The 209,225-nt window shown below is 39.0% G+C and overlaps 5 protein-coding genes across 11 annotated transcripts in view; 3 read left to right on the top strand and 2 right to left on the bottom strand.

Moving 5' to 3' along the window:
- Nucleotides 1-5,541: 5,541 nt before the first annotated feature.
- On the top strand, nucleotides 5,542-39,246 carry riox2 (ribosomal oxygenase 2). Of its 5 annotated transcripts, XM_067494327.1 has the most exons (11): nucleotides 5,556-6,543; nucleotides 8,639-8,665; nucleotides 9,098-9,544; nucleotides 19,732-19,851; nucleotides 21,927-22,055; nucleotides 25,436-25,539; nucleotides 27,149-27,251; nucleotides 28,451-28,613; nucleotides 28,747-28,835; nucleotides 30,884-30,991; nucleotides 38,560-39,246. In XM_067494327.1, the coding sequence occupies exons 3-11, from the start codon at nucleotides 9,104-9,106 to the stop codon at nucleotides 38,710-38,712; spliced, it is 1,410 nt and encodes a 469-aa protein (XP_067350428.1). In that variant the 5' UTR covers nucleotides 5,556-6,543; nucleotides 8,639-8,665; nucleotides 9,098-9,103; the 3' UTR covers nucleotides 38,713-39,246. The 5 variants fall into 5 exon arrangements, with proteins under 5 accessions (XP_067350431.1, XP_067350430.1, XP_067350429.1 ...); XM_067494328.1 differs by lacking the exon at nucleotides 8,639-8,665 and having other exon boundaries at nucleotides 5,555-6,543; nucleotides 21,942-22,055; XM_067494326.1 differs by lacking the exon at nucleotides 8,639-8,665 and having other exon boundaries at nucleotides 5,557-6,543.
- A 3,308-nt stretch (nucleotides 39,247-42,554) lies between these two features.
- hlcs (holocarboxylase synthetase (biotin-(proprionyl-CoA-carboxylase (ATP-hydrolysing)) ligase)) lies at nucleotides 42,555-86,396 on the top strand. Of its 2 annotated transcripts, XM_067494861.1 has the most exons (11): nucleotides 42,555-43,008; nucleotides 44,375-44,515; nucleotides 46,849-47,011; nucleotides 54,698-55,701; nucleotides 56,503-56,676; nucleotides 71,827-72,107; nucleotides 80,247-80,314; nucleotides 80,643-80,803; nucleotides 83,880-83,994; nucleotides 84,557-84,770; nucleotides 85,926-86,396. In XM_067494861.1, the coding sequence occupies exons 1-11, from the start codon at nucleotides 42,757-42,759 to the stop codon at nucleotides 86,089-86,091; spliced, it is 2,739 nt and encodes a 912-aa protein (XP_067350962.1). In that variant the 5' UTR covers nucleotides 42,555-42,756; the 3' UTR covers nucleotides 86,092-86,396. The 2 variants fall into 2 exon arrangements, with proteins under 2 accessions (XP_067350962.1, XP_067350963.1); XM_067494862.1 differs by lacking the exon at nucleotides 85,926-86,396 and having other exon boundaries at nucleotides 84,616-84,764.
- Nucleotides 86,397-98,848: 12,452 nt separating this feature from the next.
- Nucleotides 98,849-137,321, bottom strand: sim2 (SIM bHLH transcription factor 2). Its single transcript, XM_067494863.1, has 11 exons — nucleotides 136,980-137,321; nucleotides 129,290-129,372; nucleotides 124,144-124,233; nucleotides 123,748-123,856; nucleotides 114,734-114,819; nucleotides 107,862-108,061; nucleotides 107,496-107,602; nucleotides 106,410-106,557; nucleotides 106,161-106,314; nucleotides 101,991-102,126; nucleotides 98,849-100,630 (listed from the first exon to the last, which is right to left on the bottom strand). The coding sequence occupies exons 1-11, from the start codon at nucleotides 137,152-137,154 to the stop codon at nucleotides 100,581-100,583; spliced, it is 1,338 nt and encodes a 445-aa protein (XP_067350964.1). The 5' UTR covers nucleotides 137,155-137,321; the 3' UTR covers nucleotides 98,849-100,580.
- Nucleotides 137,322-160,684: 23,363 nt separating this feature from the next.
- smfn (small fragment nuclease) lies at nucleotides 160,685-173,799 on the bottom strand. 2 transcript variants are annotated; one of them, XM_067494866.1, is made up of 8 exons: nucleotides 173,695-173,799; nucleotides 170,945-171,028; nucleotides 170,765-170,842; nucleotides 169,554-169,665; nucleotides 169,349-169,457; nucleotides 165,581-165,634; nucleotides 162,637-162,752; nucleotides 160,685-162,442 (listed from the first exon to the last, which is right to left on the bottom strand). In XM_067494866.1, the coding sequence occupies exons 1-8, from the start codon at nucleotides 173,719-173,721 to the stop codon at nucleotides 162,414-162,416; spliced, it is 609 nt and encodes a 202-aa protein (XP_067350967.1). In that variant the 5' UTR covers nucleotides 173,722-173,799; the 3' UTR covers nucleotides 160,685-162,413. The 2 variants fall into 2 exon arrangements, with proteins under 2 accessions (XP_067350967.1, XP_067350966.1); XM_067494865.1 differs by having other exon boundaries at nucleotides 173,467-173,757.
- Nucleotides 173,800-177,774: 3,975 nt separating this feature from the next.
- LOC137109268 (CXADR-like membrane protein) overlaps nucleotides 177,775-209,225 on the top strand; it is a 45,287-nt gene continuing 13,836 nt past the window's right edge. Inside the window, exon 1 of the mRNA XM_067494864.1 lies at nucleotides 177,775-178,064. Coding sequence (XP_067350965.1) covers nucleotides 178,031-178,064 — 34 coding nt within the window. The 5' untranslated portion in view covers nucleotides 177,775-178,030. The remainder of the gene's footprint in view (nucleotides 178,065-209,225) is intronic.

The raw sequence follows: 209,225 nt of genomic DNA, 5'->3' as shown, positions 1-209,225 counted from the left end.
GTTTCTAAATTTTTCCAGGTTCTTTTTTTTCTTCTTTTTTTACAAGGGCTTTTCTTACAAACTGTAAGTTTGGAAAAAAAAATATTTAAAAAGTATATTTACAGTTTTTGTGGGAGTAACTGTAATATTATTATTGAAATTTTATAGGTAACCTTTTACACTGCTTGTTATAGGAAAAGTAATATAATTACTGTAAAACAAGTTAGCCCAATACTGATCATACCGCTTGGTGACATCTATTGGCAGTTTTCAATGTGACACCATGGCATACATTTTAAAGCATTCAATGTTTGTAAGGTTGGTAGGATTAGTGGATGTTTCCAAAAGTATAGGACTATTAGTACTATGTTTAAGTATTATTAGTATAGTACTATTTCAAAAAACTTTTATTTGGTCCATATGAGATTGTAAATACAACGTAATTCTCTAAACAAGTGTAAATGGCTGGAGTGGTTGTTCTCTCCTTCTAGGCTGACTGTTGATTGGGAGGCCTGCCAGATTTGGAGCACTTACAATCAGGGCTCTGAAAATTACAAAGGAGCTGATCTTCAGTATGTTGGTCTCTCTCTGCTGGTTACCACGGTTTGATTTTTGCTTATACATTTTAATACAAGACACCCGCTGAGAAACCAACTCTATAATTAATTGACAGCTCTAGTCAGAAACGTTAAGTTAGAGGCTCCAGTGGCAATAGGTAAATGTATTCCTGGGGCCAGAGCGGGCGACATTGAATCATATTTGAATCTCCAGCCTAAAGATAAACGTAAATCATCATCATCATCATTCAAAGACTGGCTGTCGAGGTGGTGTCTAGCAAACGATGTGGGCTACATAGGTTATTGGAATCCTTTTCAGGGAAAAACTGGGCTTATTAGGAGAGATGGCATCCATCCTACTTTAGAATGTGAAGGTCTCTTATCAAGAAATATGGCTAGTTTTATTAGACAACCAAAAGTCTGACAATCCAGAGTTGAGTCTAGAATGATCTATGGCAAGGCTTTTTAACATTAACCAGGTAAACAGGATTTACATTTTAGGTATCTCCAATATATTCATGACTAGTCTAAACTAGTAATTTCAGATATCTGCAAATACATTTTAACTAGTCAGACTTTGAATTAAAGATATCTGTAATTACATTTTGACTAGTGTGATAGAATTTTTTCCTCTTACTTAGTCAAGTGGAACTAGATCTTGGAAGAATTGTAGACAGAACTATCTCAGTTTAATACATGCCGTCATGCAGAAGAACACATGGATGTTGGTGTCTTCTCCCTTGTATCTCTCAAACCCCTTCTATTTATATACAAACCCAAAACAGGAACCACCCTCACAAAACATGACTGAAGAAACCAGGTGCATGGAGTTGAGTCATCATTCTTGTCCCCTTCTAGGTTATCTGAAGATTTCAGTTGCATAAACTACAAGCAATAAAACCCTTTTATTGCAACCTCTATTAAATCTTGTGACCTCAGGACCCACTATCTACTACATTGCTTTGGGCCTTGTAACAACAAAGTGCCTCCTGTGATCTTAAGCATTCCTCTAAACATGACACAACCTGTGACTTCTTGTCCTCTTTGTGACCTCGTTGTTACCGTCGTCGTCATTGTTATCATCACCTAACCTACAGTTGACTCTCTGAACTCTTGGGAAATCATGACTCTTGTATCTTGGACTTTTGTATCCTGGACTCTGTGTTTTCTGTGTTGTTTTGGTCTGAGGTTTGCCTTTTGTTTAATTCGGTGTTAGATCTAGCTTCTAGGTATTTTCCATTTGTTTGATCCTGGTTTTTATGTTTTGGATATGCTTCTGTGTTCTCCAGCTTACCAGTGCTTTATATTGAGTTTGTACGTGTCGGCCTCCCCTTAGCTCCTGTGTTAATTTTCTGTGCTTCCCCAACTGTTACTTTAGTTATCTTCCCCCCACAGTGTGTTTTAAGTCGTGCTGTTTACTTTAGTCATTACTACGTGTGTTCATTTGTTTTGTTGTTTGTTTCTTGTTGTCCAAGTCCTTCTGTATTCCTGTTAGTCTCCTTTGCCTTTCCCCGTGGTCTTGTTTGTTTGTTTAAGGTTTCTTTGATTAAGAAATTCTCCAGTGTTTTTCACCCTCCGGTTTAGTAGTTGTGTTCCTTCTTCCTTGTCTCTTAACTGTTTTATGTTAAGATAGTTTCCTTTGCCCTCCCTGTGTGTTAACCTGTTAGTAGTTTGTGATCATCCGTGCTTCATTTATTTAGTAGCCTATGTTTTTTCCTGTTAGAGCGTTTTTTAGTCTTTCTTTTCCCAGCCTTATTTGTCCTGGAGCCTTAGCTGTGTTTGTTTTGGTAACATATGTTCCCCTCTTGTTTTTTAAGTCCATTCTGTTGTGCCCTTATTTTCTATTAAGTTAAGGCCCCTCGTGTGCTGGTCCTGAGGTTAGTTTGTTTTTTGTCTGTATCAGTTCTGTCTAGAGCCTGACTTCTTGTTACCTCCTGTTGGGAACAATTTCTGTTTTCTGATCGTTGAGTTTCTGTCAAATAAAGCCATTTTTTTCGTTCATCCCTCACACTGTCCCCTCTCTTGGGTCCATCCCTTAACCCAAAACCCTGATACTACTCTTTCACATTAAAACACCTGAGAGTAATTTGAAGAACACTGTTGAATAAGCTCGGTGTTTACTGAGGTTTGATGATGTGCCCTGGCAGATATGGGCAGATACCTAAGCATAACTTTAATAAATATGAGCGAGGTAGTTTTAAATGAAGCTCATTAATGCTCGGTGCTGATGACACAAATCTTCAGAGGGACTGGGGAGACTTTCGGTCAGCTAGCACAACTCTCCTGATACAGTTGGGCAGAAACCAAAGGGAAGAAACTGTTATTACGTGCCTACGATTATAGTACACACGAGACTACATAAAATAAAAAAAAGCCAAACATCACATTTGCAGTATGCATGCCCTGTAATATTAAGAATCTGTTCAACACATATCACTAGAGTGTAGTTTATTTGAGGAGACAAAGTAGAAACTTGGATTCAATTCAATTCAACATTATTTATATAGCGCCAATTCACAACAAAGTCATCTCAAGGCATTTTACATAACATTTTACATAATAAAGTCCAGACTATACAAGTATGTAGAGGCATTGTCTGATGGTGTCTGACTGTTCAGACCTTTGTATGTAAGAACCACGGTTTTAAATTCTATTCTAAATTTAATGGGAAGCCAATGGAGAGAAGATAGTGAAGGTAAAATATGATCTCTCTTGCTAGTTCCAGTCAGCACTCTTGCTGCAGCATTTTGGATTAATTGTTATTGGGGCATCCTGAAAGTAGGGAATTACAGTAATCCAACCTAGAAGTAACAAAGTAACGTAGGTGGAAGAAGGCTGTTCTAGAGATTTGTTTTATATGTGAGGTAAAGAACAAATCCTGGTCAAAAATAACTCCAAGGTTCCTTGCAGTAGTACCTGAGGCCAGACTTATGCCATCTAGAGTAACGATATGGGTGGACATCATATTTCTGAAATGTTTGGGCCCAAATACTATGACTTCAGTTTTGTTTGAGCTTAAAAGTAAAAAATTGTGGGACATCCAGGCCTTTATTTCTTGTAGGCATGCTTGTTTGTTTTTCATCTTGTTCCATAGATAGATATAGCTGTGTATCATCAGCATAGCAATGGAAATTTATGGTGTGTTTTCTAATAATGTTGCCTAAAGGAGACATATATAAATTAAAAAGTATTGGTCCTAGCTAACCTCCGTGTACATTGAGGATTCATCATTAACATGAACTTATTGAAGTCTATCAGATAGATAAGTTTTAAACCAACCTAGTCCAGTTCCTTTAATCCCAATTTCATGTTCCAGTCTCTGTAATAAAATGTTGTGATCAATGGTATCGAATGCAGAACTAAGATCTAACAAACCAAGTATAGAGACTAGCCCTTAAGTAGTGGTTTAATTACAGCTACCTTATAGGCCTGTGGTTAATAGCCTGTTTCTAAAGATAGATTGACGATATTTAATACGACCATATCTATTAAGGGTAAAGCTTCCTTCAGCAGTTTAGGTAGAATAGGGTTTAGCAGACAGGTTGTTGGTTTAGATGAGATAATAATTGAAGTTAGCTCAGCGAGATCTATAGGTAAAAAGCAGTCTAAAAGGGATTGGGGCCTTATTAATGATTCTAGCAATGTTGTATGTGAAAATTAATCTGTATTATTTAGGGGGAAGATCTGGTGAATTTTTTGTCTAATACAACACAATTTTATTCATAAAGAAAGTCATGAAGTCATTGCTGCTCAGAGTTAAGGGAATACTAGGCTCAACAGAACTATGGCTCTTAGTCAGCCTGGCTACAGTGCTGAACAGAAACCGGGGGTTGTTCTTGTTTTCTTCTATTACTTATAAATATGTTTTTCTGGCATCACAGAGAGCTGTTTTGTACATTTTTAAACTAATTTTCCAGGCTAAATGAGATTCTTCTAAATTTCTGGAACGCTACTTCCTAACTTTCTTGTTACCTGTTTTAAGTGGCGTGTACACCATAATCAACTTGTGCAGGAGTAACATTAACATCTACACTTAATCATTTAGCAGATGCATTTATCCAAAGCAATGAGTAAGGTACAAGGCAAGCAGAACATTAAGGTGGCTACCTTCCATTGTATTGACATATGGTGAAGCAAATGATGAAAGAATAAATTCTTTAAATTTGTTTACAGCTTTTTCACTTAAGCATCTGCTATAGTGGAATTCTTTGCCTAACTGCTGTATAGTACTTTATTTTAAATTCAAATGTTATTAGAAAATGGTCAGACAGAAGAGAGTTGTGAGGAAATATTGTTAAATTATCCGCTTCAATTCCATATGTAAGGACAATGTCTCACTGACTAAACAGTGAGTGGGTTTATTTATATTTTGGGAAAAACAAATTGAATTTAATAATGAATTGACTCATTTAGACTGACATATTCTTCCTGTTGCAACCAAGTTTCAGTAAGACAGAATAAATCGAATTGATGATCACTTATTAAGTTGTTTACTAACAGAGACTTAGAAGAGAGAGATCTGATATTTAATAATCCATATTTAATAGTTTTGGGTTTTGTTCTGTAAGAGGAGTAGTCTTAACTTTTATTAGGTTATCATGATTAACTCCTCTTATGGTTGTTTTTGGTCTATGTAATTGAGTTGGTCAGCGAACAAACAGTCTCTATAGGTATTTGGAAGTTGTGGGGACATGACTTATAAGGACACTGCAGAGAGGCGTGTAGGACTGGATCTCTGCATCCTAGCCTCAACTCTGGATTGTCATACTTTTGGCTGTCTAATAAAACTAGTCATATTTCATGATAAGAAGCTCCTAATCAGCCTAGGTTTTACCTAAAATCGTTTCCAGTTATATATGTATCCCACGACATGCGGCTGTACATGTCGTCACTGGTCAGATGTGGCAGGGGTCCAGACACCAGGGGTCCGACATTGTTTTGGCAAAGTTACACACCGATTCAACATTCATTTTAGTGACCACCGATTTGCGTAATCGGGCGTCATTAACTCCCGTGTGAATAATAATCTTACTGTATTTACGTTTATCTTTAGCCAGGAGTTTCAAATATGATTCAACGTCGCCCGCTCTGGCCGCAGGAAGACATTTGACTATGGCCGCTGGAATCTCCAACTTCATGTTTCTGACTATAGAGCTGACAATTACCAGAGTTGGTTTCTCAGCGGGTGTGTCGCTGAGTGGGGAAAATCGATTAGAAAAATGAACAGACTGGTGGTGAACCTCGGGCGTCTGTTTAGCATTAGATCTCTTACGAACAGTCACCCAACCGGAGTGGCTTCCCGGCTGCTCGGGAACTGCCGGGTGACAGCTAACAGGGGCTACGCTAGGCTGGCCCGCACCAGCTACCAGGCCTGAATAGCTGCATTATTTTCAGTGTTAGCGAGCTTCGCCTCCAAAACTACAAAAACCTTACACTTGTTACATAAACCATTATCACTAAAGGACGCAGAGGAAAACCTGAACATGAGACACACCGAGGAAGTGAGAGGAGAGACAGAGAAGCAAGTGTAGTGTAAAAGTGTAATAACAAGCGTATGTCACGACACAAGTATTAATTGTTGAGTGAAGAAATCACTTATTTAAGTCAAATGATAGCTGCAATTAATCAGTAAAACGTCCTTCGATAGAAACCCGAGCGTGCCGAAACAGAAAGTGACGCAATACGCTTGCCGCTCTATATAGAATCTTATTTGACAGTCATTGTAGCAAGTATACAGTCACCTAACCAACTATCGCTAAAAGCGAGAGGTTTATTAAAAATAATGTATTTTTTTTCTTTTCTCTTCCCAAGCTTATAACTACACTCCAATCCATAAAGTGGCTGTAATTGACCTTTAAGCTAGTCTGCCAACTCCCAATAAACCGAAAAAAAAGAAGTAGAAGGAGGAGGAGAAGAAAAAGAAGAAAAGGAACAAAATGAATTAGTAGTGCCTGTTTCCTGTCGGACACGTTTGAGAAAACACTATTCCCTCACCGCACGCTATAAGGTGAGTGTAATCATTGACACTATTAAGAACCAAGAAACATTACCTAGTGTGTGTGAACGACACGTTAATTGTGGGCGCTTAGCTGTTGCTTTGTGTGTTGTTGGTGTAGTGCCTGCTGAGAACTATAGAACTATTGGAATAGTCGAATTTCTTTCCAAGGCGAGCTTAGTTTCCGATTAAGCTGTTTCCCCCCCTTCGTTTACAAACCGTTGTGGCACAATGCTCAATTGCCATTACAATCTATACAAAAATGATAATAGAATATTGGATACCTAGTAAAAAACGATGAAGTATGAAAGTGATGAATGTTGTGATGATGAATATAAAATGTCGAATAATATATGTGGCATTATTACATGTACAAATTACAAGAAGGAATAGTAAATTAGTGCAAGTAACAACAGAAGTAATGTTAATATTATCCTTGTTATAGTAATAACCTGCTTGAGTACCTTTTTGTGCGTTCTTTGTTTTAATTTTATTCAGGGGCATTTCACATTTAAAATTTATAATACCCTGAAGCTTTGAGACCCCTTTTAGAAATAAAATTTTGTGTACATAAAATTTGGCTAAACAAACATTTGACATAACAGTACATTTTACATAAATAGTATTTATTACAATTTCTAGTAGGGGTGTGAATCTCATTTGCTTACATTTCTAAGCTACATTTAATACTATACATTATCATTCGGGTCCGATAAAATTCATTTCATATCAATATTAATTTAGCTATTAGTATATAAGCTATTAGCTATAAGTACACATATATTCAAATATATTCAATATTCTATTCAAAGTACACATACAAAGACACTGAACCCCAACTTAGTTGCTCCCGTTGAGCGTTGGCCAGATATACTACTTGACTTTCTTCACTGTGACCTTAGGGGGTTTTACTCCATTGCCTTCTTATGTGAGTGGTGACATTTGATATTCCTGGTAATAGTCATGTTGATGCTGCCACTGCATGTCTTTCACAAAGCTGTTTTATCAGGAGTATCTTCATTTTTTTTTTTGGACTCAAAAATACTTCAAGTATGGAATTGGCTAACATTACGCAGCAGAGTTAACAAAGTTAACACTGGGAAATAGGCTCTGACTTGTTTTTTCTATAGTAGTGCAATTGCTAGAAGTTGGTTTGTGATTAGATGCGCACAAAACAGACACGCACAGCAGGGACACACAGAGTGGAGCTCAAAGAACTAGAAGGAACTTGAAAAACATTAGTTTTTAACTGCTATAACCATTTCAGACCCATTTCAGGCCGTTTTTTTGGCCCCCACCTTAAAGTGAAGCACAAAGTTATCTACCCATGGATTCTGAAAAATGACTCCTGATCTATCTCCTATGCAGTGAGGAGACTGCAAAATGTAAAACTGTTTTAAATGTTTAAATTTCATGTGCATCTAAATTTGTAAATATTTAGTTTTACATGTGCGGTGCACTGTTTCTTCGTGTTCTTTTTTAAAGTAAAGCCACACTTTTAATTGTTCACTGTGGTCATACAGTGTTGAAGGTTGTAATATTAGCCATAAATTCTAACTCGTATTTTAACAAACATGCTGTGGCATTTATGGCTGATGTCTTGTAGACAATTCCTCCTCCTGGCAGCTACATAACCTTGAACAACAATTCTGCCAAAAAGAGTTTTACCAAAAGCTTGTGTGTGCAAGTGTCTGAAAACTGTGAAACATCTCAAGGGGTACTTTAACGAAATGTTTAACATGCTGTATGCGTATTTTGACCATAATTTTGACCCTGTGGTGCCCCCCGATGAGTTAAACCCTGTGCTCCAAATTCTTAACTAATTAAAATTACATGTTGTCATTCTACCTCACCAAAATAAAAATGTTTAAAAGCATAATTTAAAGACAGTTGTGTCCATGAGTGTGATAATTAAAGAGAGGGATATTTTATAGGTAACCTTCCTATTTTATAGCTTTCCAAATTGTAAGACAGACTCCAATACTCTAATTCTAATACTAAAAATACTTTTACCAGCACTAAAAATCAAAAATGATGATTATTGTCTCGTTTGTTTTGTTCCTTGTTCTCCTAACTTGTTATATTTACACTCTTTTCATCGTTGCAGCTCCAAAAATGGGAGGACTGCGTAAAAGTAGGGAGACTCTCGTATTAACATAGGCTCTCTGTGAGCTTTGATTAAAACAATTCCACATAATAGAATTGCTTCTCACAAGTGTTTATGCAGCATTTTATTCAGAATGACCTCATTATGTATTAACTACTTTTCTTCTGGCCTCGCTTCTGCAGCAGAAACAATTTGAAATAACTAAGTAGATGCATCACATGTCAAGAAATGTTTTTTCATCATAAGACAAAAGTTAAAATTACACTACTTCAGTTAGACCTATTTAATAATGCCTGCACTTATTTACAATTCATGCTTAGCCTTTATTATTTGGAAATTGTTTCTGCAGGCCCTTATTCTATTAAGTTTTGCAATCATATTTACAAAAAAATAAAGCCTCCTACATACTTCAGAGATAATTCCGCATCTCACTGAACATATTGTTGGATTTTTACTCAGATTGAAATGCCAAAGAGAAGTAAATCAAAGACTGCACAGAGGTTGGCCAGTGATGATCAGCGGCTCCCTCCTAAACAAAGCAGAGTAAAGCACAGCAGCCCTCCATCCTCTCTGTGCTTCCACAGCCCAGTAAGTCTGTTTGAAAGTCTCATCCAGCCCATGGGGACAGAGCAGTTCTTCCAGGAGTACTGGGAGAAGAAACCTCTTCATCTGCAGAGGTCTGATTCCAGTAGAGTCTCCTATTTCAAGTCTTTGTTCCAGCTCTCTGATCTGCAGAACCTGTGTTCTCGGGGTCTGGATTACTACAGGGATATCAACGTTGTTCGCTGCATCAGTGGCAAGAAAAAATTACTCAACAAGGAGGGTCGAGTTAAGAGCAGTGTTCTGTTGAAGAACTTGGTTCAGAACAAAGCTACCATTCAGATTCACCAGCCACAGAGATTCAAGGTAAGAATTCTGACAGCAAAAAGATCATAGATTTACTCCCCTTTAGGCAAAATGAGTTCTACAACAGTAAAGTCACGATTTTCATTGAATTAAGAATACTCCTAATACATTTATATACTGAACAATGCATAGCAGCAGATGGCTGCCTATCAAATGTTTAGCAAATGCTTTTCACATTAGCAGTGTACTTACTTTGGCACATTGAATTTTCTGATCCCTTTTTGCCTAAAGAGTTCTGTTTCAGAACTAGGGTATGAACTTTTAAACATTGATCATACAATGTGCTATTGAAATAATCCAGGCTACATCTGTATTATCTGTCTGTTCCACAACCTCTGACTTAACTGACAGAGCAGGCTCAGTGTCTCTAAGTATCCATCGCCATGGCAAAGGGGAAACAGTTTTGAAAATGTTATAGACTATGGCTGGTTGTGGCTGTAATGGCATCTTGGGGAGAGTTCTTTTTTATTTTTCCTACGATGTAGGTGATATGTTAGAATATGACAAATTTGCCAAAACTCTCCTCTCAAACATGTCTCTCATGTATTCACTTATTCTTTGATAGTAGTTTATCAGTCACATCATACTGTAGTTCTGAAGTTAAATCTGTTCTTGTCCTTAAAGTAACTGCTGCACTCTGCATCAGTGTCATTCTTGCTACTCTGGTTGTCAGGTATTTTTTCAGTTGGTTGTCAGTTAGTTGCCAGGTGTCGTTGCATCCTCCGCCAAGTCTTCTCTGGGGGTTAGCCCCACTCATACAGTAGCAGATACTAAACTACACAACATAAAATCTTACTGTAATTGCTCTAAAAACTATCAAACCATTTAAATTCTCCATACCCTGGTCCAGCTTAGGTGATTATTCAAGAGTCAAACAACTTTATAGATCCCATGAGGAAATTGTGTAAGGTAGAGGATATCTATGGGGCATTGTGAAGAGGAAGATGCGATATGCTAGACCCAACAATGCAGAAGAGCTGAAAGCCACTATCAGAGCAACCTGGGCTCTCATAACACCTGAGCAGTGCCACAGACTGATCAACTCCGTGCCACGCCGCATTGGTGCAGTACTTCAGCACTCTTTCGTCCAAATCACTGTTAGTGTCTTGATAAATGATCATCAAATTTACTTATTTTGTCTTACTGAAACTTCGTTGCAGCAGCAAGAATACATCACTCTTAATGAGTCAACATTATTGACTCTTACTTATTACTTACCTATTGCGTAATTATCACATTCATAGAAGCACAGGCCAAAGTGGAGGAGTACCTGCAATCTTACCAATCTTATTAAGTTTACCAAGAAGCCTTTTACCTAGACCTAAACATAGTTATAATTCATGTGAGAGCCTTACTTTTAGCCTTTCACACCCAAACTGGAAAACTCAAAAACCACTTCAGTTTGCTGTTGCGGACCGTCCTCCAGTTTTTAACAGAATTTTCAGATTTTCTATCCAATTTAGTGCTTAGTACACAAAAAGACAATTCCAATACAACAGATGTTTTTCTGAAAATGCTGTGAACAAATTTAAGGAAATTATTTCTTCATCATTTTCACCACCATGTGTCAATACAATGGTGAGTGATGGTGAATTGGTGAATTTGTACAATTTACAAACGCGCCGCTTAAAGCAGGCATTACAAAAGTTAGAAAGGAGGTGGCGTTCCACTAATTTAGAAGAACCCCATTTGGCCTTTAAAAAACTGTTTAATTATGGATAATAAAAAAAAGCTCTCCGTAACGCCAGAACAGCATATTCTTCATCACTAATACATGACAATAGGAACAACCCTGTTTCTTTTCAGCACTGTAGCCAGGCTGACTAAGAGCCATAGTTCGGATGAGCCTAGTATTCCCTTAACACTGAGCAGCAATGACTTCATGAATTTCTTTACAAACAAAATTTTAGCTATTAGGGAAGAAATTTACCAGGTCTTCCCCAGAAATATTACAGATAGATCTTCGTGTACAGCAGCTCTAGAATCATCAAGAAGACCCCACTCCCTCTGAGACTGCTTTTTAACCATAGACCTTGATGAGCTAACTTCAACTATTGCATCTTCAAAATGTCTTTTAGATCCTGTCCCAACCGAATTGCTTAAAGATAAAGCTAAAGTCTATTGTTTTCACTTAATAGACACGTTCTTATTAGATTTGGTCAATCTATCTTTAGAAAGTAGATATATACTAAAGCCCTATAAAGTTGCCGTAATCAAACTCCTACTTAAAAAAACCTTGTCTTGATCCAGGTGATTTAGCCAATTATAGAGCGATAAACAATCTCCCGTTTATTTCTAAAATCCTTGGAAAAGGTACTTGCAAAGCAATTATGTGATAACCTGTCTGTAGAGGCGATCTTACTCAAATCTGACATTCCACCAAATACTTCACTCCAGAGATTGTTGTATGACGAACATGGAAGATTTATTGTACTTGCTTCTCAACTTAGCCGATGATGGATCAATTGTACACACAAGTTTAAGTACAGTAATCTCCCAAGCACGTTCACAAACAGTTTAATCAAACAAGTTTCTCAAAGTATAGCTGAACTCACAGAACTTGTTAAGACACTGTGTGCTTCCACAGCTTCACACTGAACGTTTTTCTTCTACCTTGTTGTGGTCCACACCACCTTGTAGTCAGTTCCTGTGCTCCAGCTACCGAGTCATGTCTGCACCCTTCAGTAGCTGAGCTGAACAGCATCTCTTGTAGTCAGTTCCTCTGCTCCAGCTTTCATTGACAACTGGACAACCATCTTAAAAACTAATGACATCATCAGAAACATAACACAACACACAATTGATTAAAGTTAACAATACATACTACATAAAACAAAAACTAAACTGAGGAAAGCCTTGGTTGGCTCATACACTGTCTGAAGATTTCCAGTCAGGATTTAGAGTACATTACAGTACAGGAACTGCACTAGTGAAAGTAACCAACAACCTTTTCTTGTCTATACTTGTGCTACTAGACCAGGGGGGCAAATTCAAGTACATATGCTAGTTTTGTTGCCGTCCAGGAAATAGGCACGGGAAGTCGTTTAGAGATAGAGAAGATATTCATGGACTTTAAAAACAAGAGTAAAATTGTGCAGAAAATCAGGGATATGCCCCTCTCTGCAAAGGGTGTCAAAGACAGAACCATAAAAATGGCAGAAGACATCACCAGACAGTAAATTAAGACATTAATTCAGCTGTGACCTACTCAATTCCCTGTGATGACTCTAAAGACAAAGGTGATATTGAACAAATGGCGGCCAATAAAGGCCAAACACGGGGGGGAGGACATCTGTGAGACTGTCTGGAATTGTTTAAAATCCAAAGGAATAAAAACCAACCAACCTGGTGTCATTGGCTACTGATGGGCCACCAAGCATGACAGGAGCACAGAAGGACTTTGTGGCTTTACTGCAGTACTCGCTGGACAGAAAGCTGCTGACTTTTCACTGCATCCTGCACCAAGAAGCGATGTGTGCCCAAACATTTTCTCCGGAATGCACAGAAGTAATGAATGTTGTCATTCAGATTGTCAACAAAATAATGGCAAAAGGTCAGTTCCGTTTGTTACTGGATTGTTTATTGTTCAGTGAAATAGTCCTTTTATTATTCAATTCGACAGCTGACTGCACGCTTCAGTAAAAGGATGATGGCATTTTTGGTTTACTGCCTGTGGATAATTTAAGTTTGTCTTTTTTTTCATAAATACAAGAAGGACTCAAATAGACATTGAGTATTTTACTTGAAAGTAACCTTCAACCAGACTGTGACATAGGAAGGTAGAGTGATTGTCTACCAATCCCCCAGTTGTTGGTTCAATCCCCGGCTCCTCCAGTCACATGTCGAAGTGTCCTTGAGCAAGACACTGAATATGGAAGCAGAAAAGTAGCAAAATTATTTGTATGTGTACAGGGATTTGTGCGTGCGTACTTAGACTTGTATATCTCAAACTGTGTGTGCGTACTCGGATTTGTGTGTCTGTACACAAATCTTTAACTGTAAATTATATTTGTGTGGATATAAAATAATGTGCAAATGTATTTACTCAAAAAACTAAATGTAAATGTCCAATAATCTGAGAAAACACTTGGGTTTTAAGTAAAAGTGCTGGAAAGCCTCACAATTGGCTGTCTTTTTAGGGGTGGAATTTTGCTACTGTTCTGCCGTCTGCAAAATTTGTGTGTGCGTAAAGCAATTTGTCTGTATTGGAAGGTTTTTGTTGCCCTCAACTCAGGCTCCCAGGCTCAGCCTTACAGGCCGAGTATGGTTAATCTCACAGTGTGCCAACAGTCCGCACTCAGGCTAGTGAAGAACACTGAAGCAAAGAGGCCGGTCAGTAAAGCTAATGCTAAATGGAGGAACGCAGACCTGCCGCTACAGTCCTTTAGGTTAGTCTCACTTTTACCTGTCTGAGTTGGCTGTATTGTTTGCTCTTTGTCATGGCAAAAACTGTAAGGCAAGTTAAGGAGGCAAAAGGCAGCTCACGGTGCCTTTTAACCACTCAGCTCAGCAGCTGAATTTACATAAAAGCACAAAGGAATGACTCAATGCAAACCAACCTTATAGAACATACACGCAGTGGTCAGGAATCTAATTAGCAAGTATCTGAGACCACTCTTCTCCTATGTGTTCCCCGCTGGGACAGCTTCCTGATGAAGCTCTGGTCTGAAGACAGTGCAGACAGAAGGTCTGCTGAGGTGTGAATTTAACATTTGGTCACCATAAACAGGCAATTTGGAGTTGAGGCAAAATTTCTCTCACACTCTTGACTTTCTCCTGCTCAGCCAAACAGTGTTTTTAGTGTTTCTGTACTGTTAGCTACAGCAGATAACGTTAACTGACAGCTACAGCTAGTGTAAGTAACAGCGAACAAACAGTGTGAGCTAACTTTACTCCTAAAAGTGCTGTTCAGTGGTAACTACACTAGTGCTTGAATAAGCCTTTCATAGGAGAGCGGAAACATCTTGGAGACCTACAAGCAGAAGTCCAGTTTCCACTGAACAGCACTTTGGAATAACAATGACCTGGATGTCTGAGAATCCCCACAGACCGGTAACTTTACTGGTTTTTAGAACATGATCATCAGCTGTTGTTCAGCTCACGGGGTTTTAACTCATACAGTGTCACGTCCAGTGACTGGATCTGTGTTTAGTAAACCTAGTTATTGCAGATTTTATGGCCGTTAACCCATCACTGAGTCTTTGCAAACATGGGGCTCAGCACAATTCTTTCCCGGATGCCTCTCCAGCACTGCTCAGGTCTTCTGAAACTCTGCAGTGAGATAAAATATTTCAAATAGATGGTGATTGAGAGTTCAGTGTGGACCTTTTTCACAAAGTGGGTAGTAAATTTACCTCAGATGCTCGTACATGTTGCCAGCATGAACAGGTGAACAAGGTCTGGGACTCAAAAGTGCAAGCAAATAGACCTGTGAAACACAAAGGCAACATTCCCTGGAGAACTCATCTGCTCCAGCAGTCACATTGTAATGAAGGCTCTACTAAACAAGAAATTACTTAATGAATAAAGCTTTTTTATAAGGCCAGAGTAATAGGTAAAAGCCCACAGCTCTAAAGGTTAATCTTACCTGTCTAGATTGAAGGTTTGGATTCACATATGAACAGTGGACTGTAGCTATAGATTTGACTAGCGATGATGATTTTCGCTTTAGTAGTGCAATGATCATTTCACCAGTTATGATACAATTTAAGCTTGATATTAAAACTTTTGGGCCAAAGCCCTTCATTCATGGACTGTCTGAGCCATATAGCTAAGAAGTTACTTAGCAATTTTAGCCATCGGCCTGCATACACCTGTACAGCTGGACTGAGGTCAGGTGACCCTGGAAGTGAAGGTCATCCCACTGGTGGGCCATGACAAACTCCCTGGCAGCATTAGTTGTGTATATGAACCAGTGTGGATGTAAAATTAAAGAAAAGAGCCTAAAGCCAGTGCTTTAATCTCTTTTCATGTTCAATACGATAAACTACACAGGCAAAACAATAAGATTGTGTGACTGGACAAGTTATTCTGTACTGTCTTCTAACCTGTTGCCAGTTTTGTCATGGTTGGTTATCACCAGTTTATAAGGTGCAGTTGTGCGCAGCCTCAGTAATCCATCCTCCATGATGATGATGTCAGGGTGAGCAATTTTCTGCATCAGCTTTCCCATGAAGGACCTGCCTACAAACAGGACACAAATCACTTGTTATGTTAAACATTTATTTTGGTGAACAATCTGCATCTAAAAAATACAAGTCCAGTCATCCTAAAACTACATAGTAGTCTTTTCATCATGAAGTCTCGTGATCAGATGTTCTTCTTGGACACAATGAATGATAAATGTCTGTGAATATATGTAAAAAGGCTGTTTGCCATTTGAAATAGAGGAACTACAGTCAGTAAACCAGTTTTGAAATGTTAGCATTGGTGTATTTCTATCTATGAAAATATAACTAATATGTATAGTTGTGTATTGCATTTCTGTTTCTCCATGCAGCAATTGCTAGAAAGCCATATTTCTGATTATTTCTGTGGAGAAACTAATGTGGTACAATCCACACAGTAACCAAGTGTCCCTCCTGTCATTATAATGTTAACTTGGTGTATGCCAAATAAAAGGAAATATCAATCATAAACTCACATGTTGTTAGTATTTTTTCAGTTCGTGAGATCTGAGTTACAGTTTTCTTGGAAGACAAATGTCAGTGTTGTAATAAACAACTTGATGTTTAAATATGACTTTTTTTGATTACAGCATTTTGGATGTAAGATTAATTGTGCTCAGCGACATGTTTGCAAAGACTCAGTGATGGGTAAACGGCCATAAAATCTGCAATAACTAGGTTGACGAAACAGAGATCCAGTCACTGGACGTGACACTATATGAGTTAAAACCCCATGAGCTGAACAACAGCTGATGATCATGTTCTTAAAACCAGTAAAGTTGCCGGTCTGTGGGGATTCTCAGTCATCCAGGTCATGGTTATCCGAAAGTGCTGTTCAGTGGAAACTGGACTTCTGCTTGTAGGTCTCCAAGACGTTCTCTCTCTCCTCTGAAAGGCTTGTTCAAGCACGAGTGCAGTTGCCACTAAACAGCACTTTTAGGAGTAAAGTTAGCTCACACTGTTTGTTCGCTATTAGCTACACTAGCTGTAGCTGTTTACCTGCCTGCATCAGTTAACGTTATCTGCTGTAGCTAACAGTACAGAAACACTGTTTGGCTGAGCAGGAGAAAGTCAAGAGCAAAACACTATGGCCAACTCAAAGACAAGTAAAGGTAAGACTCACCCGAACGACTGTAGCAACAGCTCTGCCCTCCGTTCAGCACTGGCTTTACAGACCGCCCTCGGAGCTTCAGGACTGTAAGGCACACTGTGAGATGAACCATACTCGGCCTAAAAGGCTTAGCCTGTGAGTCCGAGCTGAGGGACACACAAATCTTGCAGACGGCAGAACAGTAGCAAAATTCCACCCCTAAAAATACAACCAATTGTGAGGCTTTCCAGCACTTTTACTTAAAACCCGAGTGTTTTCTCAGATTATTGGACATTTACATTTAGTTTTTTGAGTGAATACATTTGCACATTATTTATATACACACAAATATTATTTACAGTTACAGATTTGTGTACAGACACACAAATTAAAGTACAGAAACAAAAAAATACATGTCAGAGTACAGACAAACAAGTCTAAGTACGCACGCACAAATCCCTGTATACATACAAATAATTTTGCTACTATTCTACTTCCATAACTGAACCCCAAATTAGTTGCTCCCGGTGAGCGTTGGAAAGCTGCATACCAACTCTCTCCTTGGTGTATGAGTGTGTGTGTAATTGTCAGTGTGAATGGGTGAATAAGAAGCAGTGTAAAGCGCTTTGAGTGCCAATAGATAGAAAAGTGCTATATAAGTGCAGACCATTTACCATTTATTACCTTCAATTAATTCAAAATTCTGCAGCAAGAGTGCTAACTGGAATTAGCAAGAGAGATCATATCTCTCCTTCATTAGCTTCTCTACATTGGCTTCCCATAAAATCTAGAAAAGAATTAAAAATCCTCCTCCTTACATACAAAGCTCTTAATGGTAAAGCTCCATCGTATTTTAAAGATCTCATGGTACCATACTGTCTGATTAGACCACTTCGATCCTGGAATGCAGACCTACTTGTGGTTCCCACAGTTTCCAAAGTAGAATGGAAGGCAGAGCCTTTAGCTATCAAGCCCCTCTATTGTGGAACCGGCTCCCAATCCAGATTTGGGGTGCAGACTCCCTCTCTAATTTTAAAGTTAGTCTTAAAAACGTCATTTTTGATAAAGCTTATTGTTAAAGCTGCTCAGTCAACCGGTATTAGCTCTTAGTTATGATGCTATAGGTTTAGACTGTTGGGGGACCCCGTAAGTGCAATGAGAAATCTCCTCTTTCTATACATTTATTTTTCACCACTGCATGATATTAAACTTGTGTTTTTTCTCTCCTGTAGTTGTGCTTCTCCTTCTCTCTCTCACTCTCTGTTCCTTTCTGTAGGGTTCATCTGCTTTGGAGTTGTGTGTTTTCCTAAAAACCTGCCCAATGTTTTGTGGTTGTTTTTTGTTGCTCTTTTCTTTTTTTCTCTCCCCTTCTTTTTTCTTCCATTAAAGGGAGTTCTTCCTCTCCACTGTTGCCTAGGGCTTGCTCAAGGGGAATTTGTTGGGTTGCCTCTACATACTTGTATAGTTTGGACTTTATTATGTAAAATGCATTGAGATGACTTTGTTGGGAAATGGTGCTATATAAATAAAGTTGAATTGAATTGAATTGAATAGGACAGTTAAAAGAACAAAAGAACAACCAGACTGTGAAATAGATTTTACTCAATCAATCATTTTACTGAACACCAGTCTCAGATAGGTGCAATAATTTGGGGTGACTCCCTCATCTGGTCAAATGTTGAAGTGTCTTTGAGCAAGACATTTAACCATAACTTAGTTGCTCCCGCTGAGTGTTGGCGAGCTGCCTAGCAGCTCCCCCATCAGTGTGTGTGATCGTGAGTGTAAATGGGTGAATAAGAAGCAGTGCTTTGAGCACCAATAGGTAGAAAAGCGCTATATAAGTGTAGACCATTTACCATTTAATTATTGTGTGTTTTAAATAGGCGCAATATTTGATTAATATGTTATGTTTACAAGAATATGTGACACTGTTTTATGTATTTTTTTTTTTTACATTTTTATTTTATTGTTTTTATTAAGTTGATTTTCTCTTTGATTTAGAAACCAGAGTCTAATTCTGTGTATACACAAAGATAATTTGACAATAAAATCTGATTCTGATTTGTGGGGTGGTATGTGCTCACATGCACTGCATTTTTACTTTTATTAGAGAGACTTATAGTTTAACACTAAACTTTAGTCTTTTTCGATGACAAAGTAACATCAATTTAGTCACAATTGTCAGCTGCATCATCTAGTGTTTGTTTCAAAAAACGACTATAAATTACACATCAAAGTGCATCAGATGAGAAAAAAAAAGCATGACTTATTGTCTGGAAAATGCCAGAAAAATGTGGATAAATGGATACTTTGACTTTAGATTTTCATTGCACATTTTTTACTTTTTACTTAACAGCACAATTACAGTGTCATAGTACCACTTTTACTCAAGTAAAGTATTGAAATATATCCACAACAGAAGATAATAACAGTCCTTGTTATATTTTTAAGGATTATTGTACATGGTGATTATAACAGTAATAATAATTATTATAATAACACATTCTGTTTAAATTGCACATCCACTAATGTCACTCAATACACTCCTCAAGTGTAACTAAAATACTGCAAATCATTCAGCGTCACTTGCCTTGTGCTGGTACATAGGGGTAATCTAAACCTACGTTTAAGGCCTAAAAATAAGTGTGGCATTAAAATTGTATCACATTAATAAATCTGCATTGATGTGATATCCTCTTAATGATAATGTAAAATAAATGTTCACATGAATGTTTACCTGATTTTTTTTTTCCTATTCCACTGTGCAGACAATCCTCTTCTGCTCTCTATAACAATAACTCTCTTTAATAAAAGGGTAAATGCAAATAAAGAGAACAAATTGAATGAAAATGTTTATCATTTCACATTGGATAATTGACTGGAGGACTGTTAAAAGCAGTGCTAATTTGTTTTTTCCTGTATGTTGTTAGGATGAATTGTGGAAGATCCAGGAGAAGCTGGAGTGTTTCTTTGGAGCCTTGGTGGGCTCTAACATCTACATCACACCACAAGACTCCCAGGGCCTTCCAGTTCACTATGATGATGTTGAGGTACGTAAGTGAAAGTATAACTGATGTTCTCATATACATTATATGTTGCCCATCAGTGATTTTATATAATATTTGATAAATATTATTTATTTCTTGTGTTGCTGGCTTGGTTGATGAACTATGAATCAGTGAGTATACTATATCTTCATTATGGATATATTTTTGTAAAGTGGGTATTATACACATCCTCTAAAATGCAAGCTTGTGTTTTAAGCTTGGCATGCTTATAAGGGCTTTTACAGATATATTCACTTTTGCTCTAAATTGTGGTCAGGTATATCACCTTAGCTTTGATTTTCTATGAAATTGGTTTAGTACTGAAACCATCCTTAGTGTTTTCATGTGGTCAGGCCATATACTTTAATGCCATCTTCATCCAGGTACACCTCATAGTTATTAACACCAGCATCATTACTGTGAATGTTCCAGCATTATTATTGTGTTATTATTTTGACTACTGTCTTCCGTACATTATTTGGCGCCTAACTACTTTTGCATACTTTAAGCTAGAAACACAGTTTAAACTTCAAAACATTCAGAACATTCTTATAAAGGACATTATTGTTTGTATATCGCTATTTAAATATATTTTTAAAATTTTTATACTTTTAGAAATTATTGAAATTATTTGATGAAGTCATCGAAGATGTAAACAATGACAACAGATAGTTGCCTTTTAAGTTTTTAAGGCTTAACTGGTTTTGACATTTGCCTAACCAGTATATAAAGAAGCCAAATTTCATTCAGCTATTTCAGCAAAAGCAAAACTTTGTTATTTCACCAAAAAAGGTTCAGCTTGTTTTCAGCTTTGTTTGGAATATCCTTTTAAAGCCGAAGCAACCACAGTGCATTTTCTTATTGGAAATACTTTTTCTAATTAAAAATGTTAGACACCAAGACTGGCCAGGATTTTTAAAGACATGCCCATCTAACTTGGATAAGACTGATAGGTGGGGACTCAGAGCCAGCCCCACCTCTTCTGTGTCTGGTTAGTTACTCACACATAATAACAAAACAATACAGCATAACATTTAAATTCATAAAACAGTTCAACACAGTCAACAGATGGCACTGGTAGTTTACTAATTCAGTTCAATTCAACTTTACAGAGTCATCTCAAGGCACTTTACAGAATAAAGTCATGACTATAAAGATGTATAGAGAAAACCCAACAATTCCCCCCTTGAGTGAGTCCTAGGCAACAGTGGAGAGGAAAAACTCCCTTTAACAGAAGAGACCTCCAGCTGAACTAAGCTCAGGGTGGGTGGCCATCTACCTTGACCGGTTGGGGTGAGTGGAAAGTGGAGTGAGAAAGGAAAAGAGCAACAAAAACAAAAACAGCCAGGGATGCCTGCAGAAAGGGACAGAAAAAGGGAAAAAGACAAGGACCAAGCCAACTACCAGAGAAATAACACACAAAGTTAATGTCATACAGTGTTTACAAATGTGGGGTGAGAAGAAAGGAAGAGGGACAAGAGGAGCGATCATTCTGTATAAACAGCCTCAAATTATTTTTCATGATTTAATTAGTTTAAAACATCTGTGCTAAATACAAACCCAAAGTCAAAATGGGTTCTCCCCCAAAGGTGGTTGAGAATGACCCAGCTAAGATCCTGTAGGACCTCCAGGTACAGACAGACAAACTAGTATGCTAGCGGCCAACCAACCAGACATAAAAACCATAAAAACACAGCTGTAGTGATAGATCTAGAGATCCCAAGTGACTGTTGTCATTCGGCCTTGTAACCCAATCTCTGATTCTGGGGATGATGATGATAGGGACTGGGATACCCTCTGTCATCAAGCAAAACCTGCAAGACCAAGTGTTCCTAAAACCAAAAGGTATAAATGCATTTACTTCAGAGGTAACCAGTGCCCATAACAACAAACAAAAAGCTCCAACAAAAACTACTTCAGCTAACCAAACTAAACAAGTAGACAAAATGAAACACAGGATGTATAACAATATGCTTGAAATAAAGAGCATCTGTACTACAGATACACAGGATGCCGCATCTGCCATGGTTACAGTGTTACATGGTTTTTTCTTCTCTCTGATGATGCTATTTGCCTAGGTATTTATTCTCCAGCTGGAAGGTGAAAAACGTTGGCTTCTCTACAGTCCTACTGTTCCACTGGCAGCAGAATACAGCGTGGAGTCAGAGGAGAGGATTGGCAGGCCAACCCATGATATTATACTGAAGGTAAAGTTGTATTTTTGTTTAACCACCACAATGGTGTGAGGTTTAATGTCAGGTTTTAAAAAATGTATATAAAATAATATAGGAATTAATATTAATCAATATCAGTTTTATTTGTATTTAAAAATATGCACATTTACACATACATATAAATTTTAGGTACACTACATACGTCATTTGGTTTTTTTTATGAGAATTGTTTATTTCAGTCCTTGAGTACAGTGACCATTGGTTTTCTGTACCTTGCCCTCTGATATCTCTTTCACACTCCGTAATATAACAGTAAACACAGAACTATAGGTGCTTACATTATTCTGGTAATTTTAATTAAGGAAAGGAAACTGGTATTGTCATATGAAGTCTGGTGGTAATGGGGGCTATGAAATTAATGAAAATCTGCTAAAAAATTGTGCAAAATTTGGCCTTTCTTAAATTTCTTATTTCTAATTGTATTCCAAGTTGAATAGTACTTACATTTCAAATATTCTTCTATGGTAAATCGCCGCTTATCAAAGCGTTTTGCAATGTTCTCATCCACTCACACACCGATGGTAGTGGCTGCCATGCAAGGTGCTCACTTGACATATATATAGGACATATGTATATGACACCATTATATGAATGCACCACAACATGGCTAAAGTAAAATGTAAAACTAAAATTGGCTGGACGAGGCAAATGGAGCATGTAAACACAGTGGATAACCCGACGTAATCACACTGTGCATAGTTGTTCAATGTGTGCGCCTCCAACATCTGATCCTATACAAATAGTGACTTTTACACAAACAGCAGGCTAAAGTTGATGAAGCGATCTCTAGGCGAAGGAGAATCCTGCCGTTCAGACAATGTCCTGTGTGTTGAAGCACCAAAAAACTTGCTTCTTTGTACAGAGCTACTTCCTGGGCTCCATACAAATAATAATTGTAACTAACCTGAAAATCACTGTTTCTCCATGCCTATTTACTCCATTCAACTTTACTAAGTAAAATTAGCAAGATTTTCATACAGGGTTCATCAATTTGGACAGTGTACTATAAATCACTACGGTGTAATGAGACAGACTCTGGGTGATTTGGAGGTGCTTTCAGATGACTGGACCACTACAGCTAATTTGATCAGGGAGACAGGTCGAAGGGTACTCGATGTGTCATCTGGAAAGAGGAAGGAGGAAGTTCAGGACTGTATACAGGGAAAGAGGTTAGCTAAGAAGAAGTGGGACACTGAGAGGACTGAAGAGATTAGACAGAAGTACAGGGAGATGCAGCGTAAGGTGAAGATAAAGATGGAAATTCCAAATAAAGAGCATATGAAAACTTGTATGCTAGGCTGGACACTAAGGAGGGAGAGGTGGATTTGTAAAGGTTGGCCAGACATGTGTGCAGCAGGTTAGGGTGATTAAATATAAGGATGGAAATGTATTGACAGGTGCCAGGAGTGTGATTGGAAGATGGAAGGAGTACTTCGAAGAGTTGATGAATGAGGAAAATGAAAGAGAACGAAGAGTGGAAGAGGTGACTGGTGTGGAGCAGGAAGTAGCAAAGATTAGTAAGTGTGAAGTGAGGAGGACGTTGAAGAGGATGAAGAGTGGAAATGCAGTTGGTTCTGATGACATACCTGTGGAGGTATGGAAGTGTCTAGGAGAGGTGGCAGTAGAGTTTCTGACTAGTTTGTTTAACAAGATCTTGGAGAGTGATAGGATGCCCAAGAACTGGAGGAGAAGTGTACTGGTGCCAAATTTTAAGAACAAGAAAGATGTGCAGAGCTGTGGCAACTACAGAGGAATAAAGCTGATGAGCCACACAATGAAGTTGTGGGAAAGAGTAGTGGAAGGTAGGCTAAGGGCAGAGCTGAGCATTTGTGAGCAGCAATATGGTTTCATGCCTAGAAAGGGTACAACAGATGCAGTATTTGCTTTGAGGATGCTGATGGAGAAGTACAGAGAAGGTCATAGGCAGTTGCATTGTGTCTTCGTAGATTTAGAGAAAGCATATGACAGGGTGCCGAGAGAGGAGCTGTGTTATTGTATGAGGAAGTCTGGAGCGGCAGAGAAGTTGTGCAGGACATGTATAAGAGCTGTAAGACCGTGGTGAGGTGTGCTGTAGGTGTGACAGAGGACTTCAAGGTTTAGGTGGGTCTGCATCAAGGATCGGCTCTGAGCCCCTTCTTGTTTGCTCTGGTGATGGACAGGCTGACAGATGAGGTTAGACAGGAATCTCCATGGACTATGATGTTTGCAGATGGCATTGTGATTTGTAGTGAGAGCAGGGAGCAGGTGGAGGAAAATCTAGGTGGAGGTCTGCTCTGGAAAACAGAGGAATGAAGCTTAGCCGCAGCAAGACAGAATACATGTGTGTCAATGAGAGGGACCCAAGTGGAACGGTGAGGTTACAGGGAGCAGAGGTGAAGAAGGTGCAGGACTTTAAGTACTTGGGGTCACCGGTTCAGAGCAACGGAGAGTGTGGAAAAGAGGTGAAGAGGCGAGTGCAGGCAGGTTGGAACGGGTGGAGAAAAGTGTCAGGTGTGTTGTGTGACAAAAGAGTATCAGCAAGAATGAAAGCAAAAGGTGTTCAAGACGGTGGTGAGACCAGCGATGTTGTTTGGCTTGGAGACAGTGGCATTGAAGAAAAGACAGGAGGCAGAGCTGGAGGTAGCAGAGCTTAAGATGTTGAGGTTCTCTTTGGGAGTGACGAGGATGGACAGGATCAGGAATGAGTACATCAGAGGGACAGCTCATGTTAGATGTTTTGGAAATAAAGTCAGAGAGGCCAGATTGAGGTGGTTTGGACATGTTCAGAGAAGAAATTGTGAATATATCTGTAGAAGGATGCTGAGGTTGGAGCTGCCAGGCAGGAGGTCTAGAGGAAGACCAAAGAGGAGATTTATGGATGTAGTGAGGGAGGACATGAAGTTAGTTCGTTTGAGTGAAGAGGATGCAGAGGACAGGGTTAGATGGAGGCACATGATTCACTGTGGCGACCCCTGAAAGGGAACAGCCGAAAGGAAAAGAAAGAAAGAAAGAAGTTTTATCATGCATAATTTTTTGACTACGGCAACAAGAGACTCTAGGCCCTGCCTCTCGCCCGATGACAGCTGGGATAGCTGTATAGATGGAAATTAGGTCTCCCTAATGTCCTACCCTGATTTCAGTAACAAGGTTTCCTGTTTACATTATCAACGGCTTTCAGCTTGACCCTTTAGGGGTTGCTACAGCAGAACGTGTTCCGCATGTTAATTTGGCATGATTTTGTATGCCAGGTGCCGTCCCTGCGGCAACCCTCCCATTTGCACCCAAGGGGCTGGGCGGGGGCACACCTGGTTTTGTATGCTATAGGTAAGAGTTAAGTCTTTTTTGTGTTAGTAAGTGTTATTGTCTTTCCACAGGCCGGAGATCTTCTTTACTTTCCAAGAGGAATAATTCATCAAGCCAGTACTCCAGCGGGAGTAGACCATTCCACCCACCTGACTTTGAGCACCTACCAGAGAATGTAAGATGACTCATCTTCCCAGTCAATCCTGTGTCTACGCAGGAGACTTCAGGTTTATGTGCCAGTCTGGGCATGCTGCACAAATGTTTAGTGTAGGCAGTCTGAACAAACTTATGGCCAGCTGAAAAAAGTTCTTCCTGCATACAATAGCGCACACTAGCTTGGAGTCAGTATAAATAAACACACTTAAAACTCAAGTAAAAGAGCCAGTATTTGCCTATAATTAGTACACTTTAAGTAGAGGTACCAATTCTGATTATTTTGTGGTTAGGTGATTAATCCAAAATATTACCTTTTAAATTATGAGTTAATTGGATTTTGTATCAAGAAGACTAAACTACTAACTAAAGCTGTAAAATAAATAGACAAGTAAAGTATACAATATTTATATAGTTAGTTAATATTTAGTCAATATTTATATAGATAGTTATATATTTATATAAACAATATTTTCATCTGAATTGCAGTGAAGTATACTTAGTCGAAATTGGAAATACTCCAGTAAAGTACAAGTCTGCAATGCCTATGCAGAAAAAACACAAAGCAGAGGTGTTCTAGGAGAAAGCATTAAATTTGTATTGACTGAAATCTCATCTTCCTTGGTTCAGACAACTAAGACTATCAAGCCAGGTTTGTTCTAATATGTCCCTGAACAAAGTAAAGACTGTGTCACAGAACAAGCAGACATCAGTTTTGGGGAACAAGCAAATCACAGTCCTTTCTCCAATCAGACAAAGAAGTCTGACTGCTTTCTAGTGTAAATTGCCGTGCTGTTGCAACCACGTGTTTAGGCACAGATGTTTTAGCATTTCTAACTAAGCTTTGTTTTCTCCGTACTGAACACACTGCAATGTTAAATCAGCAATTTTAGATTTAAACACTCTGGAAGCCAGTATGGAAAAGCTCTGTTTAAGGGGAAGAAAAACATTGTTCAGTCTGGAGAGCCAAAATCAGGACAAGGAGCTACTGTCACAGAGTTACCCAGGCTAATATAGCCATGTTCTAAGATCAGTGGAAAAGAGGATACTTAGCATAGTCAATACACAAACAGCAGATACAAAGTCTGTAACTTATTATCATGGCAGTCTACAAGACAGGAACGTATAATATGCGGTGTAATGCACTGCTTTAAAAATAAAAAACACTTTATTAAGGGCTTGTTTGCTTTTATATACAGTCTGGTTTTCTGGTAGTCTACCAGGATGCGGGCGACTATGGTGAAGGAAGGTAGAGCAGTTGTCCACCAATCTTGCAGTTGTTAGTTCAATCACCAGCTCCTCTGGTCACATGTCAAAATTTCTTTGAGCAAGACACTGAACCCCAACTTAGTTGCTCCTGGTGAGCATTGGCCAGCTGCATAGCAGCTCCTCCATTGGTGTATCTGTGATTGTAAGTGCGAATGGGTGAAGAAAAGCAGTGTAAAGCGCTTTGAGTGCCAATAGGTAGAAAAGCGCTATATAAGTGCAGAATATGTGTGCAAACAATGGTCCCAATGACATTGCTGTTGCCAACAGGTACGTGTGGGTTGTTAATACAGACATCTGAGGCCTGAGAGTGATTAATCTTTTAATCATCTATTTCCTGTGCACTATATCTGTCCTTACCACAGGTCATGGGGAGATTTGCTGATGGACATACTTCCCAGCCTGCTGTCTGATGGCAGCAGTAATGACATCAGCCTGAGAGAAGGCATACCTAGACGACTTTTGTTGGTAAAATTGTTTTTGTTTTAACACCATAAGATTGAAATAGGAACCAACCTGTGTGTGTAGCAGTGGTAGTAAAGACTAATCACATTTTGGAAAACATTCAGCCTTTAAATGTCAGCCGAACGCATACAGTAACTGGCAATGTTTTTAGTCTTAAATTGATTGAATGGGTTTTGTCACTTGACCTCATACTGGAGAACAAGCCTCCCTTAAAAACTTAGGCGTGATTGTCTATGTCTTTCTGCTGTTTGTCTGTTTTACAGTTTTGATTCCTTCACACTAAAAGTTAAGGAGCATTTAACTACTAAATATTTTTGAAAAATATAGCATCCTTTAGCTTTAATGTCTTTTATAAGTATTTACTATTTTATATTTATTTTGAATTTAGTACACCCCTCCAGAGGAGACTAATACTGTTGTTCATATCATAACAATCTTTGCTTGGTACCAAAATAATTTGGAATCATATCAAAGAAAAGAAGCACACTACAATAATAATCTACTTCCTGTGGTGTCTGAAATTGTAAGATGAGAGCAATTGTAAAATAAGCCAGTTCTTTATAGGGACAAATGTAGTATCCTCTAAACTATCATCAGATACCTCACCTTATCATGATTGACAGCTAACACGCCATTTCCAGATAGGGTTATTAATTTGATCTCTGATAAGACTGCCTGACAAACATTTACAACAACCAACGATGATTATAGGTATATGTAATATTATAGGTAATAATCCCCCTTTCTAACCGTGAAGGTTTACCTTAAAACAGTCAACGGCTTTTGGCTTGTCACTTCATGTGTTTCGCACATTGATTTGACATGTGTTTTTACTTGGGATGACCTTCCTGCCGCAACCCTCCTATTTTTATTTTCTTTGTTGTTGTTGTTTTTTTGCACTAAAGAAGAAAAAACAACCTTAAACCTGCTTCATTGGTATAGGTGATGAGGTATGTGATAAATGAGGTAGTTTGAGTAAAATTTTTTTTGATTATTGAAGAGATGATCTAGAGTATATATGGATGTATTTTTGTGTGTACTGTAATAAAGCATCATAGCAATTATTTTGGGGGGGCCTCCAAGTTGGAGGTCCCAGGCAGTTGCCTATTTCTCTCAAGGGTAAGACTGCCTCTGTGTGGAGAGTCTTCATTGTCATTATTTGTTGGCTAGGAAACTGGCTCAAATTCTGTGTTTTTGTTTAGGGAATCAGTGAAGGCTTGGACACCAGAAGGCGGCTGGCATCTGCCCTCAGATGTCTGGCTGGTCAAATGGAATCAGAGATGCTGGAAGCCCGCTCAACTAACTTGAAGAGAGACTTTATTATGAACAGACTACCACCATACAACCAGCAGCTGCTTACACCATGTAAGCTCATTTGTTATTTCTACAGTACATATTCAAAGAAGTACAGAAGTACTGTATATTATATGCAAGCAAGAACTTCCAAGAACTTCCATTTGTATTTCTGATATTTTTGTGTGCATGTATGTATTTACAGCTGAAAAGATTCCCGTCTTGAAAGATACAGTGTGTTTAAGGTATAAAGATCATATGGTAATAACAGTGGAGCCCAGCCGAGAAAGAAGTGTAAGTGTACTAAGCCATTTTAAGTAATCTCTAATTAAGATGATTAAATGCCTTTAATCGTTTTTATAATTATGGCTATGATTTACCTTGGTTTTTATTAATTATTAAACATGTGCCTCTTTTGCACCTCTCTATGAACGTTATAATCATCATATATTCTGGCTCAGTATCCAACTCATATCATTATCATTATCAGCATCACAAGTAAATAGCCAATCAATCTTGTATTTTGTATTTGCAGAAGAGATGTGGGAAAAAGAGATGCAAAAAGAAAGATGCATCAGAGAGAGAACTTTTTTCAAATGTGAAAATGCAGATATTGCTTAAGTCATAATAGACATAACATTGCCACATCTTTTCAATGAAGACAATGTCCAGTTTTAGTTTTTGTAAATACGTCAATTTACATAACGTGTGCCAATGCGTCACAAGTAGGAAGTAATTGGCTGTGTCTAGGGAGAGCATGAAGTCCACTGATGAGTGGACGAAAAAAACTCGACCGCGATCATCTAAGTAAAGGGAGTAGTTTAAGCAGTATTTAGCCACCTTTTGATGGACTGAAGATATTCTAGTTAGAATAGTGGTAAAAAGCTACTTATGGTGGTTAAGTCCAGGTGTAAAGTCCAAAAATTATTATTTCAAAAGTAAATGGTTTAGTGTCATCATAATCCTTTGACTGATTTTAATAATTTGAATGAATATACCCAACTTTGCAAATATAGCAACTACACTTCGCATTGGAATTAGTGAGGCCAATTCCTTTATTTTTGCTGTATATTGAAAACATTTGGGCTGGACATCAAGAGATGAATATGAGCTTAGAGATCAACCTTTCAGCTTTTATTTTCATTTCATTTATATGTGGATCTGATACACAACCTTTTGTTTTAACTAATTTTTCATTTGAGCAAGAGTATTAGAACATGTGACTAGACATATATATGTATGTATATGTATATGTATACATGTATAGACATTGATTATTCAAACAATAAGTAGCACTGAATGTCAACGCTAAGTTTTAGATTTGGGTTTTGCCTGTTTAGATTGCATTTATAGTTAAGAGGTGTAACCAACATCAAAACCAGAGAGCTGTCTATGGGTGAAAAACTAGGAATTGTGAAGCTAAAAGAAGATGAAAATGAATGAGAGCCATTGCACAAACATTGGCCATAGCAATGCAACCATTTGAAATATCCTGAAGAAGAAACAAATCACTGGTGTACTAAGTCAGCTTTAAAACAGATAGACAAAGGAAACCAACAGCAGTTGACAACAGAGACATTGTGACAGTTGTAAAGACCCCAAAACAAATGTTAGTGTCATCCGCAACAACCTCCAGAGGGCAGGAATGAAGGTATCAAAATGTACTGTTCACAAGAAGACTTAATGAACAAAAGTAAAGAGGCTACACCAGAATATGCAAACCATCCTTTGGCAAAAAGAATAGGAAGGCCAGGCTGGAATTTGGCAAAAAGTACAGAGATGAGCCTCAAACATTCTGGGACAGGAGTAACCTCTTCCATAGCAAACAACAACTGAAAGAGGCTGCAGCGAAGCCTAGAAAAGCATCACAAAATAAAAATGCAAATGTTGGGTAATGTGAATGGGTCACGGGCTTGATGCAGTATTGCAAGCAAAGGATTTGCAACTAAATATTAAGTCTGATTTACTTTAAGCTATTTTAAGATTATCGGTTCCAAAACTTTTGCTTACATAAAAATGGGGGGTTCAAACAAAAGGTGCTATTTAAATACTTGGAAATAAAAGCATAAATGTTAATCATTTGTCTCATATTCATCTTTTGATGTCAAATCCAAATATTTTCAGTTTCAGTTTTCAGCTAAAACAAAGGAATTGACCTCACTGTTACAATACTTTTGCAGGGGAGTGTATAAAAGTAAAATGAGACCATGTGTTCTAATGAAAGTATAGTCTTTTAGTGGTGAGATTTGATCAAAACTGTGAAATAAAGTATACATTAGTTACATGCTCTGTATGCTCATGCTTACAGTCACTCTGTGTGCATGTGTGTATTTGTGTTTCAGGATGAGGCCACAGAACTGGTAGTCTTTGTCTTACATTCACTGAAAAACCAAAGGGAGACCCACATGATGGGTGACATTGGTGAAGGGCATGACCATATTGTATCCAGGGTATGTTGAGAATGATTTCTGTTCTACTTTCAGTGGTTATTATGGTCCTGACAGGATTACTTTTTTCCGGTGTAAAGCCTAAAAGTAGCCCAGTTTTAGCCTAATAGCTAGGTGTTCACTGACCACAAACGGAGAAATAATAATAATAAATAATTTTTAAAACTATGTTTTTAGTTACTAATGGGTGCTTAGAAAAGATTTTTCAGACAACTGTTCGTGACTTACAACATGCCTATGGTTCTAAATGTGAGTCGTTGTAAATAGACAAGCAAGTGCCCACATTACCAAACAGCAAACTGCCACACCCCCATTACTCTATATAATGAAATATGTTTGTACAGACTTTAAGCTTAGATTTCTTAATCTACAATGTTTGTGAACGAGGCCCAGTGTCATACCAATGTGCCAGTAAGTTCTTGAGATTGGCTCTACCTGGGTAGAAAATTTTGATTCTCAAATTGTTAAATTTGATAATAGAAAAGATTACATAAGTCGTATATGGAATTCAATCCTCCAGTAGAAGTCCTCAAATGCAGCTTTTGATTGTACTAGTATGAACATTAGATAATGGACTCCCATACAGGGACCCCCAACGAGAGAATGTGGAAATTAACTGCACAGTTTGATTATGAATAGAGATGTATTTGGCATCTCACTGACCCCAAAAATAATAAAATATGTCAAGCAGCATGAAATAAAGCAGGGTGGGAGCTTGGAGATAGTATCTTTGTGTGGATCACCTTTAACCAGCTCATGCGAGGTGGATGTAGCCTTCAGTGTTATTACTATCCTAATCAGTCAGCTGTTCAGCTGCTTGCATTTACAGAAACTTGAATCACACCACAGAACACAGCCACCCCAGCTGCACTCTCCACCAATTTTTCCTTCTCTCACACTCCTCCTCCTGGGATATCATGCCATTAGGATTACAGCACCAATTACAGTCCAGGTGATTGTGATATATCGAGTATTGGGCCAGCGGGGGAACTTATGTGATTAGCTGGACATGCTGCTGTCCCACTTCCCTGAAAATAACACTCCTCTCATCGTCTTAGGCGGTTGACGTGTTTGCTCTCCTAAACACATTTGACCTGAGACTGTTCTCCACTACCCCATCTCACAAAGCTGGCAACAACTTGGACCTCATTCTCACCCAGAACTGCACCACAGCCAACATCTTGGTCACTCCAATGAATTTATCGGATTAGTTCTTCATTCAGCTCACAGTCTTCATCCTTAGACTTTCACATTCTTCCACCACACTTGTAGCATTCCCCTGTAACCTCAGTTCTATCAACCCAGAGCAGTTCTCTTCACTGGTCTCTGCAACTCAGCCCCCAACAAAGGACATCTCCACCCTTGATACAGATCCAGCCACAGACGACTTCTGCAATACACTCTCACTGTGTCTGGATAGCCTCTGCCCCATATTTTCTAGACCTGCTTGTCCCTGCTTGTTTCTAATCCTTGGCTTACCAAGTAGATCCATGAGCAATGCACCACGCTCAGGAGTGCTAAGAGGAAGTGGTGCAAATCCAAGCCTCCATCTGCTCTTGCTGAGTATGCAGTCTCAATGATCCCACGATAGTGGAACGAGCTACCAAACTGCACGCTCAGCAAACTTACCCCCAGTATTCAAAAAACTGCTGAAAACAGAACTGTTTCACACCTTCCTATGCACTTAAATCAATACACTTGCATCTCATGAAATGTAAACACTTTTCAGATAGGACTTTTCTTGACTTAGATTTTTGCTTGCTTTGTACCTGACTTCTAAGTCGCTTTGGATAAAAGCATCTGCTAAATGACTAAATGTAAACGTATTGTAAATGTAAAAGATATTCTATATTATCTTACAATGGCATGAACCTTGTGTCACCTTGAAATTGGTGACAAACTCACCAGCTTTGACAACCAAGTAGACTAAAAGGGGAAGAGAAGACATGCCAGAGACAGACCTTTTGAAAACATATTTATAATCAGTAACTCATTTCAGTCTATGTCATTGTGATGTCAATGTCACTTAGCCTTTTGAGTGACTGCATAGGGACGACTGTGGCGCAGGAGGGTAGAGCGGTTGTCCACCAATCTCGCAGTAGTTGGTTTGATCCCCAGCTCCTCCGGTCACATGTCAAAATGTCAAAGTGTCCTTGAGCAAGACAGTGAACCCCAACTTAGTTGCTCCCGGTGAGTGTTGGGGGAGCTGCTATGCAGCTGGCCATCAGTGTATGAGTATTTGTGTGATTGTAGGTGCGAATGGGTGAATAAGAAGCAATGTAAAGTGCTTTGAGTGCCAATAGGTAGAAAAGGGCTATATAAGTGCAGACAATTTAGCATTTACACTTTACGCTGCTGCATACAGATTCGAAAAGATCCTGCAGTCAATTTTTTTTTCAAACTTTTCTCCCTGCTGCCTGGTGGAAAGCTTGCAAGTTCTGCTGTAGTGGTGCTCTGTTTTCCTGTAGGACACCAGTTCAGCTAGAGAGATGATCACTTTTTTAACAGCTATTCATTTATTAACCAAAATAAAAATAATCAATCTGAAAGGCAATGAAATTGATCTGTCTTCCTCCAGCAGAACAATAAGCAACACAATACTAGGTCTATATGTCGATATAATAACTAGATAAATACAGATTTAAATATATCAAAATAAATACAAGGTACTGCTCAATTTGATGAATATAAAAGAATGAAAGAATGATAAAAAGAGTAGAGCTGGAGCCTCAAAAAGTTTCTTGAATTGGCCTTCAAGAGTCCTTGAGTATCTCATTTGTTGCCACCAAGGTCAATGATAAATGGTCTTATTTAGCATCTATCTTATCAACCTACTGGTACTCAAAGCGCTTTACACTGAAAAAAACTGATGTAATTCCATCAGTGGCTTTTTGTTTTAGAGCTTTATGTTTTTCATTTACAGGTTATCACAGGTTACATTAAGGCTTGCTGTGAAATCAGGATGTATCAATATGTGACATACTCTATACCAAGGACATCTTAATACCCTTTCACTGGGAAACATTAAAATCTTAGTTGATTCACACAGGAAAGAATCATTATCTCATCTGATCCTAACCCTCTCTTCTCTGCTTGCACCTTTTTCACCACGTGTTTTTGCTACTATTTCTGATAAGGGAAAAATGTGTGTTTTCTGCCCAGGCACCAGCATGCAAAACAGAACTAAAAGCCTTCCTGTAGGCACAGGCAGACACTGAAAATGTCACAGTTGATTCAACCTCAAGTTGTTACCAATCATGCACAGAAGAACACTTTTGACAAAATAGCCTAAATTCCCACCTATCTTATTCTGATTTAGCTAATGAAAATATGGGGAACAGCATTTGGAATGTCATAGAAACAGTTTTGTTCCTCATTCACATAGACAGCACATAAGTGATCAGATCAATAAAACACTGAAGTCAATTTCTCAAATTTCACTGAATCCCTTCTCTGTTCATAAGGAACATCAGGGCCATGTGAAACATGCGCTGTACAATGTAAATCACTTCCTGACATAAACAAGACAAGACAGACTGCTGCAGCTTCCATTCATACCCATATACCGGAGAATCATGGCTATAATTCAACATGGTGGGTTTTTAAATTCTTGAATTATCGAACATTTGCATTACTTCTAATGTAGTCACCAGATAGATCCACAACTTAATAATTGTCATGTCAAATTTATGTGGCATAATTTAGACAACAAGAATGCATTTTTAAAAGTTCAATCTTGAGAATTGGCACAAGGCAATGACTGAGCCAAATACTTTTTTTGTGGTTTTCCAGAAACACCAACATGTACACTGCTCATTTTGCAACTTTTAATACTGAACTAATTGTTCCACTGCCTACCAAAAAAAAAATCACTTTTTGATCATGTAGTGTAGTCATTAAATTTACTCTGTCCCTCGGCATTTAAACATCAGGTGGCTTAAATTTAGCTTGGATCTTAAACACATTGCTCAATCAAATCCACATTTATTCCAGCACGTGTGAGCTTTATCAAGCAGTTTTCATTGCATTTGTCTGGCAAACTATCAGTGTATGTCTGAGCAAGAATTTCTTCATTGCAGTTTGCAAATCAGTGTATGTGTTTGTAAGCATGTCTTCATTGCAGTGTGTGTCAGTGTGCATTACCTCCCTCCTTTTGGTCAGTCATCACCACTCAGGGACATCAGCTTTTCCTCCTTCCGTCAGTTTGCCACTAGCGATGACTTTTCAGCACAATCTCTGGGTCCATCCTCCTCAATCCCAGAGGGAGAGTCCTTTGCACAGTTTCCCCTTTGCCCACATGTGTGGCATCCATCACCAGCTACTGAACGTCAGCCACATCCAACTCTTCGTCCTTTGCCTCTCCATCGTCCTCCATAAACTCTGTCATATGAAGACATCTTCATCCTGTATTACAGAGTGTCTGGGCCTGCCACTTCGACCATGATTTTTTCTCTTCCATCTTTCCCCTCCTGAGGTGAAATGAGGCAGGTGATGAGATTGCAGAAAGCGAGGAAGATGAGGATGGAGATGTGTACGGAGATGTGGTGGACTCAGGTGGTTGTTGCACTCGTTGTTCATGGTGTCCTTGCGGTGGTGGATGAGGTGGCACTGACGGGTAGGAGTCCAAGCCAGCGTCCAGTTTCGTGATATGTGGACAGAGAGAAGACACAATGGGAGTATATGATGGTGTGCTGAACAGGGTCTGTCAGGGTCTCTCCCTGATCCTAATGGTCCTTTCCTGTCCGGCAATGTTGTGCTATACAGAGATAGTCAGTCTGCTAGCAGTAGAGCATTTAATACAGGGGAGCCTGCATGGTCTCTTCTCTGTGCGTGCATTATGGGTCTACATGGATCGCATTGGGAGTGTGCATTTATGTGACCAGTTGGTTGTCTGCTTTGGCAGGCCACTGAAGGGTAAGGCGACTTTCCTAATGGGTTGTGGAGGGCATCTCCCTGGCTTTTAGCAGCAGCGATGTCCCCTCATACTGTGCGGAGAGGGCACTTTCAACCAAAGCTTATGGCATTGTTTAAAGGGGTAGCTCTGTGTGATTTGTGCAGCAGCCACCTGGTCTACTCTGCATGCTTTTATTCAGTTTTACTGACCTTTCTGCCATGTCCATGATGCACTAGAGTAGCTATCTGGGATCATCTTCCTAAGTTTGATGGGTAGTTGGTGGGGCTTGAATATATGTCCCATAATTATGTGTTGTATTGAGTGTTAGAAGGAAACAAATAGCTATAAATAGGGAGTTTTTCCCAAACTGAATACAAATAATTTGTGAGAAAAAGTGAGAAGTTTGCAACTAAATCCTGCGAGAATGCAAATTTTTGTGTGTTCTTCTGTCAAAACAAATATAACGCCGAGTGTTTAATTAATGGAGCAGCTCCCCCATTGGTGTGTGAGTGTTTGTGAGATTGTGAGGGAAATGGGTGAATGAGAAGCAATGTAAAGTGCTTTGGGTGCCAAAAGGTAGAAAAGTGCTACATAAGTGCAGACCATTTACCATTTGTTGTTAGCGTTGTCATTTGCAAATATTACAATTACATTTTTTTAAAGGTTCCTGAGAAACATGACTATCGTAAAAAATCTTAAGACCTCAGAGCTTGCGTTCAGCTTTACTTTTGTCATCATCTGTTATCTTAAAAGAGCTCTAAAATAAATATTTTTTTTCACCTCCACTCAACTGTGGAGATTAACATGGTATTGGGTGCAGTATTTGTTTAAGTTTTAAAAGTACAAGTACACTAAGGCAGGATCGGGCAGGATGACTGATGTGTAGGCACCCCTGCACACATAAACCTCCATCATCACAGTTTTTCCCTTAGTTCATTAGCTGCTCTTCACCATACTTAGCTTTGAGGCAGGGTTACCTGGTGTTGTACCTCATTCACTAGAATAATAGTTATTGACAACATAATGTATACAGTTACTGACTTTTTTAAGGCTTGAGAAATACACACATATTTGACACATATTTCCATATGAAGCTTTTAGTATAAGGGAAATAGGCAAAATATTTAGATGGTATCAGTTGAGCTATATGTAGGCTAAGACTGGACTGTTGCTTTAGTGTGTTTTCACTGCTCCTTGAAGATGGATGGGTTCCGCTGCTGTACAGCAGTCTTTAGTCAGAGCATAGATTCTCTATTGGATTAAGGTCTGGGCTTTGAATAGAACATCCCAGCACATTTAAATGTTTCTCCCTAAACCATCGTTACTTTAGCAGTGTGTTTAGGGTCATTGTCTTGCTGGAACGTGAACACTGACTAAAACAGGCTTTCTTCAAGAACTGGCCTATATTTAGTACCATGTTTCACTCCTTTCATTCTGATCAGTTTCCCAGTACCTGCTAATGAAAACCATCCCCATAGCATGATACTGCCACTGCCATACGTCACTCTGGGGATGGTATTAATAAATATTGATGTAATAAATATGTTAAAGCATTGACACCACTAAAACTATGTTCATTTAGAATGTCTGCATTAATATTTGTAAACAATCAAACTGTGAAATTGTTTTAAAATAAATTGTCTTTGGTATAAATCAGACATACTGAAAATATTGAAATGTGCACTTAAATAGTAAAGTGAATGAAGAGGAATGCAACTTGATTTAGACATTGAGGGATTAGCAAACTGAAGATATAAGACTGATGGATTTCTGAAGAGTCACTGGTTGTGGTAAAAAAATAAGTGTTGCAGAGTGAAATATTTCTTGCACAAATACCTTGTTTATTGGCTACGTTCTATGGTGATCAACTCTTTTTGTGACATTACTGTGGCTTGGAACCTACTTATCTCATTCCCACATCAGGCGTAATGCTTTCCAGCTTACCTTGAAAATTGCTGAGGGGCAGACACATTGCAAAATCAGGGACAAACAAAAAACACATAAAGAAGCATTGAGAACCATTGAGTGAAATGTTGCGATGGAAACTCAATAGAAACTACAGAATACTTGGCTTTGGCATTTGAGCTCTGAGTACTTTGGAAGCCTGGAAAACCTACAGTTAGTAATAACCTTTAACACAACAGGGAGCTGCTAATACAAAAGACACTCCTGGAACAATGAGGTGAAATGTCTGAATTTGAGATGAAACCGATGTTAGATAGACATAGGTTGACAGGTATATGATGATTGGTATGTTGTGGCTGTGACAGAATCTGATTGGTTAATAGAGTGACACCTGCAGTCAGTTGACTTAATTGGAGGTTGAGTTGGATAAAATGAGTCAATAACATAGTGTCTTCCTTAATAAACTTCTGCCTTAGCACTTTGCATTTTCAATAGTAGCACTCAAGTTAAACTTTTTTGTGTCTTTACTTTTCTTTATCCACTCACTTAATTTCTCCACAACCAGCGTGGAGTAGAACTCTGCATGTAAAACATTTTGATGTGCTTCTCCTATGTAGCATAAAAACATTTTACAAGAAGAAAAAAAAGATTTATCATTTAGTCCTAGTCCCCCCATGCATGGTTTTTAATACTTCACATCATATTTGTGTAAATATGTTAGGTATAGTGTGTCTCTGTGATGTCAAAACCCACTACTGTGTTGTCTTTGCAGGGCCTGCAGTTCCCTCTTTCCCACCTCCAGGCCATCCGACAGCTCCAACAGGCAGATCACCTAGCTGTGGCCCAGCTTCAGCTACCGACAGAGGAGGCCAAACTCAATCTGGTGATTGCTCTCTGGAGTGAGAGCCTGTTAGATGTGCTATAGCCCAAAGGAAACTGCTGAAATATTATCAATTAACAAAAGTACTAAATTCACACTAGGTTTTTTTTGTTTGTTTGTTTTTGGCTTTTGAATAAAGCTGTCATAGTTTATCCAGTGCAAAGATAGCTTTTTGTCCCTATATAAATCCTATGATGATTTAATTATAAGTCTGCTGGTCCATTTACAAACACTCAAAAATCTGGGATGCTGTGTAAAATCTAAATAAAAAATAATAAATAATGCAATTATTTGAAAATGTTTTCAATTCTAAATAATACAAAGACAATATTGTTGATATTAGCACACACCCCAATGTGTGGGATTATCAGATTTGACTTTTCTTCTGCTTTTTTGTGTTGTTCCAGTGCAAACAAAAACAATAAACGTGAAAAACAAGTTGCAATTGGAACAATTTTCTGAAAGAAGGGTTGTATTTTCTGACAGAATTGCAAGGGTGCCTATATTTTGGCCATAAATGTATATGATTTGCTTCAATTACATTGCACGATTAATAAACCAAAAAGGTAATGAAATACATACTGCATTTTCTTTTTGTCTTCTGCATGTCCGAACTTAAACTTTGGGATTCTATGAGACATTATGAGAGGGACATTTTCATGACCTAGTCACATAGCCAGGCTTGCTGGAGACAAGATGCTAAGTAGAACGTTTACACTGTCATTTACGATTAAATCCCGATCTATCCTATTGCCATGCTGGAAAATTAATTGCCTAATCATAAAAAATAGTGAAGCTGCTGTGTGGTGTGTTCTCATGTGGAGACACTCCCAATTGTATGGTAAACTCTACATACATAAGATAAATGAGGTTTGTAATTTTGGTTGGATCTGTGTGTGTGGGTTCTTCCACTTACTGACACCACACAAATGCTGCCTTAAACTGTATGCACAAAATAGGATGTTTATGGGCCAATCTAGAGATAGGGATACATCCAACCATGATCTAGATGGATTTCCTGTTAAATACACAATACTTAAAAATATAAATATTTCTTAATATTTCTTATAATTGCAACAATTATAAATAGCAGAATTATTGATATGGGAAACTAACTCACCATACCACACCAATTTAAGAGTATGAGTTCACTGTGTCCCACAGCAGCGAAGACATTATTGTATGTTATGTTGCTGTCCAACATACAGTTGAAGATGCCAAGAGAGGAGATTGAAGTGAGAAACCCTGATACTGTGCTGCGTGGGGTCTATCTTTTTCGTCCTTCGTAATAACTTAGAATTACTACCCTTCTTATCTGTTTTTATTTCTTTTCTTATAACCATTAACTCTTGCAGTAGTGTAGCCTTCTTTTTGCTCTGTTTGTGTTAGTTCTGGTAATAAGATGTGCAACTGTCTTTCCTATACGTAGACATATGTCTCCACATGTCTCTGTATCTAGTAGATACAGCACATCTTTACAATTGTAGTGTTTTGTATAAGAGTTCCACTATGCAGGCTACAAAAATGGTATAGTTACGTCTAGAATAAAAACCGATTCATAACAACAGCATGGTATTCTCTCATGTACTGTATATGCCATGGATAGCTGTATCTGTATATGACATTTCTCCTTTATGGGCGACTGTGGCGCAGGAAGGTAGAGCGGTTGTCCACCAATCTCACAGTTGTTGGTTCAATCCCCGGCTCCTCCGGTCATATGTCGAAGTGTCCTTGAGCAAGACACTGAACCCCAACTTAGCTGCTCCCGGTGAGTGTTGGCCAGCTGCATAGCAGCTCCCCCATCGGTGTATGAATGTGTGTGTGATTGTGAGTGTGAATGGGTGAATAAGAAGCAGTGTAAAGCGCTTTGAGTGCCAATAGGTAGAAAAGTGCTATATAAGTGCAGACCATTTACTTTATATTTTCATTCATCCTTGTTTCAAAGTTAGATATAACTGAATTTGCAAAAGCATATCTTTCTAATAGAAATTTATTCGATGGTACGTAATGGGTGGGTCGTAGACGAGCCGGTTGACCCAGTTATTTATGTGAGGATGACAGCAGTGTGTTTTTCTAGTACAGTCGTGATTTATGCTATTATCGAATTCATGGCCACTGTATGCCTGAGGTCCATAAACACCTCGTTATCTCCTGTCTCTATTTCTCATCTTCAGATAATCTAGGCAAAAATTGGGCCATCCAACTATGCTTTGGTGTAGCCTATACTCTGAATAAAAGACAGTCAGTTAGGGCCTTGATATTCTCACTGCCCTCTAAACCTCTCCATAATCCTCCTTACTGGTGTGATTTCTTTTAAAAAAATGTAAGCTTGTGCTGATCCTGGTATATGAGTAATATGAACAACAACACTGAGGTTATCTTTTTTAGAACAGACTGGAAAACTTCTGCTAAATTCAAATATTTCATTTTTTGCTGATTCCTATTTAAAATTACTATGCTAGTCATATCTTCTGTAATTCACCCAGTTCTTTTGCACTGAACAATGAACAATGAAAAACTGCCAACTGGCACAAGAAAAATTAGGGGTTTGCCATTACAAATCTTCTGGTACTGCTAATTCGGTTTCAATCATGAAGAAGATTACCTTCCATTTTTGATCCCAACACTGTTTTAAACATAGAGCCGCAGAGACTATAACTTTCCTAAAAGTCCTAAAGAGTCTTGTCAAACCATGACCTGTCTTACAATGAGATTGTCTTATCTGGGTTTTTTCAGTGAGGGGATGTGTGTACTAAACCTGGCCAAAGCAGTTCCTCATTGTGAGGGGGACAACGTCTTCTTGCTAGTGTTAACTGGTTGATGATTACTTAACGTCTGCACGTCTATGTCGTGTAGCAAGTGACAATAAGTTTATTCAAATTCTTGACACATGAGATATCAACCACAAATATCAGTGTTTTCTTTATAAAAACTGAAAAGATGTTCATTGTCACAGATTGGATTTTTTTTCTCCAATTAATCTTATATAATACAGGTCAGATGTGAGCTGGAGAAGAAACACATTCTGTGCGTTTTGAGAGGCCCTTGGCCAAAGCTGAGTTGGTGAGTTTGAAAGAAGGCAACATAAAATGTGTGGCAATGTTTGCCAATGCATAATGGAAGAAAGGAGGAGCTCCTTACAAATAGTAATTGCTCTCATTCTATATACCATTCTATAGGGAGGCTTCACTAAGCATGCTTTATAAAAAGGACCCTTAAGCTCAACTGGTAATTATTTGTCCTGACCCTTGTTTCAACCAAGGTCACACTGGATTTGTTTTGTGGCCTTTTTTTGAGGGTTAGGATAAGGTGTCATGAGGCAGCGTTGGCAAGCATACCCCTTGGTACCAAGCAGTAGGCCATCAAAGAGTCCTGCCAAAGAGCAAATAGCGGAGATGTTAAAAGTCTAAGTGTAGCCTGTGTTAGGGGTACACCCGTGACAGGTCACCAGTCTATCGAAGGGCCAACACAGAGAGATACATAGAAAGACAACTATTTACTTATGGGCAATTCAGAGTCACTAATCAACATAACATGAACGTATTTGAAATGAAATTGAAAAAACATGCAAACTCCACACAGAAAGGCCACGGTCGGGCGGGGACGCGAGCCTGCATCCTTCTAGCTGTGAGGCGGCAGCTCTAAAGTCATTTTACTCATTAAAAAAAAGCCATGTAAGGTTTATCTTACAGGAAAATAAAGACAGGCATTTAAATTATTTTTTACAGTGGACAGGTTGAGATCGGTACACTCAGGACCAAATAAGACAATGCATTTAACAGTGATACGCCATTTGCATAGAATTCAAATTTAGTTTTTAATGCTTGGCAGCATCGTTGAGAAGACACCAGCTCAGTAGGTGGCGGTAATGTACTTAATGTTAGATGCCACCGCTAGCATTAAAAGAGAAGTAGACGGCAGTTCAGCATGGCTGGCGATACTGAATCTTGACCTCTTATTTTTCAGCCATTAAAGATAAATGCGCGTAGCAGTTTGCTTGACCGTTACTAAATTCGGGCTCAGTGCCGCCTCGGCTGACTGTAAGTTTAATTATATAACAACGGACAACCACGATGGCTCCCTCCGCGTATGCTGGTTAAGATGTTGATAACGCTGTGCTACGTATACATGTGGGTGCGATTTCAAAAGTGCTACTCAGCCCTAATACGCAACAGTATGTCCAAACTGAAAAACAGCAGCTTCACTTTTAGTGTCTGCTCGAGCCCAGCCTTAGTATCATCGACTGGTCGCTATACAACACCATACCGGGATCATGTTCTAAACGAGGACATCGTCTTCCTCCAGCTGGGAGATAAGGCCGTCTATGTCACAAAGCTTCAGGTTAGAAACCGGATCTAGCCTAACGTTATAGCTTGCTAAACTACGTGTTATCAAATGATTACAGATTGTGGTGACTACATTGTTAACCATACTTACTTCTGCAGACAACATAGCTGGGAGGCTTTCCTAAACCATAACACAATTCGAAAATTAATATCACACGTACTGGTGTGCATTATTTTAAGAAGTTCAAATGTTTTGGCCATCTTATTTCAATTGATTAGGGAGCCAAAACATTTTCACCCCTTAATATAATACACTCAAGTACGACTTAGCACCTATTATGACTTCAGTAATAGGAAAGAAGAAGTAAAAGTTTCTTTCAGTAAAAGAAAACATAGAATTATCACTACAGAAACAGAGACATTATAACCTTTTAAAAGTAGAGTTCATGGCAGAGCTGCTGTATTGAGAAGACTCAAATTTGTGACTGTGGACAAGAATAACAAATACTAAATTAATATGTAATATTGCTTTGTGTATGTAAACACTGCTGTACTCGTGTGCATGATTTCTATCATAATGGTGTTGTCAGTGCTAGCATTTAGATTAGATAGATAGAAAGAGAGAGAATATAGCACATTTTCTTTATAGCACATTTTTTTAGAAAACATAACTTTGAAGGGTCAGTCCCTTATTTAAATTTTAGAAAAAATATTTTACCAAAATGTACCTATATTTGATTATCTTCTATCTAGGTAAAGGCTTTACTGTTTTTTCTCTTTAAGTAAGGAGAAACATTTAAATAGTCTGGTTGTAATGCATTTCATCTTCTACTTTTGGCCGTTTCCTTTAGAGGTTCCCACAGCGGATTATCAGTTTCCATCTCATTCTGTGCTCTGCGTCTTCCTTGGTCACACCACCCTCTTGCATGTCCTCTTTCACAGCATCCATGAACCTCTTCCTTTGCCTTGTTCTTCTCCTCCTGTCCAGTAACTCCATCCTCAGCATTCTTTTACGGATGTGCTTTGTTTCCCTCCCCTTCACATCCCCAAACCATCTAAGTCTTGCTTATATCTCTCTTTGTCTCCAAGCTATGTGCTGTGCCTCTCATATACTCATTCCTGATCTTGTCCGTCCTTGTCACTCCCAGCTGTACCGGTGACTGTGTCATCTTTACTCTCCTCCATTTGTGTTTGTGTCCTTACACTGCCTGCATCTGCACCTTGTGGAAGAAAGCTGCCTTACACTGCCAAAAACTAATTTGTGATGAAACAATATAAACTAAACAGAAAAAATTTGAAATGATAAACATTTTCCATCATCCTGAAATATATTGTCATATTGCACAGCCCTACTTCTAATCTGTGTGTAATATTGTTGTAGTGTTTTATTTTTTTTCTGTACTTATTTGTTTTGTTTCCAGGCATGTGATGACCTCAGCAAATGGACTGTGCTGTTGGGGTCTTCTCTGGTTTATGTTCCACAGAGAGACAGTATTTCATTCATCATAGAAGCTACCGAATACAGAGTGGGCAACTATTACTCTCCCACATCGAATAAGAAAGTAGGCACCACTCATTGCTTAACAAGCATAGTTGTCAAAATATTATACCAATTAGCTAAAACGCAAAAAACTTTATACTGACCATATGGTGCCACTTTAAGTACGTTGTTTTTATGTTTTAAGAACATGGCCAGGAGGCACCTGTGAACCAAGGTTAATTTTATTGACAACCAAATTAAATTTATTTTCTTTTTACTTGATCACAACCATTAAGTGAAATGTTATCTGTTAGACTATATGAGGGGTTATTAGGGTTTCCTCGAAAGGTTACATTTTTTAAAATGAAACAGTTGGAAAGGTCACAGTGCTACTATGTGTTTTTTATATAGGTCATATTGGGTGTTGGAGTAGTAATTCTAATGTTTTGGCCACCCTATTTAAAATTCATATGAATGATAACAGATTAGAACCAACTCTTAATGCAATGCTCCCCAGTACGAATCCGCCACCCACTATGACTTTAATAATAAATTAATTGTAGAATTATCACCTTTCTGATATTTCAACTTAAGCTTTAACTTTTAAAAGTAGCATTCATGCAGAGGTGCTATGTTGGATTGCATTAGATTGTACAGGTGTGTATGTGTCAGCCACTGATTGTGCAAGTTCTCCTGCTTAAAATGATGACAGAGGTCTGTAACTTTCATCATAGGTACACTTCAACTGTGAGAGATGGAGTGTGGAAAAAAAATCCACAAACCTGTAACTTCTTCTTTAAGAAACTCTTCTGTCCTCCACTCGTTACCTGTATTAATGGCACCTGTTTGAACTTGTTATCTGTATAAAAGACAACTGACCACAGCCTCAAACAGTCAGACTCCAAACTCCACCACGGGGGAACTACACGGGGGGACCTGGTGAATGACCTGGTGAATGACCTGGTGAATGACCTGCCGAGAGCTGGGACCAAAGTAACAAAGGTTGCCATCAGTAACACACTACGCTGACAGTGCCAGACATGTCCCCCTGCTTAAACCAGCACATGTCCAGGCCAGTCTAAAGTTTGCCCGTGACCATGTGGAGGATCCAGAGGAGGATTGGGAGAATGTCATGTGGTCAGATGGTGATGTGGCCAAAATATACATTTTTGGTAACAACTCAGCTCGTTGTGTTTGGAGGAAGAAGAATGCTGAGTTGCATCTCAAGAACACCATACCCACTGTGAAGCATGGGGGTGGAAAGATCATGCTTTGGGGCTGTTTTTCTGCAAAGGGGACGGGACCACTGATCCGTGTTTAGGAAAGAAAGAATAGGGCCATGTATCGTGAGATTATGACCAGAAACTTTCCATCAGCGAGAGCTTCGAAGATGAGACGTGCCTAGGTATTCCAGCATGACAATGATCCCAAACACACCGCCTGGGCAACGAAGGATTGGCTATGATGAAAATTACAGACCTCTGTCATCATTTTAAGCTGGAGAACTAAATACTTTTTTTGCCCCATATATATACTGTAACCAATTACAAAGTGAGATGCTATGAATTAGTAACACAAACTGTAAAACCATTGCAATCTGAGGTTGTAAATTTTACTCCTAAATTTTTCAGGCTTTCTTGGAGCAGACCTGGCAGCAGGGTTATTGTGAAATATTTGATTTAGGGGGAAGGCACCTTAAATTTGTTTCAAATTTAGGCCTATCTTCTCCATCATTTATTTGTTTGTGATTAGACAGTATAAAATAAAAACGGGATTTTCCTCTCAGAGTTAAACTTTCTACACTGGTGCTTGTGCAAAGAAAATCACGAGGCACATAGAGCGGAGAAATGCGAGGCTTACCACAATGCAAAAGCAGTGCAAAAAAGACTTTACTCTCATTGAAAATAATTTTTAAAGGTCTGCCCTGGATTGCTAAAATATGTTCTGTTTGATTAGGCCCCAAGAAATGTAACAAATTCATCTTGCAAACAATTTCTGTAGTTGGAACTTTAATTCTGTTTTTGCTTGTATGGTATTATGTCCTGTACAGTTCTGCTTTGATTATAATTGGTCTTTGATGATTATTGATTACTGTTAATCTGCTTTACATTTTCATTTACATTGAGTCCTTTGGCAGATTTTACAAGACAAGGAAAAATCTAAGTCAAGGAGAAAACATTATAGCTTTTATTTAATAGTTTTACAGTTAACATCTAAATAAAATGTATAACAGTATTGCATATTCAAGGACCACTCACATGCATGCCATTATTTTTTTCTTAACCATTTGACTGCTTGGTTCCATTATATAAATAACTTCTGCAGTCCAGTCCTGTTTGTGTAGTAGGCCAAACTTAATGAATTGATCCACAGAGAAGGTATAGTCAGCTAATTATTATCGTGTGTTATATGCAGGTGCTGAAATGGTCTGACTACTGCCGTCCTCTGGCCTGTAGCCCTGGCCAACCATTCAGGGCAGTGGCTCAGGCCAGTGTAGATAACTTCAGTCGGATTGGAGTGGCTTTTATCGAGAATCGACTTCAGCTAGACAATGGACTTGTGCCTTCAAAGATAGTCCGTATGTTGCCTTCATTTACATTTCATTTTTACCCTTTTATACCATGCTTAAATGTACTTCCATGTCACCATGTCACAACATTTTCAGTGTATTATGTCTTTAAATAATCATTTGATGTTTGCTGTCACTTTCTTTTTTTTAAAGATAGTTTAGTAAAATAGTATAATAATCAGCAAGAGTAACAGTAAGAACCTTTCTTATTTTAATCTTAATTTGCATTTTTAGGAGTTTTAAATTATCTTAAACTACCAAAAAATATTTTAGAATGTTTTCGTTTTTTTAATAGCCTAAACAATATACAGTTAACTGTGTTTTGGCGATGATTATCACTTGTCACACGCTGTGCTGAAAATTTGATTAATGGATGGTATAGACGAGGGGTGCCCAATACATTCGATCACGATCTACCGGTCAATCACAAAGCTAGTGTGGGTAGATCACATGGAATTAACCAAGTAGACGTCAGCCAATCATCTGTCCTCACTATGAAATTTGTCACTTGATTGACGTACAGGGCAGCCAGTCTTACCTTTTGTCACATATGGGTCACAGCACATGCACATGCATATAACGGTGACAAGTGCTGCAAAAACTTTAGCAAGCTAGCGATATAGCCTCCAATTTATTTCTTTTAAACTTAAGAAAGGGTATAAAAATGAGGGGGGGGAGCTGGACAAAGTAAGAAGTCAAAAACTTACCAGTTCCATATGGAGTGGGAGGGGGACTTTTTGTCACTGTCATGTTTGAAGTGCGTTTGCCTCACCTGCCAATCTGTCATCGCTATACCGAAGAATGGGAAATGTGGAGCGGCTTTTTCAGACTGTTCATAAAAACTACGACACTGACTTCCCCCCGAAAAGCGAACTAAGAAGAAGAAGGGTGAAGAAACTAAAATTTCAACTTGAGGCTGGCTATCACCAGCTACTGTCCGGACTATGCATCCCTGGCTGATTCTATTTAGTGCAAGTCATCAGAGTAAGGTAAAGGACAAAAAATATACAGAGTTGTATTGTGCAATATGGGTTCATGTAGTTATGCAAGCTACACCAACATATTGTGTATATATAAAGAATTCTTAATATATTCATAAATATATGTTGTGTGTTTTTATAGTAAGTAAATCATATTGACTTGGTCATTTTATAATTAACTCACAAGCCAAAATAGTGTGGGCACCCCTGGTATAGACCCAAAAATGAAGTGAAATATGGTAGCTCATTAACATGTTCACCATGACATTATTTATTTCACCAAAATCATGCAAAAACAACAACAAAAAAAAAAACAATTATATGTTGTTATTCGTCTGAGGTTGTATTTGCCTTACTACTAAGACCTACTATGACCAGAAAGCCTGGTGGCTCAGTAGTAGAGCATAGGGTTGGGATGCAGAAGGCTGCAGTTTTGCGCCCCAGCCACCAAGTTTCTGAACCCATACAAAATGGGGGAGGGTTGCAGCAGGAAGGGTATCTTGAGTAAAAATCCATTTCAAATCAAATGTGTTCCGCTGTAGTGACCCCTCAAGGTACAAGCTTAAAGCCCTTGAATAAGACCTACTATGATAACATGATTTTGGTATTATCTTTACACAAAAAAATAAAAATAAAAAATAAAATAAAATATAAAATAAAAGAGGCATACCAACTTTCAAACATGACTGTATGTTATCATTAATATAGTCAACGGTTAAATTTGTAGTCTTAACATGGTCAAACAAATGTAGCCTGTAGCTCAGTTTCTCTGATGATAATTAGGTGTCTGTGACATTACAGCTGCAAGAGAGCTGACAAGTATGTCACAAGATTGAGAGTAGAGGCCCTCTTCCTTAATTATTTAAATCATCTGTAAATGTCCTGCTGTGTTGCAACCATACTGTAGCATTATGACCGTAAACACTTTTTTGCAGAGCAAACTGCTCAGCTGTTGCAAGGCATGGCGGCTGTGTCCACATGGCCTGATTTTTACTGACAACACACTTTAACAGAGATTTTTTACTTGCTTGATAGCTAATCATACTTGTCTTTAATGGAAAATTAAGCCCTATTGAAAAAAACAACAAAAACAAAAAACATGGATTTGGAAAATTATTATATATTTGTATTAGAATACAAAATATTAAACTGCACTTGGAGTCATGCCTGGTATGGTAGACACCTTGATCTTGTACTTATAGCTCTTCATCCTCTGTTCATTATCACTTTGGCCCATCTTTCTGATTCCTAATATATTTTATTTCATCCTGGATAGTGTCTGATGTTCACTAATCCCCTGCGTCTTTCCTTCCGCTTAAGTATGAAATATACATCTCTATCAATACACGTAAACGTTGACGCGGACCTACGCTCAGATTCATTCACACGTTTCTTTTATACTTGCATGGCAGACTATGTCCAAAAGAGAGCATTATTGTGTTAAAAAAAACTCAATTTGCTAAAAATGAAAAAACAATCAGGAAACAAAAATGAAATGCGTGTGATTTACAAAACGATAAAATGGACCTGATGAACATTATTCAGACTGTTGCAGTATTTGATAGACATAGTGAACTAAAATGTCCTGTCATTTGTTGTTATTGAATAAACCGATGAATATTTTCAGAGATTTCAGGAGTGGTCATTTAAATGGCTAAATGGTAAATTGTCAAATTATTTAAATTTAATTGACCAAATAGTTTGTGTCCCATGCGAAGCATAGTATCAAATCCAGCCTGTTCTTATCCTTTTTGTAAAAAAAGTCATAAGTTTAAATACACGTCAAAACACAGTGAAAACGAAATGAATGCAATAAAGACTGAATAAAGGGCTTTGAGTAGACAACGTACAGTATATAACGAGATATACCTTTTTTGTTCTACTTTTCCGTTATTTTTCTTTCCAGTCCTATTCCCATTTCGTCTATCCAATCAGTGTGGTTGTTGCACATCTTCGATGATTTGGGAGGTGTGCACGTCGAGGCCTCTGCGAGCCACTACGACCTATGGTTACCCATAATTCCCTTCTATGCATAGGTCTGCGACTTTTACGTGTATAGATAGAGAAGAATTAATCGGTGTGCAGTCGCAATCTGCTGGAACACTCTCTGTTTTGTAAAGAGCTTTTTTGTCTTTATGTGAGTTGACCTTATCTCCTCTATTTGATATTAGAATTACCACTATAATGTACTCCTGTACGATTTCACTAACCACTTTGACCTCAATAATAAACGAATAGTACAACCCCAATTCCCCAACCCCCCCAAAAAAGTTGGGAGGATGTGTAAACGTAAATAAAAACAGAATGCAATAATTTGCAAATTTCATCAAACCATGTAAAAGTGGTCACATAATTGTTTTGCGACTACTTTTTCAAGGATCTTAAAAATAAAGGGGAGATTAGATATTGGTCTGTAATTGGCTAAAACACCTGGGTGAAGACAGGGTTTTTTAAGTAGGGGTTTAATTACAGCTACCTAATAGGCCTGTGGTACATTCTGTAGCCTGTTTGTAGATAGATTGACGACATCTAATACGAACATATCTATTAATGGTAAAGCTTCCTTGAGTAGTTTAGTTGGAATAGGGTCTAGCAGACAGGTTGTTGGTTTAGATCAGGTGTGTCAAACTAATTTACACCGAGGGCCACATCAGCATAATGGTTGCCCTCAAAGGGCCAGATGTAACTTTGAGCGAGTATAAATGTAGCTAAATTTAACTAAATGCAATGTAAAAAAAAAAATGCAACTACTCCTTAATGTTAAATAACTCTGGATTTTTATTATTCAATTTAAAAATATTACATATATATTTGCATAATGTTTGCATTAAAAAAATGCATTATTTTGCATTTTCTCCTTCATTAGTCAAACAAAGCCCGCTTTTCCTCCACACATTGTAGGTGCACTGTCTGTGGTTAATCCCAACAACTTTTCCCAGGGCAATGCATTTTTACTTACGGACTTCTCCACCGCATCAAATACATCCCGTCCTGTTGTGATTCCATGCATGGCAGCTACATCAAAGAGCTCCTCAGTGACAGAAAGGTCCGACTTGACGCCTCTAATAAAAATGGATAGCTGCGCTGTATCTATGTTGTCTGTGCTTTCATCAAGAGCTAATGAAAAAGCTATGTAGCTGCATGTGTCTTCGGCCAGCTTTGTTGCCAGGTTTCCTGCTAGCTCCTTAACTCGGTCCACATTGGTGTTTCTTGATAAACTTACATTTTCAAAAGACTGTATCTGTCACATTGTTTTTACTTTTGGTTCTCTTGAACACATCCTGCTGAGATTGCAATTTGCCTTTTAATTCCTGCACCATTTTTTGTTTGTCTTGAAGGCTCACTTTGGCATACTTAGCTCCGTGTTTGTCAAAATGCTGACGTAGATTGTACTCTTTGACAACTGCCACTGCCTCAACACAAAAGACATACCGGGTTTTCTCCTTGAAGCACAAACATATATTCACCTTCCCATCTTTCTTGAAACAGCCTTCCGTCTGCATCAATTTTCCTTTTCCCTGACATGTTTGAATCATTATTTGTATTCCTTAATTCGGAAAATGGCACTGATGGAACCACTGCAATATAGTGGTGGGATGCCGTCACTTCATGGGTAACATGATTGGCATGCATTATGGGAAATGTAGATTATTGTCAATGAACCTTTTGACTTATTTATTATAAGATAATCAGACCTTTTCAACTCTCACAGATAATGATGTTGCGGGCCTTAAATTTGACACATGGTTTAGATGATGTAATAATTGAATTTAGCTCAGTGAGATCTATGGGTAAAAACGCAGTCTAAGAGGGATTGGGGCCTTATTGATGATTCTAGCAATGTTGTACATGAAGTTCTATCTGTAATATTTTGGGGGAGGATCTGGTGAATTCTTTCTCTAATAGCTACAATTCTATTCATTCTATTAAAGTCATGAAGTCATTACTGCTTAGAGCTTAGGGAATACTAGGCTCAGCAGAACTATGGCTCTTAGTCAGCCTGGCTACGGTCTGAATAGGACCGTAGCCAGGCTGTGACTAAAACGGTGAGTGGGTTTATTTACATTTACATACATACATTATTTACATTGGGAAAAACCAATTAAGTCTAATAATGAATTAAACAAAGTGCTGAGGCAGGTACTGTCAGCATCTACATGAATGTTAAAGTCACCCACCATAATGACTTTATCTGTACTAAGCACTAAATCAGACAAAAGGACAGAAAATTCAATCCAAAAATATGGGACTGGAGGATGGTGGACACAATCAAATAATAGTGTTTTTTTGAGTTTTCCAGTTTAGGTGTGAAAGGCTAAGAGTAAGGCTCTCAAATAAGTTATGACTATGTTTAGGTCTTGGTAAGTTTGAGTGAAAGATTGCTGCTACTCCTACACCTCGGCCTGTGCTTCTAGGAACATGATAATTAATATGACTTGGGGGGGTTGACTCATTTAGACTGACATATTCTTCCTGCTGTAACCAAGTTTCAGTAAGACAAAATAATTCCTTATCATTTACTAACAGAGATTTAGAAGAGAGGCTAAGTACTTAAATTCCTGCATCTTCTTCCACCTCTGCTCCCTGTAAATACCGTTCCACCTGGGTCCCTCTCACTGACACACACGTATTCTGTCTTGCTGGGGCTAACCTTCATTCCTCTGTTTTCCAGAGCAGGCCACCTCCTCTCTAGATTTGCCTCCACCTGCTCCCTGCTCTCACTACAAATCACAATGTCATCTGCAAATATCATAGTCCAAGGAGATTTCTGTCTAACCTGTAGATCACACCTACAGCACACCTCACCACGTTCTTACAGCTCTCATACATGTCCTGCACCACATAAACATACTTTCTGCCAATCCAGACTTCCTCATGCGATACAACAGCTCCTCTCTTGGAACCCTGTCATAGGCTTTCTCTAAATCTACGAAGACACAATGCAACTCCCTATGACCTTCTCTGTACTTCTCCATCAGCATCCTCAAAGCAAATAATGCATCTGTTGTACTCTTTCTAGGCATGAAACCATATTGCTGCTTACAAATGCTCACCTCTGCCCTTAGCCTAGCTTCCACTACTCTTTCCCACACCTTCAATGTATGGCTCATCAGCTTTATTCCTCTGTAATTGCCAGAGGTCTGCACATCTCCCTTATTCTTAAAAATGGGCACCAGTACACTTGTCATCCATTCCTCGGGCATCTTCTCACTCTCCAAGATCTTGTCTTGTCACCTCTCCTAGACACTTCCATACCTTCCCATCACACTCCTGGCACCTGTCAATACATTTCCATCCTTATCTTATTCACCCTAACCTGCTGCACATCCTTCCCATCTCTATCTCTTTGTCTGGCCAACCTGTACAAATCCACCTCTCCCTCTTTAGTGTCCAACCTCTTCTTGTCTCCTTGTACGCTTTTTTTCTTTCAAGATGACACACTGATATCCTTCTACTTGTCTCCCTGATCACATTAGCTGTAGTGGTCCAGTCACCGAGAGCCTGTCTCAGCTCCTCCCTGAAAACTACACAACATTCTTCCTGATCAGTCACTGATCTCTTTCAGATTACAACGTCATGTCGTCAACATGTCAACATGTCGTTCATCTTGCTTCTAACATCCTGCTTCTATCTCCGCTCTTATATGTCACCCTATGTTCCTGCTTCTTCTGGAAGAAGGTGTTCACTACAGCCATTTCCATCCTCTTTGCAAAGTCTACCACCATCTGTCCGTCTGTGTTCCTGTCCTGAAGACCAAACCTGCCCATCGCATTCTCATCACCTCTGTTACCTTGACCTATATGTCCATTGACATCTGCAGCAATCACCACTCTCTCACCTCTGGGGATGCTCTGAATCACTTCATCTAACTCACTACAGAATTTCTCCTTCTCTTCTAACTCACACCCTACTTGTGGGGCATAACCACTAACAACATTGAACATCACGTCTTCAATTTTCAGCTTTAGAGTCATCAACCTGTCTGATATTCTTTTCACCTCTAGAACATTCCTCACAAACTCCTCTTTCAGGATAACCGCTACTCCATTTCTCTTCCAATCTGAACCATGGTAGAACAACTTTAACCCTGCTCCTAAGCTTCTAGCCTTTCTACCTTTCCACCTGTTCTCCTGGACACACAATATATCCACCTTCCTTCTCTGCATCATGTCCACTAACTCTCTAGCCTTCCCTGTCATAACGTTTGTTAACTTTTTGGTGATTTTTGAACTTTCGTTAGTGTGTATTGTGTGTATGTAACTCTCATAGTGACAGGACTTATGATTCTTTCTGTAAGTGGCCAGAAGCAGAGAGAGTGCCGTCTGACTCCCATTGGAGTCCATTATAACGGAGGTCCAGAAATTCTACTCAAATCACAAATGGGGGCTGTTTTAAAATCACCCCCATGCCTTCATTTTACTGAATATATCATCGTGTTTGGTGAAGCCTTTACCGAACTGTTTTTCTCCCTCAAGATAAGCAGTGGAGACAAACAAATGCATGTGCAGACACACACACACACACACACACATAATAAAGCAATTACGGTTCAGCTTTTTTCAGCATTGCATCAAAAATCATTTCAGCGCTGAAGCATTCACAATGCATTTTCTTTTTGGAAATACTTTTTTTTTGTTCTAAAATGTTTTATTATTTATTAACTGTAAGTCACCAGATTGGACTGACATTTGTACTGTTTTATGCATTCCTATAGCTGTTGTCCTCCAAGACTCCCTTCTCAACAAGCTTCTGGAGAAGCAGTGTCCAAAGAGGCCAAAGACTCTAACATCAGAGTTGCTCTGTTGCACCCATACTGACCAGTGTTGCACTGAGCCTTTACTTTATCACCTTTTCACTGACCACCAGCACCAACACTTCCACCGAGGGAGTCTTCTACTCACTACTCAACAAGGAGGCTCAGAAGCACTCTGCAAAGCTCAGGACCTAGGACCTGTTGACTTACAAAACCATTGCTTGGAAAGTCATAACCACATGGAGGGCCATAGACATCACCTTCACTTGTCCAGCTGCTATGAGTGTTTGGAGCTGGAGAACAGCACCATTGCTTCTGTTAAATATGCCTCAGCTGAGAATATTCCAGATCTTCCTGATGATTACTTGGTAGGGCTGGATAGTCTGGATGATGATGATGATGAGGAGCAGGAGTTTTTTTTACAAAATGGAGGCTTTCGCTCTAATGGTAAACCGCCAAATGTTCTGGTATACACAGGTGGTTGCCAGAAGCGTTTTCAGGCAGTTTGTCAGGTTTTATCAGAGTGTATAAACATGAAAGACAACATAATCTATCCCCTCACGCCACAGCAGGCTCTTTCTGACCCCTGGATGGACAACACAAGGCTTCTGGTAGTGGCAGAGGAAGAAACTCTGACCCCCCAGCTCCAGACCTGCTTTCTCACCTACCTAAGCCTAGGTGGCAGGGTCTTGGGACTTGCCTCCACTCTATGTCCTGCAGGGCTCTGTCTGGAAGATCGAGAAGGGCAAAAAGGGTTGGTCAGCAGGCTTAGCTTCACCAGGGAAGACAGCACAGAGCTGGAACTAAATGTGCTGGCGAGTGGGAAAGTTTACATCAGAGATACTAAGGGTGGAGGGCAAGTGGAGCTCTGGGGGGAACTCAAAGGAGATGTCACTCATCAAAGAGATATGGTTATTGTCAGAGTAATGCATGGAGTGGATGGCGGGGAAGCTGTTCTTTGTCAGGTAAAAACCTCATGGAAAGAGATAAATGCAGCATTTAAAATAACTATTGTTTACAATTTTTGAAGATTCAAATATGTATATTTTACACTTAATGACTACTTTAGTAGGCATACCTGCAAAATCTGATGCAACAAAACCCAGCTTAGATATATAGTCTGTTATTATACAAATCAATTTAAACAAGAAACTTTACAAAGTAAGGTCAGGACTTTATAGATTTATAGTTAGGACCCAGCACTAGGTGACAGTAGAAAAAAAACTCCTTTCAGTGTAAGAACCCATCAGCAGAATCTGGGTCAGGATGGGCAGCTGTCTCCCTTGACTGCTTGGGGTGAGTCGGGGACAGAGATAAAAAAGGGTAGCAATAAGACAGTGTTTTTCCTTTTAAAGACAAGGTGGCAAGAGGATAATAGAGGTTTTGTGCCCACACAAAAAGATTTTGGTTAACACATTTCTAATTAAAACATTATTTGACCTTTTTCGAGACCAACCAACTGGAACTAATCATGAGTAGTCATATATATTAGATTCACATTTAAACATCCTATCATTATAATTTACTTTTTGTATGCTTACAGATCTAGCAGACAGATTGACTCAACAAAATTGCAAAAAAAGTCAAGACTTGCACCGTACGCACGCACTGTACAAGAGTTGTTGTATAAATATATATATATATATATTTTAGATAACCTGATTAATACATTTGTTTTAGATATATTAGTAGGTTAGAAAATGTTAGATTAGGCTTAAGTTGTTGCTTGTGTTTTTTTAGATATGCTTTATTTTTTCTGTTTGCAGGTCCACCTTGAAATTGCACCTGAGAAATTGATGTCAGAATGTTTTGATGAACTGAAGGTCAGCAACGCACTGCGTTATGAGGTGCTGAAAGAGATTCTTGTGTCCCTTGGGCTCAGCTGTGAACTAAACCAGACTCTAGCCCCAAGCCCAGTCTACCTGCTAGCCACCTCTCAGGTTAGACTCACAATGCACTTTTTACAAACAACATATTAGGTGAGAAGAATAAATCATATAAAATCACATTAACTGTTTTACATTTTGAACTTCACAAAGATATAGTGTGTAGTGTTCCACTTTTAAAAGTGGGGAAGGTCCACTGCACTGAATGCAGTATTCAGTGCAGGTCTCATTAAACTTGCACTTCACAATATAAGAAAGATAGAGTTAACAACCTGTTCCTGTGTACATCCTATTCACAAACCATATCGTGCCTAGGTGACAGAAGAAAAGATGTAAGTTGTAGTTTAATTGGTGTTCTCCACCTGCAGCTACATGATTGCTCAGTATACATAGTTATTATATATGTTATATATAATTATATGCAATTGTATGTCTATTATAAATAATTACTGTATCCATTAAGCTACATAGCAACATAACAGTTACTTGTTATAAATACTGAAGATCATTGTTCAGAGCCATACATCGATCTGATTGATATTATAAAAAACATAGGAATAAAACTTGAATGGGAAATTATAAAATTTATGTGAGATCAACTGTTCAACTGTTTTTTTTTGTCAAGAAGTACATCTCAAGCTACAGAACCTACAGAAAGACTCTGCCCACCCTGATTTTCCAGTCTTATAGGGTGGTGCATTTTACCTCATGAGAACAATAACAAACAGATGGGTGCTGAAGTTTTTCCCTGCTGATTAAACTAACTTGAGCTAATCTGCTCTTTGTTTTAATTTCACAAGCGAGATAACACTGAAATCAGCAGATGTCTGCAAAAGTAAATTTTTCTAAAATACGTGTGTTATTTGCTACAGCGTAAGAGGAGCTGAACTGGATCAGTCTGGATTACCAGTAACTAGGGTTTTTACTTTAATTACAAAGTAGATAACCTTTAGAGAAAATAAATTAAACAAATTATTTAACTTTGCCCTTATTCATATTTTAGAGTAAATATCAGGCCTATTTGCACCTGGCTGCTCATGTGGATGTTTTTATAATAACAAATAAAACCAGTGCCAGAAAAAGTTGAATAATACTGCACAAATATTTTGCAGTCTTTCATTGTTATCTAACTATTGTATTGTGAAATCACTACTTAATTCAACTGTATCAAGAGAAAGGCATGTAACCCTATCCCTAACAAATCATCTTCAAAAATTTTAATTTAATTTAATTTAAATTTAATTATCCCACCATTTATTATTAGACATCCTGTAACACTAAAATACAGTGAAAAGCCTTGGCTATGAAAATGGAGGCAAATACCCCGGTTTAGAAGCTGATCAAGATTTTGTGATGATGCAATTTCAAAAAGTATAGAAAATTCAACAATTTCCTGTGAGTTTTGAACAGCTTTGCAATTCAATTGTTGCACCTTTTCTGCATATTTGACCTACATTCTGTACTGTTCATTAAACATCATGCAAGAGCAGATGATACAAACAAAAACCTTCTGTGGTTATACTTTATTAAAGTTAAACTTGCGTACCATGGCAAATGATAGGTCTACTACTTACTACAAAAATAGAAGAAATATCAAATTTCTGTGAAATGTATATAATTTACAGGGTTATGGAACTGCTATCATGCAGTATATTACCACAATTTTCGTGAGAAGTCTGGAACCTGATACTCCACATAGTGCAAAAGACCTTGAATGTCCATGATATTTTTTATACAAAACTGGGTGTAAATTGCTTTGCACCATGTACAATTGTGCAGTGAAATACACTGGTGGGAATTTAGTTTGGTTTGGTAGCACGACTACCAGCTCGATTGGGCATTATGCCTGCCGTGGATGTTGGCGCCGGATTTGAGAAACTGACACATAATGCAGTGAATGTCATGCCACCTGTCAGCGGCTTGATGGTGGAGGGCAGTATCGCGGTTGAAGAGGTAGTGTGTTATGACTGTGTAAAATCTGCTTCACGGATGAATGGCTCTATTGTTACCAGTACAAAAGTCGGTGAAGTTTTTTAACTTTTGCTTAATGCCCATATACATGCCCAATAAAGTAACACCAAAGAGGATTCATGTTTTATCACCTGCATTGGCATGATGTTTCATGAACAGTACAGAATGTAGATCAAATATGCAAGTTCAAGGCAACAACTTAAAGTCAGTTGTTGAATTTGACTTACTAGTGAAGCTCCTTTGGCCTGGGGTGAAGCTGCGGCTGATGGCACTGTCTCGGTCACAGCCATAGCGGAGAGCAGTGATTCACCTGAAAACATTAGCTGAGGAAAGCTGCTTGAAAATATAAATCATGAGCAAAGACAGGACACTAAGCAGACTGATACACTTGAGACAAAAACAAAAAACATAGTGATGACAGGCAGGCACAAACAGCTGAGAAAAATGACACAGAAAAAAATGGACAGCTCAATATGAGAATGGGTCAGTATGTCCGGATCTTATTGAGTACGAAGATATTAGATTAACTGTTAAAATCGTCGCAGAAACTGAAAAATCCAGGAAGCATTAAGGGCAAAGAAGTTTGTTTGAAATCACATTTATTAAAAAAATAAAAAATAAACAAATTACATTGACATAAGTTTTGACAGCCTTTGCTGAGTACTTCCTTGAAGCACCTTTAGCACCAATATCAGCCTCAAGTCTTCTTGAGGGTCTGTGCTGATCAGTACAATTCTGTCTCAGAGGTCTACAGACAATTCCTTGGAATTCATGGTTTGGTTTGTGCTCTGACATGAATTATTAACTGTGGGACCTTATATATACAGTTGTATGCCTTTCCAAATCATGTCCCATTAACTGAATTTCCCACAGGTGGACTCAAGTTGTACACCTCAAGGATGATTAGTGGAATTCTTGCATTGTTGATACATTGTTTTTGTTTTTTAATTTTAATACATTTGCAAACAAACCCTTACACATTGTCATTATGGGTTATTGTTTGCAGACCTTTAAGTAAAATAATTAATTTAATCCATTTTGGAATAAGGCTGTAACATATCAAAATGTGGAAAAAGTTGAATGTGAGCGTGTGAATACTTTCTGGATGAACTGTAGGAGATGAAGGACTTATGGATCAGGGAATTTATCGCCTCTGGGAACTGATAAAAAAAAACTTGAGGATGATGTGTAAATTGTTTCTCTTTTCACTACTTCTCTTTCAGCTTGTGTTTTTTTGTTGTTTCTATCTTCATCTCATCTGTCACCACGTGTGACTTTACAAGAGGCACAACTTTTTTTTTAAGCTAATTTAGCTTAAGCAGTTAGACACAGTTATGGTTTAAGAAACACACAGCGACACTGACAAGAAAGCCAGTGGTGAAAAGAATGGAGTGAAGATGTTCTGAGCCATAAATCCAGCTGTAGTTCAGGAGTTGGTATCATGTTTTCTAGAAGCTTTCTACACTTCATGTAGGGTAGAAGAAATTATTTAAGGAATGTCTTTTAAAGCTGTATAAAAACGTGAAAAGGATTTTATTCATTTCTGTATACCCACAAATTGGGTGGAAAGGTTGATTGTGTTGAGTACGTGATACTATCAAAGATTATACGTGATGAGTACTTATTTTTAGGAGTTGATTTTAACTACACTACTATACTGTACTACTACTACAGTAATTCCCAGATTAGACAGAAACCACCAGGAACCTCATACTGCCCTATCACATAGATTCAGGCAGCTGACTGAAGCACATTGGCACATCTAAAGACAACATTTTATCTTTGGGCAGATTAGATCATTTTTACTGTTTTAAGCACCACTTGAATAGCTGTCACAAAATCCTGTAGGTTTTTGCAATCCAGCGCATATTTGCATTTTAATACTTCTATGCTTTAGGATAAAGATTTAAGAAAGGTTTTTGAATACTTCTGTGTCAACAGTACACTTGCAGTGTCACAAGGGACATTATCAGGTCCTTAAATGGTCTAGAGACTGAAGTTGCAACAGTACAAAGTTTGGTAAATTCTACAGACAATTGTCGGCTCTTGGATTCCTTCAAATAAAAAAAAAAAAAATCAGCTCTGGCCAGCCTGCACAGGGAGCTCTTCTTTGGTTACATTTTCTGAATGTCACACAGATGGATGCTCACTCTCAGCTTTTTTTGTTTTTGTTGGTTTTTTGAAGGGGGGGGGGGGGAATCCAGACAGACTTGTCATGATCCAGACAGAAGACTATCTTGGAAAACTTCCTGCTAGCTTTTTTCTAAAAAACCTTTACATGAGTGAATTTAAAAATAGTTCAGACGTGTGAATCTTTTTACGCTGGCTTACTTCACGTCAGTGCTGAAGCCAACATAAAATCTGTCTTTGCCTGAACTGTATGCTTCTCAGATGAATCTGCAGAAGAGCAGAGCTCCTGGAATTGATTGACTCCCTTTCAAATTTTACAAGTCCTTGTCTGTCCTAGGCGATGACCTACTGGAGGTTGTTGGAGTCAGCTTTGAGAAGGGTCTTCTAAAACTGAGCTGTAGGAGGGCAGTCATCACTTAAAGAATAGACACTTGTGGTAGCTCAAAAACTGGAGACCAGTCTATCTGCTTCTTGTCTAAGGTGCTGGCTTCCAGACTGAAAGAGGTGATGGATTTAGTCATCCATACTGTTCAGACTTACTGTGTGCCTGGCAGGCCCAGTAATAATATCTGTCATGTTTTTTGGGGTTTCTGGTTCAACAACTGCCCAAAGTTGAAAGAGGCACAAGCCAACCACAGGAGATGCAGGGATAACTTTCTTCTGCTTTTGGCTTGTTTATTGAAGCTTTCTTCAGTAACAAAACGGCTCGAAACAGGATTGAAACAGTCAAAACAGGTTTATAGCCTTACAAAGAGAAAGTTAAAAGAAAAATACAATGTAAAATTATATTGTAGGCCGGCAATCCCACACAGATGTTACAGGCTTAACATAAGTTTAAAATATATGTAGTGTCATGTAGACTCAAAACACAAATCACTCTAAATGAACATAGCTAATTAAGGCATACCATGGTGACTATGCGATTAAACACTACACACAATACATTTCATACAAATACTGATAACACACACCAAAAACATGGTGATCAGTTCCTTGAGCTCAGAGGACGAGCAAACTCAATCAGCCGCCCTCCCTCACAACTGAAGCACAGATGATTGTTGAATTCTATCAACACTCTGAGCATTTTACTTATTCACTCAACTGCAGGTGGGACATTCCACCACTTTTACCACTGTGGTTTGTGAGCATCACTTAAAAGTACCTGTTCCACCTCCTAGCTCTCCTTTTTCCTCAAATCACTGCAACATAATCTCCACGCTTAAGGTTGTGTAGAAATTTCCCCAGTTTGGACTGCGTCCTTCACCTGCCGATGTATTTAAGACAGAAGACAACATCTGGGAATACTGCAATGTCATTTTTTCAGTAATTTGCTAAATGTCCTATTCCCAAATTTGAAGGTTTCCTAAACAAAATTTTATTCATTCATTCATTCATTCATTCTCATGTTTATTAAACACTTGGAGGACCTCGGTACAAGGGAGGCCTGTTTCTTCATAGTAACAAACCATTTTCATTTTTAATCTCAGTGATGACAACATAACATTTCTTCTCTCAACTGGATACCACCTCAATGATGGCAATCACCACACAGTCAAATCGTTTATCAGATGTAGGATGTGCTGTATTTGTATTGTTGAAAAGATAAGGCAAGATTTACATTTCTGTGCAGATTATATAAGCTTATGGCCAAACCAATGTTCAACAGTCTCCCTTTCCCCCATCCACACATGGTGTAGCCTGTGTGTCAACTTTACAAAGTGTGGAAGAAACTGTTTAAGAAAACAGGATTTGTCAATAAACAGTCATTTTGGAATTTGGAACCCCTACCTTTTATTTATTTATTTATTTTTTCTTTTCAGCAGTAGAAAACTAGCATAATAGTGAGTGATGATCAGACTAATGTGTCTGTTCAACATGTGAGTGTGTTTGTACAAACTAGAGATTTCTTCCTGGTGCAGAGTTTCCTTAGCTACAGCACCCATTTTCGGTTTCCTGCTGTAAGTTAGACAGTGTTTTTAGGCAGTGTTAGGCAGCAAAGCAGCACTCTTATGTTGAAGATTAGGTTTGCTGTCCGATTGGACCTTTCTGTGTGCCTAGAGTTTTCCAGAATTGTGAACAATTCAAAAAAGTGTGTAGAATCTGGAATTGGTACTTTTTTGTCTTCAGTTAACTTCATGCTTCAGTGCCAAACCTCAAACATCGATTTATGTAACAGCAAAATCTTCTTGGTTCTCTCCAGTGGTGGGATTACATTATGCAGAACCATTTGGAAAAATAATAATGTAACTGGGGTAAGAACATTACATCCAATAACTGTTACATTAGGCATGTCAAGTACACTTTATTGTATCTTAGCCAGATGGCTCGCTGTAGAAAGGTGTGAGGAATTTCTGCTTTTGGAAGATGAGAGCGACTGCATAAGGAACCAAAACGGTTAAATATGTCTAATCAACATTTTCTCTGGATGCCATAGCAGGTTTCTCTGCAACTGTCACAGCTTGCAGGTTTCATGATCTACAGGATCCAGTTTATAGCTGAAAAGTAAAAAATACGTTGTTATCTGCCATCATGGTGCTGCAACAAAACAGATGTCATACAGCTATTTCTCCTGTTAACAAACAACATATGGATTCAATTCAATTCAACTTTATTTATATAGCACCAATTCACAACAAAGCCATCTCAGGGCACTTTACAGAATAAAGTCAAGATTATAAAGATGTATAAAAAGAACCCAACAATTCCCCCTGAGGCAAGCCATAGGCAACAGTGGAGAGGAAAAACTCCCTTTAACGGAAGAAACCTCCAGCAGAACCAGGCTCAGGGTGGACAGCCATCTGCCGTGACCGGTTGGGGTGAGGGGAAAGAGAAAAGAACAGAGCAACAAAAACCAACAACAAAACATCGGGCCGATTGGTAGGACCAGTAGCTGCACGCTGGAAGACACGCAGCTTCAAAGCTGGGGGACACCTGCAGAAAGGGACAGAGAGAGGGGGACAGAGAAGGACAAAGACAACTACGAGAGAGAACACACAGAGTTAATGACGTACAGTGGTAACAATTGTGGGGTGAGTGGAGAGGAGAGATGGTCAAGAGGAGGAAAGGAGCTCAGTGCATCGGGGGTGGTTCCCCCAGGAGTCTAAGCCTATGGCAGCAAAAAATATAACCAACTATATGCTTTATTAAAGAGGAAGGTTTTAAGCCTAGACCTAAAAGTAGAGAGGGTGTCTGCTTCCCGAATCTGAACTGGGAGCTGGTTCCACGAGAGAGGAGCTTGATAGCTAAAGGCTCTACCTGCCATTCTACCTTTGGAAATTCTGGGAACCACAAGTAGGCCTGTATTCTAAGAGCGAAGTGGTCTACTTGGACGATATGGTGCTATGAGGTCTTCTATATATGATGGAGCCTGACCATTCAGAGCTTTATATGTAAGAAGCAGGGTTTTAAATTCTATTCTAAATTTAATGGGAAGCCAATGGAGAGAAGCTAGTGAAGGTGAAATATGATCTCTCTTGCTAGTTCCAGTCAGCACTCTTGCTGCAGCATTTTGGATTAATTGCAGGCTCTTTAGGGAGTTACTGGGGCATCCTGAAAGTAGGGAATTACAGTAGTCCAACCTAGAGGTAACAAATGCATGGACCAGTTTTTCGGCATCCCTTTGAGACAGGATGCTCCTAATTTTGGCAATGTTCCGTAGGTGGAAGAAGGCTGTTCTAGAGATTTGTTTTATATGTGAGTTGAAGGACAAATCCTGATCAAAAATAACTCCAAGATTCCTTGCAGTAGTACTGGAGGCCAGACTTATGCCATCTAGAGTAACGATATGGTTGGACATCATATCTCTGAGATTTTTGGGCCCAAATACTATGACTTCAGTTTTGTCTGAGTTTAAAAGTAAAAAATCTCTGGGACATCCAGGCCTTTATGTCTTGTAGGCTTGCTTGAAGCTTTAATAACTGATTATTTTCATCTGGATATATGGATTGATTAACACTAATATGAAGTCTGCTTATGGTGCTCAAATTAAATTATCATAGGCTGAGAGTTATTTTCCATGGAATAATAAAACAAAGAGCCCTTTTGTCTTGGCAATTTTGAATCCATTGTTTTCAGTATGATGTCATACCCAAGAAACTCATCATTTGTTTTTTGGTTAAAGAGATGAGAATGGATTGTCTGGTTATGCACTCAGCTGTGATCATATGACCTAAAGAAGTTACTTTAGGTAGGGCAAATTGTAATGTAATCGCGTCCAGATATTCATCATTACTTTATAATTATCATTATAAAACAAGTAATGGCTGTCCACGTATGTAAGGAATGTGAATTTGGTTTTATACATGCTACTTCCAGAGCTCTCAGATGGATTGCTGTGTTTACTGCTTGCTAATCCTGTACAAATCTCCACAATGTGGGTTGGTAATTATCGCTTAAATATTGACTAGGCACAATTACTTCAGCTTTTCTTAACACTTGAAAAACTGGTGTAAATCCATCAGTGACTTTTTGTTTTAAAGAGTAAATCTTACTTAAAATAATTTTTAGATGATATAACATCGTTGACATTTAAATTAAGACTTAGTACATGATGCAAAATCCTGCTTTTCTCAATAGAAAATGATGAATCTGAATCACCCTCTTCGACATATTCAAAGCTGCATGAATCACATAAAATTTTTTCTTTCCTTTTTCCTTTTTTTAAAATTTTGTATTTACAGATTATCACAGGTTACATTAAGGCACCCTGTGATGTCAAGTGTTTAAGAATGTGATCTACTTTATAACTAGGACAACTTCATGCCCATTTACTGTGAAATATTAAAATTGATATTGAAGTTGATTCACACAGAAATGTCTGTAAACACAGGCAGACACCTAAAACATCACAGTTTATTCAGTCTCAGGTTAGTTTAAATCATGAACAGAAGAACAGTTTCTGACAAAATGGCCTAATTTTGCCCACTAATCGGATTCTGTTTTAGCTAACGAAATGTAGGAAAACAGCATTTGAAGCATCATAAACATAGAAACAGTCTTGTTCCTCATTCAGAAGGACAGACGGTGCATATCTGTGATCAGACAAATACAAATACTGCTTGGCAGGTGTCGTTAGACCTATTGGGTCATAGAGCCCCACTACTTGGTTATACAGGTCTCTTATAGTCAGTGGATTTAGTGTCTTACCCCTTCTCGTTGCAGGTCTTGGCCTGTCCATACCTTTCCTCTTTGAACAGTTGCTTGAGGTCAGCATAAAGAGCTTTTCTTCCTCAACCAGATACTCAATACCTAAGACCTTGCTGTCTTCATCTTTCATATGGTTTGGGAGAATCAGTGTTTTGCTTTCTCAGCTGACTTTCTTATTTCAAGGTTGTTAGCTGTGCTTTCTGACCTCCCACTTTGCCCTGACTGGATCTATGGTTTAAGAGAGAACCCACCAGTTTTGAGTATCTTGTCAACCTCTTCTGTTAGCTTGTCTCGCCTCTGTCTCTCTCGTGTGGCAAGGGGTAGAGCGGTCATCCATCAATCCCACAGTTGTTGGTTCGATCCCCGGCTTCTCCACCTACATGTTGAAGTGTCCTTGAGCAAGACACTGAACCCCAACTTCGTTGCTTCTGTTGACTGTTGTCTCACAGAGTTGTACAATTTCCTTATATCTCCTTATATACTCCCCTCCTGAACCTAATGAGCACAGCTCTGATGGGATTGAGCACATCTGAGCCGTTTGAGAGCAGATCAATCATGCTCACTCCTTTGAACATCTAGCTACTGTATCACACCAGAACAACTGGAGTCATCAAAGTGGAGGTTGGGTGCTACCAAGTGGCTGACATACCATATTGGCCCTATCCAGATTTTAATTATCTCCTTTGTGATCTTCTTTGCTGCTCCCCACTCCAACATCACGTGCGCCTGTGCGGTATAGGTAGCATACCATTGGGGTTCTCTCTTAAGCTGCGTTTCGGTTCTCTGAAAAGTAAGCAAAAGAGTGTTTGTTATTATATGTCTATTGTAATGGTTCTCTGCAGCCGAATATTCATATCTTCTGACTGAACTTTTTCTGGATATGAAAAACTGTTCTGGTCCTTTATTAGACTTCATCAACCCTGTAGGTGCCTCTGTAGAGGACGCCAGGAAAGACTCTATATAGGTTGTTGGTAAAAGCCATAAACCCAAAGAAACTGAATGGATGCAGTGACACCCCAAGGAGGACTCTAGGTTTTCAATTTATTATGGAAGCCGGATTTCACACCAGTCTGGAGGTCTTTCTATAAACCTGCTTTAACAAAGAAACATGCAGACCTACAGTAGAGGATACTGCGTGGGATTGTTGCTGTGAACTTGTTTATTTCTATTATTAATGACAATGTGGAGGGAAAATGTCCTTTCATTTAACTTATCCTGTGATCAGAGAGAGATGAAGACCTGGGTGTTTTGGGGAGGTCCCAATTACAGAATATTACAGAGATGGATCCTTCCTCTAGCTTCTTCTGTGGTTTGGAGAAGAAATGTGCACTGTCTGGTATGCTGTATGCATTCCCCCTGGATGCCTTGCTTAAGAAAATACATTTTTAATGATGAAATTGTTTCGCCTCTTACGCAGATGATATCAATTTTTTATAAAAACTCATCGAGATGTTTAAATTTGAGCCACGATTGTAAATTGTTTTTCTAACATACGCAGCAAAAGTAAACTGGAAAAAAGTGATCGTATCCTAGTTCTTCTACATAATCTAGCTTCAAAAAGGGAGAGACTAAAGTACCTTCCACAAATGTCTTACAGAGGCAGAGTTCTGATGGTAAACAACCTTGTGACCTCAGTGCTATAGCATCGCCTAGTGTGTGTCGACCCCTCAGGATTATTAGCCACAATTCAAGCAAAATTTAATAATTTCTTTTGTAATCATATGCATTGGGTACCACAGAGTTTATTGTTTTTATCTAAAGATGGAGGGAGACAGGGCCTTATCCACCTGGCCTTTCAAACAGCCAGACTTAGGCTACAGTTTATTCAAAGGTAACTGACAGGACCAGTAGATCTGGTGTAGACAAATGTAGTCAGCTGCCTTTTCAGACAGGTAAATAACTTAGGATTGGATTCTGCTCTGTTTTTGACTGATTCTAAATTTTTAAGGTTAAGGACTACCTCCATTTTATCGGGGTGTGTGAAAGAACTGACAACAATAACTTTTTGCTGGTTAATGAAGGAGCCATTGATCCTCTTACTTGGGAATCTCTGGATCAGCTCTAGCCTGGCTTTGGTCTTACTTATCGGGACGAACATTCAAGATATCCTGGCACGGGCATGTTTCTCACTCTTATAGCCTCTCTACCATTGTGCCTCAGGGTTCAGTTCTCGCTCCTCTTGTTTTTTCTACTATACTACATCCCTGGGTTTTATCATCCACTCACATGGGCTTTCCTATCACTGCGATGCTGATGACACACAGCTCTTCCTGTCCTTTCCACCAGACGACTCCACTGTCTCATCACGCATTTCTGCCTGTGTCTCAGACATCTCTGCCTGGATGAGAGAGACACATCTTCAGGTCAACCTGTCCAAGACCGAAGTCCTTGTCTTCCCAGCCAGACATTCCACGCAATGCAACATCAGCATCAACATTGGATCTATAGTGATTGTCCCCACTAAGTCGGCCAGAAATGTGGGGGTCATTATTTTCGGCCAACTGAGCTTTGAGGACTACATCTCCTCAGTCTCTAAGGCATGCAGATTTGCCCTCTAAAACATCAGGAAGATCAGACCCTAACTCACGGAATATACAAGCCAACTCATTGTACAGGCGCTGGTCATATTTCGTCTTCATTACTGCAACGCCTTGTCAATGGGGTTACCGTTATCCACAGTCAAACTCTTGCAAATGATCCAAAATGCAGCAGCATGCCTCATTTTTAATCAGCCAAAAAGGACTCATGTCACACCACTCTTCAGATCTCTTCTGCTTACCTCAACGCCCTCATTGAGGTCTACAATTCTTCCCTTCCGCTGTGGTCTGCCAACGAATGACATCTGGTGGTCCCAGCACCGCACAGAAGAGACCAAAACTCTTCAGCTCAATGATCCCATGGTGGTGGAACAAGCTACCAAACTCTGCACTCTCAGCAAACTCTCTCCCAATATTCAAAAAACTGCTGAAAACAGAACCCTTCCGCATCTTCCAATGGATTATATATACAGTATTGCTCAAAATAATAGCAGTACAATGTGACTAACCAGAATAATCCAGGTTTTTAGTATATTTTTAATACGTGTCAAACAAGTTACCAGTAGGTGCAGTAGATTCTCAGAAAACAAACAAGACCCAGCATTCATGATATTCACGCTCGTAAGACTGTGCAATTGGGCAATTAGTTAAAAGGGGTGTGTTCAAAAAAATAGCAGTGTCTGCCGTTGACTGCACAAACTCAAAACTATTTTTAAACTAACGTCTTTGTTTCTAGGATTTAGCAATACTGTGAATCACTAAACTAATATTTAGTTGTATGACCACAGTTTTTCTGGGTCATGCATCACATCTGGGTGGCATGGAGTCAACCAACTTGTGGCACCTCTCAGCTGTTATTCCACTCCATCATTCTTTAACAACATTCCACAATTCATTTACGTTTCCTGGTTTTGCTTCAGAAACAGCATTATTGATATCACCCCACAAGTTCTCGATTGGATTAAGGTCCAGGTATTGGGCTGGCCACTCCATGACATTAATTTTTTTAACAGAGGGACTTTGCAGGGGATTCTTGAAAATAGATTAGCTTCACACAGACGTCTTCTAACTGTCACAGTACTGTCTTTGATCATCCTGGAGCTGATCATTGACTGAGCCTTTGCCATTCAGGTTATTCTTCTATCCATTTTGATGGTTGTCTTCCGTTTTCTTCCAAGTCTCTCTGGTTTTGCTCTCCATTTTAAGGCATTGGAGATCATTTTAGCTGAACAGCCTATAATGTTTTGCACCCCTTTATAGGTTTTCCCCTCTCCAATCAACTTTTTAATCAAAGTACACTTGAACGACCCATTTTCTTCAGGATTTCAAATGCACGTTCAACAGTGCTGGCTTCATCCTTAAATAGGGGGCCACCTGATTCACACCTGTTTTTTCACAAAATTCATGACCTCAGTGATTGAATGCCACGCTGCTATTTCTTTTAACACACCCCTTTCAACTAATTGCACAGCCTTGAGAGTGCACATATCATGAATGCTAGGTCTTGTTTGTTTTCTGAGAATCTACTGCACCTACTGGTAACTTGTTTGCCATGTAGCAATGAAAAATATACTAAAAACCTGGATTATTCTGGTTAGTCACATTGTACTGCTATTATTTTGAACAATACTGTATATAAAAAAAACCCATCCTTTCTGCTCCTTCTTGCACTTGCATCTTGTGAAATGTAAAGACTTTGCTGATAGGACTTTGATGTTTTCTCCTTGACTTAGATTTTTGCTTGCCTTTTACCTCACCTGTAAGTGTTTACATTTCATTTCGCTTTTATCCAAAAGCGTCTGCTTAATGACTAAATGTAAATGCTGTGCTGGACAAAGACCCTGTGCCTCAAGTAATTAGTGGACACAATAGGTCCGGCACTCACTAATGCCCAGGTTTAGCCTCCTTGCTAGGTGTGTGGTCCGTCTGGGTAATGCAGAGCTTTTGAGGTAGAAATTATGCGTAAATCAATCGAGTCCTCTTATTGAATATGGCAGGGGATCCACAGAGCCTGATCACAGAGATCCATTCGCTGAAGTCTATATGAGCCCTGTGTTTGGAGACCCATGCTTATTACATGCAACTCAGGAAAACAAATTGTAGAAAGTGCGGATAAGAAGATTCCATACATTAATTGTGTAAAAAGCATAAAAAAAAGGAGACTTACTAAAAGACCAATCAATATTGGTTCCTGAATAAAATATTTTATGATGCAAATTTTATAAAATCCATTACAAGAAGAAAATTACATTACGATACAAATTTTTGTATCATCTTAACTACTGTGTAATTCACCTGTTGTAAAGCTCTGACAGTACATCATTACATTAATAGTTTTAGACATTGTTTGTATCTAACTAGGGACATGGCTAAGGTTAATGGCTCAAAGAATTAAGTGTTGGTATTTAAAAGCAACAACAAAACATAAATTGACCTCATATTAAGAGACCCAGATATTGTGTTTCAGGTCCTTTTTCAATTCATATGAATGATTATTGCCCAATTGCGTGTAAAAGAGACAAGGAAACACTAAAACTAGAATTGGTTTTCCCAAGGCCTAGTGAAAAGTTCAAGACTAGATCCAGTGGCAGTCCAGATGGCTGGTTAAATTTTTGACAGTTAGAAACATCTGAACAAGCATCATTAGAATGGCTAAATCTAATTACTACCTTAACGCTCTTTCTACTTGTCATAATAACCCTAAATTCTGGAAAACCATGTCATCCCTAAAAAAGATTTTTAAAAAACTCACTTCTGCATCCAGGTACAATTATATCATGATAAATGTTGCTGTTGTGTTGTCCATGGGTGTCTTTGTGTGTTCTTATGTTATTTTTTGTGTCAGTTTTCTATTTGACGGAGCTTATCAGGAATGAGATCGTGGAATAGAAATATTGCATTTCAGTGCTACATGTACTAAAGAGAAACCACTAGAGGGAGTTAGTGCTCCAAGAGATGAGAGGCAGATGAATACATTTCCACAGCAGCTTTTTCTCCCTTCCCTTCCACTCCTTTTACTGGCTGATTTGAAGTGTGATTCCCTATTTGGCCTCCCAATAAAACCAAATAACATATAACTAGTAGCTACACTAGCAGTATAGTTTTTGTCTTCAGTTGAGTATATTTAGTTTACTGTGACCTTTAAAACTTTTGCCCTAGCCATGTTCCAACATGCAGGAAGCTCATGAAAATTGGAGGCAGCTAGTTTGTTACCGATAGCCGATGTATATAATAAAACAAAAAAAGCACAAAACATTTTTTTGGGGGGGGGTTATTGAGACAGTCTGCATCAGGTTATATATCCAGTTACACAAAATGTAGACTAAATTGTTAAGTGAGTGATCTGTAGGCAAAATAATTCATTTAAAAGAAACATCTAATTGTATTATTGCTGTTTTCTTCTTCTCTGTCTTTTACACAGAAGGCCAAAGCTAACTTCCTGAAGTGGCTGCAAATACATGCAGATCAAAACCACTTCCTCACAATGTCCAAGCTTTCTCTGAAGATGGTGTCTTGTTCTGAGCTCCAGGATGTTCCTTTGCTGCCCGAGGGCTCTCTTGCCCTTGTCACCGACTGTTCAGATTTTGAAAATTGCACGCAGTTTAATATGGACACTTACAGCAAGAACCTGAAGACCAGCTTACTGGGGCATACCATGCTGTACACTGAGGTCATCACATCTACTATGGACCTGTTAGAAGGGTAACATATTCCTCTTAACTGCTTTAAAGTTTGTAATGTATACTTATACACATCTCAGTACTTGGTTTCAATTGCTGACAAACTGACTGACAGTAACTGAGCACATTTCACCAATCTAAAACACAGTTACCAGCAGCATATCAAATTATTTCAGCTTCCTTTACTGTAATTCTGTTACTGTAAAACTGCTGAAAAATCAAATTTCTTATTTTTTATTAACTAAAATCTATAACATGAAACTGGTTTCAAAAAAGTAATATAAAATGTTCTTTGTATATTGTGTAATTTCAGTGCTACACAATATGCTGTAATTGAAAGGCTGTGTTAGGGTATACTATGTTAAATTACAGACAATAATGAAACAGTGGGATAGAAAAGCTGATTCAGTAAAAATAGAGTTTAAAAAAGTACTAATTTGGCAAAAAGCAACCTTTGGTAATATCCGCATATGCATGTGTGTACTTGTGCATTCATACATGTGCACTGGAGACAGGCTGGAACTAATTTTATGCCTTTGTGACCTCACTGCAGCAATGGCAAGTTGCACCGAATAGACTTCTTTGTACACATCCACACATGTCAGTAAAAGTGACTGTTGAGAGGGTCAATCAGGCAGCAGGTGAGAGCAATTAAAACTGTCATAAAGTTTGAAAAATGAATTGTGGCGTACCCCTGAGCTAATTAGAACAGACAGTGTTGTCATTCAGGTTACACAAAAACTAAAACAGGATGAATGAGTAGGCAGTATAACCCAAACTTCCTGCAGCAGTTGGATTTCTCTGCTAATGTTAGAGTTTCCAGATGTCCAACTGCGGCAGTGTTGATTAATGGAATTATTAGGGGTTATTTTTCTTTAGTTTTTCAATTATTTTTCTTCATTATCACTTATATAGTTTGATACAAAAAAAACAAACCCATTGATTTTGACAGTTATTAAAACAGAAATATTAGTGTTTTCCCCAATGTTTTAGCATGTCACAATAATAGGATTAAAAATAATAAATAGGATTTGATATTTAAGGTTAGTATTTTTTTTTTTGTTTGTTTTTCTTTTGCCAAAAATTCAATATTTTCATCACAGTATACCAGAGTTTTAATACAGACTCCAAAAGTATATTTTCTTCTGTAAAAACCTTTCGTTATTGATTTTGATTCTTATTTGATTTTGATTATTATTTTTGACCATAGAGTCGGATGTTCGAGCCCTGCTCTTCCCATCCACATGTCAAAGTGTGCCTGGGTAAGACACTGAATCCCCAACTGTCCATTCTCATCCATAGCATTGGAGAGGGTTGTGTCAGCAAGGCGTAAAAAATTGTGCCAAATGAACATGCTCTGATGTAGTGATACTGAACTTACGGGATAAGCCAAAAGGACAAAAAAAGTTTAATATTTATTTGTTTAAATATTAGTCTATTATTAGCCTAAACATTTGTTACACAATTAAGAATATGTGGACGTTTTGTTTACTCTGTGAAACAACATGTAGATTTTGTGTTAATTATTAGCCCCCACATTAAAGTGGTAGCAAATTAAAGTGAAGTATTTGTCCAGCAGCAAACTACCATTCCTTGAAGTTAACAAACACACTGTAATTTATATGGTATCTTTCTTCTATGTAACAGTTGTTAAGTTTCTGAAAATATGTTTAGATGTGAGTGTACACTCACATTTATGGAATGATTTAGACTCTGCACTGTAAAGCTATTAGAAAATCAGTTTGTGAACCAGATCCTGCCACTCATAATCCTGTATTTTTTTTTTTACATCAGACGGACAGACTATAGAAATTTAAAAAAATCAAAAGATTATTTCCGTGCTGTACTATTCAGTCACACTAGTGCACCCCTAATGTTTACATTTGCACTGTCTAATTTGCAGGCGTATAGAATGATCTGATAGTTAAAATGTAAGAGTGCATGACACATAATAAATCAAACTATTGTGTATACATAGTTCAGGTCCTTGTTTGTGATGTATTTACATTTTATTTAGAATTGGAAATATGATTTTAGTTTTATAGTTTTAGTTTTTATTTTCTATTTTATGCTGATTTTATTATCTGTAGTATCTGTATATTATCTGTTTGCAGGGGCTGCAAATTAGCTTTTTCCTATACGCATTATATTCAGGTTATATGTTTAGTTGTATAGTGGCCCCCCAAAATAAATACAATTAAAAATGTATCAGTCAACACTACTGGCTGGTGTGCAGAAAAAAGCAGCAATTAGCTATTAATCTGGGTTTCTGGCCAGTGTCTTAGGTTATCAGGAGTTATTACAGCTGGTCGGGGTTATTAGTTCTCCAGGTTTTATTTCCAGATCGGGCTGTAGAAAGTCTTGTAACCATTCTTAAAAATGTCCTCTTGTTTTTTTTTCTGTACACACAGAAGCTTTTTCCCACAGATCTCTATGCACTTGCGCAGAGACCCCAATGAGGCTCCTGAAAGTCTTTTGCTTTTCTCATGGTGTTGATGGTTTCTCAATCACAGCATGAGAAATGTCTTAGCTTTTCTCATGGTGTTGGTGGTTTTTCAATCACAGTGTGAGTCTCTCCCCAACCAGCAAAATCCTATTACATTCTATAACATTCTATTAGTAACTGGTTGACAGAAAAACCCTTTCTGACATGATCCTGTATGATCCCTTGACAAGCTTCATTTTCCGTTCTGCAATCTCAAGCAGTGCATGTCAAGAAGCAGCAAAATAGCCCCAAATCATCCTGCTCCCTACACTGTACTTTACTTTTTGGTTGATGGTTTCATCTTGATACTGTATGCAGTACTTTTTTTACATTATACTGTATGTAGTGCTGCACAGACATTATCCCAGTAGTGTTGTTTGGTGTCAAGGTGGTCCTTGGCAACCTTTAGGTGTGTGGCAATGTTATTTTGGAGATAAATGGCATCCTTCATGGTGTCCTGTCATGGATACCATGCCTGTTTAATGTTTTATGTATGGTTGACTCATGAACAGTGATGCTAACCAACTGGCCAGTCACGTCAATGGAGAGTACTGAGAGTACCAGATTTCTCCATTCAGTGTTTGACTGATTAATACCTAGTCCTGAGATTACTCAATTGATAATGTTTTTGAGTGAGTGTTTTTGTAAATTAGGTAGTTATAAACCACAACAGGAAACAAGATTAGAGTTTGACAGTAGTCATGTAAAAGTCACATAAAAAGCTAGAGGTCTGGAACAGCATCCTATGGTTAGATGAGACCAAGCGAAGCTTACACCGGAAGTATTGCAATACAAGAGTTTGGACAAGGGAAGAAACTGCTCATAATCTCAAGGCTGGAATTAGTGTTATGGTGTGGGTGTATAGGGCTGCCAAAGAAGTAGTTCCATTGTGTTTATTGATGGAGTGGCTGCTGACAAAAGCAATAGAGTGAATCGTGATGTATTTAGGGCTTTATTATCTGATCAAATTCAGCTAAATGCTTTAAACTCATTGGACAGTGTTTTACAGTATAAATTAGTACTTGAAAAATACTTTTAAAAATATCTTCAAAATTTCTTTTGAATCAGCATTCAATGTGCAATTAATGTTATGTTGATTGTAAAATAAGGGGACGCAAACTTTTGCATGTAAAATGTGTAATTTTCTTTTTTGTGTGTGTATCAGTGTTAGCAGCAAGCAGTTTGTGTTTAGTTAAGGAAATTTAGCACTTTGAAAGGTGTTTATTTGTTTAAAAAGTAAGGATGAGAGTCTACTGGATCAGCACTTGGCTGGTCCCGAGAGCATAATGATTCTTTTCCTGCTATGCTGAACTTGATCCCTGTGCTTGGAGCAACACTTCTACTTAAATTTTTCTTATAAGAACACCCACTTCTTTTTTCCTTTTAAAGAAGGGCTTTGCATAAAGAGAAGCATCAGTGGGTGTTAATGTCATTCAAACAATTGACTTCTACTTTTGTTCATACAAATGCTGGGTTCCATGCTGTCTGCACATGTGGAAAGCACGTTTTGCATTCATCCAAAGTTTATAATATAGTCTTATTCTTACATTATTCCAAAATTGTAAGATCTCCTTTTATTTAAAATAAGTCATATTTTAGAACATAATTGGCGTATTGAGTATTGCTTGTCACAGTATTAGCTTAGTTACTGCAGTGCAACATACATGCAAAAAACTACCTTATCAATGACATTTCTCCTTAAAGCTGTTTTTTTTTTCTTTCTGTTTTGAAAAGCAATGCAATATCCTGTGAAAAATATCAACCTCAGAACATGCATAGGGGTTTGGTACAAAGAATAGATCCCTTATAAGTGTGGCAATGGTCTGAGCATAAAAATCTAATTGGCCCAATTGACCTTGCATGCTCTATCTGCAATTATATCAGATTGCAAGCAGATGGTTAAATTTTCTTATTTCTTGTTCTGTTGAACATGTGGTGCAGTGTTCAGCATGAACTTTTTTGGTCAAGTGGAAGGTATGTAATACTTTAGAGCCCTGAGGCGTTCCCAGCATTGGACTCACCCACACAGGACCTCCCGCGGGATCCAATATCTGCAGGTTTTTGTTTTTACTTCATCAAGACTACACAAACCTGCCAGCAATCAGTGTAGTCTGTTCCAGGGACTACATTTAGCATGACAAGGGAAAACTACAAAAAGTATATTCTTGTTGTTTTGTTATATTGAAATAGATTGTTATATTTAACATATTTAAACAGCCTAATACATACTCTTTTGAATATATTTCATAATAATAATTTATTATGGTCGCCTTCCTCATACAAGATAAAACAACAAACAAATTAGCAGCACTAGCATCTAAAACAGCATAAAAATAAACAGTTTGTAAAAAGATGAAAACGGAAAAGGTGAGGTTTTTTTAGACAGAATTTGAACATGGGGAGAGTGTATGGTTTAGAAGAATGGAATCAGTTGGAATGGAATTCCAAAGATGGGGGACAGAGCAAGTGACTGTTGTAGCCCCCAATAGAAGACAGGTGAGTGTGTCGAGTGGATGAGGTGTACTGAGGAAGAATGTAAGGAGCGTGGGGGTGTATATGACTAGAGGAGGTCTGCTAGGTACGGGGGTGGAGGTTATGGAGCGCTTTGAATATGAGGAGTAGAATCTTATAATTAATGTTGAGATGGGCCGGGATGAATTTGTCTGAAGATGGGGGCAACATGAATCCCCTGTGAAGGCGGTTCTAGTGAGAATGCAGGCAGTTGAGTTCTGAACCAGTTGAAGTTTATGAATCGATCGAACCTAGCGAGAGAATTACAATGATCTAAACTGGATGTAACCGAAGCATAGATGAGAGTAGCTGTACTTTGGGGAGCTTTAACCAGGGAGTCAAGTGGACGTGACAGGGGCTTCAATTTATGGATGATGGAGATATCATTATTAGTTGGGAGTTGAGAAAAGAATAGAGGAATAGTTACAGTAGCAGTAAACAGAGGTTACAGTTGAGATAATAACTGTTGATGAGTATTTTTCGGTTTTGGAAGCGAAAAAGTACATAAAACTATTACAAAGAGCAGATGAATACATGTGTAATGGGAAAGAATCCAGTGATTTAAATGAAACTCATTAAACATATCCACAGACTGTTGTAGGCTACAGTACAGTATAACTTTGGCGAGGGGATGAGTAAACGACTTTGGGACGCCTTTTGGCTGGAAGACCCACTGAATTTTATGAGCCTAACAGTAAACACATTGTACCACACTATGAAAGGCCTCCACCAGTGTACCACAGAAATTTGAAATGACTACATCTGTAAGTTTATAGTTTTAACCTGTCAGCTCCCAACATGGCCAGTGCAGTGCATTGTAAAACCACATCTGAGGTCTTTTCTTTCTTTCTCAGCAATTGAAAATTAGCTCAAGTGCCTCCCATTTCTACTGATCATTGCTGAGATATTTCTACAGCTTGACTGGAGTCCACTGGCGGTAAATTAAATTGATTTAAACATGATTTGGAAAGGAACACACTTTTATATAGAAGGGCTTACAGCTGACAATGCATACTGTATCAGAGAAAAAGCCATGAGGGCAAAGAAACTGCCTCCAGAGCTCCGAAACCAGAATATTGCAAGGCACACATCTGGGGAAGGCTAAAAAAAACATTGCAGCAGATGGAAAAAGTTTGGCACAACCAGGGCTTTTTCAAAAGATGGTTGCGCTGGATTACTGAGCAATAGAAGAGAAGGGCCTTAGTAAGAGAGGTGAAGAACCTGATGGTCACTCTGACTGAGCGTCATAGATCCTGTGTGAAGATGGCGCAAAGTTCCGTAAGAAAAACCATCACTGCAACCCTCCACCAATCTGGACTTTGTAGCACAGTGGCTACTTGGGAGCCTTCCCTCATTCCAACCACATGAAAGCTGTTTGGAGTTTGGAAAAACCACCTGAAGGACTGTCGGACTGTGATACCCTGGTGACTAGACAGGGAAAGCTGAGTAGAGTAAAGTACAGAGTTATCCTCAATAAAAACCTGTTCCACAGTGCTCAGGACCCCAGACTAAATGTTGTCATACTGGCAAGGTCCACCTCACAAAATGACAAAAATCCTTAGTACAGAGCTAAGGCAACACAGGAGTGCCTTAGGTACAAATCTGTGAATGTCTTAGAGTGGCTCTGACTTGAATCCCATTGAACATCTTTGGAGAGTCCTGAAATGCCTGTCTACCAATGGTCTCCATCTCACCTGACTGAGCTTAAGAGAATTTGAAAAGAAGAATGACAGAGATATCCTCAATGAAAAACCTTCTCATTGAGCAGGCTTATAATGTCATACCAAAAAATAATCAAGGCTGCAATTGCTGTAATCTCTGTAATGGTTAATGAATCATCAGTCAATATTTTGTAAATCCCATCAGGGCAGAGCAAAACCTGTTTTTCCCCAAGTAAGGTTGCTGTTAGAGACTGTGAAGCTAAAAATAGAGAAACTGAACAGTTTAAGGTGCGATTTCAGTACAAAGTTGATTTTGTATTATATTCCAGAACCAAGCAGGCCTAGTCTTGACAAGCAGTCACCAAAACAAGGTTATTCAGTGTTGTTTTAGCTGCACTTACAATAGTACTACTTTGAAATGATAATTTCTGGCTTTCTTCTGTAGGATTAGCTCAATTAGTCATATTTAGAGATTAGTTTGCCCTCTCTCATTCATCTTTTTATGTTGCTAAATGACCAATGCAAACAGGTTTATACACAGTAAATCATATTTTAAAGATGAATATCTATTGCAGAAATAATCTTTAAAATGTTTTCATCTGGGAAGTGAGAAGTTTTGGTAGGAAGTGGTTTGGGAGACTAATGACTGTTTAGAAAATGTCTCTTTTTACTGACCAAACCACATTCTGTAGATAGATTGGTAGGGTAACAAATGTAATGGGTATAATATGTTTAATCCAGCCAGTCCTTTGGCAGGTTTCTATTTTTCTGTAAATATAATTTAATGAAATGATGAAGAGCATAACATTGGATAGGATCTTTAGTTCTATTTGGGAAGAACAGATTTCAGGTTCTCTTGTTTGCTAGTCCTTGCCTATCTTATTGCTGTATATGAATCTGGATGTGTGACAAGCTCATAGTTGTGCAAGCTCATAGTGATCTCTGTATCATAGCTTCTCCTGAAGGACAAAAAAATACATGTGTTTATACATCTACCTATCCGTCCATCCATCCATTCATATTAACTTAATACAAACTTTTTAAGTTCTCAACCATCTTTAACTTAATTCATAAAACCCTAAAGTTTTTGAAGTGCTAAGTATGGTGACAGGGCTGCATGGTCCCAGTCTGTAAGCAGAAAAATGACAGGTGTAGTCCAGGACCAAGAAGTCCTTGAACTCTCTTAAGCCTAACATCTACAACACTGTTTAAAGAGTATTTTATACTGTTTTGGAAGCAGTAAGAATCAATATGGTAAATGTTGCATTGCATCTAAACTCATTGTGTTGTGGATGTGCAGTAGACCGGTAGTTTGATTAAAATAGGTAGTATCTGTTAAATAAAATGTGCATGTCATGCATTAAAAACACGGCTGACACTACGGTGTGGACATGGCATAAGACTAAAGTAAAAGCATTTATAAAAGTATAATAAACAAGGACACTTTAAGCACTTAAAAGTATGTTTTGACATTTCTCTGTTCATCATTCATGTCACATTTTAGGCTGAATCAGCAGTTACCTAAGGATGTGGGACTAATAGCCGTAGCTGCTCAACAAACCCAGGGAAGAGGTCAGTGCTCAAGCAAACTCTAAACCTGCAGACAATGCATCCACAAAAACCTCAAATGCATTACAGGTTTTATTGAAATTATTTTTGTTTTCATTCATTTATTTATTATGCTTACATTTACACTTTGTTGTAAATCATTATGCATGCAGCAAATGAATGCCAAGCTATTTACTGTATCACAATCAAAAGTAAAACGGTTTTTGCTAGAGTTCAACAATGCTGTCATGTTTTACTGTCTTACTGGTACATGAAACAACGCACCCCCTCTAACCTGTGTGGCTGTTTTTCTGTTTAAACATGTCTTAATGTCCGTTTAATTCTGCTGTAGGCCGTGGTAGGAACACTTGGCTCAGTCCTCTGGGTTGTGCCACGTTCACTCTGACAGTCCAGGTTGAGTTGAGGTCCAGGCTTGGACGGAGGATTCCCTTCCTCCAGCATCTGGCTGCTCTGGCAGTGGTGGAGGCTGTTCGCACACTTCCTGGATATGAGGTGTGAGCCTGCTTAATTCCCTGTAATGCCTTTCTTCACACTAGATATTATCTGACTGTATTAGTCTGCTTTACATAAAGTCCAGAAGTATTTGACACAATTTCCCAATGTTTGAACCTTTACCAGAGCTTTAATTTTTGTGGCACCCTGTCAGAATTATAGCATTGAGCAAAGGCTGTTTTCAGAGAGGGAAAGGATGATAATTATGTATTGTTTTAAAGTAGTTTTAATGGTTGTGCAGCAGGAATATTGCTGTATAGCATTAAGAAACCTTATATTTTGTAATAATAAATCCTTAAAGACTTACTTGCACTGTGGCTCAGTAAAGTGTTAGCATAATATTGCACGTGACTGCAATATTTTGATAAAGCACTGCAATAATCACTCTTGTTGAAGCTGTTAGGCTGTATGATCCCATGCTTATTCAACTTTATTTATTATACTAATGTGACATCAAATTGTGACAGTGATAGCCAACAGCAGTATTTGCAGTGTAAGGCATTTCAAGAATTAATCAAACAGATATTTTTGTACACCCACTCAGAGGCTCAAAGCTAATTTGCAATTGATGACAAGCAGTTTTGTGGATAGGTGTGACATGTTTACTTGGTATACTATGACAAATCAAGCAGATAAATAATCTGGAGAAGTTTCTGAGTGTTACATTTGCCCTTGGTAGTTGTTCACTGATGAGGACTTGTATGCTAGGCTGGGCACTAAAGAGGGAGAGGTGGATTTGTACAGGTTGGCCAGACAAAAAGATAGAGATGGAGATGGGAAGGATGTGCAGCAGGTTAGGGTGATTAACCCTTAGTGGTCTGAGGATTAGGGTTAAGTTAGGGTTAACCCTAACCCTAACCCGCACCGGTGTGGGCGTCGACTCCTAAGAATTAAAGATAAGGATGGACATGTATTGACAGGTGCCAGGAGTGTGATGGGAAGATGGAAGGAGAACTTTGAAGAGTTGATGAATGAGGAAAATGAAAGTGAACAAAGAGTAGAAGAGGTGACTGGTGTGGAGCAGGAAGTAGCAAAGATTAGTAAGAGTGAAATGAGGATGAAGAGTGGAAAGGCAGTTAGTCCTGATATTATACCTGTGGAGGTAGCGAAGTGTCTTGGAGAGGTGGCAGTAGAGTTTCTGACTAGGTTGTTTAACAAGATCTTGGAGAGTGAGAGGATGCCCAAGTAATGGAGGAGAAGTGTAATGGTTCCAATTTTTAGAACAAGGGAGATGTGCAGAGCTGTGGCAACTATAGAGGAATAAAGCTGAGCCATACAATGAAGTTGTGGGAAAGAGTAGTGGAAGCTAGGCTAAGGGCAGAGGTGAGCATTTGTGAGCAGCAATATGGTTTCATGCCTAAAAAGAGTACAACAGATGCTGTATTTGCTTTGAGGATGCTGATGGAGAAATACAGAGAGGGTCATAGGGAGTTGCAATGTGTATTCGTAGATTTAGAGAAAGCGTATGACAGGGTGCCAAGAGAGGAGCTGTGTATTTATTGTATTTATTGTAATTGTATGAGGAAGTCTGGAGTGGCAGAGAAGTATGTTAGAGTGGTGCAGGACATGTATGAGAGCTGTAAGAGGTGAGGTGCTGTAGGTGTGACAGAAGAGTTCAAGGTGGAGGTAGCTCTGCATCAAGGATCGGCTCTGAGCCCCTTCTGTTTGCTCTGGTGATGGACAGGCTGAGAGATGAGGTTAGACAGGAATCTCCATGGACTATGATGTTTGCACATGACATTGTTATTTGCAGTGAGAGCAGGGAGCTAGTGGAAGAAAATCTAGAGAGATGGACGTCTGCTCTGGAAATCAGAGGAATAAAGGTTAGCAAGACAGAATACATGTGTGTCTGTGAGAGGGACCCAGGTGGAACAGTGAGCTTACAGGGAGCAGAGGTGAAGAAGGTGCAGGACTTTAAGTACTTAGAATAAACGGTTCAGAGCAACGGAGAGTGTGGAAAAGAGCCGAAGAGGCGTGTGCAAGCAGATTGGAACGGGTTAAGAAAAGTGTCAGGTGTCCTGTGTGATAAAAGAGAGAGGGACAGCTCATGTTAGATGTTTTGGAGATAAAGTCAGAGATGCCAGATTGAGGTGGTTTAGAAATGTTCATAAGAGAGATTGTTAATGTATTGGTAGAAGGATGCTAAGGTTGGAGCTGCCAGGCAGGAGGTCTAGAGGAAGACCAAAGAGGAGATTTATGGATGTAGTGAGGGAGGACATGAAGTTAGTTGGTGTGAGAGAAGAGGATGCAGAGGACAGGTTTAGATGGAGGCACATGATTCGCTGTGTCGACCCCTGAAAAGGAACAGCCAAAAGGAAAAGAAGAAAGAAGAAGCTTTTGTTTAAACGGGTGTTGCTAATATGGCTAGAACTGGTATTGTTATTGTAAACTAACTGGCCAACTGGAATGGGGTCATCTTCAATGTGACATCATTCTGAACTCTGACGTCCAATATTGCAGGCAGATAATGAGCCAAAGCATACTGTGATGGCAACCCAAGGCAAACAAAGGGGAAATTTTTCAGTTGCCTACACGGTCATCCAGATCTCAAAGAGCTCTTCATTTACTGAAGAGAAGACTTGAGGCAGAAAGCATTGCCTAGGGCTTGCTCAAGGGGGAATTGTTGGGTTCTCTCTATGCATCTTTATAGTTCTGACTTTATTCTGTAAAGTGCTTTGAGATGACTTTGTTGTGAATTGGCGCTATATAAATAAGGTTGAATTGAAATGAAAGACCCACAAACCATCAGCAGGTAGAAACAGCTGAATAGAGCAGAGCTTTCATGGCAAGAGACATTACATTTGGTAATGTCTGTGGGTTCTATACTTTAGTTATTTAGAGCAAAGTTACCCTAGTATTAAAAACAAACCTTATTTATAATTATGTGCCTTTATCATTTTATTTTGAGCCTCTGAAAATGGGTATTTAAAATAGTGGCTGTAATTCAAAACAATACTGGTTAATCCAAAACTTAAACCCATGTGAATGAAAGCTGAAACTCTACATTGTATTTGTTAAAGTTAAAAAAATAAAAATGTGCTATTTTAATATGAGGTTATATTTTATTTTTCCCCAGGACATTGACCTCAGAGTAAAGTGGCCTAATGACATCTATTACAGTAACATGATAAAACTCGGGGGGGTGCTGGTGACTTCTACTGTAATAGGATCAACCTTTCATCTGCTCATAGGTAACAACCCTCTCTTAATTACACTGACCAGCAGGTAGATCATCTAGCTTTAGGTATAAAATCACAAAACCAATAAAACAGTCTTTTACAATACATAATCCAAGATGCACCAATGAAATGCAGTCTCTATTGTTAGATTATTTACGACATTATGGAAATAAAACGAAAATACAGTGATTTGTGAAATTAGAAAAGTATCTTTATTGTAAACAGTACAAGGACAACATCAAATGTTGATACTGAGGAATATCACTGTTCATGTTGAGTGTTGTGTTATTTTAATGAACAAAAACTATGACAATTATTCATTGAAAATGGGACTAAAACTAAAGAACATCAACATCTTAATGGTAAGTCTCACTCACTGACCTATAGCATCCATTGAATCACAAACTGCAGCTCCTCATCAGTCAAACACTTGCTTGCATTGCAAATGATATCTGTCTTTCAGAAAAATATTGGCCTGTTGGTTATTACATTCATTAACTTTGTGGTTCTGTCATGTCCAAACTGATATGTAAATTAGGTTCCTATTATTTCTTGAACATTATTTGCTTCACAGGCTGTGGGTTTAATGTTACAAATAGCAACCCAACAATATGTATTAATGACCTGATCCAGAAGTACAACATACAGCATAACCGCAGTCTGCAGCCGCTCAACTGTTCCCAGCTCATTGCTCGGACTGTCAGCTGTCTGGAGGGCTTAATCAGCAGCTTTCAAGAAGGAGGCCCGGATGCCATCCTGCCTACCTACTACAAGAGGTGGCTTCACAGGTCAGCACTACATACACGCTCCTGGGGCTTTTTTATTTAGAATTACTAACTTTATTTATCTAGTCAATCTACACTAATCATTTGTTTCGGTGCTGCTAACACTTGAAATGCACTGATTAAACTGTTTTATTTTCCACCCAAACCAATGTTCACTACTTTTGTCTCCATTTGTCCTGCAAGTTGGTCTGGCTGGCGACATCCTTAGCGACTGTCATGATAAGAAATGCCACCAAAAAAAAAGCACTGCTGTCTGAGTTTTGTTAAGGAAAAAAGTGCTTTATGTGACTTTGTTAATAATTCTGTCAATATAGGAAAAACAAAAGAATTGTGAATATTTATTGTGAAATTATTTTAAAAAGCAACTAAAGACACTCTTCAGACAAGCTTTTACCTGACTGGGCTCTTATGGTTGCATCCTTGTTGTAGTTGTGTTTTAATTCATATTTGAAGTTTTATTGTCTCTCATATTTTCTCTTTTTTACATTTTGTAAAGCACTTTGTGATTTTATCTGTGAAAGGTGCTATATAAATAAATTTTACTTACTTACTTACTTACCATACAGTAACATTAGTATCTTTATTAGTAATATAAAGCAAATGACCATATCAAGACAAGCTGTTTATCATAAAAGTATTTTGTTAACCTCTGTAAAGGTAGCACTACATCCCAATTTCTCAAATTTTAACATTCAACTCAACTCAACTATACATCAACAACCGCATTTGCTAGTTAATAATAATAATCTAAAAATTCATATCATATTTTTATATTAAAACTGCTAAGTGGTAGTGGTGTCGTGTCTGATCGGTGTATATTGAAGAGAGACAGAAACAGACCAAACCATAACCACGTTGCGCCATGCAATCGAGTAGTCTATCAATATAAAAATATGTTAAATACATAATGTGACAGAGACAGGTATGGAAGGAGTCAAGATAATGAAATAGTGTAAACAATTAGTATGTGAAGGAGGAGGAGCATAGCATCAGAGGTAAAAGGGAAGAGTCTTTGTGAGGGTAAGGAAAGTAGTTTGTGGTCGTGTTGATTCTCCCAGAAGCAAGTCACACTCTCAAATGCAAATGCTACATACAGTAGCAACATCCTGAAACAGAGCTGTAACATTTCTCTCTTCTCTCTGCTCTCTGTGACCTCAGCGGGACTCTGGTGCATCTCTGGAGTGAAGATGGAGTAGAGGCTGAAGTTGTGGGTTTGGACAACAATGGCTTCCTCAAAGTCCATACCAAGGAGCAGGGCTTGGTCTCAGTGGAGCCTGATGGAAACTCCTTCGACATGCTGAAGAACCTAGTGGTCATTAAGTAGCATTAAGACCAAACTAAAAGTACAGAATCATCAGTTATATAATCTGAAAAAACCTTTATCTATCTTTAAAAATATCAGTGTTTTCTAAGTAATTAATACGTTAATTGTACCCAGTATGTTAAATGTACCCAGTTGGGTCACTGGGTACATTTGGACTGATTGGAGTAATTTGTTGTTTCAAAGGCATCTCTATAAAATAATATCTGCATTAATAATGTGTGTGTGTGTGTGTGTGAATAAAAAAATATTAGTTTGAATATTAGTTTGACGTATTATCTGTTGAACAATAAATCTTCTACTCCTCATCTCAATATTTAACCTTTATTGCTTCATCCATTCATAACTTTGTGAATCAGTCCCAGCTAAGTTAGGGCTCTTGTTTTTCTCCTCTTATCTGGAGTCACCCTCTCTTGCTTGCTTTACAAGAGAGGGGAGTGAGCTGCTGTGAGACATTCAGAGTGGAGGAAGATTTATTTTACTGTACTTATCAACCACAGTGTGCTTTGATTTTATGTGCAATACAATTTGATTTTTGTGGAGGCAGTATGGCTAAAATATCAAACATATGGAAGAACACTTACAGAAATTTGACTTGTAGACTTTTATGGAACCCTATGAAAGAACACATCTAATACAGTATAACCAGATGAGGCTATAAGGCAAAGACAGAAAATGCATTCAACTTTACACAGCAGTGTAGTTATGTAATGAGTGTAGTAATGAGTTATTCATAATGAGTTATGTGTAGTAATGAGTTATGAATAACTCATTTGCTATACACACCACTATTCACAAGGCTCTGTGTTATGACTAATACTTTTATAAATGTCTCCTTTAGGCAAAATTATTAGAAAACATTAAATTTCCATTGCTATGCTGATACACACCTATATCTATCTATGGAACCAAATGAAAAAAATCAGTTAATCAAGCTTCAAGCATGCTTACAAGACATAAAGGTCTGGATGTCCCATAGTTTTTTACTTCTAAACTCAGACAAAACTGAAGTAATAGTTTTTGGGCCCAAAAATCTCAGAAATATGCTGTTTAAGTCTAGATAACATAACTCTGGTACTACTGCAAGGATCCTTGGAGTTATTTTTGACCACGATTTTTGCTTTACCTCACATATAATACAAATCTCTAGCACAGCCTTCTTCTGCCAACGGAACAATGCATAAATTAGGAGCATCCTGTCTCAAAGTAATGCCAAAAACTAGTTCATGCATTTGTCACTTCTAGGGTGGACTACTGTAATTTTCTACTTTTGGGATACCCTAGTAACTCCCTAAAAAGTCTGCAGTTAATCCAAAATGCTGCAGCAAGAGTGCTGACTGGAAGCAAGAGAGATCATATTTCACCTTCACTAGCTTCTCTTAATCTGCTTCTTACATATAAAGCGCTGAACGGTCCATCATATAGAAGACCTCATAGTACCAAATCATCCCAATAGACCACTTAGATCTCAAAATGCATTCCTACTTGTGGTTCCCAGATTTTCCAAAGGTAGAATAGGAGGCAGAGCCTTTATCTATCAAGCTCCTCTCCTGTGGGACCAGCTTCCAGTTCAGATTCAGGAAGCAGACACCCTCTCGGGCTTATAGTTGGTTATAGTTATGCTGCTAAATGCTTAGACTGCTGTGGGACCCACCCCCCGATGCACTGAGCTCCTTTCCTTCGCCTGTCCCTCTCTCCTCTCACCCCACAATTGTCACCACTGGATGAGACTCTGGGTTTTCTCTGGGTTTTCAGTTGTCTTTCTCCTTCTCCCTCTTGTTTCTTGTCCCCTATGTCTTGTTGTTGTTTTTGTTGCTCTTTTCTTTTCTCTCTTCACTTTCCACTCACGTAAACCGGTCCCACCCTGAGCCTGGTTCTGCAGAAGGTTTCTGAAAGTGTCAGCTTGAAAACATGTCTGACCATCTTCACTTATACAGTATTGTTCAAAATAATAGCAGTACAATGTGACTAACCAGAATAATCCAGGTTTTTAGTATATTTTTCATTGCTACGTGGCAAACAAGTTACCAGTAGGTGCAGTAGATTCTCAGAAAAAAAACAAGACCAAGCATTCATGATATGCACACTCTCAAGGCTGTACAGGCCCCTTTCAATTAGTTGAAAGGGGTGTGTTCAAAAAAATAGCAGTGCCTGCTGTGACTGTACTATTTTGTACAAAACGTTTTTGTTTCTAGGATTTAGCATCCTGTGAATCACTAAACTAATATTTAGTTGTATGACCACAGTTTTTTAAAACTGCTTCACATCTGTGTGGCATGTAGTCAACCAACTTGTGGCACCTCTCAGCTGTTATTCCACTCCATGATTCTTTAAAAACATTCCACAATTCATTTACATTTCTTGGTTTTGCTTCAGAAACATTATTGATATCTGGTCAGGAGAAACATGCCCATATCATAATGCTTGCACCACCATGCTGCACTGTCTTCACTGTGTACTGTGGCTTGAATTCAGAGTTCAGGGGTCATCTCACAAACTGTCTGTAGCCCTTGGACCCAAAAAGAACAATTTTACTCTCATCAGTCCACAAAATGTTCCTCCATTTCTCTTTAGACCAGTTGATGTTTTCTTTGGCAGATTGTAACCTCTTCTTTTTTTAACAGAGGGACTTTACGGGGGATTCTTGAAAATAGATTAGCTTCACACAGACGTCTTCTAACTGTCACAGTACTTACAGGTAACTCCAGACTGTGTTTGATCATCCTGGAGCTGATCATTATCTGAGCCTTTGCCATTCTGGTTATTCTTTGATCTATTTTGATGGTTGTCTTCCATTTTCTTCCACGTCTCTCTGGTTTTGCTCTCCATTTTAAGGCATTGGAGATCATTTTAGCTGAACAGCCTATGATGTTTTGCACCTCTATAGGTTTTCCCCTCTCCAATCAACTTTTTAGTCAAAGTACACTGTTCTTCCAAAAAATGTCTTTGTATAATGTGGCTGATTGGTGTATATCAATGGCTGTAGCAGACATGGGTCAGCATGGGAAAACCCTAATGTTAGTCATGACACAGAGGTGTCAGAACACACTGGGCATATGTACAGGGCCGCATACCCAGAGACTTTCTATGTGTGAAATCCATTATTTTGAAACCTCATGATAAGAGTTCAGTGTTAAAGAGTTAAATATTGAAACATACAATGTTGTCAGGACAGCTATAAATGGAAGCTCATTTAAATACCAGCACCTCAGCAAAGTCCTCTACTTTACCTCTTGGGGTTTTTGCTGGGTGAAAGACACTCATACAATGCATCTAGAAAGTATTCACAGTAACTTCACTTCACTTCCCTTTTTCCACATTTTATTATGTTACAGCTTTATTCCAAAATTGATTAAATTCATTATTTTCCTCAAACTTCTAAAAACAATACCCTATAATGACAACGGTTAGGATCAATGTTGTAGTATTCGAGATTGGTCTTTGTCTAGAGACAGGCCTTAAGACAGCTTTTTTAAGGTCAGGGGCAGCTGTAGCTCAGTTGGTGATGGCAGTTGTTCTGACCACAGGTCAGTAGTTCGATCCCTGCTCCCGGCTACATGTCAAGTGTCCTTGGGCAAGACGCTGAACCCCAAGTTGCTCCCGTTGGGTCAGGTGAGCACCTTGCATGCCAGCCACTGCCATCAGTGTGTGTGTGAATGAGTGAATGGGAATCAGCATTGTAAAGCACTTTGGATAAAAGTGTTATATAAGCGACCATTTACAATGTGAAAGAAACTAGTATCTTTGCATGTCCATAAGTATTCAATGTCTTTGCTTAATACTTTGTTGAAACATATTCAGCCAATTACAGCCTCAAGTCTTTTTCAGTTTGATACTACAAGCCTGGCACACCTATTTTTAGGCAGTTTCTCCCATTTTTCTTTGCAGTATCTGTCCAGCTCTATTAGGTTGGTTGGGGAGTGTTGATCCACAGCCATTTTCAGATCTCTCCAGAGATGTTCAATCAGGTTCAAGTATGGGCTCTGGCTGGGCCACTCAAGGATAATCACAGATTTGTCCTGTAAAGCATGATGCTGTCACCACCATGCTTTACTGTAGGGATAGCTTTTGGCCAGGTGGTGAGCGGTGCCTGGTTTCCCCCAGACATTTTGCTCCATTGCTACATTAAAAACAATGAATACGCTTGCCATTTAGGCCAAAGTTCGAGCTCAGTCTTTGTTTTATCAAAGTATTTTCTTTCTCATGGTCTAACAGCCCTTCAGGTGGCCTGAATGTGTCTTTTTATGAGCAGTGTTTTCTGTGTGGCCACTCCACCATACAGGCCTGAATTGTGGAGTGGTGCAGAGATGGCTGTTCCACAGAGAATCCCTTGTGACTCTTTCAGAGTGATCATCGGGTTCTTGATCACCTCCCTGACTAAGGACCTTCTCTCTCGATCCCAGTTTGGCCAGGCAACCCACTCTAGGAAGACTTCTAGTCATTCCAAACTTCTTCTATTTAACGATGGAGGCCACTGTACACACTGGGACCTTCAATGCTGCAGAATTTTTTCTGTACCCTTCACCAGATCTGTGCCCTGATTCAATCCTGTCTCTGAGGTATACAGAGAATTCCTTGGTCTTCATGGCTTGGTTTGTGGTCACACATGCACTGTTAACTGTGGGAAGGTCCCCATGTAGACAGGTGTATGTCTTTCCAAACCATGTCCAATCAACTGAATTTCCCACAGGTGGACATCTCGAGGATGATCACTGGACACAGGATGCACCAGAGTTCGACTTTTAAGTGTCATGGCAAAGTATGAATACTTATGTACATGTGAATTTTTATTTATTTTTTTATAAATTTATGAGGTATTGTTTGTAGAGTTTAGAGGAAAATAATTTAATACATTTTGGAATACGTGCTGTGAATACTATTTGGATACATTGTATACAGATATTACAAGCCATCATTTTCATATTATAAATATGGACAATACAGGAAATCTCCAATTGACAGATGATGTTGCAAATGTTTAAAATATTTAAAATTTAAAATATTTATTGCCCACTTCCTATGAAACATTTTAATCAAAACATCAGCTCCTCCATATAGATGATTCATGTAGTGCACCTAAATGTTCAGAAACATTCTGCAATAATGCAAACTTGAGTTGCCATTACAAGTCATAAACATAAAGTAATTCCCTCTTTACTGTGCATGCCATATTATGTTATTACAGCCTAAAATCCCAATTATATATATGATAATTATAATTACCCTAATGCAACCGCAAGGGGGCACAAGCCAGTGTCTTCTTGTGCCAGTCCCAAGTCTGGATAAATGCAGAGGGTTGTGGCAGGAAGGGCATCCGACGTAAAACACATGCCAAATCAAACATGCGAATCGTGACAAAGACTTCCATACCGGATCGGTCGGGGCCCGGGTTAACAACGACCGCCACCGGTGCTGTTGACCTACAGGGTACCGGTGGAAATTGGACTACTGTTGGTCGAAGACGAAGAAGAAGAGGAGGAAGGTGTGTTCGTAGGCAGAGAGAGAAGAGGAAAGCTAAGAATGTAGGACTGACAGTAGGGACTTTGAATGTTGGTACTATGACAGGGAAGGCTAGGGAGTTGATCGACATGATGCAGAGAAGGAAGGTGGACATACTGTGTGTCCAGGAGACCAGGTGGAAAGGTAGCAAGGCTAGAAGCTTAGGAGCAGGGTTTAAGTTGTTTTACCATGGGTCAGATAGGAAGAGAAATGGAGTAGGAGTTATATTGAAAGAGGATTTTGTGAGGAATGTTCTAGAGGTGAAAAGAGTATCAGACAGGTTGATGAGTCTGAAGCTGGAAGTTGAAGGGGTGATGTTCAATGTTGTGAGTGGTTATGCCCCACAGGTAGGATGTGAGTTAGAAGAGAAGGAGAAATTCTGGAGTGAGTTAGATGAAGTGATGCAGAGCATCCCCAGAGGTGAGAGAGTTGTCATTGGTGCAGATTTCAATGGGCATGTAGGTGAAGGGAACAGATGTGATGAGACTGTTTTGGGCAGGTTTGGTCTTCAGGACAGGAACGCAGAAGGTCAGATGGTGGTTGACTTTGCAAAGAGGATGGAAATGGCTGTAGTAAACACTTTCTTTCAGAAGAGGCAGGAACATAGGGTGACGTACAAGAGCGGAGGTAGAAGCCCTCAGGTAGACTACATCTTGTGTAGGCACTGTAATCTGAAAGAGATCAGTGACTGTAAAGCATTGGTAGGGGAGAGTGTAGCCAGACAACACAGGATGGTGGTGTGTAAAATGATGCTGGTGGTGAGGAAGATAAGGAGGACTAAGGCAGAGCAGAGGACGAAGTGGTGGAAGTTGAAAAAGGAAGAATGTCGTTTAGTTTTCAGGGAGGAGCTGAGACAGACTCTGGGTGGTTTGGAGGTGCTTCCAGATGACTGGACTACTACAGCTAATTTGATCAGGGAGACAGGTAGGAGGGTACTCGGTGTGTCATCTGGAAAGAGGAAAGCGGACAAGGAGACTTGGTGGTGGAACGAGGAAGTTCAGGAGTGTATACAGAGAAAGAGGTTAGCTAAGAAGAAGTGGGACACTGAGAGGACTGAAGAGAGTAGACAGGAGTACAGGGAGATACAGCGTAAGGTGAAGATAGAGGTGGCAAAGGCCAAACAAAGAGCATGTGAGGACTTGTATGCTAGGTTGGACACTAAAGAGGGAGAGGTGGATTTGTACAGGTTGGCAAGACAAAGAGATAGAGATAGAAAGGATGTGCAGCAGGTTAGGGTGATTAAAGATAAGGATGGAAATGTATTGACAGGTGCCAGGAGTGTGATGGGAAGATGGAAGGAGTACTTTGAAGAGTTGATGAACGAGGAAAATGAAAGGGAACGAAGAGTAGAAGAGGTGACTGGTGTGGAGCAGGAAGTAGCAAAGATTAGTAAGAGTGAAGTGAGGAGGACATTGAAGAGGATGAAGAGCGGAAAAGCAGTTGGTCCTGATGACATACCTGTGCAGGTATGGAAGTGTCTAGGAGAGGTGGCAGTAGAGTTTTTGACTAGTTTGTTTAACAAGATCTTGGAGAGTGAGAGGATGCCAGAGGACTGGAGGAAAAGTGTACTGGTACCAATTTTTAAGAACAAGGGAGATGTGCAGAGCTGTGGCAACTACAGAGGAATAAAGCTGATGAGTCACACAATGAAGTTGTGGGAAAGAGTAGTGGAAGCTCGGCTAAGGGCAGAGGTGAGTATTTGTGAGCAGCAATATGGTTTCATGCCTAGAAAGAGTACAACAGATGCAGTATTTGCTTTGAGGACGCTGATGGAGAAGTACAGAGAGGGTCATAGGGAGTTGCATTGTGTCTTCGTAGATTTAGAAAAAGCGTATGACAGGGTGCCGAGAGAGGAGCTGTGGTATTGTATGAAGACGTCTGGAGTGGCAGAGAAGTATGTTAGAGTGGTGCAGGACATGTATGAGAGCTGTAAGACAGTGGTGAGGTGCTGTAGGTGTGACAGAGGAGTTTAAGGTGGAGGTGGGTCTGCATCAAGGATCGGCTTTGAGCCCCTTCTTGTTTGCTCTGGTGATGGACAGACTGACAGATGAGGTTAGACAAGAATCTCCCTGGACTATGATGTTTGCAGATGACATTGTTATTTGTAGTGAGAGCAGGGAGCAGGTGGAGGAAAATCTAGAGAGGTGGAGGTCTGCTCTGGAAAACAGAGGAATGAAGCTTAGCCGCAGCAAGACAGAATACATGTGTGTCAATGAGAGGGACCCAGGTGGAACGGTGAGGTTACAGGGAGCAGAGGTGAAGAAGGTGCAGGACTAAGTACTTAGGGTCAACGGTTCAGAGCAACGGTGAGTGTGGAAAAGAGGTGAAGAGGCGAGTGCAGGCAGGTTGGAACGGGTGGAGAAAAGTGTCAGGTGTGTTGTGTGATAAAAGAGTATCAGCGAGAATGAAAGGAAAGGTGTTCAAGACGGTGGTGAGACCAGCAATGTTGTTCGGCTTAGAGACAGTGGCACTGAAGAAAAGACAGGAGGCAGAGCTGGAGGTAGCAGAGCTTAAGATGTTGAGGTTCTCTTTGGGAGTGACGAGGATGGACAGGATCAGGAATGAGTACATCAGAGGGACAGCTCATGTTAGATGTTTTGGAGATAAAGTCAGAGAGGCCAGATTGAGGTGGTTTGGACATGTTCAGAGGAGAAACTGTGAATATATCGGTAGAAGGATGCTGAGGTTGGAGCTGCCAGGCAGGAGGTCTAGAGGAAGACCAAAGAGGAGATTTATGGATGTAGTGAGAGAGGACATGAAGTTAGTTGGTGTGAGTGAAGAGGATGCAGAGGATAGAGTTAGATGGAGGCACATGATTCGCTGTGGCGACCCCTGAAAGGGAGCAGCCGAAAGGAAAAGAACAAAGAAGAAGAATTATAATTACCCTACAGTTATGTAGTTCATAATTGGGTAACAGCAAAGCAGAGATATATAGGTACAAAGTAATAAATAGGATAACAGAGATGTCTCACAATGGCAAAAGCAGTCAGAAGGTTATTACAGAAATGGCCCACTGGTTGATCTATATAAGCCATACACTAAAAATCCAATTAAACAATTTGAGGAGGCAGGTTCCTTGGGCCAAAAGTAATCTATCCCTTTCGCATTGACCGTCTAACAGCACTTTTACAGCCTTGTCAGGAGAGGAGCAGAGTTCTTTGGCTCACCTTCAAACTGGATCTTCACTCAGCCAGAAGTCATTATTACTTGTGTTTGCGTTACATTGAAGACAGTAAACAATTAACATGTTGTGGTGGATGGGATTTGGAGGCAAAGAACTTTTATTATATTATGTATGTCACATAAAGTATGAAAAAGAATGAAGAATAGAAGAGGTGACTGGTGTGGAGCAGAAAGTAGCAAAGATTAGTAAGAGTGAAGTGAGGAGGCCGTTGAAGAGGATGAAGAGTGAAAAGGCAGTTGGTCTTGATGACATACCTGTGGATGGAGGTGTTTAGAAGTGGCGTCAGTAGCGTTTCTGACTAGTTTGTTTAACAACTGCGAATGTGACACAGGAGGTAGAGCGGTTGTCCACCAATCCCCAAGTTGTTAGTTCGATCCCCAGCTCCTCCTGCCACCTTAGTTGCTCCCGGAGAGTGTTATCCAGCTGCATAACAACTCCCCGATCGGGGTGTGAGTGTGTGTAATTGTGAATGCTAATGGGTGAGTGAGCAGAGGTAAAGAAGCTACAGGATTTTAAGTAATTAGGGTCAATGTTTGAGAGCAACAGAGAGTGTGGAAAAGAGGTGAAGAGGCGTATGCAAGCAGGTTGGAATGGGTGGAGAAAAGTTTCAGGTATGTTGTGTGATAAAAGACTATCAGCGAGAATGAAAGGAAAGGTGTTCAAGACAGGGATGAGGCCAGCAATGTTCTTGGCTTAGAGGTAGTGGTACTGAAGAAGAGACAGGAGGCGAAGCTGGAGTTGACAGAGCTTAAGATGTTGAGGTTCTCTATGGGAGTGACAAGGATGGATAGAATCAGGAACGAGAACATCAGAGGGGACAGCTCATGTTAGATGTTTTGGAGATAAAGTCAGAGAGGCCAGATTGAGGTGGTTTGGAAATGTTCATAAGAGAGATTGTAAATATATTGGTAGAAGGATGCTAAGGTTGGAGCTGCCAGCCAGGAGGTCTAGAGGAATGGTAAATGGTAAATGTTCTGCACTTACATAGCGCTTTTCTACCTATTGGCACTCAAAGCACTTTACACTGCTTCTTATTCACCCATTCGCACTCACAATCACACACACACTCATACACCGATGGGGGAGCTGCTATGCAGCTAGCTAACACTCACCGGGAGCAACTAAGTTGGGGTTCAGTGTCTTGCTCAAGGACACTTTGACATGTGACCGGAGGAGCTGGAGATTGAACAAACAAATGTGAGATTGGTGGACAACCAACAAGGACAACCGCTCTACCTTCCTGCGCTACAGTCGCCCCTAGGAAGAGTAAAGAGATTTATGAATGTAGTGAGAGAGGACATGAAGTTAGTTAGTTTGAGGGAAGAGGCTGCCGAGGATAGGGATATTGGTCACATGTCCAAGAATCCTCGAGCAAGACACTGAACCTGAAATTAATTGCTCCCAAGAGTGTGGTCCAGCTGCATAGGAACTCCCCCATCGATGTTTGTGTTTGAGTGCCACTGCGAATGGGTGATTGAGAAGCAGTGTATATATAATAATTCTGAAGCCTCACTGCGTACAATACTTGATATTGTCGACCCTGGCTAGCATGCAGAGGGCAGCGGGTTCAAATCCCACCCCACTCCACCCACCTTCCACAGGCGGAACACATTCAGCTGTAGCAACCACTGAAGGGACAAGACGAAAGCCGTTAAACCACAAAATTCTACTGGGACAGGTGGGATTAAGCCGAACTTTTACTGACACTTGGAAAGGAAGCAAATACAAAGGTATGCTAAGTAGCAAAGCTAGTTAACTAGAGTTAGCAATGTGTATCTGAAGCAAAATGCAGTTTGTTTATTTAAACTGCTCCATATGACATGGTTTTGTAATTTAATGACTGAAACACCTGGAGTCAGACTATTAAATTTTTGACTTCTTTGGAATCTATTAGGTATCGTATTTTAGTTTAAAACATAAGTGGGGTGGTCAGACATGTTTTGAAGCTGGCACGTAAATCTGCAACAGATTGTCCATCAATATACTGTATGCTTAGTGTTTGCAACTTTTCTGCATTTTAAATATTGAATATCCTGTAAAATATTCTAGATTTAGCTATGAAGCTAAAAGAACACATTTACACAAGGGTTGTTGTTGGTTCAAACAGAAAATGTAAAAAAATAAAATAAAATAAGAAATTAAAGACTTGAGTCTTCAACGGAAGACTTGGTCTTGTCTCGGCCTTTTAACAATAAGGTCTAGGTCATGATTTGGTATCTTTAAAGTTGGTCTTCAATACAACACTGAAATCTTCCCTTAGAAACAGTCTGCATCAGAGCACTGCTTTGGGAATCCTAAAAAAAAATTGCAATGTGTTAAAAATTATTATCAAAATTCTGGAAAAGAGCACAGGTATAAATAGACTACATGCTGGTGAATATCAGGTTAAATAAAGAATTATTTTGTAAGTTCATTCATTATCTTTAACTGCTTACTGTATGCTGTTTTACAGAAACAGGGTGGGCTGAAGCCTATCCCAGCTGCCATTGAGTGAGAGCCAGGTCAATTATCTATCTAAGGGGCCACACAGACAGACATCTAGAGCTTAGACAATCATTCATACTTGCATTCATACCTACAGGCAATTTTAGATTCACCATTAATCTAATATGAATGTCTTTGGACTGTGGGAGGAAACCTGAGTACTTGGACAAAACCAACGCAAACTAATCACTCCACCACCGCGCTGCCCTTTTTCACTTAGCACAATTTATTTTTACTTTGTTTTATCTTATCGTATCTTCAGTGGCAACGATGTTAAGTGTCCTGTAGTGTTGGGTACTTTAATACCGGTTCCTGAATAATACTGGACCTGCAGTCTAGACCTTTGACCAAAAGAAAACATTTTGCACATCATAAAACAAAAGCATACCGTACATGAGGCCAAAAAATATTTGTCAGTGCAATCTGGACAGAAAAACAGGAGGTGTTCCTATTATATAGAAATTCCAGATAGTGCTGTTTAAGAAGTGCTAAACTTATATCGTACATTCATTTTGACACTTTCAGTTATTGTAGTGAAATTATGCTAAGCCATTTCTATCAGAGCTGTAAAAGTAATGAGAGTAAGCATCAAATGATCTGCATTCATTATTATGCACAATGAAACTGCAGCAACATTCAGCATGAGATACCCTGGCAAACAGGGTCTAAGAAACTGAGTTACAAGCTAACTAAAGACTCCTCCCTATGGCAATAACAATGTAATGTTTTAATGGAAAAACAAAGACAGATATTTTCTTTAAGTGATGCAAAGACACTTGATAAATATGTTCCCAGATGCTTCAGCAATAATTTATTCTATCTCTTGGACTGCATACAAGCCTCTCAGTTCCTTTTCTTAAAAATATGGCAGATAAGCAAGCAAAAAGAAGCCTTTTTTGGCTGGAGTCAGACAAACTGGATGAAATATTGTTAAATCAGATATTTTGTCAGAAGAGAAATATGTACTGAACATTTTACTGATTCATAAATAGATTTATGGAAAATCTTTTGGAGATGCTAAACTAGAACATTCAGTGAGACATATAGGATAACAGCTGATTCGTCCCATTAGTGAACCTTAAAGTCTTAACTGCCTGCATGGTAGAGTGGAAATCTAGAGGTTATCTGTCTGAGCTTTAAAGCCTGTGCACAGGACTTTTTGATTAATTTGACCTGTACTATCCTCTTTTGGCTGACAGACAGATGTTCTTAATAATGCAGAAAGTTGTATGTTGCCCAGGGAGTCACACAAAATTAAGCTTCTCCTGGGAAAAACTACACATCGTAGAAGATAGATATTGTATTCAGAAACACAAGCTACCATTTGAGCAATGTTTTGTCATTCAAAAATTCAAGCAACAGGAGCATTAACCACCCAGTGATGTCAGGACAATTTATATTTAGTCTACTTTGTTTTTTTAGAAATGAATAATGAAGATTCACTCAGGTCTCAGTTTATTAGGTACAACAACTCAGTATTGCTCTAAAAAAATCTATGAATTTTTCTGTATTGATGTGCCTTTCCAGATGTCTTAGCTACCCACGCCATAGGCACTAAATGCACCCCCAAACCATCAGAGATGCAGACTTTTGTACTGTCCATTAATAACAATCTGGATGGTCCCTCTCCTCTTTAGTCCACCGAACACAGGGTCCATGGTTTCGAAAAATAATTTTTAATTTTGATCCCTCTGACCACAAAACAGTTTTCCATTTTGCCTCAGACAATTTTTAATGAGCTTTGGCACAGAGAACAAGTCAGTGTTTCTTGATTATGTTGACATATGGCTTCTTCTTTGCATGATAGAGCTTTAACTTACATTTGTGGCCCATCTTTACATTCCAGAGGCTCTGCCTGAAATGTTGCTTTTATACCCAGGTATGTTACTGACCTGGTGCCAATTAACCTAATTAATGTTCAAATGCTCCTCTATCTGTTTGAGCTAATATTTTCCATGGAATGGTAAATTCTCTCATTTTCAACATCTGGTATGTAGTTTGTTCTATTGGGAATAAAATATGGGTTGATATTTGCAAATCATTTCATTCTGTTTTTATTTATATTTCTCACATCATCACAACTTCTTGGAATTGGTGTTGTAATATTCAAATTAAATTCTTTATTTATTTGTCATTTATAGTACAACATCACTATGTGGCTGAACTGATATAGATTTGTTACTTACCAAGAACAAATCCCCTGATAAGGAAATCCAAGCATGCCACTGATGACTGTAAAGCATATTATGCATTATTAGGCACATACAGGGTCAAACAGTTGTGTTTTATTAGTCTTATTATGGTTATGCATATATGCAATACAAATATTAATATGGGTACATTCTAAGATGGCCATTGGTGCAGTAAATTTTTTGTGTCTCTCCCACTGATCCTTGGATTTATCTGTATTTATAAGATGTTTTATAAGAATTTTATTATTAATTACAGACTTTTAAATATGAAAAGTGGTGGAAAGTGCTGGGATATATACCCGATTTGACTGCATATCTATGCAGTCTGTTGTCCCCAGCTGACAGTATGTATAATTCTTGCTATTCTACATAAATGCTGTACAAAGTCCCCAGAATTCACATGGAACTCCTATGCTACTCCTTGATGCTGGAACCTACTCTACAACTTCCTGGTCTCATTCCCCTAGATGAATTTAAGACTCTTTTAAAACATAAAATAACAGAAACATGCACTTGCTGTATACAGTGTTGTTGCATTCATGACCCTTAGTTTTTGGTATTATTGTTGATGCACTACTTGAGCATCTTGGCCAGGTCTCCCTTGCAAAAGAGATCAAATTTCAGGGGATTTCAGGGTAAAATAAATATTCAAATAAAAAAAAGGTTGAAATAAAATACATTTTGATTTAAATTTAAATCATGTTTGTTTCCGTATTCATTGTAGCTGTAAATTTTACCTGAAGTAAAAACAGGCAATTCATTTACTTATACATTTTACAGTGATTGATAATAATATAAAAAAACAATTAACAGTCCTGCATCTTCTAAATATACAGGAAGACATATTACAATATTTAAATAATACATTGCATTTTAATTAATGTTTGATTTATATAAAAAGCTTTATGACACTACAGGGGTAATTTAAGTGAACATGACTACACCTGGTGGTGTGTACTGCCTGAATGTAATTGTTTTCACTCAGACATGCTTGCATCTCTATGGGAACACATACTTGTGCAGGAAGGCTTTCCTTGACATTCCTGTCAGCTCCTTGTCATCTGCTTTATTGTTATCTGCATCATCCTCTCTGATCTCAGACTGGGTCTTCCTCCTTCGCTTCATATACAGTATCACTTGCTGCCACACAGATGTTGTAGAGGAGGCAGTACGCTCCTATTATCTTAAGGGCAGACAGGGGCCAGTAAAAATGTTTTATAATGCATTGTTTTAAATATTGTTGTTCTTGTACTAGTAGCCCACTTTTTATCAGGTTTCCCTGGTTCCCCAACTCCTGACATGGACCTTGAAGACCCGGTTGGTGTCTAAGCTGGTGTGACTCCCATTAGCAACTAGGTAGGCAGGTAGCATTAAGGGCCTACATTGGATATTGACCACACCCTAACTGGTAATTGAACCCACAACCTACCATAACTAAAGTGAGTGGTGCTAACCACTGAGCTATCCAGAAAGAAGGATCATGAGAAGCACAAGTGGTACCCGTGGCAATAGGAACATTGGGGTCTGTGACCCCCAAACTGGGAGAGTGCCTCCAACATCAAAATCGAGGAGCAATATCTGGCAGGACCCTCAAGCTCCCAGGTCTCTGGTAGAAAAGGGAATAAAGACCGCCCTGAAACTACCTCTATTACTAACTATTACTAACAAGAGTTTGAAAAAACAATCACACCCACATGCTGGGGAACCATGACAAACTAATGAGACATAGGCTACTGGAACAACAACAAGACATTCATGGACAAGAGCTAAGAATATAGAACTATTGGAATGCTACTATACAGGTATTACCAGCAAAAGGGGTTAGATGCAGAGAACATTGGACCTATGGATATTTTAAGACCCAACATCTAGCTTAACCACAATACCTCTAGTATCTCAGTATTCTAATATCGACAAGAAGCACTTTTTATCACATGAATCTAGTGATTGCCGAGGTACAATGTAAATGGCATGTCAAGAAAGAGCCGGGATAACAGGACAGGGAGGAGATATCTTCACCACCACAACAATCACATATAGGCTTTCAAGCCCCAATAACAAAACCCAGGTTGGTGTGAAGCAAAAACAGCTGACCTGAGATTGAAGATTCTATTAAAACACACAAAAAAAACTTTGAAAGAAACTATTTAAAGCCAAATAGAACTAGTATATAAAAGACATAGATATATTTAATTTTTTTATCCTTTATCAACCATCAGAAAATTTGAGACCATTCACAACAACAGTCTGAACCAGAAAGATACAATATGAATTAGTTTTAAGCAGAAAGGTCAAAGCCTACTTCAAGCAGCTCTTTCAATAATTTATGCTGATTGATATTTTGAGTCCTTCTTATCAAATGAGTTAACAATATAATCCACAAGAACAATTTCAGCAGCTCTAAAGTTTGACTGCTGTGGCTTATATTACTGTCCAAGACCAAGTATCAGCACCTTAGCTTACCCAAAATGCCACCCTGTATTGCATTTTGAAGAAATAATCCTGGAAGACAAAGGGGATGTAAAACATAATTAAATGTTTACCTGTATATTTTTTGGGTGCTGGGTGGCTGCTGATGTTCCATCCAACAGGCTCTCTGCTGTGCATTGAGCCAATAAACTGCTGAGTCAGGTGAGTGGAGGGAACTGAGCTGGACAGCTGGCTCTTGGCTTCTAAATGCTGATTGAATGGATAGTGGAGGGTTACATTGTAAGTAGGGATGCAGGACACCTGGCCTGCTTCAGGGCTCAAGCCAGACCTCTTTTCCTTGCAGTTGGTGATCAGGTATAGTGGTATCTCCTTCTTTAAACCCCATTGTTGGGAGCAGCTCAACTGGTTTGACTGAAAGAGGCCAGCATCCTGCTGCCATCCGTAATCACACAACAAAATCACAGTTATATCAATGTTGGTTCATAACAAATATAAATGGTGACATTTTATATTAACTGGCACTGAATCCGTGTTTTGTCAGACACATACAGTATAGCATATTAAACCAGAACATTATAGACTCTGATGTTTTAAGATGTAGACAAAGTATTACAAATGTTGTTTTATGTCACGCCAAATATACTTGCTTTTAACTACACATACACGTACACAAGATTGCCTATACAAAATTGCACTGTCTTAACTGAGTACGCCCACTTTTAAATCCTAAGTCTATCTATATTTATGGAAATATATCTGCAACCTTACTGGTTGGGAGGCAGCCACCTGCCTAACCACAGTGCCACAGTGGTTACCTAAGTCTTTTTTACAAAAATTTGTTAACATTTTGTTAAAAATTGATCGAAGAGAAAGGGAAAAGAACTGTTAAGACAGTGCAATTTTGTATAGGCAATCTTGTGTAGGTGTATGTGTAGTTAAAAGCAAGTATATTTGGCGTGACATAAAACAACATTTGTAATACTTTGTCTACATCTTAAAACATCAGAGTCTATAATGTTCTGGTTTAATATGCCATACTGTAAGTGTCTGACAAAACAAGGATTCAGTGCCAGTTAATATAACATGTCACCATTTATATTTGTTATGAACCAACATTGATATAACTGTGATTTTGTTGTTTGATTACAGTGTTGCAGCTGCTGGGTGCAGGTTCTTCAAGTTCACAAGCTGGCAAACTGCGAGGGGACAATCATCTTCACAATAGTAAGTTGGCATGCCTTTTAATTAAGTATGATACAAAGAACTATACTGATTAAATCCCAGTTACAAAAATGTTGACTATTACCTACACATCTCTACGACTATTTACATACTTTGTAACTGAAAGACAACATAACATTTTTAAACATAGTGCACTATATATTACTGGCTTACTATGGAAAGTAATATATATGTGTATATATTATGTTTAACACATTACTTTGGTAAAGTCAATGGTCTGCTTCTAAGGTGTTGCCCACTTACTAGAAAACTCCATTTATAGTAATTATCATGTTCCTAGAAGCACGGCAGAGGAGTATCAGAAATCTGCCACTCAAGCTTGTTAATCAAACCTAGACCTAAATATAGTTAAACATATTTAAGAACCTCATGCTTTAGCCTCTTACCTAAACTGGAAAACTGAAAAAATGCTTCTATTTGTTATTGTATACCATCCTTCACTCCCTTATTCAGAGCTTTTGAGTAAATGTTCACACTTTTTATTTGTACTAACCACTAAATCAGAGTCATTTTAGTGGGTGACTTTAATTTTCATGCAGATGTTGACAGTAACTGCCTCATAAGTGCATGTATATAATTATTATATTAACTTTTTTTTTCTCAAAATGTAAATAAACCCACTCACTGTTTCACTCACATCCTAGATCTTGTCTTGACATACGCCATTAAAACTGAACATGAAGAAAGATTTTTGGGTACAACAGCTCTAGAAACATCCAGAGAACCTAATCCTTCTTAGAAGGCTTCTTTCCCCATAGATCTTGCTGAGCTGAACTTATTAATTTCTTTCTCAAAACAGACAACATGTATCTTAGACCCAACTAGATTGCTCAAAGATGTTTTACCTTTAATAGATACATCTATATTATATTTGATCAATCTATACCTAGTAAGGGCTATGTGCCAAAGGCATAAACTAGCTGTAATCAAACTTAACTTAAAAAAACTGTTTTGACCCAGGTGTTTTAGCCAATTACAGAGAAATCCAATCTCCCCTTTATTTCTAAAATCTTTGAAAAAGTAGTTGCATAGGAATTATGTGACCACCTGTGCAGGAAAAAATGTCTGAAGGTTTCCCATCAGGAGTACAGAAACAGCACTGGTGAAAGTCACCAATGATCTTCAGATAATTAACTCATCTCTATAATTGTCCTTCTAGATGTAAGTGCTGCGTTTGACACCACTGACCACATAATTTTCTTACAGATACTAAAACATGTCATTGGGATTAAGGGAACTGCACTAGGTTGGTTTAAATCATATCTATCAGATAGAATTAGGTATAAAGTTCCATAGGGCACTGTGTTAGGACCAATACTTTGTTCTTTACACATGTCTCTGCTACGCAACATTATTGGAAAAAATAAATTAGTCAAACTTCAATCATGCCTAAAAGACAAAAAGGCTTAGATGTCTTATAATTTCTTACTTCTGAAGTCAGACGAAACTGTGTTAAGGCCTAAAAATCTCAAAAATAAGCTGTCTAACTATATAATTACTTGAGATGGCATAGCTTTGCCCTCCAATACTACTATGAGGAACCTTTAAGTTATTTTTGACCAGGATTATATCCTCTACCTCACACATTAAAAACAAATCACTAGAACAGCCCTCCTTCACCTGCGGAATATCACCAAAATTAGGAACATCCTGTCTTAAAATCATTCTCTCTATTTGATTCCCATGAATTTAAAACCCTCCTCCTTACATCCTCCTTTCCAAAAGTAGAATAGGAGGCAGAGCCTTTAGCTATTAAGGTCCTCTCCTGTATAAACAGCTCCCAGTTCAAATTCGGGGGGCAGACCTCTCTAAATTTAAGACTAGGTTTAAAACCTTCCTTTTTGATAAAGTTTACAGTTAAAGCTGGCTCAGTCAGTGTGAGCCAGTGCTTGGATATGCTATGTATATACTTAGACTGCTGAGAGACTCGTGATGCACTGACCTCATCCCCTCTTTTCTCATAAGCTGCATTTATTCAACCACTGCATGAATAACTTTGTTATCCTCTCTGTGTCACTCTCCCCGTAGTTTTCTTGCTCAAGGAGGTTTTGTTGGATTTTCTGTACATAATGTAGCTGTATATTTTCAAATGCCCTGAGATTACCATCTTTAGAATGTGTGCTATATAAATAAAGTAAACAAAAAATTTAATTGAAATGATTTACAGATGAATCTGTCCGGAGAACAATCATATGCAATACACTTTTATCTTGCTGCCTATATGGTGATGTTTGACTAAACCATAGCAGACACTTTACACCTATGTTGCACAGCTATGTTCATCCTGTACACTTCAATTGTTATATAAGTACGTAAAGTTGAGGTTCTCATGCTGTTGCCTGGAAACGTAAGATTTGTTTCTTAGAATTTATCATATACGTACGACATAATTTTATAATAGATATAATAGATTTCATCATGTTACCAGGTACATACAACTAAGTATTTGTATGTAATGTACAGCTACACCAGTACGGGTACCCTGTAAATGCAGTTTAATTATGCAATTATGCTTTAAGTTGTGGGCTGTACTCTAAAGTGTTACCCAGACCTCTTATTTACTGCAAATTTATCAGGCTGACCTTTTTTTACTAATTCCATGCTTTGAGAACAGTGGGTAACACATGAGTAACTAGTAACTCCTGTGTTTCCCACTGTAATCAGCCACTCAATTCATTCCTACTCATCTGTTCCCTAATATGTAAGTAACTACATAGTATTTATACCAATCCATTTTCATTTATTTCAATAGTCTGCTATTTCTTACCTTCTGCACAATTTCAGGCTGTTTTGGAATCCAAATTAGCTTTGTCCTTTTTGATCTGTTTCCCTGAGTTTCCTGATTGCCTCTGGCTGACTACAGCCCAATGATTTTATTCTTTGAACTTGTCCCCTTTAAATACATTTAAAGGACGTAGTTGTCAGCATAATTTAAGTAGAGGTAAACTGCATGGACTCTGAGTCATGCACAAGTTCTACCTGTTTTTAGTGAACTGTCACAGAGTAAGTAAGTAAATTAGTAAGCCAAGTGGAAGTCCCACCTCAGGATAGGGTGCAGCTCTAGGTTTTGTCTTCATCTTGAATTGTTTGTGTTTGAGTTGTTTGCACTGGTCCTGTGAGGAAGTAAAACTGAGACCAGGCTTAGTGGCTTTCCTCTGGTCTTCAGATAACTGTAGCTCCTTGTATTCAATGTCACTGTGTACAAACAGACCAGGATTTATTGTGCATATTGTATTGGCTCAACTGGAGGGTTATACATGGAGAATCACAGGGGCATGATTCCAACTCACGTGAGGACGTAGTTCACACTGACAATACAGTGAGGTCTGGAAGAGCGACTGTTGTGGAGAATGGTGACATAACTCTGCACCCACACCCATCCTCCATGCTTTGATAACATCCGGTAGTATTTAGTGGTAACCTGCCCTTTTACAAGCACTAAAAGAAACATAAAAATCGGAATTAAATTGAGAAAAATGGTCAAAAACATTTTTCACCTTATTGTAATTCTAATAGAATAAAATGTAACGCAGCAATGATATTGTATTTTAATTATAAAACACTGCGGCAGTACTCTTTTTTTTCTTTTTTCATCCTTTTCCCTCCTTTAATTATTTCTGCTTGTTCTAACATTTACTGTCTCTCCACCAAATTAACTTTACTCCATGTGCAAATCAACTGATCCAATTGCTATATACCTTTAAAAAAGGTAAATAAATATAGTTTTAATGTTCCTATCATTGCTACCATCACCGCTTTCACCGATATCTTTAAAGGCAATAATAGTAGTACTAAAAAAAATAATAATAGTGACAGCAATAGGCACAGGTGGCAATGAAGGGAATGTAGGGGATCTCAAAATGGCAATGGCATGGTCTATTACAAGGGTAGTCAGTTATGATTTAAGGAGGTTCAGATGCAGAAAATTTCCTCATGTACATGTCTGCAGCATCATCCGACATTACAATTAATTTATAAATATTGAAGTAGCATTGTCATTAACAAAAATCAAAGTAAAAAAGCTATAATTCAATGCCATTTCAACAATATTTATTTTATGCGAATCTCTGAGATCTAGTTTACGGCAGCACATTGACTTAAACCAAAGAAAAAAACAATTACAGATCTTATTAGATTAGAGACAGATGGTAATTACGAAAACTTTACTTTTAATTATAACTTAGGGATCTAATAAATATGGAAACATTTCAGAATCTGCCTTTGAATAATCAGGTTTTTAAGATGTCTTCAGTATCACAGTAGTTTAGTGACAGTTTTCTATACTTCCAAAATGCTATAATAAAACAGAACTGTCGATAGATAATTCGGTGGACAGATACACACACATCCTACTCTGGACTCCTTTAAAAACTTACATAAATGGTGAGCATAGCGTAGATGAAAAATGTCACAGGCATGGACATGATGATAGAGAGTCTTCTCTATCAGGTCTTGAGGCTCATACCCTGTCAGCTCTGCCACCCTGATTACAGCACACAGGAGAGATAGATACAACAGTCAGCAGATTTGGACGTATGTATAACCGCATATTTTAGTATTTGAAAAATGCATATATAGGAAAATAGCTAACTATTTTGTATAGGCTTAACAATTTGTAGATATATTTTTTCTGTTGATAGTTTTTATTATTTTATTTTCCACAAAAGTATCTCAGATTTAAAGTATTGAAACTTTCATCTATCTATCCATTCAGTTAACAATCAGTTTACAATTTCTCCTACCTTGCATCCAAGAAGATCAGTTTAAAGTCGAGGCTTGCTCGGAACATAAACATGTTGCTGTGGAGTTTGATCTCAGTGATGCCACTGGGAGGCACAGAGTGGCCAACAGCCACCAAACCCACGGTCTGACAACAGGATTCATATAGAGTCATGCCCATTATGTACTGATGAACTTTGAGGTAACCACTGCAGTGAATGACCTGAAACAGCATGACATTTTCTTCCATCATTGATGTACTAGATTTTTACTAGATTGTTAAAATGTTTTCCTTAAATATAATATAATATAATATATTATAATATATATATATATATATTTACTATTTGGGTCATTACTACACCAAAAAAAATCTTGCTTGTTTTAATCATGTTTTTGTGTCAACCAGACTTTATTATAATGTTCTGTTTCCAGCCAAATAAAAAAAAGTCTTCCATTGATCTAGGATGGTGCAGATAGAAAACTATATACAGAAAATTTGTTTGCAAATGCTTCTAATGACAATATACATCTGACTGGAATTAGGTAATGACAATGTCATGGGCAGATCTGATCTTCAGGACAGGAACGCAGAAGGACAGATGGTGGTAGACTTTGCAAAGAGGATGGAAATGGCTAAAGTGATTACTTTCTTCCAAAAGAAACAGGAACATAAGGTGAAATTTAAGGTGGACTACATCTTGTGTCGATGTTGTAAACTGAAAGGGATCAGTGACTGCAAAGTATTGGTAGGGAAGAGCGTATCCAGACAACGCAGGATGACTCTTTTTGTTTAATAAGATCTTGGGGAGAGGATGCCCGAGCAATGAAGGACAGGTGTACTGGTGCCGAAGAACAAGGGAGATAAACCATACAATGAAGTTGTGGGAAAAAGTAGTGAAAGCTAGGCTAAGGGTGGGGGTGAGCATTTTTTGAGCAGCAATATGGTTTCATGCCTAGAAAGAGTACAAGCATTACTTGCTTTGAGGATTCTAAAGGAGAAGTACAGAGGGAGGTGCATTGCGTCTACATAGATTTAAAGAAAGCGTATGACAGGGTGCTGAGAGAGGAGCTGTGGTATTGTATGAGGAAGTCTGGAGTGGCAGAGAAGAAGGTTAGAGTGGTGCAGGACATGTAAGAGAGTTGTAAGACCGTGGTGAGGTGCTGTAAGTGTGAAAGAGGATTTCCATATAGGGATGGGTCTGCATCAGGGATTGGCTCTGAGCCCCTTCTTGTTTGCACTGGTGATGGACAGGCTGACAGATGAGGTTAGACAGAAATCTCTACGGACTATGATGTTTGCAGATGACATTGCGATCTGTAGTTAGTGAAGGAAAATCTAGAGAGGTAGAGATATGCTCTGGTAAGAAGAGAAATGAAGGTTAGCTGCTGTGGGAATACATGTTTGTGAAGGAGAGGGACCTAAGTGGAATGGTGAGGTTACATGAAGCACATGTAAAGATGAGTCAACGGTTCACAGCAACAGAAAGTGTGGAAAAGAGGTGAAGAGACGTGTACAAGCTGGTTGGAACAGGTGAAGGAAAGTGTCAGGTGTGTTGTGTGACAAAAGAGTATCAGCGAGAATGAAAGGTGTTCAAATCGGTGATGTAACCAGCAATGTTATACGCCTTAGAGACAGTGGCACTGAAGAAGAGACAGGAGGCAGAGATGGAGGTAGCAGAGCTTAAGATGTTGAGGTTCTCTTCAGGAGTGACAAGGATGTATAGGATCAGGAAGGAGTACGTCAAAGGGACAGCTCACATTAGATGATTCAGATGTTCAGAGGAGAGATTTTGTGTGTGTGTGTGTGTGTGTGTGTGTGTGTGTGTGTGTGTGTACACACACACACACGCACACACATATATATATATACATATACATATATATATATATATATATATATATATACACACACACACACATAATACATGACATACATAATACACAGTGCTTGCACTCTTCGCTCTAATTCATCCCAAAGGTGTTCTATCGGGTTGAGGTCAGGACTCTGTGCAAGCCAGTCAAGTTCTTCCACACCAAACTCACTCATCCATGTCTTTATGGACTTGCTTTATGGAATTCATTTATTTGGATGGGTGAGCGAATACTTTTGTCAATATAGTGACATGCTATATATATATATGTATATATATATATATATATATATGTGTGTGTGTGTGTGTGTGTGTCTATATATATATAGAGACACTTTTGCTTTTTTGCCCCAAACTGCAAGAGAACTGTAAATAGCTGCTTTTATCTAGCACTTTTATCCAAAGTTCTTTACAATGTTGCTTCTCATTCGCCCATTGACACACACCAATGGCAGTGGCTGCCATGATCATGTGACCCACCACAAGCAACTCTGGGTTCAGTGGCTTGCCCAAGGACACTTCGACACAAAACAGGGGATACCGGGTATCAAACCACTGACCAACTTGCCAACTGAGCTACAGCAGCCCATATACTATATGTAGAACTGGTAGTTTCCAAATGGCGGTCTGTGCAAACTGTGTACACGTTTTCACGCAGTTGCAAGACACCATCAAACTTTTGGAAAACAAACTAAGCAAAAAAAAAAAGAACTTATCTTGGGGTTTTCCAACTTTGCCACCACACAGGCGAAGCACTTTGCAGCTCTTAATACCTCGAGCTACATGGAACAAACAGTCTCTATCCACCCGGCTGTTTGTATAGTGACCCAGGACCCCGATGTTACGCTGCCGCTGCTGTTGTTTCCACTGGAAAGACGGTGCCAACCCGCGGTCTTCTACACCTGTTGGACGACCAATGGCCTGTCCTGACACGAGCCTGCTCCTCGCTGCTGACACAGGAAGCCTGGATCCCGGCTAAAAGGCGACATCGGACGACACCTGCTGCAGCTCATCTGGTCAACCAGTCCATTGCACCTTCCCCAGTCCAGATGGATAACCGTTTCACTGTTCTTGAGGAGCTGGAAAGGCCGACTTCTCCTGCGGCGGTTCCCTGTGACTGCCTGCCCCCTGAGATACCACACGGCTCCACCTCCCACGGGCAGCGCGGTCGGGGCATGCTGCCGGGGCCTCGCCAGACCAGACGTGCCAACACCACCAACACCGTGCCTCCAGAGAGGGATCTACTGTTCCTCGGCGCACCACTCCACCGCACCGTCTTCCCATTCTGACCATGCTGATTATTGGCCACTCCATTGTTAGAGAAGTCCGCTTAAAATCAGCTAAAATGTTTTGCTTTCCTGGAGCCACAGACATTGACAAAGCGGAGAAAATTCCAAACCTGACAGAAAGACATCCTACAGCAACAAAAGTAGTGATACACTATTGCATAAATGACACCAAACGCCAACAGTCTGAGTTGTTGAAACGTGACTTCATGTAATTTTTCAACTCACTGGAGAGTTTTCCCGACAGATGGTTCTTCATTTCCGACCCTGGGATCTGGGATCGTCCTCAGTACTTCAAACAAGATGGACTGCATCCGAACTTTCTGGGATCACGGATGTTGACTGAGAACATTGTCCACAGCGTCTCAGTCTCCAGAGACTGACTGACCATTGAAAACACCTGTGGCTCTGTTGTGCTTACCTCTCCTGTATCCTCCGCTCCAAACCCCGACAACATCCACAGGTATAAACAGTCTGAGATATTTATAGAACTAGACGCTAACAACAGACAAAATCCAGCTCTTATGGATTCTAATTTTTCACACAGGGAATTTTATTATTTTGATGAATGTTATGATCTTAACCACACTGCTCTTTGCCCTATAGAGATTATGTCTGTTCCACAACCACCTAAACCTTTTAAACCAAAAATGAAAACAAGGGGAGTTAATCATAAAAACCTAATACAAATTAAGACTACTGCTGATACTGAACCAAAACCCAAAACTATGAAATTTGGATTATTAAATATCAGATCTCTGTCCTCTAAATCTCTGTTAGTAAATTACTTGATAAATGATCATCAAATTGATTTATTTTGTCTTACAGAAACTTGGTTGCAGCAGGAAGAACATGTCAGTCTAAATGCGTCAACCCCCCCCAAGTCATATTAATTATCATGTTCCCAGAAGCACAGGGCGAGGTGGAGGAGTAGCAGGAGTAACTTCCACTGTAGCTTATCAATAAACCCTAGACCTAAGCATAGCTATAACTCATTTGAGAGCCTTACTCTTAGCCTTTTGCACCCAAACTGGAAAACTCAAAAAACACTATTATTTGTTATCGTGTACCATCTTCTAGCCCTTATTCAGAGTTTTTGATTGAATTTTCTGATTTTCTATCTGATTTAGTGCTTAGTACAGATAAAGTCATTATAGCTGGTGACTTTAACATTCATGTAGATGCTGACAGTAACTGCCTCAGGACTAGCTGACTGAGCCATAGTTCTGTTGAGCCTAGTATATCCTTAACTCTGAGCAGCAATGACTTCATTTAATTTTATCTTTACTAATAAAATTGTAGCCATTAGGGGAAATAAAAGATAGGGTTAGGGCTCTGTGTTAGGACCAATACTTTTCAATCTGTATATGTCACCTTTAGGCAAAATTATTATGAAACATTCCATAAACTTCCACTGCTATGCAGATGATACCCAGCTTTATTTATCTGTGAAACTAGAAGATACTAATCAATTAGTCAAACTTCAAACATGCCTAAAAGTCTCTAGAACAGCCTTCTTCCACCTATGGAACATTGCTAAAATTAGAAGCATCCTGTCTTAAAGTTATGCCGAAAAACTAGTCCATGCATTTGTTACTTCTAGTTTGGAGTATTGTAATTCCCTACTTTTGGGGTGTCCTTATAACTCTCTAAAAAGACTTCAGTTAATCCAAAATGCTGCAGCAAGAGTGCTAACTGGATTAGGGAAGAGAGATCATATTTAACCTTCACTAGCTTCTCTTCATTGGCTTCCCATAAAATCTAGAATAGAATTAAATACAAAGCTCTTAATGGTCAAGCTCCATCATATTTAAAAGATCTCATAGTTCTGTATCGCCCAATTAGACCAATTCGATCCCAGAATAAAGGCTTACATTTTGTTTCCAGAGTTTGCAAAAGTAGAATGGGAGGCAGAGCCTTTAGCTATCAAGCCCCTCTTTTTTGGTACCAGCTTCCAATCCAGATTCGGGGGGCAGACACCCTCTCTACTTTTAAGATTAGGCTTAAAACCTTCCTCTTTGATAAAGTATATAGTTAAAACTGCTCAGTCAACCTGAACTAGCTCATACTTAAGATGCTATAGGTTTAGAGTGTTGGGGGACTCCCTCAAGTGCAATGAGCTCCCCTCCTCTTTTTCTCTATTCATTTATTTGTCACCACTGTATGCTATTAATTTTTGTGTCCTACCAACCTGTTCCGTTAAAGGGAGTTTTTCGTCTCCACTGTTGCCTAGGGCGAGCAAGCCCTAGGCAACCCAACAAATCCCACTTGAGCAAAAGTGGGATTTGTTGGGTTGCCTCTACATGCTTGTGTAGTCCGGACTTTATTATGTAAAGTGCCTTGAGATGACTTTTGTTGTAAATTGGCACTATATAAATAAAGTTGAATTGAATTGAATTAAACTATGCAAAAAAATGAGATCCATGTAAGTGAGAGGATGTGAGGGTGGTTGGAATCCACAAATTCACAATCATAAATTCACAAATGCATAAACGTTCTGATACAAGTACACATTTTACTTATACTACATATACACTTGTAAATCATAAAATACACATGCAAATAATTATTGCATCCCATGTAAATATTTTTTCTCCTCGCCATAAAAACTGAGGGTAACTGACATGGCAACATGGCAACACCTTAACAGTGTTTCCCCAACATTGGTGCAAGCATGGCAGCACGCTATGGGACAGGATGACAGGAAAAAAAAAATTATGTGATATTGATGATAGTCAGGTTATATTCACGACCAATCTGCTTTTTTTATGTCTCGTTTTCACTGGCTGTCCTACATCCCCTCCACTGCCCTTTTAAACTTAAATAATGAGAACCAACCGTTGCAAAGAGACTTATTAAAGGCCATATGATTTGTTTGTTTCTGTACTTAAATGCACCATTTAATTTTCCCCTCCGCCCAAGATCGGTAAGAGCGAGGGCAGTGGTAGAGTGACATAGTGAGTGAATGAAGAGAGGGAGCGGCCTTAGCAAAAAATAAACACGTAAATAAGAGAAATCAAATGGTCTTTTCTGATCGTTGCACAGCGGTGATGTTGTAAAACACAAACAAACATTGTCAAACCTGCACACAACCCTGTAGGAAGGACTTTGTATAAATAAAACTGAAGTGCACATTTGTCTGCTCCTCCCTGGCTACTGTACTTTCCAGATGCATGTAATGTTTAATATGCAGAGCAGTGACATTAGATCTAACAATATGAGTCTAAGTTTTAATAAATTATATTGATTTGATATTTAAGTTTGATTTTAATATATTTTTGGAAGCAATATTTATGAAAATAGCACAGTTAAAGATTGTCTCTCATAACTAGCCATATTGGCAGGAATATTCTTTTGTATATGTCATCAGCATAAACAGCCTGTCAGAAGAGGAACATCCCATAGGGCTTTAATTAATACACCCAGTAACACATACTGGAGAAAATAATTGCTTGCAATAAATACATTTTATTAATATTCACTTTGTTTTACTGAAATGTACCAACCAAAGGTGCTGCATGAGAAAAATAATACTCCCAATTTTTTTGTGTCTGCACAAAACCTCTGTTATCCTTTTGCCACCGTGCCTGAACATTTTCGTAGGGGAAACACTGCTTAAATTAATAATAGTGTTTAAGTCTAACAAGCACATATTTGCATGACTAAATGATGACCCCTGAAATGTCATTAACTCATTGTGTGTAGAATAAATGATAATTCATATGTTTCACCTACCTTATATCCTCCACATGTCAGTCCTGCATTTCGTTTAGCAAGAACACATTTCATCCTCAAGAAGAAGGAGCGCTCGATTTTATAATCTGCCACATGAACAGACATAAGGGTGGCATTAATGATGTTATAGATTTGTTACACAGACAATAAACAGTATTTTGTTTATATAATGTAGTATGTACAAACTGACATGATGTTTCACTATATTTTTCTATATAGGGATATATAGGAGCCCCCCTCACATAATAAAAAGTACTCAATAGTGAAGCAAGCAATTTTCTACAATATATTTTTTTGTCAATTCACACCACAACCGCAGGCTTTCAAGGTCACAGGAATCAAACCTTCATAAAAAAACATATTAATCAACATTTTGTTACAGGCTGGATTATATGATTGGGATCAAATGAACCATACTAAATAGGTTTAATTTTTTTCATATAAATTCCAAACTTTATCATAACTTTATCAATTAAAAAACCATTAGTGGGGCAGCATGGTGGTGGAGTGGGTAGTGCTGCCACGTCAGAACTAGAAGGTTGTGGGTTTATGCTCTTTCTGTATAGAGTTTGCATGTTCTGATATAGCATGTCCATGCTTGCTTGGGTTTCCTCCAGATACTCTGGTCTCCTCCCGCAGTCCAAAGACATGTATGTTAGGTTAATTGTTAACTTCCCCTAGGTGTGGGTGTGAATGGCTGTTTGTCCGTGTATGTCTCTGTGCTGGCCCTGAGATAGCAAGTTGACCTGTCAAGGGTGTACCCTACCTCTTGCCCCATGACAGCTGGGATAGGCTCCAGCACCCCCATGACCCAAATAGGATTAAAGTTTACAGAGTCTATTTAATCACAAAATACATGCACATAAGAGAGGTGGGGGTGTGGCCATGTTTACTTGTGCATGTAGCAAATCCTTAAGTAAATGTTTTATTTTTCATATTTGATCCACTACGTCTCTTCATTCAATCTCTACCTCCCTTGACCTCTCTCCTTTTCTCTCACTTACTGCCTTAGGGAGGAGGGGGTAAGGGATCTGTATTATTATTACACTTGGCCCAGTACCTAAATAATTGTTAATATGACTGTAAATATGATTGATACAAGTCCATCTTTGAGGCAGTCACTTCTTTAACTATAACATTTCAATTTGTATACAATTTGTTCAATTCATTACTCTACTAGACTCATATTTTGGAAGCATGGCTCACCAATTTTAAATGTATGCAGTTGGTGTAGGGTGAAAGCTGCAGGGAAAGAGAGAAAAAGAGGGCATAGAGAGAGACAGTGTGAACTGTCTGATTAAAAAAAATCTCTGATGGTAAGGGACTTATTTAGATTTATACAAGGCACTGTATGTTATTTTCTTTTTCATTCAGACTTTGAGCAGACTTTGATTTAAAAATGAGGTGGCATTGCAATGATCTCTCCTTTCATTCTGCCTTTAGCTGCTGTATCAAATGCATTTTTGGGGGCCTGTTGGCTCAGTGGTAGAACATTGGGTTGATGAAACCAGAAGAAAACCAGAGAGCTGTCTATGGGTGAAAAAAAAGCAATTGTAAAGCTGAGAGAGGATGGAAAATCAATCAGAGCAGTACACAAACTTAGCCAGTACTGGCCATAGCCAGTACAACCATTTGGGATGTCCTGAAGTAGAAACCAACCATTGATGTACTAAGTAACAGACATCAAATGAGTAGACAGAGGAAAACAACAGCAGTTGAAGACAGAAACATTGTGAGAGCTGTAAAGAAAGACCCTAAAGCAACTGTTAGTGGTAGTAAAGCTATGCTGGAATTTGTCAAAAAATACAGAGCTGAGCCACAAAAAGTTTGGGACAAAGTTTTATGGACTGATGAGACAAACACTAAACTTAAACAAAGTGATGGAAAGGATAGCATTTGGAGAAAGCAAGGATATGCTTATGATCTAAAACATACAAGTTCATCTGTGAAACACAGTTAAGGTAATGTCATGGCTTGGACTTCAATAGCTTCCTCTGGGAGGTGCTCATCAATCCTTACGGATGATGTAACACATGATGGCAGCAGCAAAATGAAATCAGAGGTCTATAGAAACATTTGATCTGGCAATTTAAATAAAAATGCAACCAAACTAATTGGGAGATCCTGCATCATGCAGCAACATAATGACCCAAAACACACTGCCAAAACGACAAAGGAGTTTTTCAGGGGCAAGAAGTGGGAGGTATTAGATTGGCCATGTCAATCTCCAGACTTAAATGCTATAGAGCATGCATTTAACCTGCTGTAGGGAGTAAACCCCCTCAAAAAACAACAACTGAAAGATTCTGCATTGAAATCCTGGAAAAGCATCACAAAAGAATAATAAAGTTTGGTGATGTCAGTGTGTCACAGGCTTGATGAAGTTATTGCAAGCAAATGATTTGCAACTAAATATCAAGTCTTATTTACTTTAATGTATTTTAAGTCTATCTGTTCCAATAATTTTGCTCACATGAGTTCAAACAAAAGGTGCTATGTTCTAAGTTATAAATCAGATAAAAATGTCAATTCCTGGAAATAGTTGAAATGTCGATCTCTTGTCTCATCTTTTGATGTCAAACTCACTGTTACAATACTTTTGAAGGGGAATGTAATTGATGCAATCATATTGCCCAGCTCTATTTTCCAGACCTATTTACCAGGCCATTACATCGTTTAAACAGGAATTTTATGGCATGATAATATATCATAGATACTGTAGCTAGATAATAAAAAACAAACAAACACATTATTTGAGATGATCTTCTGGCAAAAAGACAAAGAGACAGAAGAAGAGACATCAAGTATTATTATTTTCACATACACTCACTGGCCACTTTAATACGTACACTATTGTTCAACTGGTTCAACTGTTTGTTAAAGCAAATATCTTATGAGCCAATCACATGACAAGAACTCAATGCATTTAGAAATGTATACATGGTCAAGATGGCCTGCTAAAGTTCAAACTGAGCATCTGAATGGGGAAGAAAGGCGATTTAAGTGACTTTGAACGTGGCATAGTTCTTGGTGCCAGATGTAAAAGCGTGACTATTTAAGAAACTGCTCATCTACCAGAATTTTCACACACAACCAACTCTAGGGTTAACAGAGATGATCTTAAAAAGACAAAATATCCAGTGAGTGGCAGTTATATGGACAAAAGGCCTTGATAAGGTAAGAGGAGACTGGTTACCCTGGTTCCAGCCAATGGAAATAAACATCAATAACCCAAATAACCACTTGTTAAGCATCTTAGAACACAATACCTTGAAGAAGAAGGCTACAGCAGCAGAAAACCACACCTGGTGCCACTCCTGTTAGTTAAATGAAGGAAATGAGAAAGGAAAGAAGGAAACTGGGGCTTAAATTTGCCAGGGCTTACCATAATTTGACAATAGAAGAATGGAAAAACTCCAGGTGTAACAAGTCTTGATTTCTCCTTCAACATTCAGATGGTAGGGTCAGAATTTAATGTAAACACCATGAAATAAAAAATCCATCCGACCTCATATCAACAGTTCAGGCTGGTGGTAGTGTAAATGTGTTGGGGATATTTTGCTGGCACACTTTCAACTGCTTAATACCATTTAAGCATGGTGGTGGGTGTTTAATCCAACACTGTGATGGTGTTGCTCCTCGTGCGGTAAGCGTATTGCGTCACTTCCTGTTTCTGCACGCTCTTGGGTTTCTACCGGACTGTTTACTGATTAATTGTAGCTGTTATTTTTACTTAAATAAGTGATTTCGTCACACAAGAATTAATACTTAGTCGTAACATACGCTTGTATTACACAAGCACCTGCTTTTGCAAAACAAAACCAGCTAAAGTTTACAAATTCCAGATTTCACTTATATTAGCCCTAGCCCCTGCTAGCTGTCCCGAGCAGACGGGAAGCCAGTCCGGCTGGGTGACGGTTCGTAAGAGATCTAATGCTAAACAAACGCCCGAAGTTCACCTCTAGTCGGTTCACATTTCTAATCGATTTTCCCCACTCAGCGACACACCCGCTGAGAAACCAACTCTGGTAATTGGCAGCTCTATAGTCAGAAACGTGAAGTTAGACACTCCAGCGGCCGTAGTCAAATGCCTTTCTGGGGCCAGAGCGGGCGACGTTGAATCATATTTGAAACTCCTGGCTAAAGATAAACGTAAATACAGTAAGATTATTATTCACGTGGGAGTTAATGACGCCCGATTACGTAAATCGGAGGTCACTAAAATGAATGTTGAATCGGTGTGTAACTTTGCAAAAACAATGTCGGACTCCGTAATTTTCTCTGGTTCCCTGCCAAATCTGACCAGTGACGACATGTACACCTGCATGTCATCATTCAACCGCAGGCTGTCTAGGTGGTGTCCAGCAAATGATGTGGGCTACATAGACAATTGGAAACGTTTCTGGGGAAAACCTAGGCTGATTAGGAGAGATGGCATCCATCCTACTTTAGATGGTGCAGCTTTCTTATCCAGAAATATAGCTGGTTTTATCAGACAACCAAAAGAATGACAATCCAGAGTTGAGCCTAGGATGCAGAGATCCAGTCCTACACGCCTCTCTGCAGTATCCTTATAACCGTCACCCCCCCACAACTCCCACATACTTATAGAGACTGTGTCTGTTCCCCGACCTAAATTACATAAACTAAATATGACAACAAGAGGAGTTAATCATGATAACCTAATAAAAGTTAAGACTACTCCTCTTACAGAAAAAAACCCCAAAACTATTAAATGTGGATTATTAAATATCAGATCTCTCTCTTCTAAATCTCTGTTAGTAAATGACTTAATAAGCGATCATCAATTCGATTTATTTTGTCTCACTGAAACTTGGTTGCAGCAGGAAGAATATGTCAGTCTAAATGAGTCAACCCCCCCAAGTCATATTAATTATCATGTTCCTAGAAGCACAGGCCGAGGTGGAGGAATTGCAGCAATCTTCCATTCTAGCTTATCAATAATTCCTAGACCTAAACATAGTTATAACTCATTTGAGAGCCTTACTCTTAGCCTTTCACACGTAAACTGGAAAACTCAAAAAACACTATTATTTGTTATCGTGTACCGTCCTCCAGTCCCTTATTCAGAGTTTTTGATTGAATTTTCTGATTTTCTATCTGACTTAGTGCTTAGTAGAGATAAAGTCATTATAGCGGGTGACTTTAACGCTCATGTAGATGCTGACAGTAACTGCCTGAGCACTGCGTTTAATTCATTATTAGATTCAATTGGTTTTTCCCAAAATGTAAATAAACCCACTCACTGTTTTAGTCACACGTTAGACCTTGTCCTTACGTATGGAATTGAAGCAGATAAGTTAACAATATTTCCTCACAACTCTCTTCTGTCTGACCATTTTTTAATAACATTTGAATTTACAATAACGGACTCTATAGCAGTTAGGGAAAAATTCCACTATAGCAGATGCCTAAGTGAAAAAGCTGTCAACAAATTTAAAGAAATTATTCTTTCATCATTTGCTTCACCATATGTTAATACAATGGAAATTAGCCACCTTAATGTTACTCCTGCACAAGTTTATTATCTTGTTGACAATTCTGCAGCCTCACTACGTACAATACGCGATAGTGTTGCCCCTCTGGAAAAGAAGACAGTAAACCAGAAGAGGCGATCTCCACGGTATAGTTCACAAACACGCAACCTAAAACAGGCAACACGAAAGTTAGAAAGGAAGTGGCGTTCCAGAAATTTAGAAGAATCTCACTTAGCCTGGAAAAATAGTTTAAAAAAGTACAAAAAAGCTCTCCGTGATGCCAGAACAGCATATTATTCATCATTAATAGAAGAAAACAAGAACAACCCCCGGTTTCTGTTCAGCACTGTAGCCAGGCTGACTAAGAGCCATAGTTCTGTTGAGCCTACTATTCCCTTAACTTTGAGCAGCAATGACTTCATGACCTTCTTTATGAATAAAATTGTAGCTATTAGAGAAAGTATTCACCAGATCCTCCCCCCACAAATTACAGATAGAGCTTCATGTACAGCAGTGCTACAGTCATCGATAAGGCCCCAATCCCTGTTAGACTGCTTTTTACCCATAGATCTCTCTGAGCTAACTTCAATTATTACCTCATCTAAACCAACAACCTAGACCCTAGTCCAACTAAGCTGCTCAAGGAAGCTTTACCCTTAATAGATACATTCATATTAGATATCATCAATCTATCTCTAGAAACAGGCTATGTACCACAGGCCTATAAGGTAGCTGTAAAAACCACTACTTAAAAAACCCTGTCTTGACCCAGGTGTTTTAGCCAATTACAGACCAATATCTAATCTCCCCTTTATTTCTAAAATAATTGAAAAAGTAGTTGCAAAACAATTATGTGATCACCTTCATAGGAATAATTTGTATGAAGACTTTCAGTCAGGATTTAGAGTTCATCATAGTACAGAAACAGCACTGGTAAAAGTCACCAACGATCTTCTCATGGCCTCAGATAATGGGCTCATCTCTATGCTTGTTCTGTTAGATCTTAGTGCTGCATTTGATACCATTGATAATAACATTTTATTACAGAGATTGGAACATGAAATTGGGATTAAAGGAACTGCACTAGGTTGGTTTAAATCCTATCTGTCTGATAGATTTCAATTTGTTCATGTTAATGATGAATCCTCCATGCACACAAAGGTTAGTTATGGAGTTCCACAAGGCTCTCTGTTAGGACCAATACTTTTTACTTTATATATGTCTCCTTTAGGCAACATAATTAGAAAACACTCCATAAATTTCCACTGTTATGCTGATGATACCCAGCTATATTTATCTATGAAACCAGATGAAAATAATCAGTCAATAAAGCTTCAAGCATGCCTACAAGACATAAAGGCCTGGATGTCCCACAATTTTTTACTTTTAAACTCAGACAAAACTGAAGTCATAGTATCTGGGCCCAAAAATCTCCTTTAACTCACATATAAAACAAATCTCTAGAACAGCCTTTTTCCACCTACGGAACATTGCCAAAATTAGGAGCATCCTGTCTCAAAGTGATGCCGAAAAACTGGTCCATGCATTTGTTACTTCTAGGTTGGACTACTCTAATTCCCTACTTTCAGGATGCCCCAGTAACTCCCTAAAGAGCCTGCAATTAATCCAAAATGCTGCAGCAAGAGTGCTGACTGGAACTAGCAAGAGAGATCATATTTCACCTTCACTAGCTTCTCTCCATTGGCTTCCCATTAAATTTAGAATAGAATTTAAAACCCTGCTTCTTACATATAAAGCTCTGAATGGTCAGGCTCCATCATATATAGAAGACCTCATAGAATTTCCAAAGGTAGAATGGGAGGTAGAGCCTTTAGCTATCAAGCTCCTCTCTTGCGGAACCAGCTCCCAGTTCAGATTCAGGAAGCAGACACCCTCTCTACTTTTAAGTCTAGGCTTAAAACCTTCCTTTTTAATAAAGCATATAGTTAGTTATAGTTATGCAACCATAGGCTTAGACTGCTGGGGGACCCACCCCCCGATGCACTGAGCTCCTTTCCTCCTCTTGACCATCTCTCCTCTCCTCTCACCCCGCAATTGTCACCACTGTATGTCATTAACTCTGTGTATTCTCTACCGTAGTTGTCTTTGTCCTCCTCTGTCCCCCTCTCTCTGTCCCTTTCTGCAGGTGTCCCCCGGCTTTGAAGCTGTGTGTCTTCCAGCGTGCAGCTACTGGTCCTACCAATCTGCCTGATGTTTTGTTGTTGCTTTTTGTTGCTCTGTTCTTTTCTCTCTCCCCTTTCCACTCACCCCAACCTGTCGAGCCAGATGGCCGTCCACCCTGAGCCTGGTTCTGCTGGAGGTTTCTAACGTTAAAGGGAGTTTTTCCTCTCCACTCTTGCCTATGGCTTGCTCCAGGGGAAATTGTTGGGTTCTCTTTATACATCTTTATAATCTTGACTTTATTCTGTAAAGTTCCCTGAGATGACTTTGTTGTGAATTGGCGCTATATAAATAAAGTTCAATTGAATTGAATTGAATTGAATTAAATGCCACAGCCTACCTGAGTATTGTTGCTGACCACATCCAGCAGCAAAATGTGGTCGAACCTTGTACTAGCAAGGTGTATCTAAAAATATAGCCAGTGAATGTATTATCCCTGGGTAACTCAGTTAAGGAGGATATCCATAAACATTGACATATTCTATCATTCCATCCCAACACAGGAAGCTCTTCTTCAGTCACCACCTAGGTTGTGACAAAACAGGGCAGCCAATATAGAGAAAGAGAATGAGATAAGCCAATAAAACTGACACACTCTTTTGGGAACAGTCCCCAGTGGAAATTTTCCATCTTAAAATTGCTTACAGGCAATTTCCTAATTAGAGAAAATACAATACACCTCATACATGTGGTGATGATGTTTGTTTAACGGCAGAATAATATGTAATACTACTTTGTTGTTTATTTACTTAAATAAGTGATAAGTGATCTCCAAAACCCATTACACATTTGGCTGTTTTGAAAATGTATGTGTCTGTATGTGCTAATTATAAATATGGAAGGAACTGACATAAACGAGGTAACATCTGATGAGCTACAAAGCTACTAATGTTGGGAAACTAAGGAAGAGCTGTTGCCTTAAAACGTTTGTACTATATTAAAGGATATTATTATACTATATTCTTACTAATTTTTTTAAAATTATTTATAATTTGGTCCAGAATCATCATGTAGGTGATTAAGCCACCCTCGAGTTGTCTCTTCTCATGTTTGTTGGCAGCCTGCAGTTTGATTCATTTGTTTGATGATGCCATATACCTCTGTTGTTGTCCGAAAACTGTCACCCAGACCCACCATTACACAGGGTGACAACTTCTTAGGGAAGTCAGAGGTAAGTTTGAAGGCATTAATGTGCATTTACACCCTAAACTAAAGCCATGGAGAGCAAGTTGAAAAATGGTCAAGTTGGCCTTTGATAAAGTGCTGTCCTAACAATGTATTATTTAGCAGTATACTGTGCTTTGTTCACACCTACTAGACTGTCCTCTTAAGTACCTGCAGACAAATGAGGGTGTGGAGACTGGCAAAGATCCAGCACTGCTGTCATCTCATCATGGTCTGATGGATGGATGTACTCAAATATACTGTTTCCTGTTAGCTCCACCTGCAGCACACACATTTCCAGAGATGCACAGTGACCAGCACACTAATCAACCAAAAAATCAGAGATCGGACATGTAAATGTATTGGATTTATACAGAAATAAAAGACCATTCCACATCTGCCACTTCCCATATGTTGTCCAAGTTGGAGTAGGCATGCATATTAATTTTTATACTGCTCTTATTATATGGAGTCTTGTGGCATAATTGAGGTCACATCAAATTGGTTTCAATAGAAGGAACCGACTTTTACTTGTTTCTGAGAGCTCTTTGAGCTCTCTGACCTTACCTGAGACAGTCCAAGGTGGACTGATGCAGTTTCTGAGATGTACATGATTTTGCCATCAGAGGCAACAACAAACACAAAGCCATCCAGAGTCTGAGGGAGATAAAGAAAACCAGCTAGTGTTAAACACAAGTTAAGAAAAGATACACTTTACAAGCCCTTTAATAGCAGCGCATTATTCCAGAAATAACAAGTTAAACATAGATAACAAGTTAATAAAGTTAGTATCTATGTAATAACACTGGAGAAGTAGCAATTTATTATCATGTATTAAGGTAGTAGGGGTGTAATAATTTGATATTACCCAGTTAATGGGTAATACTTATGTAAAAACAATGTAACAAGGTTATGTTAATAAAAATATTGTAATGTAAAGAAATTAAATAAAAATAGCATAAGCAGCTTTGTGTAAGCAATGGATATACCTGGTGTCTTGGTATAAGAAATAAATAGGTAGTATGAGGCAAAAAGGTTGTGTGACCTATACAGCAATCATAGCATAAAATGGCTTTACTTCTGGAAAACTGGCATGTATCTTTAATAGTATAGATACTAGCATGAAATTAAAGTAGGAAAAGGAAGGTGTGCATTTTAATGCTCTCATTTATGGTTATCAAAGAAAAATTACCAGGTATTTTTACAGATAATTACTCTAGCTCTTGGTGATTAGTTTCCACATCATTACCCATGTGATTTTACCTAGATATATGCATTGCTTACACCAAGTTGATACATGGTTGTTACTTTTGTAATTATTATGATAATAAGTTTTTGTTTAATTAACATAATCCTGTTATAGCATTACTACAGAAATGACACCCTATTACCTTTATATTATTATAATATTACACCCCTATGATCCAGGGTGTACCCCACGTCTAGCCTCATCATTCTGTAAAGTTCTTAAAATGACTTTGTTGTGAATTGGCGCTCTATAAATAAAGTGAAATCTAAGCTTGAATTAAATAGCCCTATGACAACAGAAATAGGCTCCAGCCACCCTGTAACACTACACCTGATAAGCGCTTACAGATAATGGATGGGTGGGTTCTAAAACCAGCCAAAGGATGGTGCTCCAAAGCCGATTCTTTCACTGTTATAACACAAAGATCTGGTTCTAATGTCGGTTCTTGCTCCAAACCAACCATTGAACCTACTCTGTTGTAAAGCGTCAAGAGAAGCAAATTATTCTGCCAAGGATCCTCTAGCCAGTGCTTCACATTGAAGTTGAATTAAAAACTCCTGTTCTCTGTTATGTTGTACAGTGGCAACTCTTCATAAAAACGCTACTAACCACTAATTTCCTGTTTCACACTAGAAGCATTCCATTTTTAAAGCTCTTTTCTACTTTTTGCTCATCTTATAAGTTCAGGGTCACCACAGCGGATCATTTGTTCGCATGTTGATTTGGCACAGCCCATCCTAACGCAACTCTCCTCAATTTTTGGGGGGCTTGGGACCAGCACTGTGTGGCTGGGGATGCCACACAGTTTGCTATTTACCTCTATGTAAATAGAGGAGAGAGGGTCAAGAGGAGGAAAGGAGGTCAGTGCATCGGGAGGTGGGTCCCCAGCAGTCTAAGCCTATACCAGCATAACTATAACTCACTATAAGCTTTATCAAAGAATAAGGTTTTAAGCCTAGACTTAAAAATAGAGTCTTATTCCCAAATCTGAACTGGGAGCTGTTTCCACAGGAGAGGATCTTGATAGCTAAAGGCTCTGCCTCCAATTCTACTTTTGGAAATTCTGGGAACCACAAGTAGGCCTGCATTCTGAGATGTCTACTGGGATGATATGGTGCTATGAGGTCTTCTATATATGATGGAGCCTGACCGTTCAGAGCTTTATATGTAAGAAGCAAGGTTTTAAATTCTATTCTAGATTTAATGGGAAGCCAATGGAGAAAAGCTAGTGAAGGTGAAATATGATCTCTCTTCCTAATTACAGTCAGCACTCTTGCTGCAGCATTTTGGATTAATTGCAGGCTTTTAGAGAGTTACTAGGGCATTCTAATAGTAGGGAATTACAGCAGTCCAACCTAGAAGTAACAAATGCATGGACTAGATTTTTGGTATTTAGGTAGAACAAGACTGTTCTAGAGATTTGTTTTATATGTGATTTAAAGGACAATTCCTGGTCAAATATGACTCTAATGTTCCTTGCAGTAGTACTGAAGGCCAGACTTATGCCATCTAGAGTAACGGTATGGTTGGAAAGCATATTTCTGAGATTTTTGGGCCCTAATACTATGGCTTCAATTCAGATGTAATTTATTTAACTTTGTGCTAAACCTGGTATAAGGATCAGTAATATAAACCAGTAGCCTGCACATTAGCACTTGCTGATGCTTTTTGAGTGAACCAGACCACACATGGCAATACATACCAGCTGCACATGTTTGATGGCATGTCTTAGCAAAAGGTAGTTCTTTTACACTGTTTAACCTGTATGAAAACACCATGAGTAATGTACCTACACTCACTAAAAACAGAAAGTGATTCTCTTGATCCCTCTGTAGTGGAGAACTACAGACCTGTCTCCCTCCTTCCTTTTCTGGCCAAGACTATGGAACGAGCAGTTTTCAACCAACTCTCAGACTTCCTTTTCAAGAATAACCTCCTCGATGTCAATCAGTCTGGCTTCAAGAGGGGTCATTCCACGGAAACGGCACTCCTGACTGTTGTGGAATATCTTCGAGCTGCAAAAGCCACAGGTCAATCATCTGTCTTAATTCTACTTGATCTATCATCAGCCTTTGACACTGTGAACCATCAGATACTCTTATCCACACTCTCTGACTTGGGCATCTCTGGATCAGCTCTAGACTGGCTTTGTTCTTACCTATCAGGACGAAGCTTCAAGGTATCCTGGTGGGGGCATCTTTCTAACTCTCATAGCCTCTCTACCGGTGTGCCGCAGGGCTCAGTTCTTGGTCCTCTCAGTCTTTTCTATCTATACTTCATCCTTAGGTGCCATCATTCACTCACATGGTCTTTCCTATCACTGCTACGCTGATGACACACAGCTCTTCCTGTCCTTTCCACCAGACGACTCCACTGTCTCATCGCGCATTTCTGCCTGTCTCTTTGACATCTCAGCCTGGATGAGTGAGAGACACCTTCAACTCAACCTCTCTAAGACCGAAGTCCTTGTCTTCCCAGCCAGACCTTTGATGCAACACAACATCAGCATCAACATTGGATCTACAGTGATTGTCCCCACTAATTCGGCAAAAAATCTGGGGGTCATCATCGATGACCAACTGAGCTTTAAGGACCACATCTCCTCAGTCTCTAGGGCTTGCAGATTTGCTCTTTACAACATCAGGAAGATCAGACCCTACATCACGGAATATACAACCCAACTCATTGTACAGGCGCTGGTCACATCTTGTCTTGATTACTGCAACGCTTTGTTGATGGGGTTACCGATATCCACAATCAAACCCTTGCAGATGATCCAAAATGCGGCAGCTCGCCTAATTTTTAATCAGCCAAAAAAGACCCATGTCACACCACTTTTTAGATCTCTACACTGGCTTCCTGTTGCTGCTCGCATCAGGTTCAAAGCTCTGTCTCTTGCTCACAGGGTGGTTAACGCGACAGCTCCCGCTTACCTCAACTCACTCATTCAAGTCTACAATCCTTCCCACCCGCTGCCGTCTGCCAACGAACGACGTCTGGTGGTCCCAACACCACACAGAAGACACCAAGCAAAGCTTTTCAGTAATGATCCCACGATGGTGGAACGAGCTACCAAACTCTGCACACTCGGAAAACTCTCTCCCAATATTATAAAAACTGCTGAAAACTGAACTCTTCCGCATCTTCCTATGCACTTAAACCTTTAAAAAAAAAAAAAACCTTTCTGCTCTCTTGCACTTGTATCTCGTGAACTGTGAACACTTTTCTGATAGGACTTTGCTTTGATGTTTGCTACTTGACTTAGATTTTTGCTGCCTTGTACCTCATTTGTAAGTCGCTTTGGATAAAAGCGTCTGCTAAATGACTAAATGTAAATGTAAATGTAAATGATGACTGTTAACTAATAAAACCTAACTGGACCAAAAATTGTATCATATTACTGGCCCCAGTTTTACCCCCTTCTTTGTTTGTAATTTCAGTTCTAAAAGGTGTTTGTTGCAAAGCTATTTTATAATAACTGTCTTCAAATGCCCAGTGGATAATGCCTTTATAAAGGCCTTTATAAAAATCATATATGTGATATCTTGCACTTGCATCTCATGAAACTGAAACATTTTTTCTCACAGCTTTAATGTTTTCTTTTTAACTTAGATTTTGTATTGCTTTGTCCTTCACTTGTAAGTCCCTTTGGATAAATGCATCTACTAAATAACAAATGTAATGTAATTGCAGCCACAAAAAGGCTTTTGTAACATAACAAAACATACATTGAATTCATACATGTCAGCTATACAGAGAATAGTGAACAATACCTAAAGCCTTTTAAAAAGAAATACATGTATCGGTAGATGTAATTGAGCTGTACCAATCAAAGATGTAGGGATGGCAGTAATATTTGTAGCAGTTTTATTGTTGATGTTGTCATTATCATTAAACACTACAAGATTTCCTATTCAGAGCAGTAATGTTAGCAATATCAGCACCACCAGTAGCTTTGTCAGTAAGTAGTGTAATTGGTAGAGAATTCACCTGTAATATTAATAGTGGGGTTCATTTATGTGAAGCAGTGAGAATCTTTGCCAATCACATTTAAAAAATTTTTTTAAGTGATGTTTTTTTTGTGGAAATATTTTATTTCTGTAAGGGAAAGAAAAGTAAGCCAATAATAAAAGGGGGTATGTGAGTTTGCTTTCACCACATAAAGTGGCCAAAACATAACAAAAGTTGTTTGAGCAGTTGATCTGCCTGAAGCAAATGAGCATTTGACACAATAATTGTTGGGTCCAAGATACTGATGTGATACTGTACTTTCAACACCACAACTTCTATTTCATCTCTCCTTCCACTATGGCATACAGATCCTCATGTTCCAAATCAGCTCATGCAAGGAAAGAACCTTGTGTATCTCAGAAAAATGAAATTTCAAATGGATGATGATGAATTTGTAGTCATTCCCACATGCCTGCACCAGTGTACTCAGATTCTGTTGTTTTCTGCATTGACCTGTAAAAGGTGGGAACTCAGTTCTTTAGCCGTGCTGTCCAGAGGACTGAACCTTGTTCCCTGACCCCATCCATCACCCAGACCTACAGAGGGAGACAGACACAGAAAAAATTCTAAAACTCCATCTATGATATAAGGGTAAAATTTTAGATTTATTATTAGGTTTAATAAGGCAGTTTTGCCTTATTAAATTTTATTAACATTCTGCAGACCAACATTGTGTGAGCATGAATATAATTAGTGGCAAGAAGTTCAACTTAACATTGACCTGCTGACCTCATAACACTACCACACTACTGGCATGGCACCAATTCAGTTGAAATAACATAAAACATAAACACAATAAAAACTTAAAGACAAGAGGATATGCTGGCACTATTCATGTAAACATTCAAGACTTCAGAATTTCAAATCAATCAAATCATCTGCAGACCTGTTGGGGTGATAGGCAAACTGGAGGGGGTCTACAGTATTCAGGATTCATTCTCTAAGCGCTTAATGGCCCCACTGGCCTAAAGTCATTCAGGGTGGACGTGTTAGACTTCTTAGGGACTGGTATAATAGTGATTTGTTTTTTTAAATGCAGGGGACTAGTCAATTCTGCTTTATTGTCAGTTTTTCCACATGCACAGTACATATATACAGAGAATTGAAATTGTGTTAATCTCAGACCCGTGTATACAGATAACACTAACAGTGGAGCCTAAAAAATTAGATCAAATATACAATATAAAATACAACTATACAAAAAGGGCACGTAAAAGAGTAATAAAAACTAGAATGGGCATTTCCTACAGAAAATGCGTGTGATTGCTGAAAGCCAACCGCTGCAGCTGCTGCAGCCATTGCAAAATCTGCAGCTCTGAACATTGTAGAAGTGCCAAAAAGACGTGAAATTTAACATGCGTATTCAGGGCAGTGTCCTGCACATATGTGTAAAATTTTATTCAAGTCAGTCATTGCATTAGCCTAAAAAATACATGGTGGTACTAAAGGCATTGCACAATATAGAAGTGAAACTGTTTTTAGGAGTTAAAAACGAGTTATATAACTGACCACACGGTGGTGCTAAAGAGCCCATACTGTAACTTGTGAAACATTTCATCATGGGGCAGCTGTACACAAAGTTTCATAACAATATCACGTGTAGTTTCCAAGATATAGCCATGTGAAGATTGCTCTCATAGATGGCAATGCAAAAAAAAAAAATCATACAATTAATTGGTATTCACCAACTCTCCAGCAGATGGCAGCCTGTCCAAAGTAATCAACTGTTGCCATCTTGCCCGCTCAACACTACATAATACAAATATTCATAACAATTATTGTACATCAGCTGTCACCCCACAGAGTAATAGGTCATCTCTCCTAACTGTACTTAACATATTACAGTTGGAACCATGTTTCTAGCTGTAACCGTGTAGGAGTAGTAGCATGTCAAAAAACATACATAAACATGCAGAGAGCCCACGCTGTAACATGTGAAGCGCATCATCATGGGACAGCTGTCCTCAAAGTTTCATCATGTTAGCATGTGTAGCTTTTGAAATATTGCTCTATGATGCTGTGAGATCGGAAGGCCTGAACTACTTAGAACTGACAGCACATGAAACAATGAAGAAGTTTTCAAATGCTATTCACCAACTCTCCAGGAGATAGCAGCCTGTCCAAAGGAATCAACTGTTGCCATCTTGCCCTCTCAACACTAATGAAGTTCTCAAGATAAGATGACAAAAATAAAAGCATCCACCATAGCGCCCCAGCTACGACGTAAAATTTAACACGCGTGTTCAGGGCAGTGTCCAGCACGTATGTGTAAAGTTTCATTCAAATCAGTCATTCAGTGTACAATATAGAAGTGAAATCAGAAAAAAACAAATCTTGTTAGCATTTAGGACTTATAGCATGCCGAAAAACGTACGGAAGAATCTGGAATAATAATAAAATTAAATACTGGAAACAACAATAGTGTGATTGATCAGTTCTATCTTGAACGAGGTAGTGTTCTTTTGAATGAGGTCTTAGTTCTGAGGTGCCTGGGGCAGAAGAGGGAAGAGGGGGCAAGTTCGGGAGCGAGTTCAGCTTCCTGACAGCCTGATGAATGAAGCTGTCCTTCAATCTGCTGGTCCTGGCCTGTAGACTCCGCGGTCTCCTCCCTGATGGCAGCAGACTGAAGTCGTCAAGAGAGCTCCCTGCCAGGGGTAGGCCTGGCATGGTGTCAATATATTAGTTAGCTTTGGTAAGAGTCCAATGTACTTGGGTCAAAAGTCCAGAATGACTGCATTCTCTTAGCTCTAATAAGGCCAGTCAGTCATAGATAATGTTTGGATTTTCAGACTCAACACATCTCAACAAACTGAGCCACAACACCAAAAATAATTAATAAGCAATAATTAGTTTAAGTTAGTGGAAGTGGTAGCAAGGGTTAGTGTTACGGATAGGGCTTACTGCTTTCCAATCTCTGTGCTTTGTTTACTGAGTTTATGTATGTGGCAGCATGTGTTATTGTTCGGAAACAAAACTGCTTGGCAGAGTATACATATAATCGTCAGGATCTTTTGAGCTTGGGATTACGCTGAGAAAGGACTATGAGTTTGGACTTTCATCACTTCCACAATATTTAGAAAGACACTGTCCGGAATTCTGGGTCTCTGTGGATGGTTTTGCCCAGCAGCAAGCCCAAAAGAAAGGGAGCAAAAAGAAAGGAAGCAGATATGAGGCTGCAGGGCAGGCCTGAAAGCACAGTTTAAAAGACAACCATTTAAGCCGCCACTTGTGAGTGAATTGGTTTCTAACACTAGGCCTATCACCAACAAAATTAATGAACTGAGGCTACCAACAAGTGTTTTTATGATTGATGCATTCCACTGATCAAAGAGACCTGGCTACAACCATCCAATCCGGACTCGGCTATCGAGCTAGACATCACCTGACATCACCTTCAACTCGGGTGATATAGCACAGTACAGTGCTGCCAGAGCTGATCTGAAAAGAGGTATCAGAGAGGCCAAGGCAACGTATGAGAGGAAGATTGAGGACCACTTTAGTAACAACACATGGGATAATACCTTGTGGGTATTATCAAACAGCTATTTAGAGAAAAATCAGCACACTATAACATTGACTGCGTGCCTATTTTCTATAATGTAATTGTGTAATTTTATTGTACCTTTTGGCATGTCCGTGATATTTCATCTCTGGCAATGAAGAAACAGCATACAGAGATGAGATACAGAGGTTGGTGGGATGGTGTGCACACAACTTGGTCCTCAATACTTTAAAAACCAAAGAAATGACGATTGACTTTAGGTAGAGGAAGCCTGACCTGCTGCCTTTCTACATCAATGTAGAGTGTGTGGACATAGTGTCCAGGTTCCAGTTTCTATGTGTTCATATAGATGCAGACCTCCAATGGAATTCTAACACCTCTCAGGTTAGAAGAAGGTTCAACAGCATCTCCACTTCTTGAGGATCCTTAGGCGTACCAACCCAAAGAGGTACTGCTGCTATGCAGCCAGCCATCGCTCACCAGGACCAACTAAGTTTGGATTCCCCTTCTTCCTATGCCACAGTCGCAGTAAACAGTAACCTGTTTATGCTTTTCATAATAACATTTGCAATGCATGACTTTGATCATGTAAGCATTTCATCACCTTATTTTTTCTTTAGTTTATCATTGTGTTAGCATTTACATTACACACTGCAACTGTGGCAGAGGAGCTAGAGCTGTAATCCACCAATCCCACAGTTGTTCATTCGATCCCTGGTTCCTTCAGTCACATGTGGATGTGTCCTTGAGCAAGACATTCAACCCCAACCCCATTTGCTTAGACCACTTCGATCTCAGAATGCAGGCCTACTTGTGGTTCCCAGAATTTCCAAAGGTAGTATGGGAGGCAGAACCTTTGCTCTGCTGGGGGTAACCCCCTCCTCCTGTCACTCTCTCCTCTCCTCTCACCTCAAAATTGTAACTACTGTATAACATTAACTGTTTTCTCCCGTAGTTGTCTTTCTCCTTCTGTCTCCCTCTCACTGTCCCTGTGCAGGTTGTTTTCTGGAGGTTTCTTCCTTTAAAAGGAGTCAAGGGGGAATTGTTGGGTTCTCTCTATACATCTTTTTAGTCTTGACTTTATTCTGTAAAGTGCCTTGAGATGACTGTGTTGTGAATTGGCGCTATATAAATAAAGTTGAGTTGAATTGAATTGAATTACATAGCTGAGAAGCAGTGTAAAGTGCTTTGAGTACCAATAGGTAGAAAAACTCTATATAAGGGCAGACCAATATACTGATGTGCCCAGAAACAAATTCTAAAATATACTGAAGAGGTAAAACTGATCTAAAATAAATGTTTCATTAATTATCTTTTGGAACTTATAATATATCAAATCATAGAACATTCTCAGATTAATCTTGACAGTTTTAAGTCTTTATTGTTCTGCTAAGCATTAAATATAATTTCAAACAACAACTACTGGAGAATAGGAGTTGAAGGGGTATGGAGAATACTAAATACCAATGCCAAACATGAAATCATTTTCTATTTGAAAACTAGTGAAATAGAAATGTCCTAAAAAGTAAGTATGTGTAAGAAATAAAATGCACAGAAGTTTCAAAAAACAAACTAAACAATCAGGCTGATTGAAATTTTAAGCTACAAAAATATATTTTTACGAGTATCTATATATATATGTGAAAAGATCACACTCTTCCCTTTCCACTTGGCCCTGTATTATTTGCATTGTTTTGGGGTCTGGGGTTGGGTTGGGAGGATTTTTTCGTGTCTTTCATTGTGGTGGGAATCAGCAGCGTTATAAAGGAAAGTACAAGCGGGTTTGCGTCATTAGGCCTTCTTAACAGTGGCAGGCTGGGCGCTACCAAGTTGAGAGAGGATGGGTAGTATCCACTCTAATGGATACAACGGGTAAAATTATTAATTATTATATTAGAGATGTAGGTTATTCGGTAGTTTTTGCACTGAATAAGATATTTAGTCTGTATATTGTCCATTATTTGAAGTAATGTGTATTTTTATGTGATTGAGTTCACCACATGCTTACCTGTGCAGGTGGTAGGGTCTACTTTGGTGAAAGCATACAAGACACAGTGGTTAAAAGGAGGTTTTTTGCTTCTACTCTTTTTAGCTTGTTGTGAAGTTGTGGTTTTTAACTAATGTCTTTTTGCTTTGGTATATTTAATTTAAGTTTGGTTGATTGTCTGGGATTTCGGTTTTTGCTTCTGTATTTTGTTAGTAAATACCAACATTTGTTTTCGCACATACTCCATACTCTTCATCTGCCCTTTTTATAAGTTTTCCAGTGCCAAATTTACATCACCTCTTATGTATATGAGGGGGAGCGGCCTGTCAATATAGATAGCAGTATCTGCAGGTGTAATTTAGTCTAATACTATCTAGAAACGTCTTTTTATTATAACATTCAGTCAGTGCGAAAAACACACGGATTTTATTTAGACATAATTTCTTAAAATTTTCAGCTTGCTGTTCAGGCACTGGTCCAAAGGAGCTTTTGGGGAAAGAACAAGTTAAAGCTCTGCAGATTGTTTGACTTTTCCAGTATTATATTGAATCCTGTGACTATTACTTTATAATAACCATCAATAATAATGACAATAATAAGTTCAGTCCCATTATAAAGCTTATTAAATATGATTAAATGAGCCCGTTTTTTTTCTGTTTATTTGTGCAATGTTAAACCGGTAAGAAAAAGAAGCAGTTTTATGTGACTCGCTTGTCATTCTTTGGTTTAAGTAAAATTACGTTAAAACATTTAATCTGCAAAGTAAACCGGTTTACGTTAAAAAATAAATAAATAAACCGCTACATTTTAATACTATATCATCTAGTGTTTTCACACGTTCGGGATTGCTAATTCTCACATCGGCATGACCTTAAATCCGAGACAATAAAAAGGGAACAAAATGGTTTAATTGAAAGGCGTTCCCAGGACATTACAAAACATTGTGCGGTAGAACAGTACAGACGTTCAAAGGGCTCTGAGAATAGATTAAAAGCGTTTTACAACTTTATCCACCTCAAATTTGATTCCACTAAACTGCATGATTTTCGCAATGTGGCGCAGTAAAGCACTAGTTTAGTGCGCTTCCTGTGAGAATTAAACAAACCATGCAGTACCAAAAGAATCGAATTAGTTAAGCAACGTCATAAAGCAGATTATAAAAAAGGCTTTTTTAATAAATAATCATGTCCAGGATGAGGCCTGACACCTGATCCGGACACCTGGTCTGAACTTTCTCACACTTATGAACTACACTGGAGCTTTATTTGGATTTGACTAAATGACTACCACATAATCGACAACAAGAAAAGATCCACAACACGCTGTAGTCTTCAACAATGAATAAACCCCTGACCTAAGTACAGGAACAATTCCCAGTTGTATTTTGGTGTCTTACCTGGACTCTAACGGGTTTTAAGTCAGGCTAAGTCCAGGTATGGAAATGATAACAAAGAGGAAAGCGTCTGGTTGCCCGCTCTCAAACCTGAGGTAATTCTTCTTGATGAATAATCAGAATCATCAAGTTGAGATCCAGGTGACAATCAGACTTTACTGGAATGTCAGACAACACCCTAATAAACGAAATGATTTAAACAACCCAGAGCACAGAGTCTGCCGGAAATATACGTTGAGGCCTTTTACTGTGAGCCGGATTCTAGCCTCCGTTACAAATGTACAAATAAAATAAAAAGACTATTGCTGATGCTGCTGATGACGATTATTATTATTGTTGTTATTATATTATTATTGGAGCTTCCCACCTCTTCCTGATGTTTAATATTCATGTTAAACCAGGGGACGGCTGTAGCTCAGTTGGTAAAGGCAGTCGTCCACGGACCACCCTGGTTCGAGCCCAGGTCCCGACTATATGGCCAAGTGTCTCTGGGCAAGACACTGAACTACTAACAGCCCGTTCCCATCCCCAGCTGTGTAGTGCCGGTCCAAGCCCGGTAGAAATTGGGGAAGGTTGCGTCAGAAAGGGAATCCGGCATAAAAACTGTGCCAAATCAACATGCGGACAATGATCCGCTGTGTCGACCCTGAACTCATGGGATAAGCCGAAAGGACAAAAAATATAATAATAATAATAAAATAATTATATTACTATTATGACATACACAACTCTTAATATGATATAATTGCTTCTAACTTTTAACTTTTATAGAACACCAATGGAAAGTGAAAGACGACTAAAAAACTATTTTTAGACTCTTTGCAAACAAGTGTTAAGTAAGAATTCGTTTTCCCATATACCCCACATTTTCACATTCTCTCCATCAACATCTATATATTTTTTTCTTACACGGGAAAAACCACAACAGATAAGTTATATTTTTCTACACGAGCTAATAAAAGAATGTTTTAGGCGCATACTGCAGCTCATTCTCTGATATACTGAAAACGTCACGGTTTTGCAACTTTTTGGGTTTTATCTCTAATACGTTCTGAAAAAATTAGATTTGGTCAACTTTAGAAAAAAACCTGGGATTATAGTCCGACTCTCTGTATTATTCATATTTGAGTGTGTGTGTTTTTAAGAAATGATTTTTTTTTTTTAGAAATACACCTCGTCCTTTTTTGATGAGCCTGGTTTGCTTTTACTGTTCGCTTGGAAGTTAATAATGATGGTCCTTGTGCTTGCTCTGAGCGCCTACCGTCGGGGAAGACCGCCCTCATCTTGAGGTAGCTGCTGGTCAGCCTGATGATCGAAGCCTTGTCCAGTTGGGAGGTAATTGCCGCCGGCAGAGGCAACAGCTTTGCCAATTCATAAAACTCCCCGTTCTCCTTTTCTCTCCGCGTCTTCGCTGCGTTCTTGCACTTTTCTCTCATCTCTGGAAGGTTCAGATAAATAACTGGTGCATCAATTCCAGATTGCTCTAAAACTGCTAAAATCTGAACTGAACCAAAAAGTAAAAAGTAAACACAGTAATAAAGTTAATACCAAAAACTATTAAAAGCGTATTGTGGTAAAGAACAGGGCAGTAGCCGCTTGTGAACTGAAGTGGTGAAAAGCCCCTCACACCAGACCTGCACCATCTCTCTCTCTCTCTCTCTCTGACTCTCTCTGACTCTCTCTCTCTTACTCTCTCTCTCTCTCTCTCGCTCTCTAAGCCTGTGTGCATATCTCAGAGTGTAGCCTACAGGACAAAAAAAAATCACATCATTTCTTTACATTTCTTTCTTTCTACACTGTAAAATATTAGGCTGTAAGCTTACAGTAAATTACTGGCTACTGGTTGCATTACTTTCACAGTATGCAGCTGTGTGTAAATTGAGAGCTCTGTACTGTGACTTCACAGTAAGTTTGACATTAAATTACTGTGAGTTAACAATGTGCTACTGTGAAAACACTGTATTATGTTTTGATTGTACAATAAATGTATCAAATGTTACTGTGATATGACAGTATGCTCTTGTTTATTGTATTTAATTGTGATTTCACAGTAAAGGTTTTCTGATATTGCTGTGATGTTACAGTAAGTTGTTGTACAAATAATATATTAAATTGTGATTTTACAGTAAATGTTTCATGACGTTGCTGTGAGGTCACAGTATGCAACTGCACAATAAAAGTAGATACTGTAAAAGTAATGCAATTCAGTAATTAACTATAAATTTTCAGTTTTAATTATATTGTAATATTGCAATTTGATTTAGTTTAGAATCTAATGAAGTGTTACAAAAACAAAACAAATTACTACATTAACAGCATCAATTTTACTAATTTAATTTGCCAACAATACAGTAGGAGTGGGGTTACAGGGTTGTGTAAGACTCACTGTAGGGAAATTGGACAAATCAATAAACTGTAGTACATAAATTCAACTATAAGACAAAACATGTGGACATTTCTTTAGCTTCCTTGAGCTTTTTAAAACACTAATGACAATTGTCATATGTAGAACAACACATTTCGGTGACTTTTCAAAACAGACTGACATTAACACGCATTTCCTGCATCAACTGGCAACTATTTGTGTAACTTTTAACATGAAAAACCAAGTGGCAAGTTATGAGTGTTCCTTCACCCCCTCTCTGATTGCCAACAAGTTTTCTGATAAAAGTACAGACTTGCTGATTTATGTGTCCATGCTGTCTCTTTGACGTTGATCCCATCTGTGGATTAATGCCCAAGAAGCACCTGTAAAAATAAGAACAAGAGCAAAGTTGTTAGTTTTCAATGAGAAACTAAAGGAGGATAATAAAAGGTTTGCTTTAAAGAAAAATAAAGATTACCTTTGAATTACCTTTGAATAAATTCCTGGGTGCAAGAAGCATCTTCAGCATACTGCAGGTTAAAATTGTAGTGTCTTGTGAAAAGAGCAGCCAAACGACTATTAAAGTCATGGTGAGGTCCCATGACCACCTGTCCCTCAATAGACAGCATCCATGCTGTTGGCTCCATGCTATGTCACCTGAAACAAATAAGACAAATCAACTATACCCCAAAGAATAAAACCCAGAATGGGATGTATGTGTTTTCTTTCTTTCTTGCACTCGCAAGAAATGTGAAACATAACCATTAATTGCACTTTGCTTTACTGTTTTCTCCTTGTTTTGCTCTGTAGAGTACCTCACGTGCTTGTTAGTTTGGATAAAAGCGCATAAAAGTTGATGTAAATGTAGTATGTCAAAAAAAATGAGAACATCAACATTACCTTGGACAATCGATCTTGGGGTGATTAGTAACATCTCTGTCTATTCAACATCGGTGGCTGTGGCACACAGCTGCAAAATAAGAATCAAATGTAATACTCTATATCTTCCAATTTATAAATGGCAGTTTCAATTACATCCTTACTGAGTCTCATCACACTATAACGTATCTGGTTGAGATACAATCATTAAACTGACATGCAGATTATACAAGGAAAGCCTTCAGGATATACTTAAAGATTAGAAATGTTAACAGATAACAAGTAATGTTAAAAATAATTACCTTAGTTATGAGCCAGTAACGTTAAATTAAGCTAATGTTGAACTTGTAAACCCTCATTCTAACTTCAGGCTCTTGATACAAAACACCATATCGTCCAGTGTTACTGCAGTAACTATTACAGACATTCATATCAAAACACTCCTTGACAAAAAATTTATATTGTATTACTTACCGTATCTGAGTGCCAGACTGCAGACAGCAAACCAATATTAAAATGTCAATCGCTTTGAAATCCAAGGCGAATCCAAATACACTGCAACTTCCTGCGTAAAAGTCCCGCCTGCAGTGATTTCGCAATAAAAATTTGTAATACGGTATTATACTGCGTAAAGCACAATTAAAGGCTGTATAGTGACAAAAATGTAATTTATTGTGAAATATTACTGGCAAATGTTGTGAAATCACAGAAATAATTTACAGTGTATGTTTTTCACATGATTTAATTCCCCATTTATTTCTTCCCAGCTGCGAATTAGGACTTAACAGGCTTTCCAAAAGTAGTTGAATTATTTGCTTCCTTGTGAACAGATTGAACTGTCTCCTGGTAACATATTTAACCCCTGGTTTGTTCCCTGTGAGCTTAGCCCACACCTTGCATGGTAGCTCTTTTGCTACTGTTCTGTGAGTTTATGTATGAATTAGTGTGATGTGATGGCCAGTTCCCATGAGTGGGGTAGGGGTGGGGAACCAGACATCACCGATTCACTAGAGTTAACAGTGTATTCTACTCTTTGGCAGATACCTGTTTCCCTCCCTTGTAGGATCCTTCTTCATTGGGTTCTTTGAAATTTGTGCAGCTATACGAATAAAAAAAAACAATCAAAACATCAAGGAGGTTGCTCTGAGAAAGGAAATCTGAGAGTTGATCCAAGACTGCTCGTTCAAGGGTCATGGCCAGATATAGAAATTTTTTTAACACAAGAAAGGGGGTTGAAAGGCCTCTAAGCACTGGAATTATTTGGACTTGATTAAATGTGGTGGACAGTGCCTGTTGAGAGAGATCTATTCATGATTTATGTAATGGCTTCGATTAGTGTGGGTGCAGTTGTTTGAAGGACAATGGAGAGGATGGATCCAGAGAACAGGTGCTGGGATGGTTTGAGAGGAGTACGGTGGATCCGTTGTCCTTGGTCAGAGTGGAAAACGAGGAGAGTGATGTGCGGTTGGATGACTTAAACAGGATGTCTCCATCTCGTGGAAGAAGCTCTCAGCAGTGAGAATGGTGAGTGCCCTGGTGATGCTGTAAAAACAAATTAAAGCAGACTGATACTCAGCCTGAGCAGATGAACTCTTGGACTTCCACCACTTCCTCTCAGCACTTCTGAGCATGGTGTGTTATTCACACATAGCCAGGAGTAAAGCTGAAAAACGTTTCCTTAAAGGAAAACTGCAAATGTATGAAGAGATTTTGTTCTTACATGTAAAAAGACATTTCCATTGTTTTGACCTTTGTTCTAGAAAATGTTGCGTTGTTAAAGACGGTGTTAGTAGTTCAGTCAGATTTTTGTTCTGGCTTATTTTTAGTGAAGTCAGGTAATACAAAATGCAGATTTATTTTTAACAAAAACAAACAATTCCTTTCAGTGTTAAATTGTTAGTGAAAAATATGAAGATAAATACGAATGAAGAAATGTCTTAATTCAAAATTTAAGGGCTGTGACACACCAAGTCAACTACTGGGTGTTGGCCATCACTTTTGTGATGGAGTCCTGCAATGTTGGCTCTAGTTAGAACCCCATTGGTGGCAAATTACATTTTAGTCACAACTGTAAAACTAAATCAAAATTAGGTGACAAAAATAACACTACTGGCAGGTACTGTATAATTTAGGAAAACAAGTAAGTAATTTTTGCTATAAACTCAAATGAATCTTATTTGCTTTTGGTTTTTAGCACATGACCTTTGTGTATTATGTTTTGTGTATAATTTCTTATCACATGTACAACCCCAAACAACTGCTTCTCATTCACCCATTCGCACTCACAATCACACACACTGATGGGGGATCTGCTATGCAGTTGGCCTACACACCAGGAGCAAATGAGTTGGGGTTCAGTGTCTTGCTCAAGAACACTTGAAAACCATGTGAAAACCAACAACCGTGGGATTACTGGATGACTGCTTTACCTCCTGAGCCACAGTCCCACCATTCCACAGTCACATCGTCCTGTTGCACTTTTTTGTTTTTTACATAAAACTATACATACACCTACTCATTATTAATTGAATTTTAACAGCTTATGTTCAAAATGTTTAGAATATTTATATCTCATTAAATGGACATGCCTATGCTGTATGCCTTAAAAATATCTTCATGAGTGACAAATATCTTATCAGTGGATTCTGAACTTTGTCTTTTTAATGTAAAATAATGTAATATGTTGTCATGCTAATGGCTCACACTATATGATTTAGTAACATAGTAACTAAAGGAAAAAATTCTTACGCCCCTAATGGTAACTTTAATAAGAGTGTAATCAGTGCATTTATTTGTATTGGCTGTGGTAGTCTGCTATCAGTTTTGGCATGGCTGTCAGTAGTGATGAATAAACATTGCCCTGTCTGTAGAGAAAAAAAAAGTCTTCTCTGTAGGCTTTAGTTTCTTCACTTTTAGGTTTTTTGAGTGCTTTCAATAAATGCCAAACCTACAGTAAAACCTTTTTTGTATTTGGACATCAGTACTGTACATGTCTGCATACTTTGAGTTTGCACAGTGTTCTAGAAGTAGGTGAGAAGTAAGAGTTGGACAATCTCAATATCATAGTGTACCAAAAAAAATGTTAAAGTTAGTCAAACTGTACTCAATATGCTATGTTGGCATGCTATGCTATGTAAACACACACTTACACAGATGTGAGAAGGGGAAATTTGAATTCACCATGGGCAAAATAAATGAGACAAATTTTTTAACCACCGGGTTAGTTTAGAAACAATGGTGGGAATCAAAACATAAAAATGTCATATGCTTTATTACTGAAGGTCATTAGACAAAACAGGTGTACCTTGCCTTGGAAATCTCACCAGCGCTGCAGGTTCTGATATTGGTGGGATGACCAAACTGAGAGTAGGTGAATTAATACTGGGAGGTCTGTTGCTGTTTGGGGAAGATGGGGGGAAGTTCACTGTTTCAAGACCTGGTCTGAGGAACCTTTTGTCCTCCAATTGGGGTTGTCTGTTGGGGTGTAGGTGAGCAGGAGAACTTTTGTAAAAACCCCAATTCAAAAAAAAGTTTGGACGATGTGTAAAATGTAGATAAAAACAGAATGCAATGATTTGCAAATCTTATCAACCCATATTTTTAAGAACATAAACAACATATCAGATGTTGCAACTGAGACATTTTACTATTTCATGCAAAATATTATCTCATTTTGAATATGATGGCAGCAACACATAAAAACAAAGTCAGAACAGGGCAGTGTTTACTATTGTATAGAACCCCCTCTTCTTTTAACAACTGACAGTAAACGGCTTTAAAGTGAGGAGATCAGTTGCTGGAGTTTATTAGAGGATTGTTGTCCCATTCGTGTCTGATGCAGGATTCTAGCTGCTTTGTTGCCTGGATAGAACTCTGCATGTTTCTTTAAAACCTCTAAATACTTCTCAGCATCGATGGTGCCTTCCCAGATGTGTAAGTTGCCCACACCATAGGCACTAATGCATCTCCATATCAGAGATGCAGACTTTTGAACTGTGTATCTCTCCATTTTAAATGAGCTTTGGCCCAGAGAAAATGGCAGTGTCTCTGGATTCTGTTCATATGACTTCTTTTTTGCATGATACAGCTTTAACTTTAACTAACTGATTATTGGAAGTTGTTCTGAGCCCATGCAGTTATGTTCCATAGTGAATCATACCCGTTTTTAATGCAGTTCCGCCTGACAGCATGAAGATCAGATCCAGCTTTGTCTCTTTTGCACGGAGATTCATCCAGATTCCCTGATTCGTTTATTATATACTGTAGATGATGGGATTTTCAAAGTCTTTGCAATTTTTAGTTGAGGATAATTTTTCTATACTTGTTCCTCAATTGCAGATGCAGAGAGAATGAATTAAGGAATCAAAAAATAATACAGGCAGAGAGTGACAGAGCAGGCGATCCAAAAAAAACAACTCAGGAAAAGAGGCCAGGCAAGGGAAGCAGGGGAGGACAGGAGTAAATGAACAAAACTTATCAGGAGAGGAACACAGGGCGATATGACTCGAGGGAAAAAGACGTCCTGGCACAGAGGAGCAGGTGATTGAGGTATAAGAAGGGGAGGCAACAGTTGAAACCTGTGAGGGTAATGGGTTAAGCAGAGGGAAGAGAGATAGGTGCTGTAACCAGGGCAACACCGATCAAAGCCACTACAGTGACAGCAAATCATCCCATTTTTATTTATGTTTTACACATCATCTTTTTTTTTAATTCAGGGTTGTAGAACAGCTAAGCAAGTTGGGGTGCTCTGGTTTGAGTTAGTGGTGCTACTGAAAAGAAAGTATTGAATATTGAACAGACATTGGTCCCCCTAATCAGCTCTCTCCTATTAAGAGACTCAATATTTCCTGTTCGATTTCAGTAAAAAAAAAAAGACACAAATTTACTACAGATTTAAAATCAGTGAATTTATTCTAGTTATTGCATTAGTTTGTTTTATTTATTGTTTTATTTATTTGAAATACAGTGTTAGTGAAGTAATTACTACTGGACAAATTTACTTTGGACCTCTCGGACTCCGGCCACATTCTTCACCCTGTAAATCAAAACCTTTAGATTATAGGACTCTGACTTATCAATGTATTGGACTTGGACTGTGTAGGTGAAGGATATTGCATTATGGATTTCTTGGATTGTTTTATGTTCTTCTTTCGAGAGATCTACAGAAGTCCCACCAGACCTGAAAAAGGGGCATCCAAATTTCTCTCAAGTCTGAGTATAGGCAAAGGGTCACTCATGAAGTAAATGTTCTGCACTTATATAGCTCTATTCTACCTATTGGCACTCAAAGCGCTTTAAACTGCTTCTTATTCACCCATTCACACCCACAATGACACACACACACACGCACACCGATGGGGGAGCTGCTATGCAGCTGACCAAAGCTCACCGGGAGCAACTAAGTTGGGGTTGAGCGTCTTGCTCAAGGACACTTGACATGTGACCGGAGGAGCCGGGGATCAAACCAACGACCGCTCTACCTTTCTGTGCCACAGTCGCCCCTATATGAAGTATTTAATCAATTTCCCTACTATTTAAACAGAAAGTACCAGGAATCACCTGGCATTGTACAATGCTTTCTACCTCGGTCTTTTTGAGTGGCTTAAAGTTTAGCTAGCCCCTCGTGATTTTCACAGAGACCCATACGATCTTATCGATCTGGCTTCTCACAATCATAGAAACCCAGAGAGACAATCAGAACAATTTTCTCATCTTTTTTACTTAGCTCTGCATTTTCCTCAAAACCCATTAGTGAAACTCGTCTGCCATTCAGCCCTGCATAATATGAACTTGAAGAACCCATGCAGGTGGGTTATTCCTGGTTGTTCTCAGAAGAAATAAATGGCCTTAGCAGGAGTTGAGAGGCAGCTGCTGAGCCAATCTTTAGATTTTTCCTTGTCCTCCCTTCCAACTTTGCAAATCCAAATCCATCTTCCTAACGCCTCCCATTTGGTATCTGCTTTCATTAAGTCCAGGGCATATACCAAGTTCATAGACAATCAACTGGCTTATAAGCTAGGTTTGAAGGGGGATGGAATGGGCAGAGTTCATGGGAGATGAATGTTCATCTCACTGCCTCAGGGAGGCTGCCAAACACCAACTATGCAGAGCAAACTGAAAAAGATAAATTTTTTGATCTGTTCAACATCCCTCCTATCTATCTGGATTTACCTCGAGATTGACAGGACAGATGCCTTCTCACATAGCTTATGACGGCAGTGTTGATCTGCTATCCAGAACAATGCAGAACAGTTCTCCCTGTCCGCACCTGAGGGAGAAGCAGTCCTACACACTGGCTGCTGGTCTAATCAACCCTACTCCTCTCTTGCTGGTGCAGGGTTGTTCCAAAGGCTGGGAGTCTGTGGCCCTGCATTGATTGGTTCTTAAACAAACTACCATCAAGAACCAGTAAATGTTACCCCTCATTTATTCTGCTTTTGTGCTCCTTCAAGGAGCTACCATCTTTACCAAACTCAAATGCAGGATTCCTTATCACCTGGTCAGAATCCGGGATGAGTGGAAGATGCATTTTGGTGGGTCAGTTTAAGTATTTCGTCATGCCCTTCAGCCTCACCAATGAACCAGCCGTTTTCTAGAACCTGTTCAATGATGTATTGGGTTACATGATCAATAAATTGCAATAAACCACCTAGACAACACTTTAATACTCTCCCATTCTGAGCATATTTAACAGTTCCAATGTGTCCTCACGCAACTCCTCCAGATTCACGTATTAGTATAAGCTGAAAAGTTTGTCTTCCACTTTCCGTCCTGGGTTTTGTCCTCTCTGTGAGCTACATGCAGGTAGATCCTTCCAAGGTTGAGGCAGTGAGAGACTGGCCAGTCCCGGTAGGAGAAAACTACAATGAACCCTTGCTTTTGCCAACCTCAATGCAGTAACATTGCCACACACACCTTCAACACGTTACCTCCATTGAAAATAAGTTATCCTGCCGCTTGAGCCTTTCAAAAGTTTAAAGACATTTACCTGTTCAAATTCTCACTCTGCCTGATCCAGAGAGGCAATTCATTGCAGACAGGTGAGTTACAAGCTGAGTGGCGAAGAGTCCAGGAAAGTAGTAATGACATCTGGAGGTGGCAATGGTGTTTGAGCAAATGCACCGAGGAGGTGAGGGAGGAGAGCAGGTGAGTGGCTTGGATGGCAGAGGTGACCAGATGAGGAGCGGAATAAAAACAGATGAGCTTCAGTCAAAAAGTAAAGTAGAAAAAAGGAAAGTAGATACTGACAGAGAGAGACCAGGTAAGAATCCAGGAAGCAGAGTGTGCAACAGACATGCAAAGTAAATGAGCAGAAGCCGACAGGTGAAAACAATTAGACAAACCAACGGGGAGTGAATGAGGGTTAAATACAGAAAGGAACTGATTACCAAAATAGTGACAGGCAGGGCCAAGTGAACACTCAAGGCCACCTTACAGACATTACAGGGGGGGGTCCACCTACTCTTACTTGGCCTTTGAAAATATTTCTTAAGTTTACCATCATACCTTGTACCCCAACATCATATAACTATTATTAATACCTCATTCAATAACTTATTGAATGTGTTTTAGAATTGTAAATTTTCTATTAATGTGTTAAAAGTTATGTATCCTTTACATATTTCTATGTATTCTATAGTGCTCTGATAATGTTTGAAAGGAAAGACGTGAGAATGTGCAGGATGGTGATGATTCTGACCCTGGAGACAAATAGAGAGAGCTGCATATTTCAGCTAATAATAGAGTGAGACATAACAATGAAGTAGTAGAGTAACAGGTAGTTCTTTATTTCACTGAACCCTCTCATGGAAATAGTGCTGTACAACTTGGATTTACTTGTTTGTGCGTTTTATTTTTTATACAGCTGCTCAAAAGGGATGGGTGAAGGGAAGACAAGTCCGGTGATCCTAAAGCCTATCCGAGGTCCAAGCCAAGTCCAAATCCAGAGAATACGAAAGCGGTCAGCAGGGGCTGATCCGGTGGGCAGAAAAGAAGTCAATAGGTCCAGGGGTCAAATCAGGTTGCGTATAAGTAAAGCGCGTGCAAGCTGGAGAGTCGATGCGAAGCAGTCAGACAATCTGGCAAGGTAGCAGGAAGACAGGGATGCTTAAATAGGAGAGGGAACACACAGGTGAAAGCAATGATGTTAATTATTGAGGTAAAACTAAAAATATTGAGTGCGGTGAACACGAGAAGTCCTGACGTCAAATTAAAAGCCGGAGCAGGAAGTAGTGCTAAAACCATAACAAATATGGTGTCAGCGAAAGGTGCACATCAGGCACCAGCGAAAAAATTAGGTCTGGTGCCATAGTCTAAGTGTAATAAATTGTATATTGTGCTATTGTTTAATCACTTCAGTGCTAGTTAGAAATGCTGTATGCACTTTTGGAAGTAAACCAATTTATGCGTTTATAAATTGTTTGATCAGCGTCAGAAATGTCTAACACCTAACTTATCCCCCATTTTTTAACTCTAGTCATAAACAAACAGTCTGCCTGGTTGCAACTGCTACAAAATATAAAACCATAACATATGGTTCCTAAAAATGCACATAATGCATTAAAAAAAAAAAATCTGTGATTTTTCTTAGCTTCAGATTTGGTCAGTGCTGACAGTTTTACAGCAGATACTTACCACCTGTCACACTGGCAGGGTGTGGTGCCTGGGGTGGCCAATCAGGTTTTGAAGCCAAGGAGAGGGGGACCTCAAAACAGGCATTTTCCTGGCCCAGCGACAAAAAAAAAAAGTAAAGTTAACACCTTATAATGAAATTTACACACACACACTCACCACTGTAAGCATATGAATCAAAATTGCAGCTCACCCCTCAGTGGAACTGTTCCAGCTGATGTGACACCAAAACCACACACAGTAATTGGGTTTATAAATCATGACAGCACGATGAATAAAAGCCAACTATAAGAACTAATTATCACATTTTTATTAGGCGGCCCAAAGTGAAGTGACTGTGAGAGGGAGTAAACTTAAACCATATTATTGAATAAGGAAAACTCAAAGATTAACAAAAGTCGCTCCTAAAAGGAGGATATAGAAAGGCATGTGGCAGGTAGCAAATGCTGAACAAAATGCTAAACACAGACAATCAACACACAAGGGAAAATAACTAAAAAAACACGACGCAGAACAGACCGAACATTGACAACAGAAGGGATACACTGTAAACCTAAATTAACACTAGGAAAACAACTAAGGAAACAACTAGGAAAACAAAATAAGATATGGACCAAACCTTGACTACAAATAGAAAAACCAAACTAACACACAGGAACTGACTAGGGAGGGAAAGGGATGAGGCTCTGGCAGGGGGCTGTCAGGGAAGCTGGAGCTAAATAGTGAGGGGAACCGGTGCAAACAATAATGGGTGATGACGAAAGGTAAAGCTAAAGGAAAGGACTAGGAACAGGAAGCAGGGAAAAGGGGCTACAAAATAAAATTCCAGGGCAGGAAGTAGAACTAATCTTCACAAATCACAAATCCAAGTAATTCACTTCAAATTTACCAATATTTACACACAATGTGCTCCAGTGCACAGATTTTCCACCTGCGAGCATGTTTAGTTTGTCCAGCAAGACATTTATGAGGTGGATGATTACGTTTAATTCTTTCAAAAATCAAGTGGGATATAATGCAAACATGAACTAAGTTTCCTAAAAAATTAATTTACCTTTGCAGTATAGTTGCCTAGGAACCTTTTAGTGGACAGGATCACTGAACAAGTATGAAAAAGTAATGTAATCTCATCATGACCCATAATGTATCAGAGAAAGAGACACAATCTATATCAAATGTCCATCACATCACCGGACAAAGTCAATATAAACACAGGTTATGATAGCAGCTGTTTTAAAACTAATTTTCACCATGAAGTTGTCAATGCATCCATAGAGTGCAGAATTCAGTTCTGTAAACGAGGAAGAGACTTTCCGGGACCTGGTGACAGAAAGGAGAACTGCAGATGGGACTTTTTAAACCAGGTTCAGAATTAAAACACAGGCCATCAATAGAGTACCACAAACATACCTCAGTGAAAAAGTAGGACACTTTGGATGCCTACATCTGCAACTGAACAAACCCAGCATAAGACTTCTGTTGTCACTAAACATCAACTGAAGGCAGCTGGTAGCAAACCTGGAGAGATTTCACAAGACCTACCATTGAGATTTGTTGCTACGATTGAGTGCTTTTCAGCATGTAGTTGAAAAGCTGCAAACAAAGGGACGATCTAAACACATAACTGTCCAGGGAGGTGGGGTTATAGCTTTTGCACCCAAAGGTAAATAACACTATTCAACTACAGGATATTATAGTGTTCACTCCTCAGTTTAACAGCAACTGAAATAGCTACTCTCTAAAATTAAAAACAGGATTAAAGTGTGTCTTGAGCAAGACACTGAACCCCAACTTAGTTGCTCCCAGTGGGTGTTGGCCAGCTGCACAGCAGATCCCCCATCAGTGTTTGTGATTGTGAGTGCGAATGGGTGAATAAGAAGCAGTAGAAAAGTGTGTGCAGACCATTTAAATTATGTTGTCAATGTTAGTCCTGTTGTCATTTTGCTTTCTATTAATTAAAGTCCCCTTGTGTTCAGATCCTTTTAGTTAGTTTGTCTTAGTTTTGTCTGTCTTGACCCTGTTTCTTGTACCCTCCTTTTGGAAGCAAATTCTGTTTGCCCTTTAAGTTTTCGTCAATAAAAGCCCCTTGTTATTTTCTATTACTCGCACTATCTTCTCTCTTGGGTCCACCTTGACATGCAGACTATTTAGCGTTTTTAACAAAGCCATCTCAAGGCACTTTTAAGGCAGGCAAAAAAATACTTGACTCTGGAAATCACCAGCTTCTTAAGATTTAACCCAGCTGTAAATTTAGCCAGTCGGTTGTTTGGTATGTAAAACTCCCAATGTGTTACAATAGTGCAGCTTTACGACCAGTTTGCGATAGTTTACTTGGAGCAAAAGCATACCTGCAAGGGAAACCCGGGCTCTCATAGTTTTAGGAGCGTGAGTTTGTTAAAGCTAGCTCTACACTCTCTTCATGCTTTAGCTCTAAATACCTGCTTGCATGACATACTTCTGCTAGATGAACCTCTAACATAAGTGTTTGTAATGTTGCCTGTATTATGGTAATGATGTAAGAATTAATTTAGTTTATTTGTATGTTCAATGTTAACTGCTAATTATGAGTTAAGAAAAATGTAAGTAGCCATATGCTGAGCAGACTTTTCTGAAAAGTTTGTCAAAGTTATTTCTTGGTTCTAAATTTGAACATGTGTGGTTTATCTTAGAAGGTTTATAGTTTTAAGCTAAGATGAAATTTGGAAGTTATACTTTGCTTCACAGTATATAGTTTAAATCTCTCTCTGAAGGACTTGATTTTAAAGAGGAAGAAAACATTTTCAGGTTTTACTCTATTTAAAGTTTCCTTTGAGTTTATACATATAATTTAAAATAACCTGCAGAGAGAAATACAGGTTTCTCTGCAGTGTTTGTGAGGAAAGATATGTTTCAGTCCAGAAATTTGTTAATTGGGATGATGGTTCTAAACTGCTGCCAGATCCTAAACAAATTTCCTTGGGTTAAACGCTGTCAACTACCGTTTACAAAAAACACACACAGGTAACACCCCTGGCTTGACACCCACGTGGTGACTCTGAATCACTATTTTCATTAATTTTAGTGTCATTGTGTAATGAGCTAGTTTTAGGATTTGGACCCAATAAGGTGCTTGAGACAACTTCTTAGTTCTAATAAAGTTTATTATAGAATGTTATTGTTGGCAAAGCAGGATGATGATGTGCTAGATGGCACTGATCTCCAGTCTGAGGGAGGACACACAGATGAGTACTTGGCACTGACTTGTGGGATATGGAGTCTAAACAAGAGATAACCCTTACTAGAGTGCATGAGGAGACTAAAGTAGTCTTGAGGGTAGGTAGGGGTCTTACGGGGAACAGTTGAGTATGGTCCCGGCAGTGTGGATAGATCCGTAGATGCAGCAGGGATGAGTAGCTTGAAGAAAGGGTAGGGGAACGATGTGGGAAGGGTCCACTGGTCAAGATGTTGTGGTCTGGGTCCGTAACACAGAACATGTCTGGTAGTGAGTGTGTGAAATGTAGATGTGGTGGATTTCCAATCCCTGATGTGAAAAGAACTCCAAAATCCTCTTAGTGACACAATATCAAACTCCAATGATACAAGGTGCACAAAACCAAGAGCAATCATTTAATTCCAGAATCCCATAATCTCTGTTCATGATGTTAAAGTGATTCACAATATTGGTGTGCATGAAAATCCCTTTCAGTGAATATATATTTGGAAATACTTTAGAAGTCCGTGAGGCTTGATTCAATAATCATTGTAATTCATGAACACGTAGTCAAACATTCATCTGAGCTTCATAGGCAGGTAATCACATGGATTGGCAAATCAAAATTGGCATGAATCAAAGCATAGGCATAGCATGGAAAACATTCTCCTTGGTTACAAGGGTCCGTGATGATCTTGATTCCTTATGGGCATTTAGCAATAATCATAATTTGTATAGTTGGCAACAGAAAGTCAATAAGGAGCTGTTACTCGCTAAACCAGAGCGGCAGGCAGAGCCAGGTAAACAAACACAGCGTGTTTAGCAAAGAAGAACTCTGAAGCCTGTAAAGTCACAATTTGGCAGCTTGGTGAGGGAACTGAGGAGGTACATAAGCAGAGTGGTGAGAGCAGGTGAAACTAATTACCAGTGATTACTAAACAGCGAACAAACCGTGTGAGCTAACTTTAGTACTAAAAGTGGTGCAACTGCACTCGTGCTTGAACAAGCCTTTCAAAGGAGAGGGGAAAATGTCTTGTAGAACTACAAGTAGAAGTCCAGTTTCCACTGAACAGCACTTTGGGATAACCATGACCTGGAAGAAGGAGAGGAGGAAGGTGTGTTCATAGGCAGAGAGGGAAGAGGAAAGCTAAGAATGTAGGACTGACAGTAGGGACTGAATGTTGGAACTATGAAAGGGAAGGCTAGAGGGTTTGTTGACATGATACAGAGAAGGAAGGTGGACATACTGTGTGTCCAGGAGACCAGGTGAAAAGGTAGCAAGGGTAGAAGCTTAGGGGCAGGGTTCAGTTTGTTCAAGAGTACTGGCTGTAGTGAACACTTTCTTCAGGACCATAGGGTAACATGAGTGGAAGTAGAAGCACTCAGGTGTAAATATTATTATGTTGTGTAGATGTTATAATCTGAAAGAAGTTAAGAGTCTATAAAGTACTGCTAAGGGAGAGTGTAGCCAGACAACACAGGATGGTGGAGTATAAAATAACTCTTGTGGTGAGGAAGATGAAGAGGACAAATCCAGAACAGAGAATGAAGTGGTGGAGTTGAAAAATGAAGTATGTTATGTAGTTTTCAGGGAGGAGCTGAGACAGGCTCTGGGCGGTCAGGAGGTGCTTCCAGATAACGACCACTACAGCTAATGTGATCAGGATGACAGGTACGACGGTACTCGGTGTGTCATCTGGAAAGACGAGGAAACTTGGTGGTGGAACGAGGAACTTCAGGAGTAAGAGATTAGCTAGGATGAAGTGGGACACTAAGAGGACTGAAGAGTAGATGGGAGTACATGGAGATGCAGCTCAAGGTGAAGGTAGAGGTGGCAAAGACCAAAGAAAGAGAGCATATGAAGACTTGTATGCTAGGTTGGACACTAAAGAGGGAGAGGTGGATTTGTATAGGTTGGCCAGACAAATAGAGAGATGGGAAGGATGTGCAGCAGGTAAGGTTGATTAAAGATAAGGATGGAAATGTATTGACAGGTGCCAGGTGTGTGATGGGAAGATGGAAGGAGTACTTTGAAGAGTTGATGAATAAGGAAAATGAAAGGGAACAAAGAGTAGAAAAGGTGACTGGAGCAGGTGTAGAACAGGAAGTAGCAAAGATTAGTAAGAGTGAAGTGACAAGGACGTTGAAGAGGATGAAGAGTGGAAAGGCAGTTGGTCCTGATGACATACCTGTGGAGGTAAGGAAGTGTCTAGGAGAGGTGGCTATAGAGTTTCTGACTAGTTTTTTTAACAAAATCTTGGAATGAGAGGATGCCCGAGGACTGGAGGAGAATTGTACTGGTGCCAATTTTTAAGAACAAGGGAGATGTGCAGAGCTGTGGCAACTACAGAAGAATAAAGCTGATGAGCCACACAATGAAGTTTTGGGAAAGAGTAGTGGAAGCTAGGCTAAGGGCAGAGGTGAGCATTTGTGAGCAGCAATATGGTTTCATGCCTAGAAAGAGTCCAACAGATGCAGTATTTGCTTTGAGGATGCTGATGGAGAAGGTCTTAGGGAGTTGCATTGTGTCTTTGTAGATTTAGAGAAAGCATATGACAGGGTGCCGAGAGAGGAGCTGTGGCAGAGAAGTATGTTAGAGTTGTGCAGGACATGTATGAGAGCTGTAAGACCATGATGAGGTGTGCTGTGGGTGTGACAGACGAGTTAAAGTTGAAGGTGGGTTCATTCTTCATGATGAAAATAATTCTATGTAGTTGTAGGGTGACTGGACTTAAAAAAATGGACTGGTATTTTTTGGATGCAGATTGTAGACCAAAATGTATAATGTAACAAGTGACCTGTGTCCTGTTTGTAGGCAGTTCCTTAATCGGAAAGCTGATGCAGAAACTTGCTCACCCTGACATAGTCATAATGGAGGATGGATTACTGATGTTGCGCACAACTGCAACTTATAAACTGGTGATAACCAACCAGGATAAAACTGGCAACAGGTTAGATGAAACACCGTACAGTACAACCTATACACTTTCCAGTCACGCACTTTTATTTTGCCTGTGTGGTTTATCGTATTTAACACGAAAGGAGATTAAAGCATTGGCTTTAGGCTCATTTCTTTAATTTCACATCCACGCTGGTTCATACACACAGTTAATGCTCCAAGGGAGTTTGTTATGGCCCACCAGTGAGATGACCTTCACTTCTAGGGTCACCTGACCTCAGTCCAGCTGTACAGTTGTATGCAGGCCATGTCTAAAGTTGCCAAGTATCTTCTGAGCTATATGGCTCAGACAGCCCATGAATGAAGAACTTTGGCCCCAAAGTTTAAATATTAAGCCCAAATTGTATCATAACTGGTGAAATTATACTTTTAGCTTTACTAGAGCAAAGATCATCACTAGTAAAATCTATAGCTACAGTCCACTTCAATCTAGATTGATGACAATCTGTTTAAAATATTTTATCTCAGTGCAGAGTTTTAGAAGATCGGAGCAGAGTGCTGGAGAGGCATCCGGGATCAGTGCTTTGGATGTAATGTCACCCATTTTTGGAGTTATTTTTGACCAGGATTTGTCCTTTACCTCACATATAAAACATACATCTGTACAGCTGGTCTGAGGTCAGGTGACCCTGGAAGTGAAGATCATCCCACTGGTGGGCCATAACAAACTCCTTGTTTGCCACCACCACAGTCCATGCAACACTGGCTTTACTGACCAGCCTCGGAGCTTCAGTGTTCTTCACTAAACATGAGCATGGACTGTAAGCCACACTGAGCTGAATCGTACACTGCCTGTAAGGCTAAGTCTGGGAGCCGAAGCTGAGGGCCAGTAAAACCTCCCAATACAGACGAATCATTTTACGCACACTAATCTTACAGAAGGCAAGATTTAGCAAAATTCCACCCATAAAAAGACAGCCAATTGTGAGGCTTTCCAGCGCTTTTTCTTAAAACCCAAGTGTTTTCTCAGCTGTTGACTGGCAATTCTAGGCTGCTTGTTCCTTGACTGTGTTGAAGATCTAGAGTACTGCCCAGACATTAGCTACAATGCCTATAATTTTGACCAGCTGTCTTTGTAACTAATAAAAAAATAAATAAATAAAAATTGCTGTCTGCAAATTTGGACATGACTCTATTGTCGGTAGACAATATGCAGTGAGAATGGTTTCAGACTCAAAGAACAACCTTTTGCAACTGTAACTGGACTTGGTGTAGTCTATTAAATTACTCATCTTGTTTCCTGTACTGCATTATAATTACACTACACACCACCTTTTATTGTTATTGACTGTGTTTAATTTACATTTTGGATTAGCCTATTTTCTTCTTCATCTTATTATTAATCCCTGGTGAAATAAAAATTTTTATTTCACCAGAGACTTGAATTTCCAAATTCTGAATTACCGAACCTTAATTTAAGATAATGGTTAAGGGCTAATCTTAAAGGGTTGGAGAAATCATGTGTGTGTGAACGTGGGGTAATCTGGGGATGTTTGGCAAGGGGAGAGTGTGATCTGCATTGTGTGAAAGAAATCCTCAATCACAATGGATACCACTCTATGCTGAGGATGCATGTCATTCCCCATAATCGTGGTTTACTTTGTTTATTAAGCAAGACAATGACCCCAAGCATTCTTCCCGGTTGTGTGACAATTATCTGAAGAAATTAGCTGCTGGAATACTATTGGTGCCTTGACCAGCTCAGTGACTAGATCTGAACCTCATTTAGTTTGAAAACACTGGCCAAACAGCACAGCAGATCTTTGGGAAGTTCTGCAGTATAAAAGGCCTGGATTGAAATCACACCTAAATAGCTGCACAGAAAATCAGGGCATTTTTTGGAAAACTTTAATCAAATCAGGGATCAATTTACAACATTATTATATAATAGAAATACAAAACAAAAAAAAATACAAAAGGAGGGTACAGATTGAGGTTTCTGTATGCACGGCGGACTCGAGCGGTAAGCGTATGGCGTCACTTCCTGTTTCTGTACACTCTTGGGTTTCTACCGAAGCAATGTTTACTGATTAATTGTTGCTCTTATTTTTACTTAAATAAGTGATTCCTTCACACATGAATTAATACTTGAGTCGTGACATACGCTTGTGTTACACAAGCACCTGCTCTTGTAAAACATAAGCAGCTAAAGTTTACAAATTCCAGATTTCACCTGTATTAACTTCGTTAGCTTAGCAGTCATCCGTTAGCAATGGCTTCTCTGTCTCCCCTTCTCTCACTTGCTCGGTGTGTCTCATGTTAAGTTTTTCCTCTGCCTCTTATAGTGATAATGGTATATGTAACAAGTGTAAGGTTTTTTGCAGCTTTGGAGGCGAGGCTCACGGAATTGGAAGCGCGGCTCCGCACCATGGAACAACTCAGCTAGTCAGGCCCCGGTAGCTGGTGCGGGCCGACCTAGCGCAGCCCCTGCTAGCTGACCCCCGGAAGTTCCCGAGCAGCCAGTCCGGCTGGGTAGCGGTCCGTAAGAGATCTAATGCTAAACAGACGCCCGAGGTTCACCACCAGTCGGTTCACGTTTCTAATCGATTTTCCCCACTCAGCGACACACCCGCTGAGAAACCAACTCTGGTAATTGTCAGCTCTATAGTCAGAAACGTGAAGTTAGAGACTCCAGCGGCCGTAGTCAAATGTCTTCCTGGGGCTAGAGCGGGCGACGTTGAATCATATTTGAAACTCCTGGCTAAAGATAAACGTAAATACAGTAAGATTATTATTCACGTGGGAGTTAATGACGCCTGATTACGCAAATCTGAGATCACTAAAATGTACGTTGAATCGGTGTGTAACTTTGCAAAAAACAATGTCGGACTCCGTAGTTTTCTCTGGACCCCTGCCACATCTGACCAGTGACGACATGTACACCCGCATGTTGTCATTCAACCGCTGGCTGTCTAGGTGGTGCCCACCGAACGATGGGGGCTACATAGACAATTGGATACGTTTTTGGGGAAAACCTAGGCTGATTAGGAGAGATGGCATCCATCCCACTTTAGATGGTGCAGCTTTCTTTTTCAGAAATATAGCTGGTTTTATTAGACAACCAAAAGAATGACAATACAGAGTTGAGCCTAGGATGCAAAGATCCAGTCCTACGTGCCTCTCTGCAGTATCCTTACAACCGTCACCCCCCCCACAACTCCCACATACTTATAGAGAGTGTGTCTGTTCCCCGACCAACTAAATTACATAAACTAAAATCGACAACAAGAGGAGTTAATCATGATAACCTAATAAAAGGTAAGACTACTCCTTACAGAACAAAACCCTAAAACCATTAAATGTGGATTATTAAATATCAGATCTCTCTTCTAAATCTCTGTCAGTAAATGACTTAATAAGCGATCATCAATTCGATTTATTTTGTCTCACTGAAACTTGGTTGCAGCAGGAAGAATATGTCAGTCTAAATGAGTCAACCCCCCCAAGTCATATTAATTATCATGTTCCTAGAAGCACAGGCCGAGGTGGAGGAGTTGCAGCAATCTTCCATTGTAGCTTATCAATAAACCCTAGACCTAAACATAGCTCATTCAACTCATTTGAGAGCCTTACTCTTAGCCTTTCACACCCAAACTGGAAAACTCAAAAACCACTATTTGTCATCGTGTACCGTCCCCCAGTCCCTTATTCAGAATTTGTGATTGAATTTTCTGATTTTTCTATCTGATTTAGTGCTTAGTACAGATAAAGTCATTATAATGGGTGACTTTAACATTCATGTAGATGCTGACAGTAACTGCCTCAACACTGCGTTTAATTCATTATTAGATTCAATTGGTTTTTCCCAAAATGTAAATAAACCCACTCACTGTTTTAGTCACATTTTAGACCTTGTCCTTATGTATGGAAATGAAGCGGATAATTTAACAATATTTCCTCACAACTCTCTTCTGTCTGACCATTTTTTAATAACATTTTGAATTTACAATAAGGGACTATACAACAGTTAGGGAAAAATTTCACTATAGCAGATGCTTAAGTGAAAAAGCTGTCAACAAATTTAAAGAAATTATTCTTTCATCATTTGCTTCACCATATGTTAATACAATGGAAAGTAGCCACCTTAATGTTACTCCTGCACAAGTAGATTATCTTGTTGACAATTCTGCCGCCTCACTACGTACAATACTCGATAGTGTTGCCCCTCTGAAAAAGAAGGCAGTAAACCAGAAGAGGTGATCTCCATGGTATAGTTTGCAAACACGCAACTTAAAACAGGCAACACGAAAGTTATAAAAGAAGTGGCTTTGCAGAAATCTAGAAGAATCTCATTTAGCATGGAAAAAGTTTACAAATGTACAAAAAAGCTCTCCGAGATGCCAGAACAGCATATAATAATATGCTGTTCTGGCATCATTAATAGAAAAAAACAAGAACAACCAGCGGTTTCTGTTCAGCACTCTAGCCAGGCTGACTAAGAGCCATAGCTCTGTTGAGCCTACTATTCCCTTAACTCTGAGCAGCGATGACTTTGTGACTTTCTTTATGAATAAAATTGTAGCTATTAGAGAACGAATTCACCAGATCCTCCCCCTAAAAATTACAGATAGATCTTCATGTACAGCAGTGCTAGAGTCATCGATAAGGCCCCACTCCCTGTTAGACTACTTTTTACCCATAGATCTCTCTGAGCTAACTTCAATTATTACCTCATCTAAACCAACAACCTGTCTGCTAGACCCTATTCCAACTATACTTGTTCTGTTAGATCTTAGGGCTGAATTTGATACCATTGATCATAACATTTTATTACAGAGACTAGAACATGAAATTGAGATTAAAGGAACTGCACTAGGTTGGTTTAAATCTTATCTGATAGATTTCAATTTGTTCATGTTAATGATGAATCCTCCATGCACACAAAGGTTAGCTATGGCTTTCCACAGGGCTCTGTGTAAGGACCAATTCTTTTTACTTTATATATGTCTCCTTAAGGCAACATTATTAGAAAGCACTCCATAAATTTCCACTACTATGCTGATGATACCCAGCTATATTTATCTATGGAACCAGATGAAAATAATCAGTTAATAAAGCTTCAAGCCTGCCTACAAGACATAAAGGCCTGGATGTCCCACAATTTTTTACTTCTAAACTCAGACAAAACTGAAGTCATAGTATTTGGGCCCAAAAATCTCAGAGATATGATGTCCAATCATATCGTTACTCTAAATGGCATAAGTCTGGCATCCAATACTGCTGTGGGGAACCTTGGACTTATTTTTGACTTTCTGCAGGTGTCCCCGGCTTTGAAGCTGTGTGTCTTCCAGTGTACAGCTACTGGTCCTACCAACCTGCCCAATGTTTTGTTGTTGCTTTTGTTGCTCTGTTCTTTTCTCTCTCCCCTTTCCACTCACCCCAACCGGTCAAGGAGGATGGCCATCCACCCTGAGCCTGGTTTAGCTGGAGGTTTCTTCCGTTAAAGGGAGTTTTTCCTCTCCACTGTTGCCTATGGCTTGCTCCAAGGTGATTTGTTGGGTTCTCTCTATACATCTTTATAATCTTGACTATTCTGTAAAGTGCCCTGAGATGACTTTGTTGTGAATTAGCGCTATATAAATAAAGGTGAAAAAAGTTGAATTGAATTGAAAAGTGTATAGGTTTTTTAAAAACGTTTTCTTGTGTGAATCTTGTCTCATTTTGCAGTAAAGTATACACTGACAAGTGCATAAGCTTCAAATGCATATGTATCACATCGGCTTTTCTCACTAAAGGCATTAAAAGAGAGCTTGCCTCAATAACCTACACAATATTCAGTAATGCTTATAAAAATAAACTTCAGAATGGCAGTTTAGAACCAGGAAAACAAGTGCCAGAAAGCTCTTAACTGTACTGTAATACATGGATATTACTGTAGACTTAGTATACATATAATAGCATGTATATTAAACATATAGTTAACATATGTTAAACTTACTCTGAGGTACTTTTAAACACATACAAAAAACAATTAGGCAATAGTTCTGTGGTTGAATAAGACAACTTTTTGACAATTAGATGAGAGCCTAAGTTGTGAAGAACCTGGGTAACAGTTGCTGTCTGTATAAATGGTCTGCACTTATATAGCGCTTTTCTACCTATTGGCACTCAAAGCGCTTTACACTGCTTCTTATTTACCCAATCACACTCACAATCACACACACATTCATACACCGATGGGGGAGCTGCTATGCAGCTGGCCAACACTCACCGGGAGCAACTAAGTTGGGGTTCAGTGTCTTGCTCAAGGACACTTTGACATGTGACCAGAGGAGCCAGGGATTGAACCAACAACTGTGAGATTGGTGGACAACCGCTCTACCTTCCTGCGCCACAGTCGTATAGTCTCTCCTATCTTAGCTGCTGGAACTTGTTACTCATTCTGAGGAGTCATAGGTGATTTGGTGGCCTTCTTCACTTATTTCCTTCTTGGACAGTCAGTTTTTCAGGATAGCCTGATTTATACCTGTGCCACATTTCTTTCATTTATTAACAATGGATTTAACTGTACTCCCAAGAGATATTAAGTGACTTGCTGTGACTGTGTCCTTGAGCAAGACACCAAACCCCAACTCAGTTTATCCCAGTGAGCCAGCTGTATAGTTCTCCCCCATTGGTGTGTGATTGTGAGTGAGAATGGGTGAATGAGAAGCAGTATAAGGCGCATTGAGTGCCAATAGGTAGAAAAGCAATATAGAAGTGCAGAACATTTACCATTTACTTGAAAACATTCTTGTATCTGTTCCCTGACCTCTGCCTTTCAGTTTACACAGTTGCATGCAGTGTTCTTTTGTCTTCATGGTGTAGTTGTTGCTGGATACTGATTAACTTGTAAATGAATATTTTAGGTACAGATGTAATTATACTAAAATACTTTAAAAACCACTGCACTCAGGTGATCTCTTTAACTGCATGACTTATGAAATCTATTGCCTGCGCAAGTGATGGTTTAGTAGTTATTTAATCATTTTATTACCCAAGCATGCAAGCAGTGTAAGCTTAGATGTAACATACTGTATGAAAATAATATACAGAGAAATAAAACAGAGCAGATGTATTATTCAATGATATTATTTAGACATAATACTGAACATGGGATAAATACAATGTAATCTATTTATTTCTAACTTCAATTTATATTGCTTTGTCGAGATTTTATTTCATTTAGTCATTTGTCAAATGCTTTTATCTAAAGCAACAAGTAAGGTCCACAAAAGCAAAAAGTCTAAGGAAAGAGAAAACAGAGCAAGAAGCTATGAGAAAAAAGTTTCATTTTCATTAACAAATTTGGTGCAAGAAAAGAAAAATGTCTATAAACACGTTTATAGACAGTGTTTGCACACACAAACCACAAGATAACATAATTCACGTATAAAGGAATGTAAATGGTCTACACTTATATACTACTCACAAAAAGTTAGGGATATATTTGACTTTCAATTGATAATTCAGAATGGACCTAAAATGCACAATACACTTAACAGGTGAACTTAATTTTTCCTTCTCTAAACTTTTGAATGTATATGTCCACTGTTTAATGTTTTAGTACTTATTGCTTAACATGCTGTTCTCCAACAAGGTGATTAACTGCAAAAATCAAAACGTAATTCATGAATCATGCTTGATCGACCACTAAATGTTCTGGTTCAATAACAATTTGTATTTTAACACTCTTCTGCCATCATGCGATTCACAATTTGACATCATCAGATGACACCTAACAATTGACAAGTTACTGAGACACTGACATTTTTTGTTGTGGTATACTTACACATATCGTATCAATAAATTGTTAGAAATGAATAAATTACCATTCCATGCTTCCACTTAAATGCACTACTTTCATTATATAATATCACTGTAGCAAGTGTCCCTTGGCGAGACACTGAACCCCTAACAGCCCATTCCCCCCCCCAGCTGTCCAGTGCTGGTCCAAGCCCGGTAGAAATTGGGGAGGGTTGCGTCAGGAAGGGCATCCGGCGTAAAAAAAACTGTGCCAAAGCAACATCTGAACAATGATCCGCTGTGGCGACCCTGAACTCATGGGATATGCCGAAAGGAAAAAAAAAAACTGTAGCATGAACAGTTTATTATCATAAATTTCACCTGAAACTCAAATATCCCCAACAGCACTCTTCTACCTTATAGGTACCCAGTCACACTCACAATCACATGCTGATGGGGGATCTGCTATGCAGCTGGCTTACACTCACCAGGAGCAACTAAGTTGGGGTTCAGCGTCTTGCTCAAGGACAATTAGACATGTGACCAGAGGAGCTGAGGGTTAAACCAACAACGCTGGGATTGTTGGAAGACTGCTCTACCTCCTGAGCCAATCATCCATGAGTTAGTCTGATTTACACACAGTAAAGCCTCTAAAAATAGAGTTATAGGCTACACAGGTACCAGTTAGTAGCATATTCTTGCAACTTTACTGTCAATTGTTCATCATTGTGCTAGTACTTTCCCTGAATACGTGCAGAGTGCAGACAGATTTATAGTTAATTTTTTTCTTCGTAGCCTACAGAAGAATCTTGTTCTGCTGGTACATCTCTGGTTCTCTCTCTCTTTTGTTGTTCAAATTACAACCAGTTTGTAATTAGTGTACTATAAGGTGAATATTGCCATCCAGTGTTGTTCCTGTGGTGCTAGGACTTGCTGCTTCAGTAGATCAGGGGTGAGCACACAGCTTCTGACTGACTGAACACAGCCGATCCAGGTAATTAATCATAATCGTAAAACATTAAAGAAATATACATTCTGAACAATATCCAATAAAAAGATCATTGGGCAGCTAAATATGAAAAGAAACTAAAATCATAATAGCAGAAAATTACAAATAAATGAATGACACTATCAGTGAATCCAGTAAGATTACAATCTTTTGTGCTAACTTTTGTTGTTGCCTTTGTTTTCTACAATTTTGCGCTTCTTCTCCTCTGTTGTTTTAAAGATGCTGGCTCTGTAGTACTGCAGCTCTTTAATGCTTTCCAAGATGTCATCCAAGGCTCTGAAGGAGAAGAACAGAAGTGTAATATTTCTTGCAATACACTTATGATGCCTAAAAGTCAGCAAAGGCAAAACAAAGGACCATATTGATTAATCATGGTACAGCCAGCTGCACCAGGATTAATCATGATGTGGAAAATGTTAGCCACAGTGCTGTGTACATTAACATGTTAAAATTAAATGCTAATAGCATTGGTGAATGAACAAAGCCCACCAAAAGTTTGTTTCCATATTCTCCAATTTAATTTTAACATGTTAATGTACACAGCACTGTGGCTAACATTTTCCACATCAACCAATTAAGAACATATAATGAAAATGAGAAAATTACCTGGAGTTTATAAAACCTACCCAAAATGTTACTATGCCATTATCCTCAGGGAAATTTGCAAGAGCAGCTGGGGGCATTGACTCCCCCACCACATGATCAATGGTGTAAAATGAAAGAAAACAGTGTTTTACAAGTGGTAGTCAACTTCATTCAGTCACGGATATGGTGTGTACAGATGCTCAGGCTGCAGTACAGTAGTTAAAACAAAAGTGAGTTTTTTCACTAGCAGAATATATAATGACCTCAATGTGCAGTTACAACCTGAAAGTCAGATAGGATACAAGTTAATTGCTCCTCAAAAATGTTTATGTTTAGTATGCAAGGTATTAATAAATGTACCTTAAACACAGCAGCAAAAGATGTGCAGAAGAGATGTTGATTAAACAGGTTTGTCTAAAATTTCTTGTTACAAATGCTAAAAAAATCATTAGGTACCATTGCTGTAAATGTGTGTGTACATTTTCCTTTATAACAAATATTTAAGGAATCATGCCCTGTATACTTGCTTAACAGCTTTTTATTCTGCTTGAGCTTTTTGTACTTTTGTTACATTCAGTATATCGTATTGACAATGCCTTTGTGCATTTGCTTAATACTGCTTCCTGTAGTATTTTACTTGTAAGGGAAGACAATCAACCGTGATTTAGATGTAGCAATATTTTTTGTGGACGCAGTGCTGTGGTAGAAGAGGTTCCCCTTGTTTTCTGTATACTCCTAATTTGTTGGATGTGACTAATCATTTTTGGTCCACAGAGGTCCAAGGCACAGACGAACAGCTAATCCAAGTTGACACCAAACATGAGTTGGTTTTAGTGCCTGTATGTGTTCAACTATATAATGCAGGGGTCTCAAACTCAAATTATCTTGGGGCTGCAAGAGGTAGAGTCTGGGTGAGCCGCATCAAGTATTCCACAAAAAAAGCTTTGTTACAAAAACTAATCTTCTCAAACGTCATTACTAAGAGTAATGAGGTTACTTCAATTGGTTCTTCTGAACATGAACAAGAATGGTTCTTCTGAACATGGCTTCTCTTGCCTACTTCTTGTTGCCAGAGACCTGGCAGCGCTTCCTCTCATGTAGCTGAGCCATATTTGGCTTGAGGGAGAGTGCAGCTGATACCCTCAGTATGGCTTGAAGATGATAGTAAGTCTGGACCTGTATTTGGACTTATTGAAGTTCAAGTTAGATAAAAACTTTTTGCACAAATATGTGCTCCCAAAAAGGCACAAGCTCAGGGGAGCCGGGGGTTGCACAAGCTTGTCTACTTTTCCACTCACCTCCCTTTACCTGGTTTTGAGATCAGAGATCACTGCAGGTCAATGAGCTCCATTTGAAGCACAGGAGGGGCATCTTTTACATTAAGGAAGAAGGGGTCATGTCTTTCATGATGACATGAATATCATAACATCTGTCGACAGTAGAAAGTACCAGGATAGCGGTAGCAGTAGCTATCCAAAAGATAGCAGTGGGACACCATTATTTATTATATACAAACAATGGGATGCAGCCATGGAGCTGTTATTTACTGGCTCTTTCCCCAGTGGATTCAGCGGTACGTCCTAGCCAACACCGATGTTCCGTTGACTGAACTGAGGCGCTAAGCCCCTGACGAGGCTCCAGCCTGATTCCAAAGCGGGACAACGGGCGGGAGCTGGCTGAGTGGCCCCATCGGAAGTCCTCTTCCCTCGGTGACATTGTCAACGGAACATCGGTGTTGGTCATTAATGCCGGTAACATTGACTTCGTCCAGCTCCAAGTCAAACATACTCATTTCAAACACAGTAAGAAGTAGTAATTGTATGATGGTTATGTGATGTTGCATGGGTGCCTCCATAGTTGTGCAATGATTCTCTGCTAGCATCAAGCCAGGCCGATGGCCCGACCCAGGAGACGTATACACCACTGTGATTGGTAGGTTCGCTCAGCTCCAGCTTGCACCAAAAAAGGACCTTCCGGACACAACGCGTTAAAGAGGCATTCATATTAAACTCCCGGGCCTCACTAACATTAAACTTTTATATTGTCCTGCGGGCCACAAAATATCGTCTTGCGGGCAAAAATGGGCCTCAGGGCCACGTGTCTGAGACCCCTGATGTAATGTATGAGTATAATTAAAAATGCCATTCATTACCCCCGCCCCCCCCAAAAAAATAAAATAAAAAAATAAATAAATAATACAAATTCTTTAACTTTTGAGAAAAGACTTCTTCTGCAGAGCTTTAACCTACTTATTTTTATTCAAGCAATGTGATTATCCCAGGCATAACTACATTTCTAATTGCAGGGGGCCTGGTGGTATTGGGTTGAATTACAGAATGCCCAACTAGGTGTGGCCCTGCTCAGCCACCAAGGCCGAGCTTGGATAAAATGGGAGGATCTTAGCGGGAAGAGCATCCGGCAGCAGGAAGGGCATCCGGTATAAAAACTCATCCCAAATCAACGTGCAGAACAAAGCCGAAATACGTTTATTGCATGTTAAGATTTTTCTTGTCATTTACCTGTGGGTAGCTTTCTTGTGAGGCACTGTTTTGTACTCCTCTGGAAACCACCGTCTGCATACGGAATAAAAGCAAACGATATTAATATCACTTTGCATTATACGATTAAAATTATCATACACAGTGAAAAGAGCCGAACTTTTTTACAATACAATCCCTATATATCACTTCTTTAGACGTACTGCTAAGTAGAGAAGCTTTAAATCACTTTCAGCACAATATAATCAGTGGGGCTTGAATAACAAGGTCTTATAAAGGGCAAAATTACAAATATACCAATGCCTTTTCAGACATTAAAGTTTTATTTAAACAAAACACAGCAATAAAATATTTTTTTTATTTTGATATACTTTATTGATGCCTATGCTAAGTTGTTAGACACCTGGGGCAGCTGTGGGGGACTATGGCTCAAGAAGTAGAGCAGTTGTCCACCAATCATGGGAGTCTGAGCATTTTGGGTACCAATAAAACAGAAAAAGGAAATGCTATTTTAGTGCAAACTATTTAGCATTATTACAGTTGGCTCACGAATTTCAGTGTGTTGTCTAAGGACACTATGAGATTTGCACAGGAGGAAGCGAGAATTAAATCTAAGGTTCATGGATGAGTGTGTCCACACATATTTTTAGGGGTTTGAAAAGGATCAATCTTAGTTTTTCCAAACACATTCTGAAAAACTGGCCCATGCTAGTCTCCTTAAACAAAACAGCAAATATGAACATATTTCTCGAGTACTTAAATCCTTTTTTATGGGTCCTAGTACAACAAAAGTAGCTTTGAAATTCTACTGGTTGTGTATAAAGTTTTTAATGGTTTGGCATCTGACTGTAGTCCAGCCAAACAACTGTGTTCATCTTGCAGTCATTCTCCAAATATGTAATGTCAGTCTTTACGCTTTTAGTTACTGCGAACCTTCTCTCTGGAATAACTACCAGAGGACCTGAGAGGATTTACAACTGTTTATATATTTAAACGAAAGCTCAATTAGTTTTTCCAGGCATATGACGTTTAAGTAGATATAGACAGATTAGCCACAACATTAACCTAATATCTTTATTTTATGGAGTTCAAAGGTCATCATGGCAACTCTGAGCATTTTGCAGCTACACAACCCCATATGCAGCTAAGTGTGACGTGTGAACACTGTGCATAGGTGGTTGAAAATAATATACTCAAGTTAAAGTGAATGTATGAATAAAAAAAAATTCTAAGGAGAATTCAGCTTTGGAAAATGTCTGGAGTGGCATTTTTAACTCACAGTGGGAGATCGCCCAAGCGAGAAGCATCCTCACATGTGGCTTATAAATGTGCTCGAGGAGGCACAACATAATTTAAAATTAAAAAAATTGGGAATGGGTGTTTTGTTTGAAACACATCTGAGCTGTGCAACTAATAAAGAAATGTTTAATTGAGCAGCTGAGTGATAACATTATCACTACGCCCACTCATTTGCTTTTAATCATACGGAGGATTTGGCACAGTGAAGTGTGCTACACGCTCACTTAGTTTCACAAGTACTGAAAAAAAAAGTGTTTTAAACAACACTGGCTTTTGAAAATATGCTGAAATATACAGTAAATAATAACAAAGTAAGGGTCAAAGTAGTTAGTATGTGTGTGTAAGTGTTTTTCAACTGGTAAGGCTCAACTATTTGTTGTAAAACTCATGTTACATGGCTTTTGTTTCTGAGACTTATAGCAGGGGTCTCCAACCTTTCTTTCCCCTGAGAGGTACTTTTACACAATGAACATGGCTGAGAGCCACTCGTGTATTGTCACATTTATTCTGAAAGCTTATTTCAATCTTAACAAACTGATGAAGCAGTTTTCCTAAACCAAAACATTGCTATGCTGTCAGGGACAAAATGTTGGTGTCAAGAACTCACAATTTCACATAAATAATCACATAAAATATTTTTTCATGTATTTTTGCAATTAGTGTGTATGCCTTTCTTTCTATTGTATATTGTACTGGTTTGGGTACCAGCGGCGGCTTTGTGCATGAGCGATTAATTTTATTTTTGCAGTTTGGACACATATTTAACTGAAAGAAGCCACTGTACCCACCAACTTAAAGACTGCGAACATCATTCGTGTACAGAAGCACTCAGTGCAACAGACTTATAATCATTCAAGCATGTGACCACTACCACCAATATCATGAAATGCTTTGAGAAACTGGCAATGAAATATATTAGGGCCTCCAACCCTGCTGACCTGGACCAGTTCGCCTATAAAACCAATAGGTGCATTAAGGATCCCATCCTGCTCGACACTACTGTTACACACCTGGAGAACTCTAACACCTATGCGAGATTGCCGTTTGTTGATTTCAGGTTTGCCATCTCTGTGGTTGAATAAAGGACTTTCTCTCCAGACCACAGCACGTGAGACTTGGAGACCTCATCTCCTCTAACACAGTGTGTTCCACTTTTCACATGACTGCTCTCCTATTCATAACACAAATTACATATACAAGACGATACCCAACAATGACGAAGCAGCCTACACAGAGGAGGTCCAGGCCCTCACATCCTGGTGCCAGAACAATTACCTGATCTTCAGCACCAGCAAAACAAAAGGAGCTTGACATTGACTTCAATAAACACAAAAACACAACACAAGTCAGTCTTGGTGATCAATGTAGAAGAGGTGGGAGTTTGTAGAACAGGTGGGAGTTTTAAGTACCTTGGTATTCAACTCTCAGAGGACCTAACGTGGGTAGTGAACACCAAGGAGCTGGTGAAGAAAGCCCAGCAGAGACTCTTCTTCCTGTGGACCTTCAGGAAAACCTGGCTACCACAGAAACTCCCGATTAACTTCTACCAATGAACCAAAGAAAGTGTCCTAAGCTATGGCTGCACAGTGTGGGTACCCAGCTGCACCTTGGAGGAGAGGAAAGACCTGCAGCATATCACCTACACTGCACAAAAGATCATCAGTGAATTACATATGCTGCTGTAAAAGGACTGCTTCAAAGACACTTTTTGTACAGAAATCTGCAATGACAATAAAGAATTCTCTTTATATCTTAAATGTCAAATAATCACTTGTGAATTTCAGACATGGGACCGCTAGTTTGCCGAGTGACAAATTTGACAAATTAAGTTTTCAAATTTAAGTAGGAGTCATTAACCCTTTGGCGAACCATTTGGAACATGCTTGTGAGCGACGTGTTGGAGACCCCTATATTATAGTATATATTATACTACTTATATTACATATATTTGACTAATTCTAATTTTGTCTCATTAAAGGCTTTTTGGGTTTTTGTTTAACAGGTTGAGGGTTTAAGCCCAGGGGGTGGGGTTGAGGGTTGTGAACAGTCCACTGAGGCAGCTTTTGTCTGTGAGATTAGCAGACTGGGAAATTCAACCATTATGTGCTACATGTATAAAACGATTTTCCAGACATTTCCTGGAGTTCATATGATAAATAGGTTTTATTTTGAATTTTGCAGGTGAATAATGTATGTGACCATTGCCTTATGCCAGTTGGTTAGAATATATTAATTAAATTTATTATATATTAAACTTATTTGTTATTGTGATTTTATCAACTGTATAAAGGCTTACTGGCTCTACCTAACAATAAACACATTGTAAATACACATCCTAGTTAGTTAGAGTGATGTGTGCTTGTGGCTGCTTGGGAAGATGTCTTTTTCATGTTGTGTAATGCCTTAAGTGTAAGAGAATGTGAATTCTAAAATAGTTTCCAAAACTCGGCGTGAAGGTATCACACACTGCACAGTCACACAACCACTTACCTGCAAAGCTCCTTAATGGTGCTGACATCAATGATTCTGTAGTGAAGGTGGTACATAAACTGTGGCATGAACTTGTCCAGGAACCTCTTGTCTGCATGCACAGAATTTCCTGCAGGAAAATAAATTATCACACTATAGGAACCAGAATAACTAATATCAACAAGTGGCATTACAGTTTTCCTGCAGGTGTTAAAAAGTAACTCACCAGCAAGCGGACATTGTCCTGGTGGGGTGTGCTGTCTGACAAATGACAGAAATTCATACTCTGCTTGTTGCAGTGTGATTTTGCTGTCCCGTACAGCCTGGGTTAGTCCTGACTAAAACACAAATAGACTGGCTGAACAATAAGACACTTTCTGTTACAAACTACTTTAAAAGAAGACTTCAACTGTTACATGATTGAAATAAGCCACAGATGAGAAAAGAAAGAATTTCATACAGTTTGATTTGTTACACGAGGCTTGTCCTCAGTACACACAGTAGCAACAGCTCCTTTAGTTCAGCAGTTACTATCACCATGTGACATTGCTTCAGCTTTCTCAATCAACAACAAAAAAATACAGATATAACATTACATTATTTAATTATTTTAACCTCTGAACAAAAAAACCTCCCATCTGAAAACAAATTCTTAATTTATTCAAAAGCAAAATTCCTTAGTCACAGGAATAACATTTGATACTTTTTATGACCCTGATATTAGTGAATGCTGAGTCGCAGTTTAAGAAGTTTAACTACTTTTAAAAATTATTTTGTAAAGTAAATCTTATTATTATTTGTATACTACTAAAAAAATAATATTTTTTTTTTTCTAATCTCTGCCCTTTTCATTTTTCTTAATCGAGCTATCGAGCCAGTAAAACATTTTAGCTATTTGCCCAAAGGACAGAAGGAGCTTGGGATCAAACTGCTGACCCCACAACTGATGAATGACCACTTTATTCTTGGAGTGACAGCGACCTCATTGGCATGTACAATGTGACTATGTCAGTTTTGCACTGACAATTAATAGCAGCTGTCACTGACTAAGTCAGATTACCACAGGTTTTGTTGTGACCTGTCCAGACCTCGAAAATGCTAGTGAGTAGGTAGAAAATCCAGACCAATTTTTAGCAATTCAATTTCACTTGAGTCCACTAAGTGAGATTAACAAATGTTATAACCTTGATGATGTGTATGCAGTTTCTCAGCTGTCTGCCTCTCTGCTTAAGTTATCCACATGTAGGTGTTGAGCATAATAAGTTTGGCTAATTGCTAAGAATATGCTAAACCACTATCTGTCTGTCTGCTGAAACATAATAACTGAGCATGTTCTGGCAGAGCCTATTACCGGGCTAGATACTAAACTATCAAGTGTTATCACATGACAGTGTGAAGTACTTTCAATTTCTCTTAAAGCCACTGACCACTGCTTACCTTTCCATGGTGCTCTTTACACCAGTCTGACATGCCTTCCAACAGTTCGTCTGGCTGGTTAATTATCAAGTTGGGCCCCTGCCAATTGAGAACAGATCAGTTTAAATTCTATGATAGACAGATGGAAGAGGCAATGAAATCCAAGTATCCAATAAAAAAGGGTATTTATGTTCTCATTACCTCAGCTAAAATGTTCAAGTCCAAGTCTGTAATAATGCATGCCATTTCAATGATCTGGTCTTTCTCAATGTTGAGACCTGTCATCTTAAAAACAAACAAACAAGCAAAAAAACAAAACAGGATGATTTATTTCTGTATGGCCCTTAAAAGAAGCATTCCTTCAAAGAGCAAGGATGTTTTTTGTTGTAGTAGGAATTATGACTGTTACATGCTGGCAGAATATTATGTCAATTAACCATTTTAAGTTGCCACCAATTGTAGGTTAAAGTGTAAACTTACTTTTACACATTATTAAATAAACTGAATTCTTTGCAGTTGAGTGTGGGGATAGGTGTGAAATAAATGTTCATGGAAAGATGTGACATACTATGAGTACAAAGTTTAAGGGCTAATGGACTTCCCTCTGACTTTAAAAGTCCACCTAATATCACAGTTGGTAATCTTTTGTTTTTTGTAGTCAAATATATTACAGGGTTACGATTAATGATTACAATATTGTAATGTATTGTTAATGTGTCCATACAACGAAGAAAATGTTCCCCCCCTTTTCCTCTGTTGCTGTTAATCTGCAGAGACACAAATATAGCTAAATATAAGATAAATAAATTAAAATTTCTGCATTTTCTATCCTTACACAGTTAAAAATATGGAGTTGAAGCTCTTGCCATCCTTTATGGCCTTCCTAAGTTGATATCCACATCTGTTGTAGTTGTCAAAACAACTGTGTGCTTGGAATACACCCCAGACCTAACAATTGATTAAGGGTTTTTGATTAGGGAATTTCTGCAGAGTCATCCTAGACACCACATCATCAATGCACTTATTGATTTATTCAGTGACTGCCTATGCATATTTGGTGACATTGTTGAGATCATTGCTGCAGGCTGCCTCCTGGAAAATGTCCCAGTGTGTTGTATTGGTACAGTCACTCAGCTGCTTCGTCTGTTCACATTTTATATCAGAAACATCAGACCCCTCACAAAATATACAACCCAACTCATTGTACAGGCACTGGTCATATCTTGTTTTGATTATCGCAACACTCTGTTAATGGGGTTACCAGTATGCATAAGACATAAAGCAAATCTCTTCAGCTCAATGATCCCACGATGATTGAAAGAGCTACCAAACTCTTCACACTCAGCAAACTCACTCCCATTATAACAAAAAAAAAAACTGCTGAAAACAGAACTCTTCCACACCTCCCTATGCAATTATGCATTCTATAAAAACAAAAAAATAAAAATACAAATACAAATTATAGCGTCTGCTAAATGACTACATGTAAATGTAATTGCCCATTAACCAAAGTTAGCATCCAGCCACTTCTTAGCTAAAGTTACTTTTGGCCAGATATTAACATAACCAGTCTCTACCATCAATGTCATAACTGTATTCTCTAATCCAGTAGCTCGATCCTTTTGTCTGAAACCTCTTCAGAATGTATCTTTCTTGGATTGTGCAGTTTTCAACTCCATTAAATGTTGGATTACGTTTGACTTCAGGGGTTGAATAAATGTATCCAAATTGTTCAGTAATATTTCTGAATAAGTTAACACCTTTCTCTTCATATTGATTAAGTAACAGTAACTGTCATGCAATTACAATATTCAACTGCAATGTTACTGTTACTATAGTTGAAAAATGGAAACACATTACAAATAGGATCAAGGCAAAAGGATAAAGCAACTGGATTAAAGGACATATTCTATACACTGAAGGCAGTGTACTTAGGAAGTAGTTGAATGATACGACTGAATGATTTGACTGGTAGCTGCAATAGCTGTCTTTAAGTGTTTGTGCGTAAAGTGTCACTAGAAAGCTGATGTAAATTTGAAGTTCAATGTTCTTGTTCAATGATATTCACAAATAAAAAGCACTGAAGACAGTTGCCATTCTTCCCAGGAATGGGGTGCCCCAGCACATTTCCTCCAAGGTCAGACTGTGCAACAATCAGGGAAACAACAAAAAACAAAAAAACTATTCCAAGAGCTACATCTCAAACCCTACAAGTATCAGTGAGAATATTACATGGTAAGGTCCATGGCTTCATTAAAAAATGAATTGACCGGTATTGTATAATAATTCTACAGATACATTCATGACAACAAGAACGACTTTCTGGGATTACCAGACACCCCCGTTTAACTGACTATGAGGTATTTTACATGGATGTCGCAAACTCTGGCTAGTTTCTAGCATGCTCGTTGTTGTAACATGAGAAATTAAATTAGTCCCATCACTAGCTAGACCATGCAGTAATTTACATTATCCAGGAAACGTTATTTACACACGGCTACTTTCTAAGTTGTAATTTTAACGTTAACGGCACAACATTATAAAAAAACGTAAATTTAATGGGTGAACATCGTCATCATTTCATGCACATCTAGCTAACCACTTTAGTGTAACGTTAGCATTAGCTCGTTAACGTGGGTCAACTGAAAGTAGTTAAGGTTAGCATTAAGTTACCCACACAGCTAATAGTTGGCACCGTGTTTAATCATACGACATAACATTACCTCCAGGTCCACCCAAATCATTCTCTGGGACATCATAGCGGACGTCATGCTGATTCTCCTATACAACTGAAAAGCAAAGTTGAAACCGCTTCTGGAACTGATTTCGGGACGTGTTCCCGTTGCTTTACATGAGTTTATTAAACTCCTAAAATGCACGTTTTTCTGTAACACACTAATGCAGTCTGAACGATACGCGTCAAGCCGTCTGGCTGTAGTAAAAGCCCATACCGAAATCCGCGGACACGCCATCTGCATCTTAGACCGTCTTCCGATCTCAACTGTCGTAAAAACGTTCTTCCATGTCCGACGCTATGCACATAACTGCCTCTTATAATGTGCCCATAATCCTGCCCCACACAAACGATGTAAACATTTCTACATAATGGCTTGCCATCAGCGAGATGCAAAATATACGTCTTCCTACATTTACATTTAGTCATTTAGCAGGCGCTTTTATCTAAAGCGACTTACAAGTGAGGTACAAGGCAAGCAAAACACACAATTCATTTGAAAATAACATTTTGAAAAAAATTCTCAATTGATAAACTTATTTAGTGTCCACTTGCAAAGATATAGTTAAGTGGACTGCAGGTGTTTCTATAAAGATATTTTAGCTTAGTAGTGCAGGTTACATTTGCTTTAATTATTTGAAAACATTAGAAGCTACTTTTAATAAAATGCACTCCAGTACTACTCAAGAGGTGAAGAGGCGTGTGCAAGCAGGTTGGAACGGGTGGAGAAAAGTATCAGTTGTGTTGTGTGATAAAAGAGTATAAGCGAGAATGAAAGGAAAGGATTTCAAGATTGTGGTGAGACCAGAGATGTTGTACAGTTTAGCGACAGTGGCACTGAAGAAAAGACAGGAGGCAGAGCTGGAGGTAACAGAGCGTAAGATGTTGAGGTTTTCTTTAGGAGTGATGAGGATGGACAGGATCAGGAATGAGTACATCAGAGGGACAGCTCATGTTAGATGTTTTGGAGATAAAGTCAGAAAGGCCAGATTGAGTTGGTTCGGACATGTTCAGAGGAGACATGGGGAATATATCGGTGAAAGGATGCTGAGGTTGGAGCTGCCAGGCAGGAGGTCTAGAGGAAGATCAAAGAGGAGATTTATGGATGTAGTGAGAGAGGAACTGAAGTTAGTTGGTGTGAGAGAAGAGGATGCAGAGGACAGGGTTAGATGGAGGCACATGATTCGCTGTGACGACCACTGAAAGGGAACAGCCGAAAGGAAAAGAAAAAGGAGCACTCCAATACTACTCAGCCTACTACTTGTTAAGAATTAGATATAGGCCAGAAAGTTACACTTGTTGTTTTACCTAGTAACAGGATTAAAGGGTGACTTTCAATTTTCAACCAATTTTCAACTTGTTCTCTGTGACTTTAGTTTACAGTGTAAATGTACATGAATGCTTTTAAACTTCCCTCTGACTTCTCCATATTAAAATATTTCTCTGCTTTTAGGAGACACATCACTTTGAGGACTTTTTTATTGTTAGGAGTTAAGATGATGTCATCTGGGGGAGCTCTGAGCAGGTTGACCATGATTACAAACTCCATAGTGATATGATAATTCCTGCTAACTACTAGTATGCTATTGTGTTTGTGCAGTAGCATTTTACAATGAATGTGTAAAGGTCTTGATCGAATCTTATGGTCATTATTGGAGGCTGCAGGTGGTGATGCTGCAGTGTATAAAGTAATGTTAAAATCATTTTTTAAATATCATCACCCTTCAGAATAATAATGTTTGGCATCATGCATATTAAAGCTTGTGTTCATGTTTTCCAAGTTTCCAGGCATGTTGCAGAACTGTGAGAACATGAAAAGGATGGCACATGAAAAAGCCATGCTACAGGGAGTCAGCTTGTACAGTAAGAAATGCCAAATATAAATTAAAAGACTGAAATGTACTGGACTGATAAAATTTTCCTTCCCCCTCAAAAGATTCTTTTGATACTTTTTGGCCATGCAGTGAATCTTTCAGTGGAAACTGTAAATACGGGTATTAAATGTAAATTTCAAATAATTATCCCAAATAAATAAAATTGGCAAGCTCAGTTTCATAAACGCTGTGATTATGCCAAATCTCAAATGGTAAATTGGAAAAAGTGTCATTTTACAAAACACAACTCCCATGTTTAATTTTTTAAATGTCTTAACTCAAAATGACGATTACAAAAATATAGGACTGATCAGGAAACATTTGTTATAATGAAGAGACAGAAAATGCCATTTTGTTAATTTGTTTAGGTACAAATACAAAGCACCTTGTTTATTTTTTAATATGTTTTTTGTAAGTTAACTTTTTTAAGATAAGAAAAACAAGTTTGAGTTTTAAACATTTAAAAAAAACTCTAAATTAATATATATTTTTAAAGTGGGGCTTAGGGTTAGGATTAGGGTTAGTAAAAAATACATTTGTATTTATATTTAGCTGATAAAATGACCCTATTTAACTAGAATAATGCAGAAAAAAGAAGAAAATCAAGAAACTTCCTTGCTGTAGTGAACAACTTCCAGAAACAGCAACAATTTCCTGCCAAGGCTCTCAGTCTGCCATCTTGTCTGCAGCCAGGTTCTTTTGTAAGTGTGGAGAGTTCATGATTGTTTGTCTTTTATCAGTTTAGAAATGTTGTGCATTTTTATGACACATTATGCAGAAAACTAAGAAATTCCAAAAATTGCCAATACTTTTTATGATTACTATATGTCCTTCATGTGCGTAAAATTGGTCATCCCCTCTTTTCATATTGATATGCTGTACATACATCAAGATGCTGCTAAATAAGAGCTTAAGAGGTTAAATAACCAATTTATACGTCTTAATATTTACATTTAGGTTGTTCCAGATGTGTAAGCCAGGGACAAAAAGTATACTAAACACAATGCATTATTAAGCCATTTGGATAAATAATAGAAATGTTTGTATTTGTGAATGTGATGATAATGTCCTCAGAATTTAGCGATGAAGCAAGACAAAGAAGAGACAAAAGAGAAACACAGGGGCTGCTGAGCCCAAGATACATATTTAATGAGCCTACCTTTGTTCCACTCCATGCTATTTCAGAAGGTATACACAGTCAACATACATATGATCATGTGTCTGTGGTGTTTGTTTTTTGGTCATGCTGCTATTTGCTACAGGAAACACTAGTATACAGAATATTGAAGGCAAGCGTGGCTCAATTAGTTATTAAAACACCTCTTATTTTTTCCACTATTACTGTATGTTCAATAAAGTCATGAAAGATCATGACTCTTTGTATTGCCAGCTTAGAAATAGAGTTTGTTGATATTTATGATGCCATATCCTGAATAATTTATGCAGAAAACCAGGAAATTGCAAACACTGCGTTTTATAGTATTTCACAACTGTAACATTATGCTTTAAGTTTGTCTATATAATCGTTAGTATATATAATTGTATAAAATTGTATAGAGAACATAATAATGGGTGATTTACTAGTGAAGTGCTTATTGGGTTGTTTGTATAATTTTGTATTATGTTGTCCCTCAAGGATACATTAAAAAGGTTGCAGACTTGTTGCCCCAGCTATACAGAACTTTTACAGAACCTATACAGAACCTTTCTCACAGCTCAACCCAAGGCATCAGCAAGTCACTATGTTTACAGATATGTGCAGTGTGCAAAAGAGTGTTCAGTACCCAGTACATTGCAGCCGAAAAAAAAATCTGTCCTGCTACACTTTGTGTTAGAATTTCATGAGGTGTCTGTCATCCACAAGACACACTATGAGATAAAATCAGGTCTGATTCAACAACTGATTCCTGTTTTCAGTCCAGTAACCCTATATCTGTCAGGTTGGGCTGTCATCGGGCTTATATCATGCAGTCTGAACCTGGCATAAAACCCTTGAATCTAAAAGTGAACCCAAGCTATTTCTTTTGTGTCACAATGAATTTATATATAATGCATCAGTAAAAATGGGAAAATACAATGATGTTTTGGGAATTTTTATGTTTGTACATTTCTGCTATAGTTTCATCTTAGTATACTGTACTATCCTGATGTCAGACACAGTATGTTTGTTAAATTAATTTAAAATGGTAAGAGATGTATGTGGAATGTTCTATATGGTGAAGCCTCGTGATGAGAACTGACAGTAAAGCAGAGAGAGAGAGAGAGAGTGAGAGCGAAAGAGAGTGATGTGTGGGCGGGTGCTTTGTTGGCAGACTCCTGAGCAGAACAATATTACCCTTTTGGCTTTTCATACCTCTTCGATTTCCGTGCAGCGGACCACAAAGCAAGACAGACAGATTACATTAGGGAACCCCCCCCCCCCCCCCCCCCCCCACCCCCCCGCAAATGGGAGGGGAGGGTGAGCCCAATGTTAAGAGACGCTTTGCTATATTAAAGCAAGAAGATGCAGCTTCAGCGAATGAGGATGCAGAAATTGTAGGCTGCCTGCCGTGGTGGAGACGACAGTCATCTTCACTCCTCCGTCTGGTCACACAGTATTTAGTTACTGTAAAGTCCTGTCAGTCATACGGACATTATTGATACTCTTATATACCCTGTTGGGAGTTGCTGGACGTCAGGATGCGTGCTTTGCCTCTCTACATACTGTTCTTGGGTAAGTTAATTGCACCTTCCTGGCTGCAGTTGTGACCATTAGATTAATAATATGTATTGCTGTTTGCATTTGTGGGTGAGTTGAGGTAAAGGTGTCAAACGACTGTCTTGGCCACCCTTGATTAAGATGTGTTTTAGCAGAGAAATGTTCAACTGCTTGAGTTGATATTTGAAAAAAAAAACAAAAAAGGCTCTTCATCTTAGAGACCTATTACAAAGGTCAGGCTAACCCTATCAGATTGTAGGAAAATAATAGAAATATTTGTGTGATGTCACTGCTGTAGTTTGTAAGTTGCAGAATTCTGTAATTATAGAATATACATGGATGGATGTGGAATATACACTAATCAGGCATAACAGTATGACCACTGGTGCAATTCAGTGCAATCCCATACAGTGGCTCTGCCATGATTTCTATTTTTACAAGTGCGTTTTAAGAATAGGTTGTTCTAACGTTTTGGCCCCCTCATTCATTTTAAATAGGGTACATGGTACGTGTTGAAGTATCCTAAGTCAAGAAGCTAAACCCAAAGTTATCTGCTTTGGATAAAAACATTGCCAAACAAGTAAAAAAGTTCACTGTTGTCCAGGCACATATAAAAACTATGACATCTAATTTAATGGTTGTTGATTATTGTCATCTCTTCTGCTTATGTAATTTCTAGGTTGATGTCATTTGTAGGTTGACATGTGCAAGCACACCCAAACCTTGCTACTGTGACCTCACAGGGCCATTATATCACAATTAGTCCAGTTGTCCACAGTTTAATGGGGGATTTCATTAGTTGCATTATGGGAGTACGTTCAGCAGACCATGGCAAAAATGGCATGTTCTACCTCATGGCACTGCCCATTTCTCTATGGAGTTGGACAACTTGTCCTAGCCTAAGCCACAAATTAAATGCAGATGAATTAATTTGATGGATATATTAGATTTGAGTTAATTATGAAAACAGTTTGATTTTGTCTGAGCATGGAGCCACTAAGCTTTACATATTTAACAAGTGACAACATATTTGAGGTTGGGCTATGCAGTGCTGACTTTGTCAAAATGCACCCCAGGATTTCCAAAACTTACTAGTCTGAAACCAATTATCATCTTATAACTGCCTGCACTTGTGTTTTTGAAAGTTAATTTGACAGGAATTTTATACATATTTCATGTTAAGACCAGAAAGGTGGCTTGAAAAAAATGAATTAAAGTTGCAAGACTTATGTGTCAGGGGGATGTAGAATTTAGGCTCCCGTGCTGATTGGGTTGAACAAGGGAGTGTATATCTTCCTTAGGACTTTTTTCTTTCAAATAGCTGCTTTCCACTACCTCTATTTTACTCTTTTTTACCCTTCTTTCTATGTGACCTTTATGATACTCACTTTTGGTTCCCTCGTGTCCAATGTTATACTGCCAAACATCATAGACATCATCAAAAATTAGCTGGATCATGTGCATCACATGTCATCTGACACACACTGTCAGATGTTTTGACTGAAGTGATCACACAAACAATGAGTTCAACTGTATATTTCCCCTTGTCTCTCTATATAAAGTAGATAACCAGCAGCAGTACAAAGGATCTGTCAAGTGTGGAGATGACAGAAGTCTCCAGTGCCAGAGGTTAGGATGTGACATCTTGCCGTGCTCTGGTCTTGAATCTCTGGCAGCTGCCCACCCTTGTCAAGCCTCTATTCTTCTATCTTTCCTTCTTTCTCTTCTCTTCTGCCTCTGTAATGTGTCTGATAGATGATGCTGCAACTATATACTAAAACAGATTAAGGCTGTTTGGTCGGTATTCGGGTAAACATCAGACTGTTAGTGAATGTTCATTGGCCTAGGTTTTGTGGTGTATTCTGCATGACTTGATTTAGACAACTTTTGGCTCAGGCAGAGCCAAGATCCAATGATCCCAGGGTTGTTGGTTCGATTTCAGGTTCCTCTGGTTACTTGTTAAAGTGTCCTTGAGCAAGAGAGTGACCCCAACTTAGTTGGAGGCCAGCTGCATGTACTTAAGCAACCAGGGTATCATGTTCCTTAGAGAAACCAGCTTTATGAGTTACTGTGTTTTAATGCACTTAAGAAACCTGGTTAATGGAACTCTGTATATACCTAATTTCTTCTCCACCTGTGGTTTATTACTGTAGTCAAGGCTCCAAGAATTAAACTGTACAATGATATATATGGTAGAAAATGCTGTTTTATGACTGAAAAGAGGATAAGCAAGAAAATAAAGAAAGCTGAAACATAGTGTTACTTGTCTGACAAAACAAAATAATTGAAAAACGACTTATTCATAAGCACTTTGTGTTAGTTTCATTTTCAGTCAGACTTTGGCCAAACTTTGATGTAAAAACAAAGCGGCTTCTCCCTAAAAAAATTACCTCTCACGTATTTATTCTTTTACTGCCCTTTTGTGAGCCTTTGGCTATGCACATGTGCTGTTTAAAAAAGGCTGATTAAAAACCTGGTGATGAACATGAAAGAGAAATCAGTATTCCCTGGGTAATTTCTGTCTTGGGATAATCAGGTTGCCTAATGCCCTATTCTGATTTCAGAAAGCAGCTTCATGATATAAAGCTTTCCCAAGAAAGCAGACTGTAACCTGGTTACTTAAGTGTAAACTCAACTGATTTAACATGTTAGCTCTCCCTCTTAAGCAAACCCTACATATCCTTTAGAGCTTATCACTGTGGTGTGTTCAAGCCCCACTTGTTTACCCAGAAAAAGGTGTACTCGTACAGTAAACACTTAGTATATGTCCTTTGCTGACTAGATTACACTAAGAAAGAAAGTGTATATGTTTTTTTTCTTTAATACAAAAATTTATTCCAAATCTTAATATACAGGTTTCCATATGAAGTATGTTGGATTGCTGTTGATAGTTGCTATCTGAAAGACTCTATTTTCCTCTTTTATTTTCATTTATGGCATTGGGTTAACAAGGACTGGCTACCCGTGCTGTTGACCTAGAGGGTACTGGTAGAAATTGGGCTATAATGAGGATACGGTTAGATGGAGGCAGCTGATTTGCTGTGGTGACCCTTGAAAGGGAACAGCCGAAAGGGCAAGAAGAAGATAAGTTCTACACTGATGCACAGCAATGAATGGCCAGGCTGAACAAAGTGACCAATATTTTTTCTCAGAGAGCAGATGCATGACATTGTCCTGTGGAACTCAATTGGGCTGTGTGTGTGTATGCAGGGATGTGAAAGAGGTGGGGGTGGGTAGGTTAATGAGCTGAGTGCAGCAGCAGTGGGCGGGGGGACTTCCCCTTACTGAGCACTTGTTCAGCTATCTGACAAAAATCACAGTGACACATCCTCTCAACCTCTTCACATCTTCCCTTTTCTTCCTCCCTCATTGCTCTGTCACTCCAAAAAACCAGAAGCATCTATCTTCTTCTCATATAGAATATATGGAGAATTGGAAAGCAGCAATGCAATCCATACAAGGCAGTGGCTGTTTATAAAATTATCCATGTTGCACACAAAGAGGGTCAAAACCTGTATTATCACAAAGTAAAGTATAAATGAATATTAATGCTTACTTCGAACAGTTTATCAATATTTTTTTATTTATATGAAGATGTTTATGTAAAGGATTTGAAACAACTTAAAATTATGGACCACTTTCCAGAATTTAGAGGCTCTTAATCTGCCAAATTGCAGTAATTGCAGAATGCAATTGCAGTATAAAAACATATATTTTCCCTTTTTTTTTCTCCTCAACAAAAAACTGTAAAATTAACATTGTGCGACTGTGGCACAGGAAGGTAGAGCGGTTGTCCACCAATCTCGCAGTTGTTGGTTCAATCCCTGGCTTCTCCGGTCACATGTCGAAGTGTCCTTGAGCAAGACACTGAACCCCAACTTAGTTGCTCCCGGTGAGTGTTGGCCAGCTGCCTCATCAGTGTATGAGTGTGAGTGTGAATGGGTGAATAAGAAGCAGTATAAAGCGCTTTGAGTGCCAATAGGTAGAAAAGTGCTATATAAGTGCAGACCATTAACACAATACAGAACATAGCAGGTAATGTGTGTGTTTGCGTGGGAAAGTGCACCTGGTTTGGAGGATTGAGGAGGGGTAGTAAGGAAACACAAAATAGGTCTATTCATAACAAAAATGACAGTTTGGGGAGGAATAAAGAATAAGGGTACAGGACAGGAATACATGTACTAAGCCTAGAAACAAGTTGTAAGCATATACATTGGTACAAGGAAACAATTAAATAATAATAATAATAATACAAAAAAAGGGGTTAGGGTTGTGTGACTGAATACCTAGTTAAACTGAGGCCCAATTAGAGGAGTTGTTCATGGGGCTCCAGGGTGGTCATGCTTGTGTTTTGCGTTGTTTGTTTGGCTAAGTCTGTTAACGGTGTTGCTTTTGGCTCAACTGTCATTGTTTTGCTCCGAGTGACCAATACTGTCCCGCCCAGATCAACCCCAAATGCCTCTGCTTTAGGAGCCAAAAGCAGGCCATTCAGTAAAAAGGGGGTAAGAGAGAAAAATAAATAACTAAATTGAAAAGGAATAAGTAAAATAAGTATATATATATATATATATATATATAATAAATGAATAAATAAATAAATAAAAAGGAGAGGCAGGGAGCATTGGGAGAGCTAGAAAGATATACTAACTTTTATACCATGGAGATAAAGTATTGAGATAAATTGAAATGATAAGCTAATATTATTATTAGCTTATTAGGTAGTGGCAAAAGGAGTAAAAGAAATTGAAGAGAAAATCTTCAATAACTTGTACATGCCCATATATGCATTGGCATACATATACATATGGTAAATGGTCTGCAAATCACTTTTCTACCTATAGGTACTCAAAGCGCTTTAGACTGCTTATCATTCACCCAGTCGCACTCACAATCACACACATTCACACACCGATGCCTGGCACCTCCAACCTCAGCATCATTCTACTGATATGTTCAAAGTTCTCATCTCCGAACATGTCCAAACCACCACAACCTGGTCTCTCTGACTTTGGCTCCAAAAAAAACATGAGCTGTCCCTCTGATGTCCTCATTCCTGATCCTGTCCATCCTCGTCACTCCCAAAGAGAACCTCAACATCTTAAGCTCTGCTACCTCCAGCTCTGCCTCCTGTCTCTTCTTGTTTCTCACTGGTCGTACCACCATCTTTCCTTTCATTCTCCCTTATACTCTTTTATCACACAACACACCTGGCACTTTTTTCCATCCCTTCCAACATGCTTGCACACGCCTCTTCACCTCAATTCTACACTCTCCGTTGCTCTGAACCATCGACCCTAAGTAGTTAAAGTCCTGCACCTTCTTTACTGTTACCCAGTAACATCACCGTTCAACTTGGGTCCCGCTCATTCACACATATGTGTGCTGTCTTGTTCTGGCTAACCTTCATTCCTCTGCTATCAAGAGCATACCTCCACCTCTCTAGATTTCTCCTTCGTCTACTCCCTTTGCTTGTTACAGATTACAATGTCATTAGTAAACATCATAGTTGTGAGAGATTCCTGTCTAACTTCATCTGTCATCCTGTCCATGACCAGGGCAAACAAGAAAGGGCTTAGAGCCGATCTTTGATGCAGTCCCACCTCCACTTTGAACTCTTCTGTCACACCTACAGCACATCTCACTGCTGTCAGGTCTGACACACTCCAGCCTTCTTCATACAATAACACAACTCTTCTCTCAGCACCCTGTCATACCTAAATATATGAAGACACAATGCAACTCCTGTGACCTTCTCTGTACTAAAGCAAATACTGCATCTGTTGTACTCTTTCTAGGCATGATACCATATTGCTACTCACACATGCTAACCTCTGCCCTTAACCTAGCTTCCACTACTCTTTCTCACATCTTCATTGTATGTCTCATCAGCTTAATTCCTCTGTAGATGTCACAGCTCTTCACATCTTTCTTGTTCTTAAAAATTGGCACCAGTACACTTCTCCTCCATTCCTCAGGCATCCTCTCACTCTCCAAGATCTTGTTAAATAAACTTGTCAGAATCGCTACTGCCACCTCTCCTATACACTTCAAACCTCCACAGGTATCTCATCAGGATCAACTGGCTCACCCCTCCTCATTTCACTCTTACTACTCCCTTCAGAGGTCACCACAGCAGAACGTGTTCCGCCTGTTGATTTGGCATAAGTTTTGATGCCAGATGCCCTTCCTGTCGCAACCCTCCCATTTTATCTGGGCTCGGGACCGGCACGAAAGTGCCCTTGGTGGCTGGACGGGCCCACATCTGGTGGGGTGGGATTCAAACCCGCGGCCTTCTGTATCCTAATCCAATGCTCTACCACTGAGTCCTCTCTGAAAACTACAATATTCTACCTTTTTCAACTTCCACAACTTCTTCCTCTTGTCTATCTTCATCTCAGTTCAATTCAATTCACCTTTATTTATATAGCGCTAATTCACAACAAAGTCATCTCAGGGCACTTTACAGAATAAAGTCAAGATTATAAAGATGTATAGAGAGAACCCAAGAATTCCCCCTGGAGCAAGCCATAGGCAACAGTGGAGAGGAAAAACTCCCTTTAACGGAAGAAACCTCCAGCAGAACCAGGCTCAGGGTGGACGGCCACCTGCCTTGACCAGTTGGGGTGAGTGGAAAGTGAAGAGAGAAAAGAACAGAGCAACAAAAAGCAAAAACAAAACATCAGGCAGGGTGGTAGGACCAGTAGCTGCACGCTGGAAGACACACAGCTTCAAAGCCAGGGACACCTGCAGAAAGGGAAAAAGAGAGGGGGACATAGAAGGACAAAGACAACTGCGGGAGAAAACACACAGAGTTAATGACATACAGTTGTGACAATTGCGGGGTGAGAGGAGAGAGGGTCAAGAAGAGGAAAGGAGCTCAGAGCATTGGGGGGTGGGTCCCCCAGCAGTCTAAACCCATAGCAGCATAACTATATAAACTATATGCTTTATTAAAGAGGAAGGTTTTAAGCCTAGACTTGAGAGTAGAGCGGGTTTCTGCTTCCCAAATCTGAAGTGGGAGCTGGTTCCACAGGAGAGGAGCTTGATATCTAAAGGCCCTGCATCCCATTCTACATTTGGAAATTCTGGGAACTGAGATTCAGAGATTGAAGTGGTCTTCTGGGATGAATTGGTTTTTATGAGCTATGAGTCTATAAATGATTGAGCCTGACCGTTCAGAGCTTTATTTGTAAGAAGCAAGATTTTAAATTCTATTCTAGATTTTATGGAAAGCCAATGGAGAGAAACTAGTGAAGGTGACATATATATTCTCTCTTGCCAATTCCAGTCAGCACTCTTGCTGCAGCATTTTGGATTAATTGAAGGCTTTTTAGAGATTATTATGACACCCCAAAAGTAGGGATTTACAGTAGTCCAACCTATAAGTAACAAATGCATTGACAGGTTTTTCTGCTTCACTTTGAGACAGGATGCTCCTAATTTTGGCAACTTCCCTTACGTGGAAGAAGGCCGTTATAGAGATTTGTTTTATGTTCTTTTTCTTTTATGTTTTATGTTCCTTGCAGTATTACTGGAGGAAAGACTTATGCCATCTAGAGTAACAATATGGTTGGAGAACATATTTTTGAGATTTTTAGCTTATCAGCATAGCAATGGAAATTTATGGGGTGTTTTCTAATAATGTTGCCTAAAAGAGACATATATAAAATAAAAAGTATTGGTCCTAACACAGAGCCATGTCGAACTCCATAGCTAACCTTTGTGTGAATGCAGGATTCATCATTAACATGAAAAATTTGAAATCTCTCAGATAGATGCCATTTAAAAATTTACATCTGCTGTTTTCCTAGTTATAAGTTACCTGAGCAATAGTATTTTGTAAAAACGAAACATAAAAATGAGGTTTATGTTTTTCAGCTATATATTTATCTTTAAATGTCTAAATAACTATGAACACAGATCTACTGATAAGAAGAGAAGAATAATAGGTTGCATTCATAAATATCAAGAAAAACAAACAAACAATAAATAGATTTAGTATAAATAGTATAAATAATTTTAGCTTATGGACATGAGCTGCACATAGTTATAGCAATACCAGTATAACTCCAGTGGAGAGGAACAGAAGTTGTGGTATTTAACAGGTCCAAGGATGAATAGAGAGTTTGCTTGTGGCTTTATGTAATGCGTTCGAAACCCAAGCTTCACTCTGATATTAACATAAAAAAAGGGGGCATTTTACTCAACAACACTATTGCATTCCTAAAAACAATGCAAACAGGTATGAAATTACTATTGTTAAATACAAGTTAACATGTTACAGATTTAGCAATTGAAAGACATTTTTTTGTGTGGTATGTCTGGTTGCGTTCTGTCACGAATGCAGTGATTTTAATGCAGAAAAAAGTTAATTAAATCCAAGCTGCTATCCAGCTGGCTAAAGCTCACCGGGAGTAACTAAGTTAGAGTTTAGTGTTTTGCTCAAGGATACTTCGACATGTAACTGGAGAAGCCATGGATTGAACCAACAACTGCGAGATTGGGGACAACCGCTCTACCTTCCTGCACCACAGTCGTACAGGTCTACAGATCATCACTGTTGGACAAACCACGCAATTGCTGGCGGTGAAAATTATGTGCACTGTAACAGACTGTTTGTAAATGTAGTTAAATGTTACATTAATTATTTTGTTTAGTTTTTACTCATCATGCGCTGTGGTCATGTTTTACTGTGCGTGGTTTTGTTGTCAGATCAGCTGGAGCAGCTCCTTTGTCATTTCAACATGTACTGCAGTGACTTTTCCACACAATGAAAAATAATTTATAAAAAAAAGTTATGCTGTAATTTTCCTTATAGTTTAATATTCACTTAAAAAGCATCTCTCTCTTCTCCTGGAGTGATCACAATGTCAGTCTCTAAAGCTGCAGGTCTGACCTTAACAAGTTTAATATAATTTTACCGTGAGATCCAAGCTGCCAGCGCTGATACAGCCCTACTAAAGTGCAAGTCCCAGTATGGGTCTGGGTCTTCCCAGGGTCTGGGCCTTTAAGGCTCAAAGATGTTTAATTTCCATCCCAGGACTGACGCTGTTTTAAGTTTTCATGCCGATATCCCTGCCAGAGGACTAGTGATCGGTTTCCGTTGATGGCTCATGTTCACAACATTTTAAAATATTGTAATTAACTTTGGAAGATAAAAGCTGGTGGCAGCTGTTGACTAAACTACCACAACCTCCTCCCACTGCTGTCAATGAGATTTTACGTTTATTGAAGGGTGAATGTGCTGAATGATTTTATCACGGTGTGTAGATTTGTTAGATCGGTGTTAAAAAAAACAACCGGCTTTTTGTAAGAGCAGAGAGGCAGAAAAGCCCATTTCCATCCCCAGCTGTGCTGGCTCAGTTTATAAATCAGCTGTGATTTTTATTAATTTTTTTAATTTTTAATTTTTGTCCTTTGGGCTTATCCCATGAGTTCAGGGTTGGCACAGCGGATCATTGTTCGGATGTTGATTTGGAACTGTTATTTGTAATTTTTTTTATGCCAGATGACATTCCTGATGCAACCCTCCCGAATTTCTACCTGGGTTGGACCAGCACTGAACAGCAGAGTATGGGAAAGGGCTGTTAGGGGTTCAGTGTCTTGTCGAGAGAGAATCATCAACAATAATAATAATAATATCTCCTCATAGGCTACTGTGTGTCCAACATGTAGATCAGTGTTGTTTAGAACAGTTTATTTTTAACTAATCTAATTATGAAACTAATCTGAAGCTGTTTGACAGAATAATCACTGGTTATTAAACAACCAGCACGATCCGCCTGTGTTGAACTGTTTAATGATCATGTGTTAGTAATTAACCGTACACATTACCAACTAAGCTACAGCCGAACCCCTTAAAAATTTAACACTCTCAGAACATGTGATGTAACACTGTTTATTTTGGTATCACTTAAAGACTGTAACTGCTGTTTTTCAGGGAAAAAAAATCACATGTGTTCAGGCTAAATGTGCGCTGTTATTAACATCTAAAAGCCAGTTTCAACTGGTCAAACTGTGTCTCTAAAAAAGGAACACAGGCAGCGGTCTGTTAAACCTCCTGTCCCACATTGTTAGATTATTCATTCGTTGTACCAGTAAACTATTTAAGGCACAAAATCTTATCACATTTTCTCATCACATTTTTTTTGTTTACAATGAATATAATGAGAGTAAAAAAGTAAAAAAACACCATCAAGTTTAAGTAATTCCCAGGTAAAACCAGTTTTTAGTTAAGAGTACAGTTATACAGTAACACCGCATATAAGCCTCATTGTCCTCCTTAGATGTTTTTGAATTTATGTTCCATTAGCAGCAAGTATGAATTAACTGTCATCATAGTGAATTGATGTTTGAAATGTTTGCATTATTAAACATTTGATAATGACTGTATTATCAAAAAATTACTCATACTGGGTCAAAAGCCAGGGAGAAAAAGTTAGCTTTCAGCTTTGATTTAAAAATAGACAGTGAAGAGGCCTGTCTAACTTGCAAAGGCAGTGGATTCTACAAATAAAAGCCTGCAACAGCAAATGCCCTATCTCCCCAGCGCTTCCGCCATGTCCTTGGCACATCAAGGAACAGCTAGTCAGCTGACTTGAGCGACCGGGAGGGGAAGGGTACATATAGCAGCTTAGAGAGATAGGGCTGGTCGAGACCATTTAAAGATTTAAAAACATAAAAGAATTTTAAAATGAACAGGACAGAACGGACAGGCAGCCGGTGTAGCGGGGCTGAAACGGGGGTAATGTGCTCTCTTTTCCTGATTCTGGTTAGCAAACATGCAGCAGCATTTTGTACCAGCTGAAGATGGGACAAGTGAGAGACACCAAAATACAGAGAATTACAGTAATCCAGCCAAGTTGTGACAAAAGCATGGATTTTTTTTATTAATATGACATTTGCTAGATGTCGTAAATGAAAAAAGCTGGCTTTTACCACTGCAACAACTTGCCGATACAAGGTAAAACCACTTTCCACCTTAACACCTAAATTTGTGACACTAGGTTTAACAAATTGTGTCAAAGAATCCAAGTCTAAAAGAGACAAAAGACAATAACCTCCGTCTTTTTTCATTAAAATGCAGGGAGACACTACATCAGTGAGATTATGGAATAACCATTCTTTTCTTTCAGTAGCACAAATATCTGGGTGTCATCTTACCCTATTCCAATCTATCTTTAAAAAAAGGATATGTACCACAGGCCTATAAGGTAGCTGTAATTAAACCACTACCTAAAAAAACCCTGTCTTGACCCAGGTGTTTTAGCCAATTACAGACCAATATCTAATCTCCCCTTTATTTCTAAAAGTGTGACCACCTTTACATAATTAATTTGTATGAAGACTTTCAGTCAGGATTTAGAGTTCATCATAGTACAGAAACAGCACTGGTAAAGTCACCAAAGATCTTCTCATGGCCTCAGATAATGGACTCATCTCTATACTTGTTCTGTTAGATCTTAGTGCTGCATTCGATACCATTGATCACAACATTTTGTACAGAGACTGGAACATGAAATTGGGATTAAAGTAACTGCAGTAGCTTGGTTTAAATCTTATCTATCTGATAGATTTCAATTTTTTCATGTTAATGATGAATCCTCCATGCGCACAAAGGTTAGCTATGAAGTTCCACAAGGATCTGTGTTAGGACCAATACGTTTCGCTTTATATATATATATATATATCTGCTTTAGGCAACATTATTAGAAAACACTCCATAAATTTCTTTTGCTATGCTGATGATACCCAGCTATATCTGTCTATGGAACCAGAGGAAAAAAAACAGTTAATCAACCTTTAAGCATGTCTACTAGAAATAATTATATCATAATTTTTTACTTCTAAACTCAGACAAAACTGAAGTCACAGTATTTGAGCTCAAAAATATCATGTCGATCCATATGTCCATCCATACCTCACCTACGGAACATTGCCAAAATTAGGAGAATCCTTTCTCAAAGTGATGCTGAAAAACAAGTCCATGCATTTGTTACTTCTAGGTTGGAATACTGTAATTCCCTACTTTCAGGATGCTCAAGTAACTCCCAGCAGCAAGAGTGCCGACTGGAATTAGCATGAGAGATCATATTTCACATTCACTAGCTTCTCTCCATTGTCCTCCCATTACATTTAGAACATTTAGAATTTAAAACCCTGCTTCTTACATATAAAGGTCTGAATGGTCAGGCTCCATCATATATAGAAGACCTCATAGCACTATATCATCCCAGTAGACCACTTCGATCTCAGAATGCAGGCCTACTCCCAGAATTTCCAAAGGTAGAATGGAAGGCTGAGCCTTTAGCTATCAAGCTCCTCTCCTGTGGAACCAGCTCCGAGTTCTGATTCGGGAAGCAGACACCCTCTCTACTTTTAAGTCTAGGCTTAAAACCTTCCTCTTTAATAAAGCATATAGTTAGTTATAGTTATGCTGCTATAGGTTTAGACTGCTGGGGGACCCCCTCCTCCTGTCACTCTCTCGTCTCCTCTCACTTCAAAATTGTCACTACTGTATATTAACTCTGTGTGTTTTCTCCCATATTTGTCTTTCTCTTGTCTCCCTCTCATTGTCCCTCTTTGCAAGTGTCCCCGGGCTTTGAAGCTGTGTGTTTTCCAGTGTGCAGCTACCTGTCCTACCAACCTGCCTGATGTTTTGTTGTTGCCCTTTTTCTTTTCTCTCTTCACTTTCCACTAAACCCAACGATCAAGGCAGATGGCTGCCCCCCCGAGCCTGGTTCTGCTGGAGGTTTCTTCCGTTAAAGGGAGTTTTTCGTCTCCACTATTGCCTAGGGCTTGCTCAAGGGGGAATTGTTGGGTTCTTTCTCGTTTTTTTTTTTTAATTTTGTCCTTTCGGCTTATCCCATGAGTTCAGGGTCGCCACAGCGGATCATTTGGCAGTTTTTACACTGGATGCACTTCCTGACGCAACCCTCCCCGATTTCTACCGGGCTTGGACCGGCACTGCACAGCTGGAGAGGGGAATGGGCTGTTAGGGGTTCAGTGTCTTGCCCAGGGACACTTTAAATTATAGCCAGGGCCGGGGATCGAACCACTCACCCTGTGGTCCGTGGACGACTGCCTTTACTGAGTTACAGCCGCAGTTGTTGGGTTTTCTCTATACATCTTTATAGTCTTGACTTTATTATGTAAAGTGCCTTGAGATGACTTTTTTGTGAATTGGTGCTATATAAATAAAGTTGAATTGAATTGAATTGATCTGCATTACAGTGAACTTTATCATTTACAGTTGGAGTTTATAAGAATGGAGCCAAGGGGGAACAGATAGTGGGGAAAAAAGCAGAGGCACAAGAACTGAGCCCTGCGGGACCCCATACAAGGGAGGAGCAGAAAAGGACTGAACATTATTAATTCATTTCCTCTAGAAAATCCTTCAATTGGACATATATAATTTTCTCCAGAATTCTTGAGAATATTGACAGTATTGGAAATGGGCCAACACACAGTGTGATCCAGACCTGGCTTTTTAATTAGTGGCTGCACCATAGCATGTTTACAGTTTCTTGGGAAGACACCGGAGGCAAGGCTGCTGTTAATACCAGCAAGAAGAGAAGGCCCCAGAGTAGTGATAACCTAAAAAACTGAGGTGGAACAGCATCAGTGGGGGAACCTGAGGGCTTCAAATATCTAACAGTGGAGGTTGCACTGAGGCACAGCAAAGCTGAGCAGGTATCTCTGACAGGTAGGGGGGCAAAGTTTCCTGACCATCATGCTTAAACTCCTGGCCGAGATTCAGAGATCCAGTAGTGCATGTTGATTGTACACCAGCAGAGCATTGATAACATAAACTAAATTATCGTTGAAAATTATCGGTTATCTATTGTTATTGTTCAAACCTCTGATCTAACATCTCAACTTGATGAACCATCTCAGTTTAATACATGCCAGCATGGAGAATGAATGTTGGTTTCTTCTGACTTGTATCTCTCAAAACTTTCTATTTATACTCAAACCCAAGAAAGGAACCACAAAACACAAAACATGAATTAAGAAACCAGCGGCACGCAGTTGACAGTCACCATTCTTGTCCCTTTTTAGGTTATTGTTCAAGCCAGTTGTGAAGCAATAAAATCCTTTTATGGAACCTAATCCCATGGACCCCTTATTTACTACATTCCTTTGGGCCTTATAAATAACAAAGTGCCTAAAGTGATCTTAAGAATTTTACTAAACATGACACACCCTGTGACTTCTTGTCCCCTCTGTGACCTCTTCAATAAACCCATCTTGTTTGCCTATTTACTAATTACCCAACTATATGACTAAATTTAATCTGTTCGCCCACAGCTGACAGCTTGAACTTTTCCCAGACAGCATCCCTCAACAACCTGTCATCACTGGAATATCATGCCATTATGATTACAGCACCATGTGATTGTGATGTATCATCCACCGGGCCAGCTGTGGAACTTCTGTGATGAGCTTGACATGCTGTTGTCCAACTTCCCTGAAGACGACAGTCCTCTCATTATCTTGGGAGACCTGAACATCCACCTGGACAAACATCGAGTGGCTGACATGTTTACTCTTTTAAACACGTTTGACCTGAGACTGTTCCCCCCTCCCCCGACCCACAAAGCTGACAACAACCTGGACCTCATTCTCACCCGGAACTGCACCACAAACAAAATCTTATTCACTCCTCTGCATTTATCGGATCATTTCTTCTTCAGCTCAGAGTCATCTTCCCTAGACCTTTGCATTCTCCCACCATATTTGTAACATTCCACCGTAACCTCAGGTTTCTCAACCCAGAGCAGGTCTCTTCGCTAATCTCTGCAATTTTGCCCCTAATACAGGACCTCTCCACCCCAGATACAGATGCAGCCATGGATAACCCTTGCAATACACTCTCACGTGTCTGAATAGTCTCTGTCCCATGTCTTCTAGACCCACTCGTCCTTCAGTTTCTAATCTCACCTGAATCCCTGAGCAATGCACCACGCTCAGGAGTGCTGAGAGGTAGTGGCACAAATCCAAGACTGCATCTGCTCTTGCTGCGTATCAGGGTTTGCTCAGCAACACCATGGACACCATAAAGCTGTTCTCCACATTGAAATCACTCATCTACCCACATCCACCTCCTCCATCCACCTCTACCCACTGCTACTTTTAAGTCTAGGCTTAAAACCTTCCTTTTTAATAAAGCATATAGTTAGTTATAGCTATGCTGCCATAGGCTTAGACTGCTGGGGGACCCACCCCCGAATGCACTGAGCTCCTTTCCTCCTCTTGACCATCTCTCCTCTCCTTTCACCCCGCAATTGTCACCACTGTATGTCATTAACTCTGTGAGTTCTCTCCCGTAGTTGTCTTTGTCCTCCTCTGTCCCCCTCTCTCTGTCCCTTCCTGCAGGTGTCCCCCGGCTTTGAAGCTGTGTGTCTTCCAGCGTGCAGTTACTGGTCCTACCAATCTGCCCGATGTTTTGTTGTTGCTTTTTGTTGCTCTGTTCTTTTCTCTCTCCCCTTTCCACTCACCCCAACCGGTCGAGGCAGTTGGCCGTCCACCCTGAGCCTGGTTCTGCTGGAGGTTTCTTCCGTTAAAGGGAGTTTTTCCTCTCCACTGTTGCCTATGGCTTGCTCCAGGGGGAATTGTTGGGTTCTCTTTATATATCTTTATAATCTTGACTTTATTCTGTAAAGTGCCCTGAGATGACTTTGTTGTGAATTGGCGCTATATAAATAAAGTTGAATTGAATTGAATTGGAGCTACCTAAAATCATTGGGTAACCTTTAGTTATTCTTTAGAGCTATTCAGCATTTTATTAATGCATTTGCACTGCTAAACCACTCAATTCAATCTAATTCAATTAAATTCAACTTTACACTTTACAGAATAAAGACTATAAAGATGTATAGAGAGAACCCAACAATTCCACCTTGAACAAGCCCTAGGCAAGAAGAAACCTCCAGCCGAACCAGGCTCAGGTTGGGCAGCCATTTGCCTTGACCGGTTTGGGGGAGTGGAAAGTGAAGAGAGAAAAGAAAAAGAGCAACAAAAGCAACTACAAAACATCGGGCAGGTTGGTAGGACCAGCAGCTGCACACTGGAAAACACACAGCTTCAACACAGAAGTTAATGCCGTACAGTAGTGACAGTTGTGGGGTGAGAGGAGAGGAGAGAGTGACAGGAGGAGGGGGGTCCCCCAGCAGTCTAAGCCTTTAGCAGCATAATTATAACTAAGTATAAGCTTGATCAAAGAGGAAGGTTTTGAGCCTAGACTTAAAAGTAGAGAGGGTGTCTGTTTCCCGAATCAGAACTGGGAGCTGTGTCCACAGGAGAGGAGCTTGATAGCTAAAGGCTCTGCCTCCTATTTTACTTTTGGAAATTCTGGGAACCGCAAGTAGGCCTGCATTCTGAGATTGGGATGATATGGTGCTATGAGGTCTTCTATATATGATGGAGCCTGACCTTTCAGAGCTTTATATGTAAGGAGCAGGGTTTTAAATTCAATTCTAATTTTAATGAAAAGCCAATGGAGGGAAGGTGAAATATGATCTCTCTTGTTAATTCAAGTCAGCAGTCTTGCTGCAGCATTTTGGATTAATTGGAGGCTCTTTAGGGAGTTACTGGGGAAAGTAGGGAATTACAGTAGTCCAACCTAGAAGTAACAAATGCATGGACTAGTTTTTCAGCATCACTTTGAGAATTTTGGCAATGTTCCGTACGTGGAAGAAACCTGCTTATTACCGTATTATTATTACTTAAAGGGCAACCAATTTTTTACTTGCTTTCTATTTCTATTGCTTTAGTTTTGGGTGTAAATGTACATTAATGCATTTAAACTTCCCTCTGATTTCTCTCCTTCTAGCTGAAAAACACATCTATCATTAGTAGTTTGTCATCTGGTGGAGTTTTGGAAAACCAGGTTGACCATACATACAACCTGTGGGCGGCTGTAGCTCAGTTAGTAAGGCAGTCATCCAGGGACCACAGGGTCAGTGGTTCGATCCCAGGTCACGGGTATGAAGTGTCCTTCAGACACTGAACCCCAAGTTAAAACTGAACCCCATTGAACCCCCAAGTTGCTCCCGGTGGGTCAAGTGAGCCCCTTGATAGCAGCCGCCATCAGTGTGTGGGTGTTTGTGTAAATGGCTGAATGGGAACCAACATTGATAAAAAGCGCTAAATGAGTTACCATTTACCAACTCATATGAGTTATGAGCAACAAGATGACATAATCTCAACTGAAGTATATCATCTGGTAATGTCAGGTCAAGTACTTGAGTACTTTTTATACAAGGAAATCAGAGGGAAGTTTTTTTAGAACCAAAAGAAACAAGTTCAATATCAGCGAAGGTGTCCTTCAGAAATGTACTTTTCCATCAATACACATAAATGTTGATGCAGACCTATGCTTATTTACATACACAAATGTATTTCTTTTATACTTGCATGGTAGACGTACAACCCCAATTCAAAAAAAGTTGTGAGGATGTGTAAACGTAAAGAAAAATAGAATACAATGATATAAGATGATAAGATGTGATAAAAGGTCTGTACTGCAGGCAGGCCAGTTCAGCACCAGCCTCCTCTCCTGCAAAGCCATGTTGTTGTGATGCAGTATGTGGTTTAGCATTGTCCTGCTGAAATGTGAAAGGCCTTACCTGTAAGAGTCTTTTGGATGGGAGCATATGTTCCTCTAAAACCTCTATGTACATTTCAGCATTGGTGTTGCCTATCCAAACGTGTAAGCTGCCCATGCCCAAGCACTAATGCACCCCCATACCAATAGAGATGCAAACTTTTGAAGTGCCCACTGGTAACAAGCTGGATGGTCCCTCTCCTCTTTGGTCCACAGGACATGGAGTCCATGGTTTCAAAAAATAATTTAAAAGTTTGATTCTTCTGACCTCAGTTAAGTTTTCCTTTTTGCCTCAGTCTATTTAAAATTTGCTTTGGCAAAGAGAACACTGCATAATTTATGGATCCTGTTCACATATAGCTTCTTGTTTGCATGATACAGCTTCAGCTTACATTTATGGATTGTAAACTGTGTTTACAGACAGTGTTTTCTCAAAGTGTTCTTGAGCCCATGCAGTGATGGGCCAGTACAGAATCATTCCTGTTTTTAGTTTTTAGTACTTTATATATCCAGTCATCTTACTGACCTGTTGCCAATTAATTACCAACTTAATTAATGTCAACCAGTCTGGCTTCAAGAGGGGTCACTCCACAGAAACGGCACTCCTGACTGTCGTGGAATATCTTCGAGCTGCAAAAGCCATAGGTCAGTTTTCTGTCTTAATTCTACTTGATCTATCGTCAGCCTTTGACACTGTGAACCATCAGATCCTCTTATACACACTCTCTGACTTAGGCATCTCTGGATTAGCTCTAGACTGGCTTCGTTCTTACCTATCACGACGAACCCTCAAGGTATCCTGGCAGGGGAATCTTTCTCACCCTCATAGCCTCTCTACCGGTGTGCTGCAGGGCTCAGTTCTTGGTCCTCTTCTTTTTCCTCCTATACTACATCCCTGGGTTCCATCATTCACTCACATGGTCTTTCCTATCACTGCAACACCGATGACACACAGCTCATTCTGTCTTTTCCACCGTATGACTCCACTGTCTCATCACGCATTTCTGCCTGTTTCTCAGACATCTCAGCCTGGATGGTAGAGAGACATCTTCAACTCAACCTCTCCAAGACCAAAGTCCTTGTCTTCCCAGCCAGATCTTTGACACAACACAACATCAGCATCAACATTGGATTTAGAGGGATTGTCCCCACTAAATCAGACAAAGCTCACCTAATTTTTAATCAGCCAAAAAAGACCCATGTCACACCACTCTTTAGATCTCTACACTGGCTTCCTGTAGCTACTCGCATCAGGTTCAAAGCTCTGTCTCTTGCTTACAGGGTGGTTAACTTGACAGCCCCCACTTACCTCAACTCACTCATTCAAGTCTACAATCCTTCCCACCCGCTGCGGTCTGCCAACGAACGACCTCTGGTGGTCCCAGCACCGCACAGAAGACACCAGGCAAAAGTTTTTAGCGCAATGATCCCAAAATGTTTTCTCTTTGACTTAGATTTTTGCTTCCCTTATACCTCACTTGTAAGTCGCTTTGGAAAAAAGCATCTGCTAAATGACTAAATGTAAATGTAATTAGTTGTCAAATGCTCCCATTTGATTTTAATTAGTGGCAATTACTTTTCCATCCTTTTGTTTCCCCTGTTCCAACTTTTTTGAGGAGTGTTGCTGCCATTAAATAAAAAATGAGCTAATATTTTCATGAAATGGTACAATATCTTTTTCAACATCTGATGTGTTGAAACAGATACCTTCACACAATGCATTGTTAAGATTTAAGATGTCTGCACATCGGGTCTCTGCGAGCCTCTGTGGCCTTTAGTTACTCATAATATTGTTCTTTGCATAGATCTGCATTGAAGTTTCCATCTCCTGATGGAGAAGTATTATTCCACTTTCACTCTTCACACTCACCTGACCCCTCGCTATAACAGTTCCTTCCCTTTACTCCATTAATCACCACTTATTCTTTTACGATCTCATCTCATCTCCTATAGTGCTCTTGTCTAGTTTCCTTGTCAATGCTGTTATTTGTTCATTTACTATTGCCTTAAAGCTTTCTAGTTTTTATCAGTTATTGTTATTGTTATTGTTACAGTTTATCAGTTATTGTCTTTAGTTAATACATTTTATTTGGCTCCTTGACTGTCTGCTTGTCAGTTATTGTGTGTTGCTGAACTGTCCTACCTTCCATATTATCCTTGGGCCCAACCTACAAGTCCCTTATACTTAACATATAAATTCTGTACAAGTTTATGTTTGGATGCTAATGCTATAAACTTTTCTGTCACCTGCTACTCATCCTTTTTTACCTCTTTGAGCTGGTTCTTGAATGTTCTCTTGATTTATGAACAAAGAACAAGTCACAAAGTCCAAGAAACACGAGGCTCAGAACTTGGAGCTCTCCCCAGTGAGTTTAATGTTGTCCCCTCAGACCACAGATTCTCTTCCTTATTATTCTAAGGGTGTCATGATCTGTTAGGTTTAGTGGGATGCATTTTAGTTTCTTATAATTTGTCTGGTTTTCATTCGGGTTTGCGTCCTTTTCTTGTTGTTCAGTTTATTTCTTTTTCCGATCATGTTTTCGGTTGTACCCTCCTGTTAGGAGCGTTTTCTGTTTGTCATTACTTTCTTATCAATAAACGTCTTTTGTTAGTTCAGTCCCTCTCACAGTCTCCTCACTTGGATCCACCCTCGCCCTAATTGTGATAAAGGGAGCATGAGGGTCTTTTAAATGTAAAAGAAGTTACTGAGATGGCTGTTCTTTCTGCAGGTTCTCTCCTCTCTCTAAAGAACTTCTTAAGTTCTGTTAAAAAGATCTCCTGGATCAAGGTCGTTCATTCATTCTGCTCACTTTGACCAATAGGAGTATATAGGATTAGGAGGCTCAGATCATCACTAGTTTTTATACATTAGTGGTGATCTGAGCCTCCTATTCCTATTTAGGTTTATCAAACCAGTGTGTGTAAATGTCCCCTCTCTATCCACACTTTCTGACCTTGTGTGAATCACTTTGTATTGAGCAAAATGCCATGATGCTTTTGATGGATGCCTACCATTAATATGATGGGTTGCAGGCATCAAACTAGGTGCCTGATTAAAATACAGTGAATGGGATATCTATGCATCCACAGGTCTACAGGACCTTCAGCAAGACTCCTTTACTACTACTATAGTATAAATAAGGAACACCAAATGCATGTAAACATTGAATGAATTGTTCTTTGATCTGTTTCTGCTGTTGATTTGTTTCTTGGAGGAGGCAATGCAATCCAAATATTGTTCAAACTATAGTTTACCATTTTTTAGATAAGGCTAAAATGTGCATACTGCTGTTCACTATTGTTTGTGGAGGTTGCGCGCACACACAGTTCAGTATAATTCCTTATGGAACGATTGATGTTTTTAATCTGGTAATTAAAAATTGTTCAGAAGGAATCTTTCATTAAAGGACCATTCTTGTTATCATCAAACCTGATGGCATGCTCATTGTATCAGCCTATTATGCTACAGAAGATGGCTTCCTTGTCTTTGTAATCCCTGACCAAGGGTGAATTCTAGTTGGTTTGCAGGACAAGACAGTGACAAGGCAGTGACTAAGTCTGCTGCAGTGACAGGCAAACAGAGGTGCTGATGATTGCAATGTTGATGGTGATGTCAGTGTGGTGCTGGCATGTCATGGCTGTCCTCATTAAAGCTTTTGAATTCTTAGCAAACTTTACAGCTGGATGTGCTGCCTGACCACATAATTAATAAGAGAATGGATTGGTTGAATACAATCAGAGGTCACGGAAGCACAGTGCATCTCTCAAGGCTACATGGTACATTTAAAACACGGGCTTAGAGTGTGAGCATGTCTGTGGTGTGACAAAGGAAGATGTTCCTAGAAAGACATGGCATTCATACACTGACAGCAAAATAAAATACAATTCAACAAATCTAGGTTATAGAAATTAACCACTATAACATGTATTTAACCTAATTAACATTAAAAACAATGCAAGATAATAAGGAATGAAGAATTATACGAATGGTTAAAGCATTTCTCTACAGAAATGCTCTAGTGAATGGACATGAAGATGGACTGACAGCTGCAATAACTTAATGTCACTTCTGTGTCTGGGAGCAAATGTGTTTTTGTTTTTTGTTTTTTTTTCAGCCAATTAAATGCTAGCATATCTGAACCATTTGTCTTGTAGACAGTTTCAGTGAGGGAACATGGGACATGTCCATACCATACCTTGTTTAAGTCCCCTGCAGATTCTTTTATCTCCACTGCCACAAACACTGTGATGCTGTGAATGTCTTTATTTTATATCAGGGAAAAGAATCGGTATTCTGCAAAACATGACCTTATTCTTTGTGAAATTGTAAACTTTTTTTTCAGCCCATGTAAAACCTAAAGGGGTCAATTTTTTTATAAAGAGAAATTAAAGAAAAGAACATTTGAATAAAAAAAATTGAGGCCTCTTCTTATTAGAACATATGAAAAGCAGTTGGAGTACAGGGGTTTATTACTGGATATCTACTACAGAATGAGTTTGAGTGAATGAGAGAGTTTAAGCAAATGGGACACAGTGGAATTATGGCTGAAGGAGAAGGGGACTAGAGTTGAAAAGGAGAGAAGATAAGAGCAACTTAAAGTGGATATATAGGTCATCTACAGGATTCACAGCAAATATCCGTGGAACTCTGAGACATCTTTGCCCATATTTGGACTATTTCTCTTTCCCCCATAGTGTTGCAGAATTACAAAATTGTGCCAAATAATTCAGACCATCAAAGATGTCTCATCCAAGGTCTTATTGAGAGTTGCCATAAGTGCTGCAACTACAAACTATCCTGCACATTTTTGAGATACTGGATGGACTGGCTGCACTCACTGATCACAATGTAATTTACTTCAGTACAAGCCCAGTTCAAAATGTTTGTCTGGGTTGCATATTAAAAACAAATGTTTTACATAAAGGCTTATAAATGAGTCTGTGCTACCTTAATAAAAGCATGAACAGAAACCAGCCGAAATGTTCAAACTGAAAATTGATCAAACAACCCTGCATAAAAAATTAATTTGTTGCACAGATGAAATTTTTTCAAGTTCTCAGGCAGAGCGTTCCACAGCCGTGGAGCAGCTACTGAGAAGGCTCGGTCCCTCATTGTTTGAAGTTTGGATCTGGGAGGGTAGAGGCGATAAGTGTTGGTGGAACGAATGTGTCTAGTTGTAGTTTACAATGTGAGAAATTCCTTAAGATACTGTGAGGCATTTCCATGGATACACTGGTGGGTAAGTAGACAGACTTTGTAACCAATGCGAAGGTGGATAGGAAGCCAGTGAAGTGTCCGGAGAACAGGAGTGATGTTTTCGGGTTTCCGCACCCTCATAAGGGGCTCCTGGCGGCGCTGTTTTGAAAATATTGGAGCTTTTGAAGGCTCCTGCCGGAGATTCGAATGAGAAGTGCATTGCAGTAGTTCAGCATGGAGGAGACAAAAGCGTCTCAAACTTGACCCCCAGGTTGTTAAAAGAGTTGGAGATGGTAATGGTCTGACCAGAAAAGGAGATACAATTAATGGGTGAGGAATGAAGCTGATGGGTGGGGCCAACTAGAAGGGCTTCGGTTTTGGTGCTGTTCAGCAGAAGGAAGTTCTATCATTCACACCTTAATGTCCTCCAGGCAGCAAGTGAGAGTTGACAGAAGTGATGGTGGGGTCGGGCTTAGTCTCACCTAGACCTGAGTATCCTCAGGGTAGCAGTGGAAGGAGACTCCATGCTTGCCAATTACGTGGCCCAGTGGGAGCATATAGATTTTCAAAAGGGTTGGCCCAAGAATCGGTCCCTGTGGCACCCCACAGGTGACCAAGTGTGACTGAGATTTGGCATCCCCTAGGGCCACATACTCAGCTCTATTTGTGAGATAGGAACCAAACCACCCAAAGCAGTACCAGAAAATCCAACGGTATGCTGCAGGCGATGGAGGAGAATTTTGTGTATCAACTGTATCAAAAGTGGCAGTGAGATCCAGAAGAATGTGAAGAGATGGGAAGCCCTGACCAGGGCTGTCTCTGTGCTGAGGGAGGGGCGGAAGCCGGATTGAAATTTTTCGTACAGATTGTGACTTTTGAGGTGATCTTGGAGCTGGGCCAAGACAGTTTTTTCCAAAACCTTTGATAGGAATGGAAGATTGGAGATCGGATGATAGTTTACTATGACTTCAGGATCCAGGGAGGGTTTTTATTAAATGTGGCGTAATTATTACAGTTTTCAGTGATGTTGGGACTGTGCCACTCTGGAGGGGGTAATTAATGATGCTGGTGATGAGTTGGCTTATATTTGAGATATCTTTTAGTAAGGGGGTGGGGATAGGGTCCAGGGTGCACGTCGAGGGTTTCATCCTCTGTATGATAACTTCAACTTCTTTTACATTAGTACCTGAAAACTTTGACAAGCAGCCTTCTGGCCTTGAAGTGGGGAGGTCTGGGGGTTGGGGGTTTACGACAGACAGTGAGGAGCGGATCGTTTTAACCTTAGTGGTGAAATGTGCAATGAATTTGTTGCACTGCTCCTCTGTGTGGTTGCTCCCAGTGTGGGTTTGAGGTTTGAGTAAATAATTTATTATGGAAAGATCCGGTTCAGATTTGTGATTCCTGAACCAGATACGAAGCTGTGGGTTAGAAGATAGTGTATAAGGGAAGTCCATTGAAATTATTTTGTGGTCCAAGACACCCAGGTCATATACTTGGAGATTAGAAATGGGGATAGAGTAAGAAATGACCAAGTCAAGGATGTGGCCCTTACTATAGGTGGGGACTTTCTGCTTCAGGTTTAAGCAGTCCAGCAGTTCTAAGAACTCAGCAGCAGAATGGTTAGGTGATGTAACATGGATGTTCAGTTCTCCAAGTATCAACACGTTAGGTGATGATGTACAGAAAATTGAGAGAAGTTCATACAATTCTCTGATGAAACCCAAGTGTTGCTTTGGTGGCCGGCAAATAAGAAGTAATAATATAGAGATTTGATGTTTACATTTAATTTCCAGACATTCAAAGGTAGACAGATTTGGAAGAGGGAGGGGTGACAGTTTCAGATCTTCACGGTGGATTATGAATATGCCCCCACCAGAGCCAGTGGTGCGGATTTTTCAACGTAGGTATATCCGGGCGGGAGAGTGACCCCACAGGTGTAGATTATGTTGTTGTATAGATAGTGTGTTAATAAATACCACAGAGTGGTGGTCTATATTGAAGACAATCTAACACACAGACAGATGACGTGATGTGACTAACAGAACCAACGCCGAGATGTGACATACATGTTAAATGACATTACTACAGTCACGGCAAAAAATATCGACATCTTTGCAATTCTGTCAGAAAATGCAACCCTTCTTCCAAAATTTTTTTCCAAATATAAATGGTTTTCACATGCTTATTTCATTTGTTTGCACTGGAACAACACAAAAAACCTAGAAAAAAGTCAAAAAAATCAAAAATTCACACTGAACTCAAAAATGGACTGGACAAAATTATTGGCACCCTTAAATTAATATTTTGTAGCCCCCCATTTGCATTTGCATCTGCTCCAGGTCATTACGATTTGAAGGATGACTTCTCCTAACTGCTGTTTTGAGATCTCATATCTGGACTCATTGCTGGCCATTTCAGAATTCTCCAGCGCTTTGTTTGTAACCATTTCTGAGTGCTTTTTTCTAAGTGTGTTTTGGGTCATGTCCTGCTGGAAGACCCATGACCTCTGGTGGAGATGCAGCTTTCTGACACTGGCCACTATGTTGCACCCCAAAATTCTTAATCATAATCATCAGTAATTGTAATCATCAGATTTCATGATACTGTTGACACAGTTAAGGCATCCAGTGCCAGAAGCAGGAAAGCAACCCCAAAACATCTTTGAACCTTCACCATGTGTGACTGTAAGGACTGTGTTATTTTCTTTGAAGGCATCATTTCTTTTTCTGTGAACAGTGTCATGATGTCCTTTACCAAAAAGCTCTACTTTTTTTCTCATCTGTCAACAGCATGTTCTCCCAGAAGGATTGAGGTTTTGTCACATACGTTTTGGCAAACTCCAGTCTCGCTTTTTTATGCCTTTGTGTCAGCAGTGGTGTCCTCCTGGGTCTCCTACCATAGCGTCCCTTTTCATTTAGATGGAGACGGATATTGCGAGCTGACACAACACTGTAGACAACCAAAAGAATGACAATCCAGAGTTGAGCCTAGGATGCAGGGGATCCAGTCCTACTTGCATCTCTGCAGTATCCTTACAACCATCACCCCCCCACAACTCTCACTTACCTATAGAGACTGTGTCTATTCCCCGACCTAGTAAATTACATAAACCAAAATGACCACAGGAGGAGTTAATCATGATAACCTAATAAAAGTTAAGACTACTCCTCTTACAGAACAAAACCCCAAAACAATTAAATGTGGATTATTGGAGTAGCAGCAATCAGATTCCATTCTAGCTTACCAATAAAACCTAGACCTAAACATAGTTATAACTCAATCCTTTATTCAGTTTTTGATTGAATTTTCAGATTTTCTATCTGATTTAGTGATTAGTACAGATAATATCATTACATTGGGTGACTTTAACATTCATGTAGATGCTGTCAGTAACTGTCTGAGCACTGCATTTAATTCATTATTAGATTCAATTGGTTTTTCCGAAAATATAAATAAACCCACTCACTGTTTTAGTCACACTCTAGACCTCGTCCTGACATATGGCATTGAAACTGACTTCTGTCTGACAATTTTCTAATAACATTTGAATTTACAATAACGGACTATACAACAGTTAGGGAAAAAATCCACTATAGCAGATACTTAAGTAAAAAAGCTGTAAACAGATTTAAAGAAATTATTCTTTTATCATTTGCTTCACAATATGTAAATACAATGGAAAGTAGCCACCTTAGTGTTACTCCTGCACAAGTTAATTATCTTATTGAAAATTCTGCAGCCTCACTATGTTTAATAGTTGATAACCAGTAGAGGCGATCTCCGTGGTATAGTTTGCACACACGCAACTTAAAACAGGCCACACGGAAGTTAGAAAGAAAGTAGCGTTCCAGAAATTTAGAAGAATCTCATTTAGCCTGGAAAAACAATACAATGTACAAAAAAGCTCTGTGATGCCAGAATTAATAGAAGAAAACAAGAACAACCCCTGTTTTCTGGTTAGCACTGTAGCCAAGCTGACTAAGAGCCATAGCCTAGTATTCCCTTAACTCTAAGCAGCAATGACTTCATGACTTTCTCGATGAATAAAATTGTAGCTATTAGAGAAAGAATTCACCAGATCCTCCCCCCAAATATTACAAATAGGCCCCTATCCCTCTTAGAATGCTTTTTACCCATAGATCTCACTGAGCTAAGTTCAGTTATTATCTCATCTAAACCAACAACCTGTCCGCTAGACCCTATTCCAACTAAACTGCTCAAGGAAGCCTACCCTTAATAGATACATTTGTATTAGATATCATCAATCTATCTTTAAAATCAGGATATGTAACACAGACCTATAAGGTAGCTGTAATTAAACCACTACTTAAAAAAACCCTGTCTTGACTCAGGTGTCTTAGCCAATTACAGACCAATATCTTCCATTTATTTTTAAAATCCTTAAAAAAGTAGTCGCAAAACAATTATGTGACCACCTTTACAGGAATAATGCACTGGTAAAAGTCACCAACGACCTTCTCATGGTATCAGATAATGGGCTCGTCTCTAAACTTGTTCTGTTAGATCTTAGTGCTGCATTTGATACCATTGATCACAACATTTTATTACAGAGACTGGAACATGAAATTGGGATGAAAGTAACTTCACTAGGTTGGTTTAAATTTTATCTATCTGATAGACTTCAATTTGTTCATGTTAATGATGAATCCTCCATGCGCACAAAGGTTAGCTATGGAGTTCCACAAGGCTCTGTATTAGGACCAATACTTTTTACTTTATAAATGTCTCTCTTAGGCAACATTATTAGAAAACACATAAATTTCCATTGCTATGCTGAGGATACCCAGCTATATCTATCTCTTGAACCAGATGAAAAAAATCAGTTATTAAGCTTCAAGCATGCCTACAAGACATAAAGGCCTGGATGTCACTACTACACTACAATTGTCACTACTGTATGATATTAACTCTGTGTATTTTCTCCCATAGTTGTCTTTCTCCTTCTCTGTCTCCCTCTCTGTCCCTCTTTGCAGGTGTCCCCGGGCTTTGAAGCTGTGTCTTTTCTAGTGTGCAGATACTGGTCCTACCAACCTGCCCGTTGTTGTTGCTTTTGTTGCTCTTTTTCTTTTCTCTCTTCATTTTCCACTCACCCAAACCGGTCAAGGTAGATGGCTGACCACCCTGAGCCTGGTTCTGCTGGAGGTTTCTTCCGTTAAAGGGAGTTTTTCCTCTCCACTGTTGCCTAGGGCTTGCTCAAGGTGGAATTGTTGGGTTCTCTCTATACACCTTTATAGTCCTGACTTTATTTTGCTTTAAGTGCTTTGACATGAGTTTGTTGTGAATTGGCGCTAATAGCGCTTAATATAAAGGAACTGTTGTGCCCTGTGTCTGCAGATCCACTTGAATTTGTTTGGAAGTTAATCAGGGTTCTTTATGGTACGGTACCAAGACATTGAGAATGTGTTGAAGTTAAGTAGTTACATGGTTCTCCTTTTAAAGTTGTATTTATAATTATTTATTATTATTACAACCTTGCAGTTGTTGGTTTAATCCCTGGCTCCTCTGGTCACATGTCTTGTGTCCTTGAGCAAAAAACTGAACCCTAACTTAGTTGCTCCTAGTGAGTGTTGGCCAGCTGCATAGCAGATCCCCCATCAGTGTGTTAGTTTGTGATTATGAGTGTCAATTGGTATAAAAGGCCTATATAAGTGCAGACCATTTACCATTAACCAACCCTCTAAAGGTGGATTATGAGACGGGGTGGTTGTAATGTTTTGGCCACCCTATTTAAAATGAATGAGGTGGCCAAAACATTAGGACCAGCTTTTCTCAAAATGCACTGGTTTGATTGTTAAGATCAAGGTACTGTACCAAGACACTGAAAATGTGTTGAAGTTTAATAGTAGCAAGGCTGCTCATTACAAAGTTGTATTTGTTATTATTAGACAGGGCATACACTTTCAAGTAGGCTGTATACTAGTTCACTAGAACCAGTGCTTTAAAAACTGTGCAGTAGTATAAAATTTTTTAGTGTAATTTGTTTTAATAGTGAAATTGTTTTGTCAACATATACTGATGTCTGTCTTTTTAAATGTTTAGAAAAATGTGGACACACTACAGTCAATAGCTGGACAGTTACATTTCAATGAACTGCTCATTTGATTCATCAAATAGCAGCTCATCACGCATTTCTGCCTGTCTCTCAGACATCTCTGCCTGGATGAGAGAGAGACATCTTTAGCTCAACCTCTCCAAGACCGAAGCCCTTGTCTTCCCATCCAGACCTTCAACGCAACACAGCAACATCAGCATCAACATTGGAGCTACAGTGATTGTCCTCACTAAGTCGACCAGAAATCTGGGGGTCATCATCAACGACCAACTGAGCTTTAAGAACCACATCTCCTCATTCTCTAGGGCATGGAGATTTGTCCTCTACAACATCAGAAAGATCAGACGGAATATACAACCCAACTCATTGTACAGACGATGGTCATATCTCATCTTGAGATCAACAATCAAACTCTTGCAGATGATCCAATACACACCAGCTCGCCTCATTTTTAATCAGCCAAAAAGGACCCATGTCACACCACTCTTCAGATCTCTACACTGGCTTCCTATAGCTGCTCGCATCAGGTTCAAAGCTCTGTCTCTTGCTTACAGGGTGATCACTTCAACAGGTCCTGCTTACCTCAACTCACTCATTCAAGTCTACAATCTTTCCTGTCCGCTGCAGTCTGCCAACGAACGATGTCTGGTGGTCTCAGCACCGCACAGAAGACACAGAGCAAAACTTTTCAGCGCAATGATCCCACGATGGTGGAACGAGCTACCAAACTCTGCACGCTCTTCCTATGCACTTAAATCTATAAAAAAAAGAAAAAGAAAAAAAAAACAAAACTTCTTTTCTACTCTTTCTCGCACTTGCATCTCGTGAAATGTGAACACTTTTCTGATAGGACTTTGCTTTGATGTTTTCTCCTTGACTTAGATTCTTGCTTGCCTTTGACCTCACTTGTAAGTCACTTTGGATAAAAGCGTCTGCTAAATGACAAAAAAAAAAACTAAATGTAAAAACATGAAGGTGTAAAATCCCGCATTTGAATCTGTTCTCTATTATAATCACTTATAATAACTGTTATGAAAATGTGTGAAATCAGACTTGACAGAAGGGTTTAAAAAAAAAAATTAGGAAATCTGTTTTTTTTACTGGCCAAGTGCAGGTTCAGAGTGCAACAAGATTGTTATCACTAGTAAAGTCACTATGGGATATTTGGATATTGATAGCTGTTTTGCTGTTCATTGTGTAATGTATTACTTTATGTATTAGTTGTGTTGTTTGAGGAAACAATTGTGTTGTGTTTGAGTTTCATGTTTTAATGTTTCGTTATTATAAGAAAACTTATATAAGCGATAATAATAACTATAAGCAAACATTTTTATTTTTTATCATTTCCCCAGTTCTGTTCTTTCTCGCTCCTTTTCTCTTATGCTCTCTTCCTATGGTAACTGCCCATCCTACGTGGGAGTATTATCTGCCACTCCTATTCACTCACTTCTAATTCCATAGTTTTCATTGTTTATAGATTCCTTGCTATAACCTGGTCTAACCTGTTTTCACCAGTTATGTTAATTGATTTTTTTTTTTTTTTTTTTTGCTGTATTTAACTCCTGTTCACCTTTCAATCCCCGCTGGTCCTTCTTGGTTCTTTTAGCTGTTGCCACAGTCACATTAGCTTGCCTTTTCTTTCTCTGATCGTTTTATTCTCCATCTGTCATCTTTTGTCTGTTTCTCCTACTCACCTCATCTCAGCTAAACTCCAGCTCTCCACCAGCCGCACATCTTCTCAGCTCTGCTCCCTCACTTTCTTCTGCCCCAGTCGACCATCTTCTGGAATCCATTATCAGGTTTTGTTCACTTCCTCAGTTGGCCCCTGTTCCCCAGTCCCCACTTAGTTATTATACCTTCTCTGACACCATGGTCATTGTAGTTCCACTTAGCATTTACCTTTTTAATTTATTTATAGTTTGCTTCTATCTGCCCCCTGTTATCTCTACCTCAACAGTTTTAGTTGGAGTTATTGTTCCTCCCCATTCCTCCTCCAAATTTATCTTATTCTTTTCTTTTCTTTTGGTCATTGAGTTGTTTTTGCCAGCCACTAGCTGTAAATTTTGGTTAATAAGGGTCTTTTGATTTTTCTTTGATTCCAGTTTAGTGGATCGTGCCACCTCCCCTTGTCATTATGCATTTCCACATTTAGATCCATACTACTTTAAGGTTCTTTGTCGCACGCAAAAAAAAAATCCACCCTCTCAGCTCAGGCTCATGCCCCCTTAAGAACTTGGGTCAAGAATTCCAAATCTTCAAAATATGTTTTAAAAATGTGACTTTAGAGTGTTTTCCCTA

Source organism: Channa argus, chromosome 24 (assembly GCF_033026475.1).
Source record: "Channa argus isolate prfri chromosome 24, Channa argus male v1.0, whole genome shotgun sequence".
Taxonomy (NCBI): domain Eukaryota; kingdom Metazoa; phylum Chordata; class Actinopteri; order Anabantiformes; family Channidae; genus Channa; species Channa argus.
Note: the sequence above shows the minus strand (reverse complement) of the source record. Positions and strands in the feature narration are given on the sequence as shown.

What these genes read in the sequence shown, in the direction of transcription:
- hlcs (XM_067494861.1), top strand. Translation starts at nt 42,757, where the DNA reads ATGCTGGTTAAGATGTTGATAACGCTGTGCTACGTATACATGTGGGTG. An exon ending in ACTATGGACCTGTTAGAAGG is followed by an intron (nt 72,108 to 80,246) that starts GTAACATATTCC and finishes GTCACATTTTAG; the next exon opens with GCTGAATCAGCAGTTACCTA. An exon ending in AACCTTTCATCTGCTCATAG is followed by an intron (nt 83,995 to 84,556) that starts GTAACAACCCTC and finishes TTTGCTTCACAG; the next exon opens with GCTGTGGGTTTAATGTTACA.
- riox2 (XM_067494327.1), top strand. Translation starts at nt 9,104, where the DNA reads ATGCCAAAGAGAAGTAAATCAAAGACTGCACAGAGGTTGGCCAGTGAT. An exon ending in TTCACTATGATGATGTTGAG is followed by an intron (nt 19,852 to 21,926) that starts GTACGTAAGTGA and finishes CTATTTGCCTAG; the next exon opens with GTATTTATTCTCCAGCTGGA. An exon ending in ATGACCATATTGTATCCAGG is followed by an intron (nt 30,992 to 38,559) that starts GTATGTTGAGAA and finishes TTGTCTTTGCAG; the next exon opens with GGCCTGCAGTTCCCTCTTTC.
- sim2 (XM_067494863.1), bottom strand. Translation starts at nt 137,154, where the DNA reads ATGAGAGAAAAGTGCAAGAACGCAGCGAAGACGCGGAGAGAAAAGGAG. An exon ending in TCCACCTTGGACTGTCTCAG is followed by an intron (nt 123,857 to 124,143) that starts GTAAGGTCAGAG and finishes TGTGTGCTGCAG; the next exon opens with GTGGAGCTAACAGGAAACAG. An exon ending in ACGCTATGCTCACCATTTAT is followed by an intron (nt 106,558 to 107,495) that starts GTAAGTTTTTAA and finishes TGTTTCTTTTAG; the next exon opens with TGCTTGTAAAAGGGCAGGTT.
- smfn (XM_067494865.1), bottom strand. Translation starts at nt 173,721, where the DNA reads ATGCAGATGGCGTGTCCGCGGATTTCGGTATGGGCTTTTACTACAGCC. An exon ending in AGGACAATGTCCGCTTGCTG is followed by an intron (nt 169,458 to 169,553) that starts GTGAGTTACTTT and finishes ATTTTCCTGCAG; the next exon opens with GAAATTCTGTGCATGCAGAC. An exon ending in ACCATTAAGGAGCTTTGCAG is followed by an intron (nt 165,635 to 169,348) that starts GTAAGTGGTTGT and finishes TTCCGTATGCAG; the next exon opens with ACGGTGGTTTCCAGAGGAGT.